The 261,640-nt window shown below is 42.3% G+C and overlaps 1 protein-coding gene and 1 pseudogene across 4 annotated transcripts; one reads left to right on the top strand and one right to left on the bottom strand.

Moving 5' to 3' along the window:
• The first annotated feature begins 2,743 nt into the window (after positions 1–2,743).
• On the top strand, positions 2,744–171,981 carry STK33 (serine/threonine kinase 33). Of its 4 annotated transcripts, none has more exons than XM_086678048.1 (13): positions 2,748–3,223; positions 103,138–103,528; positions 105,058–105,171; positions 109,449–109,562; positions 111,974–112,078; positions 116,975–117,113; positions 119,565–119,653; positions 121,820–121,904; positions 128,628–128,703; positions 132,745–132,857; positions 133,300–133,385; positions 152,310–152,516; positions 168,895–169,150. In XM_086678048.1, exons 2-13 carry the CDS (start codon positions 103,304–103,306, stop codon positions 169,072–169,074), a joined length of 1,533 nt encoding a protein of 510 aa, XP_086534174.1. In that variant the 5' UTR covers positions 2,748–3,223; positions 103,138–103,303; the 3' UTR covers positions 169,075–169,150. The 4 variants fall into 4 exon arrangements, with proteins under 4 accessions (XP_025784304.1, XP_086534174.1, XP_025784303.1 ...); XM_025928518.2 differs by lacking the exon at positions 168,895–169,150 and adding an exon at positions 171,146–171,981 and having other exon boundaries at positions 2,757–3,223; XM_086678047.1 differs by lacking the exon at positions 168,895–169,150 and adding an exon at positions 171,146–171,981 and having other exon boundaries at positions 2,757–2,956.
• LOC112865927 (large ribosomal subunit protein eL32 pseudogene) lies at positions 70,248–70,654 on the bottom strand (annotated as a pseudogene).
• Positions 171,982–261,640: the final 89,659 nt, after the last annotated feature.

Consider the following 261,640-nt stretch of genomic DNA (forward strand, 5'->3'; position numbering starts at 1 on the left):
GGATCAGGGGAGGCTTTTCTGAGGAGGTGGCAAGTGAGCAGAGACCTGAATGATGAAAAAGAACCAGCCTTGGGGAGTTATGGGGGCACAACATTGTAGATAAAGGAAACAGTAAGTGCAAGTTATTTGAAGCAGTTTAAAATAATACAGTCCATACAATGAAAGACTGCAAAAAGATAAAAGTAGAAATGAGGGAAAATGGAAGAGAGAGAACAGGAGAACGTTGTATTGCTGGTGTGCAAGCCATAGAGTTCAGCAAAGTTATGAAAGTTGAGCTGCAACTTTGGTTCCTATCTTCCTGGAAACCAAGGTGAAAAGGGAAACACGATCGGTTTCATGGTATGTCTTCTTCATAAGGAAAAGAAGTGTCAATTTTTCAAGGGGAAAAAGATGATTTTTTTGGCACTTAGGATGGAAATACATTTCTTGTGTGGACCTTTCTATAGTAGGCCATTCTATACGGGGCACAGAGTGATTGTATTTGTCATCAGCTTTAGGATAATTTGTTACAACAGCCATAAAACTAGTATAATTAGATCTATTAAGGATGCAGTAACAGAAACTTGGTCACTTAAACTAGCTTAAGCAAAGGAGAGCACTTTATTATAGAGATTTGAAATATTCCATGAAATTCTAGGAATGTAGCTCATTTCAGGAAATAATACTAGGATTAGGGATAGGAAGCTGTCAGAACTCTTTTGGTCTCTTCTCTCGTCTCTTTGTGGATCTTTTTCATCCTTCCTATTCTTTTCACATTTTTCCTGCAGCCTGGTCTTCTGCATTTCTACAGGCCATGTGGTGGGAAGCATGTCTATGGCCAGCAACTGATTTTCCATGTTTCTATGTTAGCTACCTAGAGAAAAACTGAAATCTCTCAGTCCTAATTCCAAATTCCTGGGAGAGAGATATGATTGGCTCAGCTTGAGTCAGCTAACTACTATAGGAGCAACTGACTGTAGTCTGGTGGCCTAGTTACCTTGTCTGAGGATCCAAGGCTAGTTTCCAGAAAAAGACATCTGTTCTGCTGTTTTTAAAATACACTCATGTAGGGGTCAAGAAACCATTTAATGGGTTTAAACCAACATTAAAAAGAGATAAAAATATCGGTGCATAGCATGTGGTATGGGTAATATTTTATAAAATTTGTTTCAGTTATTAAAGGTATAGGTCCATGTGTATTGGGTGATAACGCATATTTCTTTGGGTGGATTATGGTCTAAAAAGTTTGCAGAACCCTAAAATTGGCAATCTGGTAGGATTCTGTTACAGAGATGTAATAAACAGCATTCTAAAATAATGTATTTTTTTAATAGCATTTTTCAATATAATCAGATGGCGTAAGGATAAAGCATGACTTGGTACAGACAATTTTGCAAGGGTGAAGACAAAGTGGTCTTTGTCTGGCTTCTTTCAGGCTAAAATATAGCTAGTGGTGTTTCCAACCTGGCTTTGTATCACGGTCACTTGAGGACCTCTTAAAAATGATTTTAATGGGATCTGTCAAATCGGGATTCCTATAAGTGTAACCTGTGAATCTGTATTTAAACACAAAATGAAGCAAAACAAACAGATGTCTCTGATAGGTAGTCAGGTTTGGGACTTGCTAACCCCGAAACTATATAAGCCAGAGACTATATAACCCAGAGGGGTCATCTCCATACCTTTTAAACAATTCTCCCTAACTGCAGTTTCTCTCAACTGGGCTTTTCATAGGCATTAGGAAGTGAACAATTTGAATTTATTTCTTGGTGAGGATCTGGAATGTAAGGCTTCATAGCTGCCGATTAAAGGCAAATAAACCCGTACACTTCACAGTTCAGTGAAGCAGATGGCAAAGTTCATCTCCTTTTGTTGGACTTTGTGGCACTAACGCTCATGCTTGGATGGGGCAGTGTTGAGGGGGAGGGGCAAAGGGAAAATTCTTGCAGGCTATTTCACATCCTTTTTGTACAATAGTTCTGTATTTCTCCAGAACAAAGTCTGGCCAAGACCCCAAAATTCTACAGTTCAGGATATGGCAGGGATTGTTTGCGCTTGGAAAATTTGCAAAACTGACGTCATTTTGAGTTTTCTGATGAACCGGACAGCGTGAACCAGTTGCCCTGGGTACCCTCCTCCCCACCCCCCCCCCACCCCCCCCCCCCCCAGGTTCTAAGCAATAAAATAAATGGACCTGCTGTACCAAGTTATTGGCTATTAACTGAATTTTAGAGGATATCTGCCTGAAATAATTAGGCCAGTATTAGCAGAGTTGCATTTCATCTCCACAGCTGCTCTAGAGCAGGACCCTTGTTCACAGAAGCCATTCCTAAAGCAGGTCAAGAAATACATTAGTACAGCTGGAACCCATTATTTCTAGCCACTATTGCAGGGGGCCTGCTTTCAGATGGTTCCACTGAGGTCTGTAGCTAAAACTTATTTCTGGGAATTATCATCTTGTCTGTGAGCGGCGTTCGCGGCCCCTCTGAGGGGACACACACCCTTCCCCCAGGCCTCCGCGCAGCGCTGACAACGGGTTCATGTTTCCGGGTTTGGGGACCAGCTCCGCACACACCGCCGGGCGATGCGTGCAGTTCCGGCCGCCACTGGCTGGCCGCGGCCTCCTGCGCTCTGCCTGGGAATACCCGCTGGGCGTCGCCTCGGTACCGCGATGGCACTGTTAGCGGGCTTTCATTACGTGTGAGGTGTGGCTGCTTCTCTGTCCCCGAGCCAGGGTTCTCTGGCCGGTCTCTGGGAGGGCTGCTCGCGGGGCCCGCTGGCGCCTCCTCGCCGGCCCAGCCGCGGGGCGAAGGGGCTTCGCTGCAGCAGACGCGCCGTGTCCCCGCGCGGCCCCCGTCCACCTCCCCGCGGCCTCGCCGCCGGCCGAAAAGTTTCTCCAGGGGCGGAATTCCGGGCTCGGCGACCCCCAGAGCCTAGGGTGCGCGCCCCTGGGGGGCCGGCTGGCCCGCGGGGCCTGGTGAGTTCCCCACCCCCCAGACGCCGCGTCCCAGGGCCCCGGCCGTTGCTGTGGCAACGCGCAGGCAAACCGGCCGCAGGGCCTCCCGCTGCGGGCGGGCCCGCCTCCCCTCTCAGTGTCTCCGGGGGCCCAGCCGTTGGGACCTCGTATACCCCGGGTCTGGTGTTCGGGGTGATCCCGGTCTGCCCAGTTTCAGCTCCACCTTCTCACCTCCACCCATCCTGGGACCTGACCCCTTTTGGAAGTTTAAAGTGAACTTACTGTAGGGTAAGTGTGATTTGGAAAAAAGAACACATCCTTAAAATTTGAATTTGCGGGCTCCCTACCCCCACCCCCATTTCTCTCTTTTTTAATCTCCTAGCGCTTGGCTCCTAGTAGGGCCTCAATATGGGGGACTTCTTACAGCACTTGATGCAGTCCCTTGCACACAGTGGTTGCAATCCGAGGAGCTTGTATGGCCTTAGAGCAGCCCCTGACTGGCCACGTGGATAGGAAATTTAAGCACTCTTCTCTCTTTCCTCATCTGTCAATGCAGATTGTAATTTCTCACAAAGTTGTGGGCTCGAAGGAGCTTGTGTGTGAAACTGCTTCGTGAACCGTGAATGTAAAGCACTTGGGAATTAGTCGTAAGGGATATTTGCATGCTGCAAGTGGTTTGATACTCCTGGTCCCACAGCACCAGCTAAGACAGACCTTTTTGGTCCGACCACCAAACAGCTCCAATGTCCAACCAGAAAATAGGGTTGTCATGCATTGGAGGAGGGCTCTGTGAATGGAAAAAGAAACACCAACACATTTTGAACCTAAACTTCCTCCTTGTATTATTATGCACTCCTCCTTCCCCTCCTCCCCCAGCCTTCCCATTACAACCCGTATGCAGATATTTCGTTTCACACATTTAAATCTCTAGCCCAACATTGAAATCTAGAGATTTAAATCTCTAGCGTTTCTGTCTCAATGAATCACACCATCATCCCTCCTGTTTGCAAGCCAGAAATGTTGGACTCCTTCTTCACACCTGCCACTCCCTCCCCTTCCATCTCTAAATTATCATCAAACCAATGATTATCTGTTCATTTTATCCTCAAATCAGTGTCAACGCATCCACTTATTTCGGTCCCCACCACTGGTACCCTACACCAGGCTACCATTATCTCTTGCCTGGTCTCCTATAGTAGCCTCTTAACTAGTCCAAAGGTATTCATCCTGCCCTGTTCATGTTCCTATCTGTTCTTTGCACTGCAGCAGGAGTAATCTTTTAAAAGTTAAAATTTGATTATGATACCTCTTTTCTCCTCCATCACCCCCTGCTTAAAATCCATCATGACTTTTTGTTCTTAGGATAAAGATACAATTTCTTAATATGGCCCACAAACTGGGTGGCTGTATACTTTAACATCCAGATCAAGATAGTTTTGAGAGTAAAAGACAGTGCTATTATTTACACTGGGACTGTTCCCTAGCATTCTGGGGCAAATGGTTACTCTACCTATAAGGCCCTGTGGCACCTTCCTCTTCTCCAGCCGGATCTTACACTAGGCTCTGCTGGTTCTCTGTGTTCCAATTACACTGGTTCTTTTTCAGTCCTTTGTCACCATTTTCCCTCCTACTAAGGGCCTTTTCACGTGATCTTCTCCCTGCCAGGTATGCTCTTCCCTCTTCTCTTTAGTCTGGTTAACTCTTGCTCATCCTTCGCATCTTAGACCAAATAGTTTCCCCTGGGAAAACTGCCTCTGACCACTCCATCTAGGACAGACCCCCTTCGGGTATAGGCTCTTCTGACACCGTCTCTCTCTCTCCTTGCATTTATCACAATTGCAATTTTATTTGTCTGTGTGACTGGCACATAGGATGTAGTTGATAAATACTTGAATGTCTGACTTACAAGCGTTTCCCAATGTCATTAGTCTCTGAAAACGCCACATTGTGGTTAACAGCACAGACTGCAGATGGGATGCTTGGATTTGAATTTCAGCTCCCCCACAATTCCTTATTTGAAACCTGTGGGGCTAGTTGTGTTTTAAAGTTGAGAGTGTGTCTGACTATAGAAAGACAACATGGTGTGTATACTGTATCACTTTTAAGTGGGGTCTGGGGCAGTACCGTGTAATCAAACACATTACTTTTTCTTTAGTGAGATGACGTCACTCTAAGTGGGATAAAGGCTGTACATAGTTTTGCATCAGTTCAGGTCAAGTTTTGCCAAAAAATCAGTTTGCTACAAATTTATGAGAATCCTTTTTGGATTTTAGGATTTCATGTGAGTCTGTCCCAGCATAACCTTTAGGTAATCACTTAACTTCTCTGTGCCTGAGATTCCTCAACGGTAAAATGAGGAGGCTTATAGCATCTACCTACCTCACAGGTTCTGTTTGTGTTTTTGTGAGGAATACATGTGTTAATACGAGTTGGCCTTTGGACAATGTGGGGTTTAGGGGCACCGATCCCCCAACACAGTTGGAAATCCATATACAGCTTTTGGCTCCCCCAAGTGTAACTACGAATAGCCTACAGTTGATCAGAGGCCTTACCGATAACACAAACAACACATACTTTGTATGTTAGATGTATTAGATACTGTATTCTTACAGCAAAGCAAGCTGGAGAAAATGTTATTAATAAAATCATAAGGAGAGAAAATACATCTATAGCATTGTACCATATTGGAAACGATCCACGTGTAAGTGGATCTGCACAGTTCAAACCTGTGTTGCTCAAAGGTCGGCTGTACATGTTGCTGGCTTAGAACAGTGAATGGTCTTTCATCATTGCTATAGTAGGGTCAGCTCTTATTATATCATTTTATTAGCTTCATTACAATCCACGTTGTGTATTAACTGTAATTTATTTGCAATTTACTTATTGTTGGACATTTATATTTCAAGCACAAAAATGAAGAGATGAACGTCTTTATATTTAAATCTTTTGACTAGATTTTTGATAACTGATTAAGATCAGTTCCTAAAAATGCAATTACAATCAAAGCACAGGATCATTGGGACTACTCTTGAAACTTATGGCCGCCTTCAGAAAGATTATACCAGTTCACCATCCTACCATCAGTTTTGTGATGCCTGTGTTAGCATTATTATTTTTAAAAAATCTTTGCTAATTTCACAGATAAAAATAGTACCTCCTCATTTTAACTCAGATCTTTCATTATTGAGGTTTTAAGCATTAAAAAATCTCACTGTTAGCTATTAGGTATTTCTTTTCTGTGAATTACCTGCACAGACTCTATGATGGCTTTTATATTGGAGCCTCAGTTTTTAAAAATCAATGGTTTGTTTGATTTCTGCTTCCCGCAGTCCAGGCAGGAGCCAGTATGCTGGGCTTTGGCTGGAATTAGTTGGATAGGTATCCGTGGAGCCTGGGGCGAGTTGTAACTTGCCCGCAAGCTACAGAGCAAAGTGGAAAGCAGTGTTTCAGAGGCTGCGTCTCAGGGAAAATCTGAAATCAAGACCAGGCTGACCGTGTGTTTATCTGAATCTTCAGTCTAACAGGACTTGGAAGAAAGAGGGCTTGCAGGAGGTAGGAGGCAAAAGACCGAGGCAGAAGGAGGCGGAATGATTCTGAAAGATGGGGGAGAGAGAAACTGTAACCTCTTTTTCGTAGGGACAATGTAATTTATTGTATGGATGAAGAGGGGGTATGCTGGGGGTACTGTCTTGGCCAGACACTGATTTGTGCGGACTCTTGATAGAATAAGGACATTAACCCTTCTCGGTCATATGGGACCATCCCCACCCAATTGCCATTTCGCTTAATTTATGATGGTTTTTGATTTCTAGAAATTGAAATAATTCTATGTTTTCTACCTATTGCTCTTTTCCTTTTTTTTTTTTAAATTTTTTTTTCAACGTTTATTTATTTTTGGGACAGAGAGAGACAGAGCATGAACGGGGGAGGGGCAGAGAGAGAGGGAGACACAGAATCGGAAACAGGCTCCAGGCTCTGAGCCATCAGCCCAGAGCCTGATGCGGGGCTCGAACCCACGGGCCGCGAGATCGTGACCTGGCTGAAGTCGGACGCTTAACCGACTGCGCCACCCAGGCGCCCCGCTCTTTTCCTTTTTGATTCATTACCTTTATGCTTAGAAAGTACTTTCCATGCAGAGACCAAATAACTCTCTGCATTTTCTTTAAATGCTAGTTTGTGATGTCAGCCCATCAAGGAAGAGTTAATGGAAGTGAGTAAAAGAGAGTTGAGTAGTGTGATTTCCAACCAAAATCTGAAAGATGCTGATACAAAGGGATGTCCTCGTGTCATCTTCACGTCCCCTTGAAGATAGAGCTTACGAGCTCCAGGCGAGCTCTGAGGAAGACTTTTTCTGACGGGGTCTGCATCGCTTTGTGAACTTGTACAGTAGGATCCTTAGACACTTTTGGAAATGTCCTGAGAGGAGAAGATGTGATCTCTGAAGATTCTTTCTACTTCTTTTGTCCTATATATGATCCTATTTAGTATTTCAAGCACTCACAGTTGTTAGATACTGCGAGATGATTTCCCTGTTTTTAAAAGAGGCTTAAGAAAAGGAAAATGTAATGTAATATTAATTGCTGACCTTCTGGCACTGGTAAATTAGTACGTTTCAAGATGTGCTTCAAAAAGAATTTTCCTTCCTGCTGAGCTCCAGTATGGATCAATGAGGCAAATTGTGTTTTGCTCGGATCTGTCTTAGTGTTCCCGAATGTAAAGAGTGGACAACTTACTGTTAAGCCTTATTGATATATTTTTTCTTAGTTTGTTAACTAAAATGAATTGTGGAGTATGAGAAACTAATCACCTCACAAACTCATGCAGTTTTGTCAACCCAAAGTTTTTGTTTGTTTGTTTGTTGTTTGTTTGTTTTTGACCTGAAGTTCTTTTATTTCCAGAAAGGTTTATTTATTTTTAATTTTTTAACTGTTTATTTATTTTTGAGAGAGAGAGAGAGAGAGAGAGTGTGAGTGGGGAAGCGGAAGAGAGAGAGGGAGACAGAATTGAAGCAGGCTCCAGGCTCTGAGCTATCAGCACAGAGCCTGATATGGGGCTTGAACTCATGAACTGGGAGATCATGACCTGAACCGAAGTGGGATGCTTAACTGACTGAGCCACCCAGATGCCCCTATTTTAGAAAGATTGATTGAGTGAGGGGCAGTGACTTTTATAATTAATCAGAATATCTTTTCTACTTATAATTGACTAATTATCTTTCTTAATAGCCATTGATGTGTCAGTTTGAATGCCAGTGAGAATGTGCTATTACATTACAAAAAGAAAGAGCTTTCTATTGGCTAAGATAAGTTAATTTAGAAATACTGTTACCATTTGCCTTAATTTTTGATCTAAAGTATTTAGTAACCATTATCAACTATTATAAACATTCATCCAACAAATATTTATTGGGTACATATGATGTTCCAGGCACAGTTCTAGAATACTGTGTTGTTTTTCACTTGTACAAAGTTTGCTTGTGATTCAATATTCTTTTTTTAATTAAAAAATTTTTTTTAATGTTTATTTTTGAGAGAGAGAGAGAGACAGAGCACAAGCAGGGTAGGTCAGAGACAGAGGGAGACACAGAATCTGAAGGAGGCTCCAGCTCTGGGCTGTCAGCACAGAGCCCAATGTGGGGCTTGAACTCAAGAACCGCGAGATCATAACCTGAGCTGAAGTCGGACACTTAAGCAGCAACTGAGCCACCCAGGCGCCCCTGTGATTCAGTATTCTTCACATGAGCTGTACTTATTTGGAAAAAATTGGTCATTTGGACTCACACATATTCATTCAGGGAATCTAAGAAAAGCCTCATGGAAAATGTTCATCCAGTCTCTTAAGGTTGAGATGCTGGTAATTGAAAGTTCTACACTGTTACTTTGTTGTTATCGTGGTGGAATGCTCACTCGCAGCGACAGAGCTTGCTGGGAGAGAAACCATTTACCATTTACCAAAGGCAGTGCGTCTGAGGCTCAGGTTCTTATACCCGTATTCTTTCAAGTCTGTTTGCGGTTAGCAGATCTAACATAGAGGCTCTTCTATCTGCTCTTGGGAGCTCAGCTTGCAATCAGCTGAGATACCAGGAAGAAAGCAAATATTTATCCTTGAGCGTTTTTTCACGGAAATCAAATTAATTTTTCCTCTCAACCTTCTTTATGTTGGTGTTCAGTTTATGACAATAAAATTCAATGCTTTTCATATTTGTTATTATGAAAGTAAACACCAATGTACAGCGGTGCTTTTCAAGTTAACTTAATTGCTTTTCTGTTATAGCTCTTTGATGGTACATATGTTATGTACACTTAGCTCATTTTTTATAGTTGTGCCTTTTTTATTGAGATATAATTAACATAGTATAAAATTCACCCTTTTAAAGTGTACAATCAAGTTTTTAGGATATCACTAGGGTTTGCAGCCATCACCACTATCTAATTCCAGAAGGTTTTATCACCTTAAAAGAGAAATCCCACATCCATTAGCAGTCAACCTCCAACTCCCCTCCCCCAGCACCTGACAAACACTAATCTACTTCAGTAATCTACCTTCTGTCTCTGTAGATTTGCCTATTATATAAATGGAGCCATACAATATGAGGCCTTTTGCATTTGGTTTCCCTCAGCACAATGTTTTTCAGAATCGCTTCTATTGTAGTATGTGTTAGTACTTCATTCCTTTTGATGACCAAGTAAAATTCCGTCAAATAGATATACCACCTTTTGTGTATACATCAGTAGGTGGCCATTTGTGGTGTTTCCAGTTTTGGCTATCAGGAATCTAGCTGCTATGAATATTTGCATATGAGTTTTTATGTGAACATATGTTTTCATTTCTCCTGAGTATATACCTGAAAGTGAAAATGCTGGTTGTATAGTAACTGTATGTTTAACTCTTTGAAGAGTGTCAAAGTGTTTTCTAAAGTGGCTGCACCATTTTACATTCCCACCAGAAATGTGTAAGTGTTCTCATGTCTCCATATAATCATCAATGCTTGTTTCTTGTCTTTTTGATTATTGCCATCCTAATAGGTGTGAAGAGGTATGTCATTATATTTCGATTTGCATTGTCCTGATGACTAATGATGTTGAAATCTTTTCATGTGTTTATTGCAAGTTGTATATCTTCTTTGAAGAAATATGTATTTAAATCCTTTGCCTTTTTTTATTTGGATTATCTTTAAACATCTTTTTATTACATGTATTTATTTCTGAGATACAGGGTGAGACAGAGCACGAGTGGGGGAGGGGCGGAGAGAGAAGGAGACACAGAATCCAAAGCAAGCTCCAGGTTCCGAGCAAGCATTCAGCACAGAGCCCAATGCGGGGCCCGAACCCACAAACCATGAGAGCATGACCTGAGCCTAAGTCGGACACTTAACCTAAGACTGAGCCATCCAGGCGCCCCTGGATTATCTTTTTTTAAAATATTTATTTTTGAGAGAGAGAGAGAGAGAGAGAGAGAGGCAGAGAGAGAGGGAAACAAAGAATCTGAAGCAGGCTCCAGGCTCTGAGCTGTCCACACAGAGCCTGATGCCGGGCTTGGACTCATGAACCATGAGATCAAGACCTGAGCCGAGTCAGTCCCTCAACTGACTGAGCCACCCAGGCGCCGTTGGATTGTCTTTTTATTGTTTAGTTGCAAGAATTCTTTATATATTCTGATATTCTGAATACTAGACCCTTATCAGATAGATATTTTACAAATATTTTCTCTCATTATGTAGACTGTCTTTTTACTTTCTTGGTAGTGGCCTTTGAGGAACAAAAGTTTTTAATTTTATGAAGTCTAGTTTGTCTATTTTTTCTTTGGTTGTTTGGCTTTAGATGTCCTATCTGAAAAACTGTTGCCTAACTCAAGGTCACAAAGATTTACCTGTATGTTTTCTCTTAGGATTTTTGTAGTTTTAGCTCTTACATTTAAGTCTTTGATCCATTTTGAGTTCATTTTTGTATATGTGTGAGGTAGGTGTCCAGATCCATTTCTTTTGTGTGTGGATATCCAGTTGTCCCAGCACCATTTGTTGTACACCTCACTTTATTTGTCAACTGGTGAGTCATGTTTTGGAGAAACAGAATTTGGCTGATTTCTTGTCATCTCAATTAGATGCCACCATTCTACACCCTGAACATTCCAGGCAAAGGAGCATCTGTACTGCTAGCTAGAAGCTAGGACTTTGGCTCCAGTTTTCTGTGTAGGCTTATAGCTTGGTGAATTGGCTTGTAGGTGATAGAAGCCTCAGGCCTGCTTCCCTCTCTAATTTACCTTAAGGCCTCTAAGTGGACCTATGTGGCTGCCTCCTGGCCGTCTTTACTCTGAATTATAGCCTGATTCTCATTTGACCTCTGGGGAGAGGAGAAGAGTCAAGGAGAAGTTGCTTCCTCCTTTCTTTAGAAAGGCCCTAAAATTACCCTTCTAGCCTCATGGGAGGGACAGAAGAGCCCTGTGAACCTTTCCCCAAAGAAAAGGGGGTGATACTCAAACAGAGCTTTTCACCTGTTTGTGCCTCCCATTGAAAGCTCTTTTCTCTGCAGTTATGACCTAATTGAGACTTGGCTGATTTCAGAACTCCTTTTCCTTGGAATGGAATGATAAGGAAGGGAGCTTTGGGTTCCTCCAAGAGATTCAAGTGGTAATGTGGAAAAAGCTTAGGATTGGGGTCAGGCTCACCCGAGTTCAAATTTTGGTTCTCTACATCTCTGTCTTGGGTTTCTTTATCTATAAAATAGGCTTTGTAATCCAATTTGCAAGGATGGTTTTGAAAAACAAAGTGTCATATGTAAAGTACCTAACAGATTTGGAGCCCCCAAGGAAACACTGGTTTCCTTTCTCCTCTTCCAAATTTTCTGGGAAATTTGTATAAATCTGTAGAAATACATTAAAAAAAAAAAAAACTCCATAGTATCTTAGAGTTAGTTGGAAGGGACCTTCATATTATGACTGTAATACTTTGTTGAGGGGCGTCTGGGTGGGTCAGTGGTTAAGCGTCTGACTTCGGCTCAGGTCATGATCTGATTTGAGTTCATGAGTTCAAGCCCTGCGTTGGGCTCTGTGCTGATAGCTCAGAGCCTGGATCCTGTTTCAGATTCTGTGTCTCCCTCTCTCTGCCCCTCCCCTGGTCATGCTCTATCTCTCTCTCTCTCTCAAAAATAAAGAAACATTAAAAAAAATAAAAAAAATATTTTGTTGAATCTGTCAGAGAGCCCTTTTCATGTTTATGTACTGGATTTAGTTAGTATTGATCACTTACCATACTTCAGGCACTGTTCTCCACATGTGTGTCATTAGTCAGTGGAGGAGAGATGACAGACATGCATGACAGAAAGCCTGATGCATGGCTGTCACTTCACGCATCCTCACTTCTCCCGTTTGATTCATTCACTTGGTAAGTTATGAGCCAGACGCTATTGTAGATTCTTGGGATACAGAGATACACTCTTTGAGCTCATGGTCTCTTGTGGAGGGAAGTAAACCAAGAAATTACAAACCAAGAAATTACAAAGCTACAAAGGTGCTCTGGGAGTTGGAAGAAGGCACTCCCCGGTCTGCCTGGGCAAGTCAAGGAAGGATGAGGCAAAGAGGAAAGGAGTCTGAGGCAGGAGGACAGAAGGCCCGCAGGCCTGGAGGTGGGAGACAGTATTCTTTAAGGAAGTTGATACCCAGGGGAATAATCAGAGACAGTAACTAGACCGCATAGTAGCACCAGCTTAAAAAGAGCCTGTTATGCTGGGCTGAATTTAAGGTCCATTTTGATGGTGAAAACAAACACAATTTGTAGTTAAGAATTAACATCTATCTTGGCTTTATTCTCATTCTAAGCCTAGGTTTAAAAAAATCCTTGCTTTGTTTTTCGTCTTTAGCATTTTTTCCAAGTATCTGCTATTTTAGGCTTTTGCCTTGGTGACTCTCTTCACATAGCATCTGGCCATTTTGATATCATCTAGGTTACTAGCCTCTCTACTTTGGGGTTATAGCTCATGGAGAGCTCCCTCTGTGTCTGTATACTTTCTCTGGAAGAGTCTATTTCCTGTTTTCCCCAGGACTCAGTCAGTAATGGGAAAGACCCACCATGTTGGCTGAGAGCTGGGTAGGGAGAGGGCTGTTGGAGGGGGGCCGGGTACATGGGGAAGGCCCCTGAACTGGAGGTACTGTCAGCCGGCGCTTCTGATGTTGGCATAGCTCTAGCCTCTCTTCTGCTCTTCTCCCGCAGTCACTCACTCACTGACTCTGCTCCGGGGCTATATCTCCCGGCCTCTCTTGCTTTGCCTTATTCAGAGGAACTGAGGGATTGAGAAGTGGCCCTGAAGCTCAGGAATCTTAGCCTCCTTGGTGGCAGCCAGTCTCCACCCATCCAGTCACTTATCCCCTCAAGACACAGTCTAAGCTGGCTTTTCCGACATGAGAGGACACGACTGAATTTCCAGAGGTCAGTCGTGTAGGCCTTTGTTCAGAGATCCTCCCTACATTTTAAATCATTGAAGAAACTGGCCTTGGAAAGAAGATTGGTTAGGGGGTGGGAAGGGAGAAGGGAGGGTGTGACAGCTGTTTTCAAATATCCGAAGGGTTGTTTAAGTAGAGTGGACAAGGTACTAGATTTTGGTCTGGAATTCTGGCCCTACCTTTTACTAGCTTTGTTTTTTTTTTTTTTTTTCTTTTTCTTTTTTTTTTTTAAATCTGAATTCTTTTAAGCCTAAAATAATTCTGTGATTTAATAAATGTAGCAGGCAGTGCCTCTACTGATTAGATCTGGATTCTTGAGGCAGATTGAGTGGCAGCGTTTTAGCATTTTGAGCTCAGCCACTAGTGAATTGAAGTTGTAATAGCTGTATTTATTATACCCAGAATTGAATGAGTTATTAATAAACCATTCCTTAGTCCCATATTATCTCTGTTTTACAGACTAATTTTTTTCAATAGGATTTCCTTAATTGTATCAAATGTTTCATTCCTAGAATGCTGAACACGTCTGATTGGTATAATCTCCAGGGAAACTAGACAGTCTTAATTACATCTAGTGTTTTGATTTCATTTGATTCTTTAGATGAGATTAAAAGTAATTTATTTTAAAGACTAAGACTACTCTCTGTATACCTATGCTTATTGCAAATTTAGAAAGCTTTGGTCATATTACATTTGCATTACGAGTATATCAGATAATTTAGGTTGTGAACTAATATATAGGGTAGTTAACTTCTTTCAGAACAAAAAGCTTGATGACACTTTTTTTTTCACTGCCCTCCCCCCACTTTTCTCATCATTGTCTTTGGATAGCATTGATTTATATTTTCTGTTCATTTAGCCATTTCCATACTATATGTCAAGACTTGCTCCCTAAGAAGTAGAGGGTTCTTGGATTTGACTCTTTCTGAAATATCTGTCTCCTAGTGAATGAATGTTGGTCATAATTTGTAGAGCATGTGACTTTTAGTTCTAGATGCCCTTTTTCATTAGAGATACTGGCAAGCTAAATTTCGTCTAGAGGAGAATGCAGCATCTTTACATGACATGGGGATAGCTCAGGGTACCGGAGATGTAGAAAACATGACTTGCCTACAGGAACAAGCAGACATACTCTTTTTCTTCATATCTAGAAGACTGAGAGCTATTTTTTTTTAATTTTTAAAATGTTTATTTTTGAGAGAGAGAGAGAGAGCGAGAGAGAGAGAGAGGAGGACAGAGGGGCGCCTGAGAGAGCAGGGGAGCAGCAGAGAGAGAGGGGGACAGAGGATCCAAAGCGGGCTCTGCTCTGATAGCATCAAGCCCAGCACGGGGCTTGAACACATGAACCGTGAGATCATGACCTGACCAAAGTTGGGTGCTCAACTGACTGAGCCACCCTGGCGCCTCACAGAAGACTGAGACCTATTAAAGAGGAACTAGGCAGGAACAACTGGGTGGCTCAGTTGGTTTAGCATCTGACTTCGGCTCAGGTCATGACCTCATGGTTCATGGGTTCGAGCCCCGCATCAGGCTCTGTGCTGACAGCTCAGAGCCTGGAGCCTGCTTCAGATTCTGCGTCTCCCTCTGTCTCTGCCCCTCCCCGACTTGTTCTCTCTCTCTCTCTCTCTCTTTCTTTCTCTCTAAAAAAAATAAGTAAACATGAGCACCTGGGTGGCTCAGTTGGTTAAGGGTCTGATTTTGGCTCAAGTCATGATCTTGTGGTCGGTGAGTTCAAGCCTTGCATCTGGCTCTGTGCTGACAGCTCAGAGCCTGGAGCTTGCTTTGGATTCTGGGTCTCCCTTTCTCTCTGCCTCTCCTTTGCTCACGTTCTGTCTCTGTCTCTGTCTGTCTCTCAAAAATAAACAAACATTAAAAAAATTAAAAAATAAGGGGCGCCTGGGTGGCTCAGTCAGTTGGGTGTCAGACTTCAGTTCAGGTCATGATCTCACAGCTCGTGAGTTCGAGTCCCACGTCAGGCTCTGTGCTGACAGCTCAGAGCCTGGAGCCTGCTTTGGATTCGATGTCTCCCTCTCTGTCTGTCCCTTCCCAACTCACACTCTGTCTCTCTCTTTCTCAAAAATAAATAAACATTAAACTTTTTTTTTTACTGAATAAACATTAAAAAATTAAAAAAAAAAATAAAGAGGGACTAGGCATATCCATAGGAAGGACAGACCAAGCATGACCTGTAGGAATATTTATAGGGAAAATACTTTTGGCTCAGTCTGAAGAGACACATTCCATCATGGTATCCAATGACATGAGCTTTTGGGGGAAAATAAAGAATGGGATCCCTGTTATTGGAAAACTTTTAGCGGTGTCCATGTCAGCATATATCAGATCTTCCATGAAAAAGTCCCAGGTACTAGATGTCCTTTGGTGTTCTTTCCATTTCCTGGATTCTGTGGTTGCCTCCCCACTCCTGGTACTATACTGTGGCTACTTCTCCATTCTAGGTTTTGCTTTAGTGATTCATGTGATTGACTTTATTTTCCTGAAGAACCATAGCACAGAATTCTGGGGCTTGGTAGATAAAAACTGCCTGACATTAAATCTTTGTAGATAATTCACAAAGTGGATATATACCATGTGCACATATATACTTATACACATACATCTGTTTTGTATAATGGAAAGTTGTTATACTTTCATAGTTTTGTCCTCTGTTCCTATTGTTATAAAATATCATATGCTTTAGAGACCTCTGAGTCTTGTTAAAAGAAATTTTTAAATTTTGACATTTATTTATCAAATTGATTTTAAAGAATTCAGCTCTGTTAAGTTTTCAAAATAGAGCCAACAAAGAGCCTTTGTGGGAATAGGAATTAAAAACTGGTGAGATTACTTGAGAAAGATCTGTAAAATAGTATAGACTTTTAATTAGTATCTTAGATATTTAAGAATAGGAAGTGAGAACACTATAGTCATTTTGGAAAATTGTGTTTTCAGACTCACTTTCTAATTGGATTGTTGAGTGCAGTGTCAGTGGCTTCAAAGGGCATCACAATTCATTGCAGTTCTGACCTGGGGTAATAGATATAGAGGTAAAATGAAATCCATTGTCCTTAAGAACTACTGGTTTTATGAAATGATTAAATCTGATTTTAGAATAAAGCATTAAGTGCAAACCACTAAGAGTTCAAAAAGTACTTACAGGTCCCATGAAAGAAGATTTAGTGCATTTAGCTTTCAAACAGTTTTCTCATTGTAGATGAAATGCCTTTAAATTGATGCAAGTTATCATGCCGATAAATTAATAAACTATGAGAAGATACATATCTTCTCTTTGGAATGGACTCATTCTCCAGGGACAGACGGTTCTCTTCCAGAGCAGACTTCTGAAGTGGTGAGACGTTAGAGAAGTCTATTTCCTGCATGAACTTAAGCTCAATGTGGGTGCTGTTAAAGCTTTGATTTGGTATTACAAAAAAGAAAGTCATCATACTAGGGGAATTTGCCCATTGATAAAGATTTAAGTTTTATAGGAGTTTTGGAATTCTTTAATACGTTTCATTCTAAGGGCCCAAAGTCTATGATTATGTACGAATACATCTCTCTTTCTATGCAGCCCAGGCCATTGGTATTAGAGAATATGGGGAATGTCCTTAAGTTCCTTAGGGAGCAAAAGCCTTGGCAGTCTTGGGGAAGGAACAGATCCTCTGACTGTGCTAAATCCAAATCTGCCAGAGGGTACCTTTTCTTCTAACTTCAGCCTGAGTACTGTGCAGTGTAAATAGTGATATTTAATGTCGAAGTCATGATTTTTCAAATATTTGGGTATCTGACGCAAATAACGAACAAATGAATTTATCCCTTTGTGTCTGAACATTTTAGAGTTACATAACTAAATGAAAATATGATAATGAATTTCTGTTGAAAATCTCCAATGTTTTTTCTCCCCTTAATAGCAAAATATCCTCATGCATCTTTCTCAAAATATTATTAATAATATTGGCCACAGACAACCGTTTTTGAACTATTTGAATTGATGTGGTTTTTTAGACACGAAGCTGGGGCACAGAACAGCTTTCTTCTTTCCCTCTTCCCTTTTCTGCCTGCTCCCTTTTTATTGCCTCTGTGCTTCTCCACAGGATATATAAAAAACTCTCTGCGGAGGTCCTTACTTCATAAGCTTATTTGTAGAGTGCCAGTGGGATGGGACTGAGAAGTCATTGTTGCTGTTATTAATTCCTATTAATAACTTTTAAAAAGTTTGCTGAGTTACCTGGATGTTAACGTTCAGCAATTTCACTTCTTCTGTCCTCTTTCCTTCCATCTATGGGAGTTCTCTACCACTTTCACTGCCGCCTTTTGGCTTATTTGCATAAACAGACTTTTCTCTCTCTTTCTTTCCCTTCCTCCCTCTTTCTCTCCTTTTCACAAACCCTGGATACCTACCGTGTAACCTGAAGGATACGATGATGAGTTAATGATAGGACCAGTGTCCTCAAGAGCGGGCTGGTGGCACAGAGGTATGCACATAATGTGATGGAGTGTGATCAAGATAGCACCCAAGAATGGAGGGTAGAGAAGCTTATGTATGCTTTGGGGGTCGGGCTGGGGAGAATAAGAGAAATGAACATTGACTTTGAAGGTAGAGGTGTGATTGAGTATTAATTTTTTTGTTTAATCAGTGTCATTTAATCTGCATGGATTTTAGGCATCGATTTCAGGCATTTTCAGTTCAGCGTGGTGGAACTTATAGTTGGCCGGAAGATTGAAGCATTATTTTATATCCTTAAAATATCTTCTATGATAGATTTTTTTTTTTTTTTTTTTTTTTTAGCTTCCAGAGGCTTAGCAGGATAACTCTTAGTGTTCATGATTTCTTGCCTCTGCATTACTGAAAACTTTTTCCGCCTATTTCTTCCGAGAAGCCCATTTTTCAATTTCTTAAGGATTCTGACCCGGTCACTGGATCGTCATAATGATTAGATTCTGTGTCATACTGACTGTTTTCCTGAGACTTTCAACTTACGTGTTTATTAGTATTTTAGTTACTTGGTTTACTTTGGTTTTTAAAAATCCTTACACTTAGTGTTGTTCATAAAATATGCATAAATCTTATGGAGCCCTAACTGTGATGTTAAGTAATTTATTTAACAAATATTTGATAGAGCACCTACTCTGTGGCAGACGTTGTGGTGAGCACTAGGATAAAGGAATGATGTGGTCTGTACCTTCACAGAGCTTATAGTGTGATGGGGTTACAGACAGGTAAGTGGGCAACTGCAAAGGTGCTACGATAGGGAAAGTACATGGGACTGCGTGACGCATACAAAAGGCACCTAATCCAGACTTAGGGGCCAGAAGATGTGTTTTTGAAAGGAGTGGCATCTACATTAAGACTGAAGGGTGGATAGAAACCATCCAGGTAAAAGGTAGAGTATAGGGCATGGTGTTTCCAGCAGAGGAAATAACATTTGAGAGTCAGGATGGACCTGAGAGACACAGGGACTGCAAGAATGTTGACAGGAGCCTAGAGTACAAGGGGAGGGAATGGATAAGAATGAGGCTGAAGACCATATCTTACATATTGTGCTGGGCTTGGTGAGCCTCATTAAGGAATCCAGCCTTCAGTTCAAGCTAAGAGGAGGTAATGGATGGGCTTTGAGTAGGGGGATGGCATGACTCGATATGCGTTTTAGAAAAATCATTTTGGTTGCAGTTTGGTGAATATACTGAAGAGAGCTCTGGATGAAGAGATCAGTTGATTGGAGGCTGGTATAGTGATCCAAGCAGGAGACATTGGAGTTGTAGGTGTTACATGACTAAAACTTGAGGTGAGATGGAGTTTCAGCTTAACTGAACTTTGGACTAGGTTTTGATTTCCTGTCTTGATGAAAAACTTCTGGATTTTTAAAATGTATTTTTTAATTTTAAGTTTTATTTAAATTCCAGCTAGTTAACATATGTGTAATATTAGTTTCAGGTGTACAATATAGTGATTGAACAATTCCATGCAGCACCTGCCCTCCTTACTACCCATCACCTGTTCTACTCCCCACCTCTCACCTCTCTTCTGGAAACCAGCAGTTTGTTGTTTTAAAAAAATGTGTTTTTTTTACATTTATTTATTTTTGAGAGACAGAGAAAGAGCACAAGTGGGGGAGGGGCAGAGAGAGAGGGAGACACAGAATCCAAAGCAGGCTCCAGGCTCTGAGCTGTCAGCACAGAGCCTGACGCGGGGCTCGAACCTACGAGAACTGCAAGATGATGACCTGAGCCAAAGTCAGACGCTTAACCGACTGAGCCACCCAGGCACCCCCAGTTTGTTCTTTTTATTTTTTTTAATTTTTTTTTTTTAATTTTTTTTTTCAACGTTTTTTAAATTTATTTTTGGGACAGAGAGAGACAGAGCATGAACGGGGGAGGGGCAGATAGAGAGGGAGACACAGAATCGGAAACAGGCTCTGAGCCATCAGCCCAGAGCCTGACGTGGGGCTTGAACTCACGGACCGCGAGATCGTGACCTGGCTGAAGCCGGACGCTTAACCGACTGCGCCAGCCAGGCGCCCCCAGTTTGTTCTTTTTAATTAAGAGTCTATTTAGTGTAGTTAGTCTGTTTAGTTAAGAGTCTGTTTCTTGGCTTGCCTTTTTCTAATTTTTTTCCTCCTTTGCTTGTTTGAAAAAAAGTCTGGATTTTAAGCTGTGTTAGAACAAATACCTTGTGACATAAAAAAAAATCATATTTCTGTTGAAAATAGTAGCACATATTATAAAGTGTACAGGCATTATTCTAAGCACTTTACATTATAAATTGACTTATACTTTACAACAATCCAATGGAATGGCTACTAGTTTTATCCCAATCAGACAGATGATAAAACTGCAATGTAGGTTAAGTAATATGCCCAAGGTCAGATAGGTAGTAAGTGTCTAAGCTGGGATTTGAAGTATGCCAGTTTGGGGCCAGGGTCAGTTCTCTTAATCCTTGCTCCCCATTCTTGGCAATATGGGGGACCAAGCATGAGCCCTCCTCTCCAACCATCTCCTATTCTATATCCATTCTGAAGAGAAGCAGATTCATTTCAAAAAAAGAAGTAGAAGCAGAATTTGTAGATTTAGAGAGAGGGCAAAGAGAAGAATGACTCTTAGATTTGTGGTTTGGTCTCTTGGGTTACTGTGGGACCATTCACAGAAACAGGGAGAAGAGTGAGTTTAGGCGGAGATTGAGAGTGGAAGAGGAGCAAGGTGAGATAATTATTGCTGTTATAAACATGTTGCATTTGAAGTGCTTGGGGGTCATCCTTGTAGATATGCTCAGGGGGGAGTTGGATGGGTCTGGTTATTTGCCACCACAGTAGCTGGAATTCAGAGGGAGACGTGTGGCTACCAGATCCAGGATAGCTTCTGGGAAACAGGTCTTGTTTTAAATAGGTAGGAGCCTTCTAGGTGAGGGAAGCACAGTGCACTTGATGACTTCCTGGTAAGAATGTGGGTGAAAGGAGATGATCTGAAGTCTAGGCATTTTTTTTTTCTCATGAAGCACGCGGCCTTTGGCAATTCACTCCTCTTCTTTGGCTTTCATTTACTTATTATTTATTTTATTATTTTAAAATCACTTACATTCATATTGGATAGATTACCCTTCGATTAAGAATGTTCATCTATAAAAGAATAAAAATATCTTCTCTGCTTGCCTCGCCATTGTTGAAAATGAGAATGTCCTTTAATGGCCCTTCCGTCTCTGAAATTCTTATTTTAGGAATTGAACTCTGGTGTTCAAACATACTTTGTAAATGGTAAAGTAAGAATACAAATATAAATTAGTGGCATTTGGTATTTGGTAAAGATTATGTGCATAAGTCTGTAGATAGTGGCAAACATGCAATCGCTCCTGATTGTCTTGCTTGTGAAATTAAAACTCTAGCTGATTCTTGGGGTTTAAGCCAATCCCTGGTAGTTATAAAATGAACAGAAATGGTTGGATGTCATTTTTTTTTGAAAGAGGAACTAGCAAAATTTGCTCACTGAAAGTAAGAGAAAAAGAGATTGGTGATGACTGTATCTTTGTGATTTCCAAGTCCACAGTATCATTTGAAAGAAAACATGACATAATAATTTCCAGGAACTGTGCTAAGTGATTTATATACTTGATTTGGTTTAATTCTCACAGTAACTATCATTACTCCCATTTTATAGGTGAACAAACTGGGGCTTAGAGAACTTGCCTAAGGTCATACTGGTAAATGGCAGAGCTGGGACTCAAGCCCAGGTCTTCTTATCCACAAAGCCTCTGCATGTAACTATCATACTATATAGGCTTTCAGTTTAAAGGTTAATTTTTTTTTTGAGTAGATTACATTTATACTTGGTATAATTTAAAAATATAAAGATCTCTAGTGAAAAAGTCTTTCTTCTGTCCCTGTCCTCTTGATATTCATTTCCCTAAAGTAAGAATCCTTTCAGAGATGTTCTGTATGCATGTGTGAGTAACTGTAACTTAGGTATATAAGAATATACATATATAACATACACGCAGTATATTCTATACAAATAAAATTTCACTCATTTTATGCAAACAATAGGGTACTATAGGCCTGCACCTTGATTTTTTTTTTTTTTTTTTTTTTTGCCTAACAATATCAAGGAGATTGTTTTGGTTAAAAAAAAAAAGGCTATTTTTTAAATAGCTGCATAATATTCCACTGTATGCATATACCCCTAGTCTTCTATTGCAGGACATTTGGATATTTACCAATATTTTGCTATTACAAACAATGTCTAATAAGTAGCTTTTCATTTGAGTTATTTTGCACATGTGTGAGTCCACCATGTACGCTAAACAAGAACCCAGGGGGTTGCTCTGAGTATGGTGAAATTCACTATAGGAAGAGTTATATTTTATTACTAAGATGTAAGGTGTTTTTTATTCCAAGTATATAAGTGTGCAATAATCAGCAGATATGTAACTGCTTTTCTATCAGCAGGGCTCCACATCAAGTACTGTAAACATATATATGCAAAGGCTTCTAGACTCCAAAAATGAGAAAAAAAAAAAGGTTATGGCATAGTTGGCTGACTTGGAGTGAAAGATGTCTGCATATGAGCAGACATTTACTCAACAGAGTGAAAATTTCATTCCTAAAGAAAAATGACTCGGTTCTTCATGGAAGAGCTCCCTTGGAGATGCATGAATGCGTTTGACCCTTACTAAGATGATGGTACGATTCTTGCTTGAGAAAGTTGCCATTTAAAAATGGCTACAAGGGCTCTTTTGCCATTGAGTATATTCAGTAAATGGGCAAAAGGGAGTTTTTAAGATCTATATGTAAAGTGAAGAAAACCAAAGCAAGTTTGGATGTAAAGAGCTGTAGAGCTGTGAGGTGGAGTGGAGTGCAAGTGGTATAGAGTAGCTTGTGCACTGGTAGAACATGCAGTGAATGTGGAGGTAAACATGGATACAATTACATAGTACTTTATATTTTTATGTGTAATCAGTGGGCAGTTACTATTTTCAGGAGTGTTTCTAGATATTCTAAAGTGAACCTGAAGAGTACAAAAAGAAATACATTTATATGTCTAGATGAACTAGCTTCAGGAGAGTGTCATGGCAGAATCAAGGAACAGATTTAAGATTTTTCTGCTTATAGCACATTACATAAGTAATAGATAATAAATGAAGTTTGTGAAAAGTCATGTAGACGTTTTAAATTTGAGTCAAGGCTGAATTTGATTTGCTGTCCTAATATTCCAATTTATTAATTATGCATTCTTAGAATATCTTTGTTGGTTTTTCTTTCTGGCTGTTTTCTTTTTCATAGTTATTAGCTCTAGAATCTATTGTTAATGAACTCTATAATACCGAAAAAAGTCACTTTAACTAATAAAAATTTTAAATCTTTTACCCAGAAATAGAACTTCTTAGTTTGTTCGTGTTGTATTTGGAACATAATCATCACAGGTAAAAAAGTGATACTACCATATTTTGGTAGTTGTGTCATATTAGCTATTAAGTACTGTTAGCTCCATACTGGATCCATTTGGGGGCTCCTGTCCTCCTGCATTTTCTTCTAAATGAATCCTCCTGTCCCACAACCTATTCTGACACATCAAAGTTCCTGCCATTCCCAACTGCCCTTCCTCAAAGTCTGATTACAGCAAGGTTGACTAATTGCTATGTAGGCTTTTCAGCAGTTAAGACCCATGTTGCTTGGCTCGTTCTCATGTGTATAACACTTGACTGTCAGTGTTCAAGAGCTCCTGTTTCCGTTTCCCAGCAAACTCACAGTTTGCTGCTATTGGTTCTGAGGTCACATGTGCAACTTTCTTTGACATCTAATCTAGTTCAGCTGGGCCCAGAGTGGCTATGTCCTTTTTTGGTCCTGCCTATTTTTTTTTTTTTTTTTTTTTTTTTTTTTTTGCATCTTCACATCTCATTTTGTCTGTTCTGAGCATTCTCTCTGCTGGAGAAGGAAGAAACAAAATAGAAATTAACACGTTTAAGATGTGGTCATACATATAGCTCATTACAATTTCATCCTTTTATGGGTTGTGATTTTTTTTGGAATGCTTATGTTTATATTAGTTTGATATCACAAATGAATCCATTTATAAAAACTCCATTAAACCAACTATTGTTACAAAGTTATCATGTCTGTGAATTAGGTATTCACTTTTAAATGTTATAGTGATAACATTCTAATGGTATTCCTTGGAACTTCTGGATAATGTTCATCCATGTATTTGGGGAGAAAACGGAAAGCAATAAGAACTTGGAGTTCACTTGGTTCTTTGGGAAGTTTTGCTTGAGTAAGATCCACTGGCATCCATTGGGTTGAGGTCACTTAGATGGAACATCTTACATTATTAAGCTTCAGTATCCCTGTGTACTAGTTAGCAGGTATCATGATTCTTATTTTACAACTCAGAAGATTGAGGTGCAAAGGTTAAATAGCTTGCATGGGAACACTGAATGTTCAATAGGATTGTAGGAGTGGGATATGAATATTATTTAACCCATGGGATCTCTGATTAAGTAGTTTCAGGTAATACTATGGCAGTCTGTTCTTTGTTCATGGTCATTTATTCTTAATCAAGGAGTGGGAATGGATCACAGTGATGAATAAAAATAGTTGGGGGCGCTTGGGTGGCTCAGTTGGTTAAGCATTCAACTTCAGCTCAGGTCATGATCTCACAGCTCATGAGTTCCAGACCCGCATTGGGCTTTGTGCTGACAGCTCGGAGCCTGGAACCTGCTTCGGATTCTGTTTCTCCTTCTCTCTCTGCCCCTCCCCTGCTCACATTCTGTCTGTCTGTCTCTCTGTCAAAAAATAAACAAACATTAAGAACATACTTGATTAAAGTTATACTGTATGATACATTCCACTTTGGTTATTTCTCATAAATTTGCCAAAATGGTGTGATAGAATTCTTTTAAAAATAGGAGATTCTAGGCTTATTGAATTTCTGTTTTTCCCCTCCAATATTTTTTTTATACCTTAAAAGACTGTAGAGTAATAGCTTTTACATTCTGAAACTCGGAAACATTTCCATTTTAAAATTAAATTAGCATCTTTAAATTCTGGTTTCAAAAATGTATTTTCCCCCAAAAGAACATGTTTATTAACATTGTTTAATTACAGAATACATACAGAAAAACTGAAATTCTTGTTGCTTATATTTACTTAGTATATTTGACTTGCTTCCTTTTAATACTATAAGTTTATTTCCTGAGTCCTGGCTTGAAAATAATGAATGTCAAAGTACATTTAAGTTATGTCACAGTTTGAGATTACAGGTGCCTCATATGAAAAATGCATATTTTCTAATTTTTCAGTCTATAAGCTTCAAAGTCTGTTTTACTCTTTGCTGAGGACTAGTTCTTAAATTAAAGCAATGGATTAGTGCATGAAATTTGTTGAAAGCTGTTCCTTTGCAATATTCTGATGCTTCCTCAATAAGTATCTGATGTTCTCTCTCTCTCTCTCTCTCTCTCTCTCTCTCTATATATATATATATATATATATATATATATATATATATATAAAATGTTTGTTTATTTACTTTGAGAGGGGGGAGGGGCAGAGAGAGAAGGAGAGAAAGAATCCCTAACCAGGCCCTGCTGTACTGTCAACACAGAGCATGATGTGGAGCTTGATCTCATGAACTGTGAGATCACGACCAGAACTGAAATCAAGAGTCAGAAGCTTAACCAACTGAACAAACCAGGTGCTCCTCACCTTATGTTTTTAAAATGATTTTTTATTACAAGATAATTATAGAGTCACATGCAGTTGTAAGAGATAATAGAGATCCTGTGGGACTCTTCATCCCGTTTCCCCCACTGGTGACATCTTACATGAAGTATGGTACAATATCACAACCAGGAAATTGACATAAATACAATTTTATTCAGATTTCACCAATTTTAATGTGCGTGCGCGTGTGTTTGTAGGATCCCTCATGCCACAACCACCTCCCTCTCCCCTCACCTAATCCCCGGGAACCACTGGTCCTGTCTCCATCTCTGTATAGTGTTATCATTTCAAGAATGTTATATACATGTACCTTATTTTTTCCCTTCATATGCATCGTATCTGAAAATAAGAACAACTACAGGGAAAAGGGCAAAAGATTCTTAATATTTGTGTCTGCTCTGTCAGGAGACCTATGTTATTAGGTGTTCTAAGGTTTTCTTTGAAAGAAAGGCAAAGTTATCACCTTAATATTCACTAGGTAAATTATTTTCCCTGGACATAAATAATAGTTTCCATATAGTAAAATGCTGAGTTATTAAATCTGTAGCGTTGACACGTTAAAAAATTCTTGTAATTCAACTTTCCACTTAAAAATCACCTTTTCAGAGAGACTATGTTGATTATTCAAACTAAAGCAGTTTCCAAGTTACTCTCAATCTCTCTGTCCTCTTGTTTTCATGATAGTACTTAGGCACTTTATTCTTTGTCTATCTCTCCCTCTTTACCCTCTTAAGATAATAAGCTCGGTGAGAGGAGGGAATTTGTTTGTAGTTTTCATTTAATATTTCCAGTGCCTGGGGTGGTGCCTCTACATAAAATGCTCTTATTGCATGAAATGCATGTCATAGGTCTGAAAACATATCTTCTAAACTCATGTTTGTTTGTTTGTTTACTTTGACGATAAATTTTAATTTTGAATGGTGCCCTGACTATGCTTGAGTGTTGGTGTATAGTGCTAAAATATTTGAATCATTTTAGTATAATTTAGTCAGCCAGTGAGTTGTTTGGGAACCTTAAATCCCAGGGAAGTAGAACAATTCTTTCGTTCCTTGTTCAGGTCTATTTGAAGTCATCCAGTAGTCTTTTGTGAAATGACAGAACTCTAGAACATCTATCACTTGCTTCCTTTCATAGTATTACTCTTAAGAGTCTGGTCTGATAGTAGATTTCCTGGGTTTGAAGCCTGTCTCTATCATTTATTAGCTGTGTGGTTTTGTGCATATTACCAACCTGTCTGTATCTTGGTTTCATAATCTGTGAGATAAAGATATTAATAGGACCTATTTTATAGAGTTGTTATAAGAATTAAGTGAGACAGTATCCTAAAAGTACTTAGACCACTTCCTGGCACATAAAAGATATTTAATAAATGTAAGCTATTATTATTTAGTATGAGAAAGTTAGTATCTGCTTTATTCACACATCAAGCAGTTGAAATAACACAATTTATGCTATACATCTAATCAGATAGTAATGTATCATAAGAGTTTTATCTACAATCAGAAAATGGATTTCAGGTTTATTTATTTCCTCTTATTACATTAGATGGTTTTGAGAACATCAAATAGTTTGGAAAGTGCTGAAAGGAAATGAAATCTGAAAGGCCCGGGAACATATTCTCTTGATTGTTGGTTGTAATTCTTGCTTTGAATGAGAGAGGTCACCTCAGAACATAGACTATTCTTTTATTGTCCATGCAAATTGTGGTCACTAATATGAGTTTCCCAGACATTGGTTAAATGCTGATAGTAGAAGGCAGTCATGAAGAGGATTAGGAAGCTACTGCTGTTTGTTTTTAGCTCCTCTTCACTCCTCCACTTAGAGCTCTCTCTTCGTCCTTTCTTCTCGGATGCCTGGTTTCTGCTTGCTGCCCTTCGCACACCATCCCATAAACATTTTCTATACCATCTACAAATGTAAGTTTGTTACTGATTGGCTAACTCCTTATATTGAGTTAGTTGCTATAATATCTCCCTTGCCTGTAACTATAGGTTTACAAGAAGTTGCAAAGAAGTGTACAGGGAGGTTCCATGTACCGTTTACCCATTGTCCCCTGATATTAACATCTCAAGTAACTATAGTATACTGCCAATACTAGAAAACTGACATTGGTACAATCCAAAGAGTTTATTCTGTACATTTATTTGTGTGTGTGGGCACGTGTGGTTTTTGGAGGTTTTTTTAAAAAATCATGTGTAGTTTTGTGTAGCCATCACTACAATCAAGACACTGAACTGTACCATCACCGTAAGGCTCCCTGTGCTACTCCTTTATAGCCACACCCACCCCTCCTCCTATCTGTAATCCCTGACAACCACTAATTTGTTCTTCTCTTTATATTTTTGTTACTCTAAAAATGATATATAAATCGAATCATAAAGTATGCTACTTTTTGAGACTGGCTTTTTCCATTCAGCTTAGTTCCCGTGAGGTTCATCTGTCAAAGTTTGTGGCATGTATTAATAGTTTGTTTCCTTTTTATTTCTGAGTAGTTTTCCTTGGTATGGATGCATCACAATTTGTTGAACTATTCACCTGTTGGAGAATATTTGGGGCATTTCCAGTTTTTGACTGGTACTAATTAAGCTGCTATGAACATTCATGTTTAGATTTCTATGTGAACACAAATGATCATTTCTTTGGAATAAATGCCCAAGAGTACAACTGCTAGGTTATATGGTAAGTCTGTTTTTTAGTTTTATTTTATTTATTAAAAAATTTTTTTTAATGTTTATTTATTTTTGAGAGAGTGAGAATGAGGGAGGGGCAGAGAGCAAGCGTGACACAGAATCTGAAGCAGGCTCCATAATCTGAGCTGTCAGCACAGGGCCTAATGCGGGCCTTGAACTCGTGAACCATGAGATCATGACCTGAGCGGAAGTCAGACGCTTAACTGACTAAGCCACCAGGTGCCCCTATCTTTTAGTTTTAAAAGAAACTGTCAAGCTATTTATCAGAGTGACAGTATCATTTTACATTTCCACCAACACTGTATGAGTGATCTAATTTTTCTTTCTGTTTTTCAAATTTTATTTATTTATTTAAGTAATTTCTACACCCAATGTGGGGCTTGAACTTACAACCCTGAGATCGAGAGTCTTCATCTCTTTGGACTGAGTCAGCCAGGCACCCCAATGAGTGATCTAACTTTTCACGTCCTCACATCATTTGGTAGTGTCATTATTTTTTATTTTAGCCAGTCTGATGGTGATATATCATTGTGATTTTAGTTCACATGTCCCTAATGGCCAGTGATATTGATCATCTTTTTATGTGCTTATTTGTCATTTGTGTAGCTTCTTTAGTGAAATGTCTGTTCATGTGTTTTACCCATTTTCTAATTGTATTTTTGAATGTTGGATTTTGAGAGTTCTTTGCATATTCTAGATACAAGTCATTTGTCAGATGTATGATTTGCAAATATTTTCTCCAGGTCTATATGTTGCCTTTTTTAGACCCTTACCAAAGTCTTTCACCGAGCATAAATTTTTACTTTTGATGAGGTTAACTTATCAGTGTTTCCTTTTTATCTATATTGTTTTGGAAAACCTGGCATGCCAGTTTGGAGTTTGTTGAAATTCTTCGATCTGTGGATTTGTAGTTGTCATCATATTTATAAAATTTCCAGCCATTATTTCTTTATTTTTTCTGCTCTCCTTTTGATACCATTTATATGTATACTGGATGCTTGATATTGTCCTACAGGTCACTGAAGCCCTGTTTATTCCTATTTAGCCTTTTTATTTTCTCTCTGTGCTTCATTTTGGATAGTTCCTGTTGCTATGCCTTCACACTAACTGATCTTTCCTTTGGAAGTGTCTAATATGCTGTTAATCCTGCGTACTCTATTTTTTATTTCATGTATTATATTTTTCATCTGTGGAGATTCCTTGGGATCATTAAAAAAATCTTCCATTTATCTCTTAATCATCTTCATGTATTTCTCTATCCTTTTAAACATGTAGGGCATATTTATAATAGTTGTTTTAACATTTTTGACTGCTAGATCTATCACCTCTGTCATTTGGGGGCCATAAGCCTGCCAGCTTTTAACTGGATGTCAGACATTGTGACTTCCATGTTGTTGGTTGATAGGTTAAGTTGACTTCTTTACATAGTGCTGGATTTTGTTCTGGCATGCAGTTAAGTTGCTTGAAGTCATTTGAAGCCTTCTGAGACTTGCTTTTAAGTTTAGGGCAGTTGTTTCCACAGTATCTGTTGAAAAGACTTTTATAATTCATTGAATTACTTTGCCACCTTTGTTGAAAATCAGTTGACCTGAGCTCTATTCCATTGATTTCTTCCATGCCCCAATACCACAGTGTCTCGATTACTGTGCCTTTATATTGAGTCTTGAAACCAGGTAGTGTGAGTCCTCCAACTTTTTCTTTTTTAAGATTGTTTTATCTTTTCTGGGACCTCTGCCTTTATAAATACACTCTGGAATCAGTTTGCCAATTTCTATAAAATGTGCAGCGAAGTTGAGAATTATAGAATAGACCTTGGTAAAATCCATACCTTCTGATGTTTCTTAGAAGTCATTTTGTGGGTCTTCTCTAGAAAATACTCCTTAGGAGGATTGGGCTTCATTCTACTTAAGCTTCCATATCTTTTAATTTCTAAAAAGGTGCTGTAATATATATACTATCATATATCATTATTATATATACTAATAAATACTTTTCTTTAGGTCTTTGCCTGGGTATATTTGTTGCCTTGTATACTGAATTGTTATTGTTTCAATCTTAAAAATATAAGAGTTGATTTAGTACTAGAAAAACAAGAAAGTAAAATAGCACATCATTGATTAAATCTGTCAACAAAGGATGTGTAAGAGAATTGAGCTATTTCCTCTGTAGTATCAGAATTGATCTTCCTTTTGCTGTATTATATTTTCTAGGCAGGTATTAGGGAAATATTCAGGGACACAGTTTTTATGGCACTGTACTTAATGAAATATCAGTACTGTAATGAAGAAGCATTGTTGCTTTTATATTTATAAATAAGCTTGAGTTTCCCAAAAACTTCAAACAGGCTATATTTTGCTGTTATCTTAAAATATATGCTTAATAGTGTTACATTTCTTGGTTACTTTAAATGATTTTTTTCTAGAAATCATTTACCTAACCATATTGCAGTATTCATTTTTGCAATTATTTTGAGTTGTGGTTTTACGTATATAAAACATTATCCACAATTTATGATTCCAGTTACATAAATTGGTCCTTTTAGTCTCTTGTAGTAAATACATGTAGATGTTATGAATAAGATCTTAGAGGAACTTTTATGTCATTTTAATGGGCTCATGTTTGTATTGAATAACTGAATTGCAACTTTTAATTTCAGTCTGGAATGTTCACAGAATAAAATATTTGAATTAACTGAAATGAATTAGGGCACCTCAGGACAGTGATGGAAAGAACTAAGAACTATATTCATTTTATTAGAGTGATCATATTGTTTTATGAGAAAACAAGCCATTTTGCTCTGGATGGCAATTATTTGCAGTAAAGAAGTACCTTGGAATTATAGATCATTTTTCAGTTTTATGGGCATTTCTGTCAGCTGAAAATAATTGCTGATTTGGGCTTTCCTTGGAGCAAGAGGTGGAAATTATTTTATTAACTTTGTATGGAGGCATCTTTTAGTTATTAATTAGATATATTACTCTGGAAGCAGTGGAATATTGTTTTCTGAAGTTTAGAATTCTGTAATATAAGCCTAATAAAAGAGTAAGTCGGTTGTAGAAAAGTGCTACATGTGTGATTCAGAGAATCTGAGGCTGATGATGATTTAGTGTGCAGCAAGGTGCTAATTGTATTTGCTACAGACATTGAGTAAAAAGGAGTTCAAAGCCTGAAAGATCCAGGTGGATTTGGCTGTTGTTTTAAAAGATAGTATGTGGTGTTCTTCATTATGTTCATATTGGGACTATAAAAAGACTTTCCAGTATTTCCCACAAAATGATAATCAGGTATAGTTCCCTTCCTTCTGATCCCCGCCTTCCCCCCGCCCCCCGCTGTTATATTATATACAGGCATAACTCATGTATTTCTGGAAATGGAGGACTAACTGGATTGGTGCTATATTGGTTTGTTATAGCCTAATCCCTTAAGAAATGTGTACCTGTCAGGACTCTTGGTTTTCTTCATATCCTCTGAAATTATGCTATGACTCCAACCACCTTGTAACAGCTACAAATCACAATAATGAATAATTTTATGTCACTGAGCTGTGTACCACACAGTGTTGTAGATACTTTCCATATATTGACTCATTTGACCCTCACGTCAATTCTGTGAGGTAGGGTAATATTATTTTTTTTTCCATTTTACAGATGGAAACTGAGACAAACATTGTCAGCTAGAAAGTGACAGAAGTGAGCTATGAAATAAATTCTCTGCTCTTAATCCTATTCTTTCATGTTTAGCTCAAATTGATTAAGAAATCCCAAGTAACTTTTTATTAACAGCACTTTAAACATCATTAACAGTATCATAAGTTTGACAACTCCGACTTTGTATTAAAGACATCTCCAAAAAGCTTGTTTGGTAATTTCTTTAATTTCCACTAGAGGTCAGTCTGTCATTTGGCAATGTCAATATTGTCTGCTTCCTGTTCTTGGAAGTGCAAAATTTCAAGTATACTAAGTTAAAGAAGTGTGCTCTGAAAGAAACTTGGGTAGCAGGATACATTTTGAATTAGAAACATAATGAAAGAGTCATCTTTATAGTAATAAAGGCATATATGACCATTATAAGACCCAATATTGGCTCAATACTGTATTTGCAGAATTTAATAAAGATATCCTAGGAGATGATAACTGGCAGAGAAAAGGCTAATGACCTTGACCTTTCTTTATTGCCTCTAAACTAATCACATATTAAATATTCGACCAATTTTGGGTTGCTGGTACTTCAAATCCCATTTAATTCTTTCAAGGATGTAGAATTTACCCTGAGAGTAATGAAATAGTGAAATTATTGAAATTGTTCACTAATAGATACTCTCTGGTGATTTTAATGCAATATGGGTCTAAGAATTTTTTAAAGTAGCCTAGAGACTTTTATTTCTCAGCTTTCAAGTTTTAGAAATAACAAGGTATTGAATTACGATGCAGAAACCAAGAGTCTTCATTTGGAAGCAACATTTTGAGGCAACTTCTGTGGTTGTAAAATAGGAATGCCATATTTTGGCAGATCCCAAATAGTTATTTGGAGACTCTGTCATGGTGCCAAGTACAGAGTAATTTAACCGGCAATGTTAGTTATATGTAAGAAATGGTTTTGGCTACTGCAGGTTAAATAGACTTTTAGGCAGCCTTGAAACTAATGGAAACAATCTGACTTGACTTCAGATTTGTCACACTGGAAATGAATGGCAACATGCAGAAGAGGCCAGGCCAAGGAGGGGATTTACACAGGAAGGTAGGTCAGCAGAGTTTGTAGGTCTGGAAGGGGAAGAAGTTAAATCCAGGGGATTGTTGGAAGAGAGAGGGAAGAGAGGCCTGCACATAGAGAGAGATAGGCAGAAGCAGACAGGATATTGGGCTTCCAAGTATACAAGTTACATCTAAGACCCTAGATTCTTCAGAGGTAGCAGAGAACCACTGAGCCGAAGGTAAGAAAGAGTTGGTGATTCCTAACGGTACCTTTCCCTTGCTGAGTACTTAATACATGTCAGGTACTGTGGGAAGATACTTTGTATATATTATCTTATTTTCTTCTTATCTTGTAAGGCAGATTCTAATCCCCTTTTATAGAGAAGATGACTCTTATATAGATATAGAGGCCCAGAGAGTTTCAGTAACTTGCCTGAGGTCATACAGCTTGTAAATGGCTGGGCTGAGATTTGAACCCAGGGCTTTGTGATTCCAGCTATGAAGTTGTGCTTCCTGATGCAGAAGATATTTCTTTTCTGCCTCAGTTTTATGCTTCCTGCAGGGTAGGGACAGTCATAGGCTTACATCCAATGGGAAATTAACCCCATGGGTAAACCCCAATTATAGCAAAAGTCGAGGGTTATAGCTTCCAGGGAGGCGGGAGTGGGTATATTTTTGTTAAAAATGTGAAGCTTCTTCACCTCTGCCTATATTCACAGTAAAGACCTATATTCTCCACATAGCAGTGATTAGGTGGTGGTGAATCTATCCCTTGTACTTCTCACTACTTTGTTGTTTTTTTTTTCCTCTCCTAAAATCCACTAATTATCTTACTAGGTGTTCTCTCTGTTGGCTTGGTTTTTCATAAATGACACTACTGGAGGTGCCCTCTCAAGGACTTTCTAGAGTCTTAATAGGAAGAGTAGTGGGCCAGCCTAAAAGGAAGTTTAGGGATCACTAATTTGGTCTGTCAGTATACTTTTGTCACTTTATTTTTACACCTGCAGGCAGCAGTGCTTCTGAGATCTTTTGGTTCTTTAAAGATAGCTTTGATCCTAGATCTCTTTCTGCTTGGGATATGTTTTTGAAGGGCTGAGGACAGAATGTCAGCTTTCTTCTCCCAAAGGCACCCGTTGCTGAATTTCCCCTATAATCTGGGGCTTTCATCATTTCCTCCATGTTGATGGTGGCACTAGACCTGGGGAATAGCATTTATCTTTTGTTTTTTGACCTAAGTGACTGGTTAATGGTGAAAGGGCCATCAGCTAAGAATGCTTTTAATAAGGCCCTCTTTTTTGTGGTCTAGCCAGGGTCTATCTATGGTCAACTGCTAAAAGTATTCCCCAAGTTCTCTTGCTTTTTTCATCTGAAGTTGCTTGAAGGTGATACTTAGGAAGAGTACATCCACATGCTGTACAAGGGCAAGCAAAAGCTGTATTTCTTTATATAGCTTTTAATCTCTTGGTTAAAACTTTGATTTATTTTTGACAAAATAATATAGAATTCTTAACCTAGCAGTATAGCCTAACACTGGATCCACAAGTGCCAGAATTCCTTTCTAAGTCTTCAGCAGAATTCTATGAGCCCAAAGTGCCTACTTTCTTCCAAGAGGCTTTTGGGATTGAATTTACTAATCCCTGTTTTTAATCCATAAATGCCCACAGTAAGCTCTCTCTCCTAATTGCTATTTCATAGAGAAAGAACACATTTGATGGGACTTTCCCTATCATCCAAATCCATGAACCTGCTTGCACCCATTCACTCTTCCTCAAATAGCTTCCTAACTCCCTTTCCTACTCATTTCCTATATCTTACAACTAAAGTCATATTACAAATTCAAATCAGATAATTTCACTCTTAAGACTTCTATGTTACTTTGCATTGCCCTCAGGATAAAGCCTGAAATCTTTAATGTAGACTCAAGGCCCTTATAGGAGATGGCCCTTGCCTCTCTCACCATCTTTGACAGCGGCATAGCCCTTCTTCACAGTCCAGCCATTCTGGTCCCCTTTGGTTTCCTCAAGTCTGTCACGTTCCTACCTGGATTCTCCTTTTGGAATGTATTCTTTGCTTCCCCTAGCTAACTGCTCATGGGCCTTCAGATCTCTGCTCAGGTATCAGTCTTTAGAAGAGATCCCGATGTAGTCAGATCTCTTAATTATCAACTTAATTGCATTTTTCCTACATGTTTTTATTGCCAGAAATTTCACTATCTCTCTGTTGAGGACTCTCCCTTCACTTTATGTGTTGTCTAAAGACTTGGACATTCCGAAGGAGTGTACCAGGTAGAGAGTGAATTGGAAATCTGGTAAGTACAATAGAGCTGTTGCTGATAAAGACTTGTTGTTGAAGACTGGTCCTGCATAGCCCAAGGAATAAATTATCTGTTAACGTTGGAATGACCTGTCCAAACTACAGAATGTGTCATTGGTTGATACTCATACACTCAGTCATTGCTCCTCAAAGCATAATCTTGTGTTTATGTGGTTATAGGCGGGGCCAGAGTCACTTGTCACTCTTTCTTCATGAACACTTGGGTTGAGTTGAACGAGAGTCACCAACTCAGACAGCCCCTGCCTAGCAACTACTCTTTCAGTGACACTTGCATCCCTTCTTGCCAGAAGACTTTGGTCATGGCCATGTCAGGTTTACCCCAGCAGATTTTCCTAACTTGGAATTCCAAGGAATACTCTCAGAAGGCCTATGGGCTTTGCATTCCAAGAATCAGGGTAGTTATTTTTAGGTTCTACAGCTAAAAAAAGTTCTATTACATCCAGGGTACTTACTTATCTTGCCGTCTGTCACCAAGAGAGGCAAATCTAAGGGATTCTTTACAAAATGAAGAAACTTAGTCTCAAGGAGCCTTTTGCCTCTCCCCGTACTGAGAAGCACCACAGAAATTTTTAGCTAAAATAATTTAATCCATACCTCTTGGGCACTCTATTTAATCTCTGCTTTAACAACCACCCTTTTACTACTTATTGATCTATTATCCTTGTAATTATTTGTTTAAAACCTGTCTTCCTTGCTATAAGTTCCAAGAAGGTAGGAACTATTTCTGCCTTCTTCACTTCAGTGCCTTTCAAAGTGGTTTGCGCATTGTTAACATTCCATGCATATTTGATGAGTGAATGGATTGTAAGTTTTTCAAAATAGATTTTAATAGTAACTATGACTTCTAAAGATTCAGGAGATATTTAGAAAAGTAAAGGCAGTTAAACATATTCCCCAGCATGGAACTAATTAAAACTCAACAAATATAATGAAAATACAAAGAAAAGTTCCGTGAAACTAGGAGATGTTTCAGTTCTAGGCTGTGGACTGATTTCTAAAAGGGAGAGTGAAATATGGATCAAATCTAGGAAGGAAGCTAAAAGCTGATATACACTTCTCTAGATTGTAAACAGAGTGAAATTAAGTGAATTTCACTGAAAGAAAGTGGAGGGCCTTGAATGCCTATCCTATGAGGTTTAGGAGTTGGAGCAGACTGTGTGAAAAATTAGCAAGTCTCTAAGAGAGCTAGTTCCATATTTCAGAATAGAGGGAGAGTTGAGGCTTAGCGAACAGTATTTTTTTTATACTCAGCTTCTAACCTATAGTGAAATGAGGGAGAAGAAAGAGGAAGAAATGAGCTTTGCAGAAGTTGAGCAGAATCAAATGAACAAACAATAAATTAGCAAACCAAAGTTGGCTAAATTGCTTTACCCTAATTATACAGATGAAGTGCATTTCAGATTAAGAATTATTTCGGGGGAAAAAAAGAATTATTTCAGGAAATAGAAATTCCAGGAAAATACATCTATATTCACTCAAATAATATGAAGGGAACATAGGATTTTTAAAAATTGAAATTAAGGAAAAGAAGGCAATTCTTTTCCAGTGGTGACGGTCATGGGATGTGAGGCTTTGGAGCTGTTGGAAGCCACTCCCTGCCTCAAGGAGGAAGTTGGTCTGTCTGTGATAGTAAGGGCCAGTCAACACTATAGAAGCAGTTAAAATAAAAGATAAGAGAGAAACCACCTCGGTGGAGATAAAAAGGCGTGATGTTGGTGGCGTTGGAGTGTGTGGTTTTAGTTATCCCTGAGGCCCTGATGCTTTGTATGCATTTCCTAGAGACAGATGAGGTACTCCAGTATCCTTACAATACATTTCTTTTATCTGAGCCAGTTCAAGTTAGCCTTCTACCATTTGATAAATGCTTGCAACTAGAAGTTTTATATAATATAATATACATAATAAAGACAGGTAGAGAAGATCCAACATATGAATTATTGGTGTGCCTAACAGAGCAGAACAAATGAACAGAAAAAAATGAAATATATGGTAGGAAAAAAACTTTTAGAAATTAAGGAAATTCATAATACGTAGAATCAAAAAGGCACGCGGTTCTAGGAAAAACTGAAACAGGATAATATCAAATAAGCACGTGATAAGAAAGCTAGCATGCTTCAAGGTTAAGAAGAGAATCTTCTGGGAATCTGGGAATAAAAAGCAAGTCACTCAAAAGGTGGAAAATCAGACTGACCTTAAATGTCATGGTGATAGTCAAAGCCAGGAGGTAGTGATTAAGTGTTGTTTCTAGAGCTTTGGTGGGGTATATGTGGGAAGACTTGATACCTAGTCAAGCTATTGCTTATATAGAAAGGTATTAAACAATATTCTCAAACATCCAAGGACGTAGATCCTGAAAAACTACCTAACGAATAAAATTAGTCATTTATTTGACAAATAAGGAAAATAAGGAATGGAGAAGCATATGATGGTCTTCGAAAGGATTGGCAGGGCAATTCACTTAAATGTTGAACTAAGTCAAATCTGAATAACTGCATTTTGTGAAAACAGAAGAAAATGTAAGGGGTATACAATTAATAGTGAAAAAGAATTTATAACAAATGTAAGGTGGGGGAAGACAGAAGAGGCAAAGGTATATGTAAGTGTGTGAACTCATTTTTCTTAATGGAGAGAGAGTGAGTAGATACAGCCTAAAGTTGATGAATTTACTGGTCTGAGGTGAAATCTTGGCTCTGCCACATACCAGCTGTGTAACTTCAGATAAGTTTGAACTTCATCTGTAGTCACAGAATCTTCATCTGTATCATGGAGATAATGACACTACCAACCTGCTAAGGTTGTGAGGATTAAATGCAATAATGTATGTGAAGTGCTCAGAACAGTGCCTAGCCCAGAGTAAGCATTCGCTAACAATTACTGTTATTTACTGTTACTATTTTAAAAAGAAAATATGGGCAGATAGTTTTATAATCTTAGGACAGAGGTAGTCTTTCTAGGCATAACTTTAAGCCCAGAGACCATAAAGGAAAAGGTGAATAATTTGATCTCATAAAAAGTAAAACCTTTTGCATGGTAAAATCACTGTGATAAGAGTCAGTGAACAAAGACTCAAGTAGGGAAGAATAATTGCAATATACTTTACAGAAGGGTTGATATTGTTAATATTCAGGGATCACTGATAAGTCAGCAAGAAAATATGAGCAACCAGGGCAAAAATGGGTGATCTGAATGAACAAACATTTTACAGAAAAATAAAAATTTTTGAAAAAATTCTTAGTCTCTCTTATCATTGAAGAGGTAGAAATTAAAACCAGATGCCATTTTTTTCATTTATGAAGTTGACAATGATAATTTTGAAAATATTTAATGTTAGGGTGTGGTGAAATGGGCATTCTCACATCCTTTCTTGAGGGCAATTTGGCATTTATCAAAATTAGAAATGTTCACACCTTTTATCTCAGCAATGCTACTTCTAAGAATATATTCTGCAAATATATTTTTCTTAGAGTACAAGGATATATGTGAAAGGATATTGTTTATAGCATTGCTTAAAAGAGAAACAACTTGGAAACAATTTACTTGACTACTGATGTGAGTTTGTTAAATAACTTAAGGTGCTTACATACCTTGGAATATCACATAGCCATTAAAACAGAAGCTGTATAAATATATATACTGATAATGGAAAAGTGGCCAGGCTATAATATTTACAGAAAAAAGTTATATAAGACTAGATACAGTGTTACCTTATTTACTAAAAATAATGCATAATTTATTCATATAAATGCATAGAAAATTTCTAGAATGTTACACAAGAACCATTAAAAGTAGTTGTGTCTGAGGTAGAGAATGGAGATGTTGTAAACATTTGTTTTCATTTTACACCCTCTGGATTCTTCCAGTCTTCATTGTAACAATCATCTTTTAATTTTATGGTAATTAAAGAAAGATAATCTTCCATTGACTGGTGACTGTGTTGGTTTTGAAAGTGGAATTCAATATTTTGGGAATAAAATTATTTGGGGGTAGATAGCAAAACAAATCAACTAAGTTCAACGAATGTTTGTTCAACAGAAATTAAGTAAGCCCCAACTTTGCATGAAGGACAGAACTGACTGTTCTTGATGCTTACAAACCTGGGGAACATATAATGCTTGATAAATGCTATAAATAGAGATTCAGACATTTCTCCTAGAGGTTGCGTTTTCCTAATTAAAACCAGATGAAATGAGATATGTTTGCAAACACTGTGTTCACTACATGACCATTGTTGTGATACCAACCTAGAAACTAGTACCAAGGACAAAAACAGTGCTATTGCTAAGCTTTGTGAATTAGGCTATACCAGATTGTTGGCTTTGGGTTTGGGTTATCATCATAAAGGCTGCTGGTGGTATAGAGAAGATGTGAGCCGGTATGGTAATGATAATACTGATGCTAGGAAAAGAAGATCCAGCATTCCTGAACAAAAAACTAGATTTGATCAAATGTTGTATTTACCAGTGATGTTTAGATTTTATGTCACTATATACTTATGACTGTAAAGGCAATGATATTATGAAGAAGATTGTACTTTCATGGAGCCAAGCAGATCCCAGCATTTCCGAGTTTGGCCATATAATTTACACAAATCATTTAGAAATTGCGACTTTTTTCTACTAGAGAATCTGTGATTTTTCAAAATCTTGTGATTCCATTGAACTCAAGATATTTGAACAATGGGAAATGATTGCAGTATCCAGTTGGCATTGGCTGTTTGATTCTAAATACCCACATAGGTCTGCTATTAACGCTTGTTTTGAAAACCTGAATTTGCTGCAGTGTAATTGATATATTAAGAAACAATTTAAGCATAAATGAATTTTGTATTTGCTTATGCACAATTTTGTCAGCAAGAAATCCCAGGTGAGGGGCGCCTGGTTGGCTTAGTTGGTTAAACGTCCGACTCTTGATTTAGGCTCAGGTCATGATCTCACGGTTTGTGAGTTCGAGCGGTGCGATGGGCTGTGCACTGACAGTGCAGAGCCTGCTTGGGATTCTCTCTCTCTCCCTCTCTCTCTGCCTCTCCCTTGCTCACTCTCTTTCTCTCTCTCTCTCTCTCTCTCTCTCAAAATAAATAAATAAACTTAAAAAAAAAAAAAGAAGCACCAGGTGAACATAAAATACTGCAACTAGTTGAACTGAGCAGTGTAGGAATACAAAAAATGGCATGTGCTCACACCTGGGATATCCACCAGCTACCTCAGTTAGAGTGTCATGAGCCACACTGACCCGCAGCTGGTGTCACATCTTTCCCTCTGATTTCAGATAACCTTTCCACAACTTAGCAATTAACTCACAAACTACAGCCTTCCAAGCACTCACATCTGCAAGCAAACTTCAGGTCTTTTTCAAGGTAAGGTACCATATATATGTATTTCTTAACCGTTTAACATGTATAAAGATGTGCTACCTTTTTTCCTAGGTTCCTATCTTTTGTGTGTGTGTCACTGACAAAGTTTTTGAGTATTGTATCCCTAACTGCATTTCCCTCATAAGTCCTGTGTTTTCTGTTGTGTGATTTTTACATAGTGTAGTGATTTTTAGGAACATAGATGACTCTGTATAACAAAAATGACTTCCTCCTCAAACAAAGCTATGCTGATCTCTTTTTTTCTTTTCATTTTAAGTTTATATGGTGCACCTGATTTGCAAAATTTACATGCACAAACACTCCCTAATGGGTTATGGAAATTATATTTTTCCTTCTGTTGCGGGTGCTCCATGGTACCAAGTTAGCCCAGCATTTCCAGGGTTAAGCCAACTTCTCTAGTTCCTTACTGACAGTTGGTCAGGGAGTTTACATATACTAATGAATTGGGTGATTTTTCTAAATTAAAATTTTGCAAAGGGCTTCATCTTTATCAGGATCCCAAGCGCACATGTTGAACTCCTTTGGACTTCTCTAGACCTCTGTTCGTTACTCTGCTAATTTTCTATACATTTATTATTATATGAAGAAAATATCATAACAAGTTCGTAGCGTGAAACACAAAGGTGCAAGTAGCATGTGATTGAAAACCACATATTTATTATTTGGAAATGAAGTACTTGTGAGGAAGCTTAGCCATCTTTCTTTGAGGGTTTTGTCGACTCCAGTGATGATTTAATTTAATATAAAATCTTTCATGTTGAATGTTGAAGTTCTTTTTGAGTTTCCAGCATGATAGCATAGTCACAACAAATACATAATCACCTTCCTGACCTCTGACTTAACAATGCTTACTTACCCTGTACTTAGATTCTGTTCCTTATTCCAGTTGACTCACTAGTTGCCTTATGAATTATTTCTGTAAAAGTATGAGAAGTAAGAGTGTCTGTTTTGGCTTGAATACCTGGTTTAAGATTTACTTTGCTGAAGTATAGACTTCTACTCAAATTTTAGAAGATAGGAATTTGGCCTTAAGTTGAAATTTACGAATTCTTTTAATGTTTTCTCTGTGAAAGAATCTTTGCCATTTTAGCAAAGGGGCATTACAGTCATGACCTTAAAATATCTTCTCCTCTTTTTCATTCATTCATTCTTCAGAGAACAAATATTTGTTAAGTGCCTACTATGTGTGGTGCTGTTTTATATCTGGAGAATATGGTGATGAGTGAAGATAGTCCTGTCCTTCCTCTCATAATCTGATGGGGGAGATAGACGTTAATCAATTACTGACCAAAATGTGTAATTACAGATTGTGATAAGTGCCATGAAGAAAAAAGTACAAGTTCCTTTGGAACAGAGAAAAACCAGCGAGACCTAATTCGGATAAGTGATTAAAAAAGGCCTTTCTGAGGAAGTGACATTTAAACTGAGACCTATAGGATAAGGAGTTTACCGGAAGGGAAAGGGGGTGGAAGGATTTCCAGGCAGAGGCAAGAGGTTTTGTGATATCATTTTATAGTACTTATGACCTTTTTAGATGCTTATATAATTAGGTACTAGTCTATGAGCAAGACAGTTTATAGAGCTGTGTTACTGAAAAGATGCATATAAATTACATTTTTATAAATGAATTCCTGAATTCCTGCAGGCTTACATTATACTCACTGTGCTATATCATCTGCATTTGATTGATGTTCAGTTACTTCAATTACTGCTAGATTGATATTTCTGAAGCACAACTTTGATGATGCTTTCTCCTGCTCAGAAATCTTTACCAGCTCCCCAATTACCCAATAAAGTCCGGACTTCTCAGCCTTGTGGTCAAACTTTTCCAAATTGGTCCTAGTGTCAATATCCTCTTTCATCTTTAATCACTCCTCTTTTGGCAGTGCTCCGTGTTAGCCAACAGAATTTCTGGATGAGCATGGATGCTTTCTTATATGTCCACCTTCACTTGTGTGGTTTCTCTTTCCTTGCCATCTGTTTACCTCCTTCTAAGATGGTGCAAGACCCATGCATATTTCCAGACCCATCTCACATGTTACCATCTAATCTCAGTGTCTTTCTCTGATCACCCTGGCTGGAAGTCACTTCTTTTTCTTCTCGCTTCTTATGACATTTTATTTTTACTGCTCTTGAGTCACTTCTTCTTACTTTGTTTTGAAGCTGTTTCTAGGCATGTCTTATCTTCCCCACTAGACTTGTAAGCTTCTTGAGGCCAAAACCTGTGATGGACAAGTCTTTGCTTTTCTCCCTGTGCCTGATACAGTCCCTTGCAATTGTAGGCTCCAAATAAAACTTTTGGAAGGAATTTATAAGTTAATTGTTGGTTGCTACATTTCCCTTCAAAAGTAGTTAATGATGTCTAAACAGATGCATCAGGGAACTGATATATACAAGAATCCTTTGTAATGTTAGTAATCCTAAATTCAGATTTTCTTACAAAGGGATACTACTTGTTTGGGATGTTTATAGGTCTTTTTGCCCATTTCAGTGACATTGATTCACAGAGATTATTTCAGATTCATAAGTGGTGCTGTCATTTCCATTTTTGCCTCCCTTTTGAGGGTTTGCATGCTCATTTAGCCGTAAAAAAGAATGAAAAGAACAAATCAACACCCTCTCTGGTTGTTGATACCCAGCGGGGAGAAATAGATTTGAAAGCATGTCTAGGTAATGTATTTATTTTGATTGTTTTGGGTTTTCCAAGTGAATGTGGCTTTAAATGAGTTTGGAATAGTCCCATATAGAATTTCGTTATTCATTGGTTCATTTGGACCTATACCTCTGGTAAACAACTTCCTATTTCTAACTTTTTATTGAGAAGTTGTGCCCTTCATTTCTGTCTGAATAAACATTTGAACAGCTTTTAGATTGCTCTTCAACGTATAACTGTAAGACCATGTCATGGCTTTAGTTGATGTAATCCTTAGAGTTTTTTTCTACTGAAATAACATCATCTCAGGCGATATTTGAATATACAGGATGGTGATATATTTCTCATAGAAACATTTGTCTTCAAGAATAATCTAAACAAAGTATAGTTGCAGAATAATGTGGAAATGTTTATAATTGACACAGTATTTGTAATTAACATTATTTTGGCTGGAAGCATGTCTTTGTAAGTCTCAGTTATATTCATTTTTTTCCCTTTTGTAAATGGTAGCTTTTTAAAAGAGAAATTAGGAGCACCTGGGTGACTCCATCAGTTAAGTGTCCGACTTCAGCTCAGGTCATGATCTCACGGTTCATGAATTCGAGCTCTGCATCGGGCTCTATGCTGACAGCTCAGAGCCTGGAGCCTGCTTTGGATTCTGTGTCTCCCTCTCTCTCTGCCCCTCCCGGCTCATGCTCTGTCTATCTCTCTCTCAAAAATAAATAAAACATTAAAAAAAAAACCCCAAATTAAGAGAGAAATAATTTAGGAATTCTTCATCTTTATGATTAGCTCTGTTCTTAAAATTTAACCCTGGAATAGTATATGATTCAGTATAAATTAGTGAATATATGTGAATTATCAGAGGGTCTTTTTCCTTGAATATATGATTTACTTTTCATATAAAATTGTAAAAAATTTGAAAAATTTAAAAAAGTTATAAGGAAAAAATAAAATGTATTCATAATTCCTCTTCAGAAACAATCATCATCCTAGGTATTCGTTAATGAAAATCAGTCCCTAGCTATGTAACAGTAAAGACTACATATAAATCTGGGTTAAAAAATATAAAAATCTGGCTTCCTCCCTGGAGACAGTTTTCATATTAGATTAAGTTGGGGACTCTAGAATTTTTCTTTTTTTCTTTTTTAAAATTTGTATTTATTTTTTGAGAGAGATAGAAACAGAGCATGAGCTGGGGAGGGGAAGGGAGAGAGGGAGACACAGAATCCAAACAGGCTCCAGGCTCTGAACGGTCAGCACAGAGCCCGATGCAGGGCCTCAAAGGCACCCACTGTGAGATCACGACCTGAGCCAAAGTTGGCTGAAGTCGGATGGACAGACACTTAACCGACTGAGACACCGGGTGCCCCTAGGGGGCTCTATAATTAAAAAAATTTCTTTATGATTGTTTTGACTTGAAAATTGTGAATGACTGTTTAGTAGGAAGGTCATGTGACATGAGCCTTTTAAGCTTTTCTAGTTACATCGTTCACATGATGAGTATATTCTAAAGACTATTTGTTTTAGTTGTTTAATCCTGACTTGTGAATTTTAATTTTTTTTTCATGTTTTTTTTTGACAGAGAGAAAGACAGAGCGTGAGTGGGGAAGGGGCAGAGAGAGAGAGGGAGACACAGAATCTGAAGCAGGCTCTAGGCTCCGAGCTATCAGCACAGAGCCCCACGCGGGGCTTGAACTCACAAACTGTGAGATCATGACCTAAGCCGAAGTCAGACGCTTAACCAACTGAGCCACCCAGGTGCCCCCTGACTTGTGAATTTTAACTACTTTGGTTTATCAACAAATGTGGCCAAGTAAAATAATAGTGTTTCAATTCCCATAGTTAAAAACTATGCATTTTTGAGCTGTTAATCACCAAAGGCATTTGAAAATGTATTCATCTGCTAAATTGAGTAACAGTTAAATCGTCAATGTAGTGTCTCTCTTTTGGATTCCTTGGAATCATGGCATAGGTCAAGATCCTTGGTAAACATGTGACTTTCATTTAGTCATATTTGACACTAGGGGGAAATCATGAATGACTAGATAAAGATCTTGAGGCTAGGCGTAGAGTCTGTATTAGGCAGCATCAAATTGAGAGAGGTAATAAGAAGCTATAAAAAGTGAAAACTAAATCATTTTGTTTATTAAGGTTCATTCATTCATTCAGAAATTTGATTTCATTTGATTGTGTGCTTGGTATTATTTTATATCAGGGTTTCCCAGCCCTGGAACTATTGACATTTTGGACTGGATGACTCTTTGTTGTGGGGTTGTCCTGTGCATTGTAAATGTTTAGCAGCATCTTTGGCTTCTACCCTCAGATGCCAGTAGGGCTCACCCAGTTGTGACGATTAAAAATGTCCCCAGGCGGGGCGCCTGGGTGGCGCAGTCAGTTAAGCGTCCGACTTCAGCCAGGTCACGATCTCGCGGTCCGTGAGTTCGAGCCCCGCGTCGGGCTCTGGGCTGATGGCTCAGAGCCTGGAGCCTGTTTCCGATTCTGTGTCTCCCTCTCTCTCTGCCCCTCCCCCGTTCGTGCTCTGTCTCTCTCTGTCCCAAAAATAAATAAACGTTGAAAAAAAAAAAATTAAAAAAAAAAAATGTCCCCAGGCATTGCCAAATGTCCCCCAGCGGGCAAAAATCACCTCTGGTTGAGAACCACTGTTTTAGATGAACATTTAAAAAAATTATTTTTAACATTTATTATTGAGAGACAGAGAGAGACAGAGCATGAGCATGGGAGAGGCAGAGACAGGAGGAGACATAATCTGAAGGAGGCTCCAGGCTCTGAGCTGTTGGCACAGAGCCCGATGCAGGGCTCAAACTCACAAACCCAGCGAGATCATGACCTGAGCCGAAGTCGGACGCTTAACTGACTGAGCCACCCAGGGGCCCCTTAGATGAACATTTTAAAAGCAAATTTTTTGAAATATATTTTGCATTGTTTTCCAATTTCAAATATGTTCCATGTGATTTGGTCTTTCAGTATTTCCCAGGTAGTGTCCTATCTGAAAAAATGGCTTAGGTGTTATAATGGAATATGGAACTAGCCATTTAGGCTATAGAAATACTGAAAAACCTTACATCTGAAAATTAACAATTGGCTTAATCATGATTCTATAGCATTTGTGACATCTTGAATCAAATAATCTACTATTTCTTGATCTGTTGAAAAGGACTCTGGCACAAATTTTTACAAAGAAACCTAATGCCTGTTATTTTTCCTCCTTTAAGAATGATCCTATTCATCTTTTGTTTTAAAGGCTCTGTAACTTATTGGTACTGTATAGAAATTCCATTATTATAGAGACTGTTCTCTGTGCTTCTCTGCTGCATCCTTTTCTGAAGTTATGAGAGATGTGAAACATATTCTGAAAATTCATTCAAAGCTTTACAACTTATTATATCCAGGAGAGACAGCTTTAGGATGGCTGAGGTTTCTGGTTGAAGTACTTCAAGTTGAAATCCATACTCCATTAGACTCTCCAACATTGTGACCTTAATTTTCCAGATATTTTGCCCTTTAAATTGAAAGCAGCATTTTAATACTATTGAAATCTTCTGGAGGGGCTTGTAATATCAAGGCTTAAGTTGTGAAACATTTTAAACAAATGAAAAGTAAAATAGCAAGTGACTTAGGCCTGTATAATTTTATATATTTTTTATTCCAAAATATACAGTGATAGAAAGATGCGCATGGAATGTGCTTAATGCACTGGAGTTGGTGAAAAAAAAAAGCTATTTAGTAAGGAATTGCTCCTACTGTACTGGAGCAGAATTTCTTCCATGGTTTTTTTTTTTTTTTTTTCTTGGCATTGCCTAAAGAGTTTCTCATTAGGAATAGTTGTTAGTTCTCTGAAGTTAGGAAATTTACTTTGTATAAAACTGAGGTCTGGGTGAAATGAAAATCTGCTTGGACAATAGCTAGTGAGTTATCTTGCTTCAGCAGATAAAGCAGGAAATGTAAAACTGTATTATACCACAGAGTCAAGAAACCGAGAACTATTTAAGAAAGAAAAAAAAAACCTCCGTGGAAAAGGGGAGATGAAAAGCCTCTTGTTCTTTCATTAGTAAATTAGGTCAGTTTTTAAATAATACGCTTATTGAAAAATGTACACATTTTTCAAGTAATTGATATAATTTAATCCAACTCATATCTTAAGGTATAAAACTGAATTCTTTAGGGGCCCTTAATTGCTTCGTCTATTTTCCATTGTAAAATGTTGTTTAGAACCTAAATTGATCATATAATCTTTTCTTTAGTTTGTGGCTCACTGAAGGATGATACATTGAATATTCTTTATTAATCTATAGAAGCTTAAAATTTATATTAGTCTATATTATAGAAGCTTAAAATTTAATATTTGTATATTAAAATTTATATATAGTTACATTATATTTATATGTTTGTATAATACTTTAGTTATGAGTTAGCTATTAAGGGGATACTGTAACCTCCCTGAGTTCTTTTTACACATACTCATGTTAGCTAAATGCCAAATACATCACATGATTATGTTAATGTCAAGTCATTATTGCACGAGTTACTTGGGGTATTCTTTAATGTAAGGAAGCAATTGCAGGTAGATTCTCCAAATCTTTTAATGTCCTGTTGCAGTCCAAAATTAGAGTACTTTACTCTTACTGGTATTGATGTTTTTATGGACACTCCCTTGCTTTGGGCTAAAGGTGAAAAGATTCTCGTCTGTTTGTCAGAGGTTTTTTGGCTGAGAGTTTGGTTCACCAAGTCAGTAGGTCAATGTTTAGTCTCCATGTTGACCAGTTGTCCTACTTCTTTATCTTATTCAGATACACTCTCCCAAATGATTACTCATGGCCTCATTAGACCAGGAAAAGAGAGATTTATCACCTCACCAAGAGAACAACTTTTAGGCTGTAGCAGTGTCCCAAGATGGCTCTCAAGCCCCCCTGGAAGACTGGACTCAGTAACAGTATAAAAATGTCTCTTCTGTAAACTTTGCATATCATTCAGTAGTAAAATCCTTCTAGCTAGATCTGACATTTCTTGGATATGGCTGAACATCAAAGGGAGAACAAATTTTGGACAATTATTAAACTTATTCATCCCAGTTTATATCATCACTATATTTGGAAACATTCCTTTTAGCTTTTATGTACTGTCCTCCAGTCCAAATGGTTAATTGGCCAGACAGCAGTAGTTCATTGTCCCATAATTATCACCGGAAACAGTTCCTGACTCCTGACTTTCAGGGGCTCTTCTGTTAGGAATTGTAGCTCTAGATTCTTCCCCTTTTTAGTACTTTTGAAAGGAGTAGATGTTCTGCTCCTTGTTCAGAGTTTGTAGAGACATGCATATATGTGTGTTCGTTTGTTCATTTGTTCATTCATTCATGCATTCATTCATTTGACATTTGTTGAACACCAGACACTAGTGCAGGACACATCTTGCCTATCCTCTTGAGCAATTCATTTTTCCAGAAAAATTCCTGCGATAGGCTTTTTCCCCCTAGTAGCAACAAAGCAATCTATGAAATTATACTTATGATTACTAAAATGACAAGATTCACCCTTAATATTTCCCTTAATAGAACATCTCAGCATAGAAATAAAGGACATAAAGAAAACCAAATGAGATTTTAGTCCTGAAAAAATACAATGATTGAAAAAAAAATCACTAGTATTTAGATTTAGGCTTAATTAAATTCTAGTTCAATTGTTAAATAATAATACTTCACAGGCAGTGCTGTGTATTTCCTATTATAGCACACAATGAGCCTCACACCGACATCATCAGACACATAGTGTCTGGTTGTCCTGCTTTTGGTGAGGCTAGTACTGATCAGTGGGCTCAGGTGGTATCAGCTTGATTCCCATCCCATTGTGGAGTCCCCTCAACAACCTTTCTTTTCTTTATTCTTGATGTTCTGAAATTTTATGATTATTGATGTGGACCATTTTTCCTTAATTTTGCTGTGAAATCTGTGGATGCTTTCGACTTGGAAATTCATTTTGGAAATTCTTTACTCCTGAGAAGTTTATTTGTATTATTTCTTTGATAATTTCTTCTCTTTTGTTTTCTCTCTTCTTTTTTTGCTTGAACTCATTATTCAAGGGTTGGACCTCCTAAACATGTCATTTAATTTTCTCATCTATTCACTCTCATTTTCCATCTTTGTGTCATTTTGGTCTATTTTCTAAGACATTTCCCAAGTTTATCTTCTAACTCCTTTAACTTTTTTTTTAAGATTGTTTCTGAATGTTCTTTTGTTGTAGCTTCTTATTTCATGGATATGATATCTTTTAACTCTTGAGGAACATTACAATTTGGCATAATTCTGCTTCTGGCCTTCCTTCTGCTTTTCTTTGAGTTCCTTTCCCCCCATTTGTTTTTATTTTCTTTCACTTTTGTGTCTTTAATAAAATGTCTATTTATCTTTGCCTATGTTTTCCTATTTAAGAATGAGGTATCAAAATTGCATGACAAGCTCTGTGTCAGCTGGTCAAGACAACCTGGTAAGGATCTAAGCCTTTTTTTTCTGGGGGCTGCAGGCAAGGAATACTTGTATGTCAGTGTCTGTGCATTGTGTGTGTGTGTGTGTGTGTGTGTGAGAGAGAGAGAGAGAGAGAGAGAGAGAGAGAGAGAGAGACAGCTTCTCCAGTGGGCAGGCTTCATTCTCTTATGTGGTAGCTATAAGCCTGGCTCCTAGCCCTCTGGGCCATAAGCAAGGGAATAGGCTGGGGAAACTCAGTATGGCGCTTCACTTTTGATCTAAGAAAAACTTGCCTTCCAAGCCAGAGAAGGCACCCGCCTGGGAGGGTAACTTCCCGGTCTTTTGTAGGTTGGGGAGGAATAGTAGCCAGGCTGTGCAGAATCTTGGGGTACTTATGAAATTTTTGCATTGACTGGGACAACTCAAATCTGTAAAGTGTTTTAGTAACATTTTAGACAGTAAGCCAAATAATTCAATGCCTGGATCATTTAAGTTTCTTGTATTGAGGGCTAGGAGAGAATAGAGTACCAGACACTGGTGACTGGGACTAAAGTGACACCTCCCTCACACCCAAGCAGTCAGGCAAATTTACCATATTTTTCTGCCTCTTTGGTGTAAAAGAAATAATATTTTTTTTTCTATAACTTATTGCTATACCAGGTTTAGGGGTGAGTTTCCATACTCTTTCTTTCCTGGATATCTTGCTAAGGTGCTTAGAGGATTCTATTCTTCCAGGGAAATATCTGTACTCTTCTCTTTCTCTCTTCCTAAACATTTTATTCAGTATTTTACATTTTTTCCCAAGAGACCCACTGTGCAGGGTCCTTTCAAAGGCAACCACTTCCTAGTCCTTGGTCTTAAGATCAATAGGACCTTACAGAGACATATTTTTATTTCTGAGTATCACAGATTGCAGTTCTTTAATAATAGCAATTTCATTTTGGTGGATCAGGTGTCACTCAAAACAGTAGAATGCCCAGTGGAACCACAGATCACCTAATTGTTTTCAATGGATGATGATTTAATATGTTACAGAATCGTATATAGCCATTTCTCATGCCTTAGAGCAGTGGCTTTCAAGCATTTAAACCCCAATCTCAGTATGAAAAAATTTACGTTGCTACACACACAGACACACACACATTCACACATATACCTGAAAGCCAGTTTGAAGAAATAATACCTTTATGACAAGTGTTGGACTCTCATATTTTCTATCCTTTTTAATTTTAGAATGTTGTGCTCCACAAATGACTTACAATTTGTAAATCACTGCAGTTGTAGTTCTTAATATTTGAGGGGGGATAACAGATTCTGAACCTTTTTGGCACTCTGATGAAAGCAATGGACTCTCTTTTCAGGAAAATGCACATACATACATTTTTGCATACATTTTCAGTCTTTAGGCATAAACATGGACTCCTTAGTTCTAAAAGTTTCTATGCTAGATAACATTTGGAATTAGCTTGCTTTCCTGATAGATTTCACCCAACATGCCTGGACAAATATCAACTGCACATTTCTGCACATATCAACTGCAATATTTCTGCCCTTCCTCCCCTCCTCTTTTTAAATATTACTAATATAGTTTTGCAGACCAAAGAAAGTATGTGATAAATAAAACTTCATCTTGCATATCAAGGTTAAAAATCTCAGATGAGCCTTATTCTTCCTGGCAATAGAGTTGTCTTTATAGTATTTTGAGTCAGGGCACAAGGACAAACACTTGTATCTGATATGTCAGGAGCCATTGTGTCCTTTACAGAGATATTCCTTTGCTAGGAACTTAGCACATCAGTCCCCTAGCAACTGCAGGCTGATTTCTGGCCATCTTCATTTCTGGTGGAGAAACTTATTTATTACCAGTCACCTTCCCCAACTGTTCTTTATAACCACCATCTGGTAATTAGAATGGGGCTACAGCTTTGTGGTGTGAACTTCTGCCTCCCCTCCCTTTCACCTTTTGTGCTTTCTATCCTTCCTTCCACAAATATTTATTGAGTTCTTTCTATGTGCCAGGCTTTGTTAATGTGAGGAATGGTTGGAAAAACTCCATGTCTGGGTGTGCCCGGCTGACCCTTGCCTCATTCTTATGTGGTTCATTCTCCTGTGCCACCAATCTTGGACTCTGTGGCAGCCCTGCTCCTTCCTGCTTTACTGGGATTTGGCATTTAACTTTTTCCTACCCACGTTGGACATTTTCATCTGCAATTTTTCTTCTGCCTAGAACAACAAACATATACATATATTTTCTTATGCAATTTTTCTTTTGCCTAGTACAACAAATGCACTTTTGCCTTTTAAATAATAAAGTAAATATGCAAATCTTAATATATTTCTGTTGTTAATATGTTCTGGGTCACTATTTTGGAAATAACATTATGGGAATATGGTCTTAATGTGCACAAATCACTCCCTGAGAGTTGGGATCTGTGAAAGATGTCTTAATAATGGGGGCATTTTCAACTGATAAAATATGGGCTCATAGTGTTTGAAACATTATTAGTATTCTTTCAAGAGCAGACATCAATCTCAGAAATCTTGTGTACAAACATGACAAAATTGGTCTGTATTACACTCTGATAAAATCACAAAATGATTTTATTTTCTTCACTTTCTTATGAATGTGAAACATTTGCATAGTATTACAATAACTTCCACAGCAGTTGGAATGCGATCTGATACATTGTTAATGGTGTGGTTAAAAATGTGTGCAATACATCCATATTTTGTGGCAGTTTTCCAATAGTTTTTTGAAAAAATTCTTAAACCTTGTATGTTTTACAATCAGGCTCCGCAAATAGACACCATCTCCGCTGCAAGTTACTTCTTTCAGTGCTCGTGGTAGACATCTCTAATCGATCACAACATTTTTTCTCACTGAGCTTGGACAGTCTTACATCCCCTTTAACATAGTGATCCAGGTTGTTGCTAAGTTGGTGAAAAGGGCATGTGAGATGAAAGCTATTTGTCCTATCAGTTTTGCACCTGAACCATCACAATCAGCAGAGGATACCAAAATGTCTGCTGAAGGCAAAGGTTGGCAAATTAGGGCGTGGGGGCAAAGGGCCAAAATAGTTAAGTATTTTAGGCTTTGTGGGTCATATAGTCTCTGTTGCACCTACTCAGCTTTGCCACTGTAGTGCCAAAGCAGACGTAGACACTATGTAAATGAATGAGTATGGCTATATTCTAGTAGAACTTTATAGAAATAGGAGGTGGACTAGATTTGCCCAACAAGTCATAGCTTGCTAGCCTCTGGTTTAAATCGCTGCTACTCAGAGTATACTTTGTGGCCAAGAGGTGTCAACATGATCTGTACCCTTGTTAGAAATGTGGATCCTTGGGGCGCCTGGGTGGCTCAGTCGGTTGAACGTCTGACTTCGGCCCAGGTCATGATCTCACAGTTTGTGAGTTCGAGCCCCCCGTCGGGCTCTGTGCTGACAGCTCAGAGCCCGGAGCCTGCTTCAGATTCTGTGTCTCCCTCTCTCTCTGCCCCATCCCCACTCATGCTCTGTCTCTCTCTGTCTTAAAAATAAATAAAACATTTAAAAAAAAAAAAAAGAAATGCGGATCCTTGTTCTGCACTCTAGACTTATGAAATCAGAATCTGTGGGGATGGGGCCCAGGAATCTGCATGTTTACTAGCTGGCAAGGTGATTCTGATGCCCACTAAAGTTTGAGAGCCCCTGGTTCAAATAACATGGCACTTCTCTTCTTTAAAAGCTTCATAGAACTCAGCTGTGAAAATAACCTCGTGCATTTATTTAGCTCATCTTTAACCACTCTTCCTGTCTCTTCATGATGTTTGATCTATTCAAGCTTTCCATTTATTTGGTTATTTTTGGGAGTTCACATTTTGTTAGAAAGTGATGTTTCCTCTAGGCTTCAAATTTTTGCTTTGGTGGTTTTAAAACATTTCTGTAAAACTTTTGACATTCCTATCAAGACATGGATTTCTGTTCACTCCCCTTGGATCTAGGCAGGCTTATGAATGCTTCGACCAATAGAGTTATGGCAGAAATGATGCTATGTAACTTCCAAGGCTGGTTCAGAAAAGGCCGTGCAGCTTTTACTCAGTTCTCAGAGACACTCACTGTGGGGGAAGTCTGCTGCATGTAAGAAGTCTGAGTACTCTGACTCCACCATGCTGGAGAGGGCATGTGTAAGCTCCCAGATGTCAGCGAGCACAGAGTGAGCCATCTTGGGCACACAATCTAATTGAACCTCCAGGTGACTGCAACCCTGCTGGCATCACAGTGATGTCATGTGAGTTGTTAGCCCAGATGAGCCCTTCCTGACTTCTCAACTGATAAAATCTGTGAGCATAATATTTGTTGTTTTAAGCCACTAAGTTTTGGGGTAGTTTGTTATGCAGCATTTGTAACTGGGGAAGTTACCCTTTTGTTTTATAATTATATTCATGTCTCTCTTATCTGAGCTTATGATTTCTTTCATACTCCTGATCTTAGATATATTTTGCTCTCAATTTTCTTTAATTAGAGTTGAAGAGGTTTTATCTATTTTATTAATCATGTCAAAGAACAAGTTTTTACATTTTGTATTTTATCATTTGAGATATTTCTGTTTCATTAACTGAAGGTTTACCTTTATTCACTTTTTTCTTCTTACTTTCTTTTTCTTTAATTGTTCATTTCCTAGTTGCTAAAGGTGAGTACTAGGTTAACTTCCTTTTTCATTTTGCTTCTTTTGTAAGAAGTATATTAGAAGCTAGAAGATTTTTTTTCCTGAGTATAATTTTCACTGTGTCCCATAAGTTTGGTAGGAAATATTTACCTCTTCATAGTTTTCTGGAGAGTTTGTAATTTCAATTGTGATTTTTTTTTTAACCAACACATTTTGGAAAGTGTTTCCAAATTTCTAAGTGGTTAAGTTTTTCTTCTTTCTGGGGTAGAGGGATGTTCTTCCATTTTCCCGGCATCTATAGTAAGTACATATTTCTCTACTACAAGAAAACAAAATTCCAGCAATTTTCCCTAGCAAGACCCTTTCTTCTTCCCTTACCAGTAAGTTTGTTTTATGCTTTGGAGTGCTTTTACCTCCTGACTCCGCACATGAATGCTTTAAATGCTTTTGCTTCTGCTGTCGCCCTGTGCCTGACCTTCACAAACCTAAGCTGTTTTTTTCCCCAATAGTTTAGTAATATTTGTTTCAGACTGTGATTAGGTTTTTATTCATTAATTACCTCTGATAGTGTATGTTCTTATTTCATTTCAAGGTCCCGTGTGATGCTCCCCCCAATTCTCTCCGTATACACAAAGGCTTCCTTCCAACCTAAGGCATAGGCAGTACTTAGCATACCTTTTTGACCCCCACTCCCACCAGCCACAAGACTGCTGGAAAATGCCTATTAAGTAATATGCTTATTTGAATTTACCCCTAATTTATTTGGGTATACTTTCACAACCCAAATATTTTGTTTAGAGTGTTGATTTCATTGAAAATTTTGGAAAGAAATACTGCTCAACACATACAAAGTTGCAGGATGGAAATTGACTATAGTTACATGGAAGATTTTCATTAAAAGTATCTCTTCCTGGATATTTCAAAAAGATAAACATTTAATAACTGAACCCATATCCTTTAAGTGAGAATTATACTTAATGTAGATCAGATTATACCATTTACTCTTTGAATATGTTGTAGTAAGTGGCATTTAGAATTGTTTGGGATTTTGACGGTTATTCATTTTAAGCTCCTATTTAGGGAGAAATCCATTCTCCACATTTCCCAACTCCTGTGTAATAACTTCTGCTCTTTTATGGAATTAAATGGATTTCTTTCCTGCTTCCTTGGGCTAACATGCCTTCCCCTGTCTTATAATATTTTTCCTTAAGTAGCCTGTGGAGACATTTTGTTTTCCATTTTCAAAGGTATATCAACTAATTTTTAATTAAACATGACATAAATTTTGATAAACCAAAATTTGGGATTGATAATTTAGCGTTTTTTAATACCAAAGTTGGAAAAGCTTGCTCTTTTCATCTTATACTTTATAACTTTGTTTTTTCTGCCTTGAAGTAAAATTATTTGTATTTACGCTATATTATTTCCTCTAAGGTTGAAAGAGTCAAGGACCTTACTACTTGTTTCCTTCATAGGGCCCATAATTCCTTGTACATAGTAGGAGCTTGACAAATATTATTAAATAAATGGCTGAATAAATACTTGTGACTGCTATTGTGATAATAGTAAAGCAATTTTAGTAATGGTCCTACACATTTGCCATGGTAACTTTAGAGCAAAATTATTTTCTGCATATAATCAAAATATAAATATAGTACATAGTATTTATACACAGAAGGATAAATTTTGAGAAACCTATTCATATATGGATCTCAAAGTCTTTAGATACTTTTTTAAACATTTATTTAGATCCAAGTTAGTTAACATATAGTGTAATAATAATTTTAGGAATAGAATTTACTGATTCATCACTTATACATAACACCCAGTACTCATCCCAACAAGTGCCCTTCTTAATGTCCATTGCCCTTTTAGCCCATCCTCCCACCCACCCCCCCACCAGCAACCCTCAGTTTGTTCTCTGTATTTAAGAGTCTCTTATGGTTTGTCTCCCTTTCTGTTTTTATCTTATTTTTGCTTTCCTTCCCCTGTGTTCATTTGTTTTGTTTCTTAAATTCCGTATATGAGTGAAATCATATATTTGTCATTCTCTGATTGACTTATTTTGCTTAGCATAATACATTCTAGTTCCATGCATGTTGTTGCAAATGGCAAGATTTCATTCTTTTTGATCACTGAGTAATATTCCAGTGTTAATATGTACCACATCTTCTTTATACTTATATCAGTCAATGGACATTTGGGCTCTTTCCATACTTCGGCTATTGTCAATAGTGCTGCTATAATCAAGGGGTGCATGTGCCCCTTGGAATCAGGACTCCTGTATCCTTTGGATAAATACCTAGTAGTGCAATCACTGGGTCATAGGGTAGTTCTGTTTTTAATTTTTTGGGGAACCTCCATATTTTCCAGAGTGTCTGCACAAGTTTGCATTCCCACCAGCAGTGCAAAAGGGTTCCTCTTTCTCTGTATCCTCGCCATCTGTTGTTTCTTGAGTTGTTCATTTTAGCCATTTTGACAGGTGTGAGGTGGTATCTCATTGTGGTTTTCATTAGTATTTCCCTGATGGTTGAGCATCTTTTCATGTGTCTATTAGCCATCTGGATGTCTTCTTTGGAGAAGTGTCTATTCATGTCTTTTGCCCATTTCTTCACTGGATTATCTGTTTTTTGGGTGTTGAGTTTGATAAGTTCTTTATATATTTTGGATACTAACCCTTTATCTGATATGTCATTTGCAAATATCTTCTCCCATTACGTCATTGCCTTTTAGTTTTGCTGATTGTTTCCTTCCCTGTGCAGCTTTTTATCTTGATGGGGTCCCAATAGTTCATTTTTGCTTTTGTTTCCTTTGCCTCAGGAGACATGTCAAGTAAGAAGTTGCTGTGGCAGAAGTCAAAGAGGTTGTTGCCTGCTTTCTCCTCTAGGATTTTGATGGCTTCTTGTCTAACGTCTTATTCATTTTGAGTTTATTTTTGTGTATGGTGTAAGAAAGTGGTCCAGGTTCATTTTTCTGCATGTCACTGTCCAGTTTTCCCAGCACCATTTGCTGAAGAGACTTTTTTCCCACTGGATAGTCTTTCCTGCTTTGTCAAAGATTGTTAGGCCATACATTTGTGGGTATGTTTCTGGGTTCTCTATTCTGTTCCATTGATCTATGTGTCTGTTTTTTGCCAGTACCATACTGTCTTGATGATTACAGCTTTGTAATACAGCTTGAAGTCTGGAATTATGATGCCTCCAGCTTTGGTTTTTTTATTCCCCCCAACGTTACTTTAGCTATTCGGGGTCTTTTCTGGTTCCATACAAATTTTAGAATTCTTTGTTCCAGCTCTGTGAAGAATTCTTTTGTTATTTTGATAAGGACTGCATTGAATGTGTAGATTGTTTTCAGTAGTATAGACATTTTAACAATATTTGTTCTTCCAATCCATGAGCATGGAATGTTTTTCCATTTCTTTGTGTCTTCTACAATTTTGTTCATTAGCTTTCTCTAGTTTTCAGCGTACAGATCTATTACCTCTTTGGTTAGGTTTATTTCTAGGTATATTATGGCTTTTGGTGAAATTGTAAATGGGATAAATTCTTTAATTTCTCTTTCTGCTGCTTCATTATTAGTGTGTGGAAATGAAACTGATTTCTGTGCATTGACTTTATATCCTGCAACTTTGCTGAATTTCTGGATCAGTTCTAGCAGTTTTTTGGTGTAATATTTTGGGTTTTCTATGTAGCGTATCATGACATCTGGAAAGAGTGAAAGTTTGACTTCCTCCTTGCCAATTTGGATGCTTTTTTTTTTTAATCCTTATTTATTTTTGAGAGAGAGAGAGAGAGAGAGAGAGAGAGAGCAAGCAGAGAAGGGGGAGAGAGAGAGGGAGACACAGAATCCGAAGCAGGCTCCAGGCTCCGAGCTGTCAACACAGAGCCCAACACAGGGCTCAAACTCATGAACCATGAGATCATGACATGAGCCGAAGTTGGCTGCTTAACTGACTGAGCCACCCAGGCCTGGATGCCTTTTATTTCTTTTTGTTGTCTGACTGCTGAGGCTAGGACTTCCAACACTATGTTGAAGAACAGCAGTGAGAGTGGACATTCTCTATCGTGTTCCTGGCCTTAGGGGGAAAGCTCTCAGTTTTTCCCCATTGAGGATGATAAGCTGCAGATTTTACACATATGACCTTTATGATCTCGAGGTATGATCCTTCTATCCCTACCTTCTTGAAGGTTTTTATCAAGAAAGGATGCTGTATTTTTTCAAATTATTTTTCTGCATCTATTGAGAGGATCATGTGGTTATCATCATTTATTAGTGTGATGTATCATTGGTTGATTTGCGGATATTGAACCAGCCCTGCATCCCAGGAATAAATCCTGTTTGACCATGGTGAATAATTCTTTTTTAATGTATTATTGGATCCAGTTTGCTAATATCTTGTTGAGAAGTTTTACATCCATGTTCATCAGAGAAATTGGTCTGTAGGTCTCCTTTTTAGTGGGGTCATTGTCTGGTTTTGGAATCAAGGTAATGCTGGTCTCATAGAATGTGTTTGGAAGTTTTTCTTCTATTTCTATTTTTTGGAAAAGCATCAAAAGAATAGGTATTAATTCTTCTTTAAATGTTTGGAAGAATTTCCCTGGAAAGCCATCCAGCCCTTGACTCTTGTTTGTTGGAAGATTTTTGATTACTGGTTTAATTTCTTTACTGGCTATGGGTGTGTTCAAATTTTCTATTTCTTCCTGTTTCAGTTTTGGTAGTGTATAGGTTTCTAGGAATTTGTCCATTTCTTCCAGATTGCCCATCTTATTGGCATATAATTGCTCATAATATTCTCTTATTATTATTGTTTGTATTTCTGCAGTGTTGGTTGTGATCTCTCCTCTTGCATTCATGATTTACTTATTTTGATCCTTTCCTTTCTCTTTTTGATCAATCTGCCTAGGGATTTGTTAGTTTTGTGAATTCTTTCAAAGAACCAGCTCCTGGTTTTGTTCATATGTTCTGTTTTTTAAAAAAAATTTGAATAGCATTGATTTCTGTCCTATTCTTTATTATTTCCCTTCTTCTGCTAGTTTTGGGCTTTATCTGCTGTTCTTTTTCCAGGTCCTTTAGCTGTAATGTTAGGTTGTGTATTTGAAACCTTTCTTCCTTCTTTGGGAAGGTCTGGATTGCTATATACTTCCCTCTTATGACTGCCTTTGCTGCATCCCAGAGGTTTTGGATAGTCATGTTTTCATTTTCATTTGGCTTCTATGTACTTTTTAATTTGCTCTTTCATTTCTTGGTTAACCCATTCATTCTATAATAGCACATTCTTTAATCTCCAAGTATTCATGGTCTTTCCAAATTTTTTCTTGTGGTGATTTCAAGTTTCATATCATTGTGGTCTGAAAATATGCATGGTATGATCTCAGTCTTTTTGTACTTGTTGAGGGCTGGTTTGTACCCCAGTATGTGATCTGTTCTGGAGAATATTCCATCTGCAGTCAAGAAGAATGTGTATTCTGCTGCTTTAGGATGAAATGTTCTGCATATCTGTTAAGTACTTCTGGTCCAATGTGTCATTCAAAGCCATTGTTTCCTTGTTGATTTTCTGCTTAGGTATCTTTCCATTGCGTTAAGTGGGGTATTAAAGTCCCCTACTATTATGGTATTATTATCAATGAGCTTCTTTATGTTTGTTATTAATTGATTTATATATTTGAGTGCTTCCATGTTGGGAGCATGTATTTATATTTACAGTTGTTAGATCTTCTTGGTGTTAGACCTCTTAATTATGATTTAGTGCCCTTCTTCATCTCTTGTTACAGTCTTTATTTTATTTATTTATTTATTTATTTATTTATTTATTTATTTTAATTTTGTGTTTTTAATTTATGTTCAAATTAGTTAAAATATAGTGCAACAATGATTACAGCAGTAGATTCCTTAATGCCCCTTACCCATTTAGCCCATCCCCCCTCCCACAACCCCTCTGGTAAACCTCTGTTTGTTTTCCATATTTAAAAGCCTCTTATGTTTTGTCCCCCTCCTGGTTTTTATATTATTTTTGTTTCCCTTCCCTTATGTTCATCTGTTTTGTCTCTTAAAGTCCTCATATGAGTGAAGTCATATGATATTTGTCTTTCTCTAACTAACTTCGCTTAGCTTAATACCCTCCAGTTCCATCCATGTAGTTGCAAATGGCAAGATTTCATTCTATTTGATTGCCAAGTAATACTCCATTGTATATATATACCACATCTTCTTTATCCATCATCCATCAATGGCCATTTGGGCTCTTTCCATACTTTGGCTATTGTTGATAGTGCTGCTATAAACATTGCATATGTCCCTTTGAAACAGCACACCTGTATCCCTTGGATAAATACCTAGTAGTGCAAGTGCTGTGTCGTAGGGTAGTTCTTTTTTTAGTTTTTTGAGGAACCTACATACTGTTTTACATAGTGGCTGTACCAGCTTGCATTCCCACCAACAACGCAAAAGAGATCCTCTTTCTCCACATCCTTGCCAACATCTGTTGTTGCTTGAGTTGTTAATGTTAGCCATTCTGACAGGTGTGAGGTGATATCTCATTGTAGTTTTGATTTGTATTTCCCTGATGATGAGTGATGTGGAGCATTTTTTCATGTGTCTGTTAGCCATCTGAATGTCTTCTTTGGAGAAGTGTCTATTCATGTCTTTTGCCCATTTCTTCACTGGATTATTTGTTTTTTGGGTGTTGAGTTTGGTAAGTTCTTTATAGATTTTGAATACCAACCCTTTATCTGATAGGTCCTTTGCAAATATCTTCTCCCATTCTGTCAGTTGCTTTTTAGTTTTGCTGATTGTTTCCTTTTCTGTGCAGAAGCTTTTTATTTTCATGAGATTCCAGTAGTTCATTTTTGCTTTTGTTTCCCTTGCCTCCAGAGACGTATTGAGTAAGAAGTTGCTGTGGCCAAGATCAAAGAGGTTTTTGCCTGCTTTCTTCTTGAGAATTTTGATGGCTTGCTGTCTTACATTTAGGTCTTTCATCCATTTTGAGGTTATTTTTGGTGTGTGTATGGTGTAAGAAGGTGGTCCAGGTTGATTCTTCTGCCTGTTGCTGTCCAGTTTTCACAGCACCACTTGCTGAAGAGACTCTTTATTCCGTTGGATATCCTTTTTTTTTTTTTGGATATTCTTTTCTGTGTTGTCAAAGATTAGTTGGCATACATTTGTGGGTCCATTTCTGGGTTCTCTATTCTGTTTCCTTGTTTCCTTGTTGATCTGAGTGTCTGTTCTTGTGCCAGTACCATACTGTCTTGATGATTATAGCTTTGTAATACAGTTTGAAGTCTGAGACTGTGATGCCTCCAGCTTTGGTTTTCTTTTTCAAGATTGTTTTGGCTATTCTGGGTCTTTCTGGTTCCATATAATTTTAGAATTCTTTGTTCTATCTCTGTGAAGAATGCTGGTGTTATTTTGATAGAGATTGCATTGAATATGTAGATTGCTTTGGGTAGTATCGACATTTTAGTATTTGTTCCTCCTATCCAGTAGCATGGAATCTTTTTGTATTTTTTGGTGTCTTCTTCAGTTTCTTTTAGAAGCTTTCTATACTTCTCAGTGTATAGATTTTTCACCTCTTTGGTTAGATTTATTCTTAGGTATTTTATGGTTTGGGGGCAATTGTAAATGGGATCGATTCCTTGATTTCTCTTTCTGTTGCTTCATTGTTGGTGTATGGGAATGCAACTGATTTCTGTGCGTTGATTTTATATCCTGCAACTTGGCTGAATTCATGAATCAGTTCTAGCAGTTTTTTGGTGGAATCTTTTGGGTTTTCCATATAGAGTATCATGTCATCAGCAAAGAGTGAAAGTTTGACCTCCTGGTTGATTTGGATGCCTTTTATTTCTTTGTGTTGTCTGATTGCAGAGGCTAAGACTTCCAATACTATGTTGAATAACAGTGGCAAGAGTGGACATCCCTGTCTTGTTCCTGACCTTAGGGGGAAAGCTCTCAGTTTTTCCCCATTGAGAATGATATTACCATTGGGTCTTTTATATATGGCTTCCATGATCTCAAGGTATGATCCTTCTATCCCTACTTCCTTGAGGGTTTTTATCAAGAAAGGATGCTGTATTTTGTCAAATGCTTTCTCTGCATCTATTTAGAGGATCATATGGCTCTTGTCCTTTCTTTTATTGATGTGATGAATCACAGTGATTGTTTTATGGATATTGAACCAGCCCTGCATCCAAGGTATAAATCCCACTTGGTTGTGGTGCATAATTTTTTTAATGTATTGTTGGATCCAGTTGGCTAATATCTTGTTGAGGATTTTTGCATCCATGTTCATCAGGGAAATTGGTTTATAGTTCTCCTTTTTAGTGTGGTCTGTGTCTGGTTTTGGAATCAAGGTAATGCTGGCTTCATAGAAAGAGTTTGGAAGTTTTCTTTCCATTTCTATTTTTTGGAACATCTTCAAGAGAATAGGTGTTAACTCTTCCTTAAATGTTTGGTAGAATTCCCCTGGAAAGCCATCTGACCCTGGACTCTTGTTTTTTGGGAGACTTTTGTTTACTAATTCGATTTCTTTACTGGTTATGGGTCTGTTCAAATTTTCTATTTCTTCCTGTTTCAGTTTTGGTAGTGTACATGTTTCTAGGAATTTGTCCATTTCTTCCAGATTGCCCATTTTATTGGCATATAATTGTTCATAATATTCTATTATTGTTTTTATTTCTGCTGTGTTGGTTGTGATCTCTCCTCTTTCATTCTTGATTTTATTTACTTGGGTTATTTCCTTTTTGATCAAACTGACTAGTGGTTTATCAATTTTGTTAATTCTTTCAAAGAACCAGCTTCTGGTTTCATTAATGTGTTCTGTTTTTGTTTTGTTTTGTTTTGTTTTTGTTTTTGTTTTTTTGGTTTCAATAGCATTAATTTTTGCTTATTTCCTGTCTTCTGCTGGTTTTGGGTTTCATTGGCCGTTCTTTTTCCAGTTCTTTAAGGCGTAAGGTTAGGTTGTGTATCTTCCTTCTTTAGGAAGGTCTGGATTGCTGTATACTTTCCTCTTATGACTGCCTTTCCTGCATCCCAGAGGTTTTGGGTTGTGGTGTTATCATTTTCATTGGCTTCCATGAACTTTTTAATTTCCTCTTTAACTTCTTGGTTAGCCCATTCATTCTTTAGTAGGATGTTCTTTAGTATCCAAGTCTTTGTTACCTTACCAAATTTTTTCTTGTTGATTTCGAGTTTTATAACGTTGTGGTCTGAAAATATGCATGGTATGATCTCAATATTTTTGTACTTATTGAAGGCTGATTTGTGTTCCAGTATGTGGCCTATTCTGGAGAACGTTCCATGTGCACTAGAGAAGAATGTATATTCCCCTGCTTTAGGATGAAATGTTCTGAATATATCTGTTAAGTCCATCTGGTCTGGTGTGTCATTCAAAGGTGTTGTTTCCTTGTTGATGTTTTGATTAGATGATCTGTCCATTGCTGTGAGTGGGGTGTTGAAGCCCCCTACTATTATGGTATTACTATCAATGAGTTTCTTTATGTTTGTGATTAATTTATTTATATATTTGGTTGCTGTCCACATTTGGCCCATAAATGTTTATAATTGTTAGGTCTTCTTGGTGGATAGACCCTTTAATTATGATATAATGCCCTTATTCATCTCTTGATACAGTCTTTATTTTAAAGTCTAGATTGTCTGATATAAGTATGGCTACTTCGGCTTTCTTTTGTTGACCATTAGCATGATAGATGGTTCTCCATCCCCTTACTTTCAATCTGAAGGTGTCTTTAGGTCTAAAGTGGGTCTCTTGTAAACAGTATATAGATGCATCTTATTTTCTTATCCATTCTGTTACCCTATGTCTTTTGATTGGAGCATTTAGTCCATTGATTTAGAGTGAGTACTGAAAGATATGAATTTATTGCCATTATGTTGCTTGTAGAGTTGAAGCTTCTGGTGGTGTTCTCGGGTCCTTTCTAGTCTTTGTTGCTTTTGGTTTTTATTTATTTCTTTATTTTTTTCATCTTTTCTCCCCTCAGAGAGTCCCCCTTAAAATTTCTTGCAGGGCTGGTTTAGTGGTCACAAACTCCTTTAATTTTTGTTTGTCTGGGAAACTTTTTATCTCTCTTTCTATTTTGAATGACAGCCTTGCTGGATAAAGAACTCTTGGCTGCATACTTTTCTGATTCAGCACATTGAATATATCCTGCCTCTCTTTTCTGGCCTGCCAAGTTTCTGTGGGTAGGTCTGCTGCAAACCTGATCTGTCTTCCCTTGTAGGTTAAGGACTTTTCCCCCCTTGTTGCTTTCATGATTGTCTCCTTGCCTGAGTACTTTGTGAATTTGACTATGATATGCCTTGTTGATGGTCAGTTTTTGTTGAATCTAATGGGGGTCCTCTGTGCTTCCTGGATTTTGATGTCTGTGTCCTTTCCCAGGTTAGGAAAATTTTCCACTATGATTTGCTCACATAACCCTTCTACCCCTGTTTCTCTCTCTTCCTCTTCTGGGACCCCTATAATTCTGATGTTGTTCCTTTTTAAGGAGTCACTGATTTCTCTAATTCTTAAATCATGTTATTTTGCCTTAATTTCTCTTTTTTTCTGCTTCATTATTCTCCATAAGTTTGTCATCTATATCACTGATTCTCTGTTCTGCCTCATCCATTCTTGTTGCTGTGGCATCCATTCGAGTTTGCAGCTCAGTTATAGCATTTTTTATTTCATCTGACTAGCTTTTACTTCTTTTATCTCCACAGAAAGGGATTCTAATCTATTTTATACTCCAGCTAGTATTATCGTGATTCTAAATTCTGGTTCAGACATCTTGCTTGTATCTGTGTTGGTTAAGTCCCTGGCTGTCATTTCTTCCTGCTCTTTCTTTTGGAGTGAATTCCTTCATTTTGTGATTTTGAAGGGAGAAAAGGAATTAATGAGGTAAAAAAATTAAAATTGAATATTAAAATTAAACAAATATTAAATTTAAAAAATCAAAACAAACACACACACACACACAAAATGAAATAAATTATGCTATTTCCTAGGTGTGTTTTGGTCTGGGTGTTGAAGGGGGCTTGATAGATTAAAGAAAAAAGGGGAAAGAGTAAAAAAAAGGAAATTCTTTGAAAATTTGAAAAAATGAATACACTGAAGTAGACTAAAATGAAATGATGGAAGTAAAATAAAATTTGAAAAATGTACACAAAAGTAAAAAATATAGTAGAAAAAATAAAAATATTTTAATAAAAATTGAAAGCAAAAATGAACTTTTTCTGTATTCAAGAAAAAAAAAGAAATGAAAAAAAGAAAAAAGAAGAAAAAAAGAAAGAAAACTGAATAGGTGGACCAGTGAACAGACTGAAATATGACCGAAATTACTTTGTTTTTCCCTAGAAGTCAAACTATGAAGCACTTTATAGTCCATAAACTAAGTAGATGGAGAGAATTCTTTTCCTGAAGAGCGAGGTTGGCCCAGTTGGGCGGGCCTTAGTGAAACGGCTCCGTTCTCCACTAGATGGTGCTGCTTAGCTTACTGGGGTGGATTGTTGTGGCGCTTGTAGGTATGTATGTGCATGTGCAGGAGAAATAAAAATGGTGTCACCCAGCTACCTAGTCTCTAGTATCAGAACTCTGTTCTTCCCGATCAGCAATTGCACACCTGTCCTTTGTGTTCAGCTTCCATCCACTCCCTGCTTTTACACAATCCATGACCAAGCCCCAGGCAGTACCTCCCTCCTGAGTTTTGTCTCAGATGCAGCTGTTTTTCCTGACCCCTTGCTTCTGAGGGACTGCAGCTTTGACCCATTCTGCCCCTCTGCAGGAGGGTCTCACCAAGCAATGGCCGGGTGCCGGGTGCACCCAGGAATGTTTGCGGGACTGTGCTGCTGCCCGCCCCAGAAAAAGTTTGCGACATAGTGTAGCAGCCGTGTTTCAGGGATTATGGAAAATCACAACACACATCTGGCACCAGGCTTCACCCTTAACGACCTTGTTCCAGCACCAGTGAATGTGGTTGTTCTCCAGGGTCCACTGGAGCCTTGCCTTTGGGCGACCCACACAGCCTCTACCAGGTGTCCTCTCAGCAGAAAATGTCTCTCCCCATGTGGCCTGAAGAACCCCAGACTCCACTCTGCTCCTGGAGATTCACCCTTCCCACCAGAGCACCGCCAGATATTGAGCTGTGGAGTTTCAGACTCTGTACTCCCCCTGTTTATAGTCTTAATGGAATTTAAACCCTCTCCTTTCTCCTTTCTCCCTTTTTAGTTCAGTCCCTGCAGTTGTTTCCACTTTTTCACTTTCTCTCCAGCTGCTTTTGGTGGGGGCTGCTTTTCCTGTATTCTCCCTCCCCTGTTTCTGTCCTCTCTCTGCATGCAAAAGCAACTCCCTGACCTCCGTGGCTTCTCTCTCCCCAAGTTCACCTCTCTACGCCGGGTACCTGCTGAATTCTGTGGTTCAGGTTGTGCAGATTGTTGTGTTAATCCTCAGATCAGTTTTCTAGGTTTGCAGGATGGATTAGTGTTGGTCTGGCTGTATTTCATGGACACAAGACACACAAAAAACTTCCATGCTATTCCATCATCTTGGCTTCTCCTACAGTATTTTAAAATCTAGTTTATCTGATATAAGTATGGCCACTCCAGCTTTCTTTTGATGACCATTAACATAATAGATGGTTCTCAATCCCCTTACTTTCAATCTGTAGATGTCTTATGGTCTAAAATGAGTCTCTTGTAGGCAGCATATAGATGGGTCTTCTTGGGGCACCTAGGTGACTCAGTTAGTTAAGCATCCAGTTTTGACTCAGGTCATGATCTTGCAGCTCATGAGTTCGAGCCCCATGTGGGGCTTGTGCTGACAGCTTAGAGCTTGGAGCCTGCTTGGGATTCTGTGTCTCCCTCTTTCTCTGGCCCTCTACAACTCATGCTCTGTTTCTGTCTCTCTCTCAAATATAAATAAAAACGTTAAAAAATATATGAGTCTTGTTTTCTTATCTATTCTGATACCCTGTATCTTTTATTGGACTATTTAGTCTATTTATATTTAGAGTGAGTACAGAAAGATATGAATTTAGTGCCATTGTGTTGCCTGTAGAGTTGGTGTTTCTGGTGATGTTCTCTGGTCCTTTCTAGTCTTTGTTGCTTTTCTTTTTTTTTTTTTTTTTTTTCTTTTCTCCACTCAAAGCACCCCCACCCCCCTTAACATTTCTCACAGGGCTGGTTTAGTGTCACGAACTCCTTTAGTTTTTTTGTTTTTTGTTTTTGTCTGGGAAACTCTTTATCTCTCCTTCTATTTTGAATGACAGCCTTGCTGGATAAAGAATTCTTGGCTGCATATTTTCTTTTGATTCAGCGCATTGAATATTTCCTACCACTCCTTTCTGACCTGCAAAGGTTCAGTGGATAGGTCTCCTGTGAATCTGATCTGTCTTCTCTATTAGGGTGAGAACTTTTTTTCCCTTGCTGCTTTCATAATTCTTTCCTTGTCTGTGTATGTTGTGAATTTGACTATGATCTGCCTTGTTGATGGTCGGTTTCTGTTCAATCTAATAGGAGTTCTCTGTGCTTCTTGGATTTTGATGTCTGTGTCCTTCCCCAGATTAGGAAAGTTTTCTGTTGTAATTTGCTCACATAAACTTTTTGCCTCTTTTTCTCTCTTCATACTCTGGTTCTCCTATTCAGATGTTACTCCCTTTTAATAAGTCATTACATTCTCTAAGTCTTATATCCCTATCTTTTGCCTTTGTTTCCTCTTTTTTTCTGTCTCATTATTCTCCATAATTTTATCTTCTATATCACTGATTCACTGCTGTGCTTCATCCACCCTTGCTGTCATGGCAACCATTTGAGATTGCATCTCAGTTATAGCATTTTTAATTTCAGCCTGACTAGATTTTATTTATCTCCACAGAAGGGGATTCTAGGGATTCTCTTGTGCCTTCTATGCTTTTTTCAACCCCAGCTAGTATTCCTATTATCATGGTTCTAAATTCTAGTTCAGACATCTTACTTCTATCTGTGTTAAGTCCCTGGCTGTCATTTCTTCCTGTTCTTTCTTTTGGGTGAATTCCTTCATCTTGTCATTTTGGAGGAAGAAAAAAATTAATAAAATGAAAAATAATTTTAAAAATTAAAAACAAAACAAAAAATCAAATAAAGGAAACTATATCCTAGGTGTGGTTTGGTCCTCTTGTTGAAAGAAGCTTGATAAAATGAGAAAAAAGGGAAAGGAAAGGGAAAAAAAGGAAAAAGGTAAGAAAAAAATTTAAAAATTAAAAAAATATATGTAACAAAGTAGAATAAAATAAAATGAAATAGAATAAAAAATTTAAGAAAATAAAGTAAAAAAAAAAATTCTGTATCCAAGAAAGAGAAAAGAATGGGGGGAAAAACCAACTTAAGTAAAAACAGCAGTGAAGAAAAGGAACTAATAAATGAACCAGCCAGTAGAATGAAACCCAAATGAAGTTACATCCAGTTTCCCCTAGAACTGAAACTATGAAGCACTCTATAGTCTGTACACTAAGCAGGTGGAGGGACTTATGCTGGTCTTCTGGGAGACGTGCTTGGAGGGTGCAGTTGGGCTGAACTTGGTGTAATAGCTCCATTCTCCACTAGGTGGCACTGTGTAGCTTACTGGGGTGGATCACTGTGATGTGCATGCATGTGCATGCATACCTGCATGTGCACAGGAGAGGTGAAAATGACTTTAGCCAGCCCCCTAGTCTCTGGTGAAGGAACTTCATGCTCTCACCAACCTGCGATCACCACCCCTCCTTTGTCTCAGGCTTCTGTCCACTCCCTGCCTATTTCCAAGCTGTTCACCTGCCAGGCAGCACCTCCCTCCAGAATTTTATCTCAGATGGGGCTGTGTTTCAAAATCCCACACTTTAGAGACCCCTGTGGCTTGGGCCCCCACTGACTATCTGGGGGAGGGTCTTGCTGAGTATTGGCCAGGTGCCAACTGGCCCCAGGAAATGTTCGTGCAATCATGGAGTGTCAGAGGTTTAGACATTATGGCAAATCACAACACAGGTGGCACCAGGTTTTGTGGTGTTCTGGTTTGTCCCAACAGCAAACAAAGCTTTTATTCTGGGGTCTGCTGGGATCTTTGCCTGTGGGGAGGCTGTTTGTCATCTACCAAATGCACTCCAAGCAGGGGAACCACTTCTCCCTGTGTGGCACATGGACCTCTCAGACCACACTGCCTGCTCCTAAGAATTCGCCCTTTTTCCTTACTGGAGCACTGCCAGGCACTGAGCTCTGAAACTTTAATCAAAGTCTTTAGATATTTGATAGTTCTTTCACTATCTGGATATGGCAAGACCAATGAGCTAAGCAGTAATTTAGCTATTCAGTGCAGATGAAACATGTATATGTGATACAATACTCCTTTTTCCTTTACCTCTCCAAAGCATTTAGAGCAGATTTTGTCCATGTTTTGATGATGGTTACCAATGCCATACAGTATTGGGGAAATTATAAGACAGACATAAGGCAAAATTGGGGACTGGGGAGCACTTGGGCACCTTGGAAATCTGAGCAGAGGCAGAGGCAGGCACGTTGGACAATAAGCAGATTTGGTGACGGGACACTGGAAGATTCCCTGGGGTTGGTTGCTCATTCCAGAGGAGGAGAGCCAACAAGGGCAAGAGAAACAATAGTATCTAAGCAACAAACCAGATAACTTTCAAGTTTATGTCTAAGTGTTGCTGTTAGTTGGTGTATCAAATATTTTAGTAGTTTGTCTTCCACTCAGACTGGGTAAATAGGAGTAAGAAGGAAACCAACTATGACCAATTCTTTTCTTTTTTTGTGTGTAGTTTTATGGTTTTATTAATACAAATATCATGTGCACATAAGCCGTCTATTCATTTCCTTCATTGTGAAGCCTGGCATTAGGATTGGTGACTCTGATGGCCAGCTGGGTTGCTCTTTCCCACAACAGCTTTGCAATTCTTGGAGGAGACATTGTGAGTAACCTCTGCACAGTAAGATTAGTTGCACATCAGCAGCACTTCAGGCTCCTTGATGTTGTGGACTAGGAACTTCTGGAAGCCACTGGGAAGCATGTGCTTTGTTTTCTTATTGCTCCCATAACCAATGTTGGGCATCAAAATCTGGCCCTTGAATCTTCGGTACACCCTATTGTCTATATCTCTGGGTTTCTACCAGTTGCACTTAATTTTGACATATCATTCTGATTGGTTTTGGATGAACTTCTTGGTCCTCTTTTAACAATTTTGGGCTTCACAGAGGTCTGAGGGCAGTCATGATGCTGAATAGGAGATGGCTATCACCTCTGCAGGAAGTTCTAAGGAAAAGAACTATGACCAGTTCTTAGTTCCTATAGTTTGAATTTTCATTTATGTCTATAGTTGTATGTAGTGGTACCTGGATACCTAGTCAAAATTATTAACTTTTTCCTGTGTTCCCATGGTATCAACCTCTATTGAGCACTTAATTGTTCTTCCTTGTGTTAAAGTTACTTGATCACATATCTAGATTGGCATTTTTCAGTACCAACTTGGTCAAATTTGGGAACATGACCATTACTGGGTAGTGAAATCAATTTAGTGGAGTGGTGGTAGGGTGTTGTGACAAGAATATTTTTTAAATGGGAATAGAATAGATAAGAATAGCAAATACAGTATATTAGAAAAACTAAGAATATTTTTGTGAAATACATATTTCAGTATATATACATATATACACAAAAATTTATATATATGCCCATATATATGTACAAATACATTTATATATAGTAAATATAAATAAATATATATAATAAATGTATAAATGTATTTGTAATTGTGGATAAGGTAAAGCCCATTTGAGAAATACTTGACTGCACTGAAAAATTCTTATAAAAAGAGTGTGATTGATCTTTGCATTCTTCAGTTAATTTTATATTATAAGTACTCTCTAAATGCTCCTGGAATGATTATGGTATTTGTCTCAGTAGTCACTGTGTTAACAAAAAAAGACTTGTTTACGCAATCAGTTTCTGATTTGGCTTATGTGGATGTAGAGATTTTTTATCAGCGGTGCCTTTAAGTCTATCTACCACCCATTATTTAGTCTTCTTTAGTTAGATGGATTTGACAAGGGTATACACTATCTTTCCTCCTTTACCTTTACCTTTACCACAAGTTTCATCAAAGAATCTTTGCTGGGGCATAATGTGAGGAGTGTGGTCATGATTTAGATTCATTTCCCCTTCCATTATCCCACAACACATACTGAGTGCTTACAGTTTATTACTAATACTGTCCTCAGGCTAGTCACTTCATTTTTGAAGGATAGTTTTTACTGGATTTAGAAACATTGGTTGACAGGTTTTTTTTTTCTTTTAGAACTTTGAATGTGTCATCTCTCTTCCTTCTGATTTCATGATTTCTGATGAGAATTCAGCTGTTAATTGTACTGAACATTCCTTGAATGTAATAAATCACTCCTCTGTTACTGCTTTTAGATTCTCCTTGTCTTTTTCTTTTGATAGTTTGATTAATATGTGTTCAGGTGTGGATCTTTTTGAAGTTATCCTACTTAGAAATTTTTGAGCTTGTTGGATATGGTGATTAATGTTTTTTATTAAATTTGAATCAAATTATCAAATTTGGAAGTTCTTGGCCATTATTTCTTCAAATATTCTTTTTGCCCCTTTTTATTTCTCCTCTTTTTCTGAGACTCCCATTATTCATATATTGGTACTTTTGATGGTGTCTTCACAGATATAAAGGCTATGTTAATTTTTCTTCATTCTTTTTGTTTATTTTGTTCCGCAAACTAGATAATCTCTGTTAATTTATCTTCATTTCACTGTTTCTTTCTTCTGTCTGCTCATATCTGCTATTGAGCATCTATAATGAAATATTCATTTTAATTATTATACTTTTCAACGTCAGAATTATATTTAAACAAATAGTTTATGCATATTTATAGATAATTTCTGTTTGGTGTGATATCCTCAAACTTTAGTTCCTTAGGCATGGTTTCCTTCATTTCTTAGAACATATTTAAAATTGCTTATATAAAATCTTTGTCCAACATTCTGACCTCAAGGTCAGCCAGAGATGAATGCTTAGGAGCTTCTCAAATCTTTCCTGTGGATGGATGGTGCAGCCCTATGTGTATGTGTGGCCTCCTAGGTGCCCAAGAATATGTTGGAGCTTTTCAAGGCACCTATGGACATCGTAATTTTCAGCTTTGTCTCTTAAGCTTTTTGGTTAGATTTTTGGCTACTCTTGCACTAAGTATTAACCACTGCTTCAGGCAGCTATGAAGTTATAAACTTGATTGTAATTGTTTTCAGAAAATGCCCCCTGGAATAAGATGCTGTACAAGTTGAGCCCTGATTCAGGTCAAGTACAGACTAACTTCTAAGTGGGTCTCCCAGAGAACTATCACAAAGGTCAAGAAATGAGTATTCTTTGGGGATGAGAATTGGAAAGAACTCTAGCCACATCCTATCCACTCCCTTCCACTGCTCTCCCCAGCAACTACTAGGCTTTTTTTTTTTTTTGATGGTTATTGCAAAAATAGTGTGGGAGATGGGACTAAGGGAAGTGAAAATGTGACAAAGCTTCCTGTTCTTGCTGATAGACAACTATTTAAAAAAAAAAAAAAAGTGCTTCCTGGGCACCTGGGTGGCTCAGTCAGTTAAGCATCTGATTCTTGATTCTGGCTCAGGTCATGCTCTCACAGTTAATTAAATCAAGCCCTAAGTCAGGCTCACACTGGGTATGGAGCCTGCTTCAGATTCTGTGTCTCCTTCTTCTATACCTCCCCTGCTCTCTCTGTCTCTCAAAAAAAAAAAATCCTTCCTGTGTCACTGCAAGCCTTTGGTTAATTTCCATCTCTCTGAAAAGGTTTATTCTAATAATTTTTGTCAGCTTTTTCATTGCCTTTATGCAAGAACAATTTTGGAAGTCCCTAATCTGTCATTTTTGCCAACAATACCCCATAGCTTACTTTTTAAATATAATTTTTCAGTCCTCATTTCTCTTGAAATTTTGAGCCATTTGGCTTTTGACAAACCTTTCCATCATTAAATATCCTCCTTCCTGCCTCTATGGACAATTCTTTCCATTGATCAGTGGACTCTCTTCCTCAGATTATCCTTTAGGAGTTGATATTCCTGAAAGTCCTGTCATTGGCTCTCTCTTTTAAAAATTTTAATTCCAGGGGCGCCTGGGTGGCGCAGTTGGTTAAGCGTCCGACTTCAGCCAGGTCACGATCTCGCGGTCCGTGAGTTCGAGCCCCGCGTCGGGCTCTGGGCTGATGGCTCAGAGCCTGGAGCCTGTTTCCGATTCTGTGTCTCCCTCTCTCTCTGCCCCTCCCCCGTTCATGCTCTGTCTCTCTCTGTCCCAAAAATAAATAAAAAACGTTGAAAAAAATTTAAAAAAAATTTTAATTCCAGCATAATTAACATACGGTGTTATATTAGCTTCAGGTGTACAACATAGTGATTCAGCAGCTCCGTATTACTCAGTGCTCATCAAGATAAGCGTACTCTTAATCCTCTTCACTTATTTCACCTCCCACCTACATCCCCTCTGTTTGTTCTCTTTAGTTAGGAGTCTGTCTTCTTTCCCCTCTATTTGTATGTTTTGTTTCTTAAATTCCACATATGAGTGAAATCATATGGTATTTGTCTTTCTCTGACTGGCTTATTTTGCTTAGCATCATACTCTTCAGATCTGTCTATGTTGTTGCAGATGGTAAGATTTCATACTTTTTAATGGCTAAGTAATATTACATCATATATATATATATATATATATATACACACACACATATATATACCATATCTTTTCTTTTAAGTTTTTATTTAAATTTTAGTTAGTTAACATAGTGTAATACTCATTTTGGGTATACAGCATAGTGATTCAACACTTCCACACATCCCTTGATGCTCAGCACAAGTGCACTGCTTAATTCACATCACCTATTTAACCCATCCCACGCCCACATCCCTTCTGGTAACCCATCAGTTTGTTCTCCATAGTTAAGAGTCTGTTTCTTGGTTTGCCTCTGTCTCTTTTTTCCCCCTTTGCTCATTTATTTTGTTTCTTAGATTTTATTTATTTATTTATTTATTTTATTATTTTTTAAAAAATTTATTTGTAAGTAATCTCTGCACCAACATGGGGCTTGAATTCACAACCCCAAGATCAACAGTTGCGTGCTCTACTGACTGAGCCAGCCAACCACCCTTGTTTTGTTTCTTAAGCCACATATGAGTGAAATCATATGGTATTTGTCTTTCTCTGATTTATTTTGCATAGCATAATGCTTTCTAGCTCCTTCCATGTTGTTGCAAATGGAAAGATTGTATTCTTTTTTGTCACTGAGTTATATTCATATATATTTGAATATATAAGCTTTTTAAACTTTTGTTCAGTTTCTATAAGCCTTTTTAAATTAAAAATTTTTTAATGTTTATTTTGTTTTTGAGAGAAAAAGAGAGAGCGAGAGAGGGTGCTAGTGGGGGAGGGAAGAGAGAGGAAATACAGAGTCTGAAGCAGGCTCCAGGCTCCAAGCTGTCAGCACAGAGCCCGATGTGGGGCTCGAACCCGCGAACTGTGAAATCATGACCTGAGCCAAAGTCAGATGCTTAACTGACTAAACCACCTGGACACCCCAATAAGCCTTTTATAAAAATGTTTGTTTATTTTTGAGAGAGAGGGAAAGAGCAAGAGAGAGAGAGGCAGAGAGAGAGAGAGAAGTGGGGGGAGGGGCAGAGAGAGAGAGGAGGACAGAGGATCCAAAGCAGGCTCTGTGCTGACAGCAGAGTACCTGATGTGGCTCAAACAATCCATGAGATCATGACCTGAGCTGAAGTCAGGCATTTAACCAATGGAGCCACCCAGGTGCCCCTACTGCGTCTTCTTTTTCTAGTAGTGCATTGGATCATAGGGTAGTTCTATTTTTGACTTTTTAAGGAATCTCCATACTGTTTTCCAGAGTGGCTACACTAGTTTGCATTCCCACCAGCAGTGTAAGAGGGTCCCCTTTTCTCCATATCCTTGCCAACCCCTGTTGTTTCTTGTGTTGCTGATTTTAGCCATTCTGATTGGTGTGAGGTGATAGCTCATTGTAGTTTTGATTTGTATTTTCCTGATGATAAGTAATGTTGAGCATCTTTTCATGTGTCTGTTGGCCATCTGGATGTTTTTGGGAAAATGTCTATTCATGTCTTCTTCCATTTTTAATTGGATTATTTGGTATTTGGGTGTTGAGTATTATAAGTTCTTTATATATTTTGCATACTAACCCTTTATTGGATATGTCATTTGTAATATCAGTAGGTTGCCTTTAATTTTGTTGATTGTTTCCTTTGCTGTGCAGAAGCTTTTTGATGTAGTCCCAATAGTTTATTTTTGCCTTTGTTTTCCTTACCTTAGGAGATGTATCTAGAAAGGTGTTGTTATGGCCAGTGTCAGAGAAATTACTGTCTCTGTTCTCTTCTAGGATTTTTATGGCTTCAAGTCTCACATTTAGGTCCTCAATCTATCTTGATTGTATTTTTGTGTATGGTGTAAAAAACTGGTCCATTTTCATTCTTTTGCATGTAGCTGTCCAGTTTTCCCAACACCATTAGTTGAAGATACTGCCTTTTTCTCATTGCATATTCTTGCCTACTTTGTGGAAGATTAATTTACCATATAATTGTGGGTTTATTTTTGGGCTTTCTATTCTGTTCCATTGATCTATGTGTCTATTTTGTGCCAGCACCATATTGTTTTTATTACTATAGCTTTGCAATATAACTTGAAGTCTGGAATTATGATACCTCCAGTTTTGTTTTTCTCAATTTCTCTTTCTTCTGCTTCATTATTGATGTACAGAAATGTGGGGCACCAGGGTGACTCAGTTGAGCGTCTGATTTTTGCTCAGGTCATGATCTCATGGTTCATGAGTTTGTGCCCCACATCAGGCTTGCTACTGTCAGTGGGGAGCCTGCCTCAGATCCTCTGTCCCCCTCTCTCTCTAACCCTCCCCCGCTGGTACTCTCTCTCTCAAAAATAAATAAACATCAGAAATTCAATGGATTTCTGTACATGGATTTTGTATTCTTTGATCTTACTGAGTTCATTTATCAGTTGTAGTAGTTTTTTGGTCAACTCTTTAGGGTTTTCTATATATAGTATCATGTCATCTGCAAATAGTGAAAGTTTTATTGCTTCCTTACCAGTTTGGATGCCTTTTATTTCTTTTTGTTGTCTGATTGCAGTGGCTAGAACTTCCAGTACTCTGTTGAATGGAAGTGGTGAGAATGGATATTCTTGTCTTGTTCCTGATCTTAGGGGGAAAACTCTCATTGAGTATGATGTTAGCTGTGGGTTTTTCATGTAAGGCCTTTATTATATTGAGGTATGACCCTGCAAACCTACTTTGTTGAGGGTTTTTATCGTGAATGGATGTTGTACTTTGTCGGATGCTTTTTGTGCATCTGTTGAAATGATCATATGGTTTTTATCCTTTCTCTTATAGTTGTGATATATTACGTTGACTGATTTGTAAATATTGAACCACGCTTGCATCCTGGGAATAAATCCCACTTGATCATGGTGATTGATTTTTTTTAATGTATTATTGGATTCAGTTTGCTAATACTTTATTGAGGATTTTTGCATCTATGTTCATCAGAGATATTGTCCTATAGTTTTAGTGGTGTCTTTATCTGCTTTTGTTATCAAGGTAATGCTGGCATTATAGAATGCATTTTCACATTTTCCTTCCTGTTCTATTTTTCAGAAAAGTTGGAGAAGCCTAGGTATTAACTCTTCTTCAAATGTTTGATAGAATAACCTGTGAAAACTGTCAGGTCCTGGACTTTTGTTTGTTGGAAGTTTTTAAATTACTGATTTAATTTCATTGCTGGTGATCAGTCTGTTCAAATTTTCTATTTCTTTCAGCTTAAGTTTTGATACGTTATGTATCGCTAGGAATTTACCCATTTCTTTTAAGTTGTCTTATATGTTGGCATATAATTTAAAAATTTTTTTTTAATTTTTTTTTTTAATTTATTTTTGAGACAGAAAGAGACAGAACATGAGCAGGGGAGAGGCAGAGAGAAAAGGAGACACAGAATCTGAAGCAGGCTCCAGGTTCTAAGCTTTCAGCACAGAGCCTGATGTGGGGCTCAAACTCATGAACCGTGAGATCACGACCTGAGCCAAAGACTAAGCCACCCAGCTGCCCCTGGCATATAATTTTTTATAATACGCCCTTACAGTCGTTTGTGTTTCTGTGATGTTGGTTGTTATTTCTCCTCTTTCATATCTGATTTTATTTGAGTTCTCTCTCTCTCTCTCTCTAAGTTTATTTATTTATTTTGAGAGGGAGAGCAAGAGAGAGTGGGGGAGGGGCAGAGAGCCAGGGAGAGAGAATCCCAAGCAGGCTTCGTGCTGTCAACCCAGTCTGATGTGGGGCTCAAACTCACAAACTGTGAGATCATGACCTGAGCCAAAATCAAGAGTCAGATGCTTAACTGACAGAGCCACCCAGGTGCCACTCCCCACCTTTTTTTTTTTAAGTGTATTTATCTCTCTTTTTAAGGGATCTGGCTAGAGGTTGTTGATCTTTTGAAAGAACCAGCTCCTGGTTTCATTGTTCTGTTTATTGTTTTTTAGTTTCTGTATCATTTATTTCTGCTCTAAAATTTATTATTTTCTTCCTTATGCTGGTTTTGGGTTTTGTTTGTTTTTTTTCTAGCTCCTTTAGGTGTAAGTTTAGGTTGTTTATGTGAGATTTTTCTTTCTTCTTGAGGTATGCCTGTATTGTTGTAAACCTCCCTCTTAGAACTGATTTTGTTGCATCCCCAAATTTTGAACCATTGTGTTTTCATTTTCATTTGTCTCCATGTAATTTTTAATTTCTTTGTTTTCTTGGTTGACCCATTGATTATTTAGTAGCATGTTATTTAAACTCCATGTATTTGTGCTCTTTCCAGATTTTTTCTCGTGGTTGATTTCTAGTTTCATAGTGTTATGGTCAGAAAAGATACATGGTATGACTTAGGTCTTTCTGAATTTGTTGAGACTTGTTTTGTGGCATAATAGGTGATCTATTCTGAAGAACTTTCCATGTGTACTTGAAAATAATGTGTATTCTGCTGATTTAGGATGGAATGTTCTGAATATGTTTGTTAAATTCATTAAAAGCCACTGTTTCTTTGTTGATTTTCTGTTTGGAAGATCTGTTCATTGATGTAAGTGGGATGTCAAAGTCCCCTACTATTATTATATTACTATTGATTAGTTCCTTTATATTTGTTATTAACTATTTTATGTATTTGGGTGCGCCTTCTTTGTTCCTTGTTACAGTCTTTGTTTTAAAGTCTGTTTTGTTCGATATAAGTATTTCTACCCTGGCTTTCTTTTGACAGCTATTTGCATGAAAATGTTTCTCCATCCCCTCACTTTCAATCTATAGGTGTCTTTAGGTCTGAAATGAGTCTCTTTTAGATAGCAATATATAGGTCTTGTCTTTTAATCCATTTTGTCGCCTTACGTTTTTTGATTGGAACATTTAGACCATTTACATTTAAAGTAATTATTGATAGATATGTATTTCTAGCCATTTTGTTACTTGTTTTGTGGTTGTTTTTGTAGTTCTCTTATCTTGTTCTCTTCTCTCATGGTTTGCAGGCTTTCTTTAATGATATACTTGGATTTCTTTCTCTATTTTTTACATACCTATTATTGTTTTTTGATTTGTGGTTACCATTGGTTTGTAATATAACACCTTCTGCATATAGGAGTCTATATTAAGTTGATGGTTGCTTAAGTTTGAATGCCTTCTTACTTCTCTCCCCCCATGTTTTAGGTACGTGGTGTCATACTTCACATCCTTTTATTTTGTGAGTTCCTTGATTGATTTCTACAGATACACTTATTTTCACTGCTTTTGTGCTTCCTGCTTTTCTTATTCTTATTTATGGTCTTTCCTTCCCACTCAGAGAATCCCCTTTAATATTTCTTGTAGTTCTTTTAGTTTTTGTTTGTCTGGGAAACTCTATATCTCCTTCTGTTCTGAAGGATAGCCTTGCTGGATAGAGTATCTTGCCTGCAGATTTTTTCCTTTCAGCACTTTGAATATATCATGCCACTCCCTTCTGGCTTGCAACATTTCTGCTGAAAAAAATCTGATAGCCTTATGGGGTTTCCCTTGTATATAACTGTCTTTTCTCTTGATGCTTTAAAAATTTTTTCTTTATCAGTACTTTTTTCCATTTTAATCGCTATGTGTCTTGCTGTGGACCTCCTTGAGTTGATTTGGGCAAGGGGCTTATCTTTGTGCTTTCTGGTTCTAGATATCTGTTTCTTTCCCCAGATGAGGGAAGTTTTCATCTATTATGTCTTCACATGAATTTTCTGCCCCCTTTTGTCTCTCCTATTCTGGGATCCCTATAATACAAATGTTATTAGGCTTGATCGAATCACTGAGTTTCCTAAGTCTATTCTCATTTTGCATGATTTTTTTCCTCCTATCTGCTCAGCTTGATTACTTTCTATTACTCTGTCCTTCAGGTCACTGATTCATTCTTCTGCTTTCTCTAACTTGCTGTTTATTCCATCTAATGTATTTTTTATTTCATTTGTTGTGTTCTTCATTTCTGATTACTTCATTTTTATCTCTTTGTTAAGGGTCTCACTGATGTCCTCCACTCTTTTCTCAAGTTCAGTGAGTGTCTTTATGATCATCACTTAAAATTCTCTATCAGGCATATTACTTACATCTGTTTTGCTTAGGTCTTTTACTGTGGCTATGTCCTGTTCTTTCATTTGGGACATATTCCTCTGTCTCCTCATTTTGTCTTACTCTGTGTCTGTTTCTCCATGTTAGGAAAGTCAGCTATGTTTTCTGTTCTTGAAAGCAGTGGCTATATGAAGAAGAGGTCCTATAGTGCCCTTCAGTGCACCAGAATCTGGTACTTAAGGAATATTTTCTATGTGTGTTTTGTGCACCCTGCTGTTGTGTCCTGGCCACTTTCCTTCAGTCCAGTCATCTGTAGTGGCTCTGTTTGCCTGTTTTGGGCAGTATTTGGTCCTCAGCTGAGGTGGGGTGTGCAGTTTTAACAAGGTTTACCTTGATCTTCTGTGGGACCACTGTCTTCACTGGGACTGAGGTCCCCTAAGTGCACAAGTCAGGAGATGTGGTGTTGGCAAGTTTTGTGGTAGTATTATCAGGGAGGGTGTGCACAGAACCTGGACTGAAGCAAGAGTGACTGGAAAGGGTGGATCTTGGTATAAGCAAATTAGGTCATGAATGTCATGCTGCACTGGTTCCTGCAAATGATCACGTGTTTGTACTCGTAGGTGGGGGGGGGGGGAGATGGCACCTTCTGCTTTGTTCCTAGAGGGGTCTCCCTGTGAACCTGCCCTTCCAAGACTTGCTCTGAGATGAGTAAATAACTTTCCCTCATGAATGCCGCAGGCAGTTTTCAAACTGCAGCTTCAATGTTATGTCTCCATAGACTATTTGTTGTGCTGTCTCTTTAAGGATGGAGACTCAGCTTCCTATCACCCTTTGAGCTCTCTCAGAACCAAACCTGCTGATTTATTTTTAAAATTCCAGGCCATAAGTCCTGTTGGTTGTACAAATTCCTAAAATTTGGGCCCTGTTGCTTTCAAAGCCAAATGGTATGAGGATTCAAGGATTCCTCTTCCTTGTCTGGGCTCCAGTTTGGGACAGTTTGTTTCTCTCCTTTCTTCACACCCATGGCTCCTGCCTCCTGTAGGCAGCCATAGTCTTGTGTTAGCTCCCCACCATGTCTCCACCCTTCTTAACCTCTGTGATATGGCCTTTTCTGTACCTTTAGTTGTTGAGTTTGTTCTGACAGTCTTTGGGCCATTTTCTGGGTTATTTACACTGAGGTGTGTGTTAATCTAGTTGTATCTGGGGAACAAGATCAGCTTAGAGTCCTCTTTTTCTGCCATTCTGCCATCTTCCCAGTGTTTTCTGTCCTCAGGTCTCTTATGTTTTCATTCCATACATCCTTCTTGGGTGATTTCACCTACACCAATGATTTCAGTTGCCTCTGCTATGATGTAAGTCTTAAATCCAACTTTCTAACCTAGATTTCTCTTTATCTCTGGACTTACATATCCACAACCCTCTTAGGCATCTCCCTTTTAGTGCCCTAAAGGCAAAACTAACTTAGTGTATCCCAAACTGAACTGATTATCTTACTTCAAACCTATTCTTCCTCCTCCCCTTACTCTCTCAGTAATTTGGCCATCATCCACCTCAGTACTCAAGGTATTCTTGACTTTTCTCTTTCTCTCACCATGGTCATAGCCAATCATTTACCAAGTTTTATTACTCTATTTCCTATATATTTCCAGAATCTGACTATTTTCCCCATCCCTGATGCTGCTTTTCTGATTAAGGCCACATTTATGTCTTTGCTTGGACTATTCTAATACTCTCTTGTCTTTCCATCTCCAGTCTTGTCTCACTTTTTATACATTTTCTGTACTGAAAGAAGAATATGTGCTTCTACAAAGCACATTTCCTTTTGTCATTCTTTCACCCTGTAAACAATAGGTAGGAATATAGATACCATCCCTGCATCTAGGGAACTTGGGTATAGTGAGGGATACAGACAAATAAGTGCCAAGTACAATTCAGAGCATGATTCGGCAAGTATAGTGCACTAAAGAGGTTGGCAGACACTCAACTGAATTCGATTCAAGATATCAAGAAAATTGGAGAAGAGATGATGTATAAGCTGAGATGGGCAGTAAGAGTAGGAATTATAATGATGAAGGGAAGAATGAAAAAGAGTGTTCCAGGCTGAGAGTGCATGAAGGAAGATGTAAAGAAGGCATGGGATTGTAGGAAATGAAAGAAGTTCTGTAGGTTGGAAAACTTCATGTTGAGGAAGTAGTATGAGGTAAGACTGAAGAGATAAACCAGGGCCACATCCCATAGTCTCCTGTATGTCCTGTTAAGGACTCTGTGCTATTGGGGACCAGTGAAGTGATTTTTATTGGGAAGAAACATGATGCGGATTTGCATATTAGAAAGAACACCCTGACTATAATGAGGGGAATGTTTTCATTGAGAGGGCTGACTTGTTATCAGTGTAACTGGTTAGGAAGCTCTTGCATTAATCCAAGTAAGAGATGATATTGATGCGAACATTTGGAATGGAGAAAATCAGATGGATTTGAGAATTGTTTTGGAAGTAAAATGGACTTGTCATTGTTGGACATGGATATTGAGGGAGAAGAAAGAACTAAGGAAAATTCTGTATTATTCAGTTAATTAAGGTATCTATTTCAATAGTTATCTATTTAGAATGTAAAACTGTTTTGTATTTATGTAAGTATGTATGCACATTAGTGACAAGAAAGTGTATGGTGTTTGTAGATTTTTTTCAAATGATCTATATCTGATGTAGGTCTAAAGATCTAAACTCCCCTGAATTGACTTTACTATATACTTGGTAAAAGCTAGCAAATGTAGGCCTAATGCCTGGGTCAATTTATTTCTTTCTGTGAGCCTAGCTTCTCATTTCCTATTGGGATTCATGATTAAAATCATCTCATCTCTTCTAGTCAACATTTTTTTCTATCCTAAGCATAAAACTATAATGGTCGATTCCATCAGCTATATGGAATGTTTCTGCTGTGGAATTTGCACTACAAAGCAATTAAAAACTTTTGTTTGTAGTGTAGGAGAAGATCTCACTAGGGTAAAAGGTTTTGCTGATTTTAGGTTCAGTTTTATTTAGTCACTCTTTATCAAATGAATGTATGACTACAGGACTAAATTTGCTATCTGATTAAAAAGCATACTGTGAAATATAGTGTTCTTTGAATTTGAAGATCTCTTTAAAAGTTTGTCATTTCATCAGTAAGACATGAAAAGAGAATCATTACTTATTTGTGCAGAAGAGGTTTGGAAACTCATATATTTGGACTTTCATATTCTTTTGCAAGGACTGTGCAAAAATAATGATCTTACAATCATTATTCCCTGAATTATTTCTAGTATTTGTTAAATTAATGTGTGGTTGTATATAGTATTGTTAAACAAAAGAGGCTTTATTTTTATTTTATGAAACAACAAAATTTTTCATATTATTCTTTAAATGTTATAGAGGGCATTTTAAATCTTTACCATAAAAAAATTCTTTTTAATTGAAAAGAAAAATTTTTTCTCCCCCAAAAAGAAATCCTCTCTGTTCTCAGTTGCTTTTAAAAATCTTGAAACTGTCAGTGAAATTGTGTAATCTAGTAATAACATGCCTAAGGCTTATTGCCTTTTCTTGGGTAACAGTATCAGCAAATGATGTGCTCTATCGATTTTAATCACATTGTTTTTACAGTTCCATTGCAAGATTTTGAAAACTCACCAAGTAAATAAATCTGTGGATGCAGACGCCTCCTTTCTCTGAAAATCTAACCATTTACATATTATTCCTTTTTGATCACTTGTTAAGATGTTGTATAAACTAATGATATTTTGAAGGAATATTTGGCCTTTGTTAGTCTAAAACATTTTGCTTGATATATCAGCATTATATACTTAAAATATATATATAGAAAGGTGATATTTGAGTCCCTGTAGCATTCAAAATTTAACATATAACAAGTTGCTTATGGGCTACTCTAGCAAGCCATTCCCTCAACAGTTCAGTTGCATACATCTAGAGCAAGCTCGCATAATTGTATTCTAAGTTAGCTATGAGTTAATTAGATGGCAATTTGTATCTTGAAACCCATGTAGAACAATATTTGGAACATTAGATTGAGAGGTTATTCCTGACTGATAAAATAATTTTCTGATGTTACTATCCATTAGATTTTGACAGAGTTTCATAATAATAACAATAACTTCCATTTATTAAGAGCTTACATTGTATCAGTACTTTACATACATCTTATCCTATCCTTATAACAATTCTGTCATGTAGGTAGATAGACATCATCTATGTATATACTTTGCCTATGAGGAATCTGAGACCAGATAGGTTAAGTCACTGGTGAGTAGTTTGGACTTTGGTCTTACAGTAAAGCTTGGGTTCTTTCTGATTACCAAGGGCAAACACATTTCATCTGCAATTTTCTGTACATGTAAAATGGAATCATTCGGAGAAGACTTGTGAGGTTTTAATGCTCATAAATTGTTTAGGAATCTGGGGTCTTTAGACCCTAAATGGTAGAATACTGGTATTCAATTTCTTGGGACTGATAAAGCTTTGTTTGTAATAGTGCTACATTTGGAGTAGGGATGTGTGTGTGTGTGTGTGTGTGTGTGTGTGTGTGTGTATAAAATAAATAACTTAATATTTTATGTGGAATTATAGTGGGAAGTTTTCTTTGAAATTTTTTTGTTATTTTGGAGCTAATTAGAACTATGCCATTTACATTGCAACATTTACTCTAGTGAATTTGTCACTAAATTGTAATTTTTTCATATGGTAGTAGATTTTGATTGATTATACTGGCTGGAGCCTATTCTTCATACTTTTGAGCTTTATAGTTTATGTCTTCAGCATCCACTGATGCTCTGTGTCCCCTCCACTGCCGAGCCTCCTATGCTTGCCGGAGGAGGTAGTGTTGGCATTTTGGTGGCCACTCTCTATTCACTCCAAATCTGTGGTTGGTTATTGTCAGGGTTGGAAGTGCTCACCTAACATGATTCCACTGCAGCAGTGGTATCTTTTCTCTTTCTTTTTGGTTTTCTCAGAATGAGAACCTTGTGTCCCACCCTACCCCATCTGTCTTTTGTGCCTGGTGGAGCCACTATTCTTCACTGAAAACACTCTTGTTTAACCTTGATCTTTTATGGAAGTGCTTCTCTCTTCTTGTCTTAACCAAACCTGGCTTGCTCACTCCTATTGTTCTTGCCTTCAAATGGAAATCACCTTTTTCTACTCCTCACCTTTTCTATGTTTTCTACTCCTCTGGAACCATAGGCTCTGGGCCCTTGCCTGTACTGGTGTCTCTGCCTGGAGAGCCTTTCCTTGACTTGTTCACCAACTGAACTCCAATTCATTCTTTAAGACTTAGTTTGACTATCACCTGTCCCATGAAACCCTTAGCAAGTCAGTAATAATGATTTTTAAAGCAGTAATATCTACCAGGCAAAGTACTGGACATTTTATAAGTGTTATCTAGTTAGTCCTCACAACAGTCATATAAAATAGTTAACTACCATTATTTCCACTTTACATATGGAGGAACTGAGCTAGTAAGTGTGGAAGTAGAGTTTGAATTCTGGTCTCTCTCATTCTAAAAATTTTTTGTTTCCTAGTAGATTATCTTATTTCCTTGATTGCTCCCCCTTTTGTATCACTTCTGTACTTTGTACGTACCTATTATTATCTTTATCATAATCATTATTAGGCCCATGTCTTGATAATGTCTCATCCCCAACACCCACGACTATCCTTGGTATATAACAAGTCTTAAAAAAATATTTGTTGGATATGTAAGTATACTGTTAGATGACTAGATTCTCAGTTGACCTGTTCTCCTATTTGGACCTCTGGTGCTCTTTGCTTATTGCCCTCTGGACACTCTTTTTGGCCAGATTTACAGAACCCTGGCAATTAAGTGCCTTTTAGGTCTTATTTCCCCCAAATTTTCCTATCTTGCTGAAATTAACAGCCATGACACATTGATTCCTGAGATATGACATTCTAAATGCTTTTATCTGGCTATGAATCTGGAGTTTATGTACTACAGATAAGTGGCATATCACTAGGAGTGAAGAAAAACAGATTTCCAGAAAATAAGGAACCTTAATTGAGGTCACTTGGCTAGGGATCCTGAGAAGGTTAAGTTTCTAGCAGAAACTCTTTGAGTTTGACAATATGGTTCATTCCCCCAAATAAGTGCGTATGTGTTTATATCCTTTCAGACTCCTGAAAACCATAGTCTTGAGTAGAAAATACATATGAGGGTACAATAATAACCTGTTGTCTGATAGGGAATCTTTCAGAAGTGGGTGGAAATTTAGAAGATTGGGGTCAAGCCTGGTGTCAGGGCCTGGCTCTAGAAAGAGAGCTTCAAGATAGAGTGAGGAGGGGCGCCTGGGTGGCGCAGTCGGTTAAGCGTCCGACTTCAGCCAGGTCACGATCTCGCGGTCCGTGAGTTCGAGCCCCGCGTCGGGCTCTGGGCTGATGGCTCAGAGCCTGGAGCCTGTTTCCGATTCTGTGTCTCCCTCTCTCTCTGCCCCTCTCCCGTTCATGCTCTGTCTCTCTCTGTCCCAAAAATAAATAAACGTTGAAAAAAAAAAATTAAAAAAAAAAAAAAAGATAGAGTGAGGATTTGGTTGTAGTGCATTTTTTTTTTTTTGGCCAGGAGACTTCCATAAGGATTTTCTGATTTTGTTTACATGACAGACCACTGGCTCTCTTACACTACTTGACTACATTGGATTTTCTATTTGTAAGCTCTAAGACATTGTTTCCAGCAATTAGTAAATGACTTGCAATCAATAATCCTTATTTAAAGGAGACCTTCTACTGGACACAAGATGACAAGGTGAATAGAACATAGTTCCTGCCCTGGAGGGGGGTACACAGTTATGAGAAGTAGTCTTTGTTGTTGTTTTCTGTCATTAAATTATTTCTGTAGATACTTAAAAATAAGGATCATGGAATCTGTTGTTGGTGTTTTGTTGTAGACTGTTCGGAGTTGCTGAGTTTGCAGAGATTTGGCCACAGGAGGAAAGGTGCCCGGATATATCTAAATTGTGCTTCCAATATTTGAACATGATCTTGAGAGTCAGAATGCCTTTTCTAATATGGTATGAAACATCGGGGTTGGAACATTATATCACACATTTTCTTAGCTAACTAAATAGTTTCATGGAAAGTTGCTGGCTTTGTAAAGTTCCTCTCTTTTAATACTTCTGGGAATGTTTGGCATACAGGAAAGGCACTCTGACCACACAATTTTATATTAATATATTTTATTAGTGCAAAATTATTAATCAGTACTTGATAAACAAAGCTAGCAAACCTTTCAACTTTACCATCAAATTCTTAATGTTATTGATCCATTGCTAATTGGATTAAGATTGCTGAATACATATTTACTTTTTTTTTGAAGCTCTACTGTCTTAGAAAATTTCAATTATATAATACAATGTTATCAACTATAGTCATCATATTATACATTAGATTCTCAGAACTTATTCATCTTCTCACTGAAAGTTTGTATCCAATATGTAAGGTGATGGATGTGTTTATTAACTTGATGGGAGAATCCTTTCACAATGTATAGATATATCAAATTATCCCATTGTGTACTTTAATTGTCTTATAATTTTATTTGTTATTTGTACCACAGTAAAGCTAGGAAAAAAAACATTCCTGAGTACAAAGAACACTATTTTTCCTTTAAACATCCTTGATAGAGCACAGCTGAGTGTTCATGCCACGATTCTCAGTGTTCTACTTCTCTTCTAGAATTTATTAGCAATGTTGTATTTTTTGGCTGCCTTAGCTACATTTGGGCCCATTTGCTTGCTCTTCACCTGTTATTCTCTGATTTTGTGAGTGGGAATGAAGTGTTATTTCCTTTTTCTTACAGTACCTTTTCTTCTGTACTTAACTTAGCCTTTTCTTTTGTAGCCAGGGCCACTACTCCTTAGCACATCCAGCTTTCCAGCTCATCCCCTTCCTCTTCATTATCACCCTTCCCCCATGGTAAATTCTTACAATGCTGTTCTATTACAGGTGAAATTCAGATTGGCTGAGGTGAATTTGAGGGCTGTAACTAGTTTGGCCCGGTCTGTGGTAGGAAAACAGAAACCCCATTATAATACTGAACCTCCATAATGGAGGTGAGGTTAGCTACCACTTTGGTTCCTTTAAATGTCTGCTTCACCAAAGATAAATGAGAAGTAGGGGGACCCTGCGCTTTCCTTGTTCCCTCACACACAGCTGTATTGAAATCAGATCACTTGGAACACCCAGGAAATTGTTCTGTGGAGTGGCAGAAGGATCTCCAAGGTTGGAGGAAGAAAGTGTGGCAGGTGCACGGTGCGTGGAAGTGAATTGGGGGAGAGAAAAATGGAGGTACTGTGGAGGGGAGGGAACTCTTTCAATGGAGAAACAAAAGGGAGAGAAAGAGAAAGGGGATACTGAGTTCAGTATCGGGTTCACATAAGAGACAAATCTCCCTAGACCATGGACTGGGGAGCAAGAAGTACTGAGTGATGCAGGTTTTTGTTTTTTCTTTTTTGGGTTTTTTTTTTTTTTTTTTTTTTTGTGAACAATGTATGGAGCTAAAACTGGGAGGTTTGGAAGTGTGCAACTTTTCTCCAGAGCAGAGCAGTGGAGTGTACTCCTGGGGAGAAGGAGGGAGCTGCCCCTGGAGTGCATAGCGTGGTGTAGGACTCTCCAGGGTGCATTGGAAGAGAACATTCCCCTTGCTGGAATACATTTGGAAGAGGGTATATTGCCTCTCCAAGGACAAAAGCCCCTGTAGGTGCCAGCAAGAGGCTTTTCATCAGCAGGAGACAGAGGCACACCCAGAGGGAATATAACATTTGCTGCTTTTAGTGGTATTACACCATAGATTCTGAGCGCTGCACAGGTGTGGTTCTTTTTTCTGGGACAAAGGACATCAGCACAGTGTGGAGAGGCTCTGCTCTGAAGGAGGGGGATGGCTCCACATGATGCCTGGTCCTTTAAGACTTCCAGTTTTGAAGCCCAGCCTTGTGCCCCCCCCCAAAAAAAAATGCAGGAGAGTTGTGGTGCAGGGCAAGCTGACCGCCCTCACTCTTCTGTGAGGGCTACCTGAACAGTGAGGGGGTGTGAGATCTCCTCGACATGGGAGATTGGGGTGGCACCATTTTTCCCAATACCAATACTGTGGGACTTCAGAGAGCAGCACAGTGGCCCCCAGTGGAGGTGGGACCAGTTTATGCCAAATTCTGCACCCCACCCCTGGCTCCCCAGTGCCTGGCAACAGCTTATTTGCTGGGGCGAGACTGACTCTGGGCTGTCATAGAAGGCCTCTCCTCCAAAAGACCAGCACAGCCAGCAGCCCCATGCACCAAGTTCACTGAAAATCAAGTGCTTCAAAACAATACCCGCAGTTCTGAGTGGAACCAGGACCAGAGTTACTTTTTTTTCTTTCTTCATTTCTTTTGGAATTAGGCTCATAATTTCTTTTTGTTTGTTTGTTTGTTTCATTTCCTTCTCTCTCTCTCTCTCTCTCTCTCTTTTGGATCAGGCTTCAATTTTTCTTTCTTTTCTTTTTTTTCCTTTCTTTTTCTTTGGAATCAGCCTTATAGTTTTTTGATTCTCTATTTGTTTTTTTTTTTTCATTCCCTTTCCTTTTTTCTTTTGGGATCAGGCTTTTCCCCTCTTTTTTTTCCCAGACTTATTCTAGCAAACAAATCAAAGCACACCTAGTTAAAGATCCAAACACTTCCCACTGCAAGCAAGGAAGAGCTCTGCAGAGGACTGACCAGGGGGAAAGAGTAACAAAAACACAACAGTGAGTGCACACAGCATGTACCAGAAGCACTTTCTGAAGTTTCAGGCCCTGGACAGTGTATGACCCCTTTTTAATATAGTAGTACTCTCAGGTGCAGGAAATATAACAAGCTTTTAAAACACGCAAAAGACAGAAACTTAGCCAAAATGACAAGACAGAGAAATTCTCCCCAAAATAAAGGTAAAGAAGAAATCACAGCAAGGGACTTGCTCAAAATAGAAAAAAGCAATATATCTAAACAGGAATTTAGAACAACACTCATACTAGCTTGAAAAAGCACAGGAGACACCAGAGAAACCCTTGCTGCAGATACCAAAGACCTAAAACCTAGTCAGACTGAAATAAAAAATGATATAACTGAGATGCAAAACTGACTGGATAGAGTCACAATGAGGAACGAAGAAGCAGAGGAGAGAATAGGTGATATAGAAGATAAAATTACGGAAAATAATGAAGCTGAAAACAAGAGGGAAAGGAAACTATTAGATCACTAGGGGAGACTTAAGGAACTTAGTGATTCATAAAATGAAATAATATGCATATCATAGGAGTCTTAGAAGAAGAAGTGTGAGGAAAAAGGGGTAGAAGGTTTATTTGTACAAATTATAGCTGAGAACTTCCCTAATCTGGCGAAGGAAACAGATATTCAAGTTCAAGAGGCACAGAGAACTCCCCTCAAATCAATAAAAACAGGTCGACACCATGACATATCATAATGAAACTTGCAAACTACAAAGAGAATTCTGAAAGGAGTTAGGGACAAAAGGTCCTTAACCTACAAGGGTACACACATAAGGTTAGCAGCAGACCTGTCCACTGAAACTTGGCAGGGCAAAAGGGAGTGACAGGAAATACTCAGTGTGCTGAATGGGAAAAATATGTAGCCAAGAATTCTTTATCCAGTGAAGTTGTCATTCAGAATAGGAGAGGTAATGAGTCTTCCAGACAACAAAAACTAAAGGAGTTCATGACGACTAAACCAGCCCTGTAAGAAATTTTAAGGGGGGCTTTCTGAGTGGAGAGGAAAAAAAAAAGAAGGCCAAAAGCAACAAAGACTCCAAAGGACCAGAAAATATCACCAGAAATACCAACTCTACAGGTAACACAATGGCCCTAAATTCATATCTTTTAATAATCACTCTGAATGTAAATGGACTAAATGCTCCAATCAAAAGATATAGCGTATCAGAATGGACTAAAAAAACAAGATCATCTATATGCTGCCTACAAGAGACTCATTTTAGATCTAAAGACACCTGCAGATTGAAAGTGATAGAGAACCATCTATCATGCTAATGGATGTCAAAAGAAGACCAGAGTAGCCATACTTATATTAGACAAACTAGATTTTAAAACAAAGACTGTAACAAGAGATGAAATTATATCATAATTAAGGGATCTATCCATCAAGAAGATCTAATAATTGTGAATATTTATGCTTCCAATGTGGAAGCACCCAAATATATAAATCAATTAATAACAAACATGACAAAATTCATTGATAATAATACAATAATAGTAGGGGGCCTTTAATACCCCACTTACAACAATGGACAGATCATCTAAGCAGAAAATCAATAAGGAAACAATGGCTTTGAATGACACACTGGACCAGATGGACTTAACAGATATATTCAGAATATTTTACCCTAAAACAGCAGAATACATATTCTTCTCGAGTGCACATGGAACATTCTCCAGAATAGATCAAATACTTGGTCACAAATTAGCCCTCAACAGGTACAAAAAGACTGAGATCATATCATGCATATTTTCAGATCACAACACTATGAAACTTGAGGTCAACAACAAGAAAAAATTTGGAAAGCGCTCAAATACATGAAGGTTAAAGAACATCCTACTAAAGAATGAATGGGTTAACCAGAAAATTAAAGAAATAAAAAAAAATACATGGAAACCAATGAAAATGAAAACACAACAGTCCAAACCCTTCAGGATGCAGCAAAGGCAGTCCTAAGAGGAAAGTATATTGCAATTCAGGCCTATCTCAAGAAGCAAGAAAGGTCCCAAATATACACCCAAACCTTACACCTAAAGGAGCAGCAAATAAAACCTAAAGCAGCAGAAGAAGGGAAATAATAAAGATAAGTGCAGAAATAAATGATGTAGGAACAAAAAGACCCAGTAGAACAGATAAATGAAACTAAGAATTTGAAAGAATTAATAAAATTGATAAACATAGCCAGACTTATCAAAAAGAAAAGAGATAAGACCCAAATAGATAAAAATCACGAAAGAGATCACAACAAACACCACAGAAATACAATTATAAGAGAATACTATGAAAATTTATATGCCAACAAACTGGGAAATCTGGAAGAAATGGACAAATTCCTAGAAACATACAAACTACCAAAACTGGAAAAGGAAGAAATAGAGAATTTGAACAGACCTGTAAGCAGCGAAGAAATTGAATCAGTAATCAAAAATCTCCCAACAAACAAGAGTCCTGGGCCAGATTGTGTCCCAGGGGAATTCTATCAGACATGTAAAGCAGAGTTAATACCTATTCTCAAACTGTTCCAAAAAATAGAAATGGGAGGAAAGCATTGAAACTCATTCTATGAAGCCAGCATTACCTTGATTCCAAAACCAGACAAAGACCCCACTAAAAAGAATTACAGGCCAATGTCTCTGATGAACCTAGATTCAGAAATTCTCAATAAGATACTAGCAAATCGAATTCAACAGTACCTGAAAAGAATTATTCACCATGATCAAGTGGGATTCATTCCTGGGCTGCAGGGCTGGTTCAGGATTTGCAAATCAATCACCAGGATATACCACATCAATAAAAGAAAGGATGAGAACCATATGATCCTCTCAATAGATGCAGAAAAAGCATTTGGCAAAATACAGCATCCTTTCTTGATAAAAACCCTCAAGAAAGTAGGGAGGGGTGCCTGAGTGGCTCAATTGGTTGAACTTCCAACTTCAGCTCAGGTCATGATCTCACAGTTCGTGGGTTTGAGCCTCGCATTGGGCTCTGTACTGACAGCTCAGAGCATGGATCCTGCTTCAGATTCTGTCTCTCTCTCTGCCCCTCCCCACTCCTGCTCTGTGTCTGTCTCTCTCTTTTTCTCAAAAAGTAAATAAACATTAAAAGAATAAAAAAATAAAAGCAAGTAGGGATAGAAGGAACATACCTCAAGATCATAACGGCCATATATTAAATAAAGACCCACTGCTAATATCCTCAATGGGGAAAAACTGAGAGCTTTCCCCCTAAGGTCAGGAACATAACAGGGATGTCTACTCTCACCACTGTAGTTCAATATAGTACTGGAAGTCCTAGCCTCAGCAGTCAGACAACAAAAAGAAATTAAAAGCATCCAAATAGTCAAGGAAGAAGTTAAACTTTCACTCTGCAGATGTCATGATACTCTGTGGGGAAAACCTGAAAGACTCCACCAAATACTGTTAGAACAGATCCATGAATTCAGCAATGTTGCAGGATATAAAATCAATGTACATAACCCAGTTACATTTCTATACACCGATAGTGAAGCAGAAGAAAGAGAAATCAAAGAATTGATCCCATGTACAATTTCACCAAAAGCTGTAAGATACCTAGGAATAAACCTAACCAAAGAGGTAAAAGAGCTGTACGCTGAAAACTAGAGAAAGCTAATGAAAGAAATTGTAGAAGACACAAAGAAATGGAAAAACATTCCATGTTCATGGATTGGAAGAACAAATATTGTTAAAATGTCTATACTACCAAAAGCAATCTACACATTCAATACAATCCTTATCCAAATAATACAAGAATTCTTCACAGAGCTACAACAAAGAATTCTAAAATTTGTATGGAACCAGAAAAGACCCCGAATATCTAAAGTAATATTGGGGAAAAAAACCCACCAAAGCTGGAGGCATCATAATTCCAACTTCAAGCTGTATTACAAAGTTGTAATCATCAAAACAGTATGGTACTGGCACAAAAACAGACACATAGATCAATGGAACAGAATAGAGAACCCAGAAACAGACCCATAAATGTATGGCCAACTAATCTTTGACAAAGCAGGAAAGACTACCCAATGGAAAAAAGACAGTCTCTTCAGCAAATGGTGCTGGGAAAACTGGACAGCAACATGCAGAAGAATGAAACTAGACCACTTTCTTACACCGTACTGAAAAATAAAATTGGATGAAAAACTTAAGCGTAAGACAGGGAACCTAGAGGAGAAAACAGGCAACAATGTCTTTGGCCTCAGCCACAGCAACTTCTTACTTGACATGTCTCCTGGGGCAAGGGAAAGAAAAGCAAAAATGAACTGTTGGGACCTCATCAAGATAAAAAGCTGCACAGCGAAGAAAACAATCAACAAAACTAAAAGGCAAGTGATGGAATGGGAGAAGATATTTGCAGATGACATATCAGATAAAAGAGTTAGTATCCAAAGTCTATGAAGAACTTATCATACTTAACACCCAGCAAACAAATAATCCAGTGAAGAAATGGGCAGAAGATACGAATAGACACTTTTCCGAACAAGACATCCCAATTCCAAAGAAGTCATCCCGATGACTAACAGACACATGAAAAGATGCTCAACATCACTCATCATCAGGGAGATACAAATCCAAACCACGATGAGATACCACCTCACACCTGTCAGAATGGCTAACATTAACAACTCAGGCAACAACAGATGTTGGCAAGAATGCAGAGAAAGAAGAACACTTTTACACTGCTGGTGGGATTGCAAACTGCTAGAGCCACTCTGGAAAACAGTGTGGAAGTTCCTCAAAAAATTAAAAATAGAACTACTCTACGACCCAGCAATTGCACTACTACATTTATCCAAAGGATACAAAAAAATGCTGATTTGAAGAGGTACATGAACCCCAATGCTTATAGCAGTGTATCAACAATAGGCAAATTATGGAAAGTGCCCAAATGTCCATTGACTGACGAATGGATAAAGAAGATGTGGTACATATATACAATGGAACATTACTCAGTGATCAAAAAGAATGAAATCTTGCCATTTGCAACAACATGGATGGATGTGGAGGGTATTATGCTAAGAAAAATAAGTCAGTCAGAGAAAGACAGATATCATATGATTTCACTCGTGTGGAATTTGAAAAACACAATGTTGTTGGCAGGGTGTTGGGTGGGGTATGGGCTAAATGGGCGACGGTGTTAAGGAGGGCACTTGTTAGGATGAGCGCTGGGTGTTATATGTAAGTCAGGAATCACTAAATTCTACTCCTGAAACCATTATTACATTATATGTTACCTAACTTGGATTTAAATTTCAAAAAATAAATAAATGTCTGCTTCACCTCAGTTAATCATTAGGAGTGATTCATCTTTGTAGATTGTTAGGCCTAGAAGGAACCTCAAGACATCCTAGTCTGTACTTAGAGACCTATGGTTTCCTGCCAATTGACTTTCCATCCTCTGCTTGGACATTTCTAGTGACAGAGATAGTCTTTCCTTTTATCTTCGATAGTTGTAAATGTTTGGAAGCCCTTTATATCAGATTGGCTTGCACTCTTGTTTTGAATCACATAGAAGTCTAATTCCTTATGCCTAATCCTTTTTTTTTTTTTTTTTTTTTAAATTTTTTTTTTTTAAAGTTTATTTATTTTTGGGACAGAGAGAGACAGAGCATGAACGGGGGAGGGGCAGAGAGAGAGGGAGACACAGAATCGGAAACAGGCTCCAGGCTCCGAGCCATCAGCCCAGAGCCTGACGCGGGGCTCGAACTCACGGACCGCGAGATCGTGACCTGGCTGAAGTCGGACGCTTAACCGACTGCGCCACCCAGGTGCCCCTAATCCTTTTCATATTTATGAAGAGATCCTTCACATTCTCTTTGAGATATCCCTCCTTCATATGACCTATCTCTTTACTTTGCTGACTCTTCCTATATACCTGCCTATTTTTCTGCCTAAGTGATTTGTGATTCTGGCTCTTTCCCAGAAAACGAACACTCAGAAATTTTCTTTTTGCATAAGGACAGGCCTGTGCTGGCAGAAAAGGTACCTGATTTCAGGTTGCTTATAACGTACAGGGAGAAGACACTGGACAGCAACAGGAAAGAAATCAGGGAGAGGTTTCTTAGTTTTCTCCAATCTCTTTAAGCCAAACTTTCTTAGTGAAATCTCTGAATCTTAAACTGCCTGTATGGGGACCACATTTAAGACTGTCCCTCCAGATTACAGCCCAATCAGTGGAGAATATTATGCAAATTAAAATAGGAAAAAAATGTAATAGCACATATCAGCTATTGAACATTCTAAACATATCTGTAATGACATAAATTTTAAACAGTGTAAATTGTCTTTAAGACAACACACACTCATTTCCCTAATCATGCCCTTAATGAAAATAGTGAACAACTGCTGGTCTCCTTGAAAATATAACACTGTGATCTAGGAAGCTCATCTGGCCCCTCTTTCGGCTCTGTGAGCATGTTGGGAAAACAAGTAGTTGAATAGTGAAGATACAGTCATTCAGCTTGGTCTGCATAATGTCAGACAATCCAGAAGGTTTTTTTCTTCCCTTGAATAGAACACATTTTTGACTGAATTGACTGACTGTTTAGGTTCCTTGTAGACACAGTCTTAGCAAAGAAAACTAAAAATTGCTTTTGGGGAAGAAAATTGTAGCTAGTTATATCTCATAAAACCATTCTTGTGTTCATTTTCTGGAGGAAATTGCTGCGAGTGTATCTTCTAGGGCCAATATGTAAGAGACCTTTTTATGCTTAAATAAAAGCTCAGAGATTTTCTGTCTCAGAGTTGTTCCATTGACTTGTCTTAGTTCTGAAAATAAAATGAAAACCTTTAGTCAAAAGAAAGCTCACACTTTAGTTAAATACTGACATAATTTGAACTTACTTTATTTGTTTACATTATGTCTAACACCTATGTTGTCCAGTCTTTGGAGATACAAAGAAATGCTATTATTATAGCAGAAGCTTCTTTGGTTTTCGGATACATTTTTTGGTACCTAAAGTCCCATTTAAACATAATTCCATGATTCCATAGAAAAATAGCTATTCATCTTTGTGTTTACATAAAGATATGTTAGGTTTGCAATGCTTGATTAAGTTTATGCCTCTAAAATATGAATGACATCATTTGGCCTGCTGGATAGTAGATTTATTTTAGTAAGAAATCTTTCAGATCAATTCATAAATGAGAAAGAAATAAATGTGAGTAAACATTTGTTCTATTTTGGTTTTTAAGCTATAATGATTAGAATTCAGTCAGCCAAAAAGAAATTAAATTTGAAATCTAGTTCTTGTTAAGAAACTTTGCATGCAGCTCTTCAACCCATTGTTTTAGAATCTCTGTGGTATGAAAGTAGAACATTACTTTGGTAGATGTAATGGTTGGTAGGTTGGAGAGCAGAAAGAAACTCAGTGCGTAACAGGAACTCTGTGCCTTCTGAGTATAGCTCCTAAATGCAGCCAGGGCAATGGATAAATCAGAAACTGGAGCTAGAAGTTACTCAGAAGTTGACATCAGTGTCAGTGATGTGATGAAAATGTGATTTATTTTGAGAAATTGATGGAAAAATTAAAGGAAGTGCTTTCTGAGCAGAGCAAAGAAAAAGAATTGTTTTAAGATACACACACACAAAAAAACCCATCTTGAACATGGGAAATTTATTATGTACAGATTCTGTTGAAAGTCTGTGGATAGATATACAGTAAATTTTGAAGGGTATGGAAAGCATGCTTTTAGGAGTACTGTTTATAATGAAATAAACCTTTACATTATGAACTCTTCTTTCAGTTTCTTATAAAAAGCACTATAAAGTCAGTATTCTTAATGCATGCATAAAACAATGCCTTACACATCTTACATGCAACTTTTCTACACCTGCAGAGAGAAAACAGTAGTTTCTCTACACAGAAAAGCTGTTATTTGCAGATCTACTCGGCTGCTCTGAGTCATTGATGGTTACAGGCTTTATATTTAACTTGAAATGCAAAACAGTTTCTTCCAAGGCCTGAAGTTAAATCATTTCGCAAAGTGTATACAGGTATATTCTGGGTTTTCTTTGTCTTGCTAAATACACTTGAAAAACAAGGTCTAACATTTTTAAGACTGTGTGTGTGTGTTTGTTTAGTGGCATCAGTTGCATTCTTTTTTCCCCTCCACATGCCAGGAGGGTCCTTTTATGTATCTTTTCCAGTGCTTGCCATTATGAGTTTTAATCACAGCAGGAGAATGCTTTTCACACAACTTTGATGGGGCCATACTTATTGGGATGGCTTGCCCATTATTTCTAGCTAAAATCTTGGACTATGCTGTACACATTATCTGGGGTTAATGTAAGTATAGCATTCAGGATTTTTGCATCTATTTGCAAATGAGATTGGCTTATAAGAATGCCTTTTTCTTTTTTGAGAACTGCTGTGGTCAGATTTTGGTTATTCTTACTAAGTGAAATGAACTGGATGGCTTTTCATTACCCTGAAATAGTTTATAGGGGAATCATCTGGTCCCTAAAAGTAGGAAAGAACTTTGTAGAGAACTTCTTGAATGAAATGATAAGTGCTGTGAATATAAATAAAGCAAGGTAAGAGGACAGAGTGAATGGGTCTGCTGTTTCAGATGAGGTAGTTAGAAAAGTTCTCTCAAGTGAGCAGAAACCACCATGAAAAGAGGGATCAAGCCATGCAATTATCTGTGGAAGTGCATCTTAGGCAAAGGAAACAGAAGGGCCAAAGCCATAAGAACAGAATTTGGTTGACATATTCGAGGAACAGTGAGGATGCTAGCCTATCTAGAGCAAGGGAGGTAATGATAAGATATGAACTCTGAGTGATAGTGAGAAGTCTTTGTTTGGAGCCCTATAGGCAAAAATCAACAAAAGTATATTTCTTTGTCTTTTCTGTTCATCTGAAATTTTATTCTTTAATCATGTTTTTCTTTATTTTTGATTTGATTTGCTCGTGTATATTTTTATCCTTTTTTCTGTTTTTTAATAAAGGTTTAAGAGTACAAGTTTTCTTTTAAGTACAGCATTGCTTGCACTCTATAAGGTTCATGGTCATAAGTCACATGGACATCTCTAAGCTACAAAAAAGGCTGGGAAATGGAAGATTTTTATTTTGTTATTTTTAAAATTTTTTTTTAATGTTTATTTTTCAGAGAGAGAGAGAGAAAGCGCACAAACAGGGGAGGGGCACAGAGAGAAGAGGACACAGAATCTGAGGCAGGCTTCAGGCTCTGAGTTGTCAGCACAGAGCCCAACGTGGGGCTCGAACTCACAAGCTGTGAGATCATGACCTGAGCCAAAGTCAGATGCTTAACCGACTGAGCCACCCAGGCACCCCAGAAATGGAAGATTTTTAAATGAATGTACATGGCAGCCCTGGTCAAAATCAGGATGCTGATAGTAAGGAATAATGGGAGAATCAATATTGGATAAACTGCTAGCAATATCATTCATGGCATGCCTGGGTAGCTCAGTCAGTTAAGTGTCTGACTCTTGATTTCAGCTCAGGTCATGATCTCATGGCGGTGAGATAGAGCCTTGCATTGGGCTCCTCTCTAGGTGTGCAATGTGCTTTATATTCTCTCTCTCTGTCTCTCTCTCTCTCTCTCTTCCTCTGCCCCTCCCCAGCTCATGCTCTTGTGCTCTCTTTCTCTCTTTCTCTCTCTCAACAAAAAAAATCTTTCATAGAATCCTGTCATTTTCTGGGAGATTTTTCCTGTAGATTCTATGCTATACAAATTGTTACCAAACGTTGTGAAATGGAAGATACCCAACTTATTTTATGAAACTAGCCAGAAGCTTGTATCAAAACTAACAAAGATGGCTGAAAGGAAAATTATAGACCAGTTTAACTTATGAATGGAATTTTTAAAATTAATTAAATTATTAATTTATATCCAAGTTATTCATACAGTGTGGCAATGATTTCAGGAGTAGATTCCTTAATGCCCCTTACCCTTTTAGCCCATCCCCCCCAACAACCCCTCCACAACCAACCCTCTGCTTGTTCTGTATATTTAAGAGTCTCGTATATGTTGTCCCCCTCCTTGTTTTTATATATATATATATATATATATAAATATATATATATATATTTATATATATATTTTTTAGCTTCCCTTCCCTATGTTCATCTGTTTGGTCTCTTAAAGTCCTCATATGAATGGGGCGCGTGGGTGGCTCAGTCGGTTGGGCGGCCGACTTCGGCTCAGGTCATGATCTCGAGGTCCGTGAGTTCGAGCCCCGCATCGGGCTCTGTGCTGACAGCTCAGAGCCTGGAGCCTGTTTCAGATTCTGTGTCTCCCTCTCTCTGACCCTCCCCCGTTCATGCTCTGTCTCTCTCTGTCTCAAAAATAAATAAACGTTAAAAAAAATAAAAAAAAAAAGTCCTCATATGAGTGAAGTCATATGATATTCGTCTTTCTCTGACTAATTTCACTTAGCATAATACCCTCTAGTTCCATCCATGTAGTTGCAAATGGCAAGATTTTATTCTGTTTGATTGCTGAGTAATACTCCATTGTATATATATACCACATCTTCTTTATCCATTCATCCGTCTATGGACATTTGGGCTCTTTCCATACTTTGGCTATTGTTGATAGTGCTGCTATAAACATTGCATGTGTACCTTCGAAACAGCACACCTATATCCCTTGGATAAATACCTAATAGTGCAAGTGCTGGGTCATAGGGTAGTTCTTTTTTTAATTTTTTGAGGAACCTGCATACAGCTTTCCATAGTGGCTGCACCAGCTTGTATTCCCACCAACAACGCAAAAGAGATCCTCTTTCTCTGCATCCTTGCCAACATCTGTTTTTGCCTGAGTTGTTAATGTTAGCCATTCTGACAGGTGTGAGGTGGTATCTCATTGTAGTTTTGATTTGTATTTCCCTGATGATGAGTGATGTGGAGCATTTTTTCATGTGTCTGTTAGCCATCTGGATATCTTCTTTGGAAAATTGTCTATTCATGTCTTTTGCCCATTTCTTCACTGGATTATTTGTTTTTTGGGTGTTGAGTTTGATAAGTTCTTTATAGATTTTGGATACTAACCCTTTATCTGATATGTCCTTTGCAAATATCTTCTCCCATTCTGTCGGTTGCTTTTTAGTTTTGCTGATTGTTTCCTTTTCTGTGCAGAAACTTTTTTATTTTCATGAGGTCCTAATAGTTCATTTTTGCTTTTGTTTTCCTTGCCTCCAGAGACATGTTGAGTAAGAAGTTGCTGCAGGCAAGATCAAAGAGGTTTTTGCTTGCTTTCTGCTCGAGGATTTTGATGGTTTCCTGTCTTACATTTAGGTCTTTCATACATTTTGAGGGTTTTTTTTGTGTATGGTGTAAGAAAGTGGTCTAGTTTCATTCTTCTGCATGTTGCTGTCCAGTTTTCCCAGCACCATTTGCTGGCAAGACTGTCTTCATTCCACTGGATATTCTTTCCTGGTTTGTCAAAGATTAGTTGTCCATACGTTTGTGGGTCCATTTCTGGATTCTCTATTCTGTTCCATTGATCTGAGTGTCTGTTCTTGTGCCAATACCATACTGTCTTGATGATTATAGCTTTGTAATACAGCTTGAAGTCTGGGATTGTGATGACTCCAGCTTTGGTTTTCTTTTTCAAGATTGCTTTGGCTATTCGGGGTCTTTTCTGGTTCCATACAAGTTTTAGGATTGTTTGTTGTAGCTCTGTGAAGAATGCTGTTGTTATTTTGATAGGGATTGCATGAATGTAATTGAAAGCCCCAAATACAAATGTATCAGTTTTCTAGCATCAGAAGAATCATCCATCATGATCATGTAGGGTTCATACTATTAAGTGTAAGAATGCCTTAATGTTAGGAAATCTTTTTAAAGAACACAACATATCAAAAGATCCAATGAGAAAAAATATAATCACAATAGATAAGAATTGATAAAAGGTAGCACTCGTTTCTGATTAGAAAACTAGTCCTAGACAACTAAAACCAGAAAGACATTCCTTCACTGAAATAAAGGTATCTAACTTTTTCTCCTGGTCAAGCTTATTCCAGTTCAAAGGATAAAAGTATATTCCATATATCCCTAGCCTTATCAATCTGTGACTACAAAATATACTTTTATGTAATATAGGAAATAGTATGGTAAAAAACCATAATAATGTACTCCCAGTTACTTCCGGAAGTTTCTCAAGGTATTCTGTTATATGTACTGCAGAGCACATTTCTCCTTCCTCACATCTTTCCAACTCACATCTTTCCAACTTGGCCACCATATAGCTGCCATCTTTCCAACTTGCTCACATCTTTCCAACTTGCCACCATATAGCTGCCAATAACTCTAGTTAGGTAGAGTATGTCCAGTATGCTTGGCATACCTGTTTCTATGCTCAGGAAAAAATTGCACCCAGTAGTTCTTTTTTTCTTTCTTTTTTTTTGCTATTTGAGTATAAAAATGAAGATACTTCTAATATTGCCTTAGAGCTTTAGTAATAAGTAGTTTTATAAAATCAAATTGTCTACTCCATTGTGAAGCTGTTAATATGAATTTGCCCTAATAATAAGCTGAGTAAGGTTTAAATTTTGAAACCACAGTAAATGAATGTTTTACATCACTATTTTAAAGCCTTTATTTTAAATTATTTTTTTCTTTTTTTACCACAGCCCACATTAAGAAGAGGGAGTGGATGGGTGAGCTAGGTGAAGGGGATTAAAAGATACAAACTTCCAGTTATAAGTCACAGGGGCGTAAAAAGTACAGCATAGGAAGTAGAGTCAATAATATTATAATAACTTTTTATGGTGACAGATGGTAACTAGACTTATGGTGATAGTTTGTAATGTATATAAATGTTGAATCATTATGTTGTATACGTAAAACTAATATACTATTATATGTCAATTATACTTCAATAAAAAGTATCTCTTATATTGTGACTCAGTACATACTCATACACAAACATTCTCTATATGTGTATTTACATAATTAGAAGTTTCATAGAAGTTACCAAGGATCTATGCAAAATACTCATATTATCCTCTTAGAATTAAAAAAAATTGATGTCAACCCACCAAATTGATTTCCCTAGACCATGCTTTTCAGCAATTTATGGTTATTAAATTTTGAAAGATGAAAATCCATTGGTTTTTAGAAATATGTCCTAATTTTGTTATAAATATTAACTTTTCATGTATAGGCAGGATGCTTTCGGTGCTAACTCTAAGTTTTTCTCTAACTTATAGGAGGGTGACAGAATCAGAAAGAACCTTCTAAATTATTGTTTATTTTCTTTCTGCAGCTCTCATGTGTGAATATAAGTATAGTGCATCAGTACTGTAAAGACCTCACCAACTGGAAGTTACAGTTTTCACCATCAGCTTACCTTATCCCTTTTGGTCTGGTTCTTTTCCTCAAGGAGTGGAAACTTCTTTCCTTCAAGTTGCTTTAGTTGCAGAGTTAAGCAAATGGCCAATAGTGGGTTTGGTAAACAATGTGCAAAATGCTCCAACTGTTCATCTACTTCTAAGCAAGATGTACTGTATGTATGTGCCTGTAGAAGAAGGCTTTCTCCAATCTCTGTGGTGGAAATGTCCCAAGAATCAAGCATGGGCAGCTCAGAATATGAAGTTTCAGCAGACAGAAAAAAAGAAAACCAACCCATCACAGATAGTGCCTCTGGGAAAGTTATGGTAAATATTGAAGTTTCTATATCCCAACACAAGTTGACATCCTATTTCCTAATCCCATCCTTAGCTTGATCCATATCCCTTGGTACCTTGTCAGCCAAATCATTGCCTTCTTAACTATTAAAGGAACATTTATTGCTTATGTGAGAGGTGAGCAAAATTGGTTAGTAATTTCTTTTATGATAATTCCATCCACTGTTGAGTTATTTTCCATGATCACAAATAATTTGGAATGTTATTCCAGCTTCTTTAGTTTTTAATGGTTTATACAGAAATGAATTGGCTTTCAAATTGGATTAAATCTGGGGGCGCCTGGGTGGCTCAGTCGGTTGAGCGTCCGACTTCAGCTCAGGTCACGATCTCGATCTCGCGGTCCGTGAGTTCGAGCCCCGCGTCAGGCTCTGGGCTGATGGCTCAGAGCCTGGAGCCTGCTTCCGATTCTGTGTCTCCCTCTCTCTCTGCCCCTCCCCCGTTCATGCTCTGTCTCTCTCTGTCTCAAAAATAAATAAATGTTAAAAAAAAATTAAAAAAAAAATTGGATTAAATCTGAATTTGGGCCATTGTTATAGTGAAATATAGGGTGGTTATTATTTATGACAATTTCTGGTTATCTAGATGGAATATCAAATATACTTTGCAAAGCTGATGTATGTTAGTTACAATCTATGACTACCTGGTAGGATTGGTTTGCGGGGTATTTTACCTTTATGGAGAAGAGGCAGTATGGAAGATTGTAGTTGATACAGCACAACTTTGGAGACTGAGAGCAGTAAGTTTTATATTTATTTATTTATTTATTTATTTATTTATTTATTTAAATATGAAATTTATTGTCCAATGGTTTCCATACAACACACAGTGCTCATCCCAACAGGTGCCCTCCTACCCCCCATCAACCCTCAGTTTATTCTCAGTTTTTAAGAGTCTCTTACGGTTTGGCTCCCTCCCTAACTTTTTTTTTCTTCCCCTCCCCCATGGTTTTCTGTTAAGTTTCTCACGATCCACATAAGAGTGAAAACATATGGTATCTGTCTTTCTTTGTATGACTTATTTCACTTAGCATAACACTCTCCAGTTCCATCCATGTTGCTACAAAAGGCCATATTTCATTCTTTCTCATTGCCAAGTAGTATTCCATTGTGTATATAAACCACAATTTCTTTATCTGTAATCATCAGGTAAGTTCTGATGGATTTGGGATGCAGGTTATCATGTAGACTTGCCTGGATTCAGGTGACTAGATTGAATGGCTGGCTTCTTATAGTCTCTTCTAGCGTAATAAGCCAATGAATCATATAGGACTTAGAATTTTAAAAAAGACAATAAAAAGCACAATATTTCTTTTATACAATAAATATCATAGCACACATTGAAAAACAAAAAAAAGACAATATTTCTTTTACACAATAAATATAGCACACATTAAAGATTTGTCATATTATTTAAATTAGGGTTCTTATTTTGTCAAGATACAAGTGTACTGTATTTGTACTACAAATATATCTTAATTTTTTTATTCCTTTTGGTGTAAGCCCTCGAAAACCTCCAATGTGGAGAGAAAAACGTCTCAACAACAATGGAGTCGGGGAAACATTACAGAAGGAAAAGTTCCTCACATAAGGATGGACAACGGAGCTGCTATTCGGGTATATAGAAAGCAAACTGAAACTTCTAGGAACTTGTAACTCAATAGTTAGTGGCAAAAATGATTTAAAAATTCGTTTCTAAGGAAAGGAAGGGAAGAAAAGAGAAAATTAATCAGTTTCAAGTATGCCGAAGTCTTTACCAAAGAAAATCCAGACTAATTATTTTTTCTGCTTATAGTGAACCAAATAGACTTTAATTAAAGCAGAGGACATTTTTAGTAGTAAAATGAGAACATTTTGGTCATTATGTCTTGCCTGTTGCTGAGAACAATCTTGGGGTCTTTGTGTAGACCTCTTGAAGACAGAGAAAGACCAGATGACTTGAAATGGTTTGGCTGTTCATTTCCTTGATGACTGGTACTGAGGCCAGAATTTTCCTCATGGACCCCTCCATTTTTTCTAGACTGTGATGGGATGGGTACCAATATTACTCTTCTAAGGATTCTAATTATTATGGTTTGAATATTATTACCATTTTAGAAATTAACATGTGTTCCTTTAACATCACATTAAAAGAACCACAATAAGAACAACTAGAAGAAGAAAATTGAATTAACATTAAATAACTTTTTTTTGACATTTATTTATTTTTGAGAGAGAGAGAGAGAGAGAGAGAGGTGGAAGGGCAGAGAAAGAGGGAGACATGGAATCTGAAGCAGGCTCCAGGCTCTGAGCTGTCAGCACAGAACCCTATGCAGGGCTTGAAGTCATGAACTGTGAGATCATGACCTGAGCCAAAATTGGTTGCTTAACTGACTGAGGCACCCAGGCGCCCCAACATTAAATAACTTTAAAAGTGTGTTAAGAGGTGTTTGACAATTTACTTGAAGTGATCAGATAAACTTCCTGAGAATTCTAACTTGAAAAATTTAATTCTCCCACTTTAAATAAAAGGCCTGTATTTTTTGGGGGGGATGCCTGAATGGCTCAGTAGGTTAAGTGGCCGAGTCTTGGTTTTGGCTCAGGTCATGATCTTATGGTTCATGGGTTCTAGCCCTGCACCCGGCTCTACAGTGATGGCACGGAGCCTGCTTGGGATTCTCTCTTCCTCTCTCTCTGCCTCTCCCCCACTCACTCTCTCTGTCTCTCTTTCAAAGTGGATAAATAATTTTAAAAAAATAGATAAATAACCTGTATTTTTAAAAAATCCACAACTTTACTGAATTTTAAATTTAGCCCTAAGAGCTTTTATAAAAGCAAAATATGTTCATTGTAAAATATTAGGAAAATATAGATAGAAAAGTGAAGAAAATAAAAATCATGAGCCAGATATAACCGAATTTAAAATTTATTACTTTTATTTTTTCTATACATGTATGTCTTACTCTATTTTTTTCTTTCCAGTTTTTTTCCTGTTTTAAATTATGAAACATTTCAAATATATACATATTTTTAAGGAAATAATCTTAACTAGCATAACTGAAGTTTTTCTTGTCCTATTAAATGGACAGGATCATTTTAAAGTTTGTAAACATTTTGGAAGAGTATAAAAAAGGAATTAAAGTCATCCAAAATTCTACTATCCAGTGATAGCTACTCTTAATGTTTAGATGACCATCTTTCCAGATATCAATGTCAGCACCTTCACATACCCACATTTTCATAATGGGATCATATCATACATGCATTCATACTCTACACTATATCATTCTATGTCAATAAAAATAGATCTACATTACCATTTTTATAGCATCCTCTTAAGATTATTACAAACAAGAAGTAATTTTCTCCTTATTTTCACCACTATGTAATTATGTCAAAGCAGTTAGTTGAAGAAAAAGATTAGTTTATAAAACTAGTTGGGCAATAGAGCTATTTCTATATCCATTCCTCATTTAAAATATCCTATTTAAACAGTGTTAAAATACTGTGTCCAAGTTGTGGTTCTATATGTTAAAAAAGCAAATGAGAGTTTTCTCATTTAAAGAACAAGAAAAATTGGAGAAATAGTTATATAGTTTATATCATTTTGTTCTGTGGAAAACAAAAGGGATAAATGACCATTTAAATTGAGATTTTACTCATTTTTCATAATACATAATTGGGAGTTACATATAAATATAATAAAAATAAAATATTTGTCTTTTTTTAGTCATAGTTCTGATATTGATTCTCACCGTTAAGTGGTTGTAGGAAGAAGGAAGGGAAAAAGTAATTATAAATCACTGAAAGTCCCATCTTGGGAACCATCACCTGGGCAGGATGTACCCTATGTGAGTCCAGGAGTTGCCATTTGCATCATTCAAGACCATAAATCCAACATTCTTACCCCAGGGTTCAACTCCACATAACTGGTCTGTCACTTCTCACAGGTGTATATATGTAGAAGGTTCCTGGCTGGCTGGCTTACTGACTGAATTTGTTGACTGAGTCATTCATTTACTGATTCATTCATTCATTCATTCATTCATTCCATATTTGCACTGCTGTTCCTGTGGAATGCCTTCCTTGCTTTGTTTGCTTGGATGATAGAAAAAAGATTCTCGATTATTTGCTTTTGTTCCCTCACATGCTGATCTCAGAAGCCATCTCTTTTGTAATGTTTTCCCCTATTCTCCCAGTATTTTAGCTGTGGTGTCTGGCCCCAATGTTGTTTTGTATTTTTTTTTTTAACTTAAGACTTTATAACTTAAGTGATAATCTTGTCTCTTGAGTAGCTTACAAATTCTGAGAAAACAGAAATTGTGTTTTATCCATTTTTGTACAAAATATGTACACAAGGAACTATCTAAGGAAAGTCTAACATGTTGAAGCCAAACATTTCTTCTTTCTTCCTTCCTTCTTTCCTTCCTCCCTCCCTCCGTGTCTCCCTCCCTCCCTCCCTTCCTTCCTTCTTTTCCCCACTATGTGCTAAGCATGAATGTTTTACCTACAAAGTTTCAGGGTAGGCTTTTTAAAGGATACAGAAGAAACAGCTTCTTAAGCTTCTAGACCATCTTGGAAGAAAAACATGAACCAAAGTATTTGTAAGAAAGAGAGTAACAATAATATGTGAGGACCAATGCATACATACTGAGGGAAGTCAAAATAATGGGACAGTTACCAAGGTGCAAAGTTGGGGAACTCCTTCATGAAGGAGATAAGTAATTAGTTGGGCATTAAATCTTCTTTTATGAAAGTAAGACAGGAACGTAAGCAACAGAAGATATGAAGATTAGCAGCTAATTTATCTCTTGCACGGCAAAGGTGAAAGTGGTTGCAGAGAAATAGAGTAGCATCTCCAGGGAAGGCTTTGACTGCTGACCCAGCAGAGGCTTCACCTAGTGGCATTACTTTAGATGTTTTGTCGTATTATAGTCCCCAGGCATCATGTGTCCAGAAAGTCTTATTAATACCCTGATATTGATTTGGATCAAGGAGACTGCCCCAACCAAACAGGAAAAGAAAGTGTAAATGAGTTACATGTTTGTTATTTTACAATGAGAACCAGGATGCTGGTGTTGGCAAAAATAGTGCATTATTATTTTTTAAATAATCTTAACTTCTATTGGGTGCTTACTATGTTCTAGGTGCTATGCTTTTTTAAAAAAGTTGAAGTGTAGTTGACATACAATGTTACATTAGTTTCAGTTTCAGGTGTACAACTTAGTGATTCGACAATTCTACTCATTATGCTATGCTCATCATGGGAAGTGCAGTTACCATCAGAAGTTAAATAATATGTGGAAGGATTCTTGGTCTGGATAGTGTTACTATGGATGGTTTTTATTTTCTTCTCAGTGCTGACTTACATTAAAATTTCTGTCAGATACTGCTTTTTCTAAAACAAAAGGAATGAAACCAATAAAGTGCTTTTTAATAGAAATAATGAAGTAAAGAAAAAGTGTTAGTTGGTAAACGGCAAAGCAGCTATTCAGTGGTTAATAGGTGTTGATTTTATAATACAGCTCTCCGAATTTGGGGATAATTTCTTCGGTAAATGTATTTTATACACACAAGCACACATTCATGTATGCGTTAATATTCCATTCCTCCTCTTTCTTATGAAGACATTTCATTCATTGTAGTTTGTAAGAGATTCATCTTGATACTTTTGAGGTTTTCTGTATGTCTCCATTGGGATGTTCATGGTTTTTCCTCCAAAGGGCAATTAATGAGATTTGCCAAAACTCATTTTTGGTTAATTAATATCAAATAGGTGGCATCTTCTATTTGATTTTACCCTGGAGCAGAAACTCTCTTCCCTTGGTTGGGTATCTATCAGTATTATGCGTTCGTTTTTAATACCTGATGAATACCTGATGAAAGAGACAAAGGAGCTCTTATTTTTTATCCAGGAAATCTATACCTTTGGAAGAATATTGGGACAAGGGAGCTTTGGAATGGTCTTTGAAGCTACAGACAAGGAAACAGAAACTAAGTGGGCAATTAAAAAAGTGAACAAAGACAAGGTAAGACTTATTAGCAGCATCACACTGAGGGCACGGTGCCAGGGCAGGGTGGGGTAGGTGGTATAGTTTTCACACTAACAGCTGCCTCTGAGGGCAGGGCCTGGGCTGTTCCCCTGGATAAGTGTGGCCATTTCCCTAGCCTTCTGGGAAGGGACCTATTCTTGAACTCATGTATCTGGGAAAAGCAAATGAAGGATCAACTAATGTAACCAGTATGACCAAATAAGGGTAAAGTTCTTCGGAATGAGTTGAAAGTAAGGGCTGATTCTATGTCTGTGTAGCTGTAGGGCTAAGGGCTAGATATGGCTTAGCTAGACTGAAGTCTCAGTGTTCTCTCCCAGTGTAGTTCCAACGGCTTTCCTCCTATCCTTTCCTCTCCTTTGATTCCCTATATCCTCATTGTTAGCTAAGTCTCTGATTATTCATCCCACCTGCTCTTCCCGTTTGAACCACTTTTTCAGCAACTGTCAACTGTGCTGTTTACTTGTAGCCACTGTTTTTCTCACTGGATTTCTCCTGGAGTGGACAATGACTGGGCTTGTCTTTAAGAGAGAGTCTAGCTTCTCAGGCTTTACACCTGATCATTTCATCAGCTTTTAAAAAACCTCTGTGCCCGGGAAAAGACAAAAGATGGTGTTTTTTTTTCTTGGGTTTGTGATGATTAATATTACATTTACAAAGTGAAATAGTAAGTTTTATGTATTCTTTAAAACAGACTATAGAAAATTACATACCATTTCTCTCTAAAATTTAATAAAATAACATACAAATCCTAATAAAGGGAGATCTAGAGACTTTCTGGAAATCTTTAGAATTCTAGAACCATCGTGCTACATGGGATGTTGTTTCCTTTGCCCCTTTGGTGTCAGGGAGGGCTAGGGGTTAGATTTTAGGGTTATATAGTAGGGTACCTGCATGCAACTTTAGGATTTCAAAATCTTGCATACACATACTGATGATGAGCATTTATAGGCACTAATATAGTAAAATAAATTTATATACTCAATTTATGAATTGGACAATATATTTTACTGTATTATATGCAGGTTAGGCCATTTGGGGAGGGAGGTAGGAATGGAATTGAGACTTGTATTAGGAGAAATTGTGGTAACTTTCCATGTCTAGTCTGGATAAGAATTCACTCCTCACAGTTACTGTTTCTCTTGACCCTTTAACCTTTAATTGTTGACTTTCACCCTAGGGCGTAGTGGTAGGCAGTTTCCTACTCATTCTGAGATGGTAATGGTTGAAGGGTAAAGGTAATTGGATGCAGGGATGACTCTAGGTAAAATTTTAACTAGGTAAAATTTGCCATGTGATCCATCTTTTTGCAGTCCTTGAAGAACTATTACGCATTTTCTAACCTTGGTGGTGGCATGGGGGTGGGGCAGAGGGATAAGACCTTTGTCGTCCCTTTCAGGGATGTTTTTATGTGAATAAGGGCAATGCTGGTAATTTAGATATCAATAAGGGGGGATGATTGGGGTGGTGGTAATGGTGGTGAGGGTAGAAAAGGCCCTTCTAGAATTTCTGAGATGACTGTAGAAAATCAATTGTACCCTGATTTGCGCTCCCTGGGATGTGCCTGCCTTTGCCTTTTGCCATCAGGTATGGTTAAAGGTTACACGTAAGGAGATAAAGCTGGAGTTAGGTTGGTCTGAAGGTAAGATCTCTCTGGGGTCTGTGCTGAAAGCTCAGAGCCTGGATCCTGCTTCGGATTCTGTGTCTCCCTCTCTCTGCCCCTTCCCTGCTCGTGCTCTGTCTCTCTGTCTCTCAAAAATGAATAAACGTTAAATAATTTTTTTTGAAGGTAAGATCTCTCTCTCTGTCTCTCTCTTAGAAGCTGGGGGTATCAGGAAGTGACATATTGCAGGGCTAGGTGTAGAATCTCACTGCCTATTTTGTATATAAATACAAACATATAAATATGTAAATAAAAGCATATATATATATATATATATATATATATATGCACACATATATCTTCAAAACAAAACAACAAAAGAAAAACATTTTGTTTTTAGCTTCTCCAAATGATGTCACTGGAAAGTAGATTTTGGTTTTATTATGCTAACATCACAGGATTAACATGATTTTGAAGGAAATACCAAAAGGCATTTTAAAAACTGGAACAATTCTCTCAGGGGACAGAGACCATGTTGTGGTTAATTTATAGAAACAGTCCAAGAAACAGATGTGGCTTGAGGCCAAATTATATATAACTTAAAATTGGACAAAGGAAAGAAGGGCCATAATTTAATCTTATCGTGGAAATTAGTTGCATATTATCGTTTGGAAAGGGAACTTCTCCAGAAAATGTAGGAAAAGATATAAAAATGACTGTAACTTTTATATTGAGGTTTGTATTAGTGACATTCATATGTGAAATCTATGTGTCCTCATTGTGAAAGGCTGGAAGCTCTGCTGTGAAGCTACTTGAACGGGAGGTGAATATCCTGAAAAGTGTGAAACACGAACATATCATACATCTGGAACAAGTGTTTGAGACGCCTAAGGTAAGGCTTGTTCAGGTGCTGCACTTTGAAAGTTGTTACTATTACAGATGAACATCACTCCCTTCTGCAGTCACCCCTGTAGGGCACAGGTGTTCCTGTCCGTGGCATGTGTCTGTCACTGGAGATTGATGAGGGCATTCTGGAGGACTTTTATTATTGATTATATAATTAGGTGTCTGATGATTAGATTGATGTCTTTAGTGATATTTCTGGGTGGCTTGTTGAAAACAAATGTTTACAATTGAAGCAACTTCATACACAAACAGATAGTAATTAGAGCTTCCTTAGAGATGGCTTTCCTTTTGTTTTGGGCTTTGGTGTCTCCATTAGAATCTCTTAGAATATTGTTGTAATTTTGCAAGGTTAGCTTTATAAGAAAGTTGGCATGGGTATATTTGGCACTGTGTAGAAGATATTTTACCATCTGTGTTTTACCAATGTGTTTAATCTTCTTTCTTCCCTAGATGTTATCATTCCTCTCTTTAAATGCCTGTAATTTTTATTTACAGTTGTTCTGAAGCCTGAGTTATTTGCCATCGTGCCTCCAGATTGTTTAGTGCCTGTGGGTTTGGGCGTTTCTCTGCTTGGAGGCGGTATAATGTAGTGGTTAGGCATGTGGACTCTGGGCTCAGATCGCCTGTGCATTCGAATCCTGGCTCCACCACTTATTAGCCGGGAGACCATGTTGTTATCCAACCTCTCTATACTTTAGTTTCCTCATTTGTAAAATGGGTTTAATAATAGTATCGACCTCATTTGGTTGTGTGAGAAGGGAGACGACTCATTCTCAGAAATACCAAATAAAAGCTGTGCTGTCTAGTAACAGTAGGTTTACAACCTATTGGAAATATGTACAAATCTTCCCCACCCCCGCCCCCACACACAATGGAGTCCCAAACCATTAGACACTTCGCTTCCCGGTTCTTCTTCCCCTCTCCGTTTCTGGGGCTTATTTTCGTGGGCTTTGCAGTGAGCATGAGCCAAAGAACAAAGGGAGGAGGGACTGAAAGTCTCTGCGTCACCTCAGGGAATGTACATTTGTTCCAATCAGATTACTTTTTGCCTTACGCGGGTCTCGGCAATGCCCCGGTAAGGCTGTAACCTCTGTAGGTTCCTCAGCCAATGAGGAACCAGGGGAGGGACTCTTGTGCTAGGAAATAAATTATCTGCTGTCAATGCCCTGAGGGTGCCTGTCTGTCAGACACCCACTTGCAAGAATGTTGTTTAATTAAAGCCTCACTTCACTGTGCTCTGAGTCTCTGCATCCTTTGATTGGGCCGGTGGGTTTATTCCTTACAGTTGTTGAAGGATTAAATGGGAAAATGGATATAAAGCATCTGTCTCTTTAATTGTTAGCTATTGTTCTTTGTTGCCTTTTTCAGTTTCTGAGGCAGAATTAGTCAGTTTGGGTTATGTAGTATGCTTGATTCATTAGGAGTGCTTGATAACTACGAAAGGCCACAGTTATCCTTTATGGGAGCAGTATACGGCAATGATGCCAAAAGTCTGTTCTTTTTAGTCTTTGAGTTGTTATTTTTTAATCCCCAAATCATGTTAAAATAGTTTTGCTCTTTGTCATCAGTTTTAATCAATTGGATTATATTGTGCCTTGCTGTAGTTTTCTTTATGTTTCTTGTGCTTGGGGTTCATGGAGCCTCTTAGATCTGTGAGTTTATGGTTTTTATCAAATTTAAGCAAATCATTGGCCATTATTTGTTCAAATGCTTTTTCTGCCTTCTACTCCAAGTATCCATGTTAGAATGTTAGGTTGCTTGATGTTGTCCACAGCTTCCTTTTTCCTTTGTTTTCTTTGGTATACTTTTCCTTGCGACGTCTTCAGATTCAGTAATCTCTTTTTCTGTAACATCATGTGTGCTACTTATCTTTTCCAATGGAAATTTGATTTGATTCTTTTCTGTATCTTCCATGTTTCTATTTAACATGCTCTATATTTACTCCTCCTTAAATATAGTTATAATAACTTATAGCATTCTTTTCTACTAATTTTATCATACATGTCATTTCTAGGTCAATTTCAATTGACTGACTTTTTTTTTTCCATTATGGGTTATATTTTCCTGCTTCTTTGTATGCCTGTTAGTTTTTGATAGATTGCTAGATATTTTTATGTTCTTATAACTACTCTTGAGCTTTATTGCAAGACATAGTTAGTTGGAAACAGTTTGATACTTCTGAAGCTTGTTTAAGCTTTGTTAGATGATACCAGAGCAGTCTTTGATCTAGGGCTAGTTTTTTCTTACTACAGAAGTAAGACCCTTTGAGAGTACTTTACCTGATGTTCTGTGAATTATGAGATTTTCCACTTTGGCTAATGGGAATACAGGCTCTTTCTGGCCACGTGTAAGCTCCAGTTATTGTTCCCTCTGCTCCTCTTGCATGGTTCTTTACCCAGCTTTGGGTAGTTCCCTCATACACATAAACTGAACAGGACTCTGCTGAAGACTTGACGGGGAGCCTCTGCAAATCTATGGAGCTTTCTCTGTGTACAGCTTTCTCCTCTTTTGGTACTCTGCCCTGTGAAATTTAGTTGTCTTGGCCTTCCTGGACTCCCTGTTCAATTTCCTCACTTCATGGAGACTGTTAGGCTCTCTTTGTATTCCTTCTCACTGCCTCATGGCCTACAGATCCTCTCTGGACAGTAAGGTAGGATGATCATGGGGCTTGGCTCATGTGTTTCCTCTCTTTCAGGAGTCATCACCCTATGCTGCCTAATGTCTAATGTCTGAAAATTGCTGTTTTATATATTTTGTCCATTTCTTAAGTTGTTTCAGGAGAGAGGGTCAGTCTAGTCTCTGTTACTCCATCTTGGGCACAAGTGGGAGTCCAAATCTAGAATAGTTTGAAGGCAGAGGAAATTATCATCTGTGATTGGTTTGTTGTGGTGGGTTTTTTTGTTTGTTTGTTTGTTTTTTAATGTACTGCTGGCCCTTGATTCACATAGGTCAGATCTGCTCCCTCTCCTTCCCTCCCCAACTCAAATACTTAGACCTTCTAGGTCATCTTAAAGATGAATGGAAATTGTTACCTGATTGGATAGACCATGGTATTAGAACTGTCATTAAGTCAGACTATGTTATGGTTTTTTTGTGAATCCAAATGTTCTCCAGATCTACACAATGATTTCTAATAATTATAAAAAGACTTATAAAAAACTTTTATTGATATACCTTTTATCAACTTTCATATTTAAACTTGACATCAATTTATGTTGTAAGCACGGCTAAAGTAACTCTTCTTTCCAAATAGTTCACATACCACTTATGATCCCTACAGTGCTATCAGTGGAAATACGATGGCATAGTTCAAAAGCTTATTTATGTGTTAGACTTTGCACAATTCTTTAGTTACTTTTGAAATTCCAAAGCATCCTGAGGTTTAGTGGATTTGAATTTTGACTGTTGGAAGAAAGGGTGTTAATCTTCTATTCCTGTTTTCATGCTTGCTGATTGAATACAGATGCTGCATTAGTAGCGGCTATAGGATAGAATCAGACCCCCAAATTAAAAAAGAAATTACAAAAATTTAGCTGTGGAGGATGGAATGGGGCCGTGGAGGGTAGTCTACGACTGAATAGCAACAGATATGAAAAAGGCTTGCATTTTAGTTGCCTGTGAATCTTTTTGACTCAAGAAATGACTTCTAGAAAACCCAAAGTGGTCTTAATATGCATCAACATAAAAAGCAAATATGGAAGAGGCATTTTTACCCCTGGCTTTTTCCTGCATATAACCAGTTAGTTACTAAGTCCCGCTATTTCTTCCTCCTAGGTAATTTTCATGTATTTTTCTTCTTCCCCTTCTTGTGTCCATTCGGTGCCTTGCATCTACCCCCCGTAAACAAAGGTCATCACACTATAGCATGCAAGCCCAATCTGGCATGCTGCCTATTTTTTTTATGGCCTGTAAGCTACGTTTTTTTACATTTTTAAATGGCTGGAAAAAATTTAAAGAGTAAATATTTGATGGCATATGAAAAGCGTATGAAACTAAAATTTCAAAGTCCATAGATAAAGTTTTGTTGTGTTGTTTATGGCTGCTGTTATGCTATAACAGCAGAGCTGAGTAGTTGCAAAAGAGATTGTACAACCTACAAAGGCAAAAATATTTACTATCTGGATCAGGCCTTTAGAGAAAAAGTTTGCTGAGCCCTGCTCTACATTGCTGTTAGAGTGTTCAGTTAGAAAGGCGGACTTAACAATAGCACACACCTTTCCCCCCACTCCAGACACCAGCTTAAAAGACTTCAGTGACTCCTTCCTGCATATGGGGGAAAAATTGCAAACTCCTCTGTGTGACATCCAAGAATCTTTACAACCTGGCACTAACCTGTTTTTCCTAGCCTCGCCCCTCTCCACTCCACTGTTCTCCACCCTACCAAACTCCCAGTACTAGTAACACTGAGATATCTGTTCTTCTTTCAACAGTCAGCGCTGTTTCAATCTTTGGAGTTTTTGCGAATACCATGTGTTAATCCTGTTCTTACCCCCATTCTCTAAGCATAAGTCCCGATTCAGGTATAAAAACCTGCGTTTAGTGTTACCTCCTCAGTGAGCATTCTTTAAACAGAGGCTCCTTTCCTCTGTAACCTCATGGCATTTTGGCTATACTTCTTTGATTAACACGTACCATACGATATTGTATTTGTGACTATACTGTGAACTCCTTCAGGGTTAAGATCTATGCCTTATGCCTCGTTGTTCCTCTGGCATCCTGCAGAGTATCTTGTGCATGATAGGTAATAAATAATTTTGAATGAGTAGATTGATGATTTAGATTATGATAATATTTCTACTATGTATGTGCAATATATAACATTTTAAAAATTCTCAACTGTATAATTTGCCCTCTCTCTCTCTTTTCAAAAATACAATGTCAGAAAATGTACCTGGTGATGGAGCTTTGTGAGGATGGAGAACTCAAAGAAATTCTGCATAGGAAAGGGCATTTCTCAGAGAATGAGACAAGGTGGATCATTCAAAGTCTCGCATCAGCTATAGCATATCTTCACAATAAGGGTAAGAAGAGGGTCATTCGGCTCGTTGACTCCATGAATGCAGACAGCACTTTTGTTTAAGAGTGATTGTATTCAGGATTCATAGTCACAGAAATAATCCCCACTAAAACAGAAAATTTTATTTTAAAAAACTTTCTAAAGTTTTTTTCTTTTAAAAACTTTAATTAAATATAATAAATATATTTTAATTAGAAACAAGGCAAGTATACATTACATTGTACACGGACAAGGATGAATATTTCTATTCAACACTTTGAAAAGCTGCTAATCTTATCAAAACAAAAGTAGACAAGTCAATAATAAAAGTGAAATTTCAAAACACTTATATTGTATGGAAGTGTTGAATCACTAGACGCCTGGAACTTATATTACACTATATGCTTATATACACTACACGCTAACTGGAATTTAAATAAAAATCTATATATTCTGTGTGTGTGTATATATATATATATTCTATATATTAAAATCTATATATTCTAGGCTTTTTTGTTGTTTTTTAGATTTAATTTTTACAGTAGTTTTAGGTTTGTAGCAAAACTGAGCAGAAGGTATAGGGATATCCCGTCTACCCCTGTCCATACATGCACAGCCTCCTCCGGTTAGCAAGATCCCCACCAGAACGGTACACATGTTACAACTGATGAGCCTACACTGACACCCTGTTATCACCCAAAGCCCATAGTTCACATCAGGGTTCACTCTTGGTGGTGTACATTCTGTCGGTTTTGAGAAACATATAATGACATGAATCTGCCATTCTAGTATCATACAGAATAGGTTCACTACCTTAAAAGCCACATGTAAAAATTATTCTAATTGCTTTACTGTTCTTTGATGTTACTGCCACTACTTTTCCTCAGGCACCTCCTTTTTCTCTTCAAGGTTAATTTGGCCCTCACGTGACTTTAACACCTTCTCATTATACAGATGAGAGAAAAGTTTGTTCCAGAGAGGTGAAGTGACATGGTGAGGTGTGGCAGAGCTAGTATTAGAATGGACCCAGGGGTCCATTCCGCAGATATTTCCTGAGGGAGTTCTACATGTGGTTGGATCCAGAGTTAGAAAGATTAAAAGACAAGGCCCCGCCCCTTAAGGAACTCAGCCTAGTGGGAGATTGAGTATAGAAAGCAAACTGTAATTCAATTTGATAATTTCTCTAATGGAGAGCCATATACAGTGCAAGGAGCATAGGAATGTAAGTGCCTCAGTTGACCTGAAAAGCCAGAGAAGGATTCACAGAGGAAACAAATTTAGGCTGAGGAATACAAATTCAGACAAAAAAGAGGGGAGGGCTTTCCAGGCAGGGGCAACAATTTTTGCAAGGGCAGGAAATCAAGGGCTTAATATTATATGAATGTCAATCCTCCCACACTGAGCTTAAATTCAGTATAATGCCAACCAAAATTTCCACAGGATTTTTCATGGAACTTGATAAAATTATTCCGAACTGGGCAAGAATAGCAAAGAAAACAATTATAAAGAATGATGGAGGCAGTAGGGAGACTTATTGGGTGGTATTTATGTCAGAAGAGATAAATAAGCAAAGTAACGGAAACATAAAAATTCCAAAAACACAGGCTGGGAACTGGGTAAGGGAACTATAAGTGATTAGGTAGAATTGCCATTCCAGGGCTCTTCAGCTACATTTTTCCAGCAATTGTACGTGTAACTTTTTTAAGTCTGGGGCAATGATTGCTATGGATATGAAGTGAATTAGTCACTTGCAGAGGAAATGTTTTGGCACATGATTATTTGCATGTACATAAAATCTTACCTGATGTTTGACATGTTCAACTGGAGATTTTGTGTCTCGGGGTTTTCATTTGTTTGCTTTGTATTTTAACATATAAAGAGTTAGGAAAGTTTGTGCTTATGTTGTAGAAAAATATATTGAAATGAGTGCAGTTTGTATACATGTAGTTAAGTTGCAGTATGTTAAATGTTTATATTGGCAATAACATATGCATGGAAGTAAAGAAGTAATCCTCTATTTGAAGACCTAAGGATATGGGAAACCTTACTGGGGTTGTAACTACAATGGTCTCCCTCCTCTGGGAATGCCGGATTTTGGGCAGGATCCTCTGTCCCACTCATTAGGCCACCAGTCATGAAGAGCATCTGCTAGAGCAGTAGGGGGATGGGGGAGAGGACAGAGTTAAAGAAAAGGGCCGCTTAAAGTTAAACACATGGAGAAAAGGGATTTGAATAGAAGGAAATAGAACAGGACAGAATTGTGCTTGGCCCTCCCCAAAGTTTTGTATGTATGTATGTATGATTTATTTATTTATTTATTTATTTATTTATTTATTTATTTATGTATGTATTTATTTATCCAAAGTTTTTAACAGTGGACATTAACTTGTCAGCTATATATATTTGTTATATTTGTATCCCCTCTATTCTCCTGTCATTCACTATTCCTTTGATTTGTTGTTTCTTTTCTTGGTAGATATAGTACACAGAGATCTAAAACTGGAAAACATAATGGTCAAAAGCAGCTTTACTGATGATAACAACGAAATGAACTTCAATATAAAGGTAAGATAAGGTATTAGAAATCATGGTAAATATTTGCCTGTAAACAGTTTGATAGCAAAGTGGCAAAGTACATCCTCTTTTTAAATATATTTTGGAAGCTTTTGAGCAGCCAGAAAATAAGTGTCTTGTGCTAAAAAAAATAAAAATAAAACTTGGGGCACCTGGGTAGCTCAATTGAGCATCCGACTTCGGCTCAGGTCATGATCTCACGGCTCATGAGTTCAAGCCCCACATTGGGCTCTGTGCTGACAGCTCGGAGCCTGGAGCCTGCTTTGACTTCTGTGTCTCCCTCTCTCTGCCCTTCCCCAGCTCGTGCTCTCTCTCTCTCTTTCTCAAAAATAAATAAATGTTAAAAAATTAAAACAAAATAAAATAAAGATAAAATTTTTACAAAAGAGGTTGTAACTGACAAGAATAATTTTACAAGTTAGGTAGTGCTATTGAATCTTTTTTAAAGTAGATATTCATTTGGATAGTTCTAAATCATTAGTTAAAGAAGCAAACAGATGCTCTGAATTCTAATTAATTTCAAATTTATGCCTGGTAATTTGATGTAAATGTGTTACAGATTTAGAGGAAAAAAAAAACACCTTGGCTGTGCCTTTGATACTAAATTAACACTAAAGTCTGTATTTCTCATTGAAAATTTTCCTGGGTATTAATATTTATGTCCTAAGCACAATTAATGTGCCAAGTGTTTATTCCTCAAGATTTTATTCAAATTAAGTGTTCCTTAATGTCAAATAAATGATAGGATACATTATTTATTACTTAGCACTTTAATAGTGGCTGCTTTCAAAATATATGGATGTGTTAATTTAGGAATAAAATGTTGTCTGTGAATAACTCACTTTGTTGCAGAAGCTAAATCCCTATGTAATATAAGTGAGTTTAACAGCATTGTTGTTTTACCAAAGTAAATAAATATTCTTGAATATTTTCATTTTAAACTCTGTGAGGGCAGGAATCATACATGTTTTATTGATTGTTGGTACCTAGAGTAATGTCTGAAAACATAGTATGTGCTCACTTAATATTTGGTAAATGAGGGAATGATTGCTCTCTAAAGAACTGAATTGATCGTGAAACCTTTTGTATATTTGATATCTGTGTAGATTTTCTGTGGAGAAAAGATACATATTATAATCCTCCAAGTGAGATAATTGTGAAAACTCCTGGAGAAATCGATCATTCTGTTTAGAAAAATAGTGGTATCACGTACTGATAGGAACATTTTCTACTCCAGAAGGCCCTGGAAACTTTGCATTCAGTGTCTGTGGACCACGAGCCTATCTTTGGTTGTATGATCAATAAATGTGCCTGTTTTTTTGCTTTCAGCCCAAGGCTGTTCCAACTTGGGAGACAAGACCAAGGGCACATACTGAATATTTAATAACCGACTGTGTCCTGACCACGATTTGGAACAGAGCAGGAAGAGCGCAGTCGCAGCAGGGCCTCCCGTGTATTTCTAGCTCCACGGTCGCCTTTTTTCCCTGTTAATTTGCTTCTTGTAGTTTTTAATAGCGTCATAATTGTTTTAGTTAGTATACTCTAGAAACACAAAGGAAGTCATAGCAAAGAGAGGATGGTATTTACCAGAGATAGTGTCTTATAAATAATTTTAAAAAGGGGGCCGTTTCTGTGAGTGCTGCCAAGGATAATGACTGCATTTATAACGGTGCTTTAAACTGGAACAGAGCTTGAGTGTCAGAAAAATAGAGAGTAAACCTACTAAGGCCAGAATGCATTCTACAATGAAAGAGGTTTTTAAAAATAACTTTTTTTTAATCTGAAAAAGCTAAATGCCTTCTTTCAAAATAGAACTTCCCATGTTGAGCCGGTAAGTTTAATTAGAAGGAACAATCAATCAATATCATGGGTGTTTGCTCCAGATAGGAGAAACCAGCCTTCTCTTTACCAACAAGGTTTTTCTTCTTCACAAAGAGGGGTGGAAGGGAAGTGAAAGCAAAGTCCTTATTAGTAATACAAATAAAACCCCTCCCTCCTCAAGAATCCCTGAATTAAATACAGTGCAATTACAATGCGGCGGAACTCCTACTTTCACACTTGATCTTAGCCAAAAGGCCGAGAAGCGATTAGAACTCCTACTTTCAGAATGAGTGAACTCTGGGACAGGAAACCAGGTGACTGGGTTTCTTCTTCTAGGTGACTGATTTTGGCTTAGCTGTGAAGAAGCAGGGTAGGAGTGAAGCCATGCTGCAGACCACATGTGGGACTCCTATCTATATGGGTAAGTTCATAGATTTAAAATGATCTTTCTATATAAAGGAGTAGAACAACTAATGTAGTTAAAACTTGAGCAATTTGAAAGAACTCCTAAAACTCAACACTGAAAGCAATCCAGTTAAAAAGTGGGCAGAAGAGTGGAATAGACACTTCTCCAAAGAAGACATCCGTATGGCCAACAGACACATGAAAACATGCTCAACATCATTCATCATCAGGGAAAAAAGCACATCGAAACCATGATGAGATACCACCTCACACCTGTCAGAATGGCTACTGTCAAAAAGACAAGTAAGTATTGGCGAGGATGTGGAGAAAAGGGAAGCCTTGTATGCTGTTGGTGGGAATGTAGATTGATGCAGCCACTGTGGAAAACAGTGTGGAGGTTAATAAAAATAGAAATGCCATGTGATACAATAATTGCACTTCTGAGTATTTACCTGGAGAAAACGAAGACACGGACTTGGGAAGATACGTGCACCTCCATGTTCATTGCAGCATTATTTATAGTAGCGAAGCTATGTAAGTAGCCTAAGTGTCATCGATAGAGGAATGGATAAAGATGTGGTATGTTTGAGTATGTGTAATTACTCAGCCATGAAAAAGGATGAAATCTTGCCGTTTGCAACAACACAGATGGACCCAGAGGGCATTATGCTAAGTTAAAGAAGTCAGACAGAGAGAGGAAAATACCATATGATTTCACTTAAATGTGGAATCTAAAAAAATAAAACAAATGAACAAACAAAACAAAACGGAAACAGACTCGTAGATACAGAGAACACACTGGTAGTTTTGGGGGTGATGGGCAAAATAAGTGAAGGGGATTAAGAGGTACAGTCTTCCAGTTATAAAATAAATTAAGTCACGGGTATGTAAAGTACAGCATAGGGAATATAGTCAATAACATTGTAATAACTTTGTGTGGTGATAGATGGTGACTAGACTTATTGTGGTGATCATTTAGTAACACATATAAATGTTAAATCACTATGTTATACACCTGAAACTAATAGAATGTTGTATGTCAACTATACTTCAATTTAAAAAAAAGCAGAAAAAGGGGCGCCTGGGTGGCGCAGTCGGTTAAGCGTCCGACTTCAGCCAGGTCACGATCTCGCGGTCCGTAAGTTCGAGCCCCGCGTCGGGCTCTGGGCTGATGGCTCAGAGCCTGGAGCCTGTTTTCGATTCTGTGTCTCCCTCTCTCTCTGCCCCTCCCCCGTTCATGCTCTGTCTCTCTCTATCCCAAAAATAAATAAACGTTGAAAAAAAAAATTAAAAAAAAAAAAAAGCAGAAAAAGAAAAACCTGAGCAGTCTGATTTTGCTGTAATTTGACTTAATGGCCCTGTAATCAAGCTACTTTTTCTTTTCCTAGGTCAAATAATTTCATTGTTTTAGCATTTTTCTCACAGTTCTTATCTTTAAAGATTATAGTTTTTATTGGTTTTCTGGACTCTTCTTAGAGTGTTTATATCTCTTAGGTAATCATACCCCAAACTTAATTATTGGTTTTGTGAATTCGTGCTGAAATCATGTGTGTGTTTTGCTTCTTTCCATCTCTTATCCATTTTTATTGCCATCAAGTGGTACATCATAAAGAGTACCGATTAAATATATTTTGTAAAGCAACAGTTTACCATTTTTCCAAGTGTGATTTTTAACAGCTTTACTGAAGTACAATTTAAATGCCATAAAAAGTGTACCATTCAGTGATTTTTCCTGCATTCGCAGACTCGTGCAACCATCACCACAGTCCAGTTTTAGAGTAATTCTATCCCAGAAAATTGCCTCCTGCCCATTTGTACTCAATCTCATTCCCATCCCAGCCCCAGGTAACCACTAATCTTTTTGCCTGTCTGTATCTGCCTTTCCTGGACATTTCGTCTGACCGGAGTCATACCATATGTTGTCTTTTATGTCTGGCTTCTTTCACTGAAGCGTAATGTCTTTGCAGTACCTTCCTGTTGTAGCCGTAGTCTGTCCCTTTATGTTTCTGAACAGTTGTCTGTTGCATGGACATGCCACCTTTTGTTCATCTGTTAGCTGATGGCCATGCAGTGTGTCCAGTTCGGGGCTATTATGAATAATGCTGCTATGAACTTTTGGGTCCAAATTTTCATGTGGACATATTTTCTTTGGGCGCTACCTAGGAGTGAAGTTGCTGGGTCGTGGATTATTTCTGTTTAACTTTTCAAGAAACTGCCAAGTGGTTTTTCAGAGTGGCTATAGCATTTTACCTTTCCACTAGCATGTGGGTATGAGGGTTGCAGTTTCTTTTTGTCCTTGCTCACTCTTGATAATTACCTTTCCTTGTAATTATAGTCATTGTAGTGGGTGTGAAGTAGTATCTCATTGTGGTTTTTTAATTTGCTAATTTAATTTTCCTAGTGGCCAATGAGGGTGAGCATCTTTTCACGTAGCTGTGAGTCACTCATAATCTTTGATGAAATGTCTATTCAAATCTGTACCTAGGAGATGATTATGTATTTTTTCTCTTTAAATTTATTAGCAGACTAATTGCATTAATTGGTTTTTAAAATGCTGAGCTATCCTTGCACCTTTGGATTAAACTCCAGGTGGTTTAATATACTGCTCTATTCAACTCGTCACCACTTTATTTAGGAGCTTTGAATGTAGCTTGCTTTCTTTTGTGCTGCCCTTGTCTTTTTTGATGTTAGGGTTATGCTAGCCTCATTTAAAAAATAAAATGATCTGCTCATTAACCACAAAGTAGCAGAAATTATCTATTCATTAATAGTTTGATGATATTTCCCCTTAAATTTTTTTGGCCCTGATTCTGTTTGGTAGGTTAAGTTTCTATTATATTTTCAATTTATCCTGGGTTCTTCGTGTTTTCCACACCTTCTTGAATTGTTTTGATAGAAAATTGTTCATTATGTTGAGATTTTAAGATTTATTGGCATAAATGTGCATATTATATTCACTTATAATTTTGTTTTTAATTAAAAATCTTTTTATGTTTATTTATTTTGGAGAGAGACAGACTACTAGTGGGGCAGGGGCAGAGAGAGAGGGAGACATAGAATCTGAAGCAGGCTCCAGGCTCTGAGCTGTCAGCACAGAGCCCGGTGCCGGGCTCGAACCCGCGAACCACGAGATCATGACCTGAGCCAAAGTTGGATGCTTAGACGACTGAGCTACCCAGGCACCTCACACTTACAGTTTTGTAATTCTCCAGTGTATCTGTGGTTCTATACCCCTAATAATTCCTAATATTTTTTAAGAAGGTCATATGATGTCAGATTAGCAATATGTCCTGCATCACCGGCCTAACTTGGGATTCCAGCTCTGTCACTTACACCTGGGCAAAACAACCTGACTGCTTTTGTTGCAGTCTACATCTGTATAATGGGGAGTATGTCATCCATTTATCAAACAATTTTTGAGGGTCTACTTTGTGTCAGAACTGGTCTGGGTACTGGGACTACAGCAGTGAACAAAATAGAAAAAAATGTCATGTTGGTGCAAACATTAAACAAAATAAAAAAGTAAAACGTCTGGTATTATCTGGGATGTTAGAGACAAGTGCTAAGAAAGAAAAATAAACCAGGGAAGGGGAGAGGATGTATTTAGGATGGTAATAATAATGTCTTTCTTATCAGGTTGACATGAGAATTGAAAGAGAAAATATATGTAAAGTGCTTAGCACATTACCTGACACTTAGTGCCCAATTTAAGCTCTTGTAATAATACTAATCATTTTTTTTCTTGATCAGATTTGTTAGTGGTTAGGACAATTTATTGGGCTTTCAAAGAACCAGCTCAAGTCTAATGTTATTTGATTGGCTTTTTCATTAATTTCTGTTTTTATCTTTCTGAATTCCTTCTTTATATTTTATTTTGGTTTATTTAACTTCCTAAGCTAAATGCTTATTTATGTTCAGCGTTCTTATTTTCTACATATTTTCCTGAGTATTTCTTTGACCATTTCTTTTCCTATACAGTTTTCTTTCTAACTATTATTCATTTTTTAATAGTGTATAATTTTAGTTTTTGTCTTTAATCCAAGAATCATTGAGAAATGCTTTTAGAGTTTCCCAGGTGGTTGGGATATGTTTGATGTTCATGTGAATATGTGTTAGTTTTCCTAGCCGTTTGGTTTTTCTGCCTGGTTTTCTTCATTGTCCTGAGCAATTGTGACTTAAAGGTTTTTGGCTTCTAGGTAGGAATTGTTCTTTGTGATTGAACACATAGTTGGTTTTTGCAAATGTTGCATTGGATATTTAGAAAGTATATATATTCCTGGTTTGTTGACCAAAAAAATGTCTCTGTGTGTGTATTTATAAAGTCAAATGTGATACCTTTGTGATTCAGACTTTGCATATTATTAATTTAATTTTGTTTGCTTCTGTTGACTTCTAAGAGAGAGAGTTATTAAAGTCATCCACCAAGATAGAGCTTTGACAAATCTTTTAGCACCTTTTATAGATTTCTTTAAAAACATCTTTGTTGAAATAAAATTTATGTACAATAAAATGCACAGATTTTAAGTGTAAAGTTCAATGCATTTTGACAAATACATGTGCTTATATAATCACCGCCCCGATGAAGGTATAGAACATCGCTTTTGCCCTGGAAAATTCCTTTGTCTTGCTCTCTGTCAGTCTCCCATCCAGACCCCAGCAACCACTGATGATTTTTATCACTAAATCTTAGGTTTTCTTGCCTAGAACTTTATTTAAATTGAATCAGTGTACATTCTTGTGTCTGTCTTCTGTTCCGTGTCATGATTTTGAGACTTACCCATGTCGTGTCAGTGGATTATTCATTTCTATTGCTGAGGAGTATACTTAGTTCTGTTTTTTTTTTTTTTTTTTTTTCCTACTTGATATATAAAGTTTCGAAACTGTTCTCTCTTATTTGGGAAAAGGCTACTTTAGATTCTGTTCATATCCTCCTGTTGGCAAAAGACATCTGGTCTGTAGTTACATGGGGAAAATATATCCAAGCACCCTGAGTTTTATGCCTGCTTATTAGCTGTCTACACTGATAACAAGTGAGAGAACAAGAGAGAAGACAGATGGTTTGTAGAGCTTTGCTGACTTCCTAAATGGCTCCCTGGCACCGTCATTCTGGCCTCTGCCTCCCTGTGAGCGCTGTGATGGCTGTGCATGTGGAAACGCCCCCGGTAATTAAGATGGCTCTGAAAGATGAAGGCCCAGAATCCCGGCTCTTGCCTTGTGGGGCACCCAGTGTGGAGGGCCTTCATGGAATCAAATCACAGACTTGCCCTTGTCATTGACTCAAAGCCACAGAGCGACTTGAACTCTAATGATTCAGTATTTAAAGAGTTTAAGTAGAGTTGAGGAATATAAGTAGCTACTTAAAGGAAAATACTAATTAATTTTCAATGATTTGGAAATGAATTACTCAGTTTTGTTAATTATCTATAGTTGAACCTTTATTCATTCTTTCTTCTCTTTACTTTTTGGTTCCTTTTTGTTGCTTTTTAGTTCCTTTGACAACAGGCAGAAGAAGTGAAATTCCATTTGCTTTTAGTAGTTATAAAAGAAGGGTCTGGGGCAGGGCGGGAGAATGAAACTTTTCTAAAATAACACCTTTTATGTGGGAGGTACTCTGTAGCTGTGTAACCTTAGGCAAGTCATTTCATATATCTGAACCTTAGTTTCCCCACTGGCAAAGTGAGCCAGATGCCCATCTCCCAAGATTCATAGTATGATTTATACAAATAACATAATTTATATGAAAGTATTTTGTAAATATTAAAGTTCTATTGAAATATATACAGCTATATTTTATTTTTCTGTTTATAACTGTTTCATTCTTTCTTTTTCCTTAAGGAAAGATATTTGATCCCTAACCATAGAGGCACAATAGACTATTCCTGAAATATCATATGGGACATTTTTAAAGCCATTTTAAAAGCCAGCCATTATAAAGTAATCTAATCATTAAATTGTGCTCCCTTCAAGTAAAAAAAAGAAAAAAAGAAAAAGAAAAAAGAAAAGAAAACAAAAAATAAAAGAAAGAAAAACAACTATTTTGAGAAGCTTGTTTAAAGGAGCCCTATTGTGAACACATTGTAAAGTACGGAGCACAGAACTGGGGACTCAGAGTACCTGGATCCTTTTCCTAGTTGGCGTTTTGATCAAGTTAGGTTGTAGGAGCTCTTTCTTTGCCACCTTAGTTTTCTCATTTAGAAGGTGTGGAAAATAATTTGTGTCCTGTCATAGGAGTGCTGTGTTGTTGGTGTTGTTGTTGTTATTATTATTATTATTATTATTATTATTATTATTATTTTACTAAAATGATTTATAACCATTTATCTTAGTTTCTCTGTGAATCCAGATTTCCACATATTGGGCTTGCTTTAAATTATATCCACTTCAGGCACGTATTCAATTCTATTTTTGGAAAGGAACTGAGATATTGTTGTCTTCTACTATAACTTACACGGTCTTTGCAAAATCATTTCTTAACAATTTCAAAGGAATGAAGAGTAGTACATTTAGTTACACAGTTTATGCCGTCGTTCCATTAGAAGCTAAATGACAGGAGTGAGGGTACAGTGACATCAATTGTTAAGGCCTGTACATTATTCATTTAACATCTGCTGTTGGTTCTCTTTTTCCCTGTGGGGGAATAAATTACAACACATCAGCACATTTTTCATGCTTTGTGTTTAAGCATTTAAACTTCATTTATTGTATTATTAATATTATTTCATCTCTGCTTATTTGGCAGCCCCTGAAGTTATCAATGCCCACGACTATAGCCAGCAGTGTGACATTTGGAGCATAGGTGTCATAATGTACATTCTGTAAGTAGCCTGCTAAAGGTACAGTTTAAAATGAATGGATAGTCCCTAACAGTAGAATTATATAGATTTTAAATGAAGATTCAACAATATAGGTTTTAAAAAAATGACTGAAACAACAATTGGGAAGTACTTCTGAAAGCTCTCTTATTAGTTGTTAGCTACATCCATTAGATATTTTTTTAATACTATAAATTTATAACATACAGGTTTGCTTTTCGTTGACCTATAAATGCTAGAATACATGACATGATCTGAGTGAACTCTTGCTTAACACCTCCCTGATCCTTTGCTACAAACCAGAAAGCTTCTTTGTATTTTCTGAAGAGATTCATCAGGTAGAGACAGGTACTGGTACCTGGCACTTAGGCGTATGTGAGGAGTGGACACTAACTAGACAGAGGTTCATCCCGGGATCCAGAGAGTATTCCATAGTTCCTGATCTTCTTACTGCTACCGAAAACATCACTGTTTCTTTCTCACTCTCAGAAGTCAATCAAACCCCATGTCCTGTTCACTTTCCCTTTGAAAAGGAAATTCTTTGGTTTCTCTTCACTGGTATCACTTCTCCTTATGATCTGTCTTCTAGAATATTACATTGTCTTTCTGACTGTTCTTCCTGCCCCTGGTCTCCCTCCCTAGTTCATCCTTCACATTGCTGTCAGGACTTTCTAAATTTCAAATCTGATGGTACTACTTTTCTGATTCACGACCTCTGATAATTCTCCCTTGTTATAGAAAAACGTCAGAGCATCCCAGCACGGCATAAAGGCAAGTTTTTCATGATCTGGCTCCAGAATGTCTTTCCAGTCTTGGGCTAGATGTGCATTTCCATGCACCTACCCTATGCTATAGCCACTCAGGCCACTCTTTCTGATTCACATACCGTGTATCACATGTCTCTGGGTCTTTGCTCATGCAGTTTCTTCTACTTAGAATGTTCTTTTACTTCTCTACTAACCTTTCTCCTGGGTCCTCCAGCTCAAACATTAACACCTTCTGTTTCCCTAACTCCTGCCATCTACCCCAGCAGAGCTACTGCATTCATTATGTATATACATTCCTACACTCCAAAGAGGAGTTAAGGCAACATACAAAAATGCACGCAAAACAACAACACTGAAAGAAAAACGATAACATTTCATCAGGAAAGTTTGCACATGTGTACATTTGATGGAAGTGTTCACTTTCCTGTGTTCTCATAGCACTTTTTAAAACTGTTGGAATATAATTGTTAGAGTATGTTTTTGTTTTCTGTTTTTGTTTTCTTTACTCTAAATTCCATGAAGGAAGAGATCTTATATTATTCATCTTTGCATCCCTAGTATCTGGTACAATGGTAGGTATGTAGTCAGTGCTCAATATATGTTTGTTAAATTGAATTAAAGCGAATTATCTAAGAGGTGTTCTGAAAAGTTAGTGGCCATTGTTCTGCCTCTTGGTGAGTATGAACATTTTTATGCTGATGCAACATTAGTTTTATGGTCATATTGAAGATTTCACTGTGTACTACCTCTTCCAGATCATTTCTAAATATTGACATCACAGTAGTTACATTTTCACAGTTCTGTGAAGTGGAATACACAGGCAGCAGAAATTGGAAGATGTGATTGTAGCTGTAACTCAGATGGTCAACACACATCACTGCTCAGATTGCATGAAGTATAAACATATTCACAAAGTTTTTGATCATTGTTTTGTGCTGATTACAATCATACCATAAAAATTCTGAGCCTTAGTTTTTAATTAAAAATATAACTATTTTAAATTAGTGTTTCATACTTGTAAGAATTTCTAGACAAGTCAAACATAATATATGTAATCTATTATTACACAATTCATGTGGTATTTGCTGCCTTCTTAGTTTGAATTTGTTGTTAAAGAAAGTGATAGTGTATTACATATCTTAAATTTTTCTCCTTCTTAAAGATATAATTTGAATTTTTCTGCTTCAGAGCGTGACTGCATATCATCATAATGACATATTTTTTTCTTTACACTAGACTCTTACTTAGCTAATCAGTGCCTATTCATTAATTTGCCTGAGCCAGTGTTCTTATAGATAATTTCTTTCACCAAGGGCACAAACATATTACCTTCTCCAGGGGGGTTATTTTCTTGTTTATCAGTTACCCCTGATTCATTTCTGCTTAATTGGACAATGATAACGTACTTCCTCAAGGTGAAATTAACATAAACACTCTTCATGGGTACTATCCTCTGCTGTTGTGATTCCTATGAAGGCAACAGAAAATAATAGAAAGGCTTCAAGAGGCATTTTTCATGTCTTGGATTCCCTTTTCTGGATGTGCAGAAAATTGCTGTCATAAAATTTCATATGCTGCTGATTGACCAACCATTAGATACATTTTGTGTAAGTAAAATTGCAAAGGACAGAAAAAAAGTGGAATTTTTTAAAAAGTAGCCCTTAAGCTATAGTGGCATGCGAGTCGGGCAATGCAGGGGCAGCTAAGAAATTGGTGAATGTGCATATCACTGGTTGTTAACAGACTCAATGAGCTGGACTCTTGCTGTCCTGTACTTGTTATAATAGATAGTAATTGTCCGTAAGACTATTTATCTAGCTTTTTTTTTAATTGCATTTTGAAACTAAACAATAGGCAAATAAGATCAGAGAGAGAAGGGTCAGAATGAGCTGGAGAAATAAAAAGTATTAAAATAAGAGACTGTAGAACAACTTGATAAGTACTGGTCTTTTAACAAGAAGCTATATAAATGAAGAGTTCTCTTTTCTAGCCTAGGTTGATCAACTACAAGGATGAAAGCAACTTTTTTCCCTACAAAATCATCATCACCATCCTCCTTATCATGTGAATTATTTATCAAATTTAGATTTATTCAAAAATGATCATAGTGAAGATTTTAAAAGAACTCCACAGTATAACTTTAAAAGTCAAAGTAAAAATCTAATTGCTGGGAAACTTAGAGATCATTATACTTATGGACATAATAGACTAGCATTTGTGGAGTGTAATATAATTATGCCATTTTATTCTTTCAGTAACAAAGTGGAAAAATATAATCCTGAGAGTTGAAGAACAGGCATATGGTATTGCCTATGTGATGAGCCCAGGTTCAGCTCCTGTCTGGTTGTCATTGGCAAAATCTGGTTGTTGTCTATAGGGTTGTACTCAGAAGTTGGGACTGACAGTAAAGATGATGGGTAACATTTGTTGAGAATATATTATGAAGAATTGGAACTCAGCTTTTACACGAGTTCTTATAGTTTTGGTCTGGATTACTGACTGAAGCATAGGCTTGCCGTGCTCTTTGTAAAATATAGTACAGTACTTCCTTTGAAAAGAGTCTGAAGACACATAGTCCCTGTATTACAGAATGTGCAACAAGCCATGCTGACTTTATATATACTGCCAATGGTTTTTACTGATGTTGATGATTACGTAACTCAGCTTTCATTCTAGACTGAAGGGTCAAATCATCGTCATCTGACTTTCCTCATCCAGGTTGTCTTCCTTTTGTATACCAGTTTTGAAGAGTTGTGGTGATTTTAATATATTTTTGGCTTTGACTCAGAGCCTGTACAGCCCAGGGTTTTTCTTGGTTTATTCTTACTAACATTTGTGTAGTATTTTACCATGGATACAACTCTCATTGGACTCTGAAAACTCAGTATATTTTCCTCAAATTTCAGTTTGAATTATGTCCTTTAAAGCATTACATTATCCTCTCTCACGTTGAAGTTCACCTCCACTATTATTTGCGTACTTAAAATCTCACACCTTCCTGTATTTTGGCCCTATTTAAGCTTAGTTCTCCCCCATCTGGAACACCTTTGGGCCATTTGCTAATCTGGAGATTTCAAGGTCTATAAAGAGGGCCTAGCACTGATCTTGCAAAAACCCTTTTCTCCTGTTTGTACATCTAGAGAGATCCCCACCTCTAGCTATCCTTTATTTAAATTTGAAGCACCACTATTTCCAAGTCCTATGGAAACTTAATTTTTAATAGCATCATTTTGATCATTTTTTAAAAATCTAAACAAAATCATTGCCTTTGTTGTAGATTATGTGGAGAACCACCCTTTTTGGCAAGCTCAGAAGAGAAGCTATTTGAGCTAATAAGAAAGGGAGAACTACATTTTGAAGATCCAATCTGGGATTCCATAAGTGATTGTGGTAAGTATAGATCTGTTATTATTTACTGAAGGAAATCTATGTAATATAAGAAACTTGGCCAGTAATTCAAATACTCGAGATCTGTTTAATCATTATATTTACTCGTAGAAATAAACACTATTTACTTGTAGAAATAGTGATCTCTTCACTGTGATTGTTGTTGTCAAAACTTCCAACAAAAACAGAAAATACACAGTAAAAATTGAAGAGGAAATTGCCAATCATCTAGCTCATTTTTACTATAGACCATAAACCAGCTAATCCAGGCCATAAAACCTCACTGTAGGCCTGTGAAACATTGTTTATTAACCATTTATACTGATGATATTTATTTTATAATTGCAGTCATTCCCTCAGGTCACATAGACCTTATTCTAAATAAACTGGAAAATGTATTAATTGTAGCTAAAATAAGATTTTCAGGATTTTCCCTTATTTGCAGCTAAAAGTGTGTTGAAACAACTTATGAAAGTAGACCCTGCTCACAGAATCACAGCTAAGGAACTTCTAGATAACCAGTGGATAACAGTAAGTGATAGTATTACTTCTTTTTTTTTCTTTTTGACGTGCTATCATTGCTTTTTTATTTTTTTTAATTTGGCCTTGTCATTTATGTATAGTCTTAAAATAGTCAATTAGTTTCATCTTATGACAAGTTAAAAGAAATTATTGAACCTTAACACATTTCTCAAATGGATATTTTCAAATTATTAAAACTATTACCACAGTTGTTTCTATATGTTTACAGAGGTTTAAATGAACTCTGCTTTGCTCCATGCCATATCAAGTCCTGTAGAAGAGAGCTGAGAAATGCCCGTTATGAAAACTGGAATATTGAAGCAGTCTGTACAGTTCAGTGACGTAAAGCACTGGAACTGTCCGCTTCTCTTTCAGCTCTTTGGATAGAAGGAATCTTTGGGGACTTGGAAAAACCAAGATCTCCTAACAGTGGCTGTTACCTGGCCTGAAATTTTGAGTAATTATTCATTTGCGTATTGCTTTCCCCCATTAGACTAACTGCCTTCAGCATAGACCCTATATCTTACCATGCTTTGTATTTCTGTACTGAGAACATTACCTGGTCACAATAGGAACCTTGGAAGAAACAGCTACTTACCTCTTAATATTTATTCTCTTTTTATTCTCTGGTATGAGGATCCTCACTTGCAGCTGGAAACGTTGCTATCTGGTCTTCTTTGCTAGTCATCCCCAGTTTTTGTTAGTTATCATGTTGGGGGAAGTAGGAGCAATTGTTGGGAAATGTCCTTAAATGGAAAGAGTATGGCATTCCTCATACCCATCTTCTTTGTTTGACTAGCCACATTAGACCATAAAGTGGAATCCATAAACTGAGGATGGCAAAGCAATAAGATGCAAGGAATCAGGGCTCTTAGTTCACAGAGCTGCCATGCCAGCCTTTCACTGCCCATCTCCAGAGATTTTCATAAAAACTGGAAACAAACTTCTGCCATCTTGAAGACACTGCAAAATATGTTGTTGAGCCTAAGACCAACTAATAATTGCTGAATGAGTGAATGATTCAATAAATGAGTAAGCCTGTAGGTATTTCAGAAAATGTTTTAAGAACTGAGATTGGAGGGGCACCTGGGTGGCTCAGTCGGTTAAGCATCCGACTTCGGCTCAGGTCATGATCTCACGGTCCATGAGTTCAAGCCCCACGTCGGGCTCTGTGCTGGCAGCTCAGAGCCTGGAGCCTGTTTCGGATTCTGTGTCTCCCTCTCTCTCTGGCCCTCCCCCGTTCATGCTCTGTCTCTCTCTGTCTCAAAAATAAATAAACATTAAAAAAAATTTTGGGGCGCCTGGGTGGCGCAGTCGGTTATGCGTCCGACTTCAGCCAGGTCACGATCTCGCAGTCCGTGAGTTCGAGCCCCGCGTCAGGCTCTGGGCTGATGGCTCAGAGCCTGGAGCCTGTTTTCGATTCTGTGTCTCCCTCTCTCTCTGCCCCTTCCCCGTTCATGCTCTGTCTCTCTCTGTCCCAAAAATAAATAAACGTTGAAAAAAAAAAAAAAAAGAACTGAGATTGGAGATTTCTAAATACACATAGGAAATATTGCTAAGCAGTATTCATCTATGAAGAAATTATTGTACATCTATTATTTGCTAGACACTGTGCTAGGTACTGGAGATACATGATATATGTACCTTGCAGTGGTATTGTCGCAAGGTGATGGTGGCTTGGACAGGGTGGTAGCAATAGAGTTGGAGAGAAATACATGTGACATGTTTTTTAGGTATAATTGACAGGACTTGGTGGTGGATTAGATGAGGAAAGAGGTTAAGGGAGGAGTCAAGGATGACTTCCAGATTTTTTTTTCCTGCGGGGAGGATGGTGACTCAAGAGTTCCATATTAGATGTGCAAAGCTTGAGACACCTAGCATCCAGGTGGAAATATTAAATAGATCATTGGATATGTGAGTCTGGAGCTAGGGAAGTCCAAGCTGGAGATAGAAGTTTGGGAATCATGAGTATATAGATGCCATGTAAAGTCATCGGGCTGAAGAGATAAATTGGTAAGAAGATACAGATAGAAAAGAGAAGAGGCCCCAGCACCCTGCCATGAGACACTACAGCATTCAGAAGAGGAGCAGCTAGCAGTGGGGGCTATGGAGGGATAGCAGGTAAGAAGAGGAGAAAATCGTGAGAGTGGTGCCAGAGAAGTTAAGTGAGAGGATTGACAAAGTGAGAGCTTAGCTCCCAGGTAAATGCTACTGAGAGGTCAAGGCGAGATGAGTTTCCATTAGACTGGCCAACAGAGGGGTTGGTGGTGACCCAGGTCAGTTTAGATATGTATCAGAAATTTATAGTGATGTCACTGTTCCTTTCAATTCTCTCATTTTCCTTTGGCAATTTGTAATCATTTTTTTGAATAATATTTTTTTTTCCTTCAAGGGCTCAGAAACTAGTCTTCACTGAAAGCTGATTTCTATCTGCCCTCTTCTATGAATGTGTTGATCTCTGAAATGCTTCTGTGCAATAAGTTTTTCTGGCCTGAAGTAATTGTGCAAATGAGCTAGCAGCTAGATCATGGCAAAACTGTTCTGAGTAGATTTGTAGTACAGCAAAATCAAAAACTGTAAAACAGATGGTGTGCCTTAGAAATCTATCTCTTTTCAGCATCACACAACATTCGGGTTTGGCCATTTAATTATTTGTTTTCTAATTAGTACAACTTTATTTCTGGCTTTGGTCATTTTTCCAGAAGTCTCCATTTTTGAGCCTCTGTAACATTTGTCTCTATGTAGTCTTTGCCAAATGGGTAGAGAAGTGACAGATAGCGTGTACTATATCAGACTACCCTAAGGAGTTCAGTGTATGAAGTTTGGAATATGGGCATTTCATAAACTTCTGAAAGGCAAAAAGACTCTTTTCTTCTTAGCTACTTGAAGTCTTCCTATAATTCATATCCTCTGTTTGAAATAATCTAAAAAGAATACGTTACTTCTCTCAGTACCTGGCTGCTTTATAAGCAGAGCTTATCTTTTGCAATATCTAACATGTAGAGACATTTTTTTCAAAGGGCTTTATTGGATAAAAAGTTTTTATGGTTCAGCCTATGTATTGTGCATTTTGAAATATGGTATATATCTGAAAAGTATTCTGAGAAAAATAGTCATGGTTTCTCTATGTACATTTAAGTGAATGGAACTTAAAATAAATACATTTGTCATCCTGATTTCAAAAGTCAAAGATTAGATGTAAGGAAAACCAGCCAAGAAATGCTTTTCCTACAAAGGAAGAGTTTGATGATGGCTCCTACTGCCAGGAGTGTGCCTGGGATCCTCTTGTGTCTGTTTCTTCCTTTCTGTTCTCTTTACTCTCAACGTGGTTCAGAAGTTTACTCCTTCTTATTAGGTAATTACAGTTGCCACTTGGTATTCCTTCAAGCCCCCTTCTGATAACTAACACCAAGAATTTGCATGTTTAACACGTTTCCAAGGTATTTTTAATGCCTACTTATATTTAAGAACCCAGCTATAATTTAAGGAAACATTTTATTCTATGGCTTGTCATAAAGTAGTTTCCAGATTTGAGCCCTGTTGGTATTCTTCATACATTCAGTAATTCCTTTGACCGAGTGTGTGTGTGTGTGTGTGTGTGTGTGTGTGTGTGTGTGTGTGGTTCTACCATGTTAGGCTAGGTAATAAAATATAATTGAAGATATATAAAGATATATAAAAATATAACTAAGGATAGATAATCTGATATAAGGAACTTAGAATCTGGTAAGGGAGACAAGCTATGTGTAAGATACAATACAGGGAAGAAAATAATAAATGACATGAGAAATTGCCAAATGACCAGAGGTATAGAGGCAAGCAAGTGTAAAATAAGGAAGTTCAATTTGACTGGCAGATAAAATGCTTGAAGGAAAGAAGTGGGAAATGAACTTTTAAAAAAGGAAAGAAAATTGTGACAGGACGTGAATCCCAGTCTAAAAAAGTTTTAACTTGCTGTCATAGATAGTTGAGAACAACGTATACTCTTTGAAATGAAGGAAATTATTGTTGTAGTGCATCAGTCTTGCAAGGTGGCTTTTTAAAAATGGCACAGCAGTCATTTAAATGTCTTTATTGATTTTAACAAGTATCTTTGGATTTTAATCCGTCAGCCATTATAGGGGTACAAAGATAAATAGAATGCAGCCTCTCACCTTGAGTAATTTACCACAAAGTACAGTGTACTTTTGCTTTATGGTCACACTTTGTGAAGGCACTTGTCATCAAAGTGTGGGGGCTAATTTTAAAATGTTTTTTCTAGTGTGTGAACAAGACCCTTGTTCATTAATTTACAAGCTGTTATCCAGGTTTTGGTCATCAGCTTTTGACCTTTAGCCTTAACATACACACTCTACGTTAAGAGAGTGAAACTTTTCTGATGCCTGATTGTTGGGCATTTTTTCTCTACTGTATATTTTCATCCCAATATGTTAAGACTCTTACCTTTATTTTACTATATTTAGTTATTCTTAAATTGTGAATTACCTTATGTGTATGAATATGTTGAGGCCCTATTTAATGAAGGTTTTTATGAAAATTATGTTACAAAGGAACCCATGAGCCAGGAGCCTTGAGGATTTATTCAATATGCAATGATTGATATACACTTAATAATTCAATAAATATTTATTGAATACTACTATGTGCTGTGGAGGACACAGGGATGAGTCTGGCACAGTCCCTGCCCACAGGTTGCCCGCAACCTAGTAAAGGGTTTAAAACAAAACTACAGGCAGTGAATGAATATATAATAATGTGTATGTATGTGTATATATTACACATAGTATATAATAACATGTATTCTTTATGTACTATACAACATAGTGCTGTATAATATTATATAATATGGTAAGATAAAACATATGATGTAGTAATGTGGTGCTATATAATGTAGTGGTAGTACTAGATTTTTAAGAAGAGAGCTAATATTCCCTTTAGCAGATTATGGAAACTATTTAAAGTGAAGGTAATATGTGATCTGGCTCTGAAAGAATAGGTGAAAGTAGAAATTAATGTTACAGTCATGGTAAGAAGGAAGGGGATTCTAGATAGGAAGAACTTTACAAAGATATAGAGACAGAAAAAAATGTGTACTATGTTCAGAGAATATGAAATATAGTAGTAATTCTGTTTTTCTAGAACCGTAGAAGACATGTAGGGAAGTAGGGGGAAATTAAGCCATGAAGGCAGGTGAGAACTGTTTTGCTCTAGACCTTGACTTACCTGGAGAAGACTTTATTTTCAGCTTATTTGACAATGGGTTGCTAATGGAAGGCAATGAAGTACCCTGATCACAGCTGAACCTATGTGAGTTTCTTCTTTGTCCCTCCGACCCTTGTAGGGTAGTTTGGGTGGACTTGGATGAGGTCTGTGGTCTAGATTCTGAGGGGAGAATGCCTATTCTAATGGAGTGTCCTGCCTGAGATAGTAAGAAGTTGGAAAAGCCCTAGGAATACATTTGAGTTGAAGGTCTTGAGGGAACTTGGCTAAAAGGCAGAAGCAGGATCTTGGTGGGGAGATAAAATGAGGATCAGGGTCTGAATGGAAACAGGATGGGCACTGGAGCAGGTCGGGGACAAGTAGCCAAGTGTCTGAGACTCCTCACAGGCCAGCTCCATCAGTTAGTGGGCTGGTAGATGGATTCCTGGCGAGACAGAACTTCAGGAAGAATAATCTGGCAACAGCGCGTGGTGTGGTTTGCTTGGGGCAAGCAGCAGCTGGAGCACCGAAATAGGATGTGGGTGAGATGATGAAGATCGGAACTTGGGCAAAAAGAATGGAACAGAGAGGAGGGGAAAAATCAGACATTGGGAAGAAAATCAGCACAATTTTTCAAATAAGTATGAATGTTAGGTAAAAGAGTACAAGGAATCAAAACTTTTTCAGGTGACTGGGAAAGTGGTGTAAGACAAAAAGAAAGTCTAGGAGAATTGCTGGTTTCGTAGATTGGAAAAAGAATGAGGCATTTTTTGGAATTGTATATTCAAACTTTTATGCTTGAGTGATTCTAACAATATTTAAAAATTATGAATCTCTGAAGATCTTTGTAGGTCAAGCTTAAAAATTTTTCATCATAAATTTAATTTCAAAGGCTATAATGTTTTACAAATATTGACAAAAATAAAACTAATACTGTTTTTTACATGTATAGGATATTCATCTTATCCATTTGTAAAAACTTATGAACTCTTTTATAACAGAAACTTTAGGTTATTCATTCTTTCCTTTGAATTTGTATTTCTATTCCACTTCTTTCACAGAATCTTATCCATATATATTTTTACTTGAAAGGTTTTTATTAATCATCCTATCATTTGTCTCATTTTCCAAAAAAAAGGTTCAAATACATATTTAATACTTTGTTTTTATTCCCTGTGATTTTAAGTTTTAAAAATTTTAAACCTTTAAATGTTTAAAAATTATTTAACAATGATTTATCATTATGTTTATTAATACATAATTGATCAAGAGACCATAATTATAATTTGTTAAAATTATTAAGCATCACAAGTAAAATTATATTGGAAATGCATCTCTTTAGTGGATGGATAAAGCTGCATTTTTCCCCCAAACTGTTTATTCATCCATGATTGAATATTACTTACTGTTAGAGACAGCATTCAGCACCAATTGTATTGTTGTTTTAGTTTTGAAAGATACAGGCACCAAGGACCTTACATAAATAAGTAGATGGGAATGGAAGGAGAGTGTGTGTGTGTGTGTGTGTGTGTGTGTGTGTGTGTGTGTGTGTGTGTGTGTTTAATTTTTTAAAAATGTTTATTTACTTTTAAGAGAGAGAGACAGAGTGCAAGTGGGAGAGGGGTGGGGGGAGAGGGAGACACAGAATCTGAAGCAGATTCCAGGCTCTGAGCTGTCAGCACAGAGCCCAATGCAGGGCTCAAACTCGTGAACCACAAGATCATGACCTGAGCCAAAGTCAGACACTTAACTGACTGAGCCACCCAGGTGTCCTGGAAGGAGTTTTGACACAGCAGTGTCACTCAGTTCTTTAAATCTGTTTGAGTTAATTGTCAAAAACCACCCAGGGAGAGGCCACTTCCAAAAGGCTCTGTTCCTTCCCAAGATGCTGAATTAGCACAGAACACTGCATCTTCTCTGAAGATTAAACCTAGAGTAACTTTAGAGAAAAACCTCATGATACAAGATTACAGAGAATACTATGAGAAATTCTTGGGAAAAGAAAGGGTTCATTTGGAGCTGGTGTGTACGATTGGTGAGGCGGCAGCCAGGAGCCAGGATAGGAAGTTAAAATAGGAAGACAAAAAAAATCCAAGTTCCCATTTTGCTTCTCTTCTTTTGCCTTGGGACAGTGATACCTGTCCCCTCACAGAGGTCTTAAGGAATAAAATCAAAGCAGCACTAAAGCCCTGTTTTGAGTGAGAAGCTAAAGAAAAGGGGTGGGAAGTGACTGGTGTTCAGCATTGACTCCCTACGCATTGAACTCCAAGCTCCAGGACTGGTGGGTTATACTTTTATTTATTTTTTTAAGGCTTTAAGATTTTATTTTTTAACAAATAGTTGCTAATATTTCAGTGTTTTAGCAGGCTTTCCTTTCTAGCCATTTAATTTTCTTTATGCCTCTCCACCAAGTTGTTTTCCTTCCCTTACATTTTGGTGCACAGAATTGAATATGCCTACCAAGGCTAGAAAGCATTGATACTTTAACTTGTTAATCTTTCTCAGTTCTTTGATTTTTTTTTTCAACGTTTATTTATTTTTGGGACAGAGAGAGACAGAGCATGAACGGGGGAGGGGCAGAGAGAGAGGGAGACACAGAATCAGAAACAGGCTCCAGGCTCCGAGCCATCAGCCCAGAGCCTGACTCGGGGCTCGAACTCACGGACCGCGAGATCGTGACCTGGCTGAAGTCGGACGCTTAACGACTGCGCCACCCAGGCGCCCCTCTCAGTTCTTTGGATACACTTATGCTGCCAGTAGCTTTCTGGAGTCCTCCACTTGGGCACAGTACAACTCACAGACACTATACCATTTTTGTGTGCCTCCATCTTTACCGGACCAGCCTTCATCCTAAGACTTTTCTCCAACAGTAGCAAGATAGCTGCCACAGTCCAAGCATCACCTTCTCACATGACAGTATCTCAAGAAGGAAAAAAGGGGACAAAGACATAGTATACATTTCTCCAGTTTTACCAAGGAAAAAACTTTATCAAGATGGCACCCAGATAAATTCTCATTATTTCTCACTGGCCCAAAGTGAATCACATGGGCCATTCCTAGGTCTAGGAGAGGATGTGGAAATGACTATCTGGCAAAAATGAATGGGATGGCCAAGACTGAAGAAACCCATAACTTATCCTTTTGATCTAGACACATCCAAACAAACAAACAAACAAACAAACAAAAACAAAAGAAGTCAGAGTACTCTTATCAAGAAAAAAGTCAGGAATAACTTTTAAATAGGTAACCAACATTTTCTGACCCATTTCCCCTTGAAGAATGACAGGTAGCATACAGAGGTGAACGATTTTCTTGATTTAGAAATTTGATGGATAATAGAGAATACGGGACAGTGAGAAAGTTGAGGTGGGGGAAGAGATGATTTTCACTTTGGAACATATAAACTTTGAAAAGCCTGTGGTGCCTTGAGGTGGATGTGTCCATGCAGGTGGGGTGAGAGGTGGAGCTAGATCTTAGCAGAACGGTGTGTGCTGGAGAGAGACCTGAGAGCCATCTAGAGAAAGTATATATAGAGAGGAGACAAGAGGAATGAGTATGGAATGCCAATATCTGAAGGATGAGAAAAGAAATTTAGACCCTGGAAGGCAGTTCACAAACATAAGATACTCAGAGACAAGAGAAAAACCAGGCCAGGGTAATATAAAAATCCAGAAAAGTTTTCAAGAAAGGACTGCTAAAGAGAGTCAAATACTGTGGAAAAGTCAAGTAAAATGAAGGGGGAAAGTGTCAACGATACAAGGTTATACTTTTAGGAGTACCTAAGGTCATTTCTCCTGGGAGAAGATTGATAAGGATGAAGCCCTGGACTGAGGAATAGCTTGGAGGGGGCATGTTTTTGGTGCTCAGGGTTCTTACCCCTACTTTTCCTTAAACTCCTGGGCTGAGGACCTGGATTTGGCCTTAGAACCATACACTGTCCTCCCAAGGACAAGTATTCCCTGGGGAAGATGAGATCACAGACCAAGTTTCAGACACCATTAGGAGAGTTTTGAATAGGCAGTCCAAAATTTGAAAATCAACAAAGTAAGCATACTAAAAGAGATAAGGGAAGATGTTAATAATATGAAGCAAGTATATGAAATAATAAAACAGAACCAAGTAGAACCATTTAAGTATAATAGTTGAAATATAGAATGCAATTATATAATTAATAGTGAAATGAGTGCAGCTGAAGAATGAATTTAAAAACTAGATGATCAGATTATAGAACTTTACAGAGGGAAGCAGGAAGATACACAAATTGAACATACAAAAAAAAAAAAAAAAAGAGAGAGAAAAAAGTTATGTGGAGTTAAAAGTAAAAGTGCCCAAATTCATATAATAGGAATTTGACAGGAAAAGTGAAAAAGGAGGAGGAGAAAATCTTTAAAGAAATAATAGAGATAAAATAATCGGCATTAAAGAAAAAAGAAAGATTTCAGATTTCAACAAATGGAAGAATCCTAAATAGGAGAGATAAGGAAGAACTGACAAAAGAGGCATAATGAAATTTAAGAACATCAAAAACAAAGAAAAAACTCTAAAAACTCCCAGAGAGAAATAGCAAATCATATGAAAAAGGGCAAGAATCACATTGACATCTTACTTTTGGGGAGCAACGTTGGATATGCGCATAAATCGAGTAATATTCTAAATATATTAAAACACAAAGAACTTTGGGGCACCTGGGTGGCTCAGTCTGTTAAGCATCAGACTTGATTTTGGTTCAGGTCATGATCTCATGATTTTGTGAGTTCGAGCCCCGCGTCAGGCTCTGGGCTGATGGTACAGAGCCTGCGTGGGATTCTCTTGTCTCCCTCTCCCTCTGCCCCTCTCCGACTTGTGCTATCTCTATATCTCTCAAAATAAATAAATAAACTTAAAAAAAAAAGACAAAGAACTTTAACTTTGAATTTTGTATCCACCCAAATTATCATTCAAATGAAAGGAATTATACAAATATTTTCAAATATACATGGAACCAGACACCTGGGACTTTTATGACGGTGGTCATATGGCAGATTGGTGGGAAAAAGAGAAACTGTTCAATAAATGGAGCTGGAATAAATGGTTATCTATATGAAAAAAAAGTGGATAACCTATCCATTTTTCCTATCTCACATCCTATCTCCTATCTCACATCATAGACAAAAATCAGCTCCAAATGAATCTAAGACTTAAATATTAAACACTAAAACTTTGAAACTTTTAGCAGAAAATATAGAAGAAAAATTTGGGCGCCTTGGAGGGTATAGGAAAGGATATTATTAGCAAGATAACAAAGGCACTAACATAAAAGAAATCATGGATAAACTTGACAAATATTAATCTTCAGAACTTTTCTGTTCATAAAATAATACTGTAGGTGAAGTTAACAGGTTATAAACTAGGAGAAGGCTTTTTGTAACCCAAATAATCAACAAAGGGTTAATATCATGAAATTTAGATAACTCTTACAAATCAATACAGAGAGGGCAAACAACCTAGTAGAAAATGGGCAAAAGACAGGACCAGGCATTTCATGACAGATGACCCACATTTGGCTAATGAACATGTGATAAGATATTCAATTGCATTAGTGATAGGGAAATACAAATTGAGACTTTAGTGAGATAAACCAAAAATTAAGAAATCTGACAATATTAGGAGTTGGAAAGGATGTAGATAAAGTATATCCCTTAATCATTGCTGGTGAGAGTATTTATTGGTACAAAGGAAGAAGGGTCTGACACCGTCCTATAAAGCTAACCATTCACATACTCTACAACCAAGAAATTTCACTCTTAAGAATATACCCAAGAGGAACTCTTGCACTTATATACCAGGAATATAGAAGTGTATATAGGAGCAAAATCCCAGAATCAGCCCAAAGGCAGTTTGGTGAATGAATACATTGTGGTATGGTCTAACAATGGAATAATATATATTAGTAAAAATGATTAAACTACATGAAGTAATATCTGTGAAGCTATGAAATTGATCTTTAAATTCATCATAGCTTTGTTAAGACATAATCTACTTAACTACAAAATACACTGATTTTAAGTATATAGCCTGATGAATTTTTATATATGTATGTATCTCTGTAACTACCACCCAAAACAAAATATAGAACATTTCTATCCCCAACTAGAAAATTCCATTGTTCCCTTTTCCAGAGTGGGCTTACCACTCACCAGCAATGTGTGAGTTCTAGTTTTGCTCCTCATCTTCTCCAGTGCTTATTTTGTCAATATTTTTAACTTAGATACTCTGGAAGATATATAATAGCATCTCATTGTGTTTTTTTTTTTAAGTTCATTTATTTATTTTGAGAGAGACAGAGAGAGAGTGTGTTTTTTTTTAATTTTATTTTTTATTTTTTAAAATTTACATCCAAATTAGTTAGCATATAGTGAAACAATGATTTCAGGAGTAGATTCCTTAATTATTCTGCACTTACTGAATGACAAATGAAATTAACCACTTTAATTGTGCTTGTTGGCCTTTTCGATATCTTCTTCTTTTTTAAATCTTCTTTTGTGAAACATCTATTCAAGCTTTTTCCCTCCATCTTTCTATTTGGTTTTAGGTCTTTAACTTATTGATTTATAGGAGTTTGTTATATATTTTAGATAAATGAGCATTCTGTGACACACAAATATATATACAGTAATGAGAATTGGAAGAAGCTGACTTAAGAAAAAGAACATAGGGGCCCCTGGGTGGCGCCGTCGGTTGAGCGTCCGACTTCAGCCAGGTCACCATCTCGCCGTCCGTGAGTTCGAGCCCCGCGTCAGGCTCTGGGCTGATGGCTCGGAGCCTGGAGCCTGTTTCCGATTCTGTGTCTCCCTCTTTCTCTGCCCCTCCCCCGTTCATGCTCTGTCTCTCTCTGTCCCAAAAATAAATAAATGTTGAAAAAAAAATTTAAAAAAAAAAAAAAAAAAAAAAAAGAAAAAGAACATAGAAAAGATTACTGCCAATCTTTTGAAAAAGAATAGATCATTGGAAATTGGGGGTCTTGAAATAGATTCCCCACAGACTATCCCTGCCTACACATCCCTTTGAAAGTCTTCATGTACAGCCAGGTGTACACAGTTTGAAGAATGTTGGTTTGGAATATATCGACTTTGTTTTTATTTTTCCAGATTTACTGAGATATAAATCATGTATAATATTATATAAATTTCAGGTGTACAACATAATGATTTCACATATGTATATATTGCCAATGATTACCACAATAAGTTTAGTTAAAACATCCATCAGCTCACATAGTTACAATTTTTTTCTTGTGATGGGAACTTTTAAGATCTACTGTCTTAGCAACTTTCAAATATACAATATGCTATTGGAGGCTCCACAACACCTCTAGCTAGAAATTCTTGGCAGGCAATTGGAAATACACTTCTGGCATAGGGTAAATTACTAACTTTCTCAGGCTGCTTTCCCCTGAAGAATAAGAATATCAGCACTAAACCTTGTATATTTGTATAGTTGCTGCACGTGTAAAAGAAAATCACTGAGATGACTTTTAGGAAAAATTGTAAAGTGGCACACAGTTACTTACTTCAGTGGTCATTATTACCTTGGTATGCTGCTGCCTTGGGCTCATCGAGACCCATGAGGACGAGTTTGGTGATTTTGCTGGGTGCTAGAGTTCATGTTGGTATCTGCAATTTACATTATTTCTTTTCTTGCTGTAATTTACATTAATTACTACTTGTATAAAGGTAATAGTTAGGATTATCCATGGTAAGTGATTTAAATGGTAAACAAAAAAGGAAAAGTAACTTTCTTCCTCCATCCCCCTCATTCCCTCTTACTAAAGATAGCCATTGTTAAGTCTCTATGCATTCTTTTAAAAAAATTCTATATAATTACATATATATACATACCTTACACAAGCAAGTTCATATTATGCATGCTATTCTTTTCTATCTAACATATCTTGGAAAGATTTCCTTATTTTTTAAAAAGCAGCATTATATCCCAAACTATGGACACTATTATTTTCTAAATAGTCCACTATGAATATGAATATGGAACATTTAAGTTGTTTCAGACTGTTTCTGTTACAAACAGTGGTGCAACAAATGTTCTTATAAATATATATTTACTGTATTATCATGTACTGTATTATATCTATGCTGTAGATATGCATACTGTATTATCATATCTATAGGATAAATTCTTAACAGTGGAATTACTGGTCAGAGAGAATGTGAATTATCTATTTTGATAAGCTATTGCTAATTTACCCTCCCATAAAAAGCTCAAGTAAATGAAGGTGGAGGGTGGGCTAGATGGATGATGGGTACTCAGGAAGGCATTTGTGGGTTTTTTGTGTTTTTTGTTTCATTTTGTCTTTTGTTTTTTAATTTTTTAATGTTTATTTTTTGAGAGAGAGAGAGACAGAGAGACAGAGCATGAGTGGGGGAGGGGCAGAGAGAGACGGAGACACAGAATCCGAAGAGGCTCCAGGCTCTGAGCTGTCAGCACAGAGCCTGACACGGTGCTGAAACTCACAAACTGTGAGATCATGACCTGAGCCGAAGTCAGATGCTCAGCTGAGTCACCCAGGTACCCCTACTCAGGAGGGCAGTTGTGATAAGCACTGGGTGTTGTAGATAAGTGATGAATCAGTGAATTCTACTCATGAAACCAATATTGCACTGTATGTTAACTAAAATTTAAATTAAACAAATAAATTCCCTTTTGATGTCCTATGTGATCCAATAAAAAAAGCAAGTAGATGAGAAACCCTGTTTTCCCACGCCCCTACCAATACAGAGTATTGTCAAACTTAAACTTATGTCCATCTGTTAAGTGAAAATTGGCATCTCATTGTTTTGATTTGGGTTTTATTAATTTTGTGAAGTTGAACATTCTTCTATGTTTTTTAATAAAGTGACTATTCCACTTTCCTATTGAAAAAATTTATTCCTAGGTATCAACTATACTCAATTAAGAATACATATATATTGTTAGGAACATCACAAAATGACGAGTTCTGGCTATTTACAAGAAATAGAATGATGACCAAAAGCTAAAGACCTCGAATGTTTTCTTTTAGCTTTGCCAATTTTATGTTTCGTATCACCTCACCCCAGCTCATGAATATTGTTCATTCATTCATTTAAAAATACTCGTTGCATACTTATTGTTTACCAAATACTTAGAGTTGCCGTCCTTGAGAAGTATGTTAGATGAGGGCATATGTTTGGGTCTCCATTTGTGGTCTTCATTTAATACTAAGGTTTTAAATCCAAATCTCAGTTTTTGCCAACGCTTCTTCTCCATGGGTGTTCATTTTCCATTTTTCAAAGTAAAATAGCCTCAGCCATCTGTTAGTTAAACAAGTGGAAATTTAGTAACCAAAAGGTTGGTGTTCTACTTTTGAAAGCCTCAGATTATTGGTCTGTTACTGCCGCCTTCTTGCCTCTTACTATTTCATAGTTGATGAGTTCAGTGTCTGACCCCTGATTCCCCAAGCCAGTAAAGGAAATTCAGAGGGTAGTGTCCTGATGGTAAAATCTACACAATCTACAGTGTCTGCCCTAATAATTCCACCCATCTTTGTTTTGGGTGGTTGGTTCATTTGTAGTTTCGATTGACCCTAGAAGGCTCATGACACATAGCCCTGGGTCACTTAATCATCGGTCAGTCCAAGAATGCGATGCAATTCCTCCTCCAATTGCTAGCAAGCAAGAAGAAGGTAGTCTAGTAAGTTATTGACTGGACTGTAGACAACAGGGAAAGTCTGGAGTCAGAATCACTATTTGTGCACTGTTTGGTATCACACATGAATGTCAGAAACAAGGAGTTAGAGATTTCCAAGTAGCATGTTTCAGAGGGAATAATGTCCTATCCTGAATCCTTTCTTTTCTCCACAGCCTCTTTGAAATGAGAAATAGGGTCATTTCTTTGAGTGCAAAAGCACTCTACTTTAGGCATTTAGAGTGTCAGTCATCAAGCTCTTATGCATATGTATATGTGAACCAAGCATTTGAAAGATTGCCGGAGATGCAGATTCAAAATAATCCAGGGAATCCTTGGTTTGTATAGTAGCACAGGACCATAAAAACAACAATGCAGGTTGAAAGAGCAAAGTGATGTTAATAATCATTGGGGAAAATTAGGATTGTTCCATGCACTTTAAAATTTTTTGTTAAACATTGAAAACTGTTGGTTATAATACTTAGAAAAAGAAACAAGAGATAAACCGATTTTTTAGTGCATTGGAGTTTAAAACATTAGAAATATCAGAATTAAAGTATATATTTTTTAATAAAAACTTATCAAAATTAGCTTAAACAGTGCTTACCTTCTCCTGCTTGAATATAATACAATACAGAGGGAAGCATCTTTTTATATTTTGGTGAGTTATAATACAATTTTCTAAGTTTGGGTCAACTTCCAACTTTTTATCATTTGTGCTTTCAATGTCATAAATTTTCTCTGAAAATTCTTTAAATGTCACCTTCTTTGCACAGTCTCTGGGGCACCTGCGTTGTTTCTGCACACCACTTTCCTCCCATTTATGTTTATAAGTTTGCCTTCACCAAGTTCCTTGGGTTGCATGGCTAAGTTCTCTCAAATGGTGGCAGTGTCCATGCTTCCAAGGTCAGCTGCTTCTGCTATTGCTCCACTGACATTTGATTCAGATTCCACTTCCAGCCTGATCCCCTTTCATTTATTTGCTACACCTTCTTCTTAGCTGTCAAGTTCACTGGGAGGCAAGGAGGCAACACAACTGCGTGCTTTGCTGCCTGTGTGTGAACTGAATAGCAAATGCCCAGTGTCCTGTCACGACAGACTGGGAAAGAAGTGACATGATCCGTCACTTATCACAATGCACATCTGTAATTTACATGGAGATTGTGGATTGAAGAGCTAGCAGTGAAGTTTGAACTTCATGTAATTAGTGTTAGTATACCATGGTGACTGCAGTTTGAACTGTGTTGTTGGGTGACTGATAGTATTTAACTAAGTCATGATGATTGACATTCATACACATCAGGACTGTGCAAAGCCAGGACTGTCTGAATAAATGGGCTATCACATGGTGCTAATTGGATATGACTTCTGTAGTCATTACAGTTTTGTTGGGTATGCTGGTTGTACCATGGGCTCATTCTTTCTAAGGCTTTTTGGAAGTGACTTACAGAATGCAAATGTTTAATTTGCTATTTATATCAGGACAGGCTAAATTATCCTTTGGTAACAAATGACCCCCAAATCTCAGCATCCTTGATGTCTTCCATCGCACATTGGCTGGGAGGAGAGGAGGAGGCTTTGTTTTACTTTGCCCTCACTCAGGGATCCAGGCTGAGGGAGGCTCCATCTCTCTGCTTCTGTAGTTACTCATGAAGGAATTGGGGATATGATACGTTGCACACCATCTTTTACATTTTCCACCCAGAGGTTATATATACTACTTCCAATAACATTTCACTGGCCAAAACAATTCACATGGTCATATCCCAGAAGAGGAAGAGAGGCAGAGGTCTACAACATGTCTAGAAGAAAGGAATGTTAGGTGAGCAGCCTTTGTGACTACCATAGTATCTAAAGAGTTACCTTACAGAAAGTTTATCAGGGAAGGGCAATTGAGGACTGGAAATACAGACATAGATAATATCAGATTGTCTGTCTGCTAGTGAAAGAATCAAGTTGAGGCAGAGTTTTGTCTACTAGCATTCGAGGAGCTGATATTGTAATTACATGAAAATTGGGGCTAAAGATCAGGATGAAACCAGGAAGTTGTAATAGAAGCTAGATGGATTATAGGGATCAAACAGGGCTGTTGGCAGAGCCCTGGAGGTCAGAACTCATTCAGATGAGAGATCAGAGACTCTACCATTGTAGACAATCCCAACTCTTTTACTGAGACTCCTTCTGTACTTCATCTGAATTTAAGATGACAACATCTTTTGAAGTTCTGGGATGCTTGACTAGAGATGACTCAAATTGAGCCTTGGAGGAAATGTAGGCTATGGGTTGGCAGAAGGCGTGGTGAAGGAATTCTGGGAGTGAACGGGTAGGGGATGCTATGGGTAGTGTTTTATCAAAAGCAGGATGCTAAGAAAGTGGTAAGAATATAGAACTTCTTAAAACAGGATGAAATAGAAGAATCATGGGGAATTAATTGCATAATGATCCTCATTTCATTGTTACCATTCCATACTTAATGTGTTTGTGTTTTTAACCACAAATCTGTTAAACTCTACAAATCCTCAACAGTGTGCTCAGATGGCTGCCCTTACACTGCCCTGTTTCATAGTATTTGGTGTCACTGATGCTTCCATCCACCCACATACCAAGTTAATGCAGAATCACTCCATAGCTGTGCCCACACCTGAATTTCCCATTTTAATCCAAATGTGATCCAAACTTGTCTAAACTTTCTCTACTAGTCTGAGTTAGGAGCAAAAATATTTAAGGCATTCCTACTCTAGCGGGAGCCATTTGAGACTACATTCATGTATTTCTTGGCACGAAGTGGAATATTATATTTGAGAAAAATATTGTTAATATAAAACAGTCAACTTTGATATGGGATAGTCACATCTGGGATAAAAGCAGTGTGCTGAATTAGTTATACTCAAATGACCACATCATATTGAAATCTTCCAGTCAAATAAAAGCTTTTATTTATTTTATTTTATCTTTTATTTTATTTAAAAAATTTTTTAGACGTTTATTTATTTTTGAGACAGAGAGAGACAGAGCATGAACGGGGGAGGGTCAGAGAGAGGGAGACACAGAATCTGAAACAGGCTCCAGGCTCCAAGCTGTCAGCACAGAGCCCGATGCGGGGCTCGAACTCATGGACCGCGAGATCATGACCTCAGCCGAAGTCGGACGCTCAACCGACTGAGCCACCCAGGTGCCCCTCAAATAAAAGCTTTTAAATCAAAAATCAAATATCTATATTATTGGACACAGTGATATTTTTTGTTTTTGTTTTTTGTTGTTGTTTATTGTATTGTACATTATTTGAGATGACAATAAAGAAACCCCAAAAGCAAAAATGTCCAATGCAAATACAGACAAAATCCATTTTAAAATAAGATCTGCTGAGGGGCTCCTAGGTGGCTCAGGTGGTTAAGTGGCTGACTTTGGCTCAGGTCATGATCTCGCAGTCCGTGAGTTTGAGCCCCACGTTCGGCTTTGTGCTGACAGCTCAGAGCCTGGAGCCTGCTTCGGATTCTGTGTCTCCATCTCTCTGCCCCTCCCCCACTCACGCTCTGTCTCTCTCTGTCTCTCAAAAATAAATAAACATTAAACAAATTTTTAAATAAGATCTGCTGATAACAAAGTGTCTCTCCATGAAATGGCATGAGATAATACAATTTTGAGGCTGTTTCACAGTGTTTACTCAATTGAATTTAGCATTTCTACCTAGACATTTTGATATTATATAAACTTGTCCTTAGTGTTGGACCCACTAGACTTGGGGCAAGTTTTTTTCATTCTTTGCATTTCCCTGTTAGTTTTTACAAATAGCTCTAGAAGGGGGTCTTGCCCCACCTCTGAACCCTAACGGGTTGTACATGAGATCAGTCAAGAGGTACGAGCCATGTCAGTGCAGGAAGTATGCTCCAAAGGGCATCAAAAGTTTTGCTATTTATTCAGCATTATAGTTTTTCCATGCAATTTACTGGCTTTGGGGAAATATATTACTAAAAGATGTAAAAATCTCAATTTTCTAAATGGTTTATAACACCAAAAATTCATTGTTAATATTAGGGCAACATACTTTCTTCAGCAAGACCAACCAATGTGTTAGAAATGATGAAACAATGGAAAAATAACCCAGAAAGTGATGAGGAAGACACAACACATCCAGAGAAAAACTGGTCCATTCAAGAAAAGTTGAAAGGTTACCAACCCAGCAGACCCAGCGGAAATGTCCAGAACACCAGTAGCACTTCAGATGAAGAGGAGGAAAAACAGGTAGGAACCAACACAGCAAGTAGGAAGAGCAATTACTTCATTTCTCCAAACTATAAAATACCCTCACAACCCTTGGAACAGTTTTTGCAATTCTTTTTTGTTGTTGATCTGTAAGGAAGGGCCTACATGATAAAGCAAGTGAAGTTCTTTCCTCCCCTGAGACTGTCATGGTTTAGCAGTGTGACCTACGTGTTTATTTTAAGATCTGTAATTATGTAGGGCAGGGGTCTGCAAACTGTTCCCATGAAGGGGAACAGAGAGTAAATATTTTAGGCTTTGTGGGCCATAATAGTCTGTGTCACAACTTCTCAACTCCGATGTTTTAGCATGAAAATAGACAGACAGCAAATGAATGAGGGGGGCCATGTGGCAACAAAACTTTATTTACAAAAACAGATGGTGTGTGATATTTGGCCCATGGGTCAAAAGTAGTAATTTTTGTGCTTTACCAGGCTATACAATTTGGAATGGGTTTATGTGTTACCTAGAAAAAGATATATTACATTATCCAATGATCTGTTTCCAATTTTATGATTAACTGAAACTGTTTATGTAGCTTCATCATTTTGCCATATTAGATCTGAGTAGCATTTTATTCTTTGTGGTGAGTAAAATTTAGCAACAATTTAATATCCTAACGATTTACCCAAACCCTTTCTTCTTCTGTTTCTATGTTTGTGTGAAACAAAATGTATGTTCTATGTATGTTCTCTGTGTTTATTCTCTTCCTTATCTTGAGATCTAATGAACGTATTTGAATTCTCTTTTAATAATTGAGTGTCCTGTCAGTGGGGGCTGTGTTCACCTCAGGGCAACCCAGACCCCTGTGAGGAACTGTTGCTGGCTGGCTCCCTGAAGCATAGCATAGGTAGAGTGCAGACAAGGCCTGTAAGGGTGGACCCTGAGCTGCACCCGGGAAGGTGTGGCTTTGCTGGCCCTTACCCTCCCATGATATCAGCTTTGTTAGCACTTGCAGAAAGAGACTTGACATAGTGATCTACTGGTTGATTTTGATTTACTGGTTGAGAACTTCTTCATCTACTTCATACCAAATATCTAGATAATAAGTTTCACATTCCATGACTCAGATGTTTCAAAATAATATTTCTCAAACCGTGAAATAAACATAAGTTTGTTGAATTCCCTTCATCCTCTCTGGTCTGTTAATAACTCCTGCCATGTTTAGTAGCTGTGTGAATTCTATGTTGTTGAAAATAATACCCTAAAAACCCACGTTTGCATTTCCATTATTGAACATAGTTTGCAGATTTTTCTATTGGCTGACTTGGCATTTTATACATACATATTCATATGCACGCACACATGCACACACATACACATACATGCATATGCCATATACGTATATGCAGTTGATCCTTGAATAATGGGAGTGGGGGAGTGCTGACCCCCATGCAGTGCAAAAATTTGCATGTAACTACTGACTCCCCGAAAACTTAACTTCTAATAGCTTACTGTTGACTCAAACCTTGCCAATAACATTAATAGTCGATTAACACATATTTTGTATGTTATATGTATTATATAATATTGTAGTCTTACAATATATATTGTAGTCTACAATAATATAATATTGTAGTCTTACAATAAAGTAGTCTAGAAAAAAGAAAATGTTATTAAGAAAATCATAAGGAAAAGACATTTACAATAGTGAGTGTACTGTACTTACCTAAAAAAATCCTTGTTTATAAGCAGACCTGCACAGTTCAAACCCCTGTTGTTCAAGGGTCAACTATATATATACTCATGCACTCATGCACATGTATTAAACATATATATACACACATGCATCTACATATACTCATATATATACAAACAAAAATACTTACACGTACACCACATGCACCCATAGATAATCTTTTGTATTTTGTAGTCTTGGATTATATCCATGTTTGTCACTGAATCTGACATAAAATATCCTTGTGAACCAAATATTTGTTGTCTTCTGTCTCCTTTTACATTGTTCTGTCACACCTCTACCCTCCTGTCCCCTTCCTTCCGCAAGTCCTAGAGTGATAGAACTTCTATGCTATTCTTAGCTACTTCCAACTAGGGAACAAAAGAATTGGAATTTGAGGTGCTTTATGGATGCTAGAACTTTATATAACCAGTGGTATTAATTTTATACCAGGTAGGTTGAAATTTTAAGAACATAGATTCTACTCATCAGCAGGAAGAACTTTACTATAGTCACAGCTCCCCTGCACTAGAATAGGCTGGACCGTGGATAGTAGACCCCACCTCCCAGTTATTGGAAAGATTCATACAGGCTCTGGAAATTTACTTGTTAGAAATGCTGTAGCAGGAATCCCGGATGCCTGGATGTCCTCTAAGGAACTTTCCCATGCTTAGGTTTTGGCTGTGATGTCTTGAGGGGAACACATTACCTTGTGCAGGAGTTTTTCTGAAAAGTGCTATCCCTTAAAAGAAAGACTTCTGACACATTTAACATATTAAGTTTTTTCATGGATTTTTATGAATAAATATGTTACTTTGTTAATTATATTGAAGCTGAGTTTATGCTAAGAAATTACTTCTTTTCTTTCAAATCTTCATTAACAGTAAATAGTATTCTAGTGTAAAGTTCTCAAGTGATAACTGAAAAATAGAGTTTGCCATTTACTCTTGAGTCCACACAGGATTCATATAGTAATTAATATTCTTAAGAGTGAAATTTTAATTTTATTAAAATTATTCTATGAATATTAAAATATTTCCCATGGGGAAAATTGTTTGTTAAAATTAGATTATATAAACAATTTGATGTGATAATATAAATAATTTATACCTAGAAAATTAAGGACATTCTTTTTCCATTAAAATTTTTGAAATTTGGCTTTAAGTGGAAATCTGCCAACAGTTCCTACTTTCCACTGTATCATTGTTCTCTCTTCTGGAAAATCTCACAAATCCATTTAGAGCTCTGATTTTGTATTTTTTATAAACCAGGGTAATCATTCTTTTTAGCTAAGTGGCAGAGCTCTTGGAAAACTAACAGAGAAAGTGAGGATTTGTTATAAACAAAATAAAAAATACTCGAACTAAGCACCTTCTTCTTTCACTGAATAACCATCCCTTAGTTCCAAATGCCCAGGTCATCGTGGACAAATATAGTCCACATCTCTTCATTGTTCATGTCTGGACTAAGGTAGGTATTCCTCTGTGCTTTTTCAAACTTGTCTTCAAATATGGCATTTGGCCTTGTCCTTTTTGTTTTTCTTTCTACTTCCAATTTTTCGTCTAATTTGGGTAATTGTGTCTTCGAGGATAAAAATGTTCTCTTGTGTGTATCTTGTGTTTTATAGGCTGAGTACATCTAGGTAATGTTTTATGTTTTTAGTAACCCTCTAAATTCCCTACAGTGGGGGCACCTGGGTGGCTCAGTAGGTTAAGCATCTGACTCCTGATTTCAGCTCAGGTCATGATCTTGTGGTTCATGAGTTTGAGCCCCATGTCGGGCTCTGTGCTGGCAGTGAGGAGCCTGCTTGGAATTCCCCCTGTCTCTCCCTCTCTCTCTGCCCCTCCCCCATGTTCTGTCTCTCTCTCTCTCTCTTTCTCAAAATAAATAAACTTTAAATTTTTTTTTTTTAACGTTTATTTATTTTTGGGACAGAGAGAGACAGAGCATGAACGGGGCAGGGGCAGAGAGAGAGGGAGACACAGAATCGGAAACAGGCTCCAGGCTCTGAGCCATCAGCCCAGAGCCTGACGCGGGGCTCGAACTCGCGGACCGCGAGATCGTGACCTGGCTGAAGTCGGACGCTTAACCGACTGCGCCACCCAGGCGCCCCAAAATAAATAAACTTTAAAAAAAAAGATCCACTGAGGAATTTTAAAGAATAATAAGTTCCCTACAGTGGGTTCTTTTTTTTTTTAATGTATATTTATTTATTTTGAGAGAGAGAACACAAGAGCATGAGCAGAGAGGGGCGGAGAGAGAGAGAGAGAGAGAGAGAGAGAGAGAGAGAGAGAGAGAGAGAATTCCAAGCAGGCTCCACGCTGTCAGCCCAGAACCTGCCACTGGGCTCAAACTCACGAACCATAAGATCATGACCTGAGCTGAATCAAGAGTCCAACGCTTAACCGACTGAGCCACCCAGATGCCCCTACAGTGGGTGCTTAAATCTATTTTATCAGAGATACCCAAGACTTTAGTTCCTACAATAACATTTACTCATCTTCAAATGAGATGGTTGGCAGACCATTGCTCATTGCAGGAGTATGCCTTTTAACATTATGTCCTTAGTGATTTCAGATGCATACTACCATACTTTCATTATTTATTAATCTCAGAAAAAAAGTGGGAAATGAATATCTGTGATTAAAATGCACTTCCCTCTAACTATGGAGGGAAGGACCAAAAATTCTGGAGTGATACAAGTATATCTGCATTACAGAATTCTTGCTTCATAAAAGAGAAACTTCTGGGGCGCCTGGGTGGCGCAGTCAGTTAAGCGTCCGACTTCAGCCAGGTCACGATCTCGCGGTCCGTGAGTTCGAGCCCCGCGTCGGGCTCTGGGCTGATGGCTCAGAGCCTGGAGCCTGTTTCTGATTCTGTGTCTCCCTCTCTCTCTGCCCCTCCCCCGTTCATGCTCTGTCTCTCTCTGTCCCAAAAAAATAAATAAACGTTAAAAAAAAAATTAAAAAAAAAAAAAAAAGAAACTTCTTAGTTGTTCAATTACTCATTGAACAGTCTTGAATATACTTGTTTAATGAAAATGGAAGATTTTTCTAATTGTTTTCTCTTGTGATTAGTTTTGTTGACTGAAAACATGGCCTTTACAGTGTCACAGGAGATGGTACGTGTAGCAGATACTTTAGTCTAGAAAGTAGAAATTCAAGGTTGCTTAGAAACTTTGCAGTTATTTTGATCAATGAAATGTATTCATGTAGCAGTTCTTCAAAGACAAGAAATGTTTGAATTTAAATAACATGGAAATGAAACAGTTGAACTATGGTATGTTGATATATTTCTACGGGAAAGAGTCAGGTTTTCTTGGTATTTTAGTTGAGGAGGATAAAGATTTTCTTTTCTTGACAAATTAAACCTTAGCTCTATGAGCCCATGTGACTCATGTGCAGATTTGGTGGTGCTTCCACAACTTTGGCACACTTTTGTAGTCCAATATTGAAACGTCACAGTCTGGCACACACTTAAAATACAATGGCTAAAAACACAATCTCTGGATGTAGGCTGCATGCATTCAAATCTGGCTTCACCACTTACAAGCTTTACGACCTTGGGAAAATTTCTAGGCCTCTGTTTCCTCATCTATAAAATGGAAATAATGATGGTATCAACCAAGGATTAAATGGAATAATCATGTGACACTCTTGACATAGTAAGCACTCATTAATGTTAGCTTTTATTATTTGATTATTATATCGCTAAAGAACTTGTGTAGAATATTACTAAAATTGCACATTTTTTTCTTGTCAGCTTCAAGTCTCTTTTGGGTATAGGTATTTCAAGAAACTAATGAACAAACCAAGAAATATCATTTTCAAAAATGATAAGGTGATGCTTCCAATCTCATTTGCCCTCTGAGTTTTGTGAGGTCCCTAGATCCCTACTGTGGTAGCTTAGATTATTTTTTACAATTATTTAATCCCTCTCTGTAAGGGATTTGTACATTCACATCTTTTGCCATGTGACATTTCAGTTCTCCCCACTAGAGTAGATGAAGGATATTTTCTCATCCCTCTAATGTTGGTTTTAACTGTATGACTTACTTTGGCTGATGGAATGTTAAGAGGTATGCTGTAAGTAGAGACCTTAAAAGTGTTTGCCTGATTTAGCTTGCTCTCTTGTATTTCTGCTACCTGACATGAGAAGAACATGCCTGCAGGGAGCCACCATTCCTGGAACTATGATTTGTGAAGCAGATCTGAACCTAATACAAAGCCTGAAGTCTAGTTGAGTCTACCATGGCTACCCCCTACAGCTAACTGAGAGAAAGCAGTGTTAGTTGTTATAAGATACTGAGACTTTTATAGTCATTAGTTATGTAATTGTCCCGAAAACAGTTAACATAGCAGACTTAAAATGCTATCCTTGAAAAGGACTGCTTACAAGGTTGGCCCTTGGCTGGCTTCTGGGAACTTGGATTTGGTTGCTACCATTAACTGATAAGAATGATTCATTCTGGGACACCTGGGTGGCTCAGTCAGTTAAGCATCTAACTTCAGCTCAGGTCATGATCTCATGGTTTGTGGGTTCGAGCCCCACATCTGGCTTTGTGCTGGTGGTGAGGAGCCTGCTTTGGATTCTCTGTCTTGCTGTCTCTCTGCCCCTCCCCCACTCACACTCTTTCTCTCCCTCTGTCAAAAATAAATAATAAATAAATATTTAAAAATGATTTATTCTATTTAAACTCTGTACAAATGATATGGTTTATGCTGGAACCTGCTTTCCTTCTGGGAGTCTGGGATTTTGGTAGGTGCTAGGCAGAGACTGCCTTCATGACCACTTCCCAATAAAAAGCCAGGGTGCCATTTCTAAGACGTTCCCTGGTTGGCAACATTTGATATGTGTTGTCACAGCTCGTTGCTGGAGTAATTACATGCATTCTGTGTAACTCCTGAGTGAGGGCTTTTAGAAGCTTGAGCCTGGGTTCTACTGAACTTCACCTCAAGTACCTTTTACCTTTGCTAATTGTGCTTTGTAATAAATTGTAGCATGAGTACACCTATATTCTGAGTCCTGTGAGTCCTCCTAGTGAATCATGGAAACTAGAGGTGATTTAGGGGACCTCCCAAATGCTACTGTCCTCCCAAAGACAGTAGCATAATTGCAGCAATAGATGATTAATACAGGTGCAAATAACTGTGCTAACATGATCTTGACATGTTGTTCTTTGATCCAAAGCTGTTTACAATGCCAATTGCCAATTTGGATTCGTAGGCTTCCATAAACAATAAGGCTTTTGTCCCTGCTACTCCGATTAAGTTTCACCACAAGCTTAGCCAGATTTCCACAGCTGAAGGAATGTATTATTGAATCCTTTCAAATCATTTCTATCCTGTCCCAAGCCTGGCTTTTGCTCAGCTCCCCTTAGGGACTGTAGCTGTTAGGATACCCACTGGGTTGGATTTTAACAAATATTGCTCTAATTCAAAATATATTGTAGGGATGCCTGGGTGGCTCAGTTGGTTAAGCATCCGACTTCAGCTCAGGTCATGATCTTGTGGTTCGTGAGTTTGAGCCCCACGTCGGGCTCTGTGCTTACAGCTCAGAGCCTGGAGCCTACTCCGGATTCTGTGTCTCCCTCTCTCTCTATCCCTCCCCTGCTCATGGTATGTCTCTCTCTGTCTCAAAAATAAATAAACACTTTTTTAAAAATTAAAAAAAAATTGGCTGAGAGGAGATCCGACATGTCAGAAAAATAAAGGACCTGAAGTTCCCTTGTCCCTCAAACACAGCAGTCTAGATGCCGGAGTACTTTGAATTCCAAGAGTCTGGGCTACAGAGTGACAGAGACGGCTCCTGGGGCCTACAAGGACAACCTGGCAGCCCACAGGGCTACTTCAATGAACAAATCAAAGCACACCTGGTAGAGGGTCCAAAACATCACTACGAGTAGGGACATAAAGCAACCAGGGTCACAACAACAGAGAGCAAGTAACACACTCCAAAAAAAAAAAAAAAAACCACCTCTTGAAGGTCCAGGCCCTAGACAGTGTATGACCCCTCTTTAATACAGTAGTGCTCACAGGTTCAGGACACATAACAAGCTTTTAAAACATGTGAGGGACAGAAGACTGGCCAAAATGACAGAACAGAAGAATTCTCCTCGAAAGAAATTCCTGGAAAAAATGACAGCTAAATAATTGATCAAAACAGATATAAACAATATATCTGATCAAGAATTTATAATAGTGGTCATAAGATTAATCGCTGGGCTTTAAAATTTTTTTTTAATTCAAAATATATTAATTTGGGTCCATTCATCTCTTATTCTGCCTTTAGGCTAATATTGTCACATGTATTATAGGTACATAATTATAAACCCCACAAAACAATGTTTTAATTTTGCTTTAGTCATAAATATATCCAGGAAATTTTGTCTTTTATATGTACCCAGGTATTTTACCATTTCTGTTATTCTTTCATTTCTGAAAATCCAGTTTTCCATCTGGTATCGTTTCCCTGCAGCTTGATTCAGTCTCTATTTCTCTGTTAAACCTACCTGGTGAATATTTAATTTTAGATGTTAAATTCTAAAATTTCCATCTGATTCTTTTTTGTTATTTCTATTTTTCTTCAGAGACCTTCTTTTTTCCTCAAAGAATATTTTCCTTTACATCATTGGTAATTGTAATAACTGCTTTAAAATCCTTGTTTGCTAATATCAACATCTGGGTCACCTCAGGGTTTGTCTCTATTGATTATTATTTCTGTTGAGTAGTTCTGGACTGTATCCTAGAGATTAGAAGTGTTATGTTGTGCTGACTCTGGATTCAACTGCGTTCCTCCAAAAAGTGTTGATGTTTCTGTTTTAGCAGGCAATTAGTTGGTTGGATACAAATTGCAAATTTTCTCTTAGCCAGCAGTTCAAACCATAGGTCAGTTCATTTCTCTTTAGCTGGGAAGAATTTAAGATGCCCCTTCTCTGGCTCTCTCCTTTCAGGGATTCCCTCATTACTTTCTTATGTCTGTGGTTGCTTTGAATTCTGTCCTCTAATTCTTTAGACTAGGGAGAGAATATTGTAAAAGCATCCAGGGTTAGGAGGGTGGGGCTGGGGAACATGTTGGCATCAAAGGAACAGCATTTGATGCTTCAACAGAAATAATGGAAGCCAGAAGACAATGGAGTGATGTCATTAAAGTGTTAAGTGGAAACAGAAATAAATCTTAAAAAACTGCCAATTTGGAATTCTATAGTGATAATTTTCTTCAAAAATATGGGGGAGGGGAAGGAAAAGAAAAAGAAAAAGAAAAGAGATTAGAGAGGGAGGGAGCCAAAACATAAGAGACTCTTAAAAACTGAGAACAAACTGAGGGTTGATGGGGGGTGGGAGGGAGGAGAGGGTGGGTGATGGGTATTGAGGAGGGCACCTGTTGGGATGAGCACTGGGTGCTGTATGGAAACCATTTTGACAATAAATTTCATATTTAAAAAAAAATAAAGATAAAATAAAAGATGTTTTCAAGTATGAAAAAGATGGAAGAATTTGTTACCAGCATATCTTACCATAAGAAATGCTTAAAGAAAATTCTCAAGATAAAAGAATCCCAGATAGAAATATTGATTGCAAAAAAGTATGAAGGGCATCAGCAAGAGTAAATATGTGAGTAAATATAAAATCATATTGATGGTTTAAAACAATAGCAATAACAATGAATCTAAACTTTCATCTCAATAAGCTAGAAAAAGAACAACAAATTAAGCACTCTCCCTACAAGGGGATATTGTGAATGACTTAGTGCCAACAAATTGGAAAATTTATATGAAATGTTCAGATTTATTTAAAAAACATCAAAGTAGATATACAAAACAGAAAATATGAATAGTTCTATATTTACTTTAAAAATTGAATCCATAATTAAGAAGTTGTCAGTAAAGAAAATTCCAATCTCAAATGATTTCACTGGTTAATTCTTCTGAATATTTACAGAAGAGAAAACTTGTTACACAAACTCTTAAAATATTTTCCAACTCATTTATAAAGCAAGTATAACTTAAATACCAAAACATGACAGGGATATTATAAGCAAAGATCATTGTTAGCCAATATCTCTCACAAATACAGACATAAAAATCCCAAACTAATATTAGCAAACAATCCTGAAATATATTAAAAAGATGACACATCATGGTCAAGTATACAGTATATTCCTGGGATTCCTTTGGATTAACATCCAAAATCAACAAATATAATTCGCCATATGGCCAACTAATCTGACAAAGCAGGAAAGAAGAATATCCAGTGGAAAAAAAGACAGTCTGTTTAGCAAATGGTGCTGTGAGAACTGGACAGCAACATGCAGAAGAATGAAACTGGACCACTTTCTTACACCATACACAAAAATAATATCAAAATGGATAAAAGACCTAAAAGTGAGACAGGAAACCATCAAAACCCTAGAGGAGAAAATAGGCAAAAACCTCTTTGACCTTGGTCACAGCAACTTCTTATTCGACATGTTTCCAAGGCAAGGGAAACAAAAGTAAAATGAACTATTGGGACCTCATCAAGGTAAAACGCTTCTGCACTGCAATGGAAACAATCCAGAAAACTAAAAGGCAACCAGCAGAATGGGAGAAGATATTTGCAAATGACATATTGGATAAAGGGTTAGTATCCAAATTCTATAAGTAATTTACTAAACACCTGAAAACCAAATAATCCGGTGAAGAAAAGGGCAGAAGACATGAATAGACACTTTTCCAAAGAAGACATCCAGATGGCCAATAGACACATGAAAGGATGCTCAGCATCACTCATCATCAGGGAAATACAAATCAAAACCACACTGAGATATCAGCTCACACTGGTCAGGGTGGCTAAAATTAACAGCCAACAGGAAACGACAGATGTTGGCGAGGATGAGAGAAATGGGAAGCCTCTTGCACTGTTGGTGGGAATGAAAACTGGTGTAGCCACTCTGGAAAACAGTGTGGAGGTTCCTCAAAAAATTAAAAATAGAATTACCCTACAACCCAGCAATAGCACTACTAGGAAATTTATCCAAAGGATTCAGGAGTGCTGATTCATAGGGGCATATGTACCCCAATATTTATAGCACCTCTATCAACAATAGCCAAATTATGGAAAGAGCCCAAATGTCCATCAACTGATGAATGGATGAAGAAGATGTGGTTTATATATACAATGGAATACTACTTGGCAATGAAAAAGAATGAAATCTTGCCATTTGCAACAATGCAGATGGAACTGGAGAGCATTATGTGAAATAAGTCAGTCAGAGGAAGACAGATATCATATGTGGAATTTAAGAAACTTAACAGAAGACCATGGAGGAAGGGAAGGGGAAAAAATAGGTGTAAACAGAGGGGGAGGGAAACCATAAGAGACCCTTAAATACAGAGAACAAACTGAGGGTTGATGGAAGGGCAGGGGAGAGGGGAAAATGGGTGATGGGCATTGAGGAGGGCACTTGTTGGGATGAGCACTGGGTGTTGTATGTAAGCGATGAATTATGGGAATCTCCTGAAGCCAAGAGCACACTGTATACACTATATGTTAGCTGTGTATACACTGTGTGTTAGCTAACTTGACAATAATTTATATTAAAAAAATAGGTAAAGGAGAAAAGCCACATGATTATCTCAGTAATTTTGAAAAAAATAATTTGATGAAATTCAACACTTAAACATGAGAAAAACCCTCAGTAGACTAGGAACAGATGGGAATTTCTTTCACATATTAAGGGATTTTTATATTAAAACAAAACCCTCTGTATCTAATATCATTCTTCATGGTGACATATTGAACACTTTCCAACTGAAGGTAGGAGAAAGGCAAAGATGACCCTTTCTACTTCTCTTTAATATTGTACTAGAGATCTTAGCCGATGCAACAAGGCACATAAAAGAAAATTATATAGGTTGGAAAAGAAGAATAAAACTGTCTTTATTTTGACTGTGGAAAAAAAAATCCCATGGGATCTACAAAAAGTGAGTTAAACAGTTTTCAAGATGCAAAATCTATATACAAAAATAGTCTTTTTATATACTAGCAATGAATAATTAGAAAGCAAAACTTAAAATACCATTTTAAATATCATAAAACATAAAATACTTAGTCTTAACTCTAACAGTATATGTGTACAATATTTATTCTAAATCCCACAACACATTGAAATTGACGAAAATGGAAATATTTGGAGAGAAAGACTATGTTTATGGATTGGAAGTTTGATACTGTTAAGATGTCAATTCTCCCCAAAGTGATTTATGACTTGAAAGCAATCCCAATTAAAATCTAAGACTTTGCTTTTCTGTTAGAAATTGACAAGATGATTCTAAAATTTGTTTGGAAATACATTAAGACCTAGAATAGCCAAAATAACACAAAAAAATGAAGTTGGAGAACTTATGTGACCTGATTTCAACACTTACTATATAGTTATAGTAATCAGTCCAATGTGGTATTGATGTAAGAATAGACAAATACATCATGGAAACAAAATAGAGTAAAAATAGGCCCACCCTTAGGTAGTCCATTGAGTTTTGACAGATTTCTAAGCCATTCAGTAGGGGAAAAGATTTTTTTTTTCAGTAAACAGTACTGAGCTAATATGATACTTATATGAGGGAAAATGAACTTTGACCTCCAGCTCACACTATACACAAAAATTAGTTTGAAATGGATAGCAGACCTAAATCTAAAAGCTAAACTATAAAGCTCCTAAGAGAAACATAGGAGAATATCTTCTAACCTGAGAGTAGTCAAAGATTTCGTAGAACATCAGGAAGCATCTTTAAAAGTCAGATCAAATGGACTTCTTCAAAGTAAGTGCATTTGCTCATCTAAAGCATATGAAGAAAAAGAATAGGCAAGCCACAGACAGGGAGAAAATATTTGCAATAAATATATCTAACAAAGGACTTGTATCCAAAATATTGAGATAGTTCTTACAACTCAATAAGGCAACTCAATTTTTAAAATATGCACAAGATTTGAACAGATATTTCAGATAGGAAAATACACTAATAGTCAATAAGAATGTGAAAAAAATGTGCAACATCACTAGTTATCAGGAAAATGCAAATGATAACAGGAAAAGCCACAACATATATCACTATATCCTTTCTAGAATTGCCAAAATCTAAAAAATCCAGTCCACTTAGCAAATACTGGAGCAGTTGGAATTTTCCTACATTGCTTTGTGGAGTGCAAAATGATGGAGTTTCTTTGGAAACCAGTTGGGCAGTTACTTATAAAGTTAAGCATTTACTTACCATTTACCCAGAAATCCCAAGTATAAGTTCAGAAAAGGATTTGTAGAATATATTTATAGCAGCTTTATGTATAAAGAGCCTCAAACTGGAAACAGTCCAAATATCCAGTAATAGAAGAATGGATAAACAAATTGTGGTATGTCCATAAAATATGGAATACTACTTGGTAATACAAAGGAGTGAACCACTAATACATGGATGAATCTCAAAAACACATGTTGCAATACCATGAGCATCTATAATTATCTCAATTAAAATTTCTTTTTCTTAAATCTCAGTAAAAATTTCAATTAAAAAAGCATGTTAAGGAAAAGGAGTCAGACACAAAAGAGTACATACTGTATGTTGTTTCATTCATATGAGGTTTTAGAAAAGTAATTATGTTGAACTATATCAGAACACCTGTAGCCTCAGGATGGGAGGGAATTGAGTGGGATGTGGACCCAGGGCAATTTGTAGGGAATTGTTTTATTTCTTGATTGAGTGTTGGTTATACAGGTCTATGCATTGTCAAAAGTCATCAATCTGTACACTTGAGATTTGTACATTCTACTGTATGTAAATTATACTTCAACTAAAAAAGAAAAGAGAAATTTATATCTCCCTGATTTGCAAGTTAGATTTTATTTTCATTAACTCCATAGAAGGCCCAGCTATTTATGTAGATAGCCTTATAGAAGAAATCTATATATTTGGAAGTTAATTACTCTTCTTCCCTTTGGTTTTTCTTTCCCTTCCTTCTTCTTTCTGAAAAGCACAGGAATGTGAGAGAAAGTGGGTGACCATTGCAAGCAAACTGGAGCTGAAAACTTGTATCAGAATGTTCTGTCACTTGGACCTTGTGCAGGCCTATAATTTGAATGTGTGACTCTAGAAATGGTTGCTATGGCGATAAACCACTTTACTTAAATAGCATGTATTTTACTCAAAATTCAGAGAAATGGTAACAGTTTCTAGTAATCATGTACTGGTATTAACTTGCAGGGATATGCCTAGAGCTTACAGGTTTTGCATCCATTATCACCAGATGGGTTCATCAGGTTAAAGTTATGCCAGTGAATAATGAAATATGTATATTTAGCCCAATTTTCTTGTTACATATCTCCCCTTGCACACATGGAGCCCCTTTCCAAGATTAATAATATGAGCTGAAGAAATCAGGCCATGGGTGCTGAATTACTAAAAGATGAAACCGGAGGGAACCTTGTAAGGTCATCTTTTCCATCATTCCGCCTCCAGTAGGACTGACTATTCTTCAACCGTCCCAGGTGGAAAGAGCCTGTCAAAGATGAGGAACAATTGAAATGCTTCTTGGGGCCGCCCCTGGTATAACCATCTTGACTACAGCACAGAGCTGAGATCTTCCCCCTTGTGTGTTCTACAGATTGTGATTATATATGTCCTCTATTCTCTATATTTTTAGACTAAAGAGCTCTCTCTCGTAAAGAAACCTCCATCCATTAATCATATTAGTGACCTGTCTGTAAACCTTTCCTGGTTCCTTTATCTCTGTTCAAGCTGATTTGCAGTGTTTCAGGTATGAATTCTTCATGATTTTATGTAAGGATAAAGGATTTTTTTCTTTATTTCTAAAATGCTTTCTGATGATAGCTAGGTTTTCTTGATCACTGTGCAATGGTATGTTACCCTAGTATCTTCAGAGCACAATCTACAATGATTTGTAGATCCTTTTTGGACTGATAATGATGGCCAACAATCTCATAATGATCATTTAAACTCTTTTTCCCCTAGAACTGAATATTGAATTCCTCTCTCATCTTTCTCCTCTGTATAACAGGATGGGAGCTCATCACCTTCTATTTGCCTTTTATGACCTAGAAGATCTTAGTAATTCCTATAGCCTTGGTAATTTCACTTTTCATTTTTCTGTCACGTTACTCACAAAAGTGTAAAATTGCATCAGTGACAGCATAGATCCCTGAGGAATCCCCTCAACTGTGAGAGAAGAAAAAGAGAAACCTAAAATTTAGATAACCTATAACCTACAAAGGAAATCCCTGAAACATTAAGATTTTTTTATATTCCTAGAGAAAAGCCTGGAAGCTGGAATTTGCCTTGGCCATTTGTGTTCAAGGAAGTGAGTGGCTTGGCTCTTGGTGAAGAAAGCTACAGCTCAGTCTAAAGGACATCATGAGAGCCGGCCTGCATCCATGTCTTGTTAGCATCAGAGCACAGTTTCAAATATCAGAGGTGATATTTAAGAGGGGAGACTCAGAGGCTTCAGGAAAGCTCTTACAATTCTGATTCCTAAACAATGGCATTCTAAACTTAATGCAACTGCAAATTAGCAGGGAAATGGTAAAGTGTGCACATGTACACACACACACACACACACACACACACACACACCGTTTTACAAGGTGCACACATATACACAGAAGCTTCTAAGCATTTACAATAAACATCTGTATAAAGGTGAGTAGATTTGCATTGATATTACCAAGAAGTAAAGGGACAAGTATTGAGATTTGTTTCAGTGGAACCAGTTTTGGGCCAACTTGGAGTTCAAAGAAAACATGGTTGACTATATTAGTTTTAACATGTATTAAATACCAAATTGAAAAGGAAATAAAAAAACAGGGACTTATATGTCGCCGGTAAGAATATAAGTTGGTACAGAGGCACTGGAAAGCAATATGGCGATACCTTTCAAAATTACAAATCCATAGATGTTTTGACTCAGGAGTCCTGCTTCTAAAATGTATAGCCTGTAGATATACTTACACATGTACAAAATGGCACAAGTGCAATATTATTCACAGAAGCATTATTTGTACTAGGAAAAGTTTGGAAATGACCTGAATGTCCATTATGAAGGGGCTGGCTAAATAAATATTCAAACAAGAGAATACTGCAGAGCCAAAAAGAAGAATGAGAACTCTTTACATGTGGACGTGGAAGGATACTCAAAGTAATCATTAGTTGAAAAAAAATCAAGGTGTGAAAGAACACTTACAGTGAGCTACCATTTGGGTGAAAACAGGGAGAAGAAAGCATGTCAATATATGGATTAGACGGAACCATATGAAATTGCCATTATTAGGCTGTTTTGACCTGCAGAAATGACTACCAATTCAATTTGGTTCCACTTAATATTTGCTTGAAGATGCATGAACTCTCTGGAAGCATACACTGTAAATTGATAATATTGGTTGTCCCTGATGTGGGGCAGAGCAGAGTCAACTAGGGGGCAGGGAGAAGATTTTTAACACTGTGACTATTAAATCATGGGGTTGTACCACCTATTTTAAAAATACATCACTAAAATTAGATATAAATAAATAAAATAATGAAATGTTGCTGAGGAATATTTTCTCATCTTGCTCTAGAATGAAACAGAAATACCATATTTCTGCACTAAAGCAACCAAACATTCTGGTTTAGTTTTCTCTTTCTTTCCCCTTTGCCAGAAAATTCTGAGGATAATCTTAAGTTACCTTATCCAAGAAGAAAACACCAGAGCCTCTAATGCGTTTGGGAAAAAGAAAAAATCATCTACATCACTACACCTGCCAACAGAGACTGTCTCTGAGTATTTCTTTCTGGTGACTGCAACTTCTGAGTCTACTTTAATGACTCAAGTCCATTAACAAATGGAACCATGAAGAAGAATGGAAGTGTTGAGCTGCATATGAATATAAATACATTAAAAAGAAAATGGCTGAATCTGTGTTCCTATTCTGTAGAAGAGTAGTTGTAGTGGACGTGTTCAAAGACATTTCCTCAACTACTTGGATGATCACTCAAAAGGTGGAAAATCAAAAGAGTGAAGGTTACACTTAGATTCACCTTTTAATAGGATTAAACTTTCATGAATTGAAATTTCCAGGATAGGTTTCCTGTCTTTGGGATCAGTGCTATTCTAAACAACGCAGCTTCTCTCCGGCCGGTTACTGGAGCATTAGGGGAGTTCACCCTCACCATATTGCTGAACATGGGAGTTTTCAGTGAGAGGATACAATCTATGTTACGGAATGCTGATGCATTTTCAGTAGTTTCTATTTTGTGAAAGAATACACAGAGAAGCAATGTAGACATTTTCGTGGGTGAAACAAATCTATAGAGAAAAGGACTTTTTTACATTTCTAAATTTATACAAATTAATTTTTTTCAATGTACAAAATTACCAGCTCAAGAATTAGCAGACATGGTTAGGAAGTCCTACATGAGTGATGTTCTGAAGAGACACATATTTAAGGCCTGTCTGCAATAAGCAAATGTCAGGTAAATGTTCTCTTTCTTTAAATACAGGTACCAAAAATCGTAAATGACCCGAAGTTCTGCTGCTGCCCTGGGAGGTCACTTATTCATTGAACAAATATATATTAAGTGCCTACTACCGGGCATAAAACATGGCCATTTGTATCACAAGGGCCTGAGTGATCAAAGAAACACCAGGTTTATTTGTACAGTGTTACATGTAGTCTTTTCAGATTCTTTGAAAATTGTTAACCTGATTATTGATCCAGATGTAGAGTAACTTTGCGTTTGCCAGAGCGTTAAACTTACGAGCCCTTCCCAGACCATTTTGTGTCTGTGAGACCTGCTGTATCTATTCTCCCCTGTCTCATCCCCCACCTTGCTTGTGTCCCCTTCTCCTAATACGTTCTCTGCTCTTTTAGAACTCGGTGCTCAGCTTCATTTCATGAGGAGTGCTCACTTCTTTTTTGTTGTCATTGTTAAGTTTATTTATTTATTTATTTAGAGAATGCAAGTGGGGGAGGGGCAGAGAGGAAGAGAGAGAGAATCCCAAGCAGGCTGTGCACTGTCAGGGCGGAGACTGATGCGGGGCTCCACATGGAGTTCAAACTCAAGAACATTAAGATCATGACCTGAGCCAAAGTCAGAAGCTTAACCGACTGAGCCTCCATGGCGCCCAGAGAAGTGATTACTTATAAAATGGGTCTAAGGTTAAAATGGACTCTGCTTCCCTCATGACAGCAGAATCAGAGACTGTTTCCTTGACAGTGGGGTGGGGTGACCTGAGAAAACACAATTGCCTATTGAGACCCCTTTTTTTTGTTATGTGCCTTGAAGAAGTACTTTCATGGCCTCTATCTCAGTGCATTCTCATAATAAACCCATGTAGTAAACATGCAAATACGTTTTCCCCATTTACCCGTGAGGCATCGAGACTCCAAGAGGTCCGTGGACCTGCCCACGTGGTGTGACCGGGATTTGAAGCCAGGCTCCGGAGTGAGCACAGAGAATGGCGAGAGCGCGAGGAGTGGGCCATATGCAGCGACTGTCCCCAGGTCAGGAGGCATAGCTGTGCTGTGCTGTGCCTGTCAGGTCAGCCGTACACGTGCCAGGGCCGGCCTGGAATTCTGTAAAGATGAAATGAGTGTGGTTATGTCCTGGCCAACTTCCCTATGCAAATGTTGCCAGATGTTTACTTTTGTTTTGCATGGCAGAGGATCTGAAATTGTGCCTGTAGTTTGCACTACACCAAACCCTAAACAGTTCTGTTTTCCTGAAAGTGCTAAAGGAACTTACTTGGGCATTTAATAACAGCCCTACAATGGGATTAGTTTCTATCTCCCCTCTGGAGAGTGCTCCGCCTTGCAAATCCTGGGCAACTTTGTAGTCCCTTGCTTCTTTGAATTGATAGATATTGCCTCGTGTCTGAAAAGTAATCCAGGCCTTTCCCTTTATTTCCAGTCCACTGCTTATGCAAAGAAATTTCCTGTGACCAGTAAGAAGGAAAATGCAGACAACTCGGACTCGAAGCATGCAAGTTCTGCATGTAGCAGAAACTTTCCAGCCGGACTCAAGGGAGAACCAGAGAAATCCCCCATGACATCAAGCCAAGGACCAGCAACCAAATACATTGCTAAATCCAATGCCGTGCCTAGAACCAAAAAGAAACTCTAAGGTTCCCTTCACAGGTGAATAGTACAAACACAGAGCTGCTCTTTCTAGCGCTAAAGTGAGGAGACGGGAGGGGGAAAGGACAGGACTATGTCGAGCTTTTAGTCTTTTAGCCCCGCTGAGCCCTGCCATGTGTTTGCACCAGTTTAACCTCGGAGCTAGGGATCTTCAAGGCAGCCTAGTGTTAAGAACAGCCACCAACAGGCTTGATGGCGAGCTGTGGCTGCAGTTAACTCGAGATTTTTGAGAGTTGTTTAGAGGAGCACGCGCCCTCAAAGCAAGGTGGTGGGCATACGTGCTCAGTTTTACTTCACATTCTTGTATTTGGGCACAATTATTTGTAGGAGAAAATGAGAGCCAAATATGGTGATGGAGGTCCCAAATAATTATGTGCACTTTGCACTAGGAGATTTTGTTAGGAAATTACTAATAAACTTGCCATAGGCATAACAGCAGAAGTGCTTCAGCCATTCACATGTGTTCTTGTGATTTTAGGTTGGTGTAGATTATTTAAGACAACTTATTTTAAATGTAGAAGAATAGGAGATTTTTGTAACTGCTTGCCATTAAGTTGCTGCTAAATTCCCAATATATTGATTGAATCAATAAAAGACAGATGTCACCCATGCACGTTAATTTTTATGTTAACGAGAGGTGGATATAAAAGGTCCTCTAAGCCCTTATGCAAATTATGAGTTTGGCCTGCTTCTGCAAAGGTAGGCACATATCTTTGGGGAAGGTCACGAAGTGGATACAGGGGAAAATACATCATTACTCTTGGTGTTACAAGTATCTCCTTTCCACCCCAGGGAAATTGTTGTGCCTTTCGAGGTCAAACTGGGTGAGTAGATGCTTTGCTTGGCCTTCCAAACAAATTCTAAGGAAACAATCTGCATTTGCTTTTACTTGTATAAAGTAATACTCTAGTTTCACTCCACCTCTCCCGATGGGATTGTCTTAGACCTCCAAAATGAGCCTGCTGAGCATGTACTTAGTTGCATATAAATCCACTCAGTGGCTAATGGTAATAGAAGTACTTCTTGTGATTAATTTGGAAGACACTGTTGTACTTATGAGTGGGTCAAAGGTAGCACTAACATGCGTTGTCCCTGGCTAGCTCTGTCAGGACCTTCTTAGTACCTACAGTGTGCTTCCCCTGAGGGAATCTGCCAGCTAAAGTGGACCTGGTTTAAATTGTCTAGACTTTATTTTAGAACTGGAGTTGGCATAGCTTCTTCAAGGTCTTTCTCCCTTACTGATTATTACTTCCAGTCCTATCAGGAGTCCAGAAACCATCTCCTGAGCTGTAAGCCTCCTCCCAGGAGGTAGTGAGCCAATCTTTGAGGAGTATGTCCTGTTTGCCTGCTGAGAAGCCTGGCCTCAGATTTCCCTTCCTCGGTGGTGCTCTTAAAGGCAGGGGTAATAGCAGCCTGCTGATCTCCTTGCAGAAAAGCCAGCTGAGATGGTGGCTTAGATTCTGTCCATCCCCTAAGGCTGAAAATGGAATATTCCCTGTATGTAAAATGCTCTTACTTCCATAGTGATACAGTCTTTTGTATCACATATTAGAGAATTCTGATGTTAAATTTAATATTATCCAAATTTCTGTCCACATTGCTCTTCAGCCTTAAATTAGTAATTCTACTCAGTAAGCTTGACCAAAGGTCCAGAACTAAGCATTCAGTGAAAGGTGAAGTCATTTAATAGCTTTTATTGTGTTTGCATCTTTGCCCTCCCCAGCCCCACGCCAGGTTGACTGTCCTTCCCACCGTAAAAATCATTCTATCAGCTTTCATCTATCTAGGCCTTCGTTTTATTTATATAGAATCATTTTGATAGAAGCTGAGCTCACTCTTTCTAAGGGGAATTTTCACATTATTTGTATTTGTTATTTATTTGTGTGTAACCCCTGGACCAGGCCAGGTCTGAGCTTTTTGCCCCAACGACTGTACCTCTTTACTATCTGGGCCTTGCTCTCTTCATTTGCTTTCATGGCTGTGGAAAAAAAGTAGCTCTTCTGTTTTAGAATGGTTTTCGGTGACTGAGAGGCCAGCTCCAAGGCACTGGTAACCATCACTCTGACACCTCGTATGCACTGCATGGAGAGATGGGCTTGCAGGACCCAGAGGGACACCGGGACAGTACAGAGCAGGCGTAATTGCCAAGGCATGCACATGCTGATTACGCTCCAACTTGAATAACAGACAAGTCGAGGCAGGAGATAAAATTGATAAATGCAGGCTTGGGGCCGAGGAGAGGTTCAGCTGAGGAGAACAGAAGATGCTATCAGAAAAGGGCTTAAATCAGAGGAGAAAGAGAGATGGGTTGGGGGGAAGGGAGCAGAAAGAAGACAAAGTATAATGACTAAAGAAGACTGGATGACAACACATGTTTCTGCCAAACTTGGAACAGGAGTCAGAGGAGGGAAGCGCTGCAGAGTCCTGGCTCCAGGCCCGTCTGAGGTAAACCTCGCCCTCCCTGGCCTGTGCCCGGGCACACCCGGATGAAGACTCAGGCTGCAGAATCAAAGACCGGGGAAACAGAGGCTGAGGGAGGATGCGATGTAGGCCACAGAACAGCCCTTACCCTCTGAGAGTAGGAATGTTCTGTGGTATTGGGAGGGGAAAGAAGAAGAAGAAAAAACCCCAAAACATTTTGTGCTTATCACTGAAATGCTTTGTTTAAATAATTCTATTTGACTCAAAATGTAAGTTCCAGGTTAGACACATCAAAAGCAGCCAGTCTTGAAAATGAAGCTTTTTAAATTCCAGCCCTGCTGTTGGAATAGAGAGAATAAAGGCTTTGTTCAAACATGCATTCCCAGCAGTAAGCAGAGCTTTGAAATTGGCCACGGAGGTTGTGTCCTATAATGGTTGCACTTGGCTGGAGACCAAGAAGCTGTGGCCTCTGGGAAACGACCCTGAGCTGGCTGTTTTCCATGTGCCCCTCCAGAGCCACTCTGCCCTGCTCTGCCCTCTCCACTCCGAGAGACTGATCTTTAGGGACTGCATGAACAGTCTCCCTGGGCCTCTTGATATGTTGGGCTTCTGTCAGTGGGAGTCACCAATAGGACATTGGCTAGGAAAGCCGAGGGCCAGTCATCGATTCCCCCACGGCCTTCCATACTGGGCTGCTGGGAAGTCACCATATTCTCATTCTGCAGGCCTCAGCACCTGCTGGCAGCCCCTCCAGGCCAAGACCAGGGGCTATTGCCCTGGGTACTGTGTCTTCCTTTGTGGGTTTCCCTAACTCTCTCAGTACCTTTATAAATAGTCTCTTTGTTGAACTCGCACCTACCCCATTTGAGTGCACCATCTGTCTCTTCCTGGGACCCAGAGTGATCCGGACCCTTTCTTGTCAGTTCTGCATTGTTCTTTGACCTGGGGCAGTTTTGTCTGTGATTGCTGACCTCCTACTGAATAGCAGTAAAGTGAAGAGCAAAAAGCCTAAATGAGTTCTTCCTGAAGCAAACTGGTGCACCTGGGTGGTCACTAGCTAGGGTTGAGGGAGGCGATGGCAGAGGAAATTTCCCAGAGTTGGACCTAGCCAGAGCAAAATACATCGAGCATTACCCAACTGGATCTGAAATTGTCTGGACCCTGAACGTTCACATTTAGGTCTTACATTCCAGTCGCGGCTTTTGGAGCCTAAAGAACCTGTGGGATGCCTGGGTGGCTCAGTCCGTTAAGTGTCCGACTCTTGGTTTTGGATCAGGCCATGATCTCACTGTTTGCGAGTTCGAGCCCTGCCTTCGGCTCTGTGCTGGCACATGGAGCCTGCTTGGGATTCTCTCTCTCCCTCTCTCTCTGCCCCTCCCCAACTCATGTTCTCTCATTCTTTCAAAATAAAAAAAAAAAAAAGAAAAAGAAAAACATTCTTTGAAAAGCAAGCAAGCAAGCAATCAACACTTGTAACAGCCAAGGGTTCCCCTAGCCTGGGACACTGTCTCCCAGCTGGACTGGAGGGCCTGGCAGAGGCTTCCACTGGGGAGCCTATGGCGGCCAGGAAGCATAGGCAGCCTGCAGACAAGCCTTCTCCCCGGGCCGTGTGTTTCATCTCTGCAAGTGCTAACATCACTTTACAAAGCATTTTCAAGTAACATTTTCCCTCTTCAAAGACCTCACATAGTTCAGCTTTACTCTTCAGGACCCTGTATTTTTCTGAGGGAGCTGGCTTAGAATTGGTTTTGATTTCTGTGCACTGCATTGTTATCACTTAATTCCCATTGGTGAGCCAATCTTCTTTGCTTTTGTTCTTCAAAGGAAGGCCACGTTCAGTGTCTGTCTGACATTTTTGTGGCTTCCTTCCTCAGTTGCTGGTATAATCAGCTCCACTCGGTTCCCTGTGTGGCAGGTCTTCAGTTTCCCTAAGTTATCCGGAGCAGCCCTCAGCAGAGCGGTAGGGACTGCTACTACCGGCCCAGTGGCCTCACCTCAAGCAGCAGGGCACTCGTGACGGTGGGACAAGAGGAAGACATTGCAGTGTCACCGCTGGCTAGCTCAGGGACAGCCCTGTCTGTTGCCTGGTGCCATCCCAGATGTCTTAGGTGGACCCGGTGAACCCAGGGTGAAGACCTCAGAGGGCTTCGTCCCCGAAACGTGCAACTGTTCCTGGCCTGGCCCAGAGGACAGGGCCACCACGCAGGGCAGCCCCGCCCCCCTCTCCTGAGGGATTCTGGAGCACCTTCAGATCATTCCTATCCTCGGCGCTGAGACAGAGATTACACACAGTTCCCCACCCTTGGGGGACTGGGACACAGTCTTTGACTCTCTCACCCGGGACAGCCTCTGCGGACAAGATCCTGACACCAAGCTGTCGTTTCGAAGAGGTTTTCCTCATCAGCACAGGAAGTGATCTCCATCCCCGGGCGGTTGCAAGGTCCCAGAGTCAGCATTTCCAGTGCGACCCAAGGGCAGGGCAGGTGGAAGACGGCCAACGGGCACCTTCCCTGGACCCTGAGGAAGAAGCCCTCTCGTGGAGGTGGCAACCAGTATTTCCTGGTGCAGGCATTGGTTTACACGCAGTTTACTAGAAATCAAAGTCCTCTTGTAAGGTGGACTTTGAGCCATATTAGTAGAAGGGATCTTGTCTTTTGACAAAAGCCCATGTTCAGGGTAATGATGTAAAAATAATAGCAACATTCACAGAGCACTGATCACGTGCCCGACACTATGCTAAGCACACATGTCCTTTTCATTCTTACAGCAACCTAGGACGCTGGTACTGTTATCTCTACAGAGGAGTAAATTAAGGCACAGAAAGGTTAAGAAACTTGTCCAAGGTCACACAGCCGAGGAGTAGCAGAACAGAGGTTTGAACCCAGCCAGCGGGCTTAAGTATGTCACTGTTGCACTACTTGCCTCTCGAGGTATTTATAGTTTAGGCCGTGGCTGCTATAAGGTTTGAGCTCATGGTTTGGAAAAGTCAGCGGCTCACGAACACCGCCAGCTCCCAGCAACAGCCTGGCGCAGTCATTCTGGCAACTTTGGGTCTCAGAGTGGAGGAGGGTTATTTTGCATGTTGACGAGTTTGAGTGAGGTGCAACCACACCATAGCAGGGTAAGCTGCATTCTGAAGGACTCCACGTGGTGAAAATGAATTCTAAAGGTCTAAGTGCTTTGGTCATTGTCAGGAGCAATCTTTGGAAACCTTTGAACGTGTTTTTGAGCGAAGAGAGGAAAGAGGCCCTGTGGCTGCCGCAGGTATTCCCCTGGACAGCCCTGTGTGCGGACACGACAGACATGCTCGCCAGGGCCGAGAGCTGTGACTCCCACGGCGTTGTACACGCGTGGGGCGAGGAGTCCCCGTCATGGTTCCATTCCCCGCACGGCTCTATCAGGTGGCGGGCGCAGCTGTGTGACTGCAAACACGGGCCCAGGTCAGCTTTTAGCTCGAATACTTTTCCTTACTGCTTTCAGCTTCTGTTTCCCTCGTCACACCGACCCACAGCGCCCGGTTCAAGGAGCACAGACGGTCTCCAGAGGCTCGAAGCCCCTGTCCGGTGCAGGACGAGGGAGACCCCTGCTCTGGAAAGAAGCCCAGCAGCCAAGGATGGCGCTTCCTGACCCGGCTGCCATCTCTCAGTCTGCTGCCTGCCGCTCGGGCCCAGGAGAGAGGCGGTTCTTATCCTGGGTGCTGCTCTGGAGCTTTGGAAGAAAGGCTACTAGTGGGAAAGCCCCCAAAGCCCACAGACGTGGGTGATTTTTCACAAGAGTGTCTTCCCTCCAGATGAGTTCCCTGGTTGTGGCCTGACCCCCTTCCCCCAGTCAGTGTGAACTTAGTCATGGGACCTTGGAGCCTCAGCCACTGGGGCGTCGTCCTGGCCCCATCCCCTGAAGTGGAATCTTGGCAGGACGTCTTGCCTCCGGTGCACTTTTCTTGCCTGGAGGGCAACAACAGTCCGGCCACGCTGACGTCTCCTTTTGCCTCCAGGTGACCAGCACTACACTCTGCCACGAGGACCGGGAGCTGCACAAAGAATGTCCCCTAAGTAGAATCAGATTGAGAGACTCAGTTGTTCATTCAAGAAATATTTACTGACCATCTGCTATTGCCGGGCACAGTGATAGGCAATGGGCATAAGATGAGGTAAGAGAGAGTCAAGGTCATTGCCCTTGAGGAGGTTGCAGTCTTGGTGCAGGGCAGATGTTGGAGATCTCTACAAATATGTTAAATACCTATGTACTGTGATGAGCACAAGGTAGGAAGTAAAGAGTGCCATAATAGAGAACGACAGGATAGGAGCCTTTCTAAAGAAGCTTGAAGGCTAAAGGGAGGAATGCTCTAGGCAGAGGGGCCTGGGACAGAGCTGGGTGGACTCCAGGACCTCGACCAAAAGCCAGGATGGTGGCAGGGGGTGGAGGGGGGGGGCGGTGCGGAGGGGCTGGGGCCAGGCCCTGCAGGCCTTGGGGGCCACAGGAAGGAATCCATTTATTCTAAACACAACAGGGAACCACTGACAGGTTTCCAGCTGGGGAATGACCTCTGATTAAAGGTTCACTCTGTCTTCTATTGAACAAATGCAGGTGGAGCAGAAAGAGAAGCAGGGAGATCGGTCAGGGGTCATTGGGCAAGAGGGTAACAGAGACGATGGAGAGAAGTGGGTGGATAGGAAATATGGTTTGGAGATAGATTGATAGGATCCCGTGAGGGATTAGATGTGTAGGGTGAAGAAAAGAGTGGGTGGGGGACCGAGAGGGACTTTTGGCTTCAACAGAAAGCAGCTTGACAGAGGTTTCACTCACCGAGTTGGGGGTTGGCAGTGAGATGAAGGGCTCCTCCAAGTCATCCTAAGTTGAAGCGCTATCAGACCTTGAAGTGGAGATGGCCGCTTGAGAGAGACTTAAAGGCCGGAGTGGGTCACCATGGCTGGAGGGGGAAGGATGTGGAGAGAGACCCAGAGTTAACAGGGAGTTGTTCATGAGGGCTTCTGGACACTAGGCAGGGTTCAGGGACCCAGGCATCAAGGCACCATCTTGGGCACATTCCCACCCAGGGACTGGGCATGGCTGTACTTGGTTGGGCAAGAACAAGTGTGAGGATGGCATGATGACATGAAGTGCCATTTGGAGAAGTGTCCCTAGGAGATGTGGCCAAACCTCCTTATGGCTGATTCATCGAATCTGAGTGGTGACAGGTACCAGGTCCTCTCTGGCTCAGAATTCCATAGATCCCCTTCAGCATAAATCAGAAAATGGCCGACCAGATACTTTCCCGAAGCCCAAGTTTGCAGAATCATGGACCGTCTGCACTGTTCCTTCAGCCCAAATCCCCCAGGGCAGGAACCCCCCACCCCCACTCCCAGACTCTGATGAAATGCTCCCTGGGATGGGGGACTGCTAGAAAAATCTTCGTATTAACTGACACCTGCTCCTCACCGGCCCCTCTGGAAACTATTTAAAGTCTACTCCTTGGGCCTCATATTGGCCCCTCATAATGGGGCCTCATAATGGCCCCCTGAGAGTTGGAGGTGACCCCCACAGCCCTCTGAACCTTCTCTAGTGTTCTCTTAGACTCCTGCTCAGGTGGCATGTTTCTTGGGCCTTTGTTCTAGTTCATCTGGGTCTTTTCCCAAAATGAACCTTTTTCCAAAATGAACACGTGGCCTGCCGCCCCTAGGCCTCTTGACACTGGTCCCTATCACTGGGGCCCATCGTGTTCCCGTTAGCAAGAATTTGTGGACAGTCTGGCTTGACTTTACTAGCACAGCCTTTACTGATGATGCGACCCTGAAGCACATTTATTTTCCTATCGCTGTCCTTGTGGCAGACTCTCAGTGACCACAAAAGAGCCCTTTCCCAGTGTGATGCCAGGGGAAGTGGCAGAACGTACCTGGGCTGGATCTGAGGCACGGAGCCCTAAGATCACCCAGGAAGACAGACTCATTTTCGCTTGGTGTCTGTCTCTCTAACTACCACTGAGATACAGAGAGGAGGGAAGGCACAAACTGAGTCACAGGCCTGTCCTGGACCCTCCAAACAGGATGAGCATGAGGTACCCTCTGTGTCTCCTGGCCTCCCTTGCTGCAGGGGCACATTAACATCTCTGCATATATTAAATGGCTCCGAGCCCTCCTTCGACATTACTAGCAGGAATCTGAGTCTTTGTCAGACGATTCCCTCCCCAAACCTCTCTAGAATTTCCAGGAGTGGTGACACGTGTCCTTGTTTCCATGCTGCTCTTTGCCAGCCAGCAGAGGCTCAGATAGGACACTTGAAACCAAAGTGTCACTTCTGATGTCCTTGCCTCTCACTTTTATCTCTAGATCTCCTGCTTCCCCAGCTTCTGCACAGCTCCTGGGGTGCCATGTGTCCAAAATGATGAGGGCTGGGCCCAAATCCTAGGTTCCACCCTGACATGGCACAGCAGCCCAGGCCCCGGGTCCTGGCATGTCCCTTGTGTCAGGGTGCCCCTTACCTAGCCCCCGATGTGGACTCAGCTTTGTGCTGTGGGTGGATGTAGGTGGTGAGAGGATGCTGAGGTACATGTGATGTAGGATGTCGGGTGGGGGTGGGTGGGCTCCTGGGAAAGAGTGTCCTGTGCACTGGAGGAAATGCAGAGGGACTCAGGTGGGAGGGCCCTGGGTGGGTCTCTCGAACTTTTCCTGGCCCTACCCCCAGGTCTCGGGCTGCCCCAGGTAATCCTGACACACAACAGGTCTCCTTCCTCTCAGGGCCCCCAAGCAGGTAATGGGATTTGCAGGCAATTTTCGAATGTCAAGGAGCACAACGAAAAGAGCATATGAGCCTGTGATGAATGGCTCTGGCCACACTCATACCTAAAGTTTTTGGTTGACAAAATCTTTCAAAACACAGAGTCTGTAGAAGAAATTTTAAAAGGCATCTTTAGGAGTGTGAAGGGTAGGATGTAGTCCAACCCCTCATTGCACAGCAAGTCTTGGCAAGTGGACTTTTCTGGCCTGCTCGGTGCCCTCGGGACCAGAAGCCAGGAGGTGGATGCTGAGTGGTCTCTTGGGATCCTGCGCCCAGGTTGTCCCCTGTGGGTTGAACCTTCTGGATCCCACGTGGGGGCCAGGCAAGCACCGCTCCGTGACCTAGTCACCCATGGCTCCAGCAGTCCCCCCACCCAGGCAGCTCCCACTGCCCTTCTCTCTGGGGTCGCAGCAAGCGCCTAACTATAAGCCAGGGTGAGGGCAAAGGTCAGGCAGGAGATCCTCAGTTGCCTGGATGTCTCAGAATACCCTTCATCCATCATGTGGGGGTCCCCATCCCTGCCTCTTGGGGATAAGAGACATTGAGATGTATTTTAATTGGACGGTATTTTCGGGGATTTGTTTAGGGCCAAGGTGAAGATTGAGCAGCCTGCAGGGCTCCCACGTAGGCAATGGGAAGAACCGCGTCAACCCAAGACCGTGGGCTTGTTTATTGGTCATTCTTGGTTAACAAGGGCACGATCTCTAGCTCCTCGTTTTTGCTTTGGCTGTGACATAGTTGAAGGAAATGGAGAATTTTACAAGGTATCCAGAGGCACAGTCAGGTTACTGGTTTTGATGAATGGTCAGGTATGCAGGATATAGGACACCCGGAAGGAGAGCTCAGGTGCTGTTGGATACAGCTTCAGATTCCGCCACGGAGGGCACTTTGCTGGGAACTTCAGGGATGGCAGGAGCCAAGTGTGGCAGCTGGAAGATGTGATCTCACTTATTTAAAAGAAATGCAAAATGAAAGCGTGCTGGGACAAGGCGTTATTTCAGATGTGCTTCTGCACTTCCAGAGATCCCAGCTGATGAAGAAAGCACCCAGGACAGACAGGAGGAAGGGGAGTTCTGAGAGCCCAACTCTGCCTCCAGCATCGTGCCATCTCTTGGGTTGGACTGAAGGTTCTAAATAACACCCCTCCCCGCAACACACACGCATGGACACACTCGTGGGCAACTTCCGAGCCTTGCTGCTGCAGGGGACAGATTTGAGCTTGCCTGCCTAGCATGTTTAGACACATCAAACTCACAGTCACTTTCTGCCCCTCCTGCCCAGGACCCAGGTGCCCAAGAATCCTGCCTCTGCCGGGTATCACTCAGGAACCACAGCTCCAACCTCGGTCATCCCCGTGCGGCCTCTCTGGAACAGTCCATGGGTGGCTGACTTGAGAAGGAAAGAGTGCAGAAAGCAAGCAAGGGATTGCGCTGTTCTGTTGGGCGTCTGGAAATCTCAGTGGCCTGAGTGCCCAGAGAGTGGACTGTGTTCTGCAGGCTCAGTTTCCCTCCAAGGCTCACCGATCCGCTTCCACAACTCACTGATGGCACCATATATGCACTGTGTGTTTACTATTGACAAATGTAAGCTTAAACACATTACAAGCCAGAGCTGTGTGTACTTGAAAATCCTTCAGTGATTCCATCATCCTGTTCAAGTCACACAAATTCTAGGATTTTATCACCAGTAGTGAGTTCCTCTCTGTGAACAGCAATGTGGGGAAGAAGGAGTGGTGAGTATACCTCCAAAGTGACCATGGACAGAAACATTTCTCATTTAGACCAACACGAACGCCTACCTTCACTGGCCCGGTGGTGGGAAGTTCTCTGCTGGAAACCCCTTTGTGCGGCAAATATGTGTTACAACACTTTGTAGGGTTAACCGACATCGATGAAGCCGAACTGACAGAAGTCTGTAGTTAAAAGGCAAGACTAACAACTAATTAAAACTACAGCCGCTTCGGCTAGTGTGCTTCAAGCCCTGCGAGTGTGCGTTCATGTAGGAGCTCTGCCGCCTGAATGCTGGCCAGACTTCTCACCAGGGCTCAGCACCAGAATCCTCCATAGTCTCTGAAAGCACGCTGAGAAACTAAGTTTATACTGCATGGCGGGAAAATGTTATGGTTTAAAATTCCTCCTGGGGGTGGTAGCGCCTGGGTGGCTCAGTTGGTTAAGCGTCCCACTCTTGATTTCAGCTCAGGTCATGATCTCATGGTTGTGAGATCAAGCCCTACATCGGGTTCCACACTGGGCATCAAGCCTGCTTGAGATTCTCTCTCTCTCTCTCTCTCTCTCTCTCTCTCTCTTCCTCTACCCCTCTCCCCCTGCTCACGCTCTCTCTCTCTTTCTAAAAAAAAAAAAAATCCTCCTAGGAAGGGAAACATTTGTAAAACATCCCTTGACGGGCCCTTGGTTTAGAAGATGAGCTGGCCAACAGACCTGAATCAGGTGGAAGTGTCCAGGGACAGACGGGGTGGGGACAGTGTCCATCTGGGGGGAGGAGACAAGGGAGGAGCAGCCAGATGGTCAGAACCCTCTTTGCAATGTGACCTTGCTGTGACAACATCCCTCTTATGGACTGAATTGTATTCCCCCTCCCCAAATTCATATAGTTAAGTGCCTAACTGTCATATAGTTAATCCCTCATGTGACTGTATTTGGACCTTGAGGGAAGTAACTAGGTTATATGAGGTCCTAAGTGTGAGGCCCTGGTGTGATGGGATTAGTGTCCTTATGAGAAGAGACACCAGAGATTGAGGACACAGGATGTAGTAGGCTGCTGTCTGCAAGTCAGGAAGAGGGTCCTTACTAGACACCAGCCCCGTCGGACCTTGATCTTGGACTTCCCAGCCTCCAGAACTGTGAGAAAATCGTATCTGTTGTTTGAGCCACGCCATCTGTGGTATTTTGTTATGGCAGCTGGGGCCGACTGTTCAGTCCCTTGACTCTACCAGTCTCGCCTCCTCCCAGCTTGCAAAATGCCTGAGTGCCCCTGGGGTGGACAAGGTGGACCCCAGGGCAGTGTGAGAGGTGGTGGGAGCCGAGAGGCAGAGAAGCACCAGAAGCCCAGGGATCTCAGAGACACCTTGTGAGGGACCCCCACAGGTGGGTAACTGGATTTTGAAGCAGCAGGGGTCTCGGCTGAGAGCTGGGGCGCATAAGTATGGGCGTCAGTAACCGGAAGGCTTCCATCCGGGAGTGTTGGTGGGGAGGCCCAGGATGAAGGAGGACAGAAAGGCTGGGAGGCACGTGGCTTGTGGCTAAGACATGAGAAAGCACCTGGCCTGGGCCTGCTGGCAAAAGGAAGACCATCCAGGCTCTGGGAGCCACAACTACAGCCCGTCTGGAGAAGCACTGCTGGAAGGCCGAGTCCGAGGACCGGGCTCCAGGCGGGAAGCGAGCTCGGCTTTCTCCAGCTTCTGACAGCAGCACTCCCCAGGGTCTCCGGGCCCCACTCCCCGCCCCTTGGTCCTGCTCGCTGGGTGAGTCCCCTGTGAAGAGGGCGTGGATTGGAGGGTGAAAGGGCACGGATACTTCATGTCTTGATCTGACTGCCTGACATCTTGGGGTGGCCAGGGCCTCCCTGGGACCAGGGTACGTCTGACCTTGAGATGAATGGGAAGCTGCTCTGCAGGAGGGAATCAGCACAAGCAGGGCTGGGCCCCTTGAGGGCAGGGGCCAGGCTCCCATGGGGGACACGGGGCTTCAGAACTGGAGGGGTTAATTAAAGAGGGCTTGAGAAAGCCATAAACACCCAGCGATGACTGGCAGGTGCTAATTTCTTCTTTGGTATTCACAATGACTTTCTGTTAATTAAGAAGAGAGCCCAGGGGAGGGGGGGCGGTGAGCCAGACATTCTGGCACAGGCAGGCCGGGCAGGCTGCCCATCCAGGGCCTTCTGAGGGTGAGGGGTGGCCGGGACATGGCTTGACTTTGAGGCCCTGAGAGCAAGGCAGGCCAGCCCCCAGCCCAGGACAGCCTGGATCTCAGGGAGCATCCTCGGGGGACAGGAGGCATTGTGCATGAGCAGGCTGTAGCTTTTAGGTTTCTTTTTGAACCCCTTAAGAGGACTGGAGACATACGAGACCTGGGTGAGTGCTTGGGGTCTCCCGATTCCCACAGAGGCCTTTTTACAGGCTCGGGCAGTGGCAAGGGGACGGCATTCTTCCCTCATGGAGGCGGAGAGAATAAGGCTGTGCTGAGGTCTGCAAAGAGGTTGTGCTGGCGTGGGTGTGGTGAATGGGGAGGCTGCCCCCTCTGGGGGCTGCAGAGGTATGGTTACAAGGTGGAGACCACCCCCAGGCACCTGCTTCCAGCTCCCCTTCATCTCAGGCTCACTGCCCCCCTCCCCCTGAATCCCCACCCACACAAAACCAGGGCTGAGCTGGAGCCCTGGTCTGGGTCACTCTGGACAGCTGGGTTTGTGTACACGTGTGGATGTGCATAAGCGTGTCCTCGGCATACCTGTGTGATCAGGAGTGTGCGTCCATTGCCTTGTCTACACGTGCATTGTGTGTACCGTGGTGTGTGCAAACGCCTGTGTGGATGTGAATGTATGCCTGTTCAAATCCTGATTGTACCACTTGCAAGCTACTTTGGGCCAGCCACTAACATCTCTGACTCCTTCTCTTCATCCGTGAAATGAAGATAATGATAGTGCTGACGTCACGGGGTTTTCGTGAAGGTTATATGAATGTGTGTCACACACTTAGAACATTGAGCCTGGAACCCCCTTCTGTCCTCTACTTCTCCACCTGCTTGGTGAACTCTTAATCATTCAAAACATGGATGAAGGTCAGACAGCATCAGGCCCGCGTCAGGTGCGGGGTCTAGTCTTAGAACCATGGGCTCAAGGGCAGAACCCCAGTCCTTAAAGAAGCAGAGAGGAGACTCCTGCCTACCTCACACCCATGCAGCATAGAAAAGGGCTCTGCTGATCGGGGCCCTTCACACTTGGCACACAAATGTAGAAGTAAGCACACTTCCACATATGGGTGTTTTGTACATACCTGTGCGGTGATGCAGGTAGACACAGAATGTGCGCCCACATATCCACAAGTGATCCTCCTGGATACAGGAGGTACAAATACTTAGCATCCTCAGTGTTCACAGACAGAACTCACACGCATAATCTTTGCACACACACACACACACACAATGCACATAGATGTAAGCTCTACATTGTGTGCAGACATAATATAGAAGCATAATTTATATGCACACACTTTGTACACGTATAAGGCACATAATTAGGACACACCGTACTTTGTTCACATGTACGCAAGATTTACACTTTTACATGAGCATTGTGCATACACACACATATACATCCACAGAATGCATACCTGTGTACACACAAGGCATATACCAGTAAATGATGAATATACTCTTTATACACAAGGCAGTGCAAGGATTGTAAGTACACATGCTTGCACACACGAGCTACGCAGACAGGCCTGTGACTGTCATCCTCGGGAAAAACCACCCGGAGCCAGTGCCCCTCCCTTTAACCTTCAGCACTGAAGGCTGCATGGGACCCACAGATGGGGAATTAATTGGTGTCATTAACATGTGGCGATGATAATGACTTCCCATCGATCCCAGTGGCAGACGTATGGCCACCCCCAGGTGGAGCTGGGAGCCCAGGATTGGGGGCCAGGCCTCCCTTGCAGAGCTCTGACCTTTGGCGGCCTTGCCAGGAATCCCTGTTCCTCCACCCAGACCATGGTTCCCACAGAGTGCAGAGAGAAGGGGAAATGGGAATCCAGGAGGAGATTAGCAACTTGCCCAAGGTCACCTGGCCTGCTGGAGGCTGGGGGCCTGGGGAGCAGGACTCCAGCCCCTCCCATCTGACTTTCCTCTCCTTTCCTGCCCCCTTCCGCCCCCATTTCCTGTTCTCTACTTCTCCATCCTCTCTGTAAGAGAGGTCACTCTGTCTCTCCTTGCTGGCTCCAGGTCCTAGCTCTCTCCTGTGGGGCCGACTCTGTTGCAAGTATCTGTTCTGTCCTGGAGCCTCTGGTGGGCCCGAGACCATGTGGTGAAGGGGCTCTGCTACAGGGAGGGGAGGGCTGGAATACCGCAAGAGTAGTCATGGGAAGAACAGACACACCAGCAAACTCCTTTTCCTCCTTTTAGATGCCACCTCCTCCAGGAAGCCTCCCCAGTGTGCCCCATTTCTGAGGTCCTGAGGTCCCCTCTTCTGTTGCTTCCTCAGTTTTTACTCTCTCCCAGCCCTTATCTCATAGAAGTATGCCTGTCTACTCAATTCCTTCCCTGTTGTGTCATGAACCATTAGCTTTTGGACTTTACCTGACCTAGCTTTGTAACTATTTCAGACTTAGTCCAGAATAGGCAAAGAGTAGATGCCTAATGAATGTTGGATAAATGCAGATATACTGAGACAGGTAGACATAAAGGCTGAGACCAGAGCTGGAGAGACAAATAGAGATGGGTGTTGGAGAGCATGCCCTCCAGGACACGAGACAGACAGGCACTCAGACATCGGACATCGCCGGCTGGCCTGGTGGACAGGGTTGGGCACAGAGTCTGGGCTCTCTGCGGCTCCCTAGAGGTTTTGGAGACCCCGCTACTGGTGTGGAGCTAGTCTACCTCCCTCTCCCTGGACCCTGGAGGAGAGGAGGGTAGCTGCAGGTCCTGGAGCTGGGGGTGGGGCTGGGAAGTGGCAGTGGGCAGATTGGGGAAGAGGACATTTTAATGGGATCAAAAGCCTGGGATTCAGACTCCAAGGACTCAGGCATGGGCAGAGAGGCTGAGCTTATTCCCAGTAACCCCCCCAAAGCCCAGCCTGGGTCAGGCCTCTGGGGACACCCCAGACTGCCTGGTTGCACCGAATTTGTTACTGTCACTGTATTTCCAGGGTCTCTAATGAGCTGCTAATGAGCTGTCAGCTAATTATGAGAATTAAATGGGGCAGCCAGGCCAGGCCGAGTTTCTACTGAAAACTTCATGAGTAGTAGGAGGGAAGGTTCCCATCATCGGCCTCCTGGCCCTACATGCCTGATTTGATCTCAGCCCCCATGTGGATAGGGTGGAGGTATTTGCCCATGGAGACAGAGGGATAACGCCAGCAGCCCCAGAATAAGGCCGGTTCCAGCCTCACAGCGTAGAGGGGCTATACCCTGGAGGGCAGGCCTCTGCAGGGTAGGCAGGCCCCAGAAGTCTGACAAGGTGTGACCTCAGGCCAGGCCCTCTGGACCTAGTGTCTAGCTTCCTATCTGTGAAATGGGTCTGGAGGAGGGATGGGGCCAATTTGATGATCCCTGAAAGCGCTTCTTCCCCATTTCAGTCCAGTTCTAAGCTTGTGAAGCCTCTCCTTTATAGGTGTGGCCCAGATGCTTCCAGCTCTCTGAGGGTGGGGGCTTCCTGGGTCACATGCAATCATTCGTGAAGCTGAGTAAAAAAATCTTTAACCAGCTAAATGAGTAAATATGTTGACAAAGACAAGAATGTTCATGGCAGCCTTATTTGTAATTGAGGCAGACTGGAAACAACCTAAATGCCCCTCAACAAAAGAAGGGGTAAATACATTGTGACATATTCATGCAGTGGAGTAGCACACAGCAAAGAAAAAGAAAAATACTACTTATAAAGGCAATCTTCATCTTACATGGTTCTGATATGCATGGATTCCAGTTACCACAGTTTAGTTTTAAATAATCTGGTTTCCCAACAACACAGTTCAAATTTTAGTTATCGTGGTATATTAGCTGTAATTGCATAAAATTCAGACTAACCCACTAGCTTTTCAGCCCACAAGTCACTACATAAACAGCCGATGTACATCACATGATCTGTGACCAGTCATGTCACTTCTGGAAGGAAGTCTGCTGGTGGCTGGCCACGGGGCATCTGCCATTCATTTCATACACAGACAGCAGAGGGCACTGTTGTGTTGCCTCCTTATCTCCAACTTCTAAACCCAGGCGACATTTGACAAAATCGATAAACAAAAAAAAGAAGGAACTCGTCAACAAAGATGTAAGCGCAAGGAAGAAATAAAGAATCAATGCTGATAAAATTGAAATTCGAATCAAACATAAATGGGACTGAGTGGCATTTTGTGACCGTGAACTTATGGACGTAAATGAGGCGTGTGGTTGTGACCAAGAGGATGAAGACCTCCCGGAGAAAGTGATGCTCCCAAAATAACTTCCCATGAAAGGAACTTTCAGAGATATTTCACAACATTGAAAGCACAAAAGAGAAAATGTTGGAAGCTGATCCAAACTTAGAAAACAGTAGGACAATTCACCATGGCACAGAAAAGACCAGAAAAGATGCCTGCTCTGTATTGTAAGTTGCACGATGAGAGGAAGGAGGAGAGCACTGTTCTAATTGTTCTTGATAAATTTCCTACAAAGAAATAAAACACTTGAATTCTTAATATTTTAAAGTATACTAAATGAATATTAGTATTACAATTTTTAAATCTCCGTATACATTTTAAACAAACAGTGAGAGACTTCTTATTGTTTTGATTAAAAAACTTTAAAAGTCACGGAACAATCATAACTTTCCCCACTGATTATTATTTTTTTAAGTTTTATTTATTTGTTTTGAGAGAGAGAACCAGTGGGGGAGGGGCAGAGAGAGAGGGAGACAGAGGACCAGAAGTGCACTCTGTGCTCACAGCAGAGAGCTTGATGTGTGGCTCGAACTCACGAACCGGGGGGATCATGATCTGAGCCCAAGTCTGATGCTCAACCGACTGAGCCACCCAGGCACCCCTCCCCACTGATTATTAAGATCACTTTGTGTGGTTTCAACCTATATAGTACTTCGCAGCCCCTCACTGCCATCCAAAGCAAGAGGACTACTGGTTCCTACAATGGCCTGGATGAATCTCATAGACATGAAGTTGAGGGAAAGAAGTCAGACGCAGAAGAGTGTATACTTTATAATTCTGTTTATATGAAGCACAAAAGCAGGCAAAACTAATGCGTGAGGAGAGAAGCCAGAATAGTGGTTCCCTGGGGGCAGGTGGGGCTGTTAGCTTGTAGAGATCATGAAAAAAAGCTGCCGGGGGTGCTGGACCATCTTGATTTGAGTGCTGGTTACAGGCATGTATAAATTTGTAAAAATTTCATCAAGCTGTGCACTTAATATTTGTGTACTTTACCGTGTATAAGATAGTTTTAAATAAATAATTATTTTTTATTGGAGACATTCTGTGAGTGCCTTGGGGTTTTATGTGGCTCCATCTTCTAGAATTTGATAGTTTTTGACATGACTGGGCTTTTTCTCCTTCTCCAGATTCTTTCCTGTCTGACTTCTGTGACCCAGCCTTCCTGGTATTCCTCCTTTTCCCCTGGCCACTCCTTAGTCCCCACTACCTGGCTTCTAAGAGCTGCTCTTCACCAACTCCCACCTTGTCCATCACCTGCCGGCTTGTCCTGAGGAGCACTTCCACTCTGGGGCTCAAGCACACCTGGAACCTCCCCTGCCCTCACTTCATCCAGTGTGGTCAGTGGTTTAACCCTGACACCCCTGTCTCCTCGCCCTTCCCCAAGGAGGAAGTATGGAAGGAATGAGAGGAGGGAGGAAGGAAGGGGAGGAAGGAAGGAAGGAAGGAAGGAAGGAAGGAAGGAAGGAAGGGAAGAAGGAAGGGAGGAAGGAAGGGAGGGAGGAAGGGGAAGAAAGAAGGAAGGGGAGGGAGGAAGGAAGGGAGGGAGGGAGGGAGGAAGGAAGCAGGGAAGGAAGATAGGACTGGCTGCTGGGGAAGAGAGGCAGTGTGGGAAGAAGTCATAAGGAGCAGGAACTGCTCAGGACGGATTTGGGCCTGATCCCAGCTCTAAAGAAGTGGCGCCCCATTAATGCCTTCCTGGCCACCGACATGTCTCCCTGATTGAGCCTGGAACTCCACACTATTAGCCACAAATGGCATTTTGAAATGGCCTTTTTTTTTTTGGGCGAACCCCAAAGACATTGCTAAGATTTACATTTTCAAATATATGCTGACCTTTTTTTCCTCTTTCTTTGAGTTCATTTGTCATCAGTGTATAATTGAATCAATATATTTCCCGATCAGCCCCAAGATTGAATAAGGTCATGGGGAGCCGTGTGTGGGCATTAGACATCATTATTTCACTCTGAATGAGCGGCCATGGCATGGAGCATTCCAGGCGCCAAATGAAATTCTATTAGATTCTATTACACTTTTACAATTATAGAGACGTTCCAATATTACAAGGGGAAATGAAGTCATAATAAAAAAGCCCAGAGGTGTATTACAGAGAAATGGGCACACTATTTTTCTAGTTAAAAACTTGATGGAAGGGGCTTCACTGGCTTTCGGTTGCCGAGATGTGACCTTGTTCTCAAAGCCCCTCAGCCGCTTGCTCGGGCCCTCCCTTCCTGAGGCTCCGCTGGCCAGGGGATGGTTGGAGCCAGAGCCCGGGGAGCCAGCAGACCCTCTCTGTTCAAACTGAATCCAGCTCCTGGGTCCTAGGGGGCAGAGACATGCTTTGAAAAGACATCCCACCTGGGGAAACAGGCAGCCCAGATCCTGAACCATTCTGGGAGGGAGTACCAGAGTGTGAGGGAGAGCCAAGTGCCCTGAGCAGGTGTGTAAGAGGGTGGCATGGGACTCCATGGGGGCTATAGGGCTGTGTGGGCTTGGGGTAGGTTGCCCCTGCTGGATCCCCTTCATGTAGGACTGGGTATCCTATAGTCGCAGGGTATGTTGGGGTGCTCACTCCCTCCTGTGGAATTTTCCCCACATACAACTGTGCTACAGCAAGCTAGGGTTCCCACCACCTTCTAGAGGGAGTTCTACCCAGCCCCAGAGCAGAGATAAGACAGAGCCCAGAGGGTAGTCTCATGGGGCTTCCAGAGGAGCAAGAGGACAAAGGAGGCCTTGATGGGTAGTGAGGATGTGAATAAAGAGATCAGAGAGGAAGAGCCTGAAGCTCGTGAAGAAGGCCAGAGATGGAAGCCTAGAGTCTGGCAGGAGCAGGTGCCTGGGGAGTGAGGGGGAAGAGAGTGGAAAACAGCACAGAGAGCAAAGGCTGGACAGTGGGCACATGGCCTGGGGGCAAGGACGAAGGGGCTGGACCTCAGCCTCTGTCCTGGAGTCAGGGAAGTGTTTGGGGAGCTCTGAGGGCAGGATAGAGCTGGTGGCTGGGCTGGTGGCTGCCCAGGAAGGGCCAGCTGTGCAGTAAAGTGATGGCTGGACAACCATCCATAGGGAGCCAAAGGAAGGGGTCCAGGAGGTTCCCTGGTGCCCGTGTGGGGCTCACACACCAGGCCCTGGCCCAGGACCATCCTGGGAAGAGAACAGTGTTAGAGTATCTTGGGAACAGGCCTGGGGTCCTCCCTTTCTATTTCTTTCCCAACCCATAGACGAATGGGTTTCAGGAAGAGTTTCCAGAAACACTGTAATGTTTGGTAAATTTTGCTTCCCTCTCTCTGGGAAGGTGCATATCTGCCCCCCGCCCCTCCCCCCCACTTACAGGTTAGCCTTGGCCATGTGTGGAAAGCAGAATTCTAAAGATGACCCCTCAAGATTCCTGACCCCTAGTTATTCAGTGAAACACTAATCTAGGTACTGCTGTGAAGGCGGGGCGGGGTTGGGGGGGGGGGGGGGAGTTGTCGATGTAATTAAAGTCCCAAGTCAGCTGGTCTTAAAATGCAGAAATTATCCAGGTGAGCCTTTTAAAAAGTGAGCCCTTTAAAAGCAGAGCAATTTCTCTGGTTAGCAGCAGAAAGGGACATCAGAAACATTCAAACGTCATTGCACCATTGCGAGCTTGAGGATGGGGGAGGCCTCGCTGCTAGGAATGTGAGCAGCCTCTAGAAGCTGAGAGCAACTCTGGCTGACAGCCAGCCAGGAAGTGGGGGCTTCAGTTCTACAGGCACGAGGAACGGTCCTACCAGCGCAGCGGCAGGAGTGAGCTTGGAGGAGCATCCTGAGCTCTAGATGAGAACGTAGTCAGCTGACGCCTTGACTTCAGCATGAGCAGAGAATCTACTGCACCAGGCCTGACTCTGACCTACGGACGGCGAGCTAACAAGTGGGTTTTGTTTTCAGTGGCTAAGTTCATAATAATTTGTTACACAGCAGAGGACTAACACGTCCTGTGACTCGTTTGGGTGGTGGAAGTGGCGGCACGTGGCTTTGGGACAAGGTGTTGTGTTTCTGCTCAGCCTCTTGTCTTTGGTGGCCTGAGAAGCACATGCCCCCGGACGTAGTGTCCCTCCTGCTGGGCCTGAGGGGCAGGCCTGAACCCAACAAAAACCTGCAACCAACCCAGCCAGCCTGTATCCTCCAGTAGTCACCCTGCCTGCAGACCCGGGGCTGAGAAAAGAGTGTTGCCGTAAACCCCGGAGTTCTGGACAGGCTCGTTGTGCAGTAATGTCCCAGCAATAGCTCCCTATTACAGACCCCTTGGTCTGAGCAGCAGCTGGGACCAGAGGCAGGGACTGTGTTTGGGTCCTGAGCGGGTGCCCAGTGCAGGGGTGAGCCCTAGAGGCCAAGAGCAGGTGCTGAGTGCATGCTTGCTTTGTCCAGTTCACTGCATCTTTACACGCACTCTGGGCCCTTCCTGTTAGAGTCACCGCCTGAAGTCACCATGCCCTGCCAGTCTCCTGGGGAAGGGTTCTTTCAAGAAAGTTAGAGCCTTGGATTCTTTTCCCTCACCTTTGCCCTCCCAAACTCTGCCAGCACAGGGCACCTGAGTGGTGGGTTCACAGGCAGCTCTGGGTGGCCTCTGGACTTCAGACTTTGTGGGGAGATGTCAGTCAGCTGCCCCCAGACTCTATAGGGACACAGGCCATGTTCCCTTAAGAAACTCTCTGCTGCCCTGGCAGCCCTTCCCCCCACTGGGGACGGGAGAAGAGAGGAGCAGCCCTATGTGATCGCTCCAGAGGAATCCTGGCTTCTCTCTTTTATCAGCTGGAGGCAAATGACGAGGTCAGGGGCCTGGGCCAATCTGGGCTTCCTGTTGTTAAGCCTGGCCTGGAGCAGTCAGTACCCCTCACGGAACGCAGGTGACCATGCTCTTGTTTTTCCCAGCTCTGGTCCCCAGGCCAGGCGAGGACCTCCCTCTGCCCTTCTAAAATTTACTTTTTATTTTGAAATAATGTCAACTTACAAAAAAGCGGCAATCACAGTACACATAACCATCTCTTTCGCTGAACCCTTTCAAAATAAATTGCCTACATAATCCCCCGTCACGCGTCTCCACGTGTCAGAGTGTATTTCGTACAAAGAAGGCATTCTCGCACCTATCCTCCAGGCAGCTAAGCCCCACGGACGTGGAACCACCATGTGATCTTCAGGTACCGCTCAGGTTCACCAGCTGTCCCAGTCAGGTGCTTTACCGCAAAAGGATCCAGGTTCTCGGATCATGTGTCTCATTTCGCTGTCATTTATTTCATGTCCTTCAGTATGGGACAGTTCCCCAGCCTCCCTTCACCTGGTCACTTCTGAGACGACAGGCAGGCACTTGGCAGACTGTCCCTCAGTCGGGGGGGAATGTGCAGTGTTTCTGAAGGTTCGGTTCAGGCTGCGCGCTTCTGGCAGAAACATGACAGAAGTGATGTAGAGCTTCTCTCCTCGCATCCAATCAGGTGGTGCACAATTTTGATTTGTTCCATTACTGCTGTTCACTTCGATCAGTTGATGAAGATGGTGTCTGCCAGGCTTCTCCACTGTAAAATTACTCTTTTTTTTCCTTTTATAATTAATAACTATGTGGGAAGGTACTCTGAGACTATGTAAATATCCCATTCCTCATTAAACTTCCAATTTATTCATTTATGTCAGTATGGATTCATGGTTTCCTATTTTATTCAATGGGTTATAAACTGCCACTATCATTATTTATTTTGATGTTCAGATTGCCCCAGATTTGGCCAGTGGGAGCCCCTTCAAGCTGGCTTCTGTTTCCTGTTGCTATTTCCCCCGTCACGATTTGAGCACACACTTGCTTTTTGGCACAATCAGATGTCCTAGGTTCAGCTGGTACTTTCCCTGCCTCGGCCCTCTGGAATCAGCTGTTTCTCCAAGAAGTCCTAGCCAGTGAACCACTTTAGTGGACAAATCCATCCCTATCTCTATTGCAAACTGTATGTTCACATGGATACTTACAATTCTAACCCAGGGTTCATTCTGGTTTACTCCTTTTCCTTATCTGCAACTCCCTTCCCCAATGGTGAGGGGGCATGGTTCTCATTAGCCTTAGCGTGTTTCTTTAAAAAAAATTTTTTTTAACGTTTATTCATTTTTTGAGAGACAGAGAGACAGCGTGAGTCGGGGAGGGGCAGAGAGAGAGGGGACACAGAATCCGAAGCAGGCTCCAGGCTCCGAACTGACAGCACAGAGCTCGACACGGGGCTCGAACCCACGGACCGCGAGATCATGACCTGAGCCGAAGTTGGTCGCTTAACCGACTGAGCCACCCAGGCACCCCAGCCTTAGTGTGTTTGTGTGTTTGGTCAGCCCCCTGTATGCAGCCAGGCTCTCCTGCCACCCCACTCTCCTGCACGGTGCCTGCCTCACCCACCGTGGTGGACCGCCTCCCTCCTGGGAGTCCTCATCCTACTCCAGCTCCGACACAACGCCCTGCTCTGGGCCACTGTGACGTCCCCTGGCCTCTGATGCAGACACTGACCTTGCTTGGCCTCACCTCGTGGCTTTTGGGCAAAGTTGTTCATAAAAGGAAGAGGAGGGGAGGAAGAAGAAGAGAAAGAGTGGAAACTCTCTTAGGATCCTTCTCACTTGCCTATGATGGGAGGCCACCCCCATTCCTGTAGTTTCCACGTGGCCATTTTGCAGACCCTGAGGTAGCAGATGGGAAAATGGCTTTGTCCATGCTCGGATTTCCTGTCTATTCCCTTAGCTTAACCTCTCTGGGCATCAGCCTTCCCATCTGTGAAATGGAGGTTGCCTCACACATCGTTAAGAGGATGCAATGAACTAGGCCCAGAGCACACCAGGCCCTTGTCACAGCTCCTGCCTCCCCTGCCCTGTCCTGCCTGCTCCTGGCCACTGCTCGGGCAGAAGCATACCTGGACAAGCCTCCAATGTAGCCTTTCATCTTCCAGGCATTCAGCACCTCTCAGACCATTTCCCATCCCCACTGGAGCCATCTGAGTCCTGGCAGGTTTGGACCTTGGCTGGAGGGCACAGGCAGGCCCTCTGCCCAGTGGCAGACCTTGGCCCCTGCCCCTGGCTGGGGCAGACCTAGAACTGAGCTGGCAACCTCCTGGTTCCCCTTTTGGCCCAAAGGGAGTCTACACAGCTGCCCCGGGTGTGCGCTCATTGCCAGGGCTCAGACATGCCCGCCGCTCTGGGCTGTAGCTCCTCCTCGTCTCTGAATCCCGAAGTCTTCCCTGTGCCTCTGAGATAGGCTACACAGCAGAAGGCAGTCATGCTCAGCAGCCACCAGCAGGCAGTCCGTGAATTTTAGGGTGTAGAGAAGGCCAGGTGGCAGCTGTGTCATAATGCAGGACATCTGGTCAGAGTCTGGGGGAAGCAAGACAGGGCTCAGAAGAGAAGTTAAGTGACACCAGGATCCTGGTTAAGGCAGAGGCTGGAGTCCCTCTCTGGCCACATGGGTGGGCCCCAGCAAGCCAGCCTTCAGAGAGGATAGCCACCACACTAGGCCTCGACCCTACAGTTTTCTGGCTTCACTCCCATGCATCTCTAGATATTTCGTGGCATGAAGTTGGTTTACAAGCTGGACGTGAGCTCTCTGAACTGACAGCCCCATAGAGGCACAGTGTGGGTGGCTCAGATGTGACTTTGGGGTCCACCTGAAGGATGTGGTTCCCGTAATCCCTGGGGGATTCTAGAGGGGACTGCGGGCCCCTCTCCTCTCCCTGGCCTTCTCCTGGTGGAGGGGTCTCAGGGCAGAAGCACCCCGAGATGGCAGGGCCATCCCCTACCCCTCTCGAGGTTTGGAGCCCAGGTTCTGGCTGCGCAGAGGCCTGGAGCTCAAGGCTAATTGTGAATTAGGAGCCCAATTATGCCCGGCAGAATTGGCTCTGTGCTGCCTCCTCTTCCCGACAGACATGTATATTAATAGTTGGCACTTATTGAACCAAATATGAATATTCATCTTCATTTATATTTCAAGGCCTTTCCTCCTGGAGGCCCGCGGGGCTGCGACCAGCTCCAGCCCCATCACGGAGCTGACAGCTCGCACTCCTGGGCCCTGACTCCTGGCTCGGCGGGGCCGCGGTGGCGGGCCTGGCTCCCAGCTGTCCACAAACACTCATTAGGGGGCCGGACCCAGCGAGCTGCGGAGAATGTGTAATCGCGCTGTGCGCTGCTAATTAGGGAGCTGATGGGGCATTGAGGGCCAGAGGACGAATTCTTTAAACAGAGGACGGGAAACTTGAAGAGCTGTAATTACTTGGAGCAGAGTTCATTTCAGAACTTGGGAGCCAATGAGTCTGATGACAGCCCTGCTCGCTGGAGGGCTGGGTGGTGGGGACGGCGGGAGAGGGAAGGGTGAGCAGCCGCGGGGCACCCCGAGTCCACACCTCCACGATGTATTTTGTTCAATTGTGTCCTGCTGTATGGAGTCCTCCCCGTTCAGGGACGGCTTCCTCCACCTCGGGGTGTGGCGGGTGGGGGCACCTTTAGGGGTCAGGCTCCTCTCTCTCCAGCGTGCTCCCCTGGTGTGGCCAGCTCCACCAAGGGCCTCCGGTCTCCATTGACAGCCACCACTGCCCAGAATGGGGGGTCACAATCCAGTCATCTGACAGCTGATGTTGCTCTTTCCTGGAACCAGCAGAGATGGCGGGGGTGGGGGGGTGCTCCTGAGTCACCTCAGACTTCAGACGTTGTAGGAGGTGGTGATTCCTGGGTACTCTCCACTCCTCATCGTCCTCCCCGGCTCCAAAGCCCACGGCCCTGCGATGGGTCTTCTGCAAACCTCTCTGTCTGAAGTCACACCTGCTCTCAGGAATCCTTGCCATGACCAGCAGGAAAGGACGCCTGGCCCTGTGTCTGTCCTTCCACCTTAGTGCAAACACCGTGCGTCAGTCATTCACTTTGGAGCAACTTGGGGGTCCCCACTCCTCCACCTTCCCACCAATGCCACCCAGGTTCACCAGGACAGCTGTGGGCAGGAAGAGTGCCAGGCCCGTGGCCAAGAGTGAGCATGGGAGTTTCATGTGCATGGTCCTGTCTCTGCTCCCGCTGGGGTGAGCTTCATGCCTGACTGTTCCCGTAACTACTGACAGATTCCAGCCACCCCTCACCCCCCACCCAGTTGGCAGCAATCGTTATGTGTGAATCCCTACTCTGAAAGGACACGCTCTCTCACTTAACAACAGGTATTGCCCCCCCCCCCCCCCGCCCCCTCAACACACACAGCCGTTTGGGGGCAGGGCCGTGTTTGGTTTCTCTCCTGGCGGCCTTTGCTGCTACCTGAGAAGCTCCAGACTCAGACTGCGTTTTAAGGTCTGCAGTCTCCCTCCAGAAGACAGTTGTCAGCAGCGGTGGTGGTGGCGGCGATGGTGATAGCGATTAAAGCCGCCACTTACCCAGTGCCTCCTATGTGCCAGGGGCTGGTCGCGGTGCTTCACATTCAGTCCTCACAGAAACCCTCAGTGGATAGTGGTGTTATTTATTTCCCCCTGTTTTACAGATGAGAAAGCTTCAGAGCAGGGATGATTTGAACTTCAGTCTGTGTGGCCCCAAAGGCTACATTCCTAACCTCAGTCCCTGACTGTTCCTGGAAGCAGCCTTGCCTGTGGGGGCTCGGGGCTCACCGGCAGAGGCCCAGACCAGAAGGGAGGAGGAAGGAAAGCCCTGTTTTGGTGTGTGGAGAGAACGGGATCAGGGGACAGTCATGTCATTCCTCAGGTTCCTCTCAGAGACCTGGGGGGAATCGCGGTAACATTTTCCTCACTTCTGTCTAAATCTGTGCTGTCCGGTATTAGCCACTAGTCCCGTGTGGCTATTTAAATGGACTACAATTAAATTACATTTGGGTTCTTGGAAGTCACATTTCCATGTTCAGTGGTCAGATGTGGAGTATTCGTGTCGGCCTTTATCAGCCACCCCTAAGTGCCAGTCAGTGGCCTTCCGAGCCCCAGGCAGAACCTGGAGTTGGAAACCTTCAGGAATCTTTTCCCCAGCACTACCCTTCAGGGTCTCAGAGCACTGAACAAACGCCAGGTGGGGGCAGTGTGGGAAGGGGCTGTGTTGCAAAGTGTAAGAGCCCCACCTCCGCACCTGCCTCTATAGCCCCATTCAAGTATCAGAAGCTGCAATTAGCAGGTGGCGGCCACTGCTTAAACCCGCTGTTCCCCTCCTCCCCAAGGCTGGGCAGCTCACAGCAGCTTTGGAAAAACCTGCAAGAAGAGATCAGAAACAGAAGCACTCAGGCTGCGCCTGGCTCTCTTCTCTCTCGGCGTGAAGTCCGTGCCCAGCCCTGCCAGGCACGGCTTCCAATTAGAGAAGCGAGGCTGTGACCACGGGGCGGCGCCCAGCCAGCACCCACCTGGCCCCCTCCCTGCTAATCAGTGCCTAATTGATGCAGGGTGGGGGGCTTGCTCGGCAGCACTCCCCATGCTTCCGTGGGCCCAGCTGCCGCTCCTAGGAAGGGGCTCAGCTCTTTGTCCCGGCAAGTTTGAAACCATCTGGACAGAAGTTGGCAGCCCCGTGTTCGCAGCATTCTGGACTTTCGTCACGCCCCCAGGCAGATTGCTAGGAGGTAAAGTTCCCCCAACCTGTGCTGAGCTGGGTGGGATGAGCTGGATGTGGTGTACTCGAGGGTGCGCTCCGTGCCAGGGTTCAGACCCAAACTTGTAGGGACCCTTAGGCTGGTGCTTTAGAATCTCCTATCTGGGAAGTAAGGACTGGGGCAGGACTGAGAAGGGAGCTAGGGCCGAAGGTGGGAGTGGAGGTGGGGGGAAAGGGGTAGGAAGATTGTGGGAGAGTATAGAGCTCAGGCTGGGCCTGGCAGAGGCTTTTCCGCCTTGGAGCTGATCCACACGGAGGAAGGGCAAGGAAGGGAGCTGACACAGTGACATAGCACTCTCATCTTGACATCTCAAGCTACAGATTATAAAGTGCCTCTTCTCCATTTATCCCCACAGCTTTGGGAAGCAAGCAGGGCAGGACTGTCATTCCCATTCTGCAGAAGGGAAAAACTGAGGCCCACAGTGCAGAAGGGATTTGCTCCCTAACCTGGGGCTCCAACATCTGCCTGTGGTCCATGGCTGCCGGCAGAAATGTTAGACCTTCACTTGGCTTGGGGAATGTTATTTATTGCTAAAGTGGCCACATTTGCTTCCAAATAGCCTGGATTTAGAGCTGTGGCTGTTCTATTTGGAGTTTTAAGGAAAAGGGCACAGATGAGAGAGTTCAAATTAGCTCTATGAAACTTTGCAAACCACTCCAGAGGAATTTGGTCCAGGCTGCAGGGGTAAAGAAGTACCCTAGGTGCCCCTCCCCCAGGCTTCCAAGGAAAGCCCCTTCTGTTGCTGAAAAGCAACAGGGAAGGGAGAGTTTTGGAGATGGATTAACATATGGAAAGGGATTTCATTTGGGACATTAATTTCTCTGTAAGAACTTAATGATGGGAGAAGGGTATGAGGTTCAGATTAGGGGAATTTTTCTACTGCTGCCCAGGCATATGCTGTCTGTGGTGGTCCTTGTGTAGCCCTCGGTTGAACTAGCCGGGACAGGAAGCCTGGTTATAACTTAAGGTGGCGAAATAGAAAGGAGGGTGAATTTTTGGCATAAGTGTGTAGGACAGCCTTGGGTTAATCATTTAACACCCTGTTCTAACCTATTCAGAGGCTTCTGGGGGCTGCAGATTTCCAGTCGGTATTGATGGATGGGCCTGAGCTAGCTAGGAACAGGCTGTATCCATGAGCTGCGGATTGGCCCCAGCAGCAGGCAGCCATGCCCCTGCTAGGCAGGCCAGAAGGTTCAAGAACGAAAACTGGGTGGCCGTGGGGAAGGAAGTGCTTCAAGCTCCCTTTCCTCTTCCCACGCGAGAACTTCCTCTGAACACTGTCCTCCCAGCTCCTTCCAAAGGAGGTCAGAATCTAAGGCAGTGACTGGGCCTGAGTGGACCAGCCTTACTGGACCCCACTCAGGTTCATGGTGGTATCTTGCCCATCCAGGCAGGGCACGGGCCCTGAGTCCTGTGGCCACCTCTCCGCTCATCCCTTCTGGTTCCACGTCCTGGGAGGGCAGTGGACCAGGGGCTCTCCCGGGGCATCTCTCTCGCTCCACGGGCCCTCCCGGGGTGCTGATGCCACATTTCCATTTGGGGATGTGACAGGCCCCCACTGAAGACCTTGCATGATGTTCCATGTGCTCCGGACCAGTCGCTCAGAGCGCTGCACGGGGGCCCAGGCATCACAGCGCTAGTAATAAAGCAGGGCTCTGATCTCCATTCCACTACTGCTCCCTCAGGAAGCCCTCCAGGAAGAGGGTGTGCCGGGTAGGAGGCAGGCACTCCTGAGTCCCTGGCAGAAACCGTTTCTGATGGTACCACAATCTCACCCTCAACCTAGAATGATTATTAACATATTAATTAATATTTAAAAACTCATTACGCCTTGATGATGGCTTCCTTAAGCTGCTTTTATATTCATTGCAGCCACCCAGGAGCAATAACCATACTTATGTGGCAAAATGGAGTCATTCTACTTAATTACCGGGGAGGTTTTACAGGCAGTCTTCACAGCCCACAAATAATCAGAGAGTTGATGTGATGTCCTCTTTTTAGATTTTCTTTTAAATTGGATGCTGTGATGGTTAGAAAGCTATACTGAGAGATGAAACCTTCCCAACAATACCCTACTTTCCTCTCTCCTTGTGCCAGGCTGGAGCATCTGGCCTCCCCGGGCATGGGGGCCCTGGGAAAGCATGTCTTGAGGCTGTGGATGGGGGGAGGGGGACTCGAACACTCACCCTGCACCTCAGGGCTACACCGCCAAACAACCCCACCGGCTGAGGTCCCAGGTCTGGAAACCCTTCTCCATCTCCTGGCAGGGTTCTGCCTCTGAGTCCAGGGCTCAGCCCCTAGGGCGCCAGTTAACATCAGTCTTCTGGGTGGGCTGTGCCTTCGATAGTTTCAGTCCCCTGGGGGTAATCCTGCCAGGCTCCAGCCACAGCATCCCTCCTCCCTGTTAACCTGCGGGCTTCTTTCTGAACCGCTCTTCCCCAGTGCCCAGCTCTAGAGCGGCCCACGCAGCCACTGCCCACCAGCTTCGCCCCTGGCTGCGGGGTAGACTGAGCACATGCTCAGTCAGTCGGGACAGTTGCAAATGGTGAAGGTGATGGACGAAGAGAGGCCACAGGCCCTGCTTACAGCCCTCCAGCCTGAGCAACTCTGGGGTTTTTAGGATTTCTGTCATCTTGCAGAGGGGCTGAAGGCACAGCTTGGCAGGGCCTCCTGGTGGCATTTGCTTCACCTGCCTCCTTCAGGCTCCAGGAAGTTGCTCCTGGGACCATCAGGCCTCAGATGAGCCAGGAGTGGTGCCGGGGCCAGGGCAGAGGGGCCTGGCAGAGCATGTCTACAAATAATCACACTCGTGGGCCATCTCTTCTGGGTCCTGGCCCCAAGGAAGCCTTTGGAGACCGAGATGGAGTCACATGGTGTTGTGAGATGGAATCAGCTTACCATGCCTTTGAAATTATGGTAAAGTGACAGGCAGGGAAATCGGTGAATCCCTCCCATGATGCTGATGACACCAGAGCTCAGATGTCACTGCTGAGGGATGGCCAGAGCCATTCAGAGCCCAGCCATTCTAAGGGGTCCCCTCTGTCCCTCAGAGCAAGGCAGACAGAGGCCAGCAGCCACCAGGTGGCCAGCACAGTCCTCCTGAATGAACGGAACTGTGGCCCTGGATACACACGAGCGTGCAGCCAAGTCACAGCCAAGGTTGCAGCGGATGTTAAAGGTAAGAGCAGGGTAAGAGGGGGATTGACAGTGAAGTCTGGGTTCAGTCAGGGTAGGTTTGAAGTAAGCCTGGATTCAGGTCAGGGGTCAAGTGACACTTCCATCTGAGTATAGGAGAGGGGCTCGGATCAGGGAATAGAACTGGAATTTGGTTTCAGGGGGAAGGCATTTTGTCCTGGATGGGGGTACAGCTGGGGGTCACATAGGCATCAGACTGTGGGGGTTCCTTGTCTGAGAGATACTTGTTTGCTCATCATCCTGTCTGGGGGCCCAGACAGAAGATAGGACCAGGCATGTCAACCTAGGGTCTCCTGCAGCTTCCCTCAGGGAATATCCAGGGATTTCCTTCTTTTGTTTCCAGCCTAGTGCTCTGTATCTCCTGCCATCATCTCAGAGCCAGGCGCGTTCTGTCCCAACTATTTCTGGAGACAAAGGGTGTGGGGGGCTAGTGGCCCAGTCGCTTACACTGATACTGGTGTGAGCAGTACGGTGCCATCTCCGAAGGATAGTGATTCTTGGATTTCCTCTTCTTTCTCCCTCCCTGCACACAGCATGACCACCAGCCCACACCTGCCATTTAGCTGCAAACCCTGTCCCCAGATCAAGCAGAAGCTTGGCTCCAGATCTCAGGAAGCGGAACTTTGGATTCCTGATTGGCCGCACTTGACTTAAAGCCACCCCGCAGGCTCCCAGGGCTTAGGCAAAAACTGCTGTGTGACAGGTCCCAGATGTGGGCCACTCCTGTCTTTGCCCTCCCCTGCTGACCCACCTGGTACAGGGGAGGCCCATGCCCTTCCCCCACCTCCCTCATCAGCAGCTAGGTCAGGGTGATCCCTCCCTCCAGTTGAGATCAAAACTTGTCCCTGGGGCACCTGGGTGGCTCAGTTGGTTGGCTGAGGTCATGATTTCATGGTTCCTGAGTTTGAGCCCTACATAGGGTTCTCTACTGTCAGTGCAGAGACCACTTCGGGCCCTCTGTCCCCCTCTCTCTCTGCCCCTATCCTGCCCATTCTCTCTCTCTCTCTCTCAAAATAAATAAACTAAAAAAAAAACAAAAAAAAAAACAAAAAACTTGTCCCATAGGGGTTGTGTCTCCAAGCTCAACCCACAGCCTCTGTGAGCCAATCCTTCCTACTCTGGGCGGATCCCTTCCTTCCTAAAGACCAGAGCCATGCTAGAAGTCTTACGGTACAAGATAAGGTGTCTGTAGCCAGGAGAGCAGCATGGAGCCGACCAGAGTCCCCACAAGGGAACGGTGAGATGTGAGCTGTAACCCCCTAAGCTTCCCTGGTGTTTCTGTGTCACTATGGCAGGTGCACATGCCTGTGGGTCAGCTCAGACCAGCCTCTTTCCAATCCCATGTCTTAATCCAGGTATGGGGCTGGGGCGCCTGGGTGGCTCAGTCGGTTGAGCGTTCGACTTCGGCTCAGGTCATGATCTCACAGTCCGTGAGTTCAAGCCCCACGTCAGGCTCTGTGCTGACAGCTCAGAGCCTGGAGCCTGCTTTGGATTCTGTGTCTCCCTCTCTCTCTGCCCCTCCCCTGCGCGCGCTCTCTCTCTCTGTCAAAAATAAATAAACATGAAAAAAATTTTTTTTAAAATCCAGGTATGGGTCTGCTTCTCCACACCTATCCCCACTTTGAGCTCGTTCTGTTTTGCTCTACCACGATTTCTCCAAAAAGGATCTTGTTCTTCCCTCACACTAACTGCCTTACCTCCTGCCATGGGCCTCTGGGCTACGTTCACTCACTGTACATCCTGGGGTAGGGTGGACATTGGGAGGGTAGCGCACAGGCCGTGGAGTCCCACAGTCCTGGATCTAAATCCTGCTCCACCACTCCCCAGCTGGGTGGCTTTCAGCAAGTCAAATGATGCTCTAAGCCTTGGTGTCCTCATCTGTACATTGGGAACAATAACATGTCCCATCTGGCAGTTGGGTTCTGAGGATTAAGTGAGATAAGGCACGTGAAATACAATGCACACGACAGGTGCTCAATAAATAGCTGGTGCGCTTAGTTTGCATGCTTACAGCTCTGTGGGGCATATGTTGCTTCAAGGCTGGGCTCTTGGTAGCAGACCCCGAGATGAGGATGTATGTTTAAGTGGTTTTTAATGAGGTGTTCCCAGGAGAAGCCTGGAAGGAGTGGGCAGGGGGAAGAGAAGGGAAAAGCCAAGCTGGTGCATCAGGGGATGAGGCAGAGATTTAAAACAATTTCAGTTCCCCAGAGGGTAGTGTCAGTCCAGTTCAGTTCTGCATGAGGAACCCTGGAGTGAAATACTGCTTCCTAGTTGTCCTGAGCAGGGGCAGGGGAGCTGGGCTTTCATATTCCAGCCCCTGCTGGTCGTTGGCCAATGCCCGTGTGATGGTTAATTTTACGTATTCACTTGACTGAACCAATGGCTGTCCAGAAGGCAGGTAAAAATATTACTTCTGGGTGTGTCTGTAAGGACACTTCCAGAAGAGATAAGTATCTCAGTTGGTAGACCAAGTAAAACTCGCCCTCTCCCCACCTATGTGGACGAGCATCTTCAGATGGGTTGAGAGCCTGAAGAGAACAAAAAGGCAGAGGAAAGGTGCATTTGCTTGCCTGTTTGAGCAGTGACATCCATCTTCTGTAGCATGTGGGCCTGTTGGCCTTCCCCTGCCACCATGAGGGCAGCTGCCCTCAGCAGCCAGCAGCCATCTTGGGAAGAAAGGAGTAGACTCAAGATATACTGACAGGGGAGAGAAACAGTTGTTACAGCTTGATTCTGAAAGACGGGGTATTTATGAAAAAGTCGTTGTGTTAACCTGAAAGAGACTTTCAAGCTGGAAAAGGCTGAGCTATCTTTAACTGGTTAGCTAAAGGATCTCCCACACTCCCCTCCCAGTCATCTGGGGGCATTCGAGCTCAACAGCAAAGTGAGGTAAATAATAGAAAATAAAGGTCTGTGATTTTGCACATCTGAATGTATAACATTTTGCAGCTTTGTGCTTGCCCGACTCAATTCTTTCTGGCTTCCCAGCCTGTCCCTTACTGTCCCCAAATAGCTCATGTTCCCTAAAATGCCACCCCCCATGAAAGAAGGTTCTCCAAGGGGCCATGTGCCTGGCCTAGAATGCTGGCAGCAAGAAAGGTGAGAGCTGGGATGGGGGAACATGAGGCCATTTCAAGTCGCTGGTAAGTCCTTTGTTTTAGAAACAAAGGATAAGAAGAGGCATGTCGCCTGGGGCACAGAGCCAGTGCTGACCACGTGGGAGCCTCAGGGTGGAAGCAGGGCCCTTCCCACACTCCCATCCAGCCCTCCCTGGTCTTGGACTCTGTCTCAGAGCATCTCACCACCAGCTGCCAGAGACCCGTGTCACCCTTGACGACTCTTCCTCCATACTCAGTGTCCCAGCCCTCTGGCCGACCCTGTGTTGGACACTCCAGGCCTGCCTGCCCCACCCAGCCCTGTGCCTCAGGGGTGCCATCTGCTTTCTGCCCTGGATGTGGCCTAAAGGACCTCCCTGGGGGGCTCCTATAAGGATGGAGAAACTGGGTGTGAGGCACAAAGATCCAACACCTAGGCCACTGGTGTCACTCCATACCCGGAAGCTGTGGTTAACTGTGACCAACTAAGTACTGTTAAAATATCATTTATCTCCATCCCCACTGCCACTCTCCTAAGCCGGGTCAGCGTCACCTTGCTCCTGACCATCTGAATTGTCCTTCTCATCTCCCTGCCCCAGTCTCACACTCTACCTCTTCTGCCGGAGTGACACTGCTGAAGCTCCCTCTCATGGTGAACCCCTCATGTAGAACCTTCAGCCTCTGAGTGGAGTCCAAGCTGCTCAGCTTGGCCCACAGGCCCCTTCTGATCACCCAAGCCTGTCACACATACGCGAGCTTTCTAGGTGGGGGCCGTGCCCCTAACTCCCTGGGCTGCCCTCTGTCCATGCTCTCAAACCACAGGCTATGGATGGGTTTTCTGGACCATCTCTCTCACTAGACTGTTAACTCTATGAAGATCAGTATTCTGTCAACATTTCTCCAGCATCCAGCATAGGCCTTTCTCCAATAAGTGCTCAAAACATATTTTTGGAAGGAAGGAAGGGAGAGAGGGACATTAGAAGGAAGGGAGAAGAAAGTTTCGTGGTGTCTTCTCTGGGCCAGGCCCTGCACGCATTATCTTCTGTTTGCATAAGATTTGCCAGCCTTTAATAAGCACAGATATAGACACAGTGGTCTTATGACTAATATTAGCCAGAACTTTCTAAGTGATGTGAAGATTAGAAGGTTGGGATTGTCAACAGCTGGAATTTGGACTATAGCGGGACTCTGCAAGTTGTCTTAGGGAAGCTCTGGAGATGCCTGGAATCCTGGGGCTCCAAACTCACCTTTCTCTGAAGCCCAATGTGGTGGAGGGTGGAGGTGGGGCAGAGAGAGGTTTGGAGGGGGGAATCTCTGGATGGGCCCTTTTCCTGTGGACCCTGAGCTGATTTGGGGATTGTCATGCTAACCTGGGTGTCTTTACCAGGCAGCCCAGAGGCACATGGGAGATGTGACAAGATGCTAGGTGAGAGGGATCAGAGGCCTCCAATCCCAGAGGCGTCAGCCAGCTGTGGGATCTGACTCCCAGCCAAAGGGGTGTGTAGGACCTGAGGACTCCTCTCCCCACCCTAGAGGGAAACAGAGCCTGTGGCTGACACCCAAACCAGTGAGAATAAAATAATGGTTAAGACTCTGGAACCAGATTGTCTAGGTTTGAATTACCGGCTCCAGTCCTTCCTAGCTGTGTGACCCTGGACACGTTATTTAACTATCTGTGCTCAGTCTTCTAATCTGTGAACTGGGGCTGATCCAGTACAGTATTTACCTCACACGTTGGAAGGATGAAAGTTGTAAAAGTATAAAGCTGTTGCAATAGGGCGGACTGAGGGGGTTGCTGGTGTTTTTATGTCTTGCTTGGGTGCTCAAGACAGGAAGAAAGGGGACCGGAATGGGCTGCATGGAAGAAGAGGTCATGGGTTGCAGCTTTGAAGGATTAATACAACCTCCTGTGGGGAAGAAGAGCATGGAAGGGCATTCAAAGCTGAGGGTACAGCCTGTGTTTGTAATTCGGGTCGCCTTTGGAGGAATGGTAAGGATGCGAGGTGACTGGGGCCCAGGCAGGGAGAGGGTGTGTGGTGGGAGATGAAACCACATCTCCCAAGGTGGGGAGTGTTGGGCTCTGCCCTCTGGTGCTAAGAAGCCACCAGAAGGCTCTTACCAGGGGCAAGGCATGGGCACAACTGTGTTCTGGAATCAGTCTGGAGCAGCAGAGAGGATGGGGCCATTGGGTGAGGGGATTATCAGGTTAGAGGCGGCAGCTGAGAGGCCAGGAGTGAGCAATGAAAGCAGCCCCCTGAACTGTGATCGGGAGGGCACCTCAGGGCCTGGCCTGACCCCTTAGGGCCTGCCCCAGGGTGCAGCCACTCTTCTCTAGGGCCTCCCTCAGGGGCTTAAGCCTTCATCCCTTCCCCATGGAGGGACAGACCTTCTGTTTCTACAACTTCTGCTTTCATCCCTGCCCCCAGCAAGACCCCCAGCTCAGTCTACTCTGAGGGCTTTCCTGCAGACAGCAGCAGAAACCACAGCACAGACAGAAACAGGTTCCCAGAGCCCTGACAGGGCAGGTGCCCAGCTACAGTCCGATGCCCTCTGAGGTGGTGGCTAAAACCTCTCTGTGCTTTGGTGTCTGCCTCCCTCCTTAAGGAAGATTGGGACCCATCTTACTGAGACAGTCCCCCTGACACACCTTACAGAGGGTCCACAGACGCTGTGTCCAACAAGAGGAGGCCGCCCAGCCAGGACCACAGGGATCTTCTTGTCCCCAAGAAGAGGGTATTCCTGATGGCTCCTCCTCTGGGCTGGGCTTCACCCAGGTCTTTAGGCTTCAGCCCAGCCATGAAGGACTCATGGGTGTGCTGTGTGGTGGGAGGCAGCATAGAATGGGGGCTAAGCATGTGGACCAGGGGCTAGGCCACCTGATACCACAGGTATCAGGCCTGGCTGGGCCTCAGTTTCCCCATCTGTAAAATGGGGATAACAATACTCAGTTCACCTGTCATGAGGCTGTGAGTCAGTACCTGCAAAGTTGTGGCACCCAATACCCGTATGTAAGTGTTAGCTCATCTTTACTATCATTTTTTTTTTTTGTGCTCTGTGGGCATATGTGTGCCTGATAGTGTGAGCAATGAACCTTCAGGAAGAGCGTTAGGTGGAAATTGGGCATATCTGAGTGGGGGAGGGGAAAAGAGGGAGAAGCAAATAGAAAAAGGAACGAGGAATCAGGAAGGCTCATCTCACCCCTCTCAGGACAGCAGAGGGAGGCTTTCTGCGGCATCCCTGGCAGATAGTGGTTTAGCCTCCACTCGCATACTCTTAGGGATGGGGAGCTCATTCCCACTCTAGTCTGCTTAGTTTGTTGTCAGACCCTCTGAAATCAGCAAGTTCATCCTTATGTGACCTGTATGGCTCAGGCCTTAGCGAAACATTTGAATCTCCATGGCCCCGGCCCCAGTTCAGGTCTCCGCAGACCTTCGTTTCCCAAGTGTTTTGGGTGATTGCCAGAAGTACCTTACATGATTTGTACGCACAGGGGCAGCCAACTGAGCCAGAATCCCGGCCAACCTTCCACTGTTAACTGCTCCTGCCACCACCACCACGTTGGAGTTCATTGTACCAGGCATTTGCTTCCTCCTCTACTGCCAGTCACATGGCAGAAGACACCTGTGTCTTCAGGGTCTCCCTTTCAAAGCCGGGGGGTGCCTCTCCTCCATGTCACGCCCAGTTGGAGGTCCCACAGCTGGGTAGCTCGGCCTTCAGGGTACAGTCTGTGATTTCCTCCCTCAGGGCACAGCTTACATGTGCTCCCAGGATGGCCTGCCCCTCCAGCTGCAGGGTCATACCCCACTTTCCTGCTGGGGGGCTCTGACCTGGCTGGGTTTGTCCACCACATCAGCCACTATCCCCCTTTGGATGAGCTGTCACCTGGGGCCTATTCTCTGTTCTCTGTCAGGGCCCCGGAGCCCATATAAAGGATGCATGTGGTCTGAATTCAAGGGTTTCCCAGTATATTTCTTGGCTCTTGTGTAAATCTTGGATGCAAATGCTTACATAGGGATGCACCTTAATGTTTCCATCAGGAGTATCAGAGGCAGTTCTTGCCCCCACAGTCCTGCTCCGTTCACGTTCTCTGGCACACCACTCGCTCCCTTGATTCGCCTCAGTGGCCGTCATTCTGCTTTTTGGACTGGTACAAGAGGGAAAATCAAGTCTGAATAATAGCAATTATAGGGGCGCCTGGGTGGCTCAGTCAGTTAAGCCTCCAACTTTGGCTCAGGTCACGATCTCGCAGTGAGTTCGAGCCCCACGTCAGGCTCTGTGCTGACAGCTCAAGAGTCTGGAGCCTGCTTCGGATTCTGTGTCTCCCCTCTCTCTGTCCCTCCCATGCCATGCTCTGTCTCTCTCTGTCCCTCAATAATAATAAATAAACATTTAAATTTTTTTTAAATAATAGTAATTATAAATATAGAGTTCTTATAATATGCCAGGTCTATTATATGCATTGGAGGAATGCCTGCTAGCTGTGTGTCCTTGGGCGAGAAACTTAACCTCTCTGTGTCTCAATTTCCTAATCTATAAAATGGGGAGATAATATCTACCTCACAGGCTTGCAGTGCAGATCAAGTGAGCGTGTGAATGTAAAGTGTTTAGAATAGCCACAGCAAGTGCTCCAAAAACGTTAGATCTCATAATGACACAACTTAACCATCTAGGCTCTACTTACCATTCCATTTTCCAGATAAGGAAACGACCTGTGAAGGTCATATGACTTTCATAACCCACATAGTTGGTTAAAAGAGGGGCATGGCTCACAGACCTCAGACTTTCGGGCTCGTCCTCCTAACCCCGAATGTTCCAGTGCTTCCCCCACAGCCCTCTCTGGATACATTCTCCTTGAATCTGGTCTTCCATAGGCTAAATGCCTCCGCTTTTCCGGCTGTGGGCCTCAGGTTGTTCTTGCTCAACAATGTATTTATTATTTTAAGGCAGAAGGTGAGGCCACAGTCACAAAATCAAGAAGGAAGTTGGCGGGCGGGGGTGTGACTGTGGGCATGTGGACAGTTGCTCTGGGAGCACAGGGGCACAAGCAAGGCAGAAGGTTTCAGGGAGACGATGGGAGTGGTATGGGGTTTCTGGGCCGGGGTGCCCCAGAAACTCCCTGTGATGAGCCGGGGCAGTTGAATGAAGAATTAGAACCAAACAGAAGCAGCCTCCGTGCCCTGTGGGGTTGCTGTCCTCTGATGACGTGGCCTTGCTGGATACAGGGGCCCAAGCCCTGTGGCTCCCCAGAGGACCAAAGGTGCTGACAGGGCACCTGGCCCTAACTCATAGGCTGCATATTAGTGCCTAAGAGCTTGGGAAAAGCCCCCTCAAAGTATTACCTGGGGTCTCACTCTGGGAGCCTCGGTTTCTTTGTAAGAAGCCGTGGGTAGCCAGAGGTGCTCTGGGAGGACCTGCTCACTGCTAGGGCTCTTTTGATTGTGTTACCACTCCGAGTGGAGCCAGGCTGGTGTTGGGAGGTGGCCTGGATGCAGGAGAGACCCAGGTTCCACCTCTGCTTCAGCCTGGGATCTGTTCCGAAGTTGGGACACTGTTCAGCCTCTCAAAGTTTGTCTCTCTGACCAGAAAAAGAGGGAAGAGGATAATTGATCACATTTGAGGGTCTTTCCAACTGATGTCCTGTGAACTTTACTTTGCTCAAGGTCTGGAGAAAGGCTGCACGAAGGAACTGATGAGGCTTCTCCAGAGGACGGGTTCTCCAGGAGTCATAGCTATGAACAATATTTTCTTGAACACCACCTCAGGGCAGGCACTGTAGTAGGCACCCGGATGCATCCGCCGTAAGAACAAAGACCTGTGGTAGTTACCAAGTAGGCCAAAGACAGATTTGAGGGCACCGAGGTACACTATTCATGGAAGGGAGGGACCTTGTTCTTCAAGGAAACCAAGTTGGAATCCCTTGGCAAATCAAGGAAAGTCCCTTCGTTTCTCTCCTGAAAAAAGACCCCAGTTTTTATAAACTGTATTTGCTTAAAAGGAAGCGATCAGAGACTACTCTGTTTCCAGGCTGTTGGAGGTGCTCATCTGCATATGGATATGCTATTTATAAACGTACTTCTATTCATTAAAGCAGGTTCCCCAAGGCCCTCAGCTGCTCAACAAGGTGCGGCCCGCGCGTGCGCGCCTTCGGCTGGGAAGGTCCGCCTGCCCTGCTGGCTCCTCCGCACAACCCCGCTGGCCGGTGGGGAGGGGGCGGTTTGGCTGGGGGCACCCGGGCCGGGCCGCAGAGCGGAAATATGGGCTGTCCCCGCAGTGGGGTGGGGTGGGGTGGCAGGGTCGGGGGAGGTGATGCTGGAAGAGGCCTGGCTCCCGGGCTGCAATCAAGCCTAGTGGGGCGGTGCCCAGGGCCGCCCCCACCCCCTTGCCCCGGCGAGGCTGGAGCCTTCTCTCCCGGACAGTGGCGAGCGTGGCCGGGTAACACATCCCGGCCCAGCCCTGCGGCTGCTCCTGTAGAGAAAGTATGGGCTCCTCCCGGTGGTTGTGCCCCGGACATCCCGGGAGCCTCCCATCCGCCAGACCCGGTGATGGTGCTGTGCGCAGGGCCAGCCCTCCCCGTGCGCCGCCCTCCACCGTCCACCCTCTAAGCGCACATCCTTCTAATGGGATTAGGCTTCACACGGGTCAGGGAACAATTTATTATTCTGCTGGCTAGAGCCAAGTTTCCCTTTGAAAAATGGTTACTCCTGGAGTCGGCAATTACTTCAAAATAAATTTACCAAAGACAAAATTGTGCCTCTTGGGTCAGTAAACGACTTGCCTGTTTGGGGCTGAGGAGACAAGGTGTTTATTAAGGACCGCCTTCGTTTTCTGTGCAGGTTTTTCAGTTTGAATAATTGTCCAATTAAATATAATTTGGAAGTCAGTGCTAACCTAGTGCCTGGATTGCAGAAGGAAGAATCACTCGGAGGCGTGCATTAATAAATCCCTCGGAGCCCCGTCGCTCCCCAAACCCCTCCTTTGGTTTAATTTTGAGAAATTTTTTTGTCTTCCCATAGCCTGTATGCCTACCGTTTGGAAATGAGCTTCCTTCCCCAAAGAATTCCTAGGCCTCACTTGCTTCCATCTGTCTGTCTGCTTCTCCCCAGCAAGCAGACGCATGGGGTTTCTCAGTGGGGCTCATGTGCTGGGGCCGGGGCTGACAGCCCGTTCTTTGATGAGCCTGCGCACTTGTGGGTTAGTCTTTCATCCATCTGACATGTACTGGCTTACTCTGGGCCAGGCCCTGAGCTGGAAAAGGAGAGAAACCAGACATTGTTCTGGCCCTCAAAGATGAGTCAGCCCGTTGGGAGTGAGGGACGCATAAATGGGCAAAGGTAGTACAATGGGATTAGTGCCGTGTGCTCCTCCCATGGGTCCCTGGGAGAGAGGAGACCCCTTGCCCACCCTGGCCAAAGAGGCTTACCTGGAAAAGGTGACAGCCAAGTGAAGCCTGGAAGAGCAAGAGGAGACAGGCCCAGGAGGGGAGAGGGTACAGGAACCCAGAAGTGGGGGAGCCTCTAGGTGAATGATCCCAGGTCCTTTGTTGTGGTGAGGTACAGGGGCATTGGGGATTGGGTAGGAGACAAGGCAGGAGAGGGTTGGGGCTGGGGTGTGGTGGCGCCTTGAGCCAAGTGAAGGAATGTGGAGTTTATCTGGATTTAAGGGTGATGCAGGGCTGAGTCTAGGGCGAGTCCAGCAGGGCCCCTTTGGCACAAGATTTACAGAAGCACTGCTTTTTAAGAATGACTCTGCACTTGCACAGCCCTGAGAGTGAGTGCCTTCTTAAAGTTTGTGGCCTAGTGGGGGCCCTGGGGCAATGCAAGCTTTCCAAGAGGGAGATAAAGGACCAGATTTTTAAAGAAAGATCATTGGCAGCTGTGTGCCGGACCCCAGCCTCCTAGCCCAGTGACACCAAGGTTTAGGGTCAGGATCAGGGAGGCCAGTTTGGAAGTGACTGCAGGCATCCTGGGGAGAGGAGGACCACACTTCAGTCAAGATGAGGGAGGATGGGGGAGGAGCTGTATCTGGTGTCACGGCTAGGCAGACCAGACAGGTAAGAATCACCGATTGGCCTAACGGAGAGGAACAGGCCTCTTGGAGACTGGAGGGTCACTGTGGGTGGAGCTGCCACACGCGTGGCCGGTGACTGAAATCTGGTGGAGATGAATGTGGGGAGGCAGCCATGCTCCCTGCAGCTCAGCTCAGCAAGAAGGCTGGCAGCCCTGGGGGGTAGCATGTCCACTGGGGCAGGAGGTGTCTGGGCCGGGCCTGGCAGCAAGGTCAGTGTCAGCGACAGGGTCAGCCTTGGGGCTGAGCTCATGACCAGGATTCTGTTCAGCACATTTAAAATAGGAGAAGGGAAAATCACGGGGTTATGGGTCCCGAGTCAGAGACTCCTGGCCAATCCCCCCTCACCCCCACCCCAAACATGAAGAACTGATTGGTAAAGTCTTCTTGAGGACTGAGGTCAGGTTTGGTGGCCTTCTAATCCTCACAGCCTGAATGCCTGCCTGTGGTTCATTTGGGGTCCGAGAACGGTGGGGGAGGGATGAAATCATGACTTGGGGTGTCTCCCTCACTGCCACACTCTTACCTGAACCTTCTGGGCCTGGCCCCAATGTTCTACTCCATCCCAGCCTCTCAACCTACCTGCCTGGCCTGGAGCAGCCCAAAGATGAGAACTGAGCCTAGATCAGTCTAAGTGCCTCCAGCTGCTGGTTCTGATTTACCCCAGAATGGGCCAGGGGCTCTGATTATCAGGCCTACAGAGGGGTCTTCAGGTTCCATGTTGCATGTGGGAAAACAGGTCAGGAGATAAAAGGAGAGTCACGCTGGGACCCATGCCGGGAGAGCCAACCCTAGCTCCGGGGCTCCCGTCAGCCAGCCGGGGTGGTTTATGCAGTGTTTTAGCCCACTTAGGCTGCTATACCAAGTACCAAAGACTGGGTGGCTTATAAACTACAGACATGTATTTCTCTTGGTTCTGGAGGCTGGAAGGTCAAGATCAGGGTGCCAGCACAGTTGGGTTCCAGTGAAGGCCCTTTTCCATGTTAGAGACGGCTGACTCACTCATTGTGCCCTCACACAATACAAGGGGCAAGGAAGCTCTTGTATAACCACTTCCCAAAGGCCCCATTTCCTAATACCGTCACCCTGGGAATTAGAAATTCCATATATGAATTGGGGGTGGGGGACACAAACATTGAGACCATAGTGCATAGTAATTAGTACACCAACTCGCCCAGTTTAGAGGTATAATGAGGGAGGTGGGCAGCAGCCCTGGGGTCCCCACAGGAGGATCCATCCTCTGGGAAGGGCTTGTAGATGGCAGCTGAGGGCCTGGAGGACGTTGGCCAGCTGGGTCTGATGGGGTGAAACACCCTCACGCAGGGGCCTGTTCTACGAAAATTTCTGTTGACACGGAGTTTAGATTTTAATGGGGGAGATAAAAAAAAAGCAAGCAAAACACAGAATATGTCAGTTGTAATAAGTGCTGTGTGGAAAAATAAAACGTGGGAGGGATCTGGGCAGTATGGGTGGGGGGAGCGCCATTTTGAGTGGGGTGGCCAAGAAAGCTTCCCTGAAAAGTTGACATTTGAGCCGACACTTGAAGGAGGTGAGGAAAGGGGACTTGAGGATGTCTGGGGGAAGAAGTTTCTGACCGTGGGAACAGCACTGCCAAGGCCCTGAGGTAGAAGCATGTGTGGCCTGTTCCGCAAGGAGGTCAGGGCTGGAATGGTGGGACCAAAGTGGCAAGGGCTTGGGGGTGGAAGAATCACAGAGGTTGAGCAGAGACACAGAAAACGAGAGAACAGGCTGAGGGCAGAGGTGGGCAAGTTCAGGGGTCCCCGGAGTTGCCCTCCTACCCAGGAAGGGCTGGCCAGGCCCCATCTGCCAGCTCCCCAGGCCCACGGGGCCTCCCCTGGCGCCCCTGAGGAAAGAGCTGGCTCTCAGGAGCTCTGCTGAGGCCCGTGGAAAGGCACCCAGGGGCGGTGAGGAGGGGTGCGGCACCTCCCCGGCATGCTGGGCCCGCGTGGCTGCCACCCCCATTCTTCCTCAGCCCCACAGGCGAGGAAGAAGTGGGATTTGTCTGCCCATATTCACAGCCATGGAGGTGATCCAGGTTGAAAGAAAATCAATAAGATGTGTCCATTTATGTGGCACAAAGGAAGAAAGGTCTGCAGACAGAAATAGGCCGGGATTCACATGCAGGTGACTTAATAAGACTTTTCCCCAGTTTGAAGAGGACGGTAATTTAGATTTGCCTTTGAACGTCTCCTTTTTTGTGCCTCAATAACTCTCAGGATCAGCCTGCTTAGGAAGCAAGGGAAAGGAGATTGGCCGCCTTCTTAGAAGACAGGCCCGTTTGGGAAGGCCGCTTGCTCGGAGAAGTTCAAACACCGGCCTTGAGAAAAGATGAAAGTGCCTTGTCAGCACATCCTCGGCCCATTGATCATGATTGAGGCCTGGGCCTGGTGCATTTGGGCTGGAGCAGGACAATGAGAACAAGGCCAGGCTGCCAGGAGGCCTCCTCTGAGCCACGGTGGTGTAAGAGATGCTCATTACCAGCATCAGGCTTAGTGGCCAGGTGGGGGCAAGAGGCAGATAAGCCCTGACTGCAGAGTGGAGGCCCCACAGGCCCTACAGGCTACCACCCAACCTTGGCCCAGGAGGCAGGCCAGCTCCTACCTTGGGCTGTCACTTCCTAGCTTCTGGCAGGCAGGACTCAGTCCTCCTCTCCTGCCCGAGCTTGGCCCATAGGCAGACTCAGTTTAGCCCAAAAGAAGTCTGGAATGCCTGCAGGAAATGGGGAAGAGCTGAGGCTAGGCCCCTTGGGGCTCTGCTGAGGAGGACACAGCAGCAGCCACCACCAAGACTGGGCTTTGCCTGCCCAGCAGGCCTGTGGGCAGGGCTGGGGTCATGCTTCCTTAGCTGGCTCTCCTCACCTGGGCTGTTCACATCAGGGATAGCTGGGGTCCCGGGATTTTGAGAAGCTGGGTGGGTCGCAGCTGCAGAAGGGGGCCTCCGAGCAGGTTTTCTTCCCCTCTTCCCAGACCTAGTTCCCTTCTCCCCCTGAAACCCTGTCCTCAATGCCTCCACAGTGCCATGTGCTTCCCCGGGTAGACCTTGCCACACTGTGTGGATGTTTGTCCCATCCTGACTGCAAGCTCCTCTGGGTAAAGGCCGCACCCATGCACAACATGGTGCCTGGCATGGAGCAGGAAAAGGAGATATCTGCCCCTCTGCATGGCCAACAGGATGAGAGGGCAGGGCCAGGAGGGGCCCCAAGTTCAGTGCAGTCCTGATCCACCTAAGGCCGTGCATAGGGAGGTCAGCAGCAGACCCAGCGCATAATGCTGGTCTTTAGCCCCGGCCCGTGGTCTTCTATCTCAGTACTCTGGGCCCTCTCAGGATCCAGCAAGGCTGTGGGAGGGACAGAAGCTGGAGTCGGGGGCTTTATCCCAACGCCTGGTTTGCATTTGGCCCCAAGAAAGTCTGTCTTAGTCAGTTTGGGCGGCTATCGTAGAATACCATAGCCTGGGTGTCTTAGAAGCAACAAAAATGTATTTATCACAGTTCTGGAGGCTGGGAGTTCTAGGTCAGGGTGCCAGCATGGTTGGCATGCTGGCATGAAAGAGCCTTCTTTCAGGTTGCAAACTGCCAACTTCTAGCTGTCTTCACAATGCAGAGAGCCGAGAGGAAGCTAGGTCTCTCTCTCTTCATCCAGAGCCTGGGGACCCGGGCTAGGGATAAGGAAGGGGTACTGGGCTTCTCTGAACTGAGAGTCGGGGTTCTGTCTCATTCCCAATCTTCTCTGGCTTCCCCGCGCTTGCACACTGCTGTCTCTAGTGGAAGGCTCTGTTCTTTCCTCCACCTGGTGACTTTCTACTGAAGCTCATTGGCACCTAGCTGCTCGGGAAGCCCCCAGATGGACTTCTCTGATCCCCCTGTCAAATGCTCACACCTTTTACACCGTGATGGACTAGTCCTGCTGCTTGGATCTCCCATTGGGCTGGAAGCATCCCAAGAGCAGACAGAATCTGGTTCTGGGTCAGCCTTGGAGCAGAGCAGAGGTGCTAGTGAGGACTAGGCAGATGAAAGAGAGCTTCGTAGGGGCAGGTTGGGGTGGGGGTGTGATGCAGAAAAGCAGTGTGTACCAGGGGAGTAGAGGAACACTGAGTCCCTGGAACTTCCATGACCCCTGCACTAACAGTCTTCATGTGCTAGTTCCTCCCTGCAGGGGAAAACACCAAACAGACTTTGGTCAACCTGGCCAAGGGGAACGGGAGGGGATAGGTGCTGCCCCCTGGCTTCCTGGGAAGCCCAAGCAGGAGCCAATAGAGCAAGGGGTGTATTTGGCCCAGAAGCCCAGGGAGGCCCAGGAAGACCCTGCAGGAGACTTCAGACAGGAAGAGGCTACAGAGATTGGGAGAGAAGAGTGCCCTGTCTGGAGATGGGGTTCCTCATGGCCTGGGAATTTGGAATCTGGAACAAGAGGGTCCCTTGAGAGATGGAAATGCCCACATGACAGGTAAAAGAGGACTAGAGAGGATTCCTGGACTGGTGGGACAGGCCACGGTGAGGCTGAGCTGGGGGAACTGGTCCAGCAAAGGGAGGGGTCATGCCTGGGAGTGGCAGGAGGCTCGCTGGGTTCTGGAAGGGAGGCTGCTGGGAGTGCTGGGATCCTGCAGTGGCTGCGGCCAAGATGTGGGCAGGTGCCTGGCCTGCCACCCCACTGAGCTGCCCCAGGACACTTGTCAGCCTCTCTGAACTCCTGCAGGTCCCGGATCAGAGTGGGGAACATCACTGTGGCCCTCAGGCAGGCAGCCCTGAGGCGTCCCTGGGTCCAGTTGGCTGGCTTCAGCTGCAGCTCAGGAACCATCTTCCTCCCTAAGCCTTGGGCTTCTCTGTGCAATCCTTGGGGGCAGCTGTCAATTCCTGCCCACCCTGGACGGCCCAGGCCAGGGCCCAGCCTTTGCCTCTTTGTGGAGGGGCTTCAGCGTCTCAGCCAGCAGGGGCAGATCCCCAGAGCCCCTCGGGGTGGGCAGATGAAAGGCACTGCCCCTCCTTCCCCAGCCTCCTGGCCAGTCACTTCCCCTCTCCTCTCCTCAGCAGAACTGTAAGAATTATTATTTTTTAAATCCTCATTGGAATGCTAATTTTGATTTTGAGTGTCTGTCATGGGCTCTTTGAAGTTTTTCAGACAAAATAAGTATCTCCTTAACAGAGGGGATTAGCGCCTACTTGTTTAGAATCCTCTGACTGAGAGTGACAACCAATTTCAGAACCTGTGGGCTTTAGGAAGGCTGCAGGAAGAGGGGCCGCCTCCCTCCCTGGTGGTCAGCTTCCCATAAATGGCTTAATGGGGTTAGAGTTTAACCCCTCAAACAGGGATCAGAGCCCCCAGCTTGAAAGCCAATGAACAGTGAGGCAGATCTTGCTATTTAAATCCAGCAGGACTTGGTTAGAACTCTTTTATTCTCTGGAGTTTAAAGAAAACAAACCCACTTCCCTTGCAGGATGCGGGGCCTGCTCCAGCCAGCGGGCCCCCAGCTTCCTCCCCCAAATGCAGGCCTTCCAGCCACAGGTAATTCACCGCCCAGGCTCAGCTCAGGCTGGGGTGCTCCTGGCTTTATGATTCTGTTCAATTCGAGAGCACTAATGGGGCAATTTGTAAAGAAAGAAATATAATGAGTTATCACAAAGCTCAGCAAGGACTCGACAAACTGGGCACTTCCCATCCATCAAGCATCCCAGCGTGGTTGCAGACCAGCCGGCCCAGAAATCTCGGGCCCCCGGGAATCTAGCCTTACTTAGTACTGCTGCAGTTACCTTCCCCTTCACTGGGCCCCGGATCGTGGCCCTGAAAGGCCAGCTGGCTGGAGACGACGGTGTGGGGTCCATGGAAATAAAAGGGGGAATACTTAAGGATTTATTTGCTGAAGCAAATTATCATGCAGGCCAGCCTTAGAAAGAGCACCAAACCATGTGACAGCCTGTGGGGCCCTGTGTGGGCTGCAACGTTGTTCCAGGACCCCCACCGCCAGCCCGCGCCTAGGAGCTGAGGCTATGCCTTGGTCTGTCATTAAGCCTGAGGTCATGGATGGTGTCGGACGGTCATAGAAAGCCAAACTGCCCCCAGCCTGCACCTGTGGGTGGGCCGTGGGACCTCTTCTGCAGAGAACAGGGGAGTGACGTGCTGTGTCTATTTGCTGAGATGATGAGCCATGAACTTGAATCACAGACCCCTAGACCCTCCTGCTCTTCTTTCAGATGTGCAGAATGAGGTCCACAGAGGGGAACTGAAGGGCCAGAGTACTCACAGTAGGCAATTTGTCACCTGTATACATGATGGTCTAGGACAGTGTCACAGAGTGTGGCTCGGGGCCATGGGAAGGGCGGGCCCAGAGCCATAGTCCTGGAGGCATGGAGTGAGGCCTCTGGGCTCCACTCAGCCCGGCCTGCTCACCCTGCACGCTGGGATGCCTGAAGTGGCCCTCACCCCTCCCCGGCCACCCACTACCCCACTACTTCAGGCCCGGGGACCCCGGAGGACAGAGATCTTGGCCAGCTTGGGAAGGAGGGCTGGTCCGTGCAGAGGGGTTTTCTGGGCTAACGTGCCCCTTTGCCCTCTCTCCTGTCCCCCATGTATCTGCTGCCTGTGCAGCTAGCCTGGACCCTGGGGATCTGCCCCTGCAGGTGCCTCAGAAGGCCCTTTCAGAGCTGCAAGTCACAGGAAGGCCCCATCACCCACAGATGGGACAGGCAGAGGTCTGACCACTGTAAGGTCTGCTTGCTCCCGAACAGAGTGATATGGTCCAGACTGGTCCTCAGCGAGGTTCTGGGTAGCCTTCTTCTACCCACTCAGATCCTGCCCCCTTTCCTTCTACTCTTGTGAGCAACCTGGAGGTGCCCCAAGCCCAGGAGAAGTCAACCTGCAGCCTCACAACAGGCAGGTTCCACAGAGAGGGCAATAGTCCTCTTCCTCATAAGGATGATAAATAAAAATAACTACCACGGTCAGTGCTTACTGTGTGTGTTAGGCGTGATTCTGAACACAGTAATTAAGTCACTAAACCTTATTAACGGCGCTATGGTAAAATACTATTGCTACTATTCCCGTTTTGCAAATTGGAAAACTGAGGCATGGAGAGGCTAAATAACTTGTTCAAGTTCACCCGGCTAGTGAATGACAGAGTAAGAGTTCATGTACAGCCAACCTGGCTCCAGAGTCAGAGCTTTAGTGACCATCAGTCCCTGAGCCAACAGAAGCCTAAGACCCACCCTTGGCACCCACCATAAGGCCAGGTTGAATGGCCAGGGGCTGAGATTTCCCTGTGCTATGAGGGAGGAAGCACAAGGAGAGGGCAGTGGAGGCAGGGCACGGACTCAGGTTTGAGGAGACCCTAAAGAGCACGGAGCTGCTCCGATATACACCTGCCATGTGCCAACCACTGTGCCTGGCACTCCACCCACGGTATCTGATGACTGTCTCCCAGCCACCTGCAAGGTAGGAATTACTGTTTTCATTTAGCTGAGCCATTCAGAAAGGTTAAGTAACTTATCCATGGTCACACAGCTCACAAAGAGCATACCTGGGTTTCAAACCCAGGTCCATCTGGTTTCCGAGCTGGGTCCCCTGGCCCTTGCATGCGAGAGGGGACTGGGGTGGGGATGGAGGCAGAGTGGGCTGGAAGGCAAGAACTGAGAGTGACGAACCTGGGGGAGTGTCGCCGGCCATTCTGCAACTCACCAGCGCTGGGCACACTGGGAAGTCTCACCCAGAGCCAGAGAGCTTTGGGTCAGACTGGCTCAGGGCCAGAGGGGGGTTCTTGAGAATGCTTACATTCTAGGCTGCCGGCACGCGGAGGGCTGCAGGCGCTGACCCCAACTCCTGAGTCTGTGCTCCAAGCTGCCTTTGGGGCAATGGGAGTTGAACTCTTGCTCCCCCCGCTCCTCACAGACTGGACAGGAAAGGGGAGGAGGCCAAAGCCCCTTGCTCTGCTCCCTCCCAGGCTCTCTCACCCCCAGAGGCTCCATCGCTGTTTCAGCTTCCCCTGCCCCCCTGTCCTTTGTGTGTCCACACCTCCTGGGTCACCGATCCCCGTCCTGGGTTCCCACGTCCTGGGAGCGGAAGGGTTACGGCTTCTGCCGCTGAGTGGAGGCTGCTGTTCCCCAGCGTTAAGCAGCTTTAGTGTCTCCTACCCCAGCCCTGATTTAAAATTCATAAATGCTAATCCTTCATAATTTACGGTTTAAAAGCAGCCCCACTCCCAGGCCCCGTGGCTACAGCTCTGTCAGAGTAATTATGCCGCCAAGCTGAAATTGGACTACTAACTGAGATATTAAACAGGGGGGGAAATCCTCGCGCTGGCAGCCGACCCAATTATTCCAAATAAGCAAACAGATTAGTGAGTAATTTTCCAGTTAAATTTGGTGATTGGTGCCAGAATTGTATGTTAAATATTCAGAAGTAAATAGATTAAAGATGAAATGTGCCCCCCCTCCCTTTTTCTGGGCTTAATTTACTGTGTATATTAAAACTTTTTCATGAGGAGAAAAAAAGTAAAAATGATAATTAAAAAAACCAAATAAACCCCTCTGGGCCTCCCCAGTGCAGTTTGGCAGAGGCCAGAGCAGGGCCCAGGCCTCTCCAGCCTCCTTGACTTCCCAGCCCTCCTGGGCAGGGCCAACCACGTCCCCTAAGCCCAAACGCCAGCCCTCCCCAGGGAAGGGGAATGTAGGACCCTGGGCATCTGGGTGGGCTAGGAACCTCCCAGCTCCATATGCTGGGCTTGTATTTTTCACAAAGAGAAATCCCAAATCTATTAGTCCTAAAGTCAGACCGTGCTGAGAAAACCCAGATAGAAGTGGCAGAGGGAGAGGTGGTCACGGGCATGTGGGCCCCAGGGGTGCCCGGCTCCTCCGGGCACACAGCACTCTCGGCTCTTAGGTCCCAGTGCCCGGAGCTGGGACCCTGACGAGCGTGATCCACCAACAGTATGCTTCCCTGGCCTGTGTGTAGAAGCTGGTCTGCCATCCTGGAGATGGGGGTGCGGGGGGAGGTTCTCAGCCATGGCACCCTCTTGCCCACAGCACACAGATGGTGCCCACCCCCCACTGCCCCTTAGCCTCCGACACTCCTCCCTGGCAGCTTGGACACTCACTTCTCCACCTCCTCCTTTGATTCTGTGCAGCAGCCCAGCCACAGATGTATGTCCAACAGGGAGTCATCTCCCCAAAAAAGCAAATGTAGAAATGGAGGCCCAGAGAGGGCAATGGATTGTCCCAAGGCACCCAGCAATTCAGGGATAGAAATGCATCTAGAAGAGGGCTCTTGGGGCGCCAGGGTAGCCCAGTCAGTTAAGCGTCCGACTTCGGCTCAGGTCATGATCTTGCGGTTCTTGATTTTGAGCCCTGCATTGGGCTCTGTGCTGACAGCTCGGAGCCTGGAGCCTGCTTTGGATTCTGTGTCTCCCTCTCTCTCTTCCCCTCTCCCATTCACACGCTGTCTTTCTCTCTCTCTCTCAAAATAAAAATAAATAAACATTAAAAAAATTTTAGAAGAGGGCTCTTTGGCCGCTTAGTCTAGACTCTCTCTGCCGCCCCCTAGAGGACCCAGGCTTAAGGCACAGGCTCACCTGGGCAGGTACATAGGAGCTGCACAGGGATAGGTGGAGAACAGAGAAGGAACCTTTGTGCCAGGCCAGGAGTGAGCTGGCTGGGTCCGTGGAGAGGGCGTAGGGTAGAGGGGGAGAAGATCATGGGCCCATCCTGGGACAGTCAAGCAGGGGGAGCTGGAAGAATGTGCCTGGGAGAAGGGTCTGCATGTGGGAGGGGCAGGTAAAGCGTGTAGGCCCTGGCAGGGGAGGGCAGTCTTGGGATTAGGGCCTTCCTGTCTAGTTCCCCTCACCCCTGCCCCTCAGCATACCAGTTCGAGGTGTGGGACCAACCTGAGGCACAGCCTCCTCCAGGGCAGGCCTCTTTTCCTCCCTTTCACTCAGGGATCCCCTTCCATTAGGTTCCAACTCCTGAACTGAAAGGATAGCTGGGGGAAGCTGGGGAATCCCAGAGGCCATGTCACCTTCTCCAGAGTCCCCCTTCCCTTGTTCTGTCAGAGGAATCTGGCCCAAGGGATGCTGAGAAGATGCCCTGTCCCCTTGGGTTGAAGGGAGCCCCCCACCCCTTTCTCTCCGTCAGCCTCTTAGAGGCACACACCTGAGGGCAATGGGGCTGAGGTGTGGTGGGCATGCAAACACCTCTCCCCAACACAACATACGGAGGCTGTAATCATAGGAGGGCCTGGCCTAGGCCACCGAGATAACACCCCAGATAAACACAGGACAGGCAGGCAGGTCTCTGGGCTCATGTCCAGGCAGAGGAAGATGGTGCAGGGACCCAGGACATGATTCGTCCCATCCATGGGATCTGCCTGGCTCGGGCTTCTCTGACCCCACTTAGGCTCTCAGGGCAAATCAGAACCCCCAAGAATCTTGCACAAAATACATGCAACTCCCCACCCTGCCTCCACCATATGGAATCCCCTAAGGGTTATTAACCAACCTACCTAATGAAATTTCTGCTCCTAAACCAATGATTTGCAACTCTTAAAAAGTAACTGAATGCTTTCTTCAAACAAAGTCTTTGTACAAACAAGCCTATTATGCAAAGCAGATAACAACAGAGCTTGGGTTAAATATCTTCATTTGCCACTCCCTACCCCCCACATTCTGAGTTCTCTCCGGGGAACCCCTAGAATTCCACCAGAGGGCAGCCAACCAGGCACAGGAAGCTGAGCCTCTAGTTTGTGGTTCCTGGGTACTCCTTCTGAGGGGGCCCCCATCAGGGGGTACAGCGGCTGTTTCCCCCAGGGTGGTCAGGGACTGACGACAGAGCCAAGTTCCTCCAGATGCTGCTGAGGACAGCTGCTGTGGCCAGGAGGGCTGGTCCAGCCCGTGGTCAGCAGGGGTCCCACGCAGAAAGTCCACCACCCACTCTTCTGAGAGTTCCCGGATGGAGGGGCCAGTTAGAACTAGAGAGTGAGTGGGTGGGTCCTGGCCCGAGGTCCTTACCCTCTTGGTCACTTCTTGTGCAGGTAGACTCCCCCCTTTGGGGACATTGTAACAAAGTCCTTCCCTCTCAGACCTTCAGGGAAGATGGGAGGAAGGACCTGGATCATTATCTTCCCATTCTGGGCTCTAACCAGCATCCCAGGGATCCAGGATGTGCAGACATCTCTAGTCCTTATCTAAGAAAGAATGGGTGGGGGAAGAAAGAAAGACCCCTAAAAAGAAAAAAAAGCACACAGCACTTACGGAGCATTTCCTGTGCGTGGCCAGAATGGGGAAGTGACCGTGTTATTTAATTGTCAGCCCTCTCATTTCAGGTGCACCCAGGTCAGCCCGATGGCCTCTGTTGACTGAGAGGAAAAAGCCCTGACTTCCTTCCACAAGTGCCTGGCCCAACAGAGTCAGGGCTGTCCCAGCCCTCGTAGGACACTGAGCCACAGCTTGTTTTACAGACTGTCTTTTCCCTCACTGGGTTGGAGTTGCCGTAGTAACCAGCCCCCCGCCCCCCCAGTCGTGCCTTCTCACTGGTCTGCTCTGGATTTGGTATGAACATTATTTTACATGAAAAGCTAAAGATTATCTCTTTACTAACCTCAGGTAATTTGTTACCGTCGTTGCTGTTTTAACTGTTTCAGACTTAAGACTTTGCAAAGTCACCCAACCCTGTTTTCTGTATTAAAACAAAAAAGAACAACCAACTGAATCAGAACACAGTTTATGAATAGAGCTAACAAGTGGCTGCTGGACCAGCTGCAGGGATTCTGGGGCTGCTGATGGGTTTATCTGCTCAGAAGTCCCAGCCCTTTACTATATGATTAAGGTGAGCCTGAGTCCCCCTGCCCCTGCCCCGGGTTTGGGTGGAAGACCCTGCGTGGTCACAGGTCTGAGCCGCTTGCAAGACCTCTGGGGGACATTTTTCCTACATTGGGACACTCTTGCTACCTGGGTAGTTTTGGTTGTCAGTGAGCCCACTGCCAGCCCCTGAAACACACAGACAGGGATGCACAAACACGCGTCTCATACACACACATGTATGTTCCTACGGATACATACGGAGACTCCCACAAGCGCGCGCGCGCACACACACACACACACACACACACACACACACACACACACACTGGGCATCCTCCTTGGCCCATGAGAGTCAGGGCTCCACGGTGTGGCGTGCCAGCACACTGGCTCTCCAGGGGAAAGCGGGCCCTAATGTGTAGTGTTTGCCAATTTCCTTGATGTAAATACTTCCACTGTGGCAGATTTTAAGCTCCCAGTAGTTTAAGAACTGACTTGCAAAATTCCTGAATATTGAACAAATTGGCTCTTGCTGACAAAACCAAACCATTGTCTCAGGACCATGTGTCTTCCATCCCAGGCCTGGTGGCTGCAGGGGTGACCTGATGAGGTGGTCTGAGCCCGAGGAACAAGAGAGGGTCTTGGCTTGGAGCAGGTGAGTCATTGAGCTCTGGGTGTGTGACAGAGGACCCCAGGTAGGCTCAGAGGGTGGGAGCTACAGGCGGGCAGGTTGTGGTGCTATGCTGACGAATGACATCACAGCTACCTCGGAGGGCAGTGAGGTCTCTGTTCCTGGAGGTATAGAAGGAGGGCCAAAGGACCATGCAGCTGGGACACAGAGAGACACCAGGTCACTTCCTTTTCCTGCCTCGGCAGAAGCCCACACTCAGTCCTTTTGTCCTGTGTCACACCACAAAGTAATAAGGGCTTGTGTTGTTCTTGCTCCGCCTTCTGGCACTAGGAAACCCAATTCTCATGGATGGGAGACAGGACTGCCTGAGCCTGGCATCATGTGACACGAGGGACCACTCAATATGTTCAGTGAGCTTGGCTGAGAGCCAGGCCCTGTCCTCTGTTTTCTGGCTTCTGTTCACATAACTTGTTGGCCTGGTGGGAGTGGGCTGGAGCAACCTGGCTCTTTCTGCCCTGAGTTTTCTACAGGGTCCACGCTCCCCTGAAGTCACCTTCTGGGATGATCTTCCATTGCCCCAGGAGGCAAGTTCTCATGTGTGCATGTGTGTGTGTTGATAAGTATAGGAGCTCGTGCATCTGTGTGAGGAAAAATAATTTTAAAAAATAGAAAAATAACACCTGCCATCTTATTGTGCACTTATTTTAACAAATAAGGCAGAATAGAACAGTGATTATGAAGACAGACCCTAGAGCCAGATGACCAGGGGCTAGAAGCCTGCTTCTTCCATTTACTGGCTGTGTGGTCTGGCACAAGTTCTTAATCTCTCTGTGCCTCAGTTTCTTGCAAGATGGACCCACCTTACGAGGTGTGCTGAAAACTGGATGAGTTGATGCCCGTAAGCCCTAGGGCGGCGTCTGGCACACAGCAAGTACAATACAAGTGGTCGTTATTATTACAGTTCTTCTTATTGTCCAATAGCCCATTCAATGTCAAACACTCTACGAAGCAGCTTTTTCTTAATTTCACTTAATCCTCATAACCGTACCATGAAGTTGGTGTATTACTATCCTTTTATAGATGAAGGGTCCAAAGTTCAGGGAGGTTAAGTAACTTGCCCAACTTCCCAAAAGGAATAAGCAGCAGAGCCAGACCTCCAACTCTTAACTCCTAGGGGCACCTTGGTGAAGGTCCTCATGGTAATGGAAGCCATGGGCAGGCACGATCGTCTTTGTCAACAAACAAATCCACAGAAACTGAGCCATAAAGAACTCCCCGGAAATCTGCAGTAAGTAACACTGATATATCTGCCTTTTGTTTTTTTTTATTTTTTTTAAATTTTTTTTTTCAACATTTATTTATTTTTGGGACAGAGAGAGACAGAGCATGAAAGGGGGAGGGGCAGAGAGAGAGGGAGACACAGAATCGGAAGCAGGCTCCAGGCTCCAAGCCATCAGCCCAGAGCCTGATGCGGGGCTCGAACTCACGGACCGCGAGATCGTGACCTGGCTGAAGTCGGACGCTTAACCGACTGCGCCACCCAGGCGCCCCACTATATATCTGCCTTTTGATCACCCCCCACGGTGACCACACCAGGAAGATGAAGCCAGAACAAAAGGTGGGATGGTCAGGAGAGGGTCTGCCTTGTTTCATACCCCATGTGCCTCATCTGTCATCCCTGTGCAAACTTAAAAAACCCTTTGCCACCTGACAACCCAGGCAGGGTGTATTTGGGATGTGACCTATCCCTGTGTGAGGGATGGGCAAGAGACCCCCCCACCCTGACCACCACCATAGAGTTAAATGCGGGACTCTTCTTGACCCTGGCTGACGAGGGCAGGCAGGGATGACTGCCACTTTGCCCAAGAAGCCATGGGATGCGTACCTGGCCTTCCCCGGTTCTGTGTCCAGAACACGGCCAGGGTGAGGGCCAATTCGGAATAGGGCCCTCTTTTGCCCCTGGAGTGGAGGGAGGCAACAAGGGGGCCCTACCCAGGGCACTAGGGGTAGAAGAAGGCTGAGAATTCACCCCAGGAGGTTTGGAAGCTGGACTGTGCTCCAGGCCCTTGGCACATGCTCCATTGTCCCCGCGGGCTTCACATACAAAACACAAACTCAAAATTCTGAGAATTTCAAGATGGCAATGATAGAGCATTAAACCCTAAGCACAGGGCCTTTCTGAATATGGGCCACCACCTCTAGGCCACAGCCCTTTGTTCAACAGCTGGGTCCCACAGATCTGCACCCAAATGCTTCCTCTTCACCAGGCCCCTGCTTAGTCATTGCCCCCCTGACTGGTTGGAAGAGCCCCCATCCACCTTCAGGAGAAAGCATTGCTCACTGCCCTCTGTGACAAGTGCCAGCTTCCTCCCCAGTTTGTCTGCCACCTCCTGTCTCCATGCCCCGTGCCCTAGCTGTGCCAATTAACACACACACTCGGCTGCTCCTGTTTGCCTATCCTTTGCCCGTGCTGACATTTGCTCAGTGCTCTTTCTCAGTGCCACCTATAAGCTCCTATTCAAATCTTACAAGTTCATCTGGTTGTCACCAGATGTCATTAAGCCTTCCCTGATCTCCAGGAAGAGGAAAGGTTTCTTTTCTTTCCTATCACTGTCCCTTATTTTGTTATAATCTATTATTATACTTACTATGTTCCCTCATTCATTCAATATGTATTTATTGAGCACCTATTATATTTAGTCACTGCCTGGCTGATACTCTGTTAATCCAACTCTCTCCCTTGAGGGATAACCAGCCCCTGGAGGTCACTGTCTGAGTTCTATTCATCTTTGTATCTTCAGATCCTGGAAGCAAGTCATAAATATTTGTTGAGTTAAAGAAGGAAGGAAGGAAGGAAGGAAGGAAGGAAGGAAGGAAGGAAGGGGATAGATTAGGGGAGTATGGAGGAGAGGTGCTGAGGCAGTAGCATTCACTCCAATGCTGAATTAGGTGGGAGAATAGTTTGGACTCAGTAAGGTGAGATGCAGGGTGGGAAGATTCCAGACTTGGGGGTGAGGTCCATTTTTTACCAACTACTCCCCTGCCCTATTCCCATCAATGTATCCTTCAAAGCCGACAAAGAAACAGAGGTCCTCCCTCTCCACATCGCTTCCAAAGTTCTTTGGCCTTGGGAAATTATCAGGAAATGGGATGGGATATTTGGTTGTATCTTTGAAGGGTGTGTACTGAGTTTCTGATTATAATACTCAGCCCATTCTGTGGTTTTAGAAAACATACCATTATACAAAATATACACATATGTTCCACATCTACACATACTCACAAAAGGACATGCCACACACATGTGCACACACACACGCCACAAGCACTTGGCAGACCCACCACTCAAATATGCATTCAGGCACACACATAGAGGTGGGGCGAGGGATACAGCAGCTCCCATCACAGTCACCACCCAGAGTGACCACTCCCTCCTGCTTTTGCTGGGGCCCTACCTGTCCTGACCCCACTTGACCACACTCTGTTCCCATTGGGATTCCATGCACTTGACACCTCCATACCCTGACCCTCCAATCTCACCCCTTGTCTTCATCTGACCCCTGCCGCACTTTGCACGCCCAGCAACCCCACCCTGACTTCACAGTCTTGACCCCACCTTGGCCTCATCCAATTCTGATTTTGTCCTGAGACCATGGCGGAGACCCTTGCACAGTACTTGCTGAGGGGACATCTTCAGTGCAGGCCTTTCTCTGAAATGAATTGCACTATAGAGGATCATGCGGGAAGCAGGCCTGGCCCTACTTTGATGCTCTTCCCCAACTCTAAATATGATCACGTTTTTCTCAGCTGCCTTACATTGTTTGGGAAAGGAGGCAGGATAAAAATTTAAATCTGTAGGTAACTATATACACTTAAGTCTCCTCAATAGTTACCAAAAAAAGAATCTTGTTTAAGTCTGCCTTCCCCCTGGCACCCTGCCCAAGGCATCTTGAACCCCTCCCCTTCCTGCTAAGTCTCTGTGGGCCACATGACTGACCATGCTTCTGTGGAGGCTTTTTCTCCGATTTTCTCCGATCCTACAGTCCCCTACTTTCTTCCTGCCTCTTGTTGCTCCTCCTCACTCCCTTCTCTCTCCCCTTCCTCCACTGGCCTCCTAAATGCTGGTGTTCCCAGGGTCTCGACCCAGTCCTCTTTCTCTCACTGAACATACCTCCTTACAGTCCAGCTGGTGCTCGGCTTCCTCCCACTGTTGAATTTTACAGAGGCCGCCGCATCTCTGTCTCCAGCCCTGAGCTGCATCCTGACCCCTACAGCCAACAGATTCCGGACATCTAACCTTGGGTGTCACATGGCCAAAATGGAGCCCACCCCTCCTGGCCCAGGCTGCCCCTCCTCCTGTACTTAGCATCCCGGTGAATGGCACTATCATTGCACAATTGTCTGGGAATTCTCCAGAAACCTGGCAACCTGCTAGATCCTCCACTTAGCTCTTTCTCTCTTCCCTCAAACTCAACAGTCACCAAAGCCTATTAATTTTACCTCTTGAATCTGATCCCCCTTCTCCACCAGCATCTCTCAATTCTTACGTGAAGGAATGGAAGGGTTTCCTGTCTGGTTTTCCGGTCTCTACTCCACATCCCTTCATCCTGGAGCAACATCTCTAAGAAATCGGATCGTGTCTTCTAATTGCCTGAAACCTTCAATGGCTCCCCCACTACCTACAAAGTAAAGTGCACAGTCCTTACCAGACATCCCAGGCTCCTCGCAGTCTTGCCCCTGCCCACTGTTTCTTCTTCCTCTGCCTCCCCCGTCTCTGTAGCTCTGCCCCCAGCACCCCACTCCTCAGTGCCCACCCACCTGCAATGGGCCATCACTTCATGCCTCTGATGTATTGTGTTCAGATGCAGGCCCAAGGTGTTGGCTCTAAGTAGCAGTAGATGTGGGACAGGGGAGGGAGGAAGGGCCCCCTGTATACATCGTGCATTCACTCAACAGTCATTCAGTGAGCCTGTTCTGTTCCAGAGTGGTGCAAGTCCCAGGGCTGTGTACTGGAGGAGCTCACTGTTCCCTGGGGGACACGCAGAGTGACACGCGAGCACAGAATAAAGAGGAGCAATTGAAGATGTTGAATCAGAGTGTGATGAACTCCCGATATGCTTCAGGTGTGGGGTGTCGAACGCAGTGGGGAGAGCAAGAGTGGATTTGGGGAAGCCGGTGTGGAGCAACTATAATAGTCCAGGAGAGAAGTCGTGGCGCCTGCATGGGTAGAGGAGGCAGTGGGAATCGAGGGGTGCTCAGAAAGTGGAATGGGAAGAACTTGACAACTAATTGGCTGTGGGGTGCAAGAGAGGACTCTAGAATGACCTCAAGGTTTCTGCCTCAGGCAATGAGGAGATGATGGTACCATTCATAAAGTGAAAAAGGTCATAGGGAGCAGATGTGGGCTCCAGCCCTCCCCTACATCCTTAGATTTTATCATTGTTGTTGTTGTTGTTGTTGTTGTTGTTGTTTTAGTTAACAATCATGAGCACTCCTATAGCCAAGCAGATGCTAAGTGACTTACCTGCTTTATGTGATGATATTCTCACAATAAACCCCTCGAGGAGACAACTATTCTCCCCGTTCTGCAGATGGTGCTACTGAGGCTCAAGAAAGTTCAATGATTTGCTTACACTTACATAGTGGCAAATGAAGGAGCCAGGATGCCAGGCCAGGATTGTAACAATGGTATTCTGTCAGCTGCCCAGATGGTAACACCTTCCTAGGGGTGTGAGGCTCTGTGGGGCTGCCTCCGTTCTCTGCTTCATGTTCAAGGGTGGAGCTTACTCTCCCTCCCCATGGCTCTGAAGTGCAGGGGGGCTGGGGGGGGGCAAGTAGCAGTGATGGGTGGGGGTAGGGATCCAGAGCTGGGGCAACAACTTGGCCTGTGGGCAGTGGTCTCACTTCTGCTCACACACATCAGAGCCAAGTGCTGTGCCCTCCCAGACCCCTTCTGCCCCTCCATTACCTGCCCTTCCACTTTGAGCTGGACCCCTAGGACCCCGGGGGAGGAACTTCATGGGGCTTGCAGAGGCTAAATGGGGGAGCTGGCTTCCGCGAAGTAGCAAAGCGAGGCAGGCAGGGGGCGCCACAGACCCCTCCAGGGTGGTGGACAGGCTTGTGAGGTTGTACCTGATGAGCTCCCCTGAGCAACCAAGCACTGGAAAATCAATATCGTTTTCCACTTTCTGTGCTGGGCGACTCATTTTCATTATGTCTCAGGCTTCCTCTGTGCTGCTGGGGACTGAGACGGTTCTCTGGCCATGGTCCCAGCCCTAATCTCTGTACAGGCTGACAAGCTTAGTGAACACATGCTCTAGGACCCATGGTCCGTTTCACACTGCCTCAGAACCCCGGGGGCCATCCCCAGGACTGCCACCCCTAGCTACACCCCTGCCCTTCTTACACACGCACACACATTCCACCTTCGCTCATCACCCACATTTTTCAGATAGTGGAATGTATGATCACTGAAGCACCAACACTTAATCATTTTAATCCTTATGGATGAAAATCTTTCCCAAATGTTTTCAAATCTCCCCTGATGTTGAAAAAAAAACTGTATATTTATCTCTTTTTATTAAAATAATAAATATCTGTTATATACAAAGTTTGGCAACTATAGGCCATTATGAGGAAAAATTATTTCATTCCAGAGTCATTAATGAAGAAGAAAATGCATACAGGTGTGCACACATATGGGGTCTGGAAGGATTTGCAGGTATTCACCAAGAGGGGGAATGTGTTTATCACCCTCAAGCATCATCTCCTCAGAGAAGGAAGGGACTCTGATCTACGGTGCTCAGGAGCGTCTTGCCTACAGCAGGTGTAGACTTACAGAATGAACTGGCTAACGCGCTTTTGCTAAAGGATACAGCCCCTCCTAGCCTGTCTCCAGGTTCTTCCCTTGCTCCAACTCAATAGAGAATCAGGAAGGAAACAAAGAGCTCTGAGTAAAATACACATCCTGACTCTTACTTTGAAGAGGGTTCCCATGCTCGTAGCCAGTCTATTCTTTCTTCTTTCACAAAGAATTCATAAAGTTTGGCTATCTGGTCCTCATGCTCCAAAGTTGATTTCCTGGCCGCCAAGATCACCAACAATTTGGAGCAGTAGGAGGAAGAGAGGATGCTCTGGACAGACACCCCGGGGGCGATAGCCACCGTGCACATCCAGCTGCAGGGCTCAGAAACCACAGGGCTGGGGCGTTCGGAGCAGGGGCTAACAGCCAGCCTCGGAGTGCAATATATCACACTCCCAAACATAACGGAGACGTGGGCCATCTCAAGATGGAATCCCGACTAGAGCGTTGTCTTTAAGTAGACATCGGAGGCCTATGGCATTCATGTGTTACTCCGTCCTCCCACGCAGCCCCCGCCCTAACTATCCCTCACACTCTGCTCTACAGGCCCACACTGAACTGTTTTGAAGACGAGAGAGGAACACACTTGCGCTCCAGTGGTTTAGGATGATCTGGAAAGCACAGAGAGGCCCCTGGACCCTCCGCCAGAGTTATTTGGCTCTTTCCCACCCAACCTCGCCCCCCCCCACCCCCCGAAGAGTGGATTCTGCTGCACCAGAAGCAGATCAGCCTCTGCAACAATGATTAATTGACCCTAGCAGTTTAAGAATGCTTATTTGCACACAGTTATGAAGTGTCACAATATGTCTCAAATGCAAGCGGCTTCCATTAGAAGCGGAACGGCAGAGCGGGAAGCGCGAGCAATATTTCCTTAAAAGTTCATCGTAGGCAATGGGGTAGTGTGCGAAGCTAAACAAATCCAGGCAATAATGGAAATGTAGCATGAAATTACTTCTGTAAACAACAACCATTCATTATTTGAACATTTTTCATAAGCGAGCAGGCAGGGAGAGGGGCAGGGGCTGTGGGTGGGAGGGGAGGGGGCTGCAGCAGGCAGGGCCCGTACACCCACTGGAGTTTTCCGGGCGGAGCTTTCTCCGGGCTCCCAGTGCCCATCTGTCTTCAGAAAAATGCCGAGGCGAGGCTCCATTCTGCCCAGCGCCTGCCGTCAGGTTCCCTTTCTTCATTAAGCGGGATTGGCGCAGGCAGAGGGAATGTATGATTTAAGGAGGAAAGAGAGGCCCACTACTTAATGTTGATTTGGCGGAGTGTATAACCCCGGAGAGAAATGTAAATAGCAGCCTGCAATAACATGACAGCCCACTAATCATATTTACAAACGATATTAAATCTGTCCGCACGCAGGCCTGCCTGCGGATTGGCCCGGCCGTAATTGTCATTGTAACCAGCGCCGGCTTATGGGAGGATTTAACTGCAGTGATATAAGGTGAGTTGCGGGCTTATTATGACTTTATTATTACCCGGTTTATGTTTATTAAAACAATTTGTCATGCAGAGCAGGAATGGAGGAATGGGAGCATTAAATCGTGCCATACTCAACCTGGAGAGATGACTCCAGGGATGAATGGCAGCATGCCCCGGAGGCTCCACTCTGTCGCCTCTGGAGCTGGGACCCACGGGCACCAGCCACCTGGAGCCCTGGCAGGGCCAAGGAAGACCACGCGGCCAAAACCTCAGAGCCGGGCAACACATAGCCAGAGTCTTCGCCGTGGTTGTAACTGCCTTTCAAATAGGAGTCAACTCAAGACGGCCACAGGAAGAATGATGGCCAGAGTCATTGCTGGGCTTTTGCAGGAGTGACCACGAGGGCCACACTGAGGGCTCCCCTTGACGGCAGGGACAGAGGCGAGCCTGCCAAGGCCGCACTGAGAGAGCCTGCAGAGAGGCTCAGCACAAAAGGTCTTGGAAGAAGTTTAATAAAAGCTGCTTTATTTTCTCTGGGGGTCCTTATTGGTTATTATCAAATTTATTTCATCCCCAATCTTTGTTCTTTGGCAAGACAGAGAAAAGGGAGGGTAGATGGGTCTGAGAGGAACAGGTCCACACGACTAGTAAATAACACTCCCTTTCCCCAATCCAATTACCCAAGGAAGAGAGGCGTTGGGAGGTGGGAGGAAAGAGGTAGCAGCTCCCAGATGTAACTGGGGCTGAAGCCTGGTGTACAGACATAAAACTCGCAGGCACCAGTTCTTGCTGCCAATCCCAGGAAAGACCCCGCATGCTGGGGGTGGACCCAGTATACACTAGAGCTGGGCCTGTGACTGTCACAAAGGCTTCGGAAATGACCGTTGGTCAGAGTGACTTGAAGGGGAAAGAGCCAAACAGTGGCAAGGACAGTCCTCACGGACCAGGTGGCTACATCTTCAAGGTCTCCATTAGCCCCTTATAGTGACTCTGTGTGTATTAAAATAGGAAAAGGGTCCCCTTCCTCCAGGCAGGGATGGGCCATGCAGGGCCTATGGTTTTGGTAACTAGAGAAAAATCAAGATTCCAACCCTCGTTTGCTCTCTTAGCCCTTGTGCAGTATACAACCTATGCAACTGTACATGACGGCCCTACCACCCTCCCTACCAGCAGTCTTGTGGCCTGAAAATGCCATATTTAAGCAACTTACTGTCTGCCTAATGTCTCCAAAGCCTTTAATGTCCTGGGCAATGAAGTAAGGAGGTGTCCATCACCTCCAGAGGGGGTGATGGACAGTGAGAAAGGATGTTCCCATTATCACTATCTGCCAGGATGCCAACAGGTGTTAGGCCTCGTGGTAAGTGAGGGCAGGCAGAATGGACAAACTGTGCAGGTTCTCTTCTGGACTCCTGAGCAGCGCTGCCATGGGATGTGACACAAGGTGCTTCCAGCAAGAGGTGCTCTGGGACATGGTGCCTCCTTTCAGTCTCTATTCCCCAGCGCCATGGGATACATGGCTCCCAGGTGTGCAGCACCAGGTGGCTGCCTTAAGTGCAGCGTGTCTCTGAAAGGGTCACCACATTCCTCTGCTCTCTGCTCTTCCTGTCTGGCCAAAAGAGCCTGCTTGGAGATCCTGAGTCTGGGCATTAGGACACTGGAAATGACCTCCTCAACCAGAATCCGGCCTTCATTCTGGGCACCCTCCTGGCAGGTGGGCTTCTGGCCTCTGCTCACACTCCTGTGGCTGGGAGTTCACTCCCCCCTGAGGTGGCCTCTCTGGCTGTTGGAAACCTTTCCTGGGACACTCCCCCCACCTTCCACAGAGGACTCTGAAAATGAGGCTCATCCCCTGTGTCCCCCACACCTGCTCTTCTTTTGGCTGTGTAGCAACCCTGCAGTGGGACTTCTGGGCCCCTCCCTGAGTCCTGCTCCCTGGTGCTCTGGGGTCCTCCAGAATCCCTGTTGGAATGCGGGTCCCAGTGGACTGTGCCCCCTCCCCCACTTGTTCTCTCTTGTGGGCACAGCCCAGAGGGAGGCAGAGTTGGGCCCTCCCCACAAGGCCTGGCTCTGGGGTGGCTGTGGGGGATGCCTGCTAATTGTGGGCCCAGCTCCTCGGCCTGGGGACGCCTGTGGGCCTTGAGTTCCCTTTGTCTCACTTAAGAAAGGAGTCACCAAGCAGTGGCTCAGAGGAGGAACAATAAGCCTTTATTGCTGCTGCCCTTCTCCATAAATGCTCAACCTGCTGGCCAGTGGGAGAGGCCGAGCTGGCAAATTAAAAGTCTCTAAACTTTCTTTATGTCTCCTTGGACACTCCAGCGACTTTAACACTGAATAGGCTGGCCTGGCTCAGAGACAAAGAGGCAGGCTGGGGTTAAAGAGGATCTGCCCGTGTGGTCTCTTCCAGGCCAATGGATGATGGTTGGGTGGGGTGGGGTGGGTGGGGGTGGGTCCGCGGGCCTCAGAGGCCCCAGAAGGCCTCTTGGGGCAGGACCCTGCTTCCTGACAGTGGACACTGAATTGCTGTGGACACTGAATCCCCACCAGCTGTCTCTGAGGTCCACCCTCAAGGAAAGTACAGCGTGGGCCCCAGAGAGTCTTAGCTTCCCACCTACCCCCCGCCCCATCCTCACTGTGTCCCAAGGCTGGTGTACCCCCAGAAGGGGTTGGTGGGTCAGGTCTGGTTCTGCCTCAGGCGAGACCCCCCCACAGCACAGCTCTCACCAAAAACTTTGGCTCAGAGCCTCTGAACTCTGACACAGGCAGAGAGACAGCAGGCCCAAGTAAAGAGAGAAATGAGGATAGTCCCTGTTAACACCTGTAGTCCCCACATTAACTTTCTTTACTTTCCAAATTGCTAGTGTTTCCTTCTACATGCCAGCATGGTGCTGAGTCATGCCACTTTTTCAGCAATAGCTCAGTCATGGGCACAATGGGGGAGTCCCACTGGGCCAACCAATCCATTCTCCTGCAAAGAAGTGCCAAGATTTGCAGAATAAAGATTACCTTTGTGGGAGTGTACTGACTTGGAGGAGGCACAAAGGAACCTTCTAGAATACTGGAAATCTAGACCTTAAGCTGGGTGATGGCTACATGGGTGTACACATGGATGTACACATGAGTCACACATTTTGCTGTGTGTAAATTTAAAATTATAATAACAAACAGATATAGGCTCCCCCTTTAAGGGCCCTAGTTTTTGTGGGGGGTTTTGAAACTTTTTTTTCAATGTAGTGGCCTCAGTTGGATCTCAGCTCTACCACTCCCCAGCTGGATGACCAATGGGACACCTCACACTAGGTCTGAGGCCCAGTCTCCTCATCTGTAAACCAGGAGACTATCACCCGCCTCTTTCCCACTGGTCCTCAAGCTTCATGAGAATAGGGGCCATAAAGAATGTTCTCCATTCTGTGTCCTCCCTGGGCTCTACTCAAGGTCTGGCTTAAGAAACTGCCAATATAGGGACGCCTGGGTGGCTCAGCTGGTGGAATGTCCAACTTCAGTTCGGGTCACGATCTCTCAGTTCATGAGCTCGAGCCCCATCTCGGGCTCACTGCTGTTAGTGCAGAGCCCGCTTTGGATCCTCTGTCCCCTTCTCTCCCTGCACCTCCCCCGCTCACTCTCTCTCTAAAATGAATAAACATTTATAGAAAGAAAGAAAGAAAGAAAGAAAGAAAGAAAGAAAGAAAGAGAAACTGTCAATATGGTAAGACCCTCTCCCAACAAGGGCTCTTGGGCTGAGGGAAGCCATAACTCCCTAGGAAACATCTTACCGTGTTTTACAACATCCCAGTGGCTTTTGGTGAGTCCCCATGTGCCTCTGGTTGATCTTCCATAAGGGAATTGGGGTAGCCTCTCTCTCTCTGGAAAAAGAGGACCAGAACTAGGGTGCCGAGGCTAAGATGGGGTCTGGACTCTGAAAATTAGGAGTGGGAGTCCTTGGAGGTGTTACAGTAGCTGGGTTTGGCTTGGAGAGGGGCCAGAGTGGGGTTTGCTCTCCTGGGCAGGAAGAGGAGGGTTGGCAAGCTCTGCTGATAGAAGGCCCAGCGATGAGGTCCTGGCTGGCACTGGATCTCTGGGAGAGAAGGAGGCCTGGAGTTTCCATCAGGGATGGCAGGTAAGTGACCCAGACCCTGCCTACTGGATTATGCCTTCTCTCTTGGGCCGCAATCAGACTGGCTGTTCCAAGTTGTTTTTGGAGGAAGGGTCCCATCTCTCCATCACTCTATCTGATCGTCTGCTAGGCTAGTTCTTGGCAATTTCTTGCTCTGTTTCTTTAATCCCTGATTCTCCTCAAGCGCAGAGCTAATAGGAAAAAGCTGAAGGCCTGTTGGTGAGGGAAGTGGGGGAGGGGTGAAAAGAGATGAAGGAAGTGGCTCCAACCCTAGGCTTTCAGCCTCCATACAGAGTGGGGGTAGCAAGGAGCCCTGAGGGTCCTGAACCAGAGCTGTGAGACCCAGAGCTGAGGCTGCCTCTTCCTTGAGCTCCTCCAGGACTGGCAGGGTCAGTGTGAGTAGGCTGGGGACTGAGACCGCTGGGCTGCAGTCATTTTTATAGGCCAAGACTAGCCGCCTGGGGTGCACAGCACCAAAGGCAAAAACCAGGCCACTGAGGAGAAGATACAGCCAACTCACTGCAGCCCAGCAAACTCCCAGCCCCTGAGCTGGGACTCAGGTAAGACTCGGGTCAGGGCTCAGACACAGTCTAGGCCAGCGTTGAGGGTCCTCGGGTCCCATAATGGTGGCTGCCCCACTGGAGGCTGCCAGATGGGAGCAGAAGAGGACTGTGTGGGTTCCAGTGAACCCTGGGCTCCCCTCCATGGCTTGCCCCGTCACCCCCCTCAGGCCTCAGAAGCCCTCCTACTTCCAGGGATGGCTGGGAGGGGCTCAGGTGCAGGGCAAGCTCTGGAGAACAGAGTCTGTGTGGGGTCTTCAACTTCTTAAAGGTAAAACCTATTGAGAAGCTCAAATCATGGCAGTAATTAGGCCACTTATTTTGCAAAAGTCCAAATTAAATGGAAAATTTGGTGCTAATGAAAATGTTTCATTTTCCCCTTTTATTAAATCTAGCCCTATGCCTTCCAAGAGTTTGGGAATAGCCAGCCCCTGATGGCTTTCTCACAGCCAGTTCATATCCTCCGATTGTAGAGTTGCTGAGACAGAACGCACTCCCAGGGCCTCCAGTTACTGGCTCAATTGAAAAATGTCCTTCATAAGGTAGCAGCATTAACCCACCCCTGGCCACCCACTCCTCCAGCCCCCCCAACCCCCACCACTACCGGCCTTCTGCTTGCCACGGGCTGGGCTGGGCAGCTACGAGGGCCCCTAGGGACCCAGGCCCGTGGGGGAGGGGCTGGTGTGCTCCCTTAAAGCTGGGCTTCAGATCTACTTCCTCTGGGGCCCAGGAAAATCTGAGCTCCTCATCTTCCCCCAGGAGCCCTGTGGCTCTACCACTCCAGGCTGCCTGCCTCCAGACAACCTTTCTGGAAAGGGCTGAGGCACCCAAGCTTGATTGGACCTGCGCTTCCATCCCCCACTTACCAATGAGGGGCCTCGGCAACTCCATTTGCCTCTCTGGGCTACAGTTTCCTCATCTGTAAATTGGGGGCATTGCTAATATCTGCCTTGTAGAACATGGTAAGAGTGAACGGAGAGAAGGCATTGCAGAGCACCCGATGGGGGGTGGGGGCAGAGCACAACGCTGTGTCCTGGTCCCTCCCTGACACACTCTGTCTGACTAAGGTTAGGACATGGGTTCCTTCCCTCCCCTCCCCAGGATTTCCTCTGGAAGGTTTGGCGAGGTGACAAGGGACACCCCCACACCAGGCTAGGTAGCAGATATGGAGAAGCCCACCCTGGTCCTGGCCAGCAGGATGCCTGGGCTTGGGAGCCTGGCTGTCAGGGATGGGGAGGCCTGAGGGTGAGTGCAGTGGGCGGGAAAGTCATCTCACACAGACAGACAAAACAATAGGAACAGACACACTCTGGCTCAGCCCCAGCTGTCCTCAATGGGACTGTCAAGTACTTGGCAATGGGCCCCATGGAGACCTACAGCTTGGAGCCCTGGCCACACTTAAATCTACATTTCAGTGCCACCCCCAATCAGCCTACCCATAAAGGTTTGTCAGAAGCCTAGAGTGTATCCAGCACCAGGTCCTTCCTGAGGACAGGGGCAGAGTAACAACCATCATATAATAAGGGGCTCCTCCCTCTCAGGCTCTCCATCTTGGTGATGAGCACCCCAACACACACCTGATACCCAGATGACAATGTGGCTGTCATCTTGACTCCTCTTACTTCTTTGTCTTCTCATCCTTTCCTACCCCATTCTATAGTCTCCACTTGTTTATCAGCTTCCTACCTGACCGTTCCTTGCCCCATGCCCCACATGCCTTCCGTTCCCTCTACCATTTCATGCCCCTCCCTGGAATTGTCGTGACAGTCCTTCCCTTGTCCCTCTTTCCTACAGGTCCCAGAGGGATCCTTCTAAAATGAACATTTGAACCCCTCACCCTCTGCTTCAATCCCCTCAATCACTGTAAAGCTCTCATTAGGTTCAGAATAAAATAAAACTTGGTAGTTTACGTATTCTGCCCCTCCCTCACCTCCCCAGCTTCTTTCTGGCCACGTCCCCCTGTATCATACCCTCCGCTCCTACCAAACAGCTAGCAGTTTCTCAACTGCAAAGCAGTCTTCATATTTGGGGTGGATTCTACTTGTTTTTGCTCTCTTAGGATTTCTTCTCACTCTGAGAACAGAGTCCTCTCATGCGAGAAACCAGTTCTATGTGGTTTAAGTGAAGATGGTTGGTGATCTAGGTCTGTGATCTAGGATATTAACACACTATCCTTTTAGACTCAGTGGTTAATGCAGGAATGTGAACATCACCTAAGCAGGGCCTATTAAGAGTCTTCTCTGGGAATCTTGGCTGGAACTTAAGTAAGAGACCACCTCCTAATGATATTGCTAAGCTGAAAGGCAGTGAGTCTGGGGCTCTTGAGGACCATCTAATTCACTACAGAGAGAAAGCCTATCTGAGAGACATGGAGATTAAGCTCCTGGATCCAGCCATGCCTGAACTCACTCATCTGTTTTTCAATTATGTAAATTTAAATTCTGTGTTCGTGCCTCGTTTGAATCTTAACTAAGACGATGGCTGAATTGCTTTACACCTTTGTTTAAACTGTCAGCAATTCTCACCTCCCTTGTCATCCTGGAAAATAAAACAACTGATTACAAGGCTCATCTCAAATGTCAGCTTCTCTAAGAAGTCTCTCTTCTCCCCAGTCTGACTGTGGTGGTCCCCCTTCTGTGTGCTCCCATAGCTTACTGCACACTATGGCATAATTACGCATCGCACAACCAACCCTGTGATCATTTAGATGACAGGATCCACGTGTAATTCATGTCTATATTCCCTTTGCCCAGCACATGATTAGATACAAGGCAAGACCTGTAGATACCAGGCAGAATATAGATTTCATTAATATAAAAATCAAGAACAGGCCAAGAGTAGATATTGTTTAGGGATGTACATATAGGTAACAAAACTGTAAGAAAAACCAATAAAATTATTTTTCTAAAAGGGTGGTGGTTACCTGTGGGGAGCAGAAAGAATGCAGATGGAGGGGGCACACAGATTTCTGAGATTCTGGAAATACACTGTTTTTAAATCTGAGTGATGGTACACAAATGTTTATTGTATTTCTTAACATTGTGTGTATCATAAGTATACTTTTTTATGCATATAGCATAGTCCACAACTATACCAAAAACAAGAATGAGATATTTTTTGACCTAATTTTTTTTATTGTTTTCTAATTTTATTGAACTGGAGTCATAGGACATGTGTCATTAATTACATCAGATTTTTAGTATCTGTTAAGACGTCCTTTGTGGCCTATTATATAGTCAATTTTGTTAATGTTCCATGTGTACTTAAAAATAAAGTGTACTCTTTATTGGAGAGAGGATTTTATATATGTACATTAAACAAGAGCTAATTTTGTAGTTTGATCATAGATATTCAACTGTATATGTTCTTACTAATCTTTTGTCTGTTCCATTAGTTTCTGAAAGAGCAGGTTAAAATTTCCCATTACGATTTTAGGTTTATCAGTTTCTCTCCCATATTGCTACATAATTTTGTTTAATGTACTCTGTTAATTTTTTCCTCATAATTCTGTCATTTTAAGAGTTATATCATTAAAAACAATCAGGTTCAGCATCATTATAGGTTCTTATTGAATTATTTCTCTTGTCAGTAAATGTTCACCTTTTTAAAATCTCAAAAAATTTTCTGCCTTAAAATCTCTTTTACTTGCTGTTATGTTATTATGTTATATTATAATTATATTACATATATACTATAGAATGATAATATTATAACATTATACTATTACTATACCTCCTTTATTTTTGTTAGTATTTAGATATTCTCCTTTTATTATCAAGCTTTCTGCAGTTATGTTTCAGTTATTATATCTCTTATAAACAACTTAGAACCGGAATTTTAAAATCTCAGAATATCTCAGAATAAGTGGCTTTAATCTATTTAAGTGAATTGTGATTACTGATAAACTTGGACTTCTTTGTACCATCTTGTAAAAATTTTACCATGTTGTTTCTTTTCCTTTCCTGCTTTCAACTGGATTTATTGAGTTCTTTTTATTACCTTTTTTTCTCCTTCTCTCTAGTGGTTTGGATGTTACACTTTTTTTTTTAAGTCTAAATGTAATTTGGGGTGCCTGGGTGGTTAAGTGTCCAACTTCAGCTCAGGTCATGATCTCGCAGTTCTTGAGTTCAAGCCCTGCATCGGGCTCTGTGCTGACAGCTCGGAGTCTGGAGCCTGCTTTGGGTTCTGTGTCTCCTTCTCTCTCTCTGCCCCTCCCCTGCTCATTCTCTATCTCTCTCTGTCTCAAAAATAAATAAAAACATTTAAAAAAATGTAAGGGGCGCCTGGGTGGCTCAGTCGGTTGAGCGTCCGACTTTGGCTCAGGTCATGATCTCGCAGTCTGTGAGTTCCAGCCCCACGTCGGGCTCTGTGCTGACAGCTCAGAGCCTGGAGCTTGCTTTGGATTCTGTGTCTCCCTCTTTCTCTGTCCCTCCTCTGTTCATGCTCTGTCTCTCCCTCTATCTCAAAAATAAACATTAAATTAATAAAATAAAAAGAAGTCTAAATGTAATTAATATCTTTATTTGCCTCCTACAATACAAAGACCTTTAAATATTTTAACTCCGATTCCTGCCCCTGTCTTCTTGTTATTGTTATAAAGTACTTTAATTTTACCCTGTTTTTAACTCTTCCCAAAGGTTAGCCTTTATTTTTTGTGGGCAATGCTTAGTTTAATCAAACATGTTTTCTACTGTATTTGCTCATCAACTCTACCTTTTGGTCTTGATTTCCTTTAAAGGTGCAATCTTTACTTGTTAGTTCAGAGAAGATTGTGAGTCGTAAACTCTCTCTGGCTTTTCCTGACATAGTTTATTTTGTCTTTATTCAGAATGAGTTATATACATTGCCAGCCATTTTTCTTTTAGTACTTTGAAGATATTCTTCCGTTGTCTTATGGAATCAATCTGGCAGCTGAGAAATCTGCTGTGAACCCAGTCATCGTTCTTTTTCAGAGATTCTGCTGTCTCGAGTTCTCTACTTTTCTCTTTTATTTCCTGTTTTAAAGTTTCCCAATAATGCATCCAGGTGTGGATATGTTTTATTTGTCCTTCTCGGGATTTAAGGGGGTTAATCAATTTGAGGACTCACCTCTTTCGTCAACTATGGAAAATTCTTAAACATGTTCCCTTCTAGCATGCCCTCCACCATTCTGTCTGCTGTCTTCTTTTGGAACTACCAGGAATCTTCAGATGATCTTATATGTCCTGATTCTCCCTCATGGTGCCTCATTTCCTCATGTAGTTGGTAACTTTTCTGAGCTTTTCTTTAGCAGGGGTTTTGTTTCTGTTGGAATCTCTTGTGCCATAGTTGTCGAAATAATCCTTCCAAGCCACTTCATAGTTCCTGTTGCTGGTCCCCCAGACCCATTTTATTCTCTTAGCTTGTGGATCCTATGCCCTATGTACGGGTAGTATAGTATGCACTGGGGACTTCACACCTACTTCTGTTTCATTCCCAAGTCTTTACCTTCTCATGGGCTCTTTCCCTCTTTCATCCAGTGCCCCAGGTGCACAATAAGCTTTCTTGTTGCTTCCTCAGCTTGTGAGTTCAGTTTTTCTACTTCCATTTTCATATAGATGGCAGCGTTTCAGTGCTCCCGGCCATTTACAGGGGACTTAGTTCCAGCTCTGTGCTTTTCATGCGCAGGAGGCTAAATCTCCTGTCCCTGCTTGGGTGTTAAAACCCTACGACCACCACCGTGGGACATTACAGCATCACTATCTGCTTACCATCCTAGAAATAAATACATTCTTTCTCATCCTGAAGATCTTTCTTTTTCTTTCTTTCTTTCTTTCTTTCTTTCTTTCTTTCTTTCTTTCTTTCTTTCTTTCTTTCTTTCTCATGTGATGCCGTATTGAGCATCCCTATCCATTTAGTAATTTTTGTTTAGAAATTGAGTTTAACCTCTTAAATATACATACTATGGGTATCATTACTAGTTTTTATAGTCAACACTTAATTGAATTTACCAACATGCTTTTATTATTTCCTGTGGTCATCCATGGTTTCCCGCATCCCATTTCATTGTGTCCACTTCCCTTCTTACTAAGGGGAAATCTTTATTTCAGGGAGGGGCTATAGGGAATATTAGCTTAATCTTTGCATGTCTGCAAGAATTTTCATTTTGCCAGAGCAAAAAGTGCCAGAGCACTTTTGGATAATACATTAGCAGGGCACACATTTCTAGATTTATTGTCATTTTTTCTTAGCACCTTAAAGATATTATTTCATTTTGCTGAAGAGAATCCTGCTTTGGATCTATTTGGATTTTTGTCATAATCTGTTTCCACTTTCTAGTAGCTTTTAAACGATTTCCTTACCCTCAATGTTCTGAAGTTGCACTGTTATGTGCCTGGATATGGATCTATTTTTATTTTTCCGATTCAGTATAATTGGAGGATTTTTAAATCTGAAAACTCACATCCTTCTTCAATTTTGGAAAAGTTTTGACAATTATCTTTAAATATTGCTTCTCTACTATTACTTTCATTTCCTTCTTAGGTAAATTAAACAATTTTTTTTAACGTTTATTTATTTTTGAGAGAGAGAGACACACAGAGCACAAGTGGTGGAGGGTAACAGAGAGAGAGAGAGAGAGACAGAATCCGAAGCAGGCTCCAGGCTCCAAACTGTCAGCCCAGAGCCCGATGTGGGGCTCAAACTCATGAACCGTGAGATCATATCCTGAGCTGAAGTCGGACGCTTACTGGCTGAGCCACCTGGGCGCTCCTCTTCTTGGGTAACTTTTATTAGACCCATGTTGGAGCTCTTCAATCTAACTTCCATGTGTCTCCATTGCTGTTTTTAATAAATATTCTAACTACCACTTTGTGGTGCATTTTTGTTTAATTTCTCCAGTTCTAACTTTCAACTCAAATATCTGGTCCTCTCTTTAACTACGCCCAGTCTGGGGTTTATTTCATCCATTGAACATTTAATTTCAATGACTCCATTTTTCCTTAACCAGGTTTCTAATTGGTTCCTTTTCATATCTACTTGTCCTTTATGCCTGTTTTTATTTTATAATTCTTTTGTTTTCTTTTAATAAGACTGTATATCTTTGAACTTCTAAACACATTTATTTTTAAGTCTTGGACAGATTCTTCTGTCAAGTGAATTCTATCGAGACTGAATTTCTATTCAGATTGCTGATCTTTTTTTTCTGGCAAGAAGTGTCTCCATATATCTTGGAATATTGAGTCATAGGCTCATTTTAAGCGGGGATTCCTTTTCTCCCTTACTTTCCCCTTCCCCTCCTCCTCCTTTTCTCCCTCTCTCTCCCCTGTCTGTTTTTATCCATTGTTATCCCAAACCAACTCTTATAATAGCAGTTTGCGGTTCCTTTCCCCTGGGTGTAGTGGCATGTCCCAAACATAGTCACAGACTTGGCCAGTCAGCTTGCCTTCATTCTGGACCACAAAGCTGCCTCCTACCACTCCTGTCCTTGGGGATCACTTTCCTCCCCTTTAAACCTACAAGGATTGAACTGTTGACTGCCTCTCTTGATGCCAGACCCAGAATCCAAGCAAAATTATGGCTTTGGTCCCACTGTACCATTTTAGACTTCTATTCCATGTCTGGTTTGTGGAGATGTTAATCTTATTTTTGAAACTGCGGATGAACTTTTGGGTTTCTTTTTATAAAATTTATAGTCATTGATCCTTGTCTAGGCCAAATTAGGCAACCAGAGTGTGAACCAACTTCATTCTGAAGTTGACAATCCCTCCGTCTCAATTCGGAAAATCGGGACAAAGAGAGCGATGGGCCTAGTTTGTGTCACTGGGTCTGGGATGTGCAATGCAACGCAATGGTGGTTCTCTTTGCATCACATGCTTATCTTATAGAGGAGGTGGTACCAGATACCTGGACTGAGAGCCTCATCATGGCCACATGGGGCAGAAAGAGGTGTTCTCTCCAAGGCAAAAAAAAAAAAAAAAATCTCCAAAGCTGGGAGATGTTCTGAGATAATGTTCTGAGCACAACATAATCATGCTACTACAGTCCACACCAGGAGCCCTTCTCAGGATATGGAGAACCTGAAAAGCTTAGACTTACCCTTATACCTCTGTTTCAACACTTGGAGTGCCCAGTGGAGGGCTGAGTGCAAGGCAAGACCTCAGCTGGATGGACAGGAGAATATGTTAGTGCAGCACAGAGGAGAGCCCGCCCAGGAAAGCCCCCTTCCCCCAAGCCCCTTTCCAAGGACAGGAGAGGCTGAGAGCAGGGCAGCGGGCTTGGTCAGTGTTGGTAGTTCCTTCAGTTAAGATGTTTGCTTTACTTTTACTCAAGCCCCAGAAGTATGTAATTGAACACAGAGGCCCATAGCTCCAAAACTAAGAGAAGGGGAGCCTGGCACTTAGATACCATCTTGCCATCATGGGGGGAGCAATCACTTTAAGCCCTCATCTGAGTAACCAGCCGAGAGTCGTGGGATGTTGGGCAGGTGGTCATCCCAGCAGGGGTCTGGTGGGAGGACGAGTGGGCCATGGGCCAAGGCACAGACCCCTTGCCTCCCACAGCAGAGCTCCTGGGTGGAGGTGGGGGGGGGGGGCAAGGTTAGGTGCAGGTGGGTGGGTTCCTAGGCAGGGTCACGGGGTCAGGTTCGACCCTATACCCCCAGGCCCCCATTTTGAGGCTTAGCATTTCCACTGCTGCAGTCACAGTTAATGGCATCTTTCATTTCATTTAGAGCTTGATTTGTTTACAAACTAATAAATATGATTTATAAAATGTGCCCGTGGTTTGCTAATTACTGCACATATGGCGTTTTCATTTTGTAAAACTGGCATTTGCATTCTTTGTAGATTATGACTTTGTGTCCCCAGTGCTAATTAGTCTGATTAGGCAGATAACTTCCCCGTTACTAGGCTGAGAGGCCGAAGGCTGCGGCACTGGGGGCGACGGGGCTGGGGCTACGGCCAGCTTTGCAGGGAGGAAACAGGGAGGTCCCAAGACTTTGCTGAGGACCCTGGAATGTCAAGCAGCCCATGTTGTGTCCTTCTCCAAATCCAATTAAGCACAGTGCGTTAGCACAAATTTCTTAATCAGGCCTCATCTTCCCACTGAATGTACAATTTCTGAACTGTCACAGAGATGGGTCAGCCTGCAGGGAACAGAGAGGCCGGCAGCGCCCTTAGCAGGACAGTGAAGGGATGGCTGCCAGACTCTTCCCAGTGGCCAAGGAGAAGGACACAGAGTGCTGGGCTTACTGACATCCTTGGGTGACCAAAGGAGATCCTAAGCCACTAAACCAACTTATGAACCTTAGGTGGGTCCTCCAAGTGATTTAGTCCATGAGATACATCCTTAGACTCTAGGAAGACCTTGAAGACAAATCTGGGTCCACCTAGAGGAGCAGGTGGAAGGCTGACCAGCAGGCTCCAGCGCCTTGGGAGAAGGTCCCAGCAGAGGGGATGGGCCCAGGTCATGGGCAAAGACAGCCATATCTGAGGATAAGGTCCCTGAATTTCTTATAAGATAAAAAAAGAGGGGAAGAAAGAGCCCACTACAAATAATGAAGATTGGATCTATCGCCAACCTTGGGGAGCTTGGCTGGCACCATATCTAATCTGTTAGAAAACTCAAAAGATGTGCCACTGTTCGCATCCTCAGCGTCATAGAGGTATTTGTACCAGCTTCATTACCCCCAAGGGAAATGACATCCCTAAAGCATTTAGCAGAAGGTGTGGCACACATCTTTGGAGTGGTTGTGCCAGAGCTAGTCATATTGTGAACAGTGCTTAGAGAAGGGGCCCCCACTGGTGAACGTGTAGTGGGCAAGTTGCAACAGATGTGCAGCGGAATCAGGGTCTGTGGGCTGCAGGTGAGGCCAGAGGCTTTATGGAGACTCTGTGGGCACTCCACAGAGGCAGTCCCGGACCCCAGCTCCCAGCCTCTCTCCCATTGTCCTCCCACCAAACATTTGGAAAGAACATGGTCACCCATTGTCCAACCTCCTTCTCCCCCCGGAATCCGTGGCTGGCTCTTCCATCTGTCGTGGCTCAGGAGTCCTTCCTCCCCAGCTAAGTAAGTGACATCACTGTGCTACCGCAGCTCCCTACACTTTTCCTGTCACAACACTTAACGCTGGTTTGACGTGACTTTTCCTGTCTTCTCTCAGACCCATGAGCAACTGGAGGGCAGAACTGGAGCAGCCCTACTCGTTGCTATAGCCACAGTGTAGCTGAACCGGATGGACGGAAGGATGAATGCATGCATGCGGGGATTCCTATGAGTTCTGGAAACCATTTCCTCCTATATAGGCCTTCCTCCCTGCTTGATCCTGGGGCCTGAAGGGGCCAGCACAGGGGTGGGGTAAGGGCAGTGGCATTAACTTGGCCTACTTCTTTGTCTCTTTGGGCAGGATAGGGCAGCAAGCCCCACAGACCCAGCAAGGGAAGAGCTGGGGTCCCAGGATCACCTTCCTCATAGGCCTTCCTCCTGGATTCAGGAACCTGGTAAGAGCCCCAGACTTATGCCTGGAAGTCTGGGAAATTCTAAGGGGAGAGTCCTGACCTTGGAAGATCTGGTCCTAGTTGACCTTCAAAGGGTCACTTCCCTCCTGCCTGAGCCTCCATTTTCTCTTTCAACGATAGGGATCAAATAGTCATCTCCTTCCTTCCTGAACAATGTGATGATTCAAAGAAGTAACTGTAGACAGGGAGGGACTGTTGTGTGCATGTGTGTGTGTGTTCACGTGAATGTATGTATGTGCACGTGGGGGAGGAAAGCGAGTGCAGATGAGTCCAGGCAAGGCCAGTGTGGTAGCTTTCAGGAGAGTGGTGCTTTGCTCAGTGGTCAGGTTTCCTTAGGACTCCAGACTCTGAGGGGTGAGCCCAAGCCCCCTCCTCATCTCCCAGTTTGACGTGAGGGAGGTACTATAAGAGGATTGCTTTGTCCCATCCATTTGAATTTCATAACCAGCATCCTGGTGTAGGGATATGATTCTTTCTCTTTCTTCAAAAATCCTAATGCATTCTGCTTTAAATTTTTTTTGAAGTAATAAAGGGATTTTCACAGGCAACAAATGAGTCTCTGGACAGACTTAATCTGAGGCCAAAAGCCAGAGACGGGGATTTACCTCCCATAACGGCTCTTTTCAAGTGAGACAAAGCAGAAGCCTGACTTCCACTCCTGAAGGGGATCCACAGAGAGGCAGGAAGGAGCGCCCCAGAACTCCCTGCTCTGGGCCTAGAAGCCTTGCTTATGACCAAACCCAGGCCAGCAGCTCCACCAACCCCACTTCAACCAACTGCTGGGTGCCACCTCGTCACAGACTAACTGCTTCAGCCACCTCAGGTGTCTGTACCATGTGCCCAAATCTGTTCTGATCCTGGCTGCATGGCCACAGCCAAAGCTGGAGAGGGACACCAGGGCTGAAAGCCTTGGGGTGGGCATTGAGGGCAGAGGCCAGAGGGCCAGAAACCATAAGCACAGCTCAGATCTTCTCCCCAGGCTCCAGACTGCGCATGTAACCACCTGGACCCCACACCTTGGATGTCCCATAGTGCCTCCAGCTCACTGCATCCACAACTACATTCATCACCAATGCGCAGGCTTGCCTCACCTCCTGTGTTCACCATCATCAGGATGGCATCACCTTCCTGACCAGGGCACAGAGCCGACTGGCATTCTGGAAGAGAGTGGGATAGGGGATGCTCATTTCCCAGAGACTCTTCAGGCTCAGAGAGGGGCCAGTGGGTACACTTAACCTCACCAGATCAACCCCTAGCCCCCCAGATGGGGACTAGGCTGATGGGAACCTTTGCCATAGGAAGTTCCAGGGAATGGGATGATGAAGGGTCCGCAGACAACCGCCAGGAGACCCAACTTTTCTCGGTCCCTCCCATTCTCTTCAAGGCCTTCCCAGGGGGACTGAAACCGAGTCTTTCCTGATTTGGGTGCACATTACATTGTGCATTCACTTCGGCCTCTGCTCTTTAGATTCTGTCCGATGGGCTGGGGTAATAATGCACACTTTTGTGCAAGCATCTAACACCTACCGTACTCAGCACGTGTACACACCACTTTGCACACCGGTGCCCACACATACCCCTAAACACGTAGCTGAGAAATTGTATCTCCATGTGTGCATATGAAGGTAAACCCTCCTATACTGGGCTTGGAAGTCCCGCTTTGCAGCCCAAGGGTAAAAGGACACGATGCCGGCCAATAAGTGAATGATACTCCCAAATTTCTAGGTAAAACCTCGAGCTGGAAGGAAAAAGAGAAAAGGGAATGATGACACCTCTTTCGTGTACTGGGGCCACGGAGGCCTATGTTGACGGCCTACATGTGGGTAATGGGCGCATGTTCCCCTGGGGTTAGTTCAGAGCTCCTGCCATGGGAGGTACCCTGAGGGCATCTTCTGCGTCTCAGGTCACCTCTCGGCCTTTGGGAGAGCTATTATATTGTGGGGAAAGGACTCACTAGGTTGCACCTGGGTGTTGTTTCTAAGACCCCCTCCTATAGGCTGTGTGACTTTGAGCAAGTCACTTAACCTCTCTGGCCATCAATTTCCCCATCTATAAGATAGGGATAAGGGCATCTATCTATTGCTAACAATGATAGGAACCAATGACAGTGAAAGTTCTTCAAAGCTGCAAAGCCTTGTATATATTTGAGGTGTTATTAATATGCTTTTCTGCCTCCCAAGCTGGCCTTCCCCGAGGAGATGATGCAATGTTTGTGAACATGGAGCAAATTCCTAAACTGTGCCCTCCCCCTCTCCAGTATTTCTGCCTTAGATTGTCAAAAATGGTAATCTTCTCTCAGGCCTGAAATTATGAGCCTGCTTTATTGGTCAAAGGCCATAATAATTTGAGCTCTTATTTTATAAACTCATTTCTGCACAGTGATATCCTGATAGGAGCAGGAATAATAAATCACAAACATGTCCCCCAAGATTGCATTGTAAATGTCAAACTAGACAGGAAATTGTAATTAAAGAAAGGAAATTGCTACAAAGAAGCACTTGATTTTAAAATGAGCCAAGCATAGAATTTTCTAAGCATTTAATTATAGTCCAATTTCAACTGACTTGGCTTTTGCAGTCATATTTCTTATTATAACTCTTCTACATAATAACCCAATCTCCCTGCTCACATAGGTCCGGCCCGTCAGAGGGTAAGGACACTGCATAAGTACAGGGATTAGGAACTTTATAGGGATGGTAATCACGGTGGAGGCTGGCGTGATGGACACAGGTGTCAGATTTTAAATCAACCACAGTTGAATTTCCAGCCAACAGGGGAGCAACCTAACACCTGTGAGGAAGCAGATTTGGCCTGACTTCAGCTCAGCGAGAAATCCATTCCAGGCCCTTGCTTCTGTCAGGAGAAGAGAGGCCCAGGTTTCCACGTTCTGCTCCTCACCCCCTCACATATGCATAAGAACAGCTCCCACACAATCCACCCACCTATGGGTCACGCTTTACCCAGGCCGCACCTCTGACTGGTCACAGTGTGACATGTACATCTTGCACCTGGGCACTGGGGGCTTGGTATGCGTATTCAACCAGATGTTCAACGTCCAGAGGCTCTAGAGGTGGGAGAGCAGAGTGGTTGAGAATGTAGGACGGGCTTCTAGACAAGCCTGGGTTCAAATCCCAGTTCCACCAACTTACTGTGAGTTGGACTAAGTCGCAGAACCTCTCCAGCCTCAATTTGCTCATCTGTAGAATGGGCATGAGGATAGTCTCCATCTTGTCGGGCACGTGGTTCACCGTCATATATGGGAGTGACTGTAACGGTCGTTACGGCCCTGAGTCTGTGCTGTGCCAGAGAGGAAGATGGGGACATTGATGGGCTGTTTGGGTTAACGTGGGCAGCCCAACTAGACGGGGCTGAGTCACTGCAATTAGCAGTGGATGTGGGCAGCGGGAGTGGTGAGCAATGACCAGGGGCACTTTGTTGCCACCCTACGCTGTAAGGAGGAGTGAGCACACTGCATCAGGAAGTCTTTGCTGGCCCAGAAATGATCCCCAAAGTAACGTGCCCACAGGATCTTCTTGTCTCTCCATAAGTAATTGGTAAGCTACAGGTTCAAGTCTGGGTCCATGCAGGCTGCTGCCCCAGCTGGGATTCCCCATGCCCTCCTTCGGGCTTAGCTTCTCCCACAGAAGGGGGCGGGAAGACTCAGAACCAGGAGATCCTACTTTCTGAAGTCTTTCTCTGTCTTCAGACAATGCAGCTAGGTTGTGGGCATCAGGGTGAGTGAAGTCTGACACTAGGAGAACAGAGCAAAGCCCCAAGAAAGGCCCAAAGACTATACGGTCTTAGAGAAATGTTGCCCAAGGAGGTACTGTGAATGGGGGTCCAGCAGGTCTGCTAGTCTGGTTGTGCTGATTTTGCATTGCTCAAGCTTCCGGGAGTGCTATCTATGTAGACCACAAGACGAATGCCCCCTCTTCAAATTGTGCAGTGTACAACCTCTGTAACTGAACATGAGGAACCCAGTCTCTGGGCTCTAAGATGGAAATAGATTGGTAGGGAGATGAAGGTCAGATTAAAGAGAGGTGCAGAGCAGTTTGAAGATGAGGACCTGAAAGGGAGTGAAGCGTCAAAGGTCCTGGGATGGGAGCAGAAACCAAGGAGCAAAGTCCCAGAGAATTGCGGAGGCCTGTCTACAGGGAAGGCCAGGCTGATGAATCCTCTCCCCTGGGGACCTCCACTCCATGGGGTGTGCCTCATCCCAATCTCCCAGAAAGTGCTGAGTCGGATACCAGTCTGCCCTCATCCCTTCCCGTAATGACTCAAATTCAGGATCACACACACATGGGACAGTGTGTGGTTGGTGACATAGGAGCAACTTTCTGGGCTGTGACCAACCAGGAGGACTGGCTCCAGCTGTAAGGACTGGAGAAGGCTTCCCAGCAGAAGTGCCACTGGAGACACCATAGGGAGAGCACATCAGAGTCTCATAGACACCCATGAGGAAACCCATTCCAAGGAGATGGGACAACCTGGGCAAGGGGCAGAGATGTGAAGATCTTTTTATTCGTTCAAAAAATATGTTTCATCTACCTTGTGCCAGGCACTATTCTGGGCACGAGATATACTGCCATGAACAAACCAGATGAAAATCCTTGCCCTTATGAAGTTTCCATTCCAGTGGAAGAGAAGGACAATAAATAACTATAATAAACAGTGTATAATATGCCAGCAGGCCATACGTGCTACATAGACAAGTAAAGCAAAGAAGGGAAATAGAGTGTTGGGAAAGAGTTGCAGTTTTCAGTAGGATGCTCAGGGCCTTCCTGGGGAGGTGATTTTTGAGCCAAGGCATGAAAGAGGTAAATGAGCAAGGCAAGCAGACATACTGGAGAACATTCTAAGGCAGAAGGAAGAGGCAGTGCAAAGGCCCTGAGGTCTGGCACATTCAAGGAACAGCCATGAAGGCACTGTGGAGTGAGGAGAGGGAAGCAGAGGGGGAAGAGAAGTAAGGAGGACCAGGCTACATAGGGCCTTGGAGGGAATTGTAAGGGCTTGAACATGATCAAGGTCTTTCTGACTACATCTTTGACAGCAGACTGAAAGGGGTCAAGGGCAGGAGTAGCCACTGTCTGGCTTCGGATCTTGGCTCGGCCACCCACTAGTTGTGTAACCTCAGGCAGATCACTTCTCTTCTCTGGACCTCAGTTTCTCAAATGTAACCCGGGGACTGATAATAGCGTCAGCCTCACAGGACTGTTACAAGGCCCCAAACGGCTTGTCACAAGTGCTGCGCGACTGTTAGCCACCACAGCTTCAACGAGGGGATGGACAGGTCGGATCTCCATGTCATGAAGCTCACCCGGGCTGCTGTGAGGAGGTGGGACGTGGGGACAGACCCGGAGGCCGGGAGAGTGGCTTTTGCAGCAGTGCAGGGGAGACATGTTGATGGCCTCTGCGAAGGGGTCTGGGCAAGGAGTAGGGAGGGGACAGATAGAAGTGGGAGAGTTTGAGAGAAATGTATGAGGGAAACTTGGTGATGGTCAGAGGGGGAAGTTGAGGGAGAATCAGGCCCTCCTCATCGCTGCTGGGGTTCCTGCAGCAGCCTTCTAATCACCCCGCTCCTAAAGTCCCATCGCTCACTCCCCATTGCCCCCAGGGGGTTCTTCTCAGGGAGGCTCCTTCCTCCCCTGCCTGAGCTCCCTGTCCCGCTGTCTGTCTGTCCTGACAGGATCCAGTCCAGGCTTCTTGGGCTGGTTGTCAAGGCCCTTCCCACTCTGACCCATGCTGGCCCCATCACTCACTACCCCAGCTCCAGGCCCCCTTGTGCTCTATGCCTACGGTCCTACATCCTTCTGCTGGGTCCTCCAGTCCAGCAGTCCCCCTGCACCACCAGATCTCTCCCTGCCCTGCTCGCTCCTGTACTCTACCTTCCTAGCCAGCACTGCACCCTTTCCAGGGAGCAAGCTCCCCTGAATACTTTCACCCATCTCTGCCTCCCTCACCTCTTTGCTCTAGGAGGTGCCACGTTTGGCTAGCTCCATCACCGAGGACCCCTCAGGGCCAAGACAGCCTTGGGCTCCAAACCTCAGCCCTGCCTGCCTGAAGCCTTCCCCAGGTTCCTGTCAGGATTCCTCTAGTCCGTGAGACCTCCAAGAACAGGGACCACCTGCCTTTGGCTTCTCTGTGTCCCCTCACAGGGACTAACACAGTTGGGAGCATTAAGTAGGTACCTGAACCACATCCACAGGAGTCCTCCTGAGGCCCCAAGCCCAGACCCAGGGCCTGACAGGGAGGAACCAACCTGGTGGGGGCTTCAGGCAGCAGAAGCTGATGTCAGGAGATTCGGAGGGTCCAGTGGAAGCCCCTCGTGGTGCTTCAGCAAGGAGCTCCAAGCCACGTCTGAGGGAAAAGCAACGTCCATTAAGTCCATTAACTTTAACACTGAAATCAATGTTGCAGCCACCAGAAGTAATTAGCGTAATTCACATTTCAGATCAGGAGATTTTTGAAAACCAAGTTTAATTATGTTGAAAAATGACAACTTCATTTTCCTTCCCTGGATAGGTTCTCCTGACGGTCCCCACATTTTCATTAAAAAGAGGACTGGTCGCAGGTTTTTTCGTTTTTGTTGTTGTTGTTTTTTTTTAATGTCATTAAGCAAAAGCAGTACTTTGGCTATTTCAGAGCTAATAAATCAGTTTGGATGCCCACACAGAGTTCAAACAGCTTTGAAATGTTCCCTTCCTTTTATCAGGACAGAACATTTGGTTTTTGGCCTGAGAGAACCCAGTTGGGGCTCTCAAGTAGCCAGTATGTCTCTAAGAGATCATCAAACCCATTTTACAGATGAGTAAACAGGGAACCAGGTGGCGACCCACTCGAGGTCATCTTGTCATGCCCCAGGCTAGCTGCCAGGCATACAGAAATAGCTCCTACCAACAAGGAGTGGGGGGAGATAAAGATATGGCTGCTGACAGACCAGCTGGGGGGTCAGGAAAGGTGGAGGTGACATCAGATCTGAGTCTTGAAGGCTCTAGGACTTAGCTGGGGGAAGAAGAGAAGGCTGCCATTCCAGATGGGGCAGAAGATGACAGCCAAGGCCAGGCAATGGACAGGAGACTCGGGACTACATCTGGGCCTAGATAGAAGATGCCCACTCAGGCTCTCATGGGAAATGAGATCTGGGGACACTACATCCCAATTCACTGAGGTTTCCCAGCAGAAAGAAAGTCCTCACGTCCATGTGAGGATATCAGGTTCCCAATCAATTAAAGATGGCAGCCTAGAAGTCCCTCTGTATCCCCCATCCCTTTCCATTGATACGTCCTGCCCTGCCCTGCTCCCACCTCCCCCATTTATTGTTCCTGCAACGCTCAGCCCCTGCCCCAAGCACTTACCCCATCTCTTTGTCCCCGCCCTCAGATCCGTCTCACCCCAACATTTTGGCCTGCTCATCCTTATTTGCAGCTTCCCTCAACCTGAGCCTATGTTTGTAGCCTCTGGCCTCTCTGACAGATGCATCTGAACCTCCCCCCCCATGACTTGGTCCCATGTGTTTGTTTAAGAGGCTGCCATGGTGCTAATTGCTGTGTTTATTCCTGCTCGCCAAATGCGCTCTGTTTTGCAGGCATTTGCTTGAGTGGCTCTGGATGCCTGGTCTTGCTTGTTTTTCTTTTTGCGGGGAGGGAAAGAGAAGCATCCATCTCAGCACTGCCTTTCTGGAACCAGAGGCCAGAACCAGTACTAGGGCCTGTCCCCTTGTCTGCCTCCAGCCCTCCCCTCCAGGAAGGGGCCCTGGTCTCCCACTTGGCCTCCTCGTTCAAGAGAGTTTAAGTTTGCTGTTGGGGGACCAGGGCAGCATCTCCTTCCCTGGAATCATGTCTCTGTTTTCCCAGCAACCCCCACGGCCAGAAAAAGCAAGTGTTAGCTCATTGGTTGTGCAGTCTGGCCTGGCCTGTTCTCTAAGTAAAGGAACAACCTAGATGAGAATGTTGTGCTTCGCTGGATCTCAGAAGATGAGGCAATAAATGTGAGCCATCCCAGCCTCCAGGGATACCCACGAGGGCTGCTCAGCCAGGCAGGCCCCCGCTCCCAGCACCCCCCTTCCTTTGCCAAGCCGCTCCATTGTGTGGGCTTGCAGCCGGGGTTGGGGGGGAAGGGTCGTGCCTGCCAGGGTCTTCTCATCACAGCTCTGTGCTGAAAGACCCCACCCCCTCCCCTGGGCCCCACCAGCCAGGCCAGGGTCAATGGGATTAAAGGCTCAATTCACGCCAGTCAGTTCTCTGGTAACACGATTTCATTAGAGGCAGGCAGGGAGGAGAATGGACGGAAACAGCTGGTGTATAAATTATAAAGTCTACTTTGTACTGAGTGAGCACACCTTTCCCCAGCCACATGACTAATTAATGTGGCGGGGAGTGGACTTGAAGTCAAATTGCCTTTCCCCCTCTCTCCTGGGGCTTGGTTAACAACAGGTCCCCGCAAAGCTGGGGAGAAGGGAAGATTATGCAAAGCTATCATCATATGAAAATAGCGTATTAACATACTGCCTGTGAGCTGTGTCCAATCAGTTCCCTCCCAGTGGCGTGTGTACGAAACAATTAGAATGGCATTTCTACCACGCTTCTTTAATACATTTTGGCATTAATATAATCAAGGAGTGGGGGCCTAGACATCTTGCAGGCACGGTTTTCTGTAACACCCCTGGGATGTTGGAGGCGAGGGGGGGTGGAGAGCGGGGGGGGGGGGGGGGGGGGGGTGGTGTGCTGATGGGATCCTAGGGGGTGGGGTGGGGACGCGGCTGCGCTCCCCTGGACCAGAACCTCAGGCGTAATTCTCCAGAGACGCCCTGAACTGTGCTAGCCACCCACAACCTCTGCCTGCCTGGGAGCAAAGCTGCCTTCCTCTTGGGCAAGGGACCACAGACCACCACGGTTCCTCTACTAGCAACAGCAGGAAGTTCTGGAGTCAGAGGGATCCTTTAGAAACACCAATCACATCTTTCAGTTATCTGCTGAAACCCACTGACTTCCCATCCTGCTTCCAGTAAAGTGCAAACTCCTTACCATGGCCAAGACCTAGCCCCTGCCTACCTCTCCAGCTCGTCTCTCTGGGTTCACCCACTATAATCTTCCTTCTGTTACACACACACACACCCTCCCTGCCTGGAGGCCTTTGTACTTGCCATTCCCTGTGCCTACTGTGGTTTTCCCTCTTGTCCAGCAGGTCTCAACTCTTCAAAGAGGCCCACCCCGACCCACTCAAAATCAGCTCCACCCCAGTTACTGTCTGCCTTTTTGTTTGATTTCTGTCACAGGGTCTTGTGCTGATTAAAAATTGTCTTGTGTATGGATTTGTTCCCTGCTATTTGCCACTTCCCACTGAAACGTAAGCACCCGAGGGCAAAACCTTGTCTGGCTTGGTCACTGCTATACTCTCTTCCCCATACTGTAGTGGTAATTGACACAGGGTAGCTGCTTAGCAAATACGGTTTGGGTGGATGGATGGATGGATCGATCGATGAATGAATGAATGAATGAATGACTCAAATTCTAGCATCTGGAGGCTCCAAGGGAACCAGTGGACCTGGTGGGAATCCTGGCTTTGCTGCCATCTCCTCATGTGGCCTTGGGCAACCTGACTCCCTGCCTCATTCACCAAGCCTTCATTCATCACCTGCTTGTTGCCCAATCGTGAAGAACTGGGAGAAGCAGGAACCAGATGTGGTTCCTGCCCTGAGGGGCTTGAAGCCTAATTGGGGAAACAAGTCTAGATATGAGGAAAGATCAGCTTTCTCAGTCAGGACTTGAGCATAGGGGTGCAGGGGGATGAAAATGTGGGTGTGAAGGGCCTGGGGCCAGTTCTATTACTAATGCTGTTTTGGGACCCCAGGCCAGTCTTCAAACCTCTCTGCATGTCATTTTCCTCATCTGTAAGGCAGATAATAACCAAAGTCAATTCAAGCCCTATTTCAGAGATAGGCAAACTGAGGCCCAGAGTGGGAAAAAGTCTTACTTGGGGCCACAGGATGAGTTAGTCGCAAAGCCAGGACCGGTGCCCTATCCAGAGTCTGTGTATCAGTGGGATACCAGACCCTCTGCTCCTCTCTGCCACCGGCCACCTGAATAGTCCCAGCTTCTCTGGGGGTATAACTGGCACCTGGCTTATCTCACAGCTCAGAGAAAGAGTTGAGAACCTGAGTACACTCCTCCTTCCCCCACAACAGGTGGCCACCATATCTGAGTGAATGCATCTCCAGGCCAGGAGCCCCTTGGGTTCTGCCATGAGACATCTGGAAAGTGGCTTGCTGCCACTCCCTAGATTTTGTACGAACACGGTCTTGTTTTATAAGAAAGAGCCAGAGCAAATAAGCCCAGCTCAGGCCCTTTTTCCCTTAACCTGCTCTGACACTCCTAGGAGTTGGCCTCAATGAACTCTGATGTCCTTATTCAGTATAACCAACAAGTGTTTACAGAGCACCTGTCCTATTGGCTGGAGATGCATGGGTGAAGAAAACATAGTTCTTCCCATGGATCTTACACAGGATGGGAGAAACAAACACACACACTACTACTGCTATATAACATTTGGAAAATAAGTACTATAAATACATATAGTAGGGGAGGAAGATGGTAACCAGGAGGGAGGGCTCATGGATAAGGTGCCATAAGGGTAGAGACCCAGATGTGGTGATAGATAGAGGAATGAATGCAATCATCTGAGAAGGGCATTCTAGGCAAAGGGAACAGAAAGCCCAATGGCCCTGAGGTGTGAGGATTTTTGGCATATCTGGGGAACAGCAATGTGTTGGAATTGAATTATCTAGTAAGAGAGTAGGAGGAAGACAAGGTTGGAAGGGTAGGTAGAGAAGAGAGGAAGCATGGAGCAGATCATGCAACATCAGAAGCCATTAAGGAATGGCATGATCTGTTGTGTATTTTTCTTCATTTTTTTAATTTATTTTTTGAGAGAGCACAAGTGGGGGAGGGCAGAGAGAGGGAGGTACAGAGGATGCGAAGTGGCCTGACAGCAGTGAGCTTGAAGAGGGGCTCAAACTCACAAACCGTGAGATCACTTACCTGAGCCAAAGTTGGACGCTCAACCAACTAAACCACCTAGGTGCCCCTGGCATGTATTTTTCAAGGCTACCATGGGTGAAATGACCTATAAGAGGGACAAGCAGGAAGATGGCCAGGAGGCTACTGACTACTGCAATAGTCCAGGCAAGGGATGACAACACTTTAGATTAGAGCACCCGTGGTAAGAAGCAATGGAATTCTGCACATATTTTGAAGGTATGACTGACAGGAGTTGCTTTTGAATCAGACATGGAGTTCAGGAGGGTGAGAGAAACTCTCATGGTCCTGAAGGTGAAGGTGAGGCTCCTTCTGGCCTAATGTCTATGAAACTGGTGAAGCACTTCCTTGGACATTGTCCCTTCCAGCCTTTAACTACCCAAGGATGGCAGGGCCATGTTGTTGACTCACCCTTTGTAGACAGAGACTAAGAGCCCTCTTCAGGATGCAGACCCAAATCTCCTGAGTCCACACTCTCTAGAGTCAGCCTATCTTCCCAAGGCCCTAGCCAGTTCTCCTTCTGTGAGCCTCTGCCCTTGTTCCCTCTAGGGTCCTGTCCTGACCTCCCTTTTAGGGGTATGGGGGCTGAAGGGCTGCTTCCAGGCAGGGCTAGTGGTCTCCCAGAGCTGAGAAGCATGTCTGGCCTCTTTCCCCCTGAGTGAGGACATGCCCAAAAGGCAGAAGGGACAGGTGGGGCCAGATATCCATTTCCTGGGCCTCAGACATTGCCCTCAACTGGATGTCCAACTCTGAGGCTTGATAAGCCCCAACAAGTCCCTTTGGCAGCGACTGCCTGGACTACACACAGCCTAACACACTAGGAAGAAAAACAGCTGTCCCCCAGCACAGTCCATGCCCTATGGCAAACTCAAGTTGGAAACCCATCATGGCGGTAGTAGACTGTGTTATGTGGAGAGCTTTTCCTGACACCATTAACTCGTAGGCTCCTTATAATTCTAACTGCCCTTATTTTTCAGAGAAGGAGACTGGGGCTCAGAGGAGTCAATAACTTGCCCAAGGGTACAGAGCTGAGCCAGAATTTGAAGCTGTCTGCTTCAGGGCCCATGATGACTGCTGGTGGGGTACAGGGTACAGGGACCATCCAG

The sequence above is a fragment of the Puma concolor genome, chromosome D1 (genome assembly GCF_028749965.1).
Source record: "Puma concolor isolate L17-30 chromosome D1, mPumCon1.1.hap2, whole genome shotgun sequence".
In the NCBI taxonomy this organism is placed as follows: domain Eukaryota; kingdom Metazoa; phylum Chordata; class Mammalia; order Carnivora; family Felidae; genus Puma; species Puma concolor.

Bases quoted from the DNA above. Each gene is read 5' to 3' on its own strand.
- STK33 (XM_025928518.2), top strand. From the start codon at position 103,304: ATGGCCAATAGTGGGTTTGGTAAACAATGTGCAAAATGCTCCAACTGT. The intron at 128,704-132,744 runs GTAAGTAGCCTG...CCTTTGTTGTAG, and splicing joins GGTGTCATAATGTACATTCT to ATTATGTGGAGAACCACCCT. The intron at 152,517-171,145 runs GTAGGAACCAAC...CTTTATTTCCAG, and splicing joins ATGAAGAGGAGGAAAAACAG to TCCACTGCTTATGCAAAGAA.